We start from the raw sequence: 284,138 nt of genomic DNA, 5'->3' as shown, positions 1-284,138 counted from the left end.
AGAGTGCATGATCGAATCAAAATGTTTTGTTTGTATTATTTATCACACAAAAAAATTACTACATTCAATATTCGTTGAATATCAATTTCAGTAGATTTTTTTGTTTGGATTATATACTATAAACAATGTCTGTTGCAGTGCAGTTACAATTTTTGATAATTTTCATTAATTTTCATAAGAAACAAATTGACGTATTCTTGACTAGATGTGATATTCATTGGATCCATAAAAATTATCGCCCACGAAAAGTAATGAACCCACCTAGCTATTTTATGTCCAGAATTAATGAAAATTACAGACACGTATCCTTTTTGAACTTTATATATACTTTGTATTTCAATTTTGTGAGATTTGTGGTATTTCCTTTTTGGTGTATTAAAAATCTTAAATTTGCAAAAGTGGACCTAGAAATTCATATATACACACACACACACAAACACATACATAATTGATCTGCAAAACAAAGACTTCCTATCTTGATAACTGCGGGAGGAGTTATCTGTACAATAAGGGTATACCCTTTTGGCAGCCGCACTCCTGTCTGCAACATTCACGAAAACTCCTACTTTATTTCTTAAATCAACCTCCATATACATGTAGTGCCATAACTAATAAACTTTTTACCTACAACAAGTCAATCCCGCATACTAAGGAGTGCCGACAATTTCTACAAAGTATCTTACAACAATATCTATTGGACAAATTATTATTCAATTAATACTACAATGTAATATTTCAGTAAGGAAGAGTGCATGATCGAATCAAAATGTTTGTATTATTTATCACAATTTTTTTTACTTAATTCTATTTTCGTTGAATACCAATTACGGTGAATTTCATTGTTTGGATTATATGCTATAAACAATGTCTGTTGCAGTGCAATTACAATTTTTGATAATTTTCATTACCAACAAATTGACGTATTCTTAACTAGCAGTGAGATTCATTGGATCCACGAAAATTATTATTAAAGTAATGAACCCACCTAGCTATTTTAAGTGAAGTATTAATGAAAATTACAGACACGTATCCTTTTTATATATACTTTGTATTTCAATTTCGTGAGATTTGTGGTATTTCATTTTTAGCTCAACTGAGCTGAAAGCTCAAGTGAGCCTTTCTGATCACTTTTTGTCCGGCGTCCGTCTGTAAACTTTTTACATTTTCGACTTCTTCTCCAGAACCACTGGGCCAATTTCAACTAAACTTGGCACAAAGCATAATTGTGTAAAGGGGATTCATGTTTGATAAAATGAAGGGCCTTGCTTTATTTCAAGGGGAGATAATAAGGATTTATTGAAAACTTGTTGATATTTTTTAAAAATATTCTTCTCAGAAACCATTTAGCCAGAAAAGCTGAAACTTGTTTGGAGGCATCCTCAGATAGTGTAGATTCAAGTTTGTTAAAATCATAATCCCCGGGGTAAGGTGGGGCCACAATGGGGGGGGGGGGGTCAATGTTTTACATAGAATATATAGAGTGACTCTTAAAAAACCCTCTTCTCAGACACCAATCAGAATGGAAAGCTGAAACTTGTGTGGAAGCTTCCTCATGTAGTGTAGATTTAAAGTTGTGAAAATCATGACCCCCAGGGGTAGGGTGGGCCACAATGGTGGGGGGAGGGGTGTCAAAGTTTTACATAGGAATATATAGTGTAAATCTTTTAAAATTTTCTTCTCAAAAACCATATGGCCAGAAAAGCTGAAACTTGTGTGGAAGCATCCTCAGAGGGTGTAGATTCAAATTTGTACAAATTATTGTCCCTTGGGATAAGGTGGGGCCACAATGGGGGTCAAAGTTTTACATAAGAATATATTGAGTAAAAATTTAAAAATCTTTTTCTCAAAAACTAATCAGCCAGGAAAGCTGAAACTTGTGTGGAAGCATCCTTATGTAGTGTAGATACAAATTTGTGAAAATCATGAATCCAAGGGAGGGTGGAGCCACAAGGGGGGGGGGGGGGGGATGTCGAACTTTTACATAGGAATATATAGTGTAAATCTTTTAAAATCTTTATCTCGGAAACTAATCAGCCAGGAAAGCTGAAACTTGTGTGGAAGCACCCTTATGTAGTGTAGATACAAATTTGTGAAAATCATGAATCCAAGGGAGGGTGGAGCCACAAGGGGGGAGAGGTCGAACTTTTACATAGGAATATATAGTGTAAATCTTTTTAGAATCTTCTTCTCAGAAACTAATCAGTCAGGAAAGCTGAAACTTGTGTGTGGAAGCATCCTTATGTAGTGTAGATACACATTTGTGAAAATCATGACTCTGGGGGTAGGGTGGAGCCACAATGGGGGTCGAACTTTTACATAGAACTTTATAGTGTAAACTTTAAACATCCTCTCAGAAACTAATCAGCCAGGAAAATTTACATAGGAATATAACTAGAATAAAATTAAAATAACTTTGTCTAAAACCAATTGCCTAGAAAAGCTGTAAATTTACTGAAAGCAACCTCAGATAATGTAGATTTAAATTCTTTCAAATCAAAATCTTTTAATTATTCACAAAAATGAAATGTTATGATATATGGTTTTACTTATATGCAAGCATTTTGACATATTGCTGTATATCTTTCAGATTGTTTAGACTTTGGTCCCTGGATGATTCTTGAGCCTCACAAGGGGTTCAGAGTTTGATGTAGGTTTATATCCTTTATATAAACAATTGTTTAGGATGTTTTTGAGAACTGCAATGCTCAACAAGTGATATGGCTATAAAATCATCCTTTTAGGAAAGAGACTTGATATAAATATAAGAATATCCCGGGTAAAAAAATGGACTCTTTCTTATACAGGATCTACATGTATTATACTACATTGCAAAGATAGTGTGAATTATGACTGTTAAGCTGATTTTCTCCTACCTATTGTTGCTCAGGTGAGCGATGTGGCCCATGGGCCTCTTGTTGTTAAGATGCGTATGGGAGAAACAAGCTGTTTTGCTGTTAATTGACAAAATGTGAGATATGATTGAAAAACAATGACTCATAGATGAGATCACGTACAATATCATTATAAACTTAAAAATATTACTTGATATTACTTCAATATTACTTAAAAATAATTACTCCAAAGAAGTTATAAAGAAAATAATTTCATAAAAGTTTAGACCATTTTATATTTCAAATCTTTACTTTAAATGCTTTATTTCCTCAAAAGAAAATGAATAACCATTTTTTGTTATGGTCTTATTGAATTATGCTTTTCTATTCAAAATATGCTGTTAAAAGGGGGGGTGTTAGTATTTATGATTTAGTCTTCCATGCACTCTGCCTGGTTCCGACGTCTTTAGATAGTCGTAAGCTTTCCTTGGATGTCTCGACCCTGGAACATCGGAGCGGATCCAGCAATATAAAAAGGGGGAGGGGTCCAAACGATGAAATTCAATACGTGGGTAATTTATTATTCGTCAAAATTAAGAATTTTTTAACTTTTCTGTGCTTATGACAAGATCTACATGCAGTTCAACAGAGAGCACTGCAGGCAAGTCCTGTCAGTTTTTATTTACCCATGCACTGTTGACCGTTTTGGTTTTGGTAAGGAAGATTTGCATATGATAATAAACAAGTCTCCAGCAATGAGAACATGCGCTTATGCTTAGTATAAAAAATTTCCGTGAGAAACAAAAAATATTTTAGAGTAATTTAAAAAAAAAAAGCTATTATGATAATGGAATCTGTTGGTATTTTTCTCATCTCTGAAGTTTTAGTTCTGAACTATTATTCAGTTTTGATATTTTATCGATTGCCTTGTCAAAGGAAGGGCTCAATGATCGGATACCATTTAGCGGAAAGTGGAGATAATTTTTCTGCTAAATGATGGTACATATGTAATGCAATTGTACAAGCAATTGCAGTCTCCTGGAACTTATTGTGACCTCTGTAATGGGTGCGCTACATCATCCGTTCAGATGCACAAATATTCTGAAAAGTTTTTAAATAATTTTCATTATGGTTTACATGTAAACATTTGTAAATCCGGGTATGAAGGTGTAGCCAGCATTTCAGAAAAATAACATAACCCGCATATATGCGGGTTACTGTACACAGCTAGGTTATTTTCGCCCCGTGTTATTTTCGCCTTTCTTCGCTTGCATACGGCTTCATCCCGTCTTGAATTCGCCAAGACGAAGGTTAGTTTAAAGATAGATAATATAAGGCATTCTTTAATTCGGCCGCTGACAACGAGGGCAAAAGGAAAGGGGCGAAATTAAAACGGGCGAATATTTCCCTTATATGTAATACAGTATGTAATTTTCTTTTGTATCATACCGTATAATGATTTCACTGCATTTTTCGTTTGAAACGATGCATACAATTTATCTATTATAGTTCCTAAGTTATAGCTTAGATATAATTAGCAAAACAATTTGAAAGTAGTTTTTTTTTTAAAGTAAAACGAATGTGTGTACTCATAAACAAACGTAGTTTTACTCGATCGCTTTGACTTTTGTGTTGACAGTTCAAAACCGTGTGAACTACAATCGATTTTCTTATGAAATTGCATGTGAATGTCATTATTAATCTGTGGTTTTTGTATGGTGGCATATCTCTGCCCCTTGTGTGCAAGTTATTTTTCTGTTAATTATGTCGACATGCAAGATAAATATGTTGACATGCAAGATATTTATGTCAACATGCAACATAACTATGTTGACATGCAAGAAAACTGCAATCAAATAAGAGTTATACAAAATCTCAAATATTGCTAACATGCGACATCTAAGATTTTAGATACGCTACCTTATTTATGTTAACAGGCAACTTCTTTATGTCGACATGCAACTTATTTATGTCGACATGCAACTAAGTTATGTTAACATGCAAGATAAATATGTTGACAGGCAACATATTTATGTCGACATGCAAGTTAGTTATGTTGACATACAACTTAAGTTTCATCTCAACATATTTATCTTGTTTACACGCTGACCGAGCTGGGAAACACCTACTTCTGACATCCATAGGGATTAATGATATTTTTTTAGGAATCTTTCCAATCTTTCTCTCAGTATCTGCATACTTTATGCTTTTCCTCGGTGCGCCTTTTCGAAGCTTTTCCCCCATGTTGATATACGGTAGTAAAGAATATATAGATTAAAATGATTTGATACTTTTTGTACCTGAAATTTAAGAAATATCTAAAATTATTATGAAATTGCTTTCTCTCACTGCCTTCTTTTTTTAGAATTTCGAAATTGGGGATATTTAGTTCTGTTTAATATTTTTCTGTGTTTCAAGCTATAGAGTGAGGAAATTCCAAGTGCTGATGACTATATATAATACATTTAATTCACTTTACACCTTGATTTGCGACATCTTAAAAGAAATATAAACTTAAAAATTTCCTTGAAACCAACAACCCATCAAGGTTTGCATTCACGTTAAAAAGAGAACTAAATGTTGTCGAGTCCTTTTATAAAAGTAAGTTTTATTCCCTAATTATGACATATAGCCAGCTTCCACAAGCCATTCCCGAGAAGCAACATACCTACAGGATTGTCAACAAAGTGGCATACAGTAACACTTTAGTTACAAATCCATATTAAGATGATCTTGGCGCTTTTTCTCCGTATTTTGAAACAAGATTATGTTGTGTTTTTTAATCAATTACGTTTATTGATACTTTGTTTCTTTGAGAAAAAAATTGTAAATATTTCTTTCAATTTCATCATTACATGTATACTTTAAAAATGTATTTTGTATCCCACAATTGAACGTTTTAGAAAATTAATACAAGTTCGTAAATTCTTGGTCGAAGTCGCATGTAGCATTTAAACAGGGAAGATTGTTGTGATTGAAATGGCTCAGTGGTTAGAGCACAAGATATTTGGTAACATTTTAGAGCTTTGGTTTTTAGGTTGAGGGTTCGATACCACCCAAACTTTTTTTTCTTGTCGTTTGCTGATATATTCAAAACTGAATATAGTTAGAAACTGTCCTTTTGTAAACTTGTAATATAACACTATCAGGTACATATGCATATTTATTTGGAAAAAATTAAATTTGAAATTGTATTAAATGGGCATTTCCGCTATCTTATCCCCCCCCCCCCCCCCCCATTTTTTTTAGTACAATTATTATCCATAGATTTTATTCGGTTCCAAATTTTTTCATATTTATTTTTTTTGTGCATTTCAACTCGGTTGTTCAAGATGCACTAGTACCTACATTTATGTAGGTTAACACTCCAGCTCAAATGCATCGAATATATCTTAAAACTAATCTAAATTAATCAGTTGCAAAACTTCGGGAAAATTCCACTGTACTGTATTTGATCTTGTTAGTCAATGTTCAGAAGCACCTGACTTGCCAGACAGAATAGAACATGTCTCTGACCATGTCCATCTGACTTCCTGTCTGTCTTATAAATTTTCTATTTACACGGTCGGATTTGTAAGATGTGAAGAGTCAGATCTGAAAAATCACCAGTGAGTGCGTAGTGTTCTAATCAAAATAAAATTACAACACAACAGCAGTATAAACTTTTCTGTTCTTCTTTTAATGCACTTAATTGTTCCCATTCAAAAACATCTCATATACAGTGCACTTACATGATAATACCCTATTTGAAGAGAAAACGAATGGAATGGTCCGCCAGTATCAAACAAACACTGGTCTGAGGTGAAAGAAAGAAATCGGAGCATACTGTATTATATGTAGAAACACATACAATTGTATGCCCCCCCCCCCCCAAAAAAAAAATAAAATAGAAACATGGCTTCTACTTTATGAATGGGTCACCACACAAAAGTTGCTTTAACTGGCCTAGCGTTTGTGCAATTTTCAGAGTAAAAAAGCTTTGTTTTACAATGTCACAGCCTCATTTTATGACTGAACAATATTGTAATTCATATTTGTTCTTTTTAATGACAAAATAAAACCCCTTTGAAAAAAGGAATGTGTTTACAGCAGAGCTTAAATAACAAATCAATTTGAGCATCACAGGTGATAACAAAGTCAGAAATGACGCATTGGGGAAAACCTTCTTCATTTACACCATGTTTAATCCACTGGTTTTTTTTTCTCCAGAAATTCATAATCTCAGAGAAAACAAGTCTTGTGATTTGATCAAAAATTAAAACAACATATTTCTGCAATGAAAGATCATTTCTTAAAAAAAAAAAAAAAAAAAAAAGGAAAATACATGTATATTCCAACAACAAAAAAATAGAGTTGCATTAGTAAGCCATGTATTTTCTATGAAGCAATGTCTACTGTACTTGAAAAGAATCAACAGACACTATATCATTGACTCGAAAACAAAGTCAAAGAGTTACCCTTCTTTTAACATCAGAAATACATGTAATACATAAACTGTGTAAAAACAGCAGATTAGAAGTGTGATTTACACATTTCTTTCTTGCTTCACACAGACAAGGAAGATTGTGCTATAATCCACATCAACATGCACAGTTTTGAACCATTTTGATGTGTAATTATCAATAGTTGTACAATTTGGCAGTCAAATTCAGAGCACCTTTTCAGAAGACTGAAATATTGGAAGTAACTGGGGCATATATAATTTATAATGATCAAGTTTCTGCAGTAAATATCTATTGTTGTTCATATGTGTATATTCAAGATGGAAATATTAATGATGGTTGACAATTACAGTATAAGGCAGTAATCCAGAAAAACAATCACTTGATAGAATTCCACAGACACTACAATATACAAACATAGAAACCATACATAGGGCATGTTTCTACAAATATTATTAGTACAGAAATGAAAATTTGATAAATCTGGGAGATTTGAAGATGTTTCCACTTTAAGTAGTAAATACCAGTAGGTGTTTTAAAATAAGTTTGAACATATTTGGTGGTCATTTGCTGAAATAAAAAAAATTCAACTACCTCTAGTTGTTCAAGTTCTGCGTACCTAAGGAACCTTGCAAGTTAAAAGTGTAACATAATTTAAAAGTGCAACACATGTGGTGAACATTCTTTATCTGAAGTGATCAGGCAAAAAAAGAAGTTTTTTTTTTTAGATCTGTCTTGGATGAAAAATTAAAAAAAAAATTGAACTGATGACATATGTTGTTTTATAATATCAGTGTGTTAAGCACAGTTGTGGTTATTTCAATATCATATTTTAATGCGCAACAATTTCTTTCTCTCAAAATAACAATAAAGAAAGTATTATAATGCAACAGCTTCTGGAACATGGCGAAAACGATGATCTTTAATATATCTCGGACAACGTAATGTACCAAAGATTCAGAGCATTCACTTTCTCCACAACTGAAATGGTGTTGTTCCAACAGCAGCAAGCAATCATAAAACATACTTGAAAGACCCCAAGAAACAAACAAAAAAATCACATAAAAAAAATCATAATGAGATGATCAAAATAAAATGACTATTTACATTGATGATATCTCAGATCATAACAGCATGTGTCCATCACAGAATATGCCAATCTAACACGTCTATCTAACCAAATTCATCATCATCATCATCATCATCTTCTTCTTCTTAATTATCACCATCATCGTACAAATATAACCAAGTTCTGTACTGCATGACTAGAACACATTATACATATTTATATTGACAAAAACCGACTGGCACTCTGACACTTTGTCTTTTCCATGGCGACGTAACTGGGAAGTGACACGCATTAATAATTGTTTGTAAGCATACAAAGCGCTACTTAATATGACTATTATTGCACTTGAAAAATACACAAGTTTTGGCAAAAATAAACATAAATTGCATATGAAATCAGTTTGCAATCCCACAAAGCACAGTTAAACTGAAAATAAATAATCATGTAATGAACTTGCAAATTGTGAAGACATTGAGTTCACTAGGCACTTGATACATTCAACAGCATACTGCATTCAATAATACAGAAGTCTACATGTTCATGTCTACATGTTGAATCAAAAATGTTCTCTTCTAAAGCACTGCAAACACACCACATCTCCAACCCTGTCCATCCCATATGTTAATGACTAATTAGCATGTCATTAATATGCATACAAATGAGGTAGAATATGAATATTCATGAAGACTTGGAATGACTCTCCACAACTGATATGGGTCAAGTTAAATAAAAAAAAAACAATGAACAGAAAAACACGCAATGAATGAGTGGACTTTTTGTGTCACAGTGACTAACAAGGAATGGCAGGGCTCACAGTTACTAGACCATGATTTCATCCTCATCCTCACAAATGTTGTGGAGGGCTGGGATCGAGACAGAACTGGATTCCCACGAAGGTTCGCGGGTGTGAGCGATTGGAAGCACCGAGGACCCCTCTGAAATGTTCGATGCAGTGGAATCGTTGGCAGTGCTCTCCAGAGGATCGCTCAGGTCGTCACTGCTACAGGAAAAACACTGGTCTCCCCGTTTGTCTGGGCAGGGTTTGTACCGCTTTGGGGGTCTTTTGATGGGATTGTTGGAGACTCGCCTCTTGGTTAAGTGCTGAAGCTGAGAAGGGGGACTCACTGCAAGAAAATAAGGGTGTACCATTAAAATGCAGTCATTTTATAGACAATCAATAACATTGAAAATTTTAAAATTTCATTTATTTTGTGTGAAAATTTACAAATGTTAAAAAAAAAATTATTTTGTTATAACCTTTATTGTTTAAATCTTATATCCTTATTTATTGTTACAAATACTTACTTTACAAAGAAAGACAGATTATACTAATTAACAGAAACACATTCATTTTCTAATCAAACTTTGGATGCAAACATTGAACATGACATAAAAAGTACAGTTCATTGACATTCTGGGGATGATCCGAGGAAGAGTCTTTTGATTAAAATATTCAAAGAATAGGCCCTATAAAGTTTATATACTTCAGATTACATTAGAAAAGATGGATTTGCATGCATCATATTCACATTACCAGTACTCTCAATTATACTTTCACAGGAAATCTTGACGGTACAGACTTTATAATCATTACAAGAAACTATATGTACAAAGCCATTACTAAACTTTCATTACTTCTTGGTAAAAATCATTATTCCCTCACTTATAATCATAAACTATGAATGAAATATCCTAAATCCTATGATACAGTCAAGTTCAAACACAAATTTTGAAAAATTATAAATTATTCACAGTGAACTTAGAAAATGCTAGGCTGAAATTTTACAAAATAAAGTAGCAAAATTGTAATAAAATTCATCATTCAAGCTGAAAATCAAAGTGAAAAGAACTAAATGAATGAAGCGTACTGTAACAGTCTTCATCAATCACAACTAGAACTAGGAAAAAAAATAGGAACAAAAGTTGTTCTGAAATATAGGGGATTTAGACTAGCTAAATTAGAAATATACCTAAAGTTAAACCCGTGCGCTAACCATTCCTGCGAAATTTGAAGACAAAAAATAAAGACAGATAAATTGAATTCAAATGAGAGATTGTTAGATACATGTATCAATATAATCATGAAATGATCATAATTCCATTGTTTATAACACATACAAATGAAAAATTAATATAGAAGAGGACAAAATGGGATGAGCATTCCAATTACCACAATTTAAGTTTGACTACTCCTTGGCCTTTGGTTTGATTTTGCTTTCACTTTCATTTTCCTCCCTTCCAGAAAAGAACAAGACTTAGTACCAAACGAATGTTAATCAGATCTACCTAAATAATTATTATTAAAGTGTGTACGTTGGTCAGGAAAACCGTGCTCTGATATACAAATACATGAACATATTTTCACACCAATTTTAAAATTTTTAATACTGTATACAGGGTTATTTTTGCCCCAGGTAATTTTCGCCCTTCTACACTTGCAACCAGTTTTCGCCCAGTCTTGACTTTGCCCACAGTTTTGTTTAAAGAAAAATAATTTGAGACATTGGGATTCACCAAGTCTTATATTTGCCAGCTGACAACCAGGATGAAAGGGGCGAAAATAAAACGGGGACAAATATTTCCCAGTATATAGTAATAACAATAGTTGGGACAATACAAAGTACACACAAAGCTTGTTGGGAGCAGCTAAAAGCCAGCATCAATAGTCTGTGCACTCAACCTTTATTCAACTGGAATTAGACTTTAATCTTTTACCCTTACACTTATGTAATCTATCTGTTCACCCAAAAACGTCAACACTTTTTGAAAGGTATAAAAATCTTAAATCTACCTGCTAAGTAATTGTTATCAATTAATATTTCTCAATCAATCTCTGTATCTTAGAAAATGTAAATACAGTTTATTTTGTTTCCATTGCAATTTGTGTGTGAATTCATTGTGCTATGCATCATATTTATCAGTTTCTTTCAAAAACAACAAAGCTTTCAAAATACATCATACATGGTTTCTATCGTCTCATGTTTCTAAACACACTATCTGATCATTTAAGAATGCGACCTAGCTGTTAATGAAAATTACAAGTTATCAAATGAAACACCCATAACTTTCAACATGAGAGACTCAAGCCAGGGGACCAGTTGATGGTAAGTTGAAGGCCTTGTTGATTTGTTCCAATTGCAAGACACTAATTTAGGATTTATTTGGTGGCTGCACCTACGGAGTGCAAAATGGCTCTTCAATTAAGCATTGGGTTGTTGTTTGAGCTGCAGACAGACTATTGACACTAAACTCTATTGGGTTATTCTGCACAGTGAAAAGGACGCTACAATAAAAATAAAGCAGCCAAAGAAAAAATACCAGAAACCACCAGTAACCTCCACTTGATGATTACCTTTACTTGTCTATACACCAAAAAGAACAGCACAGTATGAAATCAATGGCACAGATTCAGCTGTTTATATCAAAGATTAAATTTGTTAAAATGCATTTGACTTTCAAACTTATCAAAATATTAGAAAGGCGGTTAAACGCATCGTAAGAGAGCAATTATTTGAACAAAGAAATTTACTTAATAAAAAATTCACCTCAATCCTTTCCTTTCTTTTCATCAAATAAAATTATATAAAAATTCAGCTACTAAACAACATTAACACCAAAAATAAAATAACGAACAATATGTAACAAAGATATATACCACAAAGTTTGGTATAAGTACGATTTTACACTGATTATGAACTGTATCCAAAATTAAATCATTAGTATTCACATCACACTACATTAAATCAATACAGTTTTAAGAAGCCCGGTACCGGGTGGTTCTTCTCTGGATTGCTCTACTCTGAACCCAAAAAGCTCCTCTACAGGTGTTTTGTTACACACAGGAGATCTGCGGAGGGTCAGCACACATACACACACAGCACGCTTTGAACAACTAACACGGTCTACTGGTGCCTACCTGGAAGGTCAAAGGTCAAGGCGTATTCCTCGTTTTCCTCCTCGTCAGCGGTATCGTATATGCTATCCATGCCATCGGTGCTTAGACCATCGTCGTCCGAACTCAAGTGACGACACTCTAAGGCTGGCAAAAGGGAGGTCAGGTTTTCTCTATAAGAATGAAATTTTGTATTAATAAACATGTTAACATAAAGTAGATAAGTACAATAAATGCCTAACCATGAATTGTATATATACACGTAAATCCTCCTTGTAGGATTTGGTCATGTGGTCAATTGCATTCATATCCCATTCGACCTTTTATTACGGGTACTTCTGTATCATTCTTTACTTAGTCTATAAAATGAAAAAAATATTAAACAGAAATACTGTGTGACTGACCTTTCTTTCTGAATGGACCTGATGTGTGAACACAGAGCCTTCTCCTCCTCCTTTGCCTCCTCCTCATCCATGTCCTCGGGAACCCCCGTCTCCTCTGTGATAGAGCTCACCTCAGGCTCGGGGGAGGTGGGCGGACGCACAGGGCTCTGTAAAAGTCAAATATCAATGTTTACAACAACACACAAAAATATCTCTTTATCCTTTCACTAAGTTAATAAAAAAAATATTGATCTCTTAAACTATTCACTGCATAATTACATAATCTCAATGAAGGGGCCTTTTTAGGATTGTTCCAAATAGTTTATTTCCTCAATAATGAGATTTGATGATGCTAATTCGGATCAAAGAAAAGGCAAACTATCACATCCGACCTTCTCTTATAAACCCCTTCATGATACTGTGGAATTGCCTTATTTGCAGAGAAAGTTACCACTTTGGTGAAACATGAAATAGAGTGGATAATTTATTCAAACCCATACAAATATTTATTTACCTAACAAATAAAACTTCGTAAAGCTATATAAATTTGCCCATTGAAAAAGCAGTACCACAGTTACCATGACAGGGTTCAATGAAAGCCTGATATGACAAAGCACTATAACATGACCTTGTATTTCATTATCCCCCTTTCGTGACTCACCCTGGCTCTCATGCTGAGTCGCACCACATTGAGGCGGTCTGTAGCGGTTACCTCCGCCGTCTCCAATGTACTTAAGTCGTTGAAAGTCTCTTTTATTTTCAACAGTTGTTCAGTAATGATTTGCTTTATCACACTAAAAGACAACGGAAGAAAATGAATTTAAAATGGACCTATCTTCAAATCATTATTGATAAGGTTGTAGAGTTGGTTGTAGCAATCTTACACATCTTTTTTAAACATGCCATTAAGAAGTTTTTTTTTTTAATTTTTTTAAAACTAAGTAAATACGATATACAATCCTCAGCAACATTAGATACTCTACAATATCAAGGAACTTACCACTTTTACCATAGATTTGACTTTTATATTGAATAACTTAACAAATTTTGCAGTGTTTATTAGTATTGGAGTACTATAAGGGTTGGAAACATTGTTGGGTTGTACCGGTATTTATTTGCAAAATAGAAGTATATGCTGTGCATGTACTCGCATTCAATGAACAGAACTACAAACTTACGCAGTTTGTCTTGGCACTTGGTTGAGGGAATCTTGAGCTTGAAGTTTCTTGTTGGTTCTGAGTAATGCAGGTGCAAATATGATGGCTAGACCATTTGAGGACATTTTGTTTAAAGGTTCGTTGTGAGCAATTCTCGCTAAGTGGAAAATCAGTCTCTCAAACAAATCGTAATTTGGCTTGGGTAGCTTCTCAATCACAGCATACATAGCTTGCACTCTTTCCTTCTCATCATGAATTTCTGAAATAAAATGGTGGAAAAAACTTACAAGAAGCATAAAAAGTTTATCTTGATACCAATAGCAACAGTACAAATTTGCGATTGCCAAATTTTGATAGTTATTTCATATGGTAACAATTGTCAGAAATAGAAAAGATTTAAAAATTTGCAGGTGATCCTATTTGCCATTTTATGCCAATATGTATTCATTGCATTTGATTAGAATATATAGTACCTGCAGTTCTCAGGAAATCATCATAAAGTTCAAAGGTCAGCAAGGGTTCGGGGAGTTCACGGAAGAAATATTTGAGCACTGTGGTTAGTGTGTGAATAGGGTATTCTTCAATATCTATAGCAGTCATATCTGGGGAAAAATATAAATCACACTTATACTTGATAAATGAAAATGATATAAAGCAAATCTGAAGAAATGTAAGTGCATGTTCTAGATCATTTATTATTTACCGGTAATCAGAATTTTTAGATTAAACCTGAAAGACTATGTACAGACCTTTTAAAAATTAACAACATACATCATACATTATACAAATTTCATTTAATATCCAGACAACTTTCACTAGCAAGAATAGAGATGTAAGGCAAAACAGAAGTTCAATGCGAACAACCGTTACTCTCCTATCTCATTTCTTACATTAACACTGCCTATAAAAAGTACTTGGCAAAATTGTGTGGGAATATAAATTTTCTATTGTACCAAAAAAAAAAAAAATGGTCGTTTGTTTGCCCTATCTCAACTCAGCAAGTAGATAAATTTTGGGTTAATAGGGATGGTTTTTTTTTTTTTAAAGTTGCCCAGTAATTAAAATGAAAACAAGATCAGCAATCATGTTTTTCCTTTAAAAAATTATTCCCTAAACGGGGGAATTTTCCCTTAAATATCATGCTCCAAATACAGAAGTTTTCACTTTAAAATACACAGCAATTTTCACTAAAAAATTATGTCCCAAATTTATGTAAAAAATCTTGAGTCCAATACTTTTTCATCATTGGGTCTTGAGCAGGCAAACACACAATGTTTTTGAAAAAAACTTGGCAGAAGGATCATGTAAGCACTGACCACCCATTTTGAACTGCATCCTCAAACAGCTGGACTCTAAGACGACAGTCCAGAGCAGTCACCCACTCACCTTCTTTACCGCTGTCGATGTTCTGCTTCAGTTGTTTGACCTTCGCAGTAGCACCAGATTTGCGGTACACTCCGACAGTGAACATCCCATGGGTTTCTATGGCAACAATAAGTCGTTCCACAATAACCGGGATTTTGTGGTCATCCGACACTAAGCTGGCCAATGGAACTCCGTAAACTTTGGACCCAGGGTTCTACAAAAGCAGGGGAAGAAAGACAATTTTAAAAACAAATTTCTTCAAATGCAATTATAATCATAAAATTAATAGTGTTTGACATTGACTTTGAAATGCAAAGCTGGTGCTTTGAAAGCCATTAAGCAGTCTTGGGAAAAAAAAAGGGAAATTGTATGTTCAGCTAGGATATGTGCTAACATATTGTAAATTTTCACATTGTATTAAAAAGAGAACAAAATCAAAAGGAATTATTTAGTATGGAATGAGAGCTAAATCCAAAAAAATAAACACAGCAACTCCATTTTGAGATTTTAAAAAAAAAGGCCTTATATTGACGTATACATGTATGTGTAATACATTTGAACAATTTTTAGCTCATCAGAAATTGTGCAACTGAAAAATTAATTTAACAAAATGAAAATGGAAAACCAAGCCAGTTTGATATAATAAGTAGCATGTACATGTATAAATTAGAAAGAGATTTTGTTATCCATAAAAAACAAACAAGTTCAACAACAAAGGGCAGTCACACAGCTATCGGAGAGAAATCGACAACACCCAGAACTCACAAGGTTCGACAAAACCCGGGCTAAGTCCCCTGACCCCCAGAAAAAGCAGCACTCAACTGGGAACTACAGAGAAGAGAGGAGCAGAGAGACAATTAATACACTGATCATTAGTACAAGTTCTGGTCATTACATGTTCTAAGCGTATACCGGTAGGTTTACACCATGCACAGTTGTCTCCCATCTTTGGATTATATTCCATTTGTGTTAATTAATACATACTTGTAATAGTCTAAACTAGTATAAATGGGGCTTTTTCCATGACAATATCAAACCCTTACTTGTGTTTTTAGTTATTAGGTGAATGAATTCTTTATGTACTGTACATAATACAGAATATTATTTTATTTATATTTCTCAGCTTTTACTTTTGTTTACCGTAGATAATAACAAAAGAAAATTGTTCTTTTTAAGAAGTTTTTTGTTCTTTTTTTTTTTTCTTTAAATCTTATTTGCATTTTGCATAATATTATGTTTTTATTTTTCTCTTAGTTTTTTCCACACTGAAACGAAAGCTGTTTTCTAGCATTTACCTAAAACAAAACAAAAATAACATGTAACACTTCAATGACACTTCTGTTAGTTTTGTACAGAACTACATTTAGATATGAGAATGTATCTAGACCCCTTGCCATTTCAGTATGGTCTATAATAACCTGAGCCATTTTATTGAGATGGACAATTAGAGCCAGCACGGTGGGCCGAGCTTGGTCCAGAGACTCAACTCGGGGCCTGAACGGCTCGGACAGTAAGTGCCGAGCTCGAGATTTTGGGGACAAAGGTCGTTTGTCCTTGTGAGAGGCCTGAAATTACAAAATGTCTTCTTCAATGTTTCTTGTTAGAAGGAATACAATGAAAGTGAGACAAGTTTTCTATAATCAAGTGCTTGGGTTATTGGTGGTTACAAAGCAAAAGTCTGGATATAATGCATGTACTATATTACATTTTGGGAAAAATGCAATCCATTGTAGTAGAGAGGGTTTTTTGTTATCTATTCTATCATTTCATCAAATCAAAAACACTCAAAAAAACTTCAAGTGTATATTTATGAAGGCATACAAGATTTTTCTATACTAAGAAAGATAACTCATATCAAATATTCAGTCAGAAACTTAAAACAGGAGGACTAATAGGGAATGAGTGCAATTTGTCAGAATGTTGACTAGATTGTGCTTCGTCTTGGTTTACCTGATTGTCCTGTGCTCCTTTACACATGCTCGTTGATTTGTTCACACATCTCTTATGGCACGTATATCTACACACTGAAAACACACACACAAAAAATTAACCATTAAAACAACATGTCATATTTGTGTTTTGTTGAATCCATTTAATAATTCATAACGAATAATTCTTCTGTCATTCTAAAATTTACAATTGGAATAAAAAATTTCCATGATAAATATGTTTTGAAGTCTTTTTTCCTTGACCTTTCACATTTTCTTGGTCAGACACAGCCTCTACTGTTGCTTACCTTGGCACACGCTTCCCTTCTCCATGATCCATATAATGTTGGAGCAGAACTCGCAGAAAGTCGGTATACCAAACTGGGTCAGACAATACTTGTGTCCCAAGAACTCCTTCAATGATTCAACCAGATAGAACCCATTAACCCAAATCATAAGGGTTTATAAACTATCATTTACATGTACATACACATGTTCATACAAAATAAGTTCTTTACAATATATATAATAAAACCGTTGACCTGCTGGAAAAATATTCAAGTCAGTCCTTGAATTTATACTTTGATCTCAAAATATAAAATCTGATAATGGATTATCTTTCCTATGTACATGCAATCAAAGTTTTCATCCAAGTTTTCTCCGACTACTCACATAGACATCTTTTTTGGTCTTCTCTTGCTTCTGATTCTTGTTGTCCACCTTCTTGTCTTGCTTCTTTTTCTCTTTCTTGTGATGTTTGATGAATTCATCCAGAAAGCCACGGAATGCGTTGACCCCCATCGTCACGGGGAACGAAGCATTGGTCCTCTCCAGTTTCACCTCGGCCTCCAAGGTCAAGGCGAACTTGGTCAGCAGATTTCTATACGGCAAATGAATCTCTCCTTTCTGTCCAAAAAAAATCTACATTTTATTTTTCTCTTAAGATTTGTGAACTATGAAAAAAATTAATTTTCATGTTCTGAATTCAATTTCAACAAATAATTACAGTGATTTCTAAAAATAAGTTTTTGAATTATTATTATTATTATTTTTTTTTTTTACAAAAATCCAAATAACTGGTATACATATATTTGTTCTCCATTGTACATATGTTGCATTTGAAATTGCATATGAAATAAGGTACTTATATAAAGTCTGACCTGTTTTTCTACAGATATTGTGGCCTGCATCTCCTTATGGAAGGCACTTAATGACCGCTTAAACACTTTGTCAAATATAGTTTCCTTCTTTTTGTCTCTAGTGTAATCTTTAAGCTGAAAATATACACAGAGATGTTTGTTAGACAAGATTTTCTCCTCTGAAGAGTTGTCTTTCTTTAAACCTGATATTGATTTGTATACACCATATTTAGGTTTGAACATACTGCTATTAAAATGTTTAAAACAACAAACTCATCTAGTTTCCAGCACATAAAAAAGTTTCAATCCAAATTTATAAAACAACACCACAATGCATTTCTAAGCCAGCTAGCAGCTGAACACATCTAGATTTATATTGTCTGAATTCCCATTCCACAAGGAGCTTTAGAACTGCGAGTACCTTTTTGTAAATGAAGATATCCAGGTTAGCAAACTCGCCAAAGTCTGTGATGACTAGATCTGCAGGATACTGCCACTCGGAGGTTCCCTCTACCTTCCAGTTCCCACGTGCCGGAGACTCGTTTCGTCTGATGGCAGGTTTGTGGCGTGGCTTCTTTCGCCCCTTACGTGGAAGATCTTCACTGGAAGAACGTAAGTCTTCCGCTGCTTTGCCTTCGGTCGGAGAAGCCGGTGATGATGGAGGTTGGGTGCCCTCTGTAGGCAATACTTGCACACCCACTGAATGAATAGAAATCATGAGGTTTCAGGTATCAATTTGCACAGTTGAGGTGTCAAAGTAGCCATTTTGTCAAGTTTATGGTAATAGGCTTCATCATTATCCAATGAACACTGCATGATTTTCTTTGATTTTATTATTTGATGTTACATATAGAATAAAATGTTCACCAATGAAAGAACATTAGGAACAAATTAGAAACTGCAAGTTTTTACTTTATTCATAAAAATGCCTGGGGGCATTTATGAAACCAAAGTATATTCCTATTACAATATTTGGAAAACCCTGAGGCTGTCCTCTCACTTGGGACAAGAAGCAGTTTACTTACTCTGAAGATTGTATTTAGCTCTCCTGAAGCAATGAAACATAGCCAAGAATAATATCCAACATAACTGCTATCATAAAATTGTCCATAAAAACATAACACAGAATCCCCACATTAATTAAAGATCTATTTTTGCAATACTAGTATTCAATGCAATCATAAGCTCTATTATTAAACAGAGATTAAGAAAATTTACACATATACATACAACCCCAATTCTCTGACCCTTAGAGCCTTCAAATCCCTGTCACTTTAGCAAGCTAATTTGGCAATGAATCACTATATGCTATGTTTGTTCTTCCACCTTTATGTTGTGATACACACACTTCTAAATAAAACCTGACCCGAGCATTATCTTTCCCATTCAAAGCTAGGTGTGTCATATGGATAAAATTTTTCACTTAGGTACTAAACATCTTTTCTGCATTAAAAAACCAACAACAAAGTCTATGACATTAAAGAATATACCAAACATGAAGCATCCCAGAGATTTTCAGATTCATCCAGTACATCTTACGTTCCTCTAGATCTCTAGTGACTTAAATATACAGCTGTATACTTACGTTTATGAGGGCGCTTTGGCTTGATTTGGACTGGAGCAGCTGTTTCTTCATCACTGTCATCCACTCCATCTTTCTTGGCCTGCCTTTTACCTGTCAAATTTATACACTCGGTGTTATTCTAATACAAATCAAAACTTCATAAAATGACTTCAGTCACTTTTTCAGCAATGAAAGAAGGCTTGTGTTACCAGTAGATCAACTGACGATGAAATGAATATTGAAATTAAGAAATCCAACAAATAAAATAGTGAATAAGAAATTTAAAATAGAAAAGCATTGGGACAAAAAAAGTAGAACTACAAACAAATTCTTAAAAGTAATTTATCAAGTAATCACACAATTTTGCACTGCAATCAAAATATAAAAGTGAACTTGTGATGTTATATAAGTCTACACTGCATTAACAGTTCAACCTCAAACACTGACAAATGTACTGGCTAGTTTCCTAGCCACTTCAAGGTACATAATACATGAATGGATATGACAGAATGTATTGAAAATGGCTGATGCAATGAGTAATGAGGTATCATAGAGGCCATTGGCACAAGTTAGATTGGAGAATGAATCTCGGTATACAAAATAATACATTTAGATACAGGTTCTTTGGAAACTGTTTAGTCGCAGGCTTCATTCCCTGGATATTTTACATGCATAATGTTTAAGTATACGGTAGATACTAGTGGTGTTATTTTATAATCATCAATAGGAATTGTTAAAGTTTATAGTACATGTACCAGTATACATTTTCGTTTGTATTAAAAAAATGGCAAAAGTCAATTCAAATCATTTTCTATGGAATATTGTCAGACACAAAGCAATATTTGCTACACTTAAGAATTGAAAAAAAATATTCATATTCTTACATTTACAGTGCGTCTTATCTCAATCTGATATACATGGATATGCATGGAACTTTAATATAATGAAAGATCTTTTTAATGGGTATGAAATTCAAATACAAGACTTCCATGCTTTGAAAAGGATTGAATCATCAAATACGGAAACTGTTTTTGATGGAAAAAAAAAAGTAGCGTAGTTTAGTTTTAAAAGGTCAAAGCCGAGTCAAAGTCAACCATGCTTAGCCTGCAGGTTTACTCACTGCTTCTGTGTCGCAGAAATCGGAAGGAGGAAGATCGAGATCCGATTGGTGGCATACAGCTCGTTGCTTCTTATCAATAAAACAAACAAGAGAATTCCTACACTTATTCTTTTAAATAATTTTTTTTTTTTAAAAGCACAAAAAAATGAGAACTTAACTGTCATAACAGGAGAGGCAATTGATGTCCGCAATACTGTTATTTCAAATGAAGGGAAAATGGGTGGGGATGGGGAGTGATCAAAAAAATTTTAAACAAGTTTTTTTTCAAAAAATGTTTGGTAAATCAAACAAAAATCCTATCAAATAAAACATTTTTATTTCTTTTTTTGTTGTTGACTAATAGCCAATCTCAAATTTTCATTAGTAATATTCATAGATTTTAAATCTACATTTTCGTTAATTTACATCCAAAGGAATCTACAGTGCAAATTTTTATACACAAAAAAAAAGGCAGTGTCCTTAATAAAAAATGTTGTTAGTAAGCCAATTTGAACTAATATCTAAAAAAATAAAACCCACTGGATATTAGGTTGAATGATTACACGAGACATAATAATATAGAGAAATGCGCCTTTTCTCATCCCTTATTTTTGTCACTTTCACAATGAGACTTATACATATATACTAAGAGAAGGTCAGATATTTCAAAACAGAGAACAAACAAAATGCAAAATAAGACAAGGATGGCATGCACTGATCCATTCTCCATATGATTATGTCTCGATGACTATACATGTCAAATGATATTATGATCCTTGCCTTTTAGACTTCCTGTAACAAACGATAATAAAAAAAAAAGATGAATATCTCTACTCAAAACTATGGTTGAAGAGATAGAATTACAACCAAATCATTTCCCTATGACTTAAATTCTATATATGAACATATATTCTTTGAAATGAATCTTAATAAAGAAACTTTAAACGAAAAGAAAGAAATGTATAAGACAACATGAATGATAAGTCTACACCTACGATGATCTTTCTGTGTTCTCTATGTAGAGTGTTTTCGCATTTGGCTTTATACAAATTTTAAACAAACATTACCTCCGACAAAGTTCTTGAAATGTCTGCGTGCTTTCCTGAACGGACTTTTGTGGGCTGCGGAGAAATCTCCGACCGGAGAGGTGGCGGGTTCCCCGGTCATCTCACGGTTCCTACTCAGCACCTCCTCCAAAGTTTTGAGACGGGAGGGGGAAAGAAGAGTGGGCGAGGGGGTGGAAGGTTCCTGTAAACCAAAGAAAAACAAATTTTCATAAATTCACATTCATTTTTTTTTTTAATCCAATTTCAGAATTTGATAAATTCTAACACAGAATGACCCCATTATTTGATTACATGCATGGTATACGTTAAATATCACTCTAGCTTTATATTGTATTGATATTTTTTCTTGATTATAATAATATATTAAAACATCATGTTATATAAAGCATATATAAGAGAATAATCCACACTTCTACACACACACACAAACATATACTTAAATTCAAACATACATTTCACAAAAGCTTTGCTAAAGCACAACATCCAACAAAATCTGGCTACAACCATAAACATGTACTTGAGCATCTTCATCCTGTTTATATATACATGGGACCTTTCCTCTTATGATTTGTGATGTTACAGTTAGATTCTTATCCATTGGTCTATCCAAAAGTCTTGGTAAGGGGAAAGAAACCAGACAAGTTGGATAGAAATGATATACGTCACATCACAAATCATGACAAAAAATTATCACATATTTAAACTCCTTTTTTTATGTGAATTTCAATTTGATTAACTTGATGATGCAAATTATACTGATGTTATTTCAATGGAATTGCACAATTTATTTCATTTTTGCATCATCACTGTGTTAAACAAAATTTTTAACAGGAGAGACAGCCATCTCAAATTGTGAGAAACGTGATTAATTTGAGTACTGTAAACCAACTTTTATACAAAGTTGGTTTTCAATCTTTGTGAATTCCTCTTTGTCACCTAAATTTGTCTACGCAAAAACAAAAGTTTTAAATATTTTCTAATATGATCCTTAATGGCCAAAATTTTCATCTGTTAAAATAGTGATTTGTGAAATAAATTAATCGCTTCTAGAAATCGGATTAAAATAACTGTTCAATATTGCAGGATATTTTCTCTCATGTTGACCTGATTGATTTACTTCCCTTGTTGATATATACCCTTTAGATAAAGACTATAAGACTAAATTTTGCATTGGTATGACTTTTAACAGCCTAGATCTACTGTGCTAACTATTAATAAAACAGTATACTTCATTCATTATTCAGGAAAATGAATCTATTGATAATACAGTTACTACCTAAAAAAAAAAATCAAATGAAGAAAACTCTCTAAGTCAAATAAACTATATATAAAATTATATACTGATAATTCAAAAAGAAAATTCTATTGGTAACAAAACTACTGGCCAATATAATCTAAGGAGAAGAAACACTGAGTCGATACAACAGCACAGGTTTACATTAAAAAGCCAACACAAAATCAACAAAGGATGCGGATACACAATGTATAAATACACCATGGAAAGCATTGCTCACACGACATCCACCGGACCTACCAAATCAGAAAACGATTCTTGTTTGGCCAGTGGGGCGGGAAACGACCTGGTTCTAAGTTTGTGGTGGGGTCCGCGTTCTATAAATATCGTTTTATGACTGGCACCCTCCTTATGCAAGCCCTATTAAAACGTACCCACATGTACAGGTAACTATCACATTGCTATAGCTTTTTTAATTTTCATAAGTGTCCCAAATGTAAGACTTGCACACTTTTGAATTAAGAATATATATAAAAACAAGGGTATGTTATACATGTACATGTAATCAAAAACAATATATATAGTTACATGGGTTTGTATTTCCTCTATAAAGCTACATGTACATTTCACACTTGGAAAGAAATTCTTATTTAAATAACGCTTATAAACCCCATGCTTTTAGAAAATGAAAAAACATGAAGATACAAGTTTAATTGTAGTCATTCAGATTCAAGCATTGTCTCTTACCTGAAAGGATTTTGCAAGATTTGAAACTCTGAAAAATAACAAAAATATTGTATTACTGATTTATCCTATGCATGAAAAGTAACTGAAGGAATTTTAAATTTCAGAAATTTATAAGTTCTTGTCATCAGAAATTTTTTGGACAATGCATGGTTTTTAAACAATATAGTTGATATTAAGACAATATATGATTTTTATACACTTAAAAGCAAACTTATGCAAATCAATGATCTTAGTGTTGGCCTATCAAATTTAAAACAATTCTTTGACAATTAATAAACTGAATCAGTTAGAATCACAATGCAAAATTGATGTTACAATCATTCATATAGCTGAAAAGAATTCTTCAGACATAAAACAACATAGCAAACAAAAAAGCCATTGTTGAAAATATACATATACAAATACTGGTTAAGAACAAAAATTCCAAATTCATTGAATAATGTTAATCTGAAATTTGTTATACCAAAAGATTTTATTACATTGGTATTAATGGAGAAAGAGCCTTGTCCTTTTCTTTTGGATAAAAAAAAATGGATATGGGAGAAGGAGAAGGGGGGGGGGGGGGTGGTCAGATTGTGCATTTGAACAGTTTTTGGATTGAGGTTTGATAAATATTCTTATTGACTCTGGAGTTGGAAAACCACATTCAGGGAGTAATTCATTTGCAATTATCTAGTATGAAGTTTATTCTAAAAATCAAGTTTGGACCAGAAAGGGTCCAAAGGGTCCATTGAATAAATACAAATGCAGCAGCTCTAGCATTTCTAAAGTCTATAACTTTTCCCCCTCATTATACAGTTTTTAAATCAAATGAAATATACCGGTACCGGTTATACAATAAACAATTCATTAAAATTCTTCACAAGTTACTAATATCTACCCCCCCCCCCCCCAAAAAAAAAACAACAAAAAACCTTGTGTACTGTAATTGAAAGTGAGGGTGGACATGAAAGCACAAGCTCTTTCTATCTACAGTGTATGAAGCATGAAAAGTCAACAAACATCAACAAACTCTACAAGGGTTGGTGCAAGGATCAGTGTTAAATAAGGGAACATGACACAACTGAACTAATAAACATTTGCTTAGGAGAATGAGAGTTCAGAAGGTTGTCTGTTTCTTTCTGGTTAAGGAGACAAACCATGAACATTCAAAGCAAACTACATACATGTACACAAACAACACCACTAATAATCTGTTTATAAGAAAACAAAGAAAGTGCTGGGGAAATGAGGTAGCGAATGAAATGAAATGTTGTTGGGTTTATTTCTCTGAAGAAAAATAAAAGTATGACTGAAAACTGAAATGAAAGTGAAAGCAGTGGAACTAACGACCAACTGGGAACCAAGTGCTAGCTCTCTCTGGCTTGGCAGTTTACCTAGAGGTGGAATGAGACTGTTTAAGAAATTCATCATCTGGAAGTTTGATGGTGGGCTGTACCAAAACTACTGTTTGGGGGTTGACAGGACTTGTGTGAGGAGTGGACTTGTCTTTGATCTTGGCGTCCACTGTATCGGATTCGGAATCCTCCACTTCGTGGATTCCACTGCTCCTGGTTTGCAGGTAAAGGATAACAACAAGATGCTAACGTGACTAAGTCTTGCAATTTAAAAGATATGAATTTTGAATATTGGGGTCTTCTAGTTTCATAAGCTTCTCCAAATCAAGCAGAAAAAAGGAAGCAGTTGCTTATTTATTTTGTTTTCAGTGTAATTTTAATTTCTGAATTAAGGATGTTTTTGCTCAATGTATCTCTTTCTTGCAAAAAAAAAAATAGGTACATGATAGAGAGAAAAATCACACATTTAGAGTCAGTCATGCATATCATGTATTGTTAGATGCAAATATCATTTGACTACTGATACATATGTCTATATATACATATATATATATAATGATACACCTCAGACAGGTAAATGGTGTAAAAAAAAAACCCAAGCTTTTGGTGTCATGAATATAAATATTAATAAAATATATGTGTTAACAATGTCCAGTATACAAGAATGTGTCTATCATTAGATGATTGGTGGCTGTGAGGGGGTGGGTTCGATTACTTACTCGGAGTGACGTCGGTCCTCGGATGGGACGTGATCCAGCTCCTCCGTACTGAGTACACCCTCGTCGCTGGTCGTGTCTACCTGCTTCTGACGCTGTCTCTCCTCTTCTTCCTGTTTCCGCCGTCTCTCTAAAGCCTCCTCAATTTGTCCTTTGTACCTGTGTATTGTTTTGAGTTATGTGAGTGTTTGCATTAAATGTAACATCTTGTTGCCCCTTGACAGCTCGTAATGGAGGATATAAATTGCATTAAGCGATTGGTAAATTCTAAACTTCATGATCAAAATTACTGATTTCCACCATTATTCAGTTATGAATATCAAAATCAAGTGCAAGACAAGATATAATAATTTTTTCTCTCATCATCAATACTCTTCATATTAAGATTACTCCCTTAAAAACAGTTAAACAATAAAAACATTCAAGAATAAAAAAGGACTATTTTTCCCCACTTCATGTTTTGTAACTATGAACACAGCCTTACTGTCTGCGTATTCTAGCTCCCTTGTACCAGCTCTGTATAAGTATCACCGCGTTGATGGTAGTGAAGTATTTCCGTCTGGCTTTCCAGCCTCGCACGAAACGCTGAATCGTCACAACCGCCCGCAGTTGTCGGATCAGCTTCTGCTTACGCTGTTTGGCCAGGTACATTCTGATGATAGCCTGAAACACCAAACATTTACATACAAACAGATGGGCAAACTATTGGACATGTTTCTTCAAATCTCCATCATTTTATTTTATTTAATCAAAAGAATCTTTATTTATTTCCCTTCAATTATGTTCTTTTTCTACAAAGGGAATTTTTTTCTATGTAACATTTTTGTATGAAATGTTATTTTACCTGTATTACCACAGTGCTACTACGCAGGGAAACAAAATGCCTGCGCTCCAGAATAGTTTTAAACCAGCGCTGGATTCTTACTACACGCAACATGATAGCTGAATGGAGGGACTCATCCAGGAAAATTTTTTCAGATTCTCGGAGGAAAACCTGGTGAAAGAAACCAACATAATGGAAAAATTCTGTTTAAAGAAACATTTTTTCCCCAAAATTGTCATTCTTTAATACTGTGTTCTTGTAAAATGTCATTTACAGAATCTTAAAGAGTAATGTCCCCTTACCTTTGTAATACCAATCTGGTAATTATCCTTATTTAAGTTCATGGATTCTAGAAACGTGGTTACATCTTCCTTCGAACTCAGGAGACCCTTTGGTAGAATGATCTTGTAAAGCTGAATAAATTCCTGGAAAAAAGGCAAAGAAATAAACATTAAAATGTATATACATGTACCTGAGCTTTCACACGTTTTAAGTCATCACTTAACAACTCACAAGCTGTTGAAAATTCATCCAGAAAAACATGTGTTAACAAGGATGTTTGTTTTACATTGATTTGTGTGTCAAGTGAATGCTGAAATATATACATCCATGGTACCAGAACTGTGTTTGAATTTGTGATTTTAATTACCTCAAAAGTGAGCCTATAGTTGTAGCCCGATTGTCGTATTTTGACGGTGGCCAGCATTCCAGTGTATCTCAGCTGCCTAAGGACTAGCACATCATCAAAGGTACAGGGAAGCTACAATGCAATGGACAACACTTTGTAAAATCTTGTATCTAATTTTTCCCCCCATACATTTCACTATCATTGCATTAAAAATAGGACATGTATTGATTACTTCAATATTTTGCAAACTTCATATCAAGGATATTTAGTTTTGGTCCCAAACAAGAAACGAAAGCAAAGTTGCAGATAACCTCTTGCCAACTTGCACTTTGTTTCCATTATAAAAATTAAAAAAAAAAAAGATACCTTGTCAGCATTGGACTTAATACATCTGATGAAAAATGGATTTGCCTGTTGTAGTGTAGCCATTAACTTTGACAACGACCACTGTAAAAATAAAAGTAAATAAAATAAATCTTGCTGGAATGTTTCTATACTGAATCAGCATTGGTAGATATTTTCTAGATCATATCATTTATATTATTAAATGCGCTAACTGCTTAAGATGGGCCCCTATTGATAGTTCTGTATACACTGTATTGAAAATAGGTAATTATCATTACTGGTTTTAAAAGCACATACTTATTGTACAGACCTTTGATTTACAATATTGCTTTAGAGGATGACCAATGTGTAATATTTTGCACGTCTATAAGGTTTTAAATGCTTTCAAATAACATATTTCTCACGTCTCACACAGTTCTTATAAAAATACTAAATTAAATCTTATCACGGGGGTACCTCTTAAAAATAAAGACTATAATTCAAATAATTCTCTTGAAAAATCTTGGAAGAATAATTAATTTATGCCACTTTCCCATGGTCAAGTTGATTAAAGCTGCTTGGTCCGATTTTATATCAAATTTTATACATGCTTTTAAATGATGGCTATGCTTAGTATATGTATAATAATAGACATTGCAGTTGTTTTCCCAATCAATTAAGCCAAATTTCAATGAAAAAAAAATACGTACAAAATTTGCTAACAAAACAAACGACATTAAAAGGTACGGCGTTATTTCGCCTCATGTTAAATTTCACCCCTGATGACGAGACGGGTATGGTTGTAATACGAATTTGACATCGCTTCAAATAAAGGTCGAAATGGTCGGACAAATGATCAGACAAATTACAAATAAACATGTGTACGTTTTGTTCGCCAATATCTCTAAAGTCTGCTTTCTTTACAATCGATGCATAGCATGCGGGTTGAATAACCCCAATCATTCGGGTGACGAAACCATGCGGTTTCCTTTTCTAAACATTCCCGGGATGCATTTTGGTTTGTTTTTTCGTTTGCCCAAAGAGAAATTATTTCTAATTACTTTGAATATTTCTAACTTTGAAAGGAGATTGATTCTGCTGGTGTAAATAGGAAAAAGTCTATAAATTTCTAAGATAAATGATTTGTATGAACAAAATTTTGATACTGTAATTACGAAAAAATCGGACCAAGCAGCTTTAAGTGACGTAGGGGGTATACATGTTTTCAAACTTGTAGAAACTGAAAATAAGCATGTGAACAACATTTTTTTCTTCTTTATTTGGTATTCTTTCCCTACAAAATGTCTCTTTTATCAATAATGAAGACATTTTGTAGGGAAAGAATAAAAAGGCCAACTGTAATCTGTTTCTCACATAATAATTGATCTTGAAATATATATCAATTTAAAACCTGTTTCACTTAAAATATATATCAAAAATGGCAAACGTTTAATGTAGCTACTTGGGATTACACCAGAGGTGCTCTGAGGGAAATCTAATGCAGCAGGTGAATAGTTCACCATGGGCAAATAGCAGAAAAACTATTTCAGAGTTAAATAAAATAGCATGTTTATTTGTTGTAATTCTAAATAGAAAATATTTACAGATCGAGGTATAATAAAACAGGATGACTTACCTGAAACTGTGCACTGACACTAGCAGGTTGCTTTTTGGAAGTGAATCTGTTACACATGGTACGACTAGCTATGGCTTTCAGAGTCTTGATATCCCTCAGCATCTATAAAAAAAAAAAAAATTCAAAATTCACAAAAAGTATTCATAGCACCGAGTAAATGCTTTTTCATAACATGGCATTGCATGAACTTACAGTTGGAGGTCTTGGCTTTGGTCGGAATGATTTGTTTTTCCTGAAACAAAAGAAGATACACCACAGATCTATCAAATGTAATATATCTATGTACATTTATGACAGACCAATAAAAAATATATAAAAAACCATAGAACAATTAGAAGGGAAACAATTAAATCCAAAGTTCAAACTGTGCAAAGAAAATGAATTGTACTTTTGATTACATTTAAATGGATTGATAGATCTTATATGCTAATATTTCATAATATTTCATAAACTTTTTTTTTTTTTAGCTTTACATGGCAACATCCTCATAATTGATTATCATGTTCAGAGAGAGAAAAAAAGAAGCAAAAAATAGGACATAAAGAAAAAAGTTAAAAAAGAGTCATGCAAGATGCTGACATGCAAAGAAACATACAACATAACGAATTTGGCTCTTCTGTAAATCCGCATTTCCTCATCAGACATGTGGACTTCACTAGGACTGCGCTGAAGGTCCAAGAAAACCTCTTCGTCGGGGAGACCACTGTCATCCATGTCGGGGAGGATGTGTACAGGTGTGTACACCGGATGCCCTCGCTTGTGTTGACTACTGCAGGGAAATCAGGAGGAGAGAACTCTATATACATATATATGACCATGCAAGGGAAGCGACAATAAGCAGATCTATATCTAGCTACAATAAAGCTACGATTACAACGCATAAAAAATTTCAAGAGGTAAGGAAATAACTGAGCAGAAATGTACACATGTTTACACACACATACAAAATAGATAAAACTACACAACCATGCAACCAAAATGTAAGAGAATTTTACTTTGATCTTTTATTTTTATCAATTCACTCGAAATTCATTTCAGGATTTAAAACCTTTGGAAAGATTATAAACCAACTGATTTTGACATTATTCTACATTTTAAAGAAGTTAAAAATGGTCAGGAGAATTTTTTTGATTTCAATTACTGAACAAAAAATAAAATCAAAAACAAAATTAAAAAAATAGAAAAATAAAAATGAGAATAAAATTCATTGTGAAAAAATAAAACAAAATTTCTAAACTTAGTTTTAGTTTTCTGTTGTTTTTTTTAAAATGTTTTTTTTGGTTAAAAAGAGATTCACGCCATTCAGCAAGCCCACACTTAAGACAGAAAAAATATTCTCAGGCTTCCTTCCACACTTACTGAATGGAGCGTATCAGTTTCATGGTACTGGCTATAGTGTAGAATCTGTGGTTTGACAATAACATAAAAGATGGAGGCGCCATGAAATTACACGCAACTTAAAAAATCAGGACAAAGAACTACAAATCAAAGCCAATGTTGGGACATATTGATCAAGCAACAGTGTAATATCAGAAATGGATACCAATTCTCCAACCCTCCAACCTCCACCCTCAATTTCTGCTTGAACTTTGACATTCTTATATAAATAAGGAACTATGTATATTATTTGAAATAATACTGAATTGAAAACACATATAAGATAAGGTACATGTACACTGTAAACATATTACATTTAGCGGTGTATACTTTTTAGCGTATTTAGCGGAAAGCCGCTTCTGCTAAATCAAGTTCATCGCTAAATGCCAGAAATATGTAAATCAAATCCACTCTAACTTGTGGAAAAGATCGTTTTTCGCCTCATATTGTACAAGCTTATTTTAATTCTTTTGTATCTTATCTTGGGCAAGAGGTCAATCTATTAATTTTTATATTTCTTCTAAACTCATTTCAAATTAAACTTAGTTAAGTTTGACGTCTTGAATTATACATGAAGATTCTGATTTTAAACAGAAAGAAAGCCATTTTCTAAGGGGGTTTTTAGCTTGTAAATGTTACATAAAAATTATTGGAGTTTTCCTTATTCTTTTAACTTCCAATCCTATACCAGTAAAAGTAATATTTTTTAGAAAACAAATTAGCATACATTATTATGTGTAACCTCAGTGTTCCAGATACCAAAAGTTGTTAACTAGTACATGTATTATAAAAATTCAATTTTTTCCCTCTTGCTAAATCCACAAACTTTTCTTCAGATTTATTTTAAGGGAAAATTGCCATCTCATTATACTTGCAAAGATATCAATTATAAAATAACATACCGGGTAATCAAATATATAAAACAACAGATCTATTTATAGGAACATACATGTAAAAGTAACAGATAACAGTTATATTTGAGTAGAAGAAATGTACATACTGGCATACTTAAAAGACAAGAGGAGGTCAAAGGTCAAAGGTTATGTTTAGGGATGGGACGATCCACCGATGCACCGGTGCATCGCGGTATTTATTTTGACGATATTTGGATCGATACATTTACCATTAATACAACGATACCTTACCGAACTTTTTTTATTTTTCAAAAATATCCGAGCTTCATATATCGGCTATTTTTAGTCCGCGTGCCTAATATGAAAGTACAAAGATGGCGTAAAACCTCGTAAAGTTGTCAAAACTGTTAGGAAGCTAAATATGGAGTGTGGAAAACTTTTGGAGTACTTGTTTATGAAAAACTAGTGTACACGAGACTAAAGTCATTTGTAAATTGTGCAACGCTCATTATGAATATAACAAAATAACATTGGACATGCGGTAATACATCGGCAGGTTGAATAAATTTCAAACTTTTATTCATGTTTTCATTTAATTGCAATGTATCGTGATATGTATCGTATCGCATCTCATGTATCGTGATATGTACCGAATCGGCTCAGTACAGTATCGTCCCAGCCCTAGTTATGTTTGCTGCCCAAAGCAACCAGTTGAGAATAACTTGAGACAAATAATTGATAATAAAAATAAAATAAACTACTGAAAACTTCCTTGTATATACCAGCGGTGTACATGTAGATTTACATTTCTTCCTTGTATGTACCAGCGGTATACAGGTAGATTTACATAGGTCACCAGACAAGGAAATACCGTAAACATGACTTACTTCAGTAGGTTTTCCCCCGCCACTAGATTAAAGTCAAAGGAGTTCTTCCTATTTTGTTTCTGCACTTCTTTCTTTACTCCTGAACAAAACCAAACACAAATATTCTTTATCTTAAAAACTAATCTAATAAATTCCAGACTACCACTGGTAATGTAACATATATGGGTTATTAAAAGTTTAATCCCAAATTAAAATTTTTGTGTTTATATGAAATGATAGACAAAAGATATCAGCGATGACTACATACCCCCATTGCTTCTGTAACTTCGTCCTGCTGCTATGAAAGCGAAAACACTTTTGACTAGAGTTTTTATGATGGACCATCTTAGTACTGCAACTGGGTCCAAACCTGCAACAAAAGTGTAAATTACAGGCACAGTTTCACGAAAAACATGTCAATCATACAGGTGAAAAAGGATGTAAAAGAGTACGACTTCGATGAAAAGTCAAGAGGGAATGGCTGATTTAGTCGGTCTCACCCATGAGTTCCCTGAGAAAGGATAAATTGCTGCTCTTTAAGACTCCGACGATATCTGGCCGAACCTGATCCACATTCTTCTCTCGGAAATCCTGTTCAATTTTTAGATTTTAGCTTAAATTGTCTTTTGAAGTTTTATTGGAAAAAAAACAAACGTTTTCAATGGAAGCTAATTTATGACTAATACAATGTAGTTCATAATGATGTAAAATTAACAGTCTTTCAAAAGGTCTTCTGAATGACTCAAGGAAAATAGATCGAGCCTGGCTAGACAATGCATTCAATAACACATGTTTATTGCAAGAAATGAAACTATGTCAATTCTTACCTTGATCTGATATTTGACTTTGCCTGCATAATGTAAAACAGCAAACGCTTCTTCTCTGACGTTTGGCACTTGGTAGTATGTTTTGCCTTTGTGATGATGGTTGAATTTGGAGAGCAGCGTTTCATTTGTAGCACCAGGAAAACTGAAATAAGTGATTAACACCTGCAATATGCCACGTGAATACAATACATAATGACTGTTTATGAAGATAGCAATACTGTTTCATCATTATTCGTTGACCACCACTTTTTGTGAATTTTGTTATTAAACTATCAATAAAATCAAATATCATATTTCTGGAAAAGATTTTATTAAGAGATTTTATGGACCATTGTCCAAAAATTTATGTATCTCTGAAACTGTCATTTTTACAAAAATTTTGAAAATTAATGCCGACAAATATTAATGAAACCACAGCAGCAAATCTTAAAGAAGAGGTATTTCCTGGCATTAATCAATTGATATGTACATCAGATCATTGTCTAATCCATCTTGATAATCCAATTTGATTAAAAATACTGATAAACAGCCAACCCTCCAACCCCCAAACCAAGCCTCTCTCTTTAATAGTCAGGCTCAGTTTTGGACTAAAGAACTATATATGATAAGAGTTAAATTTGGCCCCCCATAATTCGCCATTTTTTAAATGTTTCGGGTACAATAAAATGTTAACTAGTTTTTTAGAAGAGTTGATATAAATTATATTTTTCATCTATTTATTTGATTTATTTGCACTCACTGGCAGTATATGACGTCAGAAGTGACGCCATTTCTATAATTCAATCAAAATCAGCCAAAAATTGACATTTTTCTTATCTATTTATGAATGGGAAATATAGAGCGCATGCTTGAACAAGGAAAATTTTTTTGTCACTTATTAGTCTTGGCTAGATACATCTCTGATTAAAATATTTTATTTGTTCAAGAATGCGCTCTATTTTTTCGGAAGGAAAAACTGCGTGAAAGCAAGCTGTTTTACGCTAAAAATGCAAAAATGGCGGGAAAAGGTTGTCTTTACAATGTCATATTTCTAAATTGTGGGCACTTGAACCAAAATGAATATTATGTAAACATATCACATACATATCTGTGCTAAGAAAACAAAGAATGATAGTAAAATGATGATGTTCATTTTAGGGGGCCATTTTAGGCCCTTATCATATATAGTCCTTTATATTCATGTCAAGACACTAAAACCTGCGATCTTCTACACTCTAAATGCTCTATCACAAAGCTTGCTTCAAACACATTTCAAATGCACAGAAGCCTGTATTTCATTGCGCGGCAGTACACCTACTTGCACTCTTCATCCAACAGACTAAAGAGTCCATCAGGCCTCTTTGAGAAGAGCTCCAGACAACCGGTGTTGTCTATAAACTCGATGTTCTTCCATTGAATCCCCTCCTTTTTGTACTCTTCCTGCAATTAGAAATACCCAAATTTACAGAAACAAAAAATATACATCATAAAATCAAGTTAGCTTCAAACTTTGAAAACTTATATGAAATGAATGTGAATGAATTACACATGGTACTTACTTGTTCAAATTTAAAAATGTGTTGATTAAAATAATACTGTAGATGCTCATTTGCATAATTTATGCAAAACTGCTCAAAGCTGTTTTTGCTGAAATCCTCGAATCCAAATATGTCTAGAACACCTATTGAATTTCCCTGCAAATATATGAATAAAAAATGGGATTAAAAGTACATCATATTATAATGTCTCACAATTTATTTTATGTTCATAAATACAACCAAATACTTCTTTATCTTACTCAAAATGCCATCCAATAAACTCAACGTTATTACATGGAAAACTTAAACTCACACAAACATCAAAGTACTGAGAGTACTCAAATGCACACATGTTAATCACATGCTTCTATAATTTGGAATGATTTAAAAAAAATAATAACCTGTAAAATATGAAGTTTAAATACCTATCTCCTTGGCCTTCTTATCATCACTGAACCCAATTCTTTACCCAACAGATTTATGATTTAAATTAACAATTATTTTTCATTTTCAGAAAATTAATTTTCATCATGCTATTTTGTAGATGATGACAAAAAATGGTCATCTAGGTTTTTTCATTGGATGCTACTGATCTCTTAGAAGACCACAATGTATATCAATATTGGTTGTCAATGATTTTTATTTGATTGCATCAATATAATCATCATCATCATTGTATAATGATAAAACAAATTCTTTATGTGCTTATCCTGCATAAGAAAGCATAAAAATCTAATTTGTTACTAAAAAAGGTTTCTAAAGGTTTTGTAAATTCATGCGAAAAATTCTGCAATCCTTTCTGATGTACAATAATGAACTAAATGACTTTATATACTTGTAAAATATATACCTCATGCTAAAATTTTAAGGCATTCTTTGTTTTTATATACATAGTTTAATATTACAATTACAGATATGCAGTCACATGATGTCATTTCACTTTAGATTTCCAAGCCAATGGCTGCTGATATCTCTGGCTTAGTGGGAAAACACAAACAAAATGAAAAAGGCCATTAGAAAATTGTACAGTGTGACCACCACACCAATTGATTCTTTTCATTTGTATGGGCAAGTTGAGTGAAAAATACCTTTGCCCAACTATACACATGTACTGATAACTGTGACAGATGTCAACGGGAAAAAACAGACATAGTTTCTGTCTCAACTGCTCATCATCTACCACTGGCTAAATTAAGACTAACACTATCTCATACCAATAAAAAATACACTTTTTTCGTGCTTTTAGTACATACTTTTTTATTAATACTTTTTTGTACTCCATCAAACAGGTCCTCAGATCTAAATACCTAAACAATTTTTTGTAATTTACTTGCACTTAAAACTTTTCCACTCTGGTTTTTGTACTGTTTTGGATTTTTTTAGCATACTTTTTTGTGCTTATGTTGGACTTTCTTCTTCACAGTGTGAATTTTCTGAACTTTTCTTGGAATTTTTCACTTCATTATTTTCCGCTCCGTTTTAACTTTGTTATTTTTCAGCATACTTTTTTATATTACATTTGTCTATACTATACTCTTTATTATAGTATTGGATGAAAAACAATGTATGTAAGTGTGTTAATGCAGGGATTAGATTCTAATTTTTTTCCATCTCCATACCTTATGGTCAAGTCACAATATTCATATTAAGTTTCTAGAAATTCATCACAATACTTTGGAAATTAAAAAAAAATATTTTTCTGCAGCTAAATATTTTTAGTTAATAATTTATGGTAAGTATGGGTAACCTGATCTCATATGCACACTATTGCAACCTGTGATGAACAAAATGTAATGAACAAAAATATTTCTTTCCATACGAGGCAACATCCAAAAACGAACATAAATTTTTCATATTTCTCATGGGGATATGATTGGAAAATGCCACATTAAAATTAATAAGATCAATATCAAAACTTTTCATCTCGGATTCCAATGCTTTGAAATGTCTATTGGGTCAACAACTGCACATGCAACTTGACCTCTGAAACTTTTGCCAACCTACTTGTCATTGGCAGCTTCATGCATGGTATAAAAACAAAACACATTGCTCAACTTACCACAGTAAACAGATCCTGGACAACAAAATTCATAACCTCACTGATTGATCGACAAAAGTCAGCACTAAAATTGACATACCCTAACACATGGGTGTATAAATTGTATTCATGTGCAACATTAATAATTCATACCATATTGAGCAACTTTTTTTGCATGCAATTGTTTGCTCTTTTTTCTTAATGCTATAGTGACAAGCAAGCGAAAGATTTCTGCTCCGGGGAATTTGACCACCAAACAATAGATTTTAGCTTTATGACCAGACCAAAACAGAAAACTGGACCTATTTATAGTTCTGTTGGTAAAGGTGGCCATTAAACTAAGACAAGAAATCCTATACAGTGGGTTGATATATGTACCAATGGCCAAGATCTTTTCTTTCCTAGAACTAGATGACCATGACCTTTGACCTTGACATAATTATCTTCAAAGTAGTACATTTTTTATGTATGTCTGTGTAGATATATACAGTTGTTACAGACATTTAAATACAGTAATGGAGATGTAAAAATCTATCGCAAATTTCTAATCAGAATTTTAAAAATATATAATTTTGTCGCTGTAAAGTTTGAAGTGTGTTTATTAATTCTAGAGAGAATTTGAATACTAGAAAATATGCTAATAGATCATTTTTAGAAGTTCAAATGATCAATACCAATACATAAAATATATTGGTTTGCAATTAATTTGATTCAGTCAAAGAGGTTTTATATAAAAACACAAAATTTTCAGTTGAAACAAGCCAGAGAGAGTACTTATCATTAACCTCAGTGTTAGCTTTTTTCAGTCACAGCATTTATCTACTAGTTTTGACCAAGCTTATTAAAGTTCAACTTTTTACTACCATATATCATCATATTATTAAACATTGATCTCATGATTCATATTGGAAAATACAGCTATGAATTGCTATTTCAGAAATAATTGCCTAATATTCATTATAACTGTCTTATCAATTTTCAATTACCTCCCTCAGTGGATCTTGATGACTCAATGCATCATTGTCATTAGCTAACTGAATATATCTTCTTCTTACTAATAAATTTGTATTTTTCAGATTTCCATTACCATTGCAAATGTAAAAGTCCATCACACAGAAAAACCAAATATGGTGATATGTGCTCTAAAAGATATCAGCTGATTAGCACTTCCTATGGTTTTGTATAATTGTTCTTATACATGTAATGTCAACTGCACCTCTGTATACATCTTATACCTAGTGCAATCTAGAAACCACTGCGAAATCATTTATTTATTTTTAATTTTTTTTTTTTTTTGGGGGGGGGGGGGGTGTTGAGGGGCAATTTTCATGGATTGACAGCTATTTATCATTGAAATCTTATGGATCAACTCTTGAATATGAACCAGGATCAAAGATCCAAATTGGATACTTGGTTGAGGATTAGAATTCATGGGCAATGGGTTCCTAAAGATATCTACGAAAAAGAGTCCCCGTGACTATGATTGACTCTACAGTAATCACAACAGATTTTCATTCCTGTGCAATGCAGATGCTCAATATTTCATGTGCTATTGACAACATTTGGCATTTGCAGATTCCTACAGATATTCCACAGATCTGTTATGCAATGGTGGTGATATCAGAATAAGTTATATTGCAAAGATAAAAAGCAGCTATCTTTATATGAAGGTCTAAAAGTGGCTTTTTTTTAAAAAAGGAAACCATGAAATGAACTGGACACAAAATAGTTATGATAAAAAAATTTTTTTACACTGGCTTAATAGCAGAAGCCACATACCAGTACTATTTTTGTTGGAGCCTAAATTGAAAATTTGGAAAAGATTAAAATAAAAAATCAAGGTTATTGCTCAGAGACATAAAATACTGAAACAAATGAAAACCCCAGAAAAATCTAGATCCTCCCCTAATTACCTGATGATCACTGTTGTGTCTCTTGGCCAACAGTGCTTGATTCACTTTGAGGACGATCCAATCAAACAGAGCCCCATACAGACATTTGGCCATGGCATCACGAGTGGCTATAGCCTGAAAAAACCAGCAGATAATATGTTACCGCCTTACACCTAAAGTTGTTTCAAAGCTGCATTCAGTATCAGTTCAACATTAACAGAAAGAGACCCTATGGGCATTTTTTTTTAATTAACATTTATTCATTGTATTTTCATAAACAATTTTAAGATATATACAGGTTTTACAATGAATTTTTTTTTCCCTTTCACCACCCATTCATACATGTACACACATTCACATCAGTAAAGTAATATGCTTTAAAATTTACACAGGTAAATGGAATAACTTAATCAATTACTGCTCTTGATACTAAAAAAAAAATATATATAATATATAACACTACTAGTTTTTTCAAAGGTATTTTTCCAGAGCGACCACTGGTTATCAAAAATTAACTATTTTGAATTGTGTATTGCTATACACCTTTCAATATAATATTTCATTCTTAAATGACTAAGAAGGCCACACAAGAGACCCTATGGACTTACATCATGCATTTTGTAGTTCATAACCACTGTCTCGTCACCGGCAGTTGCTCTTTTCTGGGTTAAGGCTTCTACTAGGGTCTTCTCCTTCACCTGGTAAAAAAAAATAAAGATAACAGCATCACTTCACTATATTAGTACTTGCTTTTCATTAAGCAATCTTCTCGCAAAAATACTTTGAAAAAATTACCATCATCGACAATGCTTGAGCAAATTCACTGCTTTAGAACTGAAATTATAACGACTGACCACAAAGGTCATAGCTTCCAAAGAGACAGGTGATAATGATTTTGTTATTTAGAATCATTGCTCATGTCCGTGGGTTATAAAGTGTCAACCATGTTCTGGATTGCACTACTTTTTACAGCTAAAGTCTATCCATTAAGGAGGCTGAGTGGTCAACAAATTAACAGCCAGTTCTACCTTAAACTTTGAAATATGATATGACTGGCCAAAAACTAACCATTTTAACATTTTGTAAGGAAAAATATATTTAAACTTTGATCATTTTCTTCAATCACAGCTCTTCTTCTTCTTCAGGAGATTAAAATAATCTAAAAATGGACACGACCATTAAGCCCTCTTAACTCATTTATATCATGTACAGGTCCCTATCATACTCTTTCCAGTTATTTGGTCAAAATATGAAATCTTAATCAAGTGGGATATGACCAATGCTTAATTTGCATTCAGAGACCAAAAAAAAAACAAAATCAAAGTTTAAACCTCATTAAATTACAAGATTGAGAAATGTGGTAAATAATGTAAATGTATTTGAAAAGGCTATGATGAAGTTGTTAATTGGTAACATGTAGACTAATATGTTGTGTGGTTAAACAGGGTTGTCTCTAAAAATTGAAGTAGAAGGAAGAAATAAAAATGTAGAAGGGGAGTCTGGGGGTCTTGCTTATTGCTACATTGTGTTTGAAACGCAATAATAGCCGGGTAATTAAGGCATTATTGGTGGGGGAATCCCCCGCTCCCAGGGTCTTAGAGACAACCCCGAGTGGTTGTTAACTACAAACATATCTACTTTAAACAAACAAATCTTGAATGTGACTTTTTATCATAATAGATCACTCCCCCCCCCCCCACCCCTCAAAGAAGGGCAAAAACAGTTTTAAAAAACAAAGAAAAACAATACATGTATTGAAAACGACAAAAGGAAAAAGTACATTAAAAAAAAAAAATTCACATTTTGAGGAATTTGGGAATCAGGCAACAAACAGAAGTGAATCAGTATTAAGGATCCCATCTCTCTGATTTAGGGGCGTCATAACAGAGACCTGTGTTATGCTTACCTTGAGAATGCCAGAGATGATCTGTATGACCTCTTGGTTTTTGATGGTGACACTGTCGTCATGATGTTGGTCTCCCTTCTGTAATTAGAACAAAAACAAATCAGGTATTCTAACTTCTACAAAAACCTGCTCAACATATTACATCGTAAGATAATCAATAACCCTCGTCTTCATATTGAGGACATCCATCTTGTTTTGTATTCATCTAGGAGGAAGTACGTAATTGCAAACTTTATGAAATAGTTAGCAAATTCAACATCTAGCTATGAAAGTAAAAAACAGGAAAAATCAATTAACAGTCTGCACACATAATAAAACCATCCAAAAACAGCTAAATACCAATTATGGTCTACATTCATGAAATGTAGACCATTTTTATGCTCCCGTACAAATGTAAATTACTTTCAAAACATGGTTAATATGGTCACAGATATAATCAATTCACAAATAGAGGAATTTTTTGGGTTTCTTGTATCATTCCCAACAACTTATACAATAATAACTAGTAACCCATAGCTGATTATGAGATATTAAAATAGTTTACTGTACATTAGAATTAGAAGCATCTTTTAAAGTGAATGTTGACTTTTTGAAAAATTTAAGAAGACTTCATTTACCTTTTTGAATTCCACATTCCCTAGAAGCAAAACTGCAGACATCACAGAGAATATCCTACAAAAATAAATTATCATTTAAAATTAAAAACTTTTCAGAGCATCTGTCTTCAAATAAATGACCAAAGCATATATCAGGGACTCTCTCTCTCTCCTCTTTGTCTGTCTGTCTGTGTCTGTCTCTCTCTCTTTAAAATTAAGTTACCTTTTTTGTGTTACACTTGAGAAGCCCACCATTTCCATGGACTGCTTGAGACGAGCAAACTCATGAGCCTCATCTTCTCCCTCCAGTGTATAGCACCCACTCTGTCAAAACACCAAATCATCTACTTATAGTGTTAATAATCATACTTTAGTGTGTACTATACTGGGCAGAAATTGCTGCTTTTTTTCAGTAAGATAGAGCAGATTTAATTTAGCCCAATTCTGAATGCCTAAATTTATACATACATGTATATACATGCAATATCATTTGCTTATTTTTAGTGATGTTCTTGATTTAGTGTAATTTAACTGCGTTCCAAAAATATTTGCATCAGTGGTCTCATTTTTGCACCATTCTTAATGGTGTGAAAATGTGAACTTAATGTCCATTGTAAACTGCAAGTTACTTCTCTTTAACCATTATTATGTTAAATCAAATTTACTGGTAATTGAAATTTTTTTTACTACTATGATTTGGCAAAAATAACCCACAGGAAAAATTAACTTTGTACAGTATTTCAATAAGTATTCAATTATGTATTCCATCTCAACTTTCATGCGTAAAATGCATTTAAAATAATGAGCTACTTATCCATCTTTTTTATTCGTTTTACCGGTATCTGTTACAAGTATTCATCGCAGAAGCATGTGTGTAATTATAGAATTAAACACCTTATTAAAAGATGGTATTGAATTTTTTTACTGCAAGAACCCCATGTTGGTACCTGTCTAAGGTAGTAATATTCTTCAGGTTTACACAGATGTAATGCATCTCTTTCCTGTCCATCAGCCCCAGCCAGCAGATAGTAAAACACATGGTAATTCCTGCACACAACAAATAAAATGAATAGATAATAGAAGTTTTTTATGTTGGTATTACTTAATAAATGAATTACAACAATTCAAAAATTTGTAGATTGAAGACACTTTAATACCCTCCCCCCCCCAAAAAAAAAATTTAATCAGTCAAAACACAGAAGATTAATTCAATTTATGTACAGAATCTATAAAAATTATGACACGGTGCTAGACTTTGATGGAATCTGCCTTTCCTTGGCAGAAAAACAAACTTGCATGAACAAAAATGCTAATATACTAGATAATCTTTTATAAAATAATCAATCCTTTCAAGTTTTGATAGAATTCCAATGTCTTCTCTTCCTACAAAATTTGCAACACAAAACGGACAAAAATGTTGATATCTTTTAAACTAGCACATTTTGAAAAGTTGTTCACCAAAATTTATACTATTAACATTCTGATATGATCCAGAATCTTAAACTTATGTGTGTTTAATTCAAGACACTTGCCAAAAATAATTTTAAGAAATTGCAGAAAAATGTTTTATCTCCCTCAATATCAAACCAGTCTTTCCTCAACAATTAACTCGCACATATGGACTTGTTTCAACTTAAAGTACATTCAGTAAAAAAATAAATAATCCTCAACTCTCAAATTATCATATACTATGTAAATGTGGATATTTTGCAATTATATTTGTAAATTTCCCTTTTGAGTTATTTCAAAATTTTATTAATATACTTGTATTCATATCAAAAATTGCCAAAAAAAAAGAAAAAAAAGATTCCACACTTCAACATATTTTTATGTATCTACCAGATGTTAAAGTTCACAGCTATGCAGACACTGACTATATCTATAGAGTCTGAGATTGCATGGTAACCATCAATAGCAAGAGACTGTTAATATTCAATAATTCAATTTGTTTATCCTAGTAACACTGATCATGCAGTGACCAATGCATATGCCAAACACAAAATCAAATTACTGTTTCAAGTACATATAAGTCAATGTAAGGACACACTGCATATTGCTCGATCTTAATCAATGACTTCTAAACGGGCAGCCTCAGTTGGAGACATGACCATCATATATTATTTCTATCATTAGAATTAAGTTATTACTGTCTATTATCACAGGCATACCTTTCATTTTTGGCTTGTGACACAATTCTGGATTTCTCGAGTAAATATTTCTCCACAATTGCACTGAAAAAAATAATATAGACATAATTTGCATTATTGGTAAAATAGTTGCTTACACATAAATTATCCATTAAAACAAAACCAGATTATTCTACTTTATCCAAAAAGGATACTCATTATACATTCATGAGCTTCAAATCTGTTCTTTCAAATTTCACATTTATTGCATTACAGAGGCAGAAAAAACTGCATCTATCATCCATACACCAGCACACACTTACATTCCAGTGGTATAACTACTGTAAAATGACCTTGGTGGTTTTTGGCCCACAGATAGGTATATGCCAGTTTATACAACAATATAGGTGTTATACTGTTGTCAATGGACCCAGTGAAACAAATTAACACATATACAATTTACAGTGAAAACAGTGCAAATTTAAAACTTCCTGCTCTGTGCAATGTATTTAAAATGTGTAAAACAAAAAAAAATTCAGCTCAATATCATTTTTTTCATAAGTTTTTATGATATTTTGTAACTCTTAATACTTTTTAAGTAAATTGTACTAAGATTCCTCGATAATTTGTAGTGTTTAATAGTACTTTTTAAGTATATTGTACTAAAATTCCTTGATACTCAGGGTGTGTCTACATGTATACCGGTATATCTATTGTATGTATCTATTTCCCAGTAGTATATCTAGGCGAATCAAGTTACACAATTTTGCTGCCAGCAAAGCATACTTCATAATAAAATTTTTTAAACTATGTCTTGGAGTTGAGCAAAAATGCAAAATTTAGTTCATTGCTTTTTCCTTATCTCAAATGGTAGTGATAGCTTTTATTTACTGATAGTATAAAAACCAGTGAGATTAACAGTGGTGTGAAATAAACATATCAGAATTTATCATTATGAATCGAAGTATACAGTTGTACTTTTGCTATAAACATTTTGCAAAATCATCACAGCAACTTATCATAAGTAGGTGTACATACGATCAATTTCCGTTTGGTGGGGATGTCATTTCAGGGATCAGGTTTTAATACAATTATTTTTTGGGAGGAAGGGGGCTTATTCATCATGGTAGTGGGGATACCCAAAAATTCATTCTAAAGTTGATCTTTCCAAGCAGATGAAACTTCACAATCCATTTACTTTTTAGCTCTTGAAGACTCGAAGTACCCTATAATTGTTATACCCATGTAATGAGCTTCAATGCCAACCTGCTGAATTTAAGCTTTATTTTAAATAAAATATTGGGCTGAGGTTTACAAGAGAACTAACAACCAAATTAATGAATGCTAATTAATCATCTACTAATCAACGATTTATTCTTATGACTGAAAAATATAATTATGGGAATTGAAATATTTGTAAACAAATAGTTTTATGCCAATTTTGTTCTTTTAAGATCATTTTACGAGGCTGTAAATATTTACAACTTTGTCGTAAGTTCTTTTGGAAAATGCAGCCCTGCACTACAACTTGAAGCACTGGTAGTTGAACAAGCTTAATTTGAGCTACGATACACTATAAAGAATTTCTTACCCATGGACCATTCCATTTTCTTTGTAGTTGACCTGGATGAACTTTCCAAACCTACTGGAATTATCATTGTGAACTGTTTTGGCATTTCCAAAGGCCTACAAAAGATCAAATAACAAAAGATGAGAGGAGTTTCTCCATTATGAAATATGATTGAACAAATGCTTGCCAATTTTCTATTGTGAAAAATCTTACCAAAAATTTGTGTGCAAATTCATATTAATTAGCCATTACAGACACAATATGACATTTCTAATACATGTTTTGTACATTGTACAATATTAATACATTTGATTTGAAAACTCTTTTTCTCCCTTTACATCTGAATTGAGGACCTACAAATACAGAGACTTCTTTTCTGACTGTCAATAAAACCGATCTCTGATTTTATGTCTAACATTGTCTAAACTACAAGGTGTGAACATTGCATTCGATCTAGACACGAGTCAATGACCCTGAAATGTTTCAACCTGCAAATGATGAGATAGATTCCCAGTATTGTTACACAGTTAAACCTGTCTAACCAACATGTTCTAGCTAGATCCAATGATTGTCAGAATCAATATACAGTCAAACCTCATTACCTCACACTCAACAAATTTGAGAAACAGACAGTCAAGATCACAGTTCGAGGTAAAATAGTACATACATGTATAATGAAACAGTGGCTGGGAACCTCCAACTCACTTCAAATGTGTTTTTGTCAAGAAACATATTCTGGATATTGATGCTCAATAATACTACAATGTTTTTCTACAGTCACTATACATAAATACTGCTATGGATAAAAAGAGAATCTGCTTTAATGCACGTTTTCAAATGTACGTTGCATGAACCGTCTCAATAAAGGTGTACCCACAGTGCAACAGGAAGCTGACAGAGTGACCGTCACACTGACACTGGACAGCAGTAGGACCACCAGTCCACAGGCATCCCTCCACACTACCAGCAGCTCACCCACAGGCTCTAAGGCACTACACTCCTCTCCCTCCACTGTGTAAAACTCATCTCCTGAACAAGCCATTTTCACTTCCAAGACATGACTGTTACTTTACAAAAGATTTTATACACAGTCATATAATTTACAATATTTTGAAAATCTTCAGTCATATTAGCAAGTTCATTAGAAAAACAGAATTCAGAAAATGTTTTTCTTCATCAAAAAAGCAAAGACAACCTCTGGTAAAAACACATCAATTTTCCAACATTGAAATACTGGTCCAAGGGATATTATATCTTTTCATTACATTCCATAACATTTTCCAGAACATACGGTCCGAATCGACTGCATGACCAAAAAATAACCTGAGAGGGTTACAATTACAAGGAAGACAAATTTGATCATTTCGGGACATGAGGCCCCTAATCAGCATCAAGTTGACACACTGCAGCCTGGGGGAGCCAAGATTATCAATAACAAAGGTCGGCTAGGGACATTATAACTCATAGCAAGGTGTCAACTGACAGCAATACACAACAGCAGAGCTGTGTTATCGCACCTCATAAACTGCATGCTACTAGCAGCAGGTGCCCCAGGGGTACAGAGGTCAGTCACAGGGGGCAGGCCATTGCTCACATCAATATATAAACCATTGACCTTTCAAAATATTTCACTATGGCTGGGGTCAAATTCCTGGCATCTTTCAACGGTCACATAAGTATTATGTGTAGAGTAATCTAGTCAATGATTTACATACCGGTACTAAGAATTACCACTCCAGAGTAGCACTAATTTAATACTAGTATTCTGCAGAAGGGTCTTATAAAAGTATACATGTGCATGTCCAAAATACCAGTAACTGAAATTGGCATTTTACATGTATATTATCATACTGTAACCAAATAAGTAAACAAGAAATTGTTATTTACAAGTGTTACTAGCCTCAATTGTAATGTAAAAAATGTAATGTAAAAAACCAGCCTTATGTACAACAATTATACTGTATACAAAGTGGTGATCTTCCTTATTACAATACCCAAAGCTAAGCCACAGATTTAATGTGTTAGACAAGTGTTTCTGTTGTAACACTACATAAGACATCATAAACACATTACAAGTTGACTCTGCAGGGCTAGGATTTGCCACTGCCCTTTACAGGTCAGCTCAGCTCTAACCATGACTGAAAGAATGACCAAGTTTACAATCTTTTCCACCTTTAAGTCCCTTCCTATGGCTCTCGTGGCGTATTTCCTCCATGTTACACAAACAAAAAAACAACCGGGGACTGGGTTTACTTCCTTAATAACACTGACTTATCAGAAATCTAAAAAAAAAAATATTGTAAAAATTGAATAACAATGTGATCGTTTATATCCTTCAATAAAAAAAAGTACCTGTAATACATGTAAGAAATATTTTTTAATGTAATAAGGCTGAAGTTTTAAATGTTTAGTCCTTCTTGTTTTCTTAGATATGTATTGTAATAACATGAAGTGTAGCCTTGAACAGCCTTAAAGTCTATGGCTGTTTATGTATCACTGGGTCATTTTTCGCTGTGATTCACAACAAGGCTAGTTTTATGGCCCTACGTGTGTGGGTGGTTCAGATGATCAACTACAGCAGGCCTCTTTAACTCGTAGCAAAGAAAAAAAATTAGCTATAGATGTGTGCCGTTATTCATTTCACACTAATCAAATCTATGCCTAGTGGAATGCAGAGAATTGAAGAGGCAAAACTTGTCACTGCTGGCCAAGATTTTCCACCTAATTTTGCAAACAAGACAAAATAGTGTCTGGTCTATTAATGCATAGCTTTTCTGAACTAGTTCTAAGGTGTACTTTAATCTGATGAGTCTCAATGGGAAATTTCAAGGTTGGTTTATTAGGGGGTAACTTACACCGCAGGTATCAATGGATGGGCTTTATCTGCATGAAATAAAAGTGACAGTATTTACCTAGTCATTGTTAATCCCATGAACAGAACCACAGATCAACCAGTCCCAATTCAATGGAACCAGTTGACCTTATAATCTTTCATTGTGTATTCTGAATCACATTCAGGAATATAGAATTACATGTACCCTATATGAATTTACCCTTATATAGAGAAATCTCAATCTCTCTCTCTCTCTCTCTCTCTCTCTCTCTCTCTCTCTCTCTCTCTCTCTCTCTCTCTCTCTCTCTCTCTCTCTCTCTCTCTCTCTCTCTCTCTCTCTCTCTCATATCTACTTATAAACATAATCTCACATGTATGAGAAGATCTGACAGTAAACATTCTCTCCAAAAAAAAGCCTTTCTTCATGACGTTAAAAATGACAAGGTTGATATTCAACCCAATCAATATGGATAAGAGAAGACTGGGGTTTTTATGTAGGTATATCCAACTGCCAACAACTTTGACTTCACTAACTTATGAGCTTTCAAAATATTTGGGGCTTGAGTTTCCCGACATCTAACCCCATCCATTCTTTTTGTGATGAGCTCCTCTACCAGGCCTGGTATCTAGCCAGATAAAACACCTTTCTCTGCTGTTAAAATCATCCTTCATTTGTTTTGCATTACACAAGACTGAAACTTTGATTTTCTAAAAGTGACATCTGGATAAACTCTTTCTCTTTTTCTCTCTTTTTCTTAATCTGTTTTCTTTGTTCTTCTGCTTCCAGAGGTGGTGGTTTATTTGCTCAAAGACCAACCATTTCAACAATAATTCGCCAGATATTGTACTGAGCCATCAACTATTTTGAAGTAAACTAATATTAGAAGTACATTACAAGTTGGTAAATGCAAAGCATGACACAAATACCGAATGCTGGTCAAGTTAAACAATGTCCTGTTTATTTACGATTTTATTCACAGCATAATATTCCACTAAATGGTCAAGAATGAAAAAGATGTTTGACAGAAAGACCACTGTCTTGTTAAAATTGATATATACCTTGTCATTTACAAAAATGCTTCATAAATCAGCTTTAATATTGTATTGGAAACTGTTTGTATGTATTTTTTTTCTTCAGATATTAACCTCTCCAAAAAATCAATTTACATCATTTTGTCATGAATTCTATTTTTATTAAATATTTACTCGACAAAGTGGAGTAACACTTTATGTTTAGCTATAAAATAGTTTCTGGCATATATAGCATTATCAAAGTGTACTATTGCAACAGTCTATCTCTGTACCATCCTTTGTTTACATGGGTAATGGCTCTACAGTCCGTTGCAAAAAAATGACTAATTTCAAGTGCATGGCCATATATCTAACATGTTTGCAAAATTAATAAAGGCATCAACATCAAGTAACAGCTGTTTCTAAGATGTTGTAATGTAAAAGATCTTGTGTACAGCGAAAATGCTCTGATGTTGTCACTTCCAGCATCTTAATTAAGAAATTCCTCCGTCCCCCAGCGTTCGCCCCTTTATCTTCCCAAGTATACCTGATTGACAGTACTTTATCTTTTCAACATGGAAAAGCATAATGCATTCCCCACATTTCGCATAAATAAATCACTTTTTCTCTCGTAAATTTATCAGTGTTTTCGTCCCAATAATATCATCCTCACCAGCTTTAGATGCTTGCTGGCTCAGATAAAAACAGTATTGAATTCTTACCGAGAGCTGAGGAGATGAGCAGAGAAAACAGTGCAGGCAAAAGATAAGCTCCTTATGTTATCCCAGCAAATCGTTCTAAATCCTGAAATACTGCCCTTTCACTACATGAGAGCATTAAAGGGTGCTTGATGAAAAAGCATCAAAACAAATCTTAGAAATTGAGTCTTGCCCACAATAAGTTGAGCTGATGCAAAAATTTACTGTTCAGAAAGGAAATCTATCTTAAGGTTGAATAACACATCATCAAAAAATGGCTGACCGCTGATTGAAATGACATTTCGTTTTATTAAAAGGATTTTATGGACTGAAACATGTAACTTTCTCCATAGCCGAGTGGATAAAGTGTAGGACTTGTGATCAGTACTTCCCGAGTTCGAATCCCGCAGGGGCTTTTGTTGTTACTTACTGGAATAATTATTTTAGATATTCATTTTTTATCCCCAAACTGCAAATTGTTCCCTTATTTGACATTTATACAGTTTATATATCATTATATCTTTCATTATCAAAAAATTTCCTGTTAATTTGAGGGACTTTTTCCAGGTGTTAAGTCAACTGTTGACATCTTTTATAGTGTGTTTTTGCTGTCATCCTGTTGTTCCGTATATATACTTGCTCTTTATAAATACATCTTACCACTTACTATTATATAATAATACTTTTAGAGTTGAATTTGCATTCTAACATGAGCAAAGTTTAAAAAAAAAAAAAAAAAAAAAATTACTGGTTGTGCTTATGAGTTTTTCCTTGGAATCTCTACACCCAACATTTAACTTAAAGAATGAGAATGTTCAGTATATATGTATCATATATGTATCATCTCTTTACGTTGATTTATAGAACTCTGTAAGAAGTTTACATGAAGATGAAGATATACCTGCAGACATTATACATTCTGTGTTTTAACATAACATGTATCTTTAAAACTTGTTATATATATAAACACATGCCACATTCCTCTCTCCTCCAAATTACCATACCACCTGTACGAGGCAGGACATTTGTATAATGCATGTTTATGTAAATATTCACATTGTCACTCCAATCATTTGTTCTAGACAGGATAAACAGTATTCACGCAATTACAGCCAAACATTTATACAAGGACGCTAATACCATTCTTCTAACAAGGCCACTACTCAACAACCTGTAGACTCAAACTGATCCAGAAAAACTGATGACACAACAGAAATAGGATTACTATATATTAACAAAGCTGAACAAAACACCCCCCTGGTGACTTAAAAGTGGTAGTGATTGGGATGAGGTGTCTCTCTTCCCCTATGGCTGGTTGCCATGAGTCAGCTGTGTATCCTTCCTGACAACGACAAGGTTTTATCTCCTGTCCTCTCTGTGGCAGGAAACATCAGGCCAGCTATATATATAAGAACAGCACACAGTGGGCTCATCTTCTCGATGTCAATCTGGTACATGTACATCTACATCTCGTGTACATCTGAAGTTTTGACACAGTTACTGGTACAGCACAACTTGTACCCTGATGGAAGTATCTCTGCATGCATGCAGCACCTGAATGCACCTTCATCCACCCACCTGCTTAGTGGCTCCACTAATCAAGTCTTTATATATTACCTACTTGTTCACTCATGTTAATGGATCATGTCTATACTTTCACTTATAAAGATCTGGTACTTGCAGATATATATTTAGCTAAAAATGATTATTCGCTTGATTTAAAGTCAATACCCCATTATATTAAATCTGTAAGTTATGAGAGTACTCCACCCAATTGCATTAAATCTGTAAGTTATGAGAGCACTGAAAAGCATTCAATATTTGCACCTAATGATAATATAGCAGAGATGGTAAAGAACAGAGGAAGTACAGAGAAACCTCCTGGAACTTTCTTTAAGATCACAACAACATCATCCAAACTGACACGCCACACTGGATGGCCACTCTTTACACTAACAAAGTTAGTTCCAATGTCATATATACAATTAAAAAAAAATGCATCCCAGGGCTGGTGGCTACTTGTATGACAAAACATGGGATTCTCTGTTGTGATTAGATTAAGGAGGCCTTCTGTCTTCAGAAATTACAAAATTCAGAAAGAGGTTATACAATTGCATGTCCTGAAAGCTTACCTCTAGAACAGGGCCCGCTCCCAGAATTGTTTGTTCCACCCCACTTCCATGCGATCCTTTCTGACTCAATGCCGTCAGGTGATGCAGAAGGAGATTGGTGCTCTCCGTTTTACCGGACCCCGATTCTCCCGATATCACAATGCACTGATTTTTCTTCTTGCGGAGCATGGTGTAAAAAGCTGCATCCGCAATTGCAAAGATGTGCGGGGGTAGTTCCCCCAACCGTTTGTTTTGGTACATTTTCACATATTTGGGATTGTAGATAGGGAAAAATTTAAAAGGGTTCACAGCTATAAGAATTGATCCTACATATGTATAGATGTGTGAGTGTTGGAATCGGTTTCTGATGTTGTCCAACAATGTCATCTCATTTAAATCCGGAAGGTTGCATAAATCTGGATATTCCTTATTGTTGGTTGGCTGTCTGAGGAATGTCATGAGAAAAGAATCCACACGGCTTGAATCACTTGAAATTTCCCGCCACGATGAAGTTCTATTAACACTTTCATTGTCTTTTCTTCTGAGGAAAAACTTATATGCAGGCACATTGCCCCCGGCCATTTTTGGCCACAGTAACATAATCCGTACCGGATTCTCCATCGGTTCCAGTCTCCGTTCCTTACACAACTGTCCTCCGGATGACAACACTTCAGCTAGTTCATATTTATCTGGATTTCCGAGCTGGAGCTTTTTCACAGCCACTTTGAGAATATCAGCAGCAACTGTACATTTCTCGGCCTCCACGGAGGTGTAATCGCAGTCGTATAACGGACCGGGATAAATGCGCACCATGTACGTTTCCATGCTTGTCCTTCTCACCAGTCCAACGTGATTGGTCGGACAGACGGTGGAAGTTGTCTGCAGAGCCAGAGTCTCGTGGTCAGTCATTGTGGTACACTTTTTCTTACAAGCAAGACTCGTTTAAATCTAATTCCTTTTTTCAAATGCGTAGACATTCCCTTTCCCCATGCCTGTCCCAGCTTTTTCATGGTTCTGTGTTGTGGGAATTTAAAATCCAGCAGGTTAAACGTTTCTTTAACACCATATTGAATGCTGAAAATAGATATATGAATAACGATCAGAAAAATCTTAATATTTTTTAAAAGTCAGACAGAGAAACCTTCATATATAATTTCTATATTCAATAAAAACATGAACAAATGTACACACCTCAATACAAATCCACATGTATTTTATGTCTCGAATTGCAATAACATATTACAAAGGGCTAAAATGTGTGAAGCATGCATTGACAAAACATAAGGAAGGGCTTTCCTACGTTTTTTAAAGCACTGATTATAGCTTTAGATCTATAAGAAGATTATATTTATAAACCAGCAGTTCTTACTTTTACAACTCATTTGCATATCACATAATTAATGAGACTGCTAAGTCATCTGCAGTCTTACCATGATTTACATTTCTGCATTACCCACGCTTTTAAAAAATGATTTTTTTTTCTTCTCCTTCTTCCAAGTATAATCATATATCATTGCAGTTAAGCAGGAATTTAAATGGAACAAAAACATGCCTGCCATTTTTGTTGATTCTGTCCATCAAAGTACAATGTATTATACAGAGGTAAACAAAGAGTTCTGAGGAATCTGATAACAGCATCGTTTACAGGGAGGATAACATATAGGTAAACTACCCATATACAAACACTGAAATCTTCCACTCCTCTAATTAGCAAACAAACATTAATAAATTTGTTTGTTTGTACATTGGTCTATTTTGATGTACACAACTGTTTTCTTGTTGTAGTACTACATGTAAACTCATTTGTCCACCCTGTTAATCCCAGCTATATAATAATGATAATCTCTCTCATCATCTACCAAACATATCTGACATCTCTAATCTTTATGTATCAAAATGATATGCCCCGTGGATCTGCTATGGTGTTTGTTTGGTAGTGATGTAATCATTTTGACTAGCAGTATAACCATTTTCACACTATATTTGGTTGCATTTCATGTCAGGTAAGTTCACGCTGACAGAGTTAATCATCGCATTCCCTCACGACACATCTCTGTTTTCTCCTGTAAAGAAATCAGACCTCAACCACAAAGACAGCAGATTCCATGTTCTGTTTCCTATTATGGTAATTAAAACCATTATCTGGCAGATCAAAAATCCACAACTGCCCCTTAAATGTTCTCAATACCAAACACATTTTTAGACAAATATCGCATTGCAATATTTTTCATTAAAAAAGAAAAAAATATGAATACCGTGAGCTATCAAGCAAAAGAATATCCATGAAATAAGACTCTTTATTCCCAACTCTACCCCTCCCTCTATAAAATGCTCATTCACAATCTAACCCTTAGCTATATAGCAGTAATATAAGCACTGTTAGTTTCAAGGCATTCTGGATTCTGACAGATCCACTCTATGCAGTAAGCTTCAAGGTTCCTGTGTCTCCTCTAATTTACCACAAAATATGAAGTGTTCAAAATAACTCGACAAAATTTTACAATAGCGGAGATGGCCACTTCCTGTTCTCATACAAAATTATACACACTGCAGTTTACATGGCTATCTTCTGTGCAAATTAACCTGCAGCATTATGGTTTCCTAAGGGCTCAAATATTGTCTGTCTCTGCACAAAAACTTTTTTAACATGTGTACTTTTATCAATTGCATATTATCAATGCATACAATCAGAGAACAATAGTCAATTGTTTTGGCCAAGCAACCTTAACCTGCTATCAATTACCAAGTACATTCTTTCACTTCATATGGTTCACCTACCTAAAAAAAAAAAAAACTTACATGGTACATACATGAACAAATCCCTGTTCCTGAACTACACAATGTTTTATCTCAATCAACACGTGTCTGTAAATTCCTGGGGGTAATAGACAGTGCTACAAATAGCCCTGCGAATTGTCACTGTGTACCTAACATGAGTGACTATATACCCATTTGTTTGCTGTGTGACCCACCAGGTACTGTATACACATTCATATACACATGGGTCCCCCTCTCCATTACCTGGCTTCTGCAATGTGTGGCCGGGTAAATGAGCAGGATATAACAATGAAAAATAGGAACTCGTTTTAAATGCTCTGCATAAAGAGTTCATTTAAACATTTAACAATCCACAATTATGCACATAGATTTTTTTTTTTTTTAAATATAATCAATTTTATACCTGTGCCTATAACGGTGCAATTACATCGCCATGCATGGAGGTAATCCTTTCACAAACACACAAGTTCTGATATGTCCCTGACAAGATTCACAACATTCATTGACACTTCTACACAAAGATTTCCCCACAGCAATAAGAAAACATTTAAGAGCAATTTCCAGCTGCAAGTACCAGCTAGTACACAAGAAAACACAGACTTACAGCAGGACCAATTGCTGGAATAATTCATAAGTCGGGAAGACGACAGATACCACAACAACAACAAGCAGATCAATACGGGGAATCTGGCATCGGTCAGACACGGAGGGCTACACAGAAAATCTCATGTAGTTGTCAGGTTCAAGTAGACACAATTTATTCCAGTACACTTTATCTGTTTTTCGGTTCTTTGAAGCCGATTGGGAGTACTTCAACATAATGTGCTCCTTCAAAGACAGACATTTCTTATTTACTAACAGAACTCTCCCTATTTTTTAATTTTTTTTCTTTTTTTTTTTTTGCAGTGGCCTGGCTGAACAGAGATCAACTGTAGCAGCTAGTGGTTTATACACTGATTCTCTCTTTCTGTGGTGGGATTAGAGGAGCTATTGTTTACAGCAGCTGTCAAGATTTAATCGAAAGTGAATTTACTAAAGATTGCTACTCCTTCGATCTAGATGGAGATAGCGGTTGGGGAAGACTCTATCTCATTTCCTTGTTGTCAGAGCAGATATGAACAAGCTATTGACTCAAGCCTTGAAAAATATTTCCTTATCCTATCTTAAAAACTAAACGATCTTCCTAATACACAACCTATCTGGCTGCAGTATTCACATCTTTTTTGCTGAAATGTATAAAAATGTTCTGCTAATATTACTTATTTCTTACTTATCTAGATATAAAAGGTAATTAAAGTTGCCATTGATATCAAGGTATTACACAAATCATTTGATGAAAAAAGTATAATCTGTAAACATTTTAATACTTTGTCAGCTACCCAAAACTTAAATGCGCATTAACAAGAGGAAATTCATGAAAAATAATATAAAGCTAACTTTTCTTTCAATCTTGTCCTACATTTATACATACAATAAATTGCATAAGTATTCATTGCATTATACAATTGAATGTAGGAACATTATATAACTAACAGATGTGTTATTTTCGTAAGGACAAACTTAAACGATAGTTACTTCCTGTTCATTAAGGACCATGTCTATATATATATATATATAAATGCTGCATCTGACAAGTTTCAGCTGACACATATTTGGTGATGGTGGTATCGATCTAGCAACTCTTGAATTCCTAGGAGGGAGTAATAAGACCCCCTTTTAGTTCATCAATCATCCGCAGAATCTATCAGATGGACACTTCTAACTCTCTGGTCCATATTAAGCAAATTAAACAGGACTTCTACAGCTATTGCAGACTTTCATTTGCATGTAGATGGGTTTTGGATAGAGAGTCTCAGACAATAGTAATAGTTTGCTAATTTCAGAGTGAAAATTTCTACCTCATGTCAGTCTTCATGTACCGTTTAGGCGTTACATGTTATATACAATAGTATATGGACCACTTACATCACTTATGTGTATCTAAAACCTTTATGAATTAATATGTGAATTTTTGTTTTCGTTCTTGTATGTGTCATGAAAGAAAAGAAAATGTATTTGAGAAGATATTGAAAAAAGATTTCTATTTTATGCATAATATAAAAGAAGATGGTGTCAATTGTACTAATTAAATATATATCCTGTAATTATTGATCATTTGTAATAGTAAAATCCACCAAAATCTGGCACTGCTGCTGAGTTCTATGAAGGCTATACAGATTATCATGTCAATAATTCATTATTATCCTGTGAAGAACAAACATAGGTTTAATTCTGCATGCAAGGCTTGATGTTCAGGCCAAAAAATTAGTTTTCCAATGATATTCAATAAAAATCTCTGCTGATGGTGTTTAAGTTATTATCTTAGATAATTATCTTTTAAGATTCCTGGGAATTGGATTGGAAACATTTTCTGAATGAGTTAATATTTTTTTTTCATTTGCAATTTGTCACTGACAAATGAGATGACCTAAAGTGTCAAACAGCTTATCATCATGTTCATCCAGCTGTAAATGGACAAAAAGCATTTGTCTTAAATGCTGCATGACTTGCACAAACTTTTCAAAAGTAAATCATTAATCTGGAAAGTGGCTCTTAATTTTTATATTTCTCAGAAGACAAGGGAAGACTATTTACTTATGTCTGGGACAAGCCCTTACTTTCCAAAAAGCTTCTTTGTCTTTGTAATTTTATATACTTTGAGAAAATAATCAATCATTTTCCCTTGCTATTCAATTGTTAAATGATTGAAACTCTTCAATAAGGAACAAATCGTGATGAAACTGTATTGCAGATTTAAAGACAAAATATATATGGTTAACAAAATGCATTTGAACATGAAGAGAACTTTTCTATGACACTAAAAATTTGTATATTTTCTAAAAATAGCTTTGTCAGTTTAAATGATGTGCAAGACTTTTTTCTAATTTTGGACCTAAATGCCAGTTAATATGCATGCTGTGGCATTTAAATGCATGATACAATTAGCGAATCTTTAAATAATTAGACTTAATTCAACAAGTAAAAGGATAAACCATAAGATGCATTTTCTCACATTGCCAAAGATAATTCTGAAATATATCCATGAAACATACCATCTAACTCTTACATTATTTAGGTATTAAAGTGGTTGGAACTTGTAAAAGCAGATGCATCTGCTGACTTCTGCAATATTTAAGTGATGTTCTGAACTGTAGATGAATTCAGATTGCAAAGATACTGAATTTTTATGAAATCTTACATCTTCTTGTTAGCGAAAAAGTATCAACCGTATACACCCTTATTATAACAGTCAAACTCGGATATATATATTTGACATTTTAGTATGCTCTATCGTATCCCCCACTTTGGTGCAAACAGTCTGCAATCAAACGAGCAGACGATTCGTACGGAATCACGTAGTACTTACACCTAAAGTCTCAATGAGCCTTTTCTATCTTTATTTTTTGAATAAAACAAAGAAATTATGTTGATATTTACTTACCTTCCTGAAAATATTATCTTCCCTGCTCTGATTACTCATATGACGTGAATAAACTGAGACGCATGATTGGACGACATTTTGATCTATAAAAAACAGAACCTATCTGGAAATGATTTACAAAAGACGAAAAATGTCGGTTACAGATAGATAATCATTAAAAAAAATCTTTTTCTATACACGAAGAATACTTTTCATCCTTAAAAAAAGTTTTGTGAAACGAACAAAATTGCCATCTTTATAAAAATAAAAATAAAATATTGGTTCTGGGACGCAATATATTATCACATTATATATAAATGATTTTGTAGTCAAGGTAGCCCAGTTGCATGCCTGTAGCTTTATACAATTTTAACTTAATACAATTGAAACTCAAGCCTAAAAATATTATTATGCTAACAGTTACCCCCAAAAATTAGCGGTTGGTTAATTAATGTCAGTTCATGAATGATTGTTAAGATTGTGTATTGCTTGCGATGATCTTCTAGAGGAGAGGGAAAGGGGGGGGGGGGTCTGGATCCCCATGCACTGGTAATTTCAAACTTATTAGATTCACAAAGTAAAATTGCCGAAAATATGCCGGTTCGAATCCCCTCCACCCCCATCTCTGCAAAAAAATTATCTCTCGGACCCCAATGAATCCAACCCACCCCGAAAAAAACCAGTTATGGCTCCATATGTACATTCTCCTTTTAGATATGAAAAGTATTCGCGATTGTTACTGATTGTTGAGATAAACTGTTGAATTCTCATCAAATGTTGTGTTTATTAAAAAAAAAAAAAACAAATTATATATTGAATCCATTTGATTTATTATATTTACCAGGGGAAAATGAATATTTGCATTGTCACGGAAAACGGCGGTCCTAACAGGTATGCATATGCATGCGCTTCTTGTCCAATAGAGATATAAGACTGAGAGGCTGAATAAGAGAAAATTGGAAATTTTTTATTTTGGGTAACCTTGTTACTTGCTAGAACTTGCATGTTTTCAAATACTTTACATTGTATTTAAACCAGGAAAATAATTACTGGAATCTGAATGAAAAAATAATGAAAAGGAATAAATAGACATAATTTATTGGACAATAAAGCAATGACCATTTAAAAAAGCTTGTTTCAGAAAAAACATGAACTGTGTATATACTAATAGTTCATTACTTATTGTAAGTTTCATACATATATACAAATAATACTATATATTATATGGAAGGCGTCTCTTCACTGTTCGGGAAAAACTTTTCCGTTCGTGTGGTTTTAAATAGTAGATTAATTAATCAAAAATAATAAATTCTGCCTGTAAAATATAAAATTCCTCACTTTCTTTGAAACTCATCACTGCAAAGCTATCCATCATAAAAACTATCGACTTATAATCAAATTTAAATTTTTCTATGATTTTTTTATTCACTGCGGCCCCAAGGTGTTGCCAAGGAAAACATCCGTGTGCACCGTAGTAGCTTTCTGTGTAGCACAAAGATGACAAACGTAAGGACTTACAATCCGTCTGTGCGGGTAGGAAACTGGAATGAAGATATCCAGTTAGAGGAGGTAAAAGTTTATTTAATGTGCTCGGTTTTTCCTCCCCAATTTTTACAATAAATACGGCACTCAAGAATGATCTTCAATAAAGCTGTGCAATGATAAATCAGTGTGCTGCACACCGCCAGGTTTACTTGATATGGGTTCTGTTGCCTTGAAAGTAAATAATTAACTTTTTTGATTTTTAAATGAGTGTATGAATGAAAATGGTATGGAAAGAGAGTGATTAAAATATTTTTTAAACATTGACAACAGTTTAATAGAAATTAATTGTGTATGTTTGAATTTGAAAAATGTAAATAAAAAAAACAACTTTTTGATGATATGGCAAACAAAATGGTTCGTCGATTCCATGTATTTACTTTTTTAAATTTATTTCAGGACACATTAAAAGATTTCCTAGAAAAAAGAGAACATGGACAACTCATGTACCAGAAAAGAACAAAACTTGAACAAACAATCTTTAAAAAGGTGAGTTGGTTGAAATTTTAGTATATTTTAAAAGAAAAGACTTTAAGTGCTTTAATTGGGTTTTAAAGCAAAATCAATATGAATTTAATCAAGACCTCCATTATTTTTATTTTTTTTATTTTGCTTTCATAGCTTGACCTCAGTATATCAAGAGATGGATGTGTCCACTTTGGAGATATTGTGAGTTTACGGTGTCCAGCAAAACGGGACCGTACCAAATATTTTGCTAACAAAGAGCCCCGAGATGCCTGCCAACTCTGTGTAACACCAGCAATTAACAAGATTCTGGAAGCCCAGAAGTTGGAGGGACCGTGTAATGTGACTGCTTCCAAGGACCTCTGCTCCAATCTTAGAAGTTCATTTGTAATAACAAGGTACAGATGATGATCTATCTTCCTGTAACATACCCAGAAGAACATACCTTATTAATATTTGACATCAAAGCATGCACAACATATGTAATTTATAATACAAGTTCAAAATTTTCATGAAAGAAAAAAACAAATAAAAAATATGATGAAGAGGATTTTCCACGACTTACGATCTGATCTGATTTTTATGCCATAGTCAATCTTAATTAAAGGAATATAAACAAGTTGGCTACCAAAATGAATTGGAGAATGCAAATTTTTTTTTACGTAGAAAAGTTAATCATGAAAATTTACTGAGCATCAATTTTTTAAAGTAAATTAAAAAAAAAAATTTGTAATGTGTTCATTCGAATCTGAGTACGGTAAATATGAAATCAGTACTGCATTTTCCATTACTTTCCATTTTTCAGTATTGATGGGAGCAAGCAGAAAGGGGAACCACTCAGATATGGAGATTTGTTTTATTTGTGTACACTGGATAATGAAGGAGGAAATGTAATTATATCATTTACTTTTCTTCAAGGAACAAATTACTGTGGAATCATTAGGTTTCGTGGTGGCTCAATTTTGAGGAATTCGTGGGTACCTCTAATCCACGAATTAACATCCTCCACGAATTATTAAATATGGGTTATAAAGTCATATTTCCTTTTGTAGGTATAAGATAATACACGAAATTACGTCCCCACGAACCTGTAAAATTTAAGCAATCCACAAAAATTGACCCCCACGAATTTGAATGATTCCACAGTAGTTAAATTAGGAGGAGCTCTTTTACTCCCTGAGATTAATTAAACAATGGTAAAAAGTATTATAACTACACAAAATAGGCAATATTATAATTATCTGTCAAATCTCAAATTCAAAACTTCAAGAAGCATGCAGTCAAAATTTTGATATTACCGTATATCCGGGGTTTTTTTGCAAGTCAAAAATTAGCGAAAATATGTAGCATTTTAAATTTGCGTCAGTCATTTTATGTGGTTTTAAAAGTTTCTTAGAGAAAATTTCACAGGATATATTTTCTGTGTAATCAATATTTTGCGATTTGAAAGAGTTGGCGAAAATTAGATCATTGCGAAAATTACCGGATATACGGTATAATGATGCATGTATTTGATTTGACTTTGTTTTGCAGCTGTATTTATCCAGCTGCCGTGCCACTCTAGAGAAATGCGCTGCCAAATCCAGGAAACAGGAGGTGACATTTGTCAGCGAGCCCTCCTTCATGACAGAATGGAGGATTCTACACTACAATCCACAGATGAGGATGGAATATGAAGGCATCCCTGTCCCAGTAAGTAGATAATGATTATTTTTGGAGTACATGGTACTTATAAGATAATGAGTTAATGATATGAAATAAAATCATTGGTCAATTCATATTACTGTGTATTGTCTTCTTCTCTTAATTATCTTACTATTATGTTTCAATTTCAACAGACCTTTATTAAACTGCCTGAATTAAGGGCTTCTTAAAGCCTGGGCTTGCTCATAAAATGTACTTTGTGATTATATTCTAATGTTTTAGTACTCTTCAAAGGATATAATGAAATTCAAAATTTATTCTATTCAATCTCTAGATTTTATTCATATTTAATGTACCATATTTCAGGCCAATGCAATTGCTCTCATAAACCACAAATACACTAACAATGATTTGGCTGTGGAAGAAAACTTTGTTATCAGGTACGTAATTAATATAAGAGTAAATCAGATAATTTTAATTGATTGGTGACAATTTCCTGCATGAAAGTGTATAGGAGATTTAATAATTTTTATCTTTTGTTGGGTAACACAAAATTATCATATATTATTAATATGATTTATTAATGTAATTCAATTAACTTTTATTCGTGTGAGCCGTGTTCTCATTAATATTTCTTGCCATGAACCTGTCCTTGTCATTTGATTGTTATAACAATATGGGTCTTGTTAAGGCTGTATGATCGCGAAAATTGGTCCTCGCGAGCCAGTTCATCTCTGTCTAGTAAATCGCAAAGCAAAACTGTCGCGAATACCCCGGTAAAAGTTGATTTACAGCAGATCACAGTCAACATTTTTTATTTCTCTTTCAGAACTCCCTTCGGTACTCAGGAATACGAGGTATCCTGCCACACATACTTAGATTCCCACAGAGCTGAACAAGATGTCAACCACTTCATGATTATGATGGGGGTACCAGGCGACGATGTGTACCCTGTTGCAAATTAGGAGATTCTCTAACAACTAAAAATTTACTGTATTTAACTCAGAAATTTTTTTTATGAATACAGAGTCTATACAACAAGTGTTGAAGAGGAACAGTACTGATAACTTCCATTTGAAGAATTAATTTTATCAACTGCACGGAATTTCAAAGCTTTTGATGTGATTTTTATTTTTACAACTTTTCAGTTCTTTTTATTATTATTTTGATATGAAAAGTTACTTATTATTTGATTTGGAGACCAAATTAACCTCAAGGATTTCAAAAAAGGCACTCTCACAGCATTATTTACATGTAGCAAACAATGTGTCTATCAGGAAACCAAATCAAAAAAGTGCTTACAGTATTCAATCTTAATTTAATAATTATGTGCAAACTATATGTATTAGGAAGCTGATTCCTTTGGTTTTTCTATGTGCATACTGCTTTTATTCTTTTATGTATAGTAGTATGAAAAAAGTCTTATTTTTGTAAATATAATGTACATGTTAAAATCAATATTAAAATTTTATGAATATTTTAAAACATATGTTCATGCTATTTATTTGCCTAAAATATTGGCAAGATTTAACATCACAACTTTCATAGAAGTGAAACCTTCTCTTGGATAAAAAGCTTGAATTATTAATTATACAAACTCATAAATATGCATTATTTCCCCCTTTGAACTCCACTGAATGACTTCATAGGAAAGCAACATACGAAAACTTTTTCAATTGTATAAACCCATGTTAATGTTGAGGACAAATAAAAAATTTTAAATGACTAATTACTTTTATGAGTTTATACCAGCTTTTAGGTCACCCAAAGAAAAGTGAATTTCTCCCGACGTCCGAGGCGAGTTTAACAAAGCGAGCATGCTCCAAAATTCCCTATACCTGCAATACATATTTTGGTGAGCAATCGCAAATGCTCGCTCTGTTGAACTCGCCTTTGACAAACTATTTGTTTATGCATGTACATGTATGTACATGTACAGTATATACATTGTCAATAACAGATTCGGTGCTAATATCAACAAAAATATTGAGGCCTTTTTAAAAGAAGAGATACATTTGCATTAGTTTGAGTAATAGGTAAACTAAAATGAAATAAAACAGTTAACACAACCTTCACTCAATATGAACCTTATTTTGGGTCACCACACTTTGGTTTTGGAAATTACAGTAACTAACTTTCATTCATGAAGATGTGAGAATTACAACACAAGATATTTTATTCAGTTGCATACTTTATTCAATGTGAACATTGATTAGTACACACCATCCATATATCAATATAGCATTGGTATCACAGAACAGAAATAAACCAATAACAAAGTTATAATCTTCATATATATATTCAAATGATAACTGGTAGGCAGTGACATACCACTGAATAAAGCTATCTTCATTGCCCTGTAATGGGACACAGAAGTTGGCAGGAATACCCAATAAATAATCAGCACCTTAACAACGACTGGCTATCGATTGACTTTAACTACTGTAACAGTATTTTAAGGATGCATAACACATGAACTTGTTTTGTTAAACACCCTGATTCTCTGTGTTTTAATGAGTTAGTGAACAGAGCTGAAATACAGCTGTTTTGTAGAAAACACACCAAATAACCCCCTCCATCAACAATGCCCAGTAATATCTGTCCAGAATGAAACAACTTATGGTACTATAACAAGCAAGAGTTTTGGGAACAAGCAAGTTCACTCTCAAAAGTTTTGTGGGTTTTTTTTTCAAATGGCAGGTCTTTGGCACACAACTTTTCTCATTCATTGTAAAATCCTAGCTGGGAGCAATCATCAACTGTCCTTGACTTTGACGTTGTGGATGGATGACTGTGGATTGAGGGTGGAACTCTGGGAGTGTGTGGGTAGTGGTGACTGGGACGAAGGGCACTCCATACTGGATCTGTTGGAGGCCAGGTATATATTGGACCTGTAACGACATGTCAGAGATATGAAAAACGTAAACATGCACTTTGTTCAATCAATAAAAACTCCTTCAGATAAAAAACATTAAATATTCTAGCAATAAAGATACAATTTATTTTTGAAATCAAATTTATTGGCCTGACTCATAATAACATGCAATATCTCTTCCTAACTCCTTCCCTTACAAACAAAATCAAAACAATGAGACCAAAATAATGAGCGTTATCCATCTACAAAAGGTTAGCGTCAGAAAGCTTCAATGGGAGATCCACTGTAGATTTGGATTTGTTTAACAAAGGTCCAACCATACACTTTCATTAAGAATTTTTTGTTTAGTTAACCAGTGTCAAAAGAAGTACCCCAATCAATCCTAAAATATTAGTCCCCACCTGTTGTATTTGAGGTGACTTCTGACTAGATGACCAGCAGCCAGAGCCCCCATCAGGGACAGCTCCCCAGCTAACACTGTCCCACACACGACCCGGGCCAGCTGTTTAGCATTGTGTCCAGGATTCTCGGGATTCGGTCCTTGAATTCCAAGCATCTGAAAGACAAATCTCATCATCATCGATAATTCCACGTAGGTGTACATTCTCAAAGAGATTTTATATTTCAAATTCAACAGAAAGTTTTTCATTACATGTAGAAATGTCTATAAAAGGAATTTACAATTTATACATGCCGCCACTAGGTATAAAATTTAATAAGTTGGTATCATCCTATACCTGGTCACTACATGAAAAAATAACTAACAGTTTATGTAAACATAAGATATAAGTATATCTGGTACCTTGAGACAAGCTTGTTGGGCTGGGAGGATGGTGCCTCCCCCCACTGTCCCCACCTCTATACAGGGCATGGTACAGCTGATGTAAAGGTCCTCATGGGTGGGGCCGGTGGCTTCCATCAAAGTAATGCAGTTACTGCTGGCCACACACTGGGCGGGATCCTGTAACATGTCAACAAAGCTTTTGTTATCCAAGGATTTCTATTTATAATGTCAAGTATCATTCAACATTGTTTTCTCCAGCTCAAGAACCTTGAGCTTTTTCTTCAATGATTTTACTAAAAACTTACCTGTCCAGTTGCTATAAATATTGCTGACACAACATTGGCAGCATGAGCATTGAACCCTCCAATACTGCCTGCCATCGCTGAGCCAATCAGATTCTTGTTCACATTGAGATCGACGAGGGCGGACACAGAAGTCTTGAGAACGTTCTTCACCACCTTACTGGGAATGACGGCCTCACACACGACAGACTTGCCTCTACCCTCAATCCTGCAAAACAACGTTACATCATTAATAAATCTCTGACTATTCATAGATTTATAGAGCTACATGTACTACGAAAATAACAGAAATAATACCAAATTATACTTTTTTTTATATTTCCTGAATTATATCAATCACTACCATAATTTTAAAAACATAATTTTAGTTTCAGGAAATCATCGGTATAAATAAATTCAATAAATGCATTACATGTTAACCTACCAATTGACAGCAGCTGGCTTTTTGTCCGTGCAGAAGTTGCCACTAAGACTTAGAAGCTCCATATCAGGAAATAGATCATTCACGTAATGGATGACTTTTTCAGAGCCCTGCCAAAAAAAAATTATGCATCAGTAAACTATTGTATCTTTGTAACAATATATATGCGTACATTTTCATCTAAATGCAACATTATTTGAGCAGGCTTTTATAATAACAAACATTAATACAAAAACTATCATTTAAAGTTATATGTAGCAATCATTGGACAACAATCAAATTTTCGCTAATTTCGGCTTCAGAGTATTATAAGTTAATTTCTGCGATTCCTTTAATTATCTGCCCTTACCTTAGACAGCATGTTCATTCCCATCGCATCTCCAGTACTAGCAATGAACCGAACGTACAACAGTCTACCTGCTTGTGCAATCTGCAGCTTGTTCAATCTGGCGAACCTAAAATTACAAGGGTTCAATATTCAAAGCATGGAAATAAGATTACATCCTCATTCCTTGACAGTTATTCAATTTAATTCTTACCGACTGGTTTCATCAAATAATTCCTTTAATGATGTAAAATTGTCCTCCATCCACATTTTTAATTCGCTAAAAGAGAAGAAAATTAATTCAGTCCACATTATAACTGTTAACAGAAATTATATATATATATATACATTCTGCTTGATTTTATATAATGACTTAAAGGAATTTGGACGTTAATTTTTAATAAGGAAATGACAATGAACTACAAACCTGGCATCTATGGCACTAGGCATGCGGACAACTGGTGCCCTAGTCATTCCATCCCCTATCACTGCACTACGAACCCCATTACTCATCTGTAACCACAAGACAAAGTTTCAGGTATGTTACATATGAGAAAAGAAAGTATTCATGTAAATCATCCATTACATGCTTATTTTTAAGTACCAGTAGATATTTCCATAGTTCTGAAGTAAATCCCATGTTTTGCTTGTACATAATGTATTGTTAGATGGTTAGATAGTAGACAGTAGATAGTAGACCTATAGTAACTATTATGTGGTAATCTGAATATAAAAATAACTCTCACCTCCAGGGCTCTGCATCCTCTGTTGGTGCTAGCTACCAGGCAGCCCTCTGTGGTTGCCATGGGAATGTAATACTTCTGTCCGTCCAGTAGGAGGGGACCAGCCTTACCCACAGGGACCGGCATGTAACCCAGGACGTTCTCACAGCAAGCTCCGTTGACCTACGGGTACAGAAAATCATTTGAAGCTTGTTTCATATCAAACATCAAAAAAATTGTTCATAACACATTTTTCCTCCTGATGCAAACTGTTTTGGCATTCCTATGTTGAGTTTGCTTGCAAAATAGATGCACAAAAATGCACATAACATTAATGTTTACATGAACTTACCAAGTCATATCCTTTATAATTCTCAAAGGGAAGACTATCCAGAGCATCTATGGTGGGCAACTCCTCTGTCAACATGTTTCTCCTATGAAAACAAAACACACATAAGAAACAGCATGCAAATCAGGTTAACATATGTTATAATATTCTATTAAATGCCAAAAAAAAATCCATAATAAAACAGATGTTTTTCCCATAAAATAAAAGAAAAACATGTTTTGTCATACATGTACATGTATGCAAATGTCTGTTTTCTACATGTAATACACTAGATGAAAATTTCCAGCGGAAACATTACCTGATTCTGACACCTCTGCACTCATCTCCAATCATTGACTCTATCTTATAGGAGGGAATGTGTTTACTTTTGACTAGATTGGATATTTCTTCATCAGTCAGAGACTTGGGACCTTCCTATATTTAGTAAGAAAAAATCATTTTTAAAATGCAGAAAGATGTAAAGATGTATGCTAAAAGATGTAAAGAATTAACCGACTTTTCATACCAGTATTTTATTTGTAGATTTTTATAAAAAATGTGATTTAAAACAAATTAAATACAGTAATTCTTAAATTTATGAAATTTATGAAAGGAAATAATCTTTAAGCAAATATTCCATTTAGAGACATAAAATGTGGGTGTGTAAAAAGAAAACGAAAGTTTACCTCTGAGTTTAAAATTTTCAGACACTCTTCAGTACTCCTGGGAGGCCTCAGTGAAGGAATCCTCTGCAGTGGTGAGTAGGAGGGAGCATTCAGGTCCGTCTGTGTCTCCACGTGCACCAAAGACGTCTCCGCCTCCGAATCTTCGGAGTCTTCTCCAAGTACAAAATTGACTTCACATTTCTTCTCCTCTTTCTTTGTATCTAAAACGTATAAGAAACATTAATTTTACTTGATGTATTTTTATTCACATGGACCAAAAAATTCTAATATTAAAATAATAGAGACATTTTTTAAAAGATGCATTTATCTTTTACATCATGATAGAAACCTTCATCCTCCAATCCCAACCAAACAATGTGATTAATATTTAATAATTAATTTAATTATCTATAATTATCATTAATCATATGTACCATTCTGTGGTTGTTCTTTGTTGATATGTACAACAGGAGATGTTGCTATGGGTTCTTTGATCTCTCTGGTTGTGGAAGACATCAGAAGTTCATACTCCATAGAATTATCATCAAAGAAAGCATACTTGACAATCAGGAATATAGCCAGTGCCAAAGTGAAAGTGGAATCAGCCTTGACGGTGAATAACCTGTGTACAACAGAAATTAGTTAACAAGTGTTCAAAGTCATTACATGATAGCAATGCTAAAATATCAAATAACATATCATGACAATAAAATTGACACTATACTGAAGATTCCTTATTTTTAGTGAGTACTTAATTCTTCAAATCATCTGTTTTGCATAAAATCGCGAGAATAAAACGTCGCAAACATAATTTTTTTTTATCATACACGTAGTTTCATTTGGTTAACATCTGTCAGAAAAATAAAAGCGAGATTTAAAAATCCGCAAGATGTGTCTCTCTCACGATTTTAAGCGGATATTAATTCATGTTTAATTAGGAATTTACAGTAACCAATACATGTATGGAAATAGAAATAAATTAATGGTTTGATTAATGAATACCTCTGAATGTAGAAGTACCAAAGAGAGACATCAGGCTCTCTATACTGAGTGCTAGCCACGTCGTGTCCCATCATACCCATGGTTTTTTTGTTGGCAAGAAATCGGCTGTGAAAGTGCACCATTAAAAGACCAGCCGACTACAACAAAGATATAAAAAAAACTTTAAATACTTCAGGTGGTGTTGAAAATATACATAACTAAACATTAACAGTCCCAATGAGCAAATGAATTTTAAAGAAATGCATTTCATAGAAGATATAGAACTCCAATTGATATAAAATCTGATTTTACAGACCATTATGATTTTGACATTCTGGGTGACTGGGTTTGGCCTGATATCTTTCTCTTCTTCATGCAGGATCTGAGCCAACTGTTGTAGATGCTTCAACCCCTGCCCTCTTCCCCTTTTACGTGCTACCTATTGTTGCAAGAAAAATATAGACATTGCCATTAAATCCAAAGTTACCTTGCCATTGAAATTTTCTTTTCTATGTATCAAAGTAGCATATTTTTTCTAGTTTTACACGTACATGTTTATATCTTTAACTGTCAGAAAACAAAATAAATATTAAAAGACTACATGCAGAAATGAATTATATTTTTTTTTTAATTACTGTTTTAAATCTGACACCAAATAAAATTTTGAAAACTCAGCTGCGAGGGATAAAATGGATTATTCATTGTCTTATCACACAAAAATAGATCTGAATGATAAAATGATGCAATTTCCTTTGTGAAATCATCTTACATATGAGTACTGGTAATAACCAACTTGAAGGGATTACCTCAAGAAACAAAGCTAGGCAAGCAGGATACAACATGATGAAGGCTAAGTAGTTGGCCAGGACAGCCAGACAGCCATAAAAACACATCATCTCTAAATGAGTCACATCTGGAAAAAAGATGTCAACATTCAGTATCACAGTTTCAATACAGCCCATCAAACATACATTTATGAATATTACAAGTATCTTATGGTGACCAAGGCCCTAAAGATAACGAAAGTTGCAAGAGTTTCTCTAAAACAGTTATTGAAAGTAGTTACATTCAGTATTTTAATGGACTGATATGGGCTGTCATAAAAAGGGGCATTAATACCACAGAATTTTGATACTGGGCAGGCAAGTTAAGTTTTTCTAAATACTGGTAAGGATATTGTTGATCTTTTTAGAAAAGGAATTCTGGGTAAAATTAGTTTTAATACCCAATTTTTTTTCAGAATCAACTGAGGTTAAAGATGCAATTGTTATCTTGATTTTGAAAATGAAAAATATTTTAAATGAACAGGAGAGAGGGGGAGAGAGAAAGAGAGAGGGGGGGACAGACAGACAGACTTTACCTGACAATGTGCCCACTCCTATGACTAGAACTTCACAGATGGCATCCAGCGTCATGACTGGGCCGTGTATGGACATTCCATGGGCAATGTTTCTCTGGACTTCCTCCTGAGTCTTGGAATTCAGAGCAAACCGGGCCATGGCACAGGCTTTGGATAGGTCAATCAGCAGCAGGAAAAATGGAAGCGCCTCACTGAAAATTAAAGAAAAAATTAAAATCACGCATTGTCTTAAATGAGCACATCAGAGTCTATGTCCATTAAGAAGAAAACTTGCACCTTATTTCAATTTCATGGTGTTAAATAAAGTAGTGAAATACTTCAAAATTTTTATTCTAGAGTTTATCGTAACAACATGCAATCTCCTTACAGCTATGAAATAGAAGACTACATATCTCTGACATTTGTTCAGGGCAATTGTACAATGATTCTTACGTTAATCCTGAGAGATCATTTCCAAACATTTTGATGATGGCAATGCTGAACACAAGACTGGAAGACACTGTGAATATCCCAGAAATCCCTGTAACACATAATGAAATAAATGTTCACGTTTACAACCAACATATCAATTAAATGTTCATATTAGGCCATTAATAAAACTCAGATATTTCCAATGAACAGTATTACCTTACAGTGTAAAAAATCTGAAATTTTTTAGCTATAATTGTACTTTTACACAAAACCTCTCATATAAAATAATTTTGAAATGACCACAGAATACAAATTTTGTATACCGTCAAGCTTTAATACAAGTTAGGCATTCAAATCCTATAGACTTTTAATTTCTTAACATTAATAGATGTGGATCTAAACTCTGCAGTATCATTAATCACTTAGTACCTAAAAGATATTTGGTCCCGAAACGTCGAAGATTTCGGAACTGGAGGTAAGTATACAGGACAGCAGAGAGCTTGATGATTGGCAGAAAGATGTGGTCGTTGTGGCCATTCTCCTTTTGCTGCCATACAAAAGTATATTAGAGAGTACATTACATTGAAAATCCATCAACTAGCAGTATTATCTGACTTCATTGCTTATCAAGTCATGATATTCAAAGGACACTGGCATACCTTACTCACAAAATGCAAATCTGAGTAACCATGGTAACATGATCTATAATTTAAACACTGAATTTTCATTTAAATTTTAAGAGGAATTTGTTGGAGTTTCAATAAATAAACCTATAGTATACTAGGTCAGCTATCAATAAGTGTATGTTTGCCCTCTTCCTGCCCAAATGACAAAAAAGTACCATTTATATTTATTTTTTAAAAATTGAACTATAACATGTTTTGGGGTTAACTCTTTTTTTTTAAGAAGAAAAATTATCGTTCCATATCAAGAATTTTTTTAAAGATGGCCTTATTCTTCTCTTATTATTGAAAAAAAAAACTACCTGATGCTGCTCACACTCGTAGTTCCAGCCACACACTTTGTCAGGGGTCGTGAAAATCCCCACCGAGGCCAGACAGGCCGAGAGGGTCAGTGTGGATAGGATGACCTCCCACGGCCGACTAGCACAAAAATGTCCGTGTTTGTAGAACAAGTTTCCCAACATGGTTTTTTTTCTTCTTCGATTTCTTCTAGTCTGAATTATAAATCATACAGAGCTATGAAAATAATACTGAACCTTTCTGCACTTCATGCATACAGAATTTCATTACCACTTGTATCTATATATATAATTTAGAACCATAGGCACTTGAGCCATGGGTTATCAACACATTGGGCTATCAACTTATAATTTATCAGCTGAAGTTCTATTCTTGTTTACCAATCTGTATGCTCTTGTAATTAAAAAATTGTTTTAAAGCTTCAAAATATTTTATCTTCTTTACCTTAAATATTACTTTTCGCTTTAAACCACAGGTAAATGAAACTCGGGTTATCAATATATTGAGTCTGGGTTTCTCAATTTTTCTCAGATATTGGCAAAAGTTGGCTTGCTCAAGACATTTGATCACCATTCTTGAAAAACTCCCAAAAAATTATATTTCTTGAAATTCTGCTTTTTATCAATCTAATATTTACCTAGCCATGTTATATGTTCAGATTTTGAAAGACAACGACTCTCATCATGCATTCTCACAACTGACAAGGTTTGTTGATGATGTTGATGATGATGAGAACAGTTCAGTGATAAGAAAACTAAGGTTTCAAATGTTTCAGAAGAACTCTGTTCATCTCATAAAAAAATTAATGTACATCAGCTATAGTTGAATTAATAATAATGATATTGACAAGAGTAAAAACTTTATTAATTTCATTTAACAGGGATTTTCAAGGCCTGGAGATGGCCTTTGAAAGGAGAAATTTGAGATTTTCTCAACTTAGTGAACGATAATGAATTTCAAGGCCTGGAGATGGCCTATCAAAGAAAAATTTGAGATTTTCTCAACCCAGTGAATGAATTTTGCTTGAACCGTAAAATATATTTAGTTAAGAATATTGAGCAGAGTATGGAACATTATTCTGAAAATAAGAAGGTGGCAACATTGCATATCCAAGTCGGTTATGTATTTTTTCTGCCATGTTGCCACCTTCATATCCTGCATAAATCACCAAAGGAAGTATTTTACTGTTTATATTTTTCTTTAACAATTAATAAACTGATTCTTAAATGTACGTAAAATTCACTAAATTACTGGCAAAGTACATCAGTATGTTTGCTAAAAGAAACAGCCAAATCGTCTCCTGTGGGAATTTGATTCTAACATAATCATAATTATTTCCTGCAGGCTGTGATTTTTCTTAGGTCGCTGTAGGTTTCGGCCAATTGATAAAAGGGGCATGTAGATTTCAGTCCTGTCAGTTTCCGTCGCTGTAGGTTTCAACCAATTGATAAACTGGGGATGTAAATTTCAGTCTGGCTGCTTTTTATAGATTATATAATTTATAAATTAACTATAAGTTACGTAAGAAATAGAAAGAATCATACTCGGTAGATGTAAATATAACCAATATAATAGAATAGTTTGTGTAATAGAAAAAAATATCATTAAAACACTTAAACAGATTATATCAATAGCCAAATACATGCATGAACTTCTTTATCAATACACATCCAAGGGTCCCAAAGATTTAAAAACAAGACTATTTTGGGATTGATAGGGGGTTGAATGACATGATGACAATAGTGTCAAAGCACGCTGTCCGAGGTCAAAGACTAGAAAATAACTCACCTCGATTCCTTATCCAGTTATATCTCTCCAAACTTCGAGTTTATCTTCTTCCGTTAGATTTATGACATAACTGTTCTTTAATCACCTTTACATCATCCTCAAAGTCGCCGCAATTTCTCCTTCCAACATGACACTTCCACAATTTCCAATTTCGTAAGAAATAGATTTATATTTTTAGAACGTTGAACCCGATCTAATTTAGTCCATTATATAAACTTTTGCGGGATTGTTTTGCAGTCCTTTTTAAATTAAGTAATTAATTAGGAAACAAAACTTACAAGTGATTACATTCCTTTTATGAACGACGATGACAATTAGTCAACAACTGTTGAAATCGTCCACTAATGAGCTAAAAATAGAAACCTTAAAATAGCACTTGACGTTTGGTTTCAAGAGGCCTGTGGGATACATTGCTTGCCTTTTAAAACTCATAAACTTGTTCAAGTGGAACTGCTCATTTGAGTTTAGGTTCAGTACATGTGTACTAGAGTATCAGTTATTTCCTTTGTCCATATATTTGTGCTAATTTGCTTGACGAAAGCAATGCATGTGTACATGTGATGGGAGAGATATATGGACCATTCAGATTTAAAGCTGCTTGGTCCGATTTTTTTGTAATTACAGTATCAAATTTTTTTCATACAAATCATTTATCTAAGAAAGTTATGGACTTTCTCCTATTTACACCAGCAGAATCAGTCTTCTTTCAAAGTTAGAAATATTCAAAGTAAATAAAATAATTTCTCTTTGGGCAAACGAAAAAACAAACCAAAATGCATCACAGGAATGTTTAGAAAAGGAAACCGCTTGGTTTCGTCCCCCGAGTGATTGGGGTTATACAACCCGCATGCTATGCATCGATTGTAAAGAAAGCAAACTTTAGAAATATTAGCGAACAAAACGTACACATGTTTATTTGTAATTTGTCTGATCATTTCGATCTTTATTTAAAGCGATGTCAAATTCGTAATACAACCATACCCGTCTCGTCGTCAGGGGTGAAATTTAACATGAGGCGAAATAACGCGGTACCTTTTAATGTCGTTTGTTTTGTGAGAAAATTTTGTACGTATTTTTCTTCATTGAAATTTGGCATAATTGACGGGTAAAACTACTGCAATGTCTATTATTATACATATACTAAGCATAGCCATCGTTTAAAAGCGTGCATAAAATTTGATATAAGATCGGATCAAGCAGCTTTAATCACAGGCCCCCTTTGCTCTAACAACTGAACTATCTGGTGCCAGTTTCAAACTGGTCTGACCATGACATTCCCCCTTACATGATCTTCACCCTCTTTTAAGAGCACTGGGGCACCCCCGGGTTCTTTCCTAGTGTCAGTTCGATCAAGCATCGTCAGAACACACAGGGCCATCCCCTTGGGTTAATATATAATAAATGTCGGGTGAAAAATGTGGTATGAAAGGTTTGATAATGTTGCAGGTGCGCGACGCAGGCGTTGTAGCCCTGCTTCCCAAGAGTATCATTTCAGCTCGTTAGGCAAGTGTGAGAAAGCGAATATGAGTCTATAACTTCTGAGTTAATACTTAGTATCTGTAGTTGTCATTTGTTTATTGTGCATGATAAAGTTCTGAGAGATGAAAGTGAGCAGTTGATTGAGTTATGGGTGAGTCTGAGGAGTGAGAGATAATTGCCATTTGGTATTGCCTTACCAAGGGAACGCGTGGGAGACAGAGGAGAATGAGTTTGGATGTTAAAGAGTGAGGACACATTTTTGGTATTACCTGTGTTTCATATATATTGTGTAATTCGTGTAAGTTGTAAATAAACTTGTAAATATAAACAATTAGTTATCAATCGGTGCCAGTCATGAGTGACAGTGATGACCCGCGTCACAATCGTCTTGTATAGATTTGAGTCAGACAACATCATGATTTTTTCCACAGTGCGTGATTTTTCTTAGGTTGCTGAAGGTTTTAACCGATTAATATACTGGTTATAACTGAATCTGAATTGTGTAGATTTCAGTCCAGTCAATTTTTATAGAGCTGTGAATTGCAATCAATTTACATACTAGTAATTAAATCAATAGAAGGAATCACCCTTAGTGTATATATACATGTAAAACAAGTGAGTGTGTACGAAAGACGAATAGGGGCACATAAAAAATATATTTTTATCTCGTCATTTCGAGAAAAGATCTCATTATTACGAGTTAATTATCTTGTTATTACGAGAAAGATCTGTTTAAAACGGCGCATTACATTGTTCTATTCCCTTTATGTAAAGTGTGTGAACTAATGCAATGTTTATTATTATACACATCCTTAGCATAATTTGATATAAAATCAGACCAAGCAGTTTTAAAGAAATTTCAGAAGAAGTAGCAAAGCAGATTAATTAATAAATTCAATGAACTGTTAATTAATAAGAACGATACTTGTAATTTGTTACCAGACTCCAAAATGTTAATATACAAAATCAATTCTTTTCAATATACAAGTAGATTGTGTATGAACATATAAAACACAATTCGGGTAAATCCTATATATCCATGATTGAAACTATATAGTTATTAAAGTCATCTTTTACTAATAGAGTTGTGTTTTTACGACTATAGGACTACCTGGTATTTATTTCGGAGTGGGATTATAATATATAAGTTGAAAACTCGTTCCACTTATTCATATAACATAAAATGTCAAATCCAATTATTTAATGTAGTAATTAATGAATAATGATCGTTGTTATTTAAAAACTAATCAAAATTAAATCAACGTTTCCAGAAAGAAAAAAGATGGACTGAAAGGGTGATCCAGTCGACTAGGAGGTCTTTTCAGAAATGCACCATTTTATATAAATCTTTTCTCTTAATAACGAGATATTTAACTCGTAATAACAAGATCTTTTCTCGTAATAACCAGAAGATTATCTCGTAATAACGAGTTAATTATCTCGTTATTACGAGGTCTTTTCTCGTAATAACGAGATAATTAACTCGTAATAAGATAATTAACTCGTAATAACGAGATCTTTTCTCGTAATAACGAGATCTTTTCTCGTATTTACAAGATATTAATTAACTCGTAATTACGAGATATGTTCTCGTAATTATGAGAAAATTAACTCGTAATAACGAGATCGTTTTCGTAATTACGAGATAATTAACTCGTAATAACGAGATCTTTTCTCGTAATTACGCGATAAAAATGTTTTTTATGTGGCCCTATCCGTCTTTCGTAAGTGTGGTAAGAGCAAATAAATATTTTTCTTCAATTATAAGTACATGTATCATGATATAGTAAAACATACTTATAACGAAGTGCAAGAGACAGGCAAAGTCTAATCATTATATTAAGCGTAATTTGTTGCATCCGTCAAGTTTACAACATGTAATAAAGTCAGGAGGAATAAAAATAACTTTGCTGTAAGCATGAATTCATTGTTTGCTGCGATTTACTGTAGCAAAATTAACTACATCAAACTACATTAACTAGTCCTTCAAAATCTTAAACAAAAACCTTTGGTCCCATTTAAATTATCAGAGTTAATTATAAGGGAATTAAAAAAAGAAATATGCTTACTGTAAATTCCTTATATTATGCAAGTACTTAATTCCGCGACCCTGCTGTTTTGTATCAAATATGCGCGAGCACATCAAATCGTAAACATGGATGTTTTCACCTTATTTATTATTGCTCTTAACTCTCAGACAATAAAGGTGATATTTTAAAGTCTTCTTGCAATTTGAAGCAGAAATTAATTCCTTGAATTTAATTAGGAATCTATAGTACTTCATAGTTTTAAACCAATTAATTACCATTAAGGTTTTGAAGCTGTTAATTATAAAAAAGATAATGAGGATATATTTAATCACATTTATCACATACATGTATTTAATAAAGAAAATTGAAGAACTACTGGTAATTCATTTTGATACAGCTTTATTAGAAATTCATGACAAATTTGTATACATTTAATCAACTTAAAGCATGCATTGGATCTGTAAAGATTATAAAGTACAATGAAATTACCATTAATACATGTACAAAAAAATGTATGCAATTTTATTATCATTCAGTATTAAAAATCCTGGTAATTCAAAACAAAAAAAAACTTAATTCTCAAATAATTTTCAAACTATGAAAAATTTCAAACTATGAAAATTAAAAAAAAAATGTCAATAAGTTTGGATTACCTCTGTGTGTTATTCGTAAAGTAAAAAGTCATAAATGGCAAGGTAACAATTTACAACAAGCCTAATAATAGAAGCCATGTTTATAACATCAATTCTTTCACTAAGGCATGGGGGTGACAAAACAAAAAATAAATCATTATATTAAATATGAATAGGCAAAGGACGATAGATTAACATGAAATATCACAAGGGTTAATCTAAATCACATAAATGACATGCTGGAACATGCGTATGAACACACCGAGTCTGAACATTTCCACAATGGTGCAGATTAAAATCCCCCCAGTGTTTAGAATTTACGTAAAACTTCATACATGTAGCTCAATGAAGTTAAGCATACACTGTAGATTCCTGACTTTTCATGAGTACTTAATTCCGTGATTCAATTGTTTTCCATCAAATAGCAAGAACATAAAAATCGCAAATGCCTAATTTTTATCATAGTTTCTTGTTCATTACTGTATGGAAAATAAAAAGTGAGATTTCAAAATCGTGGGATGTGTTTTTCCCCGATTTTACGCAGATAATAATTCATCCTGTTGAATTAGGAATTTACAGTATGAATAATAGCAGATTGGTCTATCGGTACTTTAAATAAAAAGCCCTGGATGAAGATCTAGAAAAATGTAAAAAAAAATGTTTAAAGCTAAAATATTTGGATTTTTCCTTTGCTTTATTATAATTCATAGCTAAAAATATCCTATTAAAATTTTAAAGCAGCTGATTTGGTGGTTCTTTTGTTGACCATCCAGTACCCTTAACAGAAAACTTTAAGTGCAAGACCTTGATGTTGTGTAGTGATCCCCAAAAATGCTGAAGTGAATATTAGCGCAATGTACTTTCAATTCTGTCTTCACTACATGTATCAAGTTTCTCTTAGCTACATGTAAATGTACATGTGTAGAATTAATATTAATGAAAACAAAGAAAAATACATGCACTATGAAAATATTGTATGTACATTTTCTTCCTTATAACAAGTCTGTCAAGAGAAGTTGTTATCTAGAGAATATCACTCTGGAGGAAATTATTTGTTATTTAAACTATCCGAGATTGCACATACAGTGTATTGTATACATAGCAATGACTTGTAAAGCTGTGCAAAATTCAAGATCAAATCTACCAGTGGAAACAGAAGAAGTCTTAACTAAGTATCAGCTTTAAAGCAACTGGTTGAAGTATCCAAAAACTGATGTATGTACGGGTACCTGTTTTCCAAAAATATTTCATGCTTAACCTGATTTTGTTTTTTCACATATACAGGGATGGGGTAATGGTAATTTGTAATGGTAATTGAGTGTAATTAATTACAAATTTTGATGTAATTGTAAGTAATGTGTAATTGGGCACATTTTTAATTACATGTAATGGTAATTTAATTAATTACTTTCAAAAAAGGCATGTAATTCCAATTACTTTTCAATTACTTTCAATTACACACTGATGTACCTATAAATATGAAACTGTCCACTACCCATTGTTTCCCACACTATCGTGGTACAAGGTCAAGTTAGGAAGAGTAGTAAAAATCATTGAACTATTAATTTATCATATTCATTTTACTAATTTTTTCAGTGATATTTAATCATATAAAGTTTTCCCAAATTTCATTAGGCACATGTATTTGATGATTTGCTTGAGCTATTTTCTTTTTTAAAAAAAATTATTTTCATTCTTATTGTAATAATTAGTGTGTCAATTATCATTGAATTAGTTAAACAAAAATAACTGTTTAATTAACAAACAAAATCAGTGTTACCTAAATTATATAAACTATCAAGTCCTGCTTTGTAATTGATAGCCTAAAATACATAGAGCTAAAATGTATGGCTTCAAATGGGTTTTAAGTTTTAGATGCAAAACATGTCCACAGGGTGTATGTGTTCCCTTATTGTAAACATTTGATAAATAGGTATAAAACAACAGGTGTGAATTTTGTTTTGATAACAATTATAGTCTGCCCTCTACCTGATATTAACCTGTATTTTTGGCATTGTATTTATGAAGAAAAATAGTGGATATAAATGCAAAGGAGAAAATTTTCAGACAAACGTTTTGCATGCAGAAATACTTTAGTTGACAGGACAGGTGTATGTTAGGGGATATGACTTTTAAATGTTTATTGAATATCAAGGTGGTACATGTATTTGGACACTTCCACATTGTGACAACCTGCATTTTGAAATAAACATTAAAACCACATTTATTTTTTTCTTTCCAAAAATTGTTACCTATCAGAGTAGTTAGCAAATTCTAAAAGAGTGAATTCAAAGTATTTTGATAATGACGAAATTTTATTCACATTATAGACATACCTCCTTCAATGTTTATACATGTATGTTGTAGCTACCGATACAACATGGTTTTAGTAAATTTTGATGAAAATGTAATTTGTAATTTAATTAATTACATCTGCAAAGTAATTGTAATTTAATTAATTACATTTGAAAACTCTTGTAATGGTAATGGTAATTCAATTGAAGGATTTAAGCAAGTAATTGTAATTTAATTAATTACTTTCTATTGTAATTGACCCCATCCCTGCACATATACATGTATGAACATACCGGTATATACATGTATAACAATTTCAGAAAAAGAGGAGAAATACCTTTTCGCCTGAGAGATATCAAATTGCAGATCTTGTAATAACAAAAATACAAAGGATTGATTGAAAATATCAGTTTTCAACACATATATGCTATCAATAGCAACATTAAGAATACACCAATCCATTGTTAGTACAATTATATATCACAATTCAAAGCACAATAATAAATACACACTTTCTTTATCACTTGCTCAGTTTGATGTCATTTGCCATCATAGCTCTTCTGAATTGTCGCATATTACGATCACAATCACGCAACTTCAGTCTCGTCCACTTGATTTGATTCTATGTGTAGAAAATGATCTCTGGGATTTGTCCGTCTTCCACCGAGGTTCCATTGTTGTTGCCGGAGGCATAGGTAAACTGAAACGTAACCTTTCCGCCTGACACAGATTCGTGGGTGACCTTCCGCAGTCCTTTGGCTCCGTAGTAAGAATCTGGACCCTGAATTAAAAATTCACATTAATGAATGCTTTGTATAGAGTATTTAAGTGAAAGAAGAAGATTATCAGCAAATAATTTGATATCCTGTGACTAAGATCGAATACTGTATACAGGGTTATTTTCGCCTGTGTTATTTTCACCCTTCTACACTGGCAAAGAGTTTTGCCCCATCTTGACTTCGCCCTGGGCAATTGCATTTAAAGAGAAAGAGAGAAAGCATTTGAGACACTGGGATTTTGCCCAGTCTTAAATTCATCCATGGACAATGAGGGTGAAAAGGGCATAAAATTAAACAGGGGGCAAATATTTCCTTGTATACAGTATTGCTATCTACAATAACATGACATGTAAATGTAGTGCCTTTAAGTATATTATGCAGTAAATGTGTAGGCAAATCCAAATGCAAGTTAAAAATCAACAAAATTGCATTCAGAGCAAAAAATTAAAAGAAATACATGTACTATATTCTAAGACAAATCAAATTGTGTAATACTGTATACAGGGTTATTTTCACCCCTCTTCACTTGCAAACAGTTTCACTCTGTCTTGAGTTAGCTCAGAAAAGTTGTGTTTAAAGAGACATAATTTGAGACATGGGAATTTGCTCATGCAGTCTTAAATTTGTCTGCTGACATCCAGTGCAAAAGGGGCGAAAATAAAACAGGGGCGAATATTTCCCTGTATGCAGTAAATTTTTCTATTCAAAATTGCAGAATTTTTAATTTTCAATATTACTTTCAGAGTAGCACAAGCTGTGTAGCTGATGTTGGGCAGTATTTCCACGGGTTCCTTGAACATCACTCTGAAGGTGTTGTTTGTCCCGTCACACAGGAAGGTCGTGTCGTTCTGACCCATCACCTTCAACGAATCCGACTGAATGACCTGCAAAATAAGTAGAAAATTCACATTTCTATCAAGTTTTAGTGACCCAGGTATTAAGCAATAGCAGGGTTGCAAATAACATTTTCAAACCCAGGGACCATGTGGGCTCCCAACTTTTAAATTTATACAAGCCCACAATAATTTATAGGGGCCCACTAATATTCACAATGAAGTGAGTTTATAATATTAAAATATATACAAGTAGAATAGGAATTGTTAAGTGCCATTATTGATTTGAATTAGATACAATTTATTAAATTTAATTCTTTTTGTATTCATACATTTGTTAGCTTATAATGACAAATAAAATTAGTCTCTGTATTTCTGTGTATTTTGAAGGTAATTGCCACTAATTGGTCCAACCCTTTGACCCCGTTACAACCATTATATAAAAAGTTTTAAAGATAACTGCAAACAAACGGTTTTATGATTATTTTAGCATTAGTTTGGCAGAGTTATCAACTAATTACAAGTTACCAACTAATTGTAACATCAACACTAAAAGTAATAAACATTGATTGCAGAGTATGTGGTTGCATCACCCGTATTTATAACCCCTGAAGATATGACAATCTCGAGTTATTAATTACAACAGGGGTTAACTGAGGCTGTAAGAGCGTCTTCAGAATTAATGAAATGATTGTCAACTCATAATGCAGGGCGACTTCAACTTCTCCTTCAGAGGAAATTCCGGTGAAGTTACCGATCAAAAAGCTACTTTTTCATCTAAGTTGGTCCTTGATTGCCAAAAAAATTTATACTCGCTGTGTGGGCAACTAAAACTTTGAGAAATAGTGGCCCACAGTAAAAATTACTTGCGTTATCGAGTGGGCGAGTGGTTATTTGCAACCCTGTATAGGGATGTGATAATGAAAGGATGAGGAGCTTTTGTGGAATTTGATGTGACTCCTAAGTTTGCTAACCAAATTTCACAGTTGTACATGAACTATTTATCCGTAGATGCAAACACGTAAAAGTTTTTTTTTTCTTCCCAAATTGACAATGGAGTGAACATCTAGATAATGCTTAGCCTATCTGCTGCCTCTGTTTTCCTGTGAAGTGTTTTTGATACTGACCTGAATGTTGACTTGGTATTCAGTTGGTCCGTGGATACTTCCATAAAGTCCGAAACCAACCACAAAAATCCTCCTGTTCACCATGAACCTACAAAGAACATCAGAAACTACTGGTACTGTTGGGCATGTACAAGTTTCAACTTACCGGTACATGTACATAAATCACAAACTTCTACATCATAAACTCAACAGTTTCTAAACAATCTTGTGTCGAAACCATTTGTTTATCATATTTATATATTATATACAATACAACAAAATATGTCCATTGACAGTAGAATCAAATGATAATTTAAATAGTACTGTGGTATCGTTAATTCATAGCCATCCTTTTCGAAGATTTAGTTGAATTTGAATATTCAAGTTTGGGTACAAAATTTGCAGACAACCGTCATATTAATTAAATTAATAGCAAATGTGACATACATTTAAAACTACAGCTAACATTTGAGTTCATGGATCAATAAAAAAAGGGGTTCAAAACACAATCTATGTAAGGAAGTAATTTGAAATGTTAAATGCTTTGGAAGTTATCCATAACACATGAATAGTGAGATTTATAGCATATGTAGATGTAATACAAATCATACAAAATGAATAAATATATATGTAAATTCTAACCTTATTCTGTCACTGGTACCACTATATCCCCATCGGCTCTCAATCTGACAGAAGCGAGACACCACTTGTTCCTTGCCCGTAAGACAACAGCGAGGCACGTCAAGAAAGCTGATCTGGGGTTTGGGGTTGACGGTGAAGTACAAAAAGAGCTGCACCACCTCTCGATCTTGCAGCAGTCCACTTTGCGCGGCACCTTGAGCAAACTCTTCCACATTCATCAGCGGAAAACGAATCAGGGACAGAGCTCTTCCAAGAACACTCCGCTGGTGTTCGCTTGACTGAGCCAAGTTTCTCCTGGCGCACTCCGCCTCTGACCATCGGCAAACTGCTGCAAAGAGTTTGCATTCCCTGATGCCAAGCGTGTCTCGTTCTAACACTACACAGAGAGTGTCATTGTCAATGTCTGTAAAACCATCAGCCATGATTGCTTCAGAGGTGTTCTTATCGATGGTCTCCAAGCACAGTGAAGCCAGTTGGGGCTCATCGAAAAGCCGAGCCTGGGTTAACAACATGAATGCATTATCACTACTTAAATTGCGTTTTAGGAACTCTACACATGCTCTCTCCAAAGCAGGCACTGCGTATTTCTTTGCTGTGTACAGAGTCGTCATAACGGTGTCTGAGCAAATCGTAACCTCGTCAGAATAAAGAAATTTGAGCAGAGCCAAAAAAGCTTCTGGTTCCACATCAGGGATTTCAATCACTTCCTCTGAGGTGGCCATTGGTCCATTAAACTGGGCATCGAAAACAGCACTTCCAACTGACAAAATGAACTTGTGGGCTGGAATCTTTTGCTGATTGGGCAAGGTCCCGACTAGAAAGTGGATGTCACACATAATTTCTGTGTTATATAAGTAGTGCAGGCGCTCTTTTATGGATGTTTTCGTGGACTGCCAATTGTATGGTGCATTACCATGTCCTACTGACCCGCTAGTGGCATTAATCACCTAAAATAAACCAACACAACAGAGTCTAAACATCTACATGCAAGTTTATATGTAAATCAAATTAATCAATACAATTTAAGTATAAAAATTCACACAAAAAAACTGCCCTGTGCATAAAAACTTAAAAATGTTAAAGAGTCAATAAAAAAAATTAAAATTTTGAGGTTACCTGTTTTTCAAAATCTGTTAGACTATTTGCACCTGAGGAGAGAGATCCAGCAGCTAAAGCAAGTGGCATATATGTAGGACTAGAGCACAGAGAGTTGTTGGCAAAGGAGGCTGATGGAGAAATGGTGGTTGTGGTCAGGTTATGTGCACGTGCCTCGGAGGGTTTGACGGATAATGCACCGCTAAAGTGCTGACTATTTTCCGCCTCTGCGGAGGAGGAAGAGGCACCATGAGTGGGCTGTGGATTTCTGTGGGTTGCATTTGCAGAATGATTCTTTTGTGATGTTACTTGATTTTTAGCTTTTTCCTCTGCATCCTCACTCTGGTCTTTTCCGGGAGGTTTGCTTCCTTCCATTGCTGAGTTTGTTCATTAATTACTAATGAGTGTGGAGGAAGAAAAAATTACATGAATTATTAGTGCATATAATATGATGAATTGTTAAGTTGTGAGAGAATAATTACTAGGTTCTGTATTAAATAGAATTCAATATTAATTAGCATTCATAGTCAATTCTCCTTTTTTGTTACTGGTATTTAGTTATATTTACTGCAGCTTTTGAATATAAATTATTAAATAAAGAATTGTTCATGCAATGTTACATGACAACAAGCTTATGCATTCTCCATAATCAAAGATTCATGCAGTCTTTCATTAAAAATTAAAAGGGTTTAAAACTTATCACTACAAAAAATATTTAGATAATTTTAATAGTACAAAGTAACAGAAAATCTACATCATACATCTTCTTTTTTTTTTTTTACTTTTCCCCATAAAATTCCATAATTAAGGAATAGTAGAGTCCTTGTATCCTTAAAACATATACCCAAACTTACATTAAAGATGATGAGGATGAGGATGATGTTGTGACCACAGACCATGGTCAAATATTTGGGGCATGACAGATCACGGGCAACCTTCGTGCCAAATACATGTGTATGCATTTCTTAAATGTTTTCCCTTGAATATTTCGAATGGAATCAAATGCCAAAAGGATAGAAAAATTAGAATGTGAAAATACAGTCAAACTCAATTATCTCGAACTAGAAGCCTTCTAGGGAATGTTTAAAAACTTCGCGATATCCAAATATTTGAGATATCGAGGGTAAAATACTTCAAAAATAAGTGGTTGATACTAATATAAATCACTTCAACATATCCACTGAATTTGAGATATCAGTGTTCGAGATATCAAAGTTTAACTGTGTATGTCTGCCAAAAAATTGAAATTTGCCTGTAATTGGACAAATGGATACACTGCAAGATGGGTCCATCAGATGTTATTTTCAACACCCCCCTTTCTACCAGATTCATTTTTTGGTGGGGTTGTATCAACATCATTGTCAATAAAACGTGCATGCACATCAAATTTTAATCTGCATAGCATTCAATTATTTTTATGGTTAATTCAGGTCCCCGAACGACTAGAACAGCAGAAGGAAGTCATTATCTGCAGGTAAAAAATAATCAGCCTACATGAAGCTATAATTTACTCATAATGTAGCTATGCACCAAGAACCAAATATTCAAAATCAAAACTCTGTTTACTTACTGTGACTAGAGAATTCGTTATTATTTTCCCACTGTGTCTTGTGCTAAAAAGCCACAAGCAGTTTTAATAACAACTTCTCTCTTCTTCTTTTTTTTTTTAATAGAAAAAATGAACCGGAAGTTCATTGTATTTTGATCGAACCCGATCAGAAATCAATTCGTTAGTTTTGTACAATAATATTTGCATTTTGTTAAATGTTTGCTGTTTTAATAACTTGTTTGGTTCTTATAAATAATTTATAATCTACAATAAATTACAAATACCTTTAGAACATACATATAATAAAGATTTCTTTTGTTTTGATCATTAAGGTCAATAGACACGCTGTAACTCCTATTCGTTTGTTAGTCCTATCCTATTCTAGGCGCTTTAAATACTGGAAAGAAATTATGGTCTGCATGTATATAAACAATCGTTAAATCAAGCCTTGGTGAGTAATGCATTTCAAATATCCATATTTAGCTTTATATTTTTTGCATAATATATTTTTGTCGCTTAGAAGTGAAACTTTCATTTAATAAAACTTGATATTGAGTGTCAGCATAGTCTCTGGTGTCAGGTTAAGTTGGGCCACAAGCACATGAATTTTTATCAATCAGTCGCTCAATAAGCCAAATATAAAAAAAAATCTTCCTCCTCTACATACAAATACACAAGGGTGTATTCATATATATATAGAGATGGTAGAATTTTTTTTTGTTTGGCTTATTGAGCGACTGGTTGATAAAAATTTAGGTGCCTATATGGTTGGGCACACAGCACTGACAGGCTGACAGGGGCTTGGTTGTTGGATAGTGGAGTTTTTAATTATTTGTTCCCAAGACAAAATTGGTTATAGTTGGTAAGATGACAAAATTGATTATAGTTGGTAATCCTAGGTGTTTTTCTGTGTATTGCAATAAAATCATTTGCTAACCCCCCCCCCCCCATTTAAAATCATGTTTGAAAAGGTGTATTCAATGTACATTAAAAAAAGTAAAGGGAATCATATTTGTCTTTGGAAATAAATCCAACAACTGAGCCCCTGTGGTTGGGCAGTTACCCTATTGAGGAATGATTACGCTAAATGGGAATTATTCCTCTTTTCTGCAACAAAATTCGTTAACTCCACTCAAATGCAGAATTTTCTTGATGTTTGCCAAAGAAATCGAAATAGGCCTCAAAACTCTCCATTCTTTTTCCATACAGAACTGTTTTTGGCATATATACATTACCAGGGGCGGATACAGAATTTGTGGTTAGGGGGGGCGTGGATAAAATTATTGAGGCAGGGGGTCTGGGGGCCGCCTTGAGGCCCCCCGTGGGTCCAGGGCAAAGCCCTGGTGGGGGCCCAGGGGGTGAAGCCCCATGAAGCTCCTGGGTTTTCGTGTATTTTGAAGGTTAAACCAGGCTCAGAATAGTGGTATTTTTTTTAGTTATGTACACCTTTAAAAGATGAAATAAGCAATAAAAATAAACAAACAAGATAAAGTTTTCATTTCTTTTAATCACAAGACTTCTGCCATCTACTTTTTCCTTTGGTGCTTACTTCCTTTACACAAAAGCCTATAACATATATATATAACATTTTGACACATATTGTTACTTATACCTAATACATGTATTGGATTAAAAACAAAATATTTTAGGCATTCATGAACTCCCCAAATTAACCAGGTTATCAAAGTTACAACATTCTAATGACGTTACGGTATCCGAGCCCCTATTATCTTCAGTATTCTTATATTAAAAAAGTCTATTTACCTAGAAAAAATTTCAAAAAATATACAGTAATTAATTAATGATTGCACATAGACCATCTGGTTTTAAATGCAATTATATATTTACCTTCGACCAGCTTTTAAATATTCAGAAATTTTTGCTTGCATCGCAATAGGGAAATGACAGCGCAGTCTACAATTGAAACAAAACTGCTGGGATTTCCAGTCGATTCTTGGTCGAAGCCCCAAGTTCAGGGCCCTGGGGAATTTGATGCAGCCATTTAATGAAATGACCAACACTGCTTGTTTTAAATACAGTTTAATTGGTTTGTTATCAGAACCTGTCAACATGCATTTGGATCAGATGTTTATAGATGTTTATAGAGCAGCAGAATTACAGTCAGCATAGCACAGCTGGTGTATCAATGAGGTGTAACATTGAGTCAGGCATAATTATAAATAAAGTGAAACACAAAATGCTAACTTTTCTATGTAAAATTTATCAAATCATCTACAGTCATGCATACTTTGAAAATTTTAGGGGGGGCGTGTGCCCTCCACGCCCCCCCCCCCCTTAAATCCGCCAGTGATTACATAGTTCAATTTAAATATGACATCTCTTTTTGGATGTAAATTTACGATGAATTATATCATTGCAAATAAAGTTTTGGGGACACTGAAATCCCCATCTGTCTTTCTATCCAATCTGTGTTTTTCTGTAGACATTACTTTGTTCTCACTTTTACTTTGAAACAATAATTTATGGAATAATCTGAAAACTTGTGCATAAGTTGAACACAAGCTGTAGATTTTTATAAAGATTAGACAAGATTTCATGGAAAAGTATGGGAGGTAATCCCTACAGATTCGTTGAATAAAGCAACATTACTGTAAACATCCTGCAGGATATAAATATTCGTGGCCAAACCCCCTGTGTCTGAGATTGGTTGATGACAAGGTGCCCCCATCTCTCTCCCAGTAACCCTCTAATTGCTCATTCTGCGCTGAGAGTGTAAGATTACCTTTCCCACCATCCACAGCTTAAGGGTTAATGTCACGATTTTGGTCAAATTTATTTTCTATATTTGTTGTTTATAATGCTTGAGTAATGCATTTCTAATGATCAATTAAAGTGTCAGTCAGAGAGTTAAAAGCAAGATACAGAGATCACGAGTCATTATCTGAGACATCATGTATAGGGAATCAAAGTACTGATAGTACTGATTAGGAGGCATCATTTCGGAAGAAATTAAACTAATGGCAATGTATGATTTTTTTTATTTAAGAAAAAAAAACCGCCCGCTTACCGCTTATCATGTTAGAATATTCATGAAGCGGTTAAGTATTATGGTAATTTAAGGTCGCGAGGATATGAGTTAGGTAGATGATATTAAAATAATTAGTGTTGTTCTCTTATTTTTACCTTATAAGCTTGCTATATTACTACATAAAGGTGTTTATTCTTTACAAAAAAAGGAAGTAGGAAATTATTTTGCATCACAAAACAACATGGGAAACTGTACATGTTATTAAAGGCATACAAATCAAACTTGAAAAATACAATGTGAACTAGTTACTTGTATGTACACGTTTCTTTTCTTGTGTATATTTAGTTTAGTCGATATAATAATTATTTCCTGTGTATAGTGATTTGCAAACCCAAGGTAGAAAACGGCATGTCATAGAGGATTCCACACCTGTTCAAGACAAAAGATAACCTCTAAATTGCAAACGACTTCGTCTAACCGTATATACCCCCCCCCCCCCCCCCCCATCCCCTCTATCTTACAGAAGGGGTTTCTTGATTAATGAGTGTTGTCAGTCCAGATATTCTCTTATCATAATAGTTATGAGAAAGAGAGAGAGAGTTTTAAGCGTAATTTTATGTACATTCATTTGAAATATACATATATTATATATTCATAAAATTAGTATCCACAAATGAATATAGTACATTGTGATTCAATCCAGCATGCAGTTTCAGTCCGAGTCCACGTGTTACCCCTGTTAATCAAATCAACGCGCGAGGTGCACCACTGTTCCTTCCAAGATAAAGTAAAAAAGTTTCGTTCTAATAGTTTTCATTTCAAGTAAGGAGAAAAGAAGTATGCATAACAATAAAGCATTCTACACTGTTTGTGATGTTTTGATTTCACGTAAAGAGAAAGGAAGCATGAACAAGGAACAAAGTGCATGTATTCTTTACTGTTTGTAATGTTTGATTTAAAGATTGATATACTGTGTTTGTGAAGTTTGATTCGTATGCTTCTTCTTCCTCAACAGAAATCTCTCTCTCTCTTTCTCTCTCTCTCTCTCGTTAAGACTATGGACACAATAAACACATGAACTTAATTTTGCTATTTATTTTGAATTTGCAGAGAACTCAAGTTCAATTATATGGTACCAGTTTTAATGATATATATTATGGCTATTGTTTGCATCTTATAAAAGATTTTTTGTTTTTTCTATCTATTTTTTTTTTTCACGTGCGACACTCTTATAAGCTTGTAAAAACACACTGACTTCCCAAATCACTTGCGGGGGTGGGGGGGGGGGGGTGCAGCTGTAAAGAAATATACGTCTGCACGGGAGATTAATTGATACGCGAACGATATACGACAGAGACAAAGAAGCACACCATGTTTATTCATTGAACCTCATAAATATTCATTTTATCGTCCACCGCTTGATGGTGATTAAGGAATCCTCATTATTTGACGTCACGGGCAAGACAATCACAATATACGGAGGCTGTTATACAGCCTCAGCTAAAAATTGATAATCTGAAATGGGTACTGGCTTGTGGATTATACTGTGTTTGTTATTAAGTGCAACATAAATATGAATACCGGTAATTTTGCAAAATGATAAAAACCTTTTGAACTAAGTAGTCAAAATAATAGATGTGACCATAGGCAAATGAAATTGAAAATAAAAGACAATTAAGATAAGTTCTATATTTGTTTTGTACTGGTAATAGAAATATGTTGAGTTCTCCTTGTTTTTCATTTAAGATGGTATGGGACACCTGTCGATATTAATGTGGATGAAAGTACATTATATTAGAATTATTAATGGAAATACTTTCACCGTTTTATATTCTTAAAATTTTTACAATATTTGCCCCAAAAATATATTTTAAAATTGTTGGGAAAGGTAAAAATTATGAAAGCCCCAGTGGGATTCGAACTTATGACTTACATGTACAGTAATGTAGTTACCACTCTAACCCATTGCGCTACGTGTAAAGTATCCGTACCGGGAAAGAAAACATTTATAAAATTATACTTAATTTTATTGTTTATTTCGATCAGAAATACGTCACAACAAGGAGGTGTTCCATACCACCTTAAACAATTGAAGTCTGCAAATCCTGATGTGTTTCATGAATTTCGATCTCCAAGTTTACAAGCACATCAAAGAAAGTCTTAATCCTATGGGGACAGTTAGCAAGCCATGTAGTTACATTATAGCAGGATGTGAGGGAAATTTTTAAAAGACAAATGGAATCTGTCAAAACTCAGATAAGAATTCACATTCAAGGTTTTATCCTCATGAATTGAGAGAGAAAGCAAGGGGGGTATTGTCATTGTGGGAAGGGTATTGTCAATGTGTGTCTCATTTCTCAGATATTGGGTACATGTGAATTTGACATTTTGGAATTTTAAGTGTTTTAACTGAGAAGCTGTAATACACATGCCGATTCATTGAATTCACAATTCTAAAATATTGTTGTCTATAATCATGATAATAAGTCTCACAAAAATCCTATTTTAATAAATATTTATTTTAGTTGCTCTAATAAGGGAAATGTACTTTTGCAGTATTTGAAAAATTTGTCTCGTTAGGACAAATTCTATTTTGTTTGACCTATCAATTATAATCTTTGTTAACATGTAACTTTTTCATTGTATGTTTCATAAATTGCCTCTGTCATGCAATACACCATGAAAGGTTAAACTTTCAGCATATATAGGTTAGCACTGCCACTGGTATATATTCTGTTCTGATATAAATAATGACTAATATGGAAAGATGAAATGGCATGCAATTATTTATCCTGATGGAATTTAATTCAGAACGGTTGATCTCTCTCTCTCTCTCTCTCTCTCTCTCTCTCTCTCTCTCTCTCTCTCTCTCTCTCTCTCTGTGTAGATTTGTACATGTTTTGTCATGGACAATAATTTAATGTGCACCATTATAAATTTTTAAGGTCAGAGCATCACCAAATTGCTCTAAGATTTGATAAACATAAGGAGGGACTAAGGATGGCATTTAATTAATGTCCCAGCCATTCTCTGTTTTAAAGCTTGCAGGATATAAATATTCGTGGCCAGACCCCCTGTGTCTGAGATTGGTTGATGACAAGGTGCCCCCATCTCTCTCCCAGTAACCCTCTAATTGCTCATTCTGTGCTGAGAGTGTCAGATTACCTTTCCCACCATCCACAGCTTGAAACCAGAAAGTTGTGGATGGCAAAGCAGAAAACTTGTGTTATGGTAGGCATTACAATTTTTTTTTTTAGACTTAACGTGTTAAGCTTATTCATGCATTACTGCTATATCTAATATCTATTGAATAAATGAACATTCATGCAATTTTTATGATTTAGAGAGCTGACAAAAATCAAATTGTACCATGTACTTACAGTTGAACGATTTTCCTCTTTCTTATCAGTGTAAAACTCTTAAACCATAACTTTTGTTGAACAGACATCATATTCACAGTTACACACAGGAAACAGTGCCAAAAAAATGATTTTAAAATAAAAAATATGCACACCTGCTGAAATATAAGATTTCAGAAACTCACTGTGTGTAGAATGTTTGCTGAGTGTGTTAAGTAAGGGGATTTGGGTGCCCAGCTGAGAAGCATCAGTGTTAATTACCAAACATTCATATTAAATAACAACAGCTAAATATATTGTAGTTAGAAGATGTAAATAACATTCAGAGCACTCAACTTCTGAAAGAAGTTTTAAAATAGAATGTTTTCTTTGATATCTTGTCTATTTCTATCAGAATTAGCTGACTCATTTTAAGAAGCATTGTGAATCACGTTATAAGAATTGTTTGATACCAGATGATTTATAAGATAGAAGCAACACTTGCAAAAGAAACAGATACTTTTAGATTCTTGACATGTAGCATGCAGCAAATGGCACAGTGGTCCCAGTCTGCCTAACTGTTGCTGGTTTAAAACCTTCCGCAATCTGTGTATTGGACAAAATACAGGATCTAATTTGCATATATACAGCTCTACATTTAGCGAGATGTTAATGTTCTTAGCTGTAAATCTTCATTGCTGTTAATCTGCTAAGCTGTAAAAATTGATTGTTGAGAACTTGTATGTAGGGAAAAGCTATTTTAATGAAAGATAGCTTGACCTGCAGATACTTGGTAGCAAGCCAATAGACATGTGTATAAATGAATATACCTGTCCTCAAGGGCAATGTTACTGAAGTATCACCAGGAAGGTTATTATAAACGGGACTATCTGTTACATTGTTTTAATCATGAAGGAAAACAAACATTTTGTTACGGTGACTGTAGCTTGAAGCAACTGACTGCAGTAATAGAGTAAACGAGAGAGACACCAGACATCACTCTCCCTTTTGAAATTATGAAGATGACATTATATAAATAGTGCCTGTTTGGGAGGGTAACAGTTGAAATTTAAACCCCGAGGAAACCATTATCAACCGACGCGAAGCGGAGTTTGACAATGGTTTTCGAGGGGTGTCAATTTCAACTGTTATCCTCCCAAACAGGCACTATTTATTTTATTATACTGAATGTCTTAAATTTTTTTTTCTGCTTTTATATAGAAATGACAAGAATTCCACGGCGAACCGTACGCGCATAATTTACGCGCATGTAACAATTCATTGTGTTACCTGTTGCTAAGTGTGTTGCTAATGCTGAGGGTAATAGAACGGATTATCAACTGCGTCTAAACCAATCAGATTTCAGTATTTAACATGAAAGTATAAAATAATTGTTGCATGGTTCCAATCTAATGACCACAAATTTTCAATTAAATGCCTGTGCGCATGTGTAACAACCCTTACATAATACATGTATATACACACACAACCACCATATCAATGCACTGTACAATGTGAGAGCACTATGAAAGTTTTAGAAAAAAGGGCCTCTAAAAATATGTGATAGAGGTTATATTTGCTGAATATCTTTGCGCATGCATTCAAAATGTTTCTGGAGAAAATCGAGGATTTTGGATGTTGTGAATATTTTGTTTTCAATGCCGTCACAATTTGACTAAATTGTATCCAAACAGTTTCAATCTATCGTTGTTGTTGATTTTTAGTTGATTTTCATGGCTAATATTAGTTGTAGGTAATTAAATTACATGTATATTCAACACCAATTTAATTAATACAATTGCAAATCAAATCTTAAATTAGCATTGCATGGATGCAAAGTTGTACATGTCCACTGTTTATAAACAATATCAATCCAGAACAAGGTCACACAGGTTTATTTTGGGTTGCTGTCAAATTTGAGTCTCGATCTGAACACCCCAAGTATAGTACATAATACTGTTAATACATAATGCCAACAATAATGATAACAGGAAAATGTCGTGGACAATTTTCTATGTAACACAATTGGATACACAAATTTTAAATTGTGTTATTGTGTCATTATTATTAGCCCTGCTTATGATCAATTATAGCCTTAATTGTTTACTAACATTTATGAGAAATGGGATACTTATATTTAACTTTCTACCCATAATGTCCCATAATAGCTGATTAACAATCCAGGTCCTGCTGGCCATTTCTTTTCTAAAAAATATAGATATATGTTTGAGTAATCAATTCAGTTCAGAATATCTTGACTTAAAAGCCACAGATTGAAACAAATGATCCTTTTGATATATGTAATCATGGTAATACATGTAATATGTTTGTATTTTTTCCGTTTTCTGTTTCACATTCTGCAACACATTGTCTTTTCTAGACAATGATTTTGTATTTTTTATCTTGTATATTAATTACTTGTACCCTGATTTCAGAAATTGATTTTGGTACCCTGTTTTCTTGGTACAGTAGATACCATTTCTTTAAAAAAAATTGTTTCTTTTAATCATGTATCTTTACAATGCCTATCTCTATTATAGAATGAAGAAATAAGCTATTACGTGAACATACCTCATGAAGATCCTGATTGGAACCGACATGTTTTTGAACACAACCTAAATGAAAATATCATGGCCACCAACCCAGGACCCTGGGACAGTGGTCAACTGCCAAATGGAAACTGCCAGGGGGTTGCCCCTCAGGGCTGGACCAGTGGAGGTTCTCAGGGAGAGCCACCAAGTTCATTCACCACAATGCCCTACCCCCACCAGATAGGGGGCATAGGTAAGAAAGTCAGAGAGACTCATTTCTCACTGGAAGTATATTGAGATACATGTAAACGAAATGAACTTTTTGAAAGATTTTAATTTCTCGCTCAGAATTGAATTTTTTGTTACTTTTGTTAATTGTGTAAGGTTTTATTTGGTATAAAACTGACTGGCTCATGTTGCTATGGAATCATTTAAGTTTACTGAATTTCAACGTTTATTGAGATGCATTTAATTGTAGTTATGTGCTGCATCAAAACTGTTTTTCATAAAATGTAGGAATATGAATTCTTAAAAAAAGGATGCCCCCAAAAAATCCATGAAAATTGAGTCACTAAAATTTTGCCGATTCCCAAGTGATTGCTCTTTACATCTGTAGTTCAACAAATTGTCCTTTGTACATTTAAGGTACAATAACCAATGGACGTATGGAACAACAGCTGTCAAATCCTCCCAACATTTACCATCCTGCCTATCAGCAATACCCAAACTCCTCAAACCAAACACCACCAATCCAGGGGAACCAGTTTACAAATGTGCTGTCAACACAAGCATCCAATATTGACGTCAGTAAAAACGCATCCGTTTATACGAATCCTTCTTCCCTTCGAACAGGAACTGTACATCCAACATCAGCCAAAAATCATTCCCATCTTCTGAGGATTCTAGCTGATTCTCAGCCCAATAACTGCCCACAAGATATGAGAATTTTTCAAGTGCCGCAACAAAATCGTAGACAAAGTAGCCATGGGAGGGATTCTCAAGAACGAATTGTAACGTCCGGTGTTTCCCTAGGTCACACAGATTGGTCACAAAACTACACTGTCCCTCCTTCCTCTCAACACATATACTTCTCCCAGCAGGGCTATCCTGAAGTCAGGAACCACACACCAGCCCAGAGTCAAGGCAAGTAGACTAATTATATTTATTCTTTATTTTTTTCTTGTCAATAGATTTATAATGGTCTTTAAATTGGTTCCTTGATTGAACTTGTTGGTATTTGCCCAAAAAAATAAACATATTTTTAGAAAACTGTTTACTAGGTTTGGTTTTATCATTTTTTTATGATGAAGATTTTTTGGGTGTTCTACAAAATATTGAGTGGGGGGGGGGGGGAGAAAGTGTGTTAGATATGAACTTATTGACAGACAGGATAGAAAAGTGACAGACAAGACAAAAGTGAAAGAAGATAAATCAGACCAAATTTTTAAAAATAAAGCAAGAAATCTTTATTTTGAACAGATTTTGCTGTGAATTTTTCCTAAGTTTTTAAAGATATGTTAATTGTAGTTTTGTTCTTTTATTTTTAGGGAGCAATTTGGTAAGAGGAAATATGGTAAGCCACGGTATGAGACAGTGCCAAGTTCCAAACCAACCTAGAATGCCGTATCCATCATGCAATTCATCACAGCGAAGACCGCCACGGCAGTACAGAAGAAACATTTCATCTCAACAGCAGACACAGTCAGCAATCACACCACAAGGTCAGCCAAGGTTCAGACCTATAGAAAACATGCAAAATATGGTGAATTCTGTGCCATTTTCATCAATGCCCGAACACTTAAGATCCATGACTTGGCAATTCTTCCAGGAGAAGTCTTCTGCCATTGTGAAAAATATTCCATCCGGTGCTAAGTTTGGGTACTATGTCCACTGTTGGCAGTTGTACGATCACTATCTTAAAAGCTTTGCTGTAATACATCCCTCTGGCTGTCCAGCATCCTTTCAGGATTTTGCAGAGACATACTTGAATCGCTTGGAAGAAGTTGGAACTTTTAAAAATTACCCTTCTCCGAGTACTTCTGCATCCCCTGCTAAAGATGAAGAGCCTTCAGATAAGTCCATTCTTGGACAGTGGTACAGGCTCCCTGATGAAAAACAGGAACAAGTAACTACTTTACGATTAGTCAGTCAAACAGAATCCGCCACGAGTAATGTGGTAACTGACAGTGTCAGTCAAACAAATGACAACACTGTCACACCCAAGCATTGTGAGCCCAGCATACATGGTACTAGTCCAACTGACACTGCTGTTAATTTACGAGATACAGATATAGCTATTAGTCCAGCTAATGCTGCTATAAATTTGGCAGATACATATTCTGATATAAGCCCAGCTAGCAATTCTCCTAACTCTGGCATTAATTTGGCTAAGACATATACTGCTATTAGTCCACCTGAATCTCCTGTCAATTTAGCTAACCGTGTGGATATTGGTAGTCAAGCAGAATACCTCACCACAAATACAAATAAAGACTTGGCTTCTATTAAAGTGGAAGCGAATGAAAGCTGGGAAAATGATCAAAACCAGAGCCCAGAAAGAGAAAGTGAAGATTCAGTGGGTTTGAATTCTGATGAATCAGATGAGGCAGTTACTGGTAAAAAGGGGAACAAAAAATTGACAGTGAAGTTACCCTTTCATCCACCATTGCATGCAAAGCAGAAAAAGAAAAGTGCTTCTGTTGACCAGAAACTGAAATTATCAGATAAAAGTTTGAAGACACTTTCAGATGTCCTGCATAAAGTGTTAATGGAGAACAAGAATATTGCTGAAAGTAATTCTATGGCTGCTTCAATCTTGGAAATAGAACCAACAGCAAAGCCCTCAGAGATGGAACCTGAATCATCTCAAGACAATGCAAGTCAAACAGTGAACAAAGAAAGACCTTGTTCAAAACAGTCAACAAAGACACCAGAATCAGAACGAATTGTTGATTTGGTGGGAGGCCCTGAAAATGGGGTTGGCAATGAATTGGAACAGAGTCACAACAAAAATGCTGAAACAAATGAAGAGACAATAAATGTTAACAAACGTAAGCGTTTCCCAACGGAAGTGGATTCAGAGAGGAAGGCTGATCAGCCATCTAAAAAGTTAAGAAAGGAGTCTGATAAAGAAGACATTGATTTGCCTCAACAGTCAGAAGATCCTGTCATCTTCAAGCAACCATCTGCTGCCTGTCAGGCAGTTGAAGATCAAAATGTTTCTATTAGGACACCTATTGAATCTTCCATGGATGAAAGTGAAAGTTCTCCAAATAGTGAAAGCATTATCAACAGTGGAAAGATGACTGATCAAAGAAGTGAAGAACAACAGACTTGTGATATGAACTCTGGAACTGAAAATCCATCACCGAAAGCTTCCAGTGTGTACCTTGAAACTCGCTCACTTTTTCCGATTCGATTCCATGGAGAAAAAGTCTTGTGTATTAATTGTGAGAATGGACAGTACTTGTTAATGAAAGAAATATTGAACAAAAACTTTATGTCACTCGCAGAGAATTACTCTGGGAAAAGCAAAAAGTCTGTTCGTTCCAAGTACTTTACCACTGTGTTTCTTGCAAAAGAACGTGATTTGAAAATTCTCTACAAGGAGTTGCCAGAAATATTGAAACCCAAAGTCAGAGAGTACATGAACAGGTCAGAAAATCCATTCAAAGTAGGACAGGGAAAACATGTCGGAATCATTCATATCAGTGATGCCCATAGACTCTATCAGTATTTCTTTGGTTTGAAGAGTTGTGGTGATAAATGCATACAGACTCTCCAAAGTGATGAAGAAAACATCTCATCACAAGAAAACTTGGACAAAAGCTCTTCAGAGGGTGAATCATTTGAGAATTTAGCAGAAAATGTTTATAGTGACTTAGCTAAACGGAAGAGTAGTGTTTCAATGGGATACGAAAGTGATGCTACGATTCCATACATGGAGGAGAGTGATGTAACTTCAAGTTACGATGATGTTGATGATGTTATCATATTGGATAATTTCAGTTCCGCTGATACAGCAGATGAATTTTCTGCATGTGAGGAGATAAAGACAGAGCAAATAGATGCTGTGGAAAATTGTCAGGATAATGTAGTGTCTGAATCAAACCAGCAGGTAGTGCAAGTTGACAAATTGAAAGAAAATGTTCAAAGTGATCAGATGGAAGATATGAATGAAGCTAGGGCTTATGGTGTTATTTCTGATGATTTCATTCCTCAAAAAACAAATATGGGGAAAGTGGATTCTGATGCTGACACTGGACAAGATATAAAAGATGATGAAGCTGAAACTAGTATGGATATTGTTGATGATGAGGCTGCACCTCAGATAAACCTTGTGGATGATGAAGCTGTGGATAGAATAGAGATATCGGATGATGATGCTGAAACTGGAAAAGACAGCATGGATGATGAAGCTGGGTTAGAAGCCAATGAATGTCAGATGCCACTGAAGGGAGGAATAGCTCCTTTGTTTGGTGAACATTTCAGATTTCTTGTGATCGATGGAATCAAATTTTACCCGCTTGCTGACTTGTGTAAAAGATTTGATGTTCAGGATCTTATTGAATGTATGCAACTGAAGAAAGACAACAAATACAAAGCGCTCAAATGCGACTGGATGGATGCCAGTTTTCTGAATAGATTGGAACCGTCATTTCCAGAAATGATAGAGAACTCAACTCTACTTGAAGAAAAAATTTTGTTTGATGTTGCCCAAAAGAAAGGAATTGATGTTATTTATAACCTATCTGAAGATGTTGACGAACGAGAAGAATGTTCCCAGCCAGTTGACATGTGTTCTCCACTCGGTTCAAAGCTGGATGATGAAAATATGTTGGTGACTTCTGAGGTCATTTCGTCATCTCTTATAAAAGAAAAGGAAGATATGCAAGATCAAAGCAACAGCATGGAAGAGAACTTGATTGGAAAGATACCTATCATCGATGGAAGGGAAACAGAGAGGTTCTTTGTTGATGAGGAGGAGAATGAGAGGGATTCTGCAGAATGCCAAGTTTTAGAAGAACCCCATACCCCAGCTCACCATACACCGACCTCTATGGAGAACACTGATGTGCATCCACCCGACACTGTTTCTTGCAACATCCCAACTCAAGTGTCGTCGGAGAAGAGGCAGATACAGAGAAATTTGTCCCAGGATTTTACTGCAGTTGAAGTTCAGCAAAAAAGTAGTAAGTTTTCAATGGAAAAATTACAATTTTTAGGGAGGGGGGATCCAGAAAATTAGCACTGCCTTCAAATTTGCCTGGTCTGTGTATCCCTGTCAATCAACTGAATTGAGGTCCCTGATTGGCCGTTAGAAAATGATTTACTTTTGTTTACTTGTCTTAGAAAGACTTTGTTGAGGTCATTTTAACACCCAATTTATATAGACATGAATACACAAGCGAGCGAATTTCTCATGGGGCTTTACACCTTAAACAATAATGCTCCATCCCTGACCTGAACCTGCTTAAGGTAAACCTTTAACACTTATCTGTACAAAATTTTCTGTCAGCAATCAGCATACTCTTGCATATTTTGTAGAAGAAGATAGTAGTCTGACGGATTTGGACGGTTTCAGCGTGTTCCTGAACTCCCTGGAAACCAACAATAACAACCAGAATGCCAGTGATGCCATGGTGGAGCCACGCCTCCTTCAGGAGGTCAAGGCCACTCTCTCCAGCATACCACTGACTGCAGACTCTGAACAAATCGACCAAACCCTTCAAAGGTTCTTCAGTAAGTCTTTTTTTTTTTTAGGCAAGTAATTTATGATAATGGATTATGTTATTGATTCAGAAGTGAAGTCATTAAATAGTACGTGTTTGTACATGTGAAAATTGAGGTGTAGTTTCTGTACTGACTTTCTAACAATTATTTTTGCTCTATCATTTCCCTTCCTGTTTCACACTGGACTAATTGAAATTCAAGGGAGATAACCTGTTTTTGACAGATTTGTTGGGACTTTATGACATACAGTCAATTTTATATGAAGAATGATCAGTGTTTTTTGTCAATTGAGATTGGATGGATAAGTTTCTTCAGAGTTTTCTCTTTTATTTGGAGCTTGATCTTTCTCAATTCTTATATTGTGATTGTTTTGAAGAATCCTGCAAAGAAACATGTGCTGGGTCTCATGAGATTGTCACCAAAGCATTTGTATCTGTGTTGAAACAGAACCTGATTTTGCAAAGTAAGTTAATTAACAGCAGTGAGCCATAATCATCAATTTTGATTTGAAAAGAGCAGATTTCAGCAATACATTTCTTCTTGTTTGTTAACAGATGAACTCAACACCTTGCGCTCGAGTATCTCAGAGCTAAAGGGAGACAAAGAGAAATTGGATGCTGCTACACAAAGATGTAGAGGTAAGTGCATTGTAAAAATCAGAAACTTTTTAGCTTTTGTAATTGAATGACAATTAAGGTGAGCTACAGTCATTAATATTTGTTGTTTTTTTAAATCAGATATTACAAAACAAATGGAAGACATTGAAGAAGTGTTACTAATGGAAGGAAAGTGATGTCATTTGATGGAGTGAACAACCTTAGATTAAAGCATTAAGTTTGATCATACTGCACCATCCATTTTAAATCTGAAATCTGGAAATCTGTATAATCTATATAAAATCTGACATCCATAGAAACTGAAGCAGCTTTGTAAATAATTGTACTGATATTATCTGTAAAACTTAAACCGTCCATTTATACATTGATGATTGATGCATGTATTGTCTTTTATGGGTAAATATTTCAATCATGTAATCTGTGATTTCATCTGTATTAAAATCTGCAGTTATTGTGTGAATACTGGAATATCATCTGTAAGCTTTATCATCATTGTGAGTACGCAAGTACTGATTTCCTTACTTATGTAAAGCATGCAAACATAGAAATTGTTTTTAAATCACGGCAAGTTCTGTGCAAGTTTGGTGTTCATTTTACCAATACATCAATTATATGATACATGTATTACCTAAACATGATTGTACCAGTTTATTGAAATATGACCATGTTGATACAGAGATCATCTGTTAAACTGCAATATTCCAATGTTGACATAATTTTAGAAACTAACCACTCTTTAATTTTCATGGCACCCCTTAAATATTTTAATTGACAGCCATGCCTTGTCTCAGGTCATATTATTGCCAAAAAATATGGTTGTGAAATCCACACATGATATTATTTTTGACAATTTTGTATTGTTTTCAATCGATCTGTAGAGATATTCTTATCCTGTTTAGTACATGTACTTAATATTGCCAATGAGACAATCAATCAAATGTGTTCCCGATGATGTATCAATTGTTATCTTTTTTTAAGGGGGATTTGTTTCCATAAGTTTAATAACCATTGATGGGTTAACATATTTTTGGTCAGCACTTATGTATGTCAAATAAAGTATTTTTCTGCTGATTGCCACAAAGTGTTCAAAATCAATACATGTGACCGTATATGCAATCAAAAATGAACAATTTATGTATTTTGTAATATGTTCTACTTTCATACGCTGGTACACCTTATTTTTTTTATATTTATGTTAATTTTCTTTTCTTGTTTAACATAATTTTACAGTATTTGATTTGTCAATTCCTTTCTATATGATCAAGAGAGATATGAGGGGAAATTGCTTTGTCCATGTGTTCAATATTGGCTTTCCATGATGAAAGCAAAATGTCTTCCTACTTCGAAAAACTTTTTTTAATAACATGTTCGCATAAAAGAACAGTGCAAGTGGCTTGTTTTTACATTGTGTGTTTAAAACAATGTATGGGTAATGGCCCATTTGCATCATTACAAATGTATGTTTCATAGATTGAAACTCACAAGGAAGATTTTGTATATACACATACAGTTTTTACCGTTGAAGTTTGCATTATTATGCTCAGTTTGCTAGACTTTGTAGCATTTGAACTACATCAAAAACAATAGTTAATAAACTCAGGAAATCTGTAGTATGAAAATGATCATACATTTAGAAATCTAAATTTCTTTCCAGATATCCTTTGGTTATTCATATTTTCTTGACTCATTCTTAGAAAGTAAACTGTTCTAGCTGCCAAATCACCTACAAAGACAAAAATTTACTTTTCGATATTTTTCATTGTAAACATGCATGTAAAGTGTACAGTTTTTGATTTTTGTATGACACGTTCTTTTATATTTTTGTTATTTGACAACTTCTTGTTGGATTAGTTTACTATGTATTAACATGCAATTGTTTATCAACATAGTCAAAAATTGAATCAGTTGTATTCTGTATGAAAATGATTTGAAGAACAAAATGAAGATGATTTATTGTTTTTTACAGGTATTAATGTACGGGTAATTTTGGATTTTGATTCTCATAGCAATTGTACAACCAGGTCTGGTACTTATTGTTTTGCAACCATAGTACAAGTACCAAATACATATAGTGAAAAGTACTTTTTCTGTATGTAGGGTTACTTTGGGGCAACTAAACTAATTAGATTTTGTTTAAATTAAAATTCCCGCCAAAACATTTCCATTCACTTTGTAATCAATTTTTTTTAACAACCATTTCAAATTAAGCACAAATTATAATACATGAATTGCCTAAGAAAAGAGGGGGGGGGGGGGATAACAGTAAAATTGTCACATAATTGACAGGGGATTTTTTTTTTGGGGGGGGGGGACAGTTTATTCACTATTCCTCTTGCATGTGAACATAAATGTTTTACCAGTAGTTTTTTTTTTTCATATGGGGATTTTGAAATTACACTTGAAATTCTATTTTAAATTCTCCAATAGTTAAAAGTGTACAGCATTGTTACATGTACTTGATTATGTATATGCTAAAGATAACATTTCCAAATTTGTTTTCTTCCATTGAATATTGTTCTTAAATAAAATGTTGTTTGTTTAATGTCTTTAATTTTTATTGTGTCCACCTTAAAGTTTGATCTGCTGAAGCCTGCTGTGGATAGAGACATTCTCTCCTTTAATACAAAAGAACATTCAAGTACTACATTGTTTCTCTACCTTAGTTCTCTGGTGTTCATGCTGTTACAATAGGATGACTATTTCAAAACTATTTAATACATGGCTAGTTCACTATCACTCTCTGGTGGTTACATCTACTTTTTAAGGTCTTCCGTTTCCAGCGGAAGACCTTATTGTTATTGCTTTGTTTCTTCTTCCCTATTATTATTATTTTTTTTCTTACAAATTTTGTGCACGCCATTTCTCAGCAACGGCTCATTTAATTTTTATGAAACTTTCAGATCTGATAGGTATTGATCTGAACCTTGTTGCAAATTTTTTTCATTGATGACGTCACTTCCGTTTTTGAGATATCGTCGATTTTATGATTTTTATAGGGGTATTTTGTCGGCGGAACTCCTCTTTAACTATTGCAGATATAAAGTTGAAATTTTCAGGGTTGGTAGACAAAAGACTGAAGTTGTGCATGAAGGTCTTAAATCATTTTTATCTTAAAAAATGCCGACGCTCGCCTGGGCCCAAATATTGAGTTTAAAAAAACGTCGTGAATTTTCGTGCTTTTCTTTCTTTATCTCATTTCTGGAAAATACTCTATTAAAACATGTAATGTGAAAAAGGTTTATATTTACAAGACCTTTCATTTGATACCAAGAAAAAGGGGCTGGCCCCTTATATTAGGGACCTAGAGAGCTCTAAAATCTTTCATCTATAGCTCTTTACTGAGGTATATTTTGTAATGAATTATAGAAGCAAATATGTTTATCTTACAGTTATGAAGCCCGACAGCATAACGATTTTTTCATGTGTTACGTAATTAGGGGTTTTAAGGGGTCAAAAGTCCAAAACTTTGATCACCTATATCTCAAAAAGTAAAAATATTTTGAAATGCAGTATAGAATAAAAGATGCTCAAAATGATGAAACTAACAACATGCAACCTTCAAAATTTGGTTCAGCGGCCCCAATAAGGAGATAAGGGACCGGCCCCTAAAACGTTTTTCTCAGATATCTCAAAAACGGTAACGAATTTCTTAACAACTGTTGAGCCAAATGTCTTTAAAATTAAATGACCTTTCATTTGATACCAAGAAAAAGGGGCTGGCCCCTTTTTCTATAACTCTAAACCGAGGTATATTTTGTAATGTATTATAGAAGCAAATATATTTATCTCACAACCTTAATCTTGCAGCCTTCAAACTTTGGTACAGTGGCCCCAATAAGGAGATAATGGACCCGCCCCTAAAACGTTTTTTCTCAGATATCTCAAGAATGGTGACGAATTTCTAAACACTTGTTGAACAAAGCTCTTACACCTGAAACAAAATAGTATCTGGCCTTTAGAATGTACATCCTGTTCTTCTATTCTTACACGTGTTTAGCTGTTCACAGCAAAATCAAGATCGAACATATATCTGAAATTCTAAAATCAGACGGAAGACCTCCTCGTTGCTCGCAACGAGATCATGTCTAGTTTTTTTTCTTTTTGCTATAGAGTTTTGCATGCTTAGAATCATGAATAGGAATTCTGGGAAATATGCAGTTGAGCTTTTTATCAAATTTGTATTACCGGGGGTAATTCATTTTACACTGTACCTTGTGGACTGACCAAGTACGTTAGGATGAAACTTTTAATTAATGCACTTGATTAGACAATCCATGTTAGAGTATGGTATATTTAGAGAATTTTTGATACTGGTCAGTTTCTAGGTTTGCAAGACTGACCACATGCATGCAGGTACTATCTCTGGTGGGAAAGGATATATTGGCAGTGGTGTGCAACAAGGGACCATGGAGTTAATAAAGAGTTATCTATGCAGTGTTTTCCATGCAAAGAAACACTTTAAAACAGCATGCTCAGTTGCTGTAGATAGGAGTGTGCAGACAAATGCATTGTACTAACACCGCTACACACTCATCTCCTCACCAAGTAAAAAAAATGATAAATGGCAAACAAAATGTACAGTTGACTTTCGATATCTCGAACACTGATATCACGATTACAATGGAAATGTCAAAGTGATTTGCAAGTCCCAACCACCTAGTTTTTTTTTTACCCTCACTATCTAGAATACTCGAATATCTTGAAGTTTTAAAACATTCCCACCTAGTTTGAGATAATGAAGTTTGACTGTATGTACTTTTAATTTTACTCTCTTGCATCCAAGTCTTTCAAACCCATAAGTAGGTCCAGATGCATCATCCATGCAAGTTTGATGAAGATAGGACAAGTAATTACTTAGATACAGGACCTGCACCAAAAACTTTAACCAGGTCCTCATGACACCTACGGTATACCATAAACTCCTCCACTTCCTCTTTAAAATACCATTTCCTGGAGCATTTGTAACAACACCATGTGAACAGACAATGTGGTTTGAATTTTTATTAATTCAATTAATTAAAGGTCTTTGCTTTAAATCATTTTCATTCATACTATATATCACAAATAACTATAAATATATTGCACAGAAATGTCCATCCTCTTAATCAATTCCTATCTAGCTCGCATACATAATTTACAATCACATAAACATTCCTTAAGTGACTTAATACAAATGTACATATCTAAAATCTATCTATTTCCTTTAAGTATTGAATCAGTTGAACCACAAAGGGTTTCATTGAATATGGCAAGGAAGGATGTAAAATGTTACAAAAACAAATTCATCAACTTCATTTATTACTAACAGTTGATAAAACATTAATTTCTAAGATATATCTACAATGAATATATATTTATCAGAAAATGAAGAAAAAATTACAAGCAAGTATCGTAATCCCACAGGCCTCTAATATCATAATAGGGTACATGAACAAGCTCTTGTATGTTGAATAAAAAGTCTACAAGTTTGGCACAATGACATCACTGTTATAATGGTAAAGATTCAAGTTTCAGATCTAATTATAACGATTTCAAATATATAGAAATGTTCCACAATTTTTAGACTATGCTCAAATAAATACATAAGAATTAAACAGCATGGACTCATTCTCTATATCAATGAAAATCGTTTTTAACAACCAGTTTTGTTTAGTTTGCAGTGTAAAGAGGGTCAACATATGATTAATAATAACCATCTCATAATGCTAACACTGTTGCTTGCACATAATGTCATAGAATCATATGATGCATTGTTTTGCACAAGATATCATAATCAAGCAGACGACATTGTTTGTACTTTGACATCTGCACCAATAACCGCAAAATCAATAAGCCCTTTTTGTTTACAAAGGGAAGTTGAAAATATGCGTCATGCTCTGTATCAAATGGCTATAAGCTTTTCCTGAACTGTGAGGAAATAGATTAGAAGATACACAAGATGGAGTGGGAATTTTTCTTTTTTAATTTCCCTTTGTTTATTAGCATCTTCTTTTTTTCCTCCTTACTATAATCCTGCAACATAATCTGATTAGAAAATTCATGGCGATTTAGAACAGGTTTCCTCTTCATCGACAGTCTGAAAAAGAATGAAGCCAAAAAATTACAATAATCTGAACAAGGGAATGTGAGAAATACTGGCTAGTTTGATTGGTAGAATCTTTATAGGCTCTTTTACACATTCACTGAGATAGTTCCTTGATTTACTAAACCTTGCTAGGACCAAACTTACTACAAGTTTTGTTACATTTTGGGAAACCATTTCTTAATATTGTGCCTAAAATTTAACTTATTTAGCTAGTTCCCTCTAAGAGCTTTGAGCAACAGTCAGTACTCTCAATCATTTTAAGTTTTTTTTTTGCATTTTTGCATTTTATTTTTTTGGAAGGGGGGGGGGAGGGGTAATTTATATGACATAGTCAAATTATAGTCATTAAACACAGAGTTAATCAACTATTGCTATAATCACTTTTGAATGACAAAATTCAAAGCTGACATGAAAATCCATAAATGTATGAAGACTCTAATATTACTTTGAATCTCAACTGCTACAGAGTTTTAATTATAATATACTCATCAAGAAAGTTATGGTCAGATGCTTTCTGATTGAGGCACAAGTATTGCAGACTACTAATTATATACTCTCTACCAATAAATATGAAAGAAAAGAATTTAAAAAGGTATAGTTTTTGCAAAAAACTCCCAATTGAAAATGCTTTAATCATCTTGTCCAGAAATTTAATGGTTTCCTTACCACATGCAAATGAAACATTATAATACATGTGTGAAATTCCCTTAGAGTTCATAACATTTGCATCGTGTTGTTGACGCTCACACTATATCCAATACTAGTATGAAAAACAAGAGGCCCTTGGGCCACATCACTCTCCTGAGCAACAATTTAAGTCATAATAAAATTAGCTTTATGGAGTCACATACAAAATATCTGAACAATGCAGTAAAATAGATCTTGAATGTTTAAAAAGATTTTCAAAATTTTCTCCAGATATTCTTAAATAATTTTTATCATTGAACCAGGATGATATCATTTGTGGCCCACCCCACCCTACCCACAGGAATCATCATTTGAACAATCTTGAATTTATACTACCTAATGATGTTTCCACAAAGTTTCAGCCTTTCTGGCTTTTGACTTTTGAGCAGAATTTTTTTTTAAAAAGATTTTTTCTATACATGTATATTCCTACATAAAAATTTGACCGCCTAATGTGGCCCCCACCCTATACCCTTCACATAAGCATGCTTAGTGCCAAGTTTAGTTGATATTTACCAAATGGTTCTGGAGAAGAAGTTGAAAATGTAAAAAAAAGTTTACAGACAAACGGACCCAGACAAAAAGTGATCAGTGAGAATAGCTCATTTGAGCTTTAAAAAAATGAAGCTCAGATGAGCTAAAAAGTAACAAAATGTGGTAATTTTTACGTAAATGGTACATACTCAAAACCGATTGAGAGTTAATATTGATTATCAAAATTGATTGCCATACCTTCATTTCATTTCTTCTGAAGGGTGCCACTATAAAATATAATGAACAAAATTAGAAAAAGCTAAATTGTAATACGATATGTGCTCTTTAATACAGATTGATTTAAGCAATCAATTCAATGAAATACATGTATCAAAGTCATCATAAGTTAAAATTTAAATTAAATTCTTGTATTTTACAAACTCTACCTGTCAATAGACAAAACAAAATCACTATAATAAAAAGGGTTATCCCATCAGTTCAATAAATTGTTATTACCGACAGCTACAGATTTTCCTGTCTTAGTACTGGATTGTGTATCTGTGGATAACTGCCTAGAATCTTGCAAGGAATCAACAGACAGCTCCTGATATCTATTGTCCGATGACAGTGACACTGAGTTGTCAGTATCATTTTTCCTGGATGAGTCTGCAAATGATATTTAGTTAAATTTATTATTGGTAAGTAGATGACCCTACAAATAATATTGCGTTAAATTTATTGTTGGTATGTAGTAGCAGTTTGAATGAACTGGCTTCCTTCAGAGATGGAGATAATACTTAATGGATCATTGTAAATATTATCATCATAACATAATACATGTACATGTATACCCCCTTATTTTAAAACGAGATATGCAGGTTTCACTGTATCATAAATTTCAAGATCATCATGAACCATAGGCGTCGGAGGGGAGAGTTTTTTTTTTTTGGCTAAGATATACACAATCATTATCCTTTTCTTTTTCAAAAGTCAAGGTAATTGTTAAGTTACCCCTATTTCAATTTGCTTCCAACGCCAGCGTGAACAATCATAACTAATCATGATATTAATGTCTTAAACTCTTAAAGGCATATCCATAATTAAATGGTGTAGTTTTTTTTTATTACTTTATACCTGTTCCATAATCACTGTCTCCTTGGGATGCATATCTATTTCGATTCACCATATCAAGTGAATTTGAAGAAAATGATGAATACATCCCGTCAGATTTCAAAGAACCTAATGAATGGGGAGGCACTGAAATGCTCTGTAAATCAGTTGTATGTAGGACGGGGGATAAAAACAACTGATTACTAAAATGAAGGTCAGTCCTTCTCGAGCTTGGCGATGATGGCTCATCTCTTGGGGTCACATTAGCTTGATCACTTTGCTGGGTTTCTAACATCCCCGTTCCAATTTCTTCAGGGCTTTCTTCCACAATCTGAATTTCCTCTGAAGAATTTGGTCCAATGTTATCTACAGTATGCAACACATAACCCTCCTTCTCTGCATAGGGAGAATTTTCTGATACTTCACTGCTTGGCAAAGAAGACTGGTTGTGTAACTTTGTATACTGTTCAGCACCATCTTGATCTGTTTTGAGAGTTTCATCGTCTTTTTCACTACTGTGGTCCATTTGTGATCCATTGCACACAGGTAAGAAAGGTTTATTTTCAGGTAAATCTTTTGTTTCACCAAATGTTGCAGGGACTGTACCAGAATTTTGTAAATTGACACGTTCCTGCATAGGGATATCTGTAAAGAGTATAAAAGGGGGAACTTTTATTTAAAGTAGTGTTGCTCTTTTGTTTGTTTGTCTTTTTTGTTAACAAAATTCATTGATATTTTACAACAAAATGATCGACTGTACATAGCATCTTTGAAGGGACAGAGGAAAAACATTTTTTTTCATACATCTATAGCAAAATCATGATAAATCTTACAACAAATTCATTATAAACATTTGATCTTTTCATATTCAATATGTAAAACTGCATATATGTAACAATTAAAATAAAACAATTATAAGACTTCATTAAATGTAATTGAAATTTGTGATGAGAAGGTTTGTAATGTAAATGAGAACATGTATGAGCACAGCATTTATTTACCTTGCTCTAAATCTTTATTTCTATTCTTCTTCTTACATCGCCAACATAATATCATAATAACAACTATTAAGACTAAAAACAAAGAAAACCCAAATCTGAAACATAAAAGTAAATATTCAGAAACAGTTTGACTTAATTGCCATACACACTATTACATGTAAAGTAGTGGTTGTACTCCAAAACAGATATAAACAGCAAAAACATAATCCAAATTTCGATGTTTCGTCTCAATCAAGACATACGAAAGTCTTACGGGCTACCAAGTTGCTTTTGTCAACCAAATTGCCGTAAAATTCATGAAGCATTCTGGTACAAGTATCAATTCTACCGTGTTTTTTGGGGGGCTGATGGATATTAAATAACTATTTTTAGATGTCAGGGTACCTTTACGTATTTGGAAATTTTGGCTTTTTGTAAATTTTCAAAAAAGATATCTTTAAGCTTACACTTGATGCTATTGCATATACATATACATGTACCAGTAAATGGTAGGGAGAAATCAATTGTAGCATACGGTGGAATCATTTCAATTTATTGCATGGGGACCAATTTTTATGGATTGCCAATTTCTAAATCAGGGTTTGTGTGGTTGTTAACTCAAGGAAATACATTAATATGTGTATACATGTATAGAATATAGCCTGTACATATTTCATCATTCCTCGTTCATGGGTAAGGGGATATCAACAAATCCATGAAAACTGAACAACTACAACATTTTAAAGATTCTCCATTTAATTTTGTTTAGATATCATTTCTTATGATAATGTTCTTGCAGCATTTAAATTCATTATGATGAAAATTTAAATAAAAAGAAAACTTCAACTTACCCCAATCCTATAGCAAGAGGACTATTACTTTGTCCATCTGAAAAATGTTCATTGTGACAATTATATTGTGTAACATACAGCCAAGTTAAAGTGGATTACTCAAAATGCAAAATAATTTTTAAAAAATAACATTAATATACCAGCAAAAAAAACAACTTTAAGATTCAATTTCATTGCAAATGTTGTAGATTTGTTTGACTGTACAGTGTACTAGTCTAGTACAGTACTTATACTAGCTGGGCATCATGTGACCATGCACTATCATGGATATAAACATTATATCTCTAACTTAAAAGGGTGTTCAATATAGAGACTCTATGTTTGTATATTTTTGACAATGCATATTCAGTTTCCATAGCAACAACATTAAAATATTTTCCTCAATGCAAAAAAGACATAAAGTTTTCGGCCACCATTTAAAACCAGAGGCCCATGGACCACATTGCTCAACTGAAAAACACTAGACATGATAAAATCAGCTTAATGGAGTCATATACAAAATATCTGGACAATGTAGTTTGATAGATTCTGTATGAAAAAATATTCTTTTTTTACCCCTTTATATTATTATGTTTATCACTGAGCCCCTTTTGTGATAGGATATTTTAGCACTGCAGTTCTCAAAAAGATCTTAAACAACTGTTTATATAAATAAACCTACATCAAACTTCGAACCCGTATGCATGTGAGGCCCAAGAATTGTCCAGGGGCCAAAGTCTAAACAATTTTCAAGAACCAACAATGTGTCAAAAAGCTTCCATATAAGAAAAACCAAATATTAATATAATACTTGAGTTTTTGTGAATAATATAAATGTTTTCCTTTGTACAATTGGACCCCAAATGTATTTATGTTTATGTGTTATATTTTCAAAAATAAAATGATTTCTTTGATGATTCATGTGGGATATCAAGGTGGTGACATTGCAGAAAAAAATTCATAATCCGCATTAGAGAGTTATGTAAATTTTTTCTGCAATCATCGCTACCTTCATACCTGCCATGAATCATACTTGGTAGATGTAAATCAAATAGAGGTTTTATAACCTACAGGTAATGCTTCTTACAATTTCGCACATATTAAAATTCATCACTTTTAATAAGGCTTTTACAGTAACTAACCACCAGTCATTTGATCCTCTGGCTGATGAGTAGAGATGCCATTGACTTCTGGAGTTATTTGCATCCCAGACTCTGCAGGAGAGCCAAAATTGGTTCCAATGTTTTTGGTTCTCTGTATTTCTCCCTGTTTAGATAATAGTTCTCCCTTTCTTAAATGTGGCAAGGAAGTGACAGATGGCACCATGGTTGGGGTTGGTTGCTCCCTTTTTGTGGTTAGAGGTATTACAGTTTTAGTGACTAGCCGACATTGTCTGTCTTCAGTTGTGGAACCATTAAAAATCACAGAATAGCCCTTTGAACATCTGAAAATGAACAATTATCTCCATGCATATTTTTTTAAAAATGTACTTGTATTTTTTAATCAACTATGACCTGCTCATTTTTCAGCTTTTAATAACAAATTTAACATTTCATTACCTAGATTAAAAAAAAAATCCTCTTAAAAAATTCAAACAGATTATTTGTGGCAACAAAGCATAATCAGAAACTAAAGACATTTTAATCTCTTGGTAACATACTTTGTGTGAGGTATACAAATGGAGTAATCACTCTTATTCTTGAAGTGTCCTTGGTCACACTCGCCAACATCCCCTATAATAAAATTGTTGAGCAACTTTATTTTAAAAACATAGGTAATCACAGATTACAAAGCTCACCAAGACGAGACATCACCCTTATGAGACTTCACCTTTATGAGACCACCTTTATCATATTAAATGAAAATCATACTTTATGATCTTGGATATTCATGGATTCTGTTTTGACACAATATTGTATATCATCTGTTAAAAAATTGTATGATAATCATATGTTCATATGTTAATCAATACAATAATATAAAATTAAATATTGCATCCTATCATATTTCGTCATATATCATATAATACATTAAAATACCATAATAAACAATGATGAGATATGATATTGTAACCTATGATATGACATTGTATTGTGTTATACGTTATTGTATTTGATCAAAAATCATAATATATAAAACAATATAGTATCATATTACAATATCATATTACAAAATACATCATAACATTGAAACATATATTATATTGTATAATATTATTACTTATTAGGTTAGTTACTGACTCACTACGGACATATATTGGGTTGATCAATCTCATAGATGGCGAGGCGAAGCCGAGCTGTCTATGAGATTGATCAACCCAATATATTTCCGTAGTGAGTCAGTAACTAACCTAATAAGTGTTTTGTTTTCCCGAGGACTATCAAGAGCCATATTTATTCACAAATAGCGATGATCTACGTAAAGCCATGTACAAGATGCCTAACATCTCGTCCAATTTAACTCATTTAAACTCTTCAAAATTTTCAATCTCACCTTTCAAATATTCTTTAAAAATCCTTGCTTCACCCATGTTTACTTACAATGTTTTGTTGCTATTCAATTTTAAATGTTTCCTCCTTTTCCTCTGCAGAGATTTGAGCAAATTTTGACGCTGCTATTTTGTTCTGCCTCAGACAAAACAATGTGACGTCAATATTCTAAGGGTACTCTAATTTTAAAGAATTTCAAAGGGCAACTACTCCAAATACTTTAAGAACTTAGGGCATGCGGTTTATGTATTAAATACTACGAAATGTCGAAATGAGTAAGCGAAGCGTCGACCAATGACGGCCATATTGCCTAATATTAATTCTCACAGAACAAATATAGAGATATATGAGGCAATCACGTGCTATGTTTAAACCAATGAAAATGTGACATTTCAGTCCAAGGGAAAACAAAGTATGATATTGTATGATACTGTATCATTTTTGATACAAAATATGATATTGTATCATATGATACAATATTATATGATAAAGTAAAATATCATATAATACAATATTATATTATACAAATTGTATCATATGATACAATAATATATTTTACAGTATCATACAATACCATTTCATGTGATGTGATAATATATCATATTATAAACCAATATCATATTATACAATATCGTATGATACGATATTATATAACAATATCATATTATACACAATTTCATGTGATATAATTCTATATTACAGAAATAATATCATATTATACAAAATCGTATGATACAATATTATAGAATATACAATATAGTATCATAGGATACAATTTTATATTTTGCAATATCTTATGTAATAGTATCATGTGATTATTAATAAATATTAAATTAATAATACAATGTAATATTATACAATATTGTATCATAATATACAATACTATACATAACAATATCATGATATTGTACCATAACATAAAATATCCAAAAAAAAATTACAATATCATATCGTATCGTATAACTTTTTATAATATTACATATTATATTATATTGTATCATATTTAACAATATTGTTTCATACCATACAATACTATATCATAGGAATCATGTTATATCATTTATCAACAAACACATCTATCTATCGAGCAGGTTTGAGTGAGGTAGGAGATTTCTTTAGCATCCTTGATAATGGAGATCAGGCTCTGCATCTGAAGCAACCTCTGCGTTTCATTTATAATATAGTTAAATCAACTATGCAAGCTATCATCTATAAAACATGTGACCTTTTCCTAAAAAACTAAACCTCATCCAGCATCCGAAACCTATGGCTCAGATTCAGCATTCAAGCCTGTCAGGTGCATCAGTATACATAAGACGCGTCTCCATTATTTTAAGTTTGGTGAAGTTCAGACCAGTAATAACTAAGATATCATCATCAGAGGGCACTAGCAATTAAAACCTTAACCTGCTCCAGCATCCGCAACCTATGGCTCAGATTCAACATTCATGCCTGTCAGGTGCATCTGTATCATAATACACACCATCCATTCAAGTTTGGTGAAGTTAGGACCTGTAATAACTAAGATATATTTTTTAGCATCCTTGATAATGGAGATCAAGCTCTGCATCTGAAGCTTCCTCTGTGATTCATTCATACTACAGTTTAATCAACTATGCAAGTTTGAGAAAGTACTATCATCTATTAAACATGTGACCTGTTCCAAAAAACTTAATCATATCCAGCATCTGAAACCTATGGCTCAGACTCAGCATTCAAGCCTGTGTGGTGCATCAGTATCATAAGACGCACCATCCATGGAAGTCTGGTGAAGTTAGGACAAGTCGTAACTAAGATATAATCATCAGAGGGCCCCTGCAACAAAAACTTTAACCAACTCCAAAAACCTTACCCTCCTCCAGCATCCGAAACCTATAGCTCAGATTCAGCACCCAAGCCTGTCTGGTGCATCAGTATCATAAGACACACCATCCATGCAAGTTTGGTGAAGTACGGACCTGCAGTAACTTAGATATTGCTATCAAAGGGCACCTGCAACAAAAACTTTAACCGGGTCCAACAACCTTAACCTCCTCCAGCATCTGAAATTTAGGACTCATATTCAGCATCCAAGTCTTTCAAGTCCATAAGTAGGTCCAGATGCATCATCCATGCAACTTTGGTGAAGATAGGACAAGTAATAGCTTAGATACAGGACCTGCAACAAAAACTTTAACCAGGTCCGGACGCCGACGCCGACACCGACGCCAACGCCGAGGGTATAGCATAAGCTCCCCCTGACTTCGTCTCAGTGAGCTAAAAATGATATAAACATTTATTGACACATAAGAAAAGGTCGTGCAACAGTAAAATAAAAGTGAATTTTATTTTAATAACATTTTTTCTGAAAAAAAGGGGTTTTATATTTTTATAAACTACTAGTGTAAAAAAAATCCTAATAAAACGGTCCTCAACATGTAGCTATTAATACGTATCTTTGAAGTTTGATGAAAAAAATTCTAAAAAGCATCTAAAATACAAAGCTTTATGCAAAATAAGGAATACCGGTGGTGAAAACGTCAAAGTTATAGAGATGGCCAAGGTCAGAAAAATGTGACACAGTTAATTGTATCTTTGTCTGGAGTTTGATAAAATATCTTCAACAGTTTCTTTCAAACTAAGGTAAGTTAATGCCTTAATAACAGGGAAACATAAAAATTACAACCCTAAAGGTAACCCCCCCCCCAGCCTTGGGCTTGTAAATTTCCCAATTAAATTCATGATAATACATATCTTTTGCTGAAATTAATTGCTTGGTAAATGAAATATAAAGAAAAAAAAAGGGATTCTTATAGATAAACATGTATATTAAACACTTCATGATCAATAGATACCGAACAGCAATGAAAAAAAATGGCTGAATTAGGCTGACACAGGTTATCAAAATTATTTAACATTTTTATCTGCACAAGTATTTTTTTTAAAAATGTTATACATTTACCATGTTTAATTACAATGTAAACTAAAGTTATAAAATTTAATCACAAAATTTATCAGAAAAAAAACAGCCTTTGATATGACTATAGGTCCTCTACATACCAGTATTCTTTAACTCGAAGCCCGGTGTTCTGATCGAGTTCAGTTTGTCAGAATCATTGACTGGCCCTTTACATGCTTTAGGGTCATCGCCATAGCGAAGGTCCTGTCTTCTACAGGCACACTCTTTATTCCCTGTCCTTTGGCATTCATCCCTGTTAAGAAGCTCTGCTTCTGCATTGCATAAGATAGAAAACAACAAGTTATAACAATCAAAATTAAAACAATACATGGTATAAAGTCATAAATATTTTTCATCACAAAATAAAATAGTTCTCCAGTAATCAACTAAGACTGAAAAACTTCTTTGTAATGTTTACTTGTGCATCAATAGTGATTGTAACAACCCTCATTTAAATCCTCATCAGGGTAGGACCATAAGATCTTAAAAATTAAGTTCCTTTTTATATCATTTATATCACATTTGTTAAGGCATGACAGAGATACCAGGCAAAAAGAATAGCTTGGTCACATGAGTGGAGTACAAAACTGATTAATAGTACCCGGGCCGGTAATCAATGGCCATCTAGCTGAGAAATACAACCTAACTTTATTTTCATCATTTTCATAGTTATCTCCCTTTGGAGAGAAACAAATGAATTTGAAAGCCTCATATCATAGAAAGTCTTTCTCTTTTTCTTGCCTTACCTGGTAAACAGTCACAGTCAATTTTACTACACTGTTCTTCTTGGATTCCAAAGTTGTATGTTATTTCAGAGGTATCCATTGGTAACTCGTTGACAGTTCCGATGGGACAGTCGTAACAGGAGTCATAACCTAGTGTGTTCCTGCTAGAGCACAATATGTAACCTTGGTCTGCAAAAACAATGTTCATCAGTTGTTACTAGTTCTGGTGTTGATACAAATTACAGACAGACAGACAGACACAGAGAGACAGACAAAGAGAGAGCGAGAATTATATGGAAAGTGCACTTCACATACTTACTTTTTAAACACTTAATTGTTTTGCAGCATGATCCATCAATTCTATGGATAACGTTGTTACCGGTCGGACAGGACATACCGATATTAACAAGGAGGGATGATAAGATGAGCAGACAGGCAATCATCTACAATGTATATTAAAATTACCTTTAACGAAGCCAAGTACAGAACGAGTATGCACGCTTTCGCGCAGCGTTTCATTTGTATTGTGACATTATCTTTTTGCTTGATTGACGCCATGGCGTGATAGTTTCAACTGCAGATATTTAGCGAAATTTGTTGAAAATAGCTCGTTTAATGCGTAAAATTGATATCATATTGTGGAATAAACATAAATGTCTTGAACTAAAAGCTATATTTGGGCTCGGGTCGAAAACGTGAAGAGGGTTCAGCAAGCCTGGCCCTCTGTCACATTTTCTTAACCCGCCTAAATATAGCTTATTTCATATATTTCAAGACAGTAACCACGGCATGTATTTTATATAATGACCCTTAATAAGTGATGTTAAATATTTATTTATTACTTAAATATGTCTGGATGTTTTAATAATACTATAAAGATCACCATTTCCGCTTTTATCAAATAAAAAATAGCCATTAGTTGACAAATCTGGGAAATTGTGCATACAAAAAACAACTTTGATAAGACCCCTGGAACAAACCAGGAGGTAAATTTTTTTTTTTATTTGACAATTTGATGCTTTTTAGCAATAACTTTAATATGTAGAACAGAAAAACAAATCCCTAGGGCAGCTAGAAGTTTAAAAAAAATATAAAAAATGTGCAAAATTGATACATTTCAAGCAAAATCCCATAGGGTCCTATGTTAAAAATTAACAAACTTTGAGAAGACCCCTTAAACAAACGGTGTGGTAAATGTCTTATTTTTTATCTTAAAATAATTATTATATCAGTAGAAATTCATGTAAAAAATTTCATTCAAAAATCTAGGGCAGAACAAATAAGACCCGGCCTCGTTAAAATATAATGTGAACACATGCACACATTTTTCAGGTCAAATTGATACAAAGGATGACACTGATATCTAGAACATGAACATATTTATCACATGTTCACATCTATATGCAGTCGATACCTCTCTGACATGTAATGAATATTACAAAGAAACAAAATAATGTTACTTTGAATTAAACCAAATCATTTACAATCTATAATTATGAGAGTTCCTATAACATTGTTTATAACTCTTTCCAATTAGCCATCATCGAACATGATATTTTACTATGGGAAGCACTGCAACTCCAAGGTCGTCCATCTGAATTTTTTCAGACCTAGAGCTACAGACCTGCAACTACTTTAGGTCTAGTACTAGAATTTTCTCTTCAACATTCAAAATGTAAACAAAAACATGGCCTGAGCTTTGTTTACATAGAACTGTGAGCTCTGTATCTCACTTATAACTCAATGACCAACACTCAAATTTTGATTGACAATTAGATAAGCCATACTGAAGCATTGTAAACATTAAAAAGGCAAAAATAATTTTTGACCAAACTCGTGATCATGGCCCTTTAAGCAATGCATACTAAGAATGTATCATTTTATGTACTTACATGCGTATAAACTTTGATGATTTTTTAATGAGAATAATGAGAGCTCTTTAAACGGATGATATAATGACGAAATGATGATGTCTTATTCAAGCTGCATTATATAAAATTTACATCACAATCAGTTTAAAAACTGGCCTCCTATATAAATGACACATCTCTCCAACATAGGGTATAGAAATTAGTTGATATGCAGATGTCATTCTCAGTATAACTCACGCCTACTCTTCTCTTTCTTCCTCATACATCCCCTTCTCTATTCACACTATGCATTTCTCCCTTCCCTATTCCCACTAATCTCTCTCTGTCTCTCTCTCTGTCTGTCTGTCTGTCTCTCTCTGTGTCTCTCAGTCTGTCTCTCTCTGTGTCTGTCTGTCTGTCTGCCTCTCTCTGTGTCTGTCTGTCTGTCTCTCTCTCTCTGTGTCTCTCAGTCTGTCTCTCTCTGTGTCTGTCTGTCTCTCTCTGTGTCTGTCTCTCTCTCTCTGTGTCTGTCTGTCTGTCTCTCTCTGTGTCTGTCTGTCTCTCTCTGTGTCTGTCTGTCTGTCTCTGTGTCTGTTTGTCTGTCTCTCTCTCTCTCTCTCCATATACAGAATGAGATACAGACACTTAAATTGTCCCTCTTCCCCTTTTACATATGGTATTTAATAAACTTTTTACACCCATTTTAGAATAACATATTATTCTTTACAATGAAATGAAAACACCAAATGCTGTTTATGTTTGTTCAACACAGGGACAGGAAGACAACCAGACAACCATCACTCTTTATGTCTGATCTTTGTAGTTTGATTCTCTCATTTTTCTTCTTTCAAAATCATTTCAATCAAACAGCTACAAATTCATGTTAATATTTCAATGATCCATTAATGGTCATCTAATATGCACTTCTTAGTACAGAGAGAAAAGTAGAAAGGAATTAATTGTGGTCTCTCATTCAACTACGATTGCATCGATACTGCAAAGCGACACACTCTCTCCCTCGCACACTCACACCATTTCCACTTCCACTTCAATGCACTTAGGTTTACACTATACATGTATTGGAAAGAATAAGGCCAACCCTAAATAATGACATCAAAACAAGTCGTCTAATCAGACGACGGAAAGGAAAAGGGTCTCTTCACCCACTGTTTTACTTTTTCAACTTCAATGGTTACCATAAACTTTGAGTGAACTACATGCCCTTTTACTTCTGTTCTAAAGGTTTTTGTTCTCTTCTTAATCAAAGAAATACTACCAGTATTTACAGAGCAAAATTGCACATTGAACATTGAGCCAATTACATACTCAACATAATAAATGTTGATCAAATTTTCAAAAAAAAAACAACACCAATTCCTGGTTTAAAAAAAAACATGACATTGACAGCTGATCCTATACATGTTAACAGACATTGCATAGCTTAAATTTCCTGACTGCCAAACAAAATAATACCCTGTTTCTCATGATGCAAACTGACTGAGAATACTGAATAATGCTTATTACAATTTGCATACATATACTTACCGGTACCCAGAAATGAGCCTCTTTCCCAAATTTCCCCATATCTGGTCCTCAACTCCCTGCTCAATGAGACCTGCTGTCATTCTTTGTAGTCAATCATCTCTAAAAATAGAAATTTAGTTACTGCTTGTAGAAACATATGAACTGGCTCAAGCCATAGGAGGAAGAATAAAAAGTTGTTTTCATGCACTTTGTTCCCGCAAACCCATGCTATTGTTTAGTTGTTGTCTCTAATTTGGAATTTTAGAAATAACAAATATAAGACCGGTTTAAAAAAATCAAATCAGTTAAAGTTAAATACTGCTTATTTAGAAACAAAGTTTTTTAAGAAAATCATAAAAGTTAAGAAATACAGGTCAGTTTCTGTGTCAATCTGTGTTTGCTGTCAGTCTCACTTCTACATAATTATACTACTACATTGTATGGTACATTTTATTTACTCTTTTTGTTATATCTTTCTCAATAAAATTTAGAATTTTAATTACCGGGTACTCAAGATTTTTATAAGTTCATGACCTTAAACTTTTACTAGAGTTTATGGACTTAGCGCATTATTGAAGTACATGCAGTCATGTATATTCATGAAAGTAACTGTCTCTAATAACTCTTTCATGTAATTAATATTCATGAAGAAATATGACCAATCTTATGGGAATGATTTCAACCTCTCTTTATCCTTTCCATAGCCAACTAGTATTGCATGTAAATATGCATAATGGAATAAAATGCTTATCGATGCTGTAGATGTGCATAAATGGCCAAAATTTGAGAATCTATTTAGCCTTAATGCATAATAGAGTGCATGACCTGATATTGAAAAGGTGCAAGACTCTGATAGGAAATAATTTTTCCATATTTGTTAACTTTCAAGATAGGTTTATGTGTGCATAAATGAAAACATGATTGCTAGTATTTACATGTTTCATATTTTTAACAACCTCTCATCTACCATCACCAAGGCAAGTTAAGATTAAGACCAATGATATCCCTTCATATATTTTAACTTTTCAATATTCAACCACTATCAATGAATCACCATCTGCCATTTATACCAAAATCATCATTTTACATGTAGCACTTATCAGTTATTTTGGCTAGCCAATTATTTCTTTACTATTAAGAAGTCTATTTTCTATTTAGAAAGTTCAAAAATTGTTTTGGCTGTTTTGAGTAATTAACATACTTGTATAACTCTTTTAATCACATAACTTCTTAATTACAATATTTTAAATGATTAATTACTAAATGTGAACAAGCAAGGGAAGATAACTCCGTTTTGAACAACCAATGGAAGTTAACTACATTAAATGTTACATCCCCCTTTTAAACTCTTTCCAATCTTTTCACAATATCTCAACTTTGATAGACAGCTTCATAACTTCATTCTTAAGACATATAACCCCCCCCCCCCTTTATTATATACATTATATACATTAACACTAAATGACCATTTTGGCCACACCCTGCAGTAAGCTACCTTTGGTTCAGGTGAGCAAAAAAAATTAAGACAATTTGATTGTACGATCCAACGTCCCTTAGGAGATTTATAATGAGTAATATTGACATTTTTTCTCTATTTGAGAGTCGTTCGTAAGTCGGAATACCTCACACAATTTTTCAATGTTATCATCCGCTGGTATTCTTTATGCCTGTTGCAATGCAAATTAATTTTTTTTATTTTTAGTCGCTTGTATTGAAACCCAACAAGCTAATAAAGAGGTTTCATCAGGAAAATTATACGTTTTTTTTTTTTTTTTCATTAAATTGAATGAACTCTGAGATATTCATACAATTATTCATACAATTTAAAATATCAAATTAAAAAATGTGCTGCATAAAATATTTTTGGACAGAGTACTTGTTATAGTAATTTCTAATTTTTTTAACAAATAACTAATTCATTTTAACAAATCAATAATTAGTTTTAACAAATCAATAATTTATTTTAACAAATCAATAATTTGTTTTAACAAACGAATAAAAAATATTAATACTGCTGCGGCCCTATGCTTTCATAGAGCTAGTATACCTGTGATTCAATATCTCAATATTTCCATCTTTTCAAGGTAAATTTGGAACAATTATCTTTCCTGCTAGAAAAAGGAGGGTAGGGGGGGGGGGGCTGATCCCTCTATGATGCTATGTTCCTAATGGTTAGGTCTAACTTTGCAAAAAGTTAAAAAGCTAAGCCCCCCTCCCAGCCCCCTGGTTCATACGCCTATGTATAAAGCAGTCATGTTTAAACAAATGAAATATTTCAGTCCGAGGGAAAACAAAGAATTATAAATATACAAAGAAACTCGATCTGGGGTCCCAAGTTCAATTCACAGTCCAGCAATATACCTTAATTACGATATATATATTTCGTTGCCCATCCCTCCTTTACAAATGCATAGCAATGATACATCAGCAAGGAAAAAACTTGAACAATGTGTCAATGTATCCCCATGCAATGATGTTTTTACAAGGAATTAAAGGTCATATGAAACAGTTTTTAACACTATGATTTCATTCATAAATATAAAGCTTGGTAAAAAAAAATGTTAAAATACGTGAAGTAAGAATTTTTTGCCTTTGCATTACTGAGAAATAACCTTGAAAACTCTGCACCTGAAAAAATTCTTCCCCGCTTATCGTTCTTGATTTTGTGGATTTATGACGTCACACAGACCCACCGATGTAAACAATGCATCAAAAAAAGTGTAATTTTACAGTAGTTTATCGATTTGATTTTAGTTATTTCTGCATATATGAACGTTTCTTTCTTTTCAAATGAGATCATTTGATTTCATAGTACAGATGACTTAGTTTCCTTAATGAATAAATCTACTATCAGCTTCTCACCAGAGTAAAATAATGAAGGAGATCCCATACTGCAGTGAAAATTTAACGAAAGAAATGCTCTAAACATTAACAGCTGATTAATGAATTATCCTGATCCTTTTGAAATAGAAACATCATTTTCTTCTTCGATACGTATAATGATTGAGCTACATCTAAAGGGAATTAAAGCATTTTAATTCATTTGATTTATTTTGTCACATAAAAAAGTATAAGGCAGGCCAATGAAAATGTTTGAGGTATTGTGTACATAGTTTGTATTTAAGAGCTGCTGTAAAATAACGCAAAATTATTCTTGAGTTTTATTTTAAAATAATATTAATTTCTGACTTATTGATATATACATGTAGCAATATCTTTAGAAAATACTCTGTGTACTCGTGTATTAACGTTTTATTAAATTAGATCGCGGAAATATGGCACTTCGATTTCGAAATGTATCGGTAAAATAAATCGGTTGTTTGATAAATATTGTTGTGAACGAATGTGAAGATAATCAATAGATTTTTTTCAGAACAAGCATCAATAATAATAAAAGAACGAAAGAAAAAATTGCGGAACAAAGTGAGATAGAAGGAATCTGTGAGTAAACACAGCACATACACGTTTTTAAATCAAAACACCGCACATATATAAGTACATGTTTCAAAATCAAAACATTTGAAGAAATTTCTCTTAGACTAAAAATAATTAAATGGTAATATATTTGTGAATTTGAAAGCGAAACAAACAATATACTCGTGAAGCGAATGAGGCACCACGAGGCGACTTGTTTAGAAAAAAATCTTAATGAATTGCATGAACGTGCAAATGGGAAAAACAGTCAGTTATTTTTGAATTTGACAATTTCATTAAAAAGATTGAAATAAAACATATACACATGCATATATTAAAAGTATATTATACTTGCATGTAGATTAGATCTATAAAGACAATCATTCATTCTCCGCGCAGTATCTAAACTGAATATGTACACGCTATCAAATATAAACGCACACGATTTCATTTCTTGAGAGAAAAAATACTGCCGTGGTTAATTATTGTATAATTATACAAGTTTTTATCTAAAATAGTAATTTTTTTCTTTTAAAACGCTGCAAAATGACATGGATATTTGGATTCACAACATAGCTTTATAAGACCATTGGGTCTTACTGACGTCATAAGCAAGGGAGGTAAGCCGCGTAAGTCAATGTTCCTTTTCCCGATTAAGTGATTTTGATCGACTGTGGCGCTCACACTTCGCATAAAATATTCAATAAACAATGTCAGTCTTATTAAATAGGCACTTATGAACTCATTCTTGTATATAACTCAATATGGTCAGGATATCGTTTCATATGACCTTTAAGGTGAAGTTTGCAGTTACAGGGAGATAACTCACATATTTTCTTTGTGTACTATATAAGTTGATAACGATGTCAATTTTACTCGGTTAGCTTAGTCGATTAATCGGGGCCTTTATTCGAGCGATAGTCGAGAACTCGTTATTACTTGAAACTGTGTGTCCTTATTCAACTGTCAGATACATCGTATCTTAACTATTATAGTTAAACATTTTTAAACTATGTCCACTTCTCAAAAGAGAATTAAAAAGAGAATAGCTACAAACCCAATCTAATTAAAATTAGACCTTTCATCTCGCTCTCTGTTATGTATGGGATCGATCGATACAGTTTCACAGTTAAGGTATGTCAAGAAAAATAATTCTTACATTTGAATTGGTGTTATCATGAAGGCGATGCATGATACTTCCTTGACTACTTTCAATTTGATGATAGTGTGCATTCGGCAAACCTCGGTTGAGTCCCTAGAAGGGGTGCGTCGATTTACCCAAATGGACCCAAATGAACCCAAATGGACCCAAATGGCGACCCAAATGGACCCAAATGGCGACCCAAATGGCGATTAAAGTGGAAAACAATTATAATAAAATCCTTATTACTAATATTATTACTTGTTTTAGTCATGTCATGGGGTTGTTAGTCGTTATTAAGAAAAATAAAGACCCAAATCAGTGGCGATTTAAGCGGAAAACAATTATAATAAAATCCTCAATACTAATTCTATTACTTGTTTAGTCATTTCATTGGGTTGTTAGCCGTTATTCAGACAAGTTAAAAATGAATCATGATTAACTTGTCTATTTAATAACGTTGCCCAGCTCTTGCCACGAGGAGGCCACCCCAATAAAGAGCCATAATTTAGGGAAATTTGGAAAAATAAAAGCCGAAGGTCCAAAACAATAATTAAAATTATTTCAGTATATCTTTGTAATTGAAATGAGAAAACTAGTAAGATCCTCTGTAGAGTTATTGTAAACAAAATGAAAGATGCAGTGCATAAAGTTTTACGGGACGAACGAGACAGGTTTTAGATCCAACAGTAGCTGTACTAACTAAATAGCAACTCTAAGAATAATTGTGAAACAATATATCGAATGGCAGTCATCACTGAACATAAAGTAGATGGGTGAATAAGTCGTGTAAAATGCCCATATGAGGAATAAATAGATACTGCAAAATTAAAATATGTGATAAATTAAAAAAAAAATTAAAAACAATGCAACTATATTTAACGTAACATCGATGTTTTTTTCAATAAGTATGCAAAAGTTACTAATCTTAATGGTTATGATACATACAGAGCAACCCCCTACCCCAAGAGAGAGAGAGAGAGAGAGAGAGAGAGAGAGAGAGAGAGAGAGAGAGAGAGAGAGAGAGAGAGAGAGAGAGAGAGAGAGCCCGGTGTGTAATTTCCCACTTTTAAAATTTAATGGTTTGACTATATGCAATATCTACGTAAATTTTTTAACTGTTTATTTTTTCATTTTATTCCTTTCTATTTAGTTCAAAATGTCCTATTGTTTATTTCCTCCTAGATAGAATGTTCTATCGTTAAAATGACAGATGTCCTACGGACCCGGTTTAACGATAGAATTCGTCCCATATACTCGCTTGGTAGCAAATAAAAATATTATATCGTGCTGTATCTCGCCTTAATTTTCATTTGATTGGTCTTAAATACCTACAATGTTGCTCTTTTATAATCCCATATTACCACATTAAATGTTTTTGCAACGAAATCACTGCCACTTTTAACATCACGTTTGAACACTGTTAATACTATTTGTTTTATTCATCTCTTATCCTGCTAATTAAGAGAGCTATAATATTCATAATTATTTATAAAAATGTTATTAAATTTTTCCCAACAGTTACGTTCATTTAATTCATCATGATTTATCTTTAATTCGTCTGAATAACGGCAAACAACCTCATGAAACAAGTAATAAGATTAGTAAAAATGATTTTATTGTAATTTATATTTTTCTTGAATCGCCTTTGATTCGCCATTTGGGTCTTTATTTTTCATAATAACGGCTAACAACCCCATGAAATGACTAAAACAAGTAATAATATTAGTAATCAGGATTTTATTATAATTGTTTTCCACTTTAATTGCCATTTGGGTCGCCATTTGGGACCATTTTGGTCGCCATTTGGGTCCATTTGGGTTCATTTGGGTCCATTTGGGTAAATCGACGCACCGCCTAGAAGTGATACCGGTAACGGGTGGTTTCGCTCCGATCGCTTGCTCGCCCTGAGAGGTTTCGCGCCGAGTGGTTTCGCCCCTTTTCAATATATGATATAGGTATTATTAACGATCAATGATTACCTGTATTTATCGATCTAAGCAAACCCCAAATAATTGCTAACGTTGTGTTTTATGGAATAATTTAAAATTATCGTGATTTTACGTAATCGAGCCGTCTTAATTAATGCCTTTTATAAACATTTGTGTATAGTGAAGGCATTTTTAGCCAATTTTCCTTGAGCCATTATATGTCCGTGATTTCACTTAGTTATGTAAAATTTTAACATTACTTACATTGCTTTCTTAATGCCTTTATGAACATTTGTAATGTCATTGTCATGGGAGTGAAATCATTTTTTGCAAATTTTCCGTGATTTCACTTAATTATGTATAATGTTCATAGGTTTTCTTAATTAATTATGTAGTATTCATCTTGTATATATAGATAATTATGCTGTTGTGATCTTTATCATCTATTACTCTTTAACTTAATTATATGGTGAACAGAAGAAGACATGTAAACTTTTATAGATTTATTGTAATATAAAAGTCATAGAAAATATTGAGAAAACATATCAACATACATCAACACATATTTTAAAAAAAAGCACTAGTGATTGAGGAGGTAGGTGCACTATCAAAGTCAAATTCAAAGCACTAGTGATAGTCTATTAGTTCACTATGGGTGTCACTCGCACACTTAATTTGCACAGCCGGAAATCACAGTAGTATCAAGTCACTCGCATGGAGCATACACGGTACCGCACAACCGTAGAAAGTGTCCAGTTGACAACTGTCCTGCATCATACTGCTCCCAGGCCTCCGTCAATTTCTTCTGGGTTGCAGATGATGACTGTCTTACATCCCTGAAGAGGTTCTCGCTGGACACACGAGTCTCCACCAACTTTGCCTCATGCAAAAGAAGAGGGACAAGCTTGTAGAAGGTGCATCCCCGATGTCCAGCTTTGCCGTTGACCATGTGATGCCAACCTTTAATAAATACAAATAATATATTCATTAATGCCATTTTCCAAAAATACAAAAAGAATCAGGTTAATAATTAATAATTATATGCAGTTATTGTTCACAAGACAGTTTACCTTTTTTTAAATGAATACTTTTATGTATATCTCTAGAACACAATGTTTAAATTCATTTTCAAAAAATAACAAAATTATTATCACAAAAATTATTTGCAATATATAATCACCTTCTACATCATTGTTGGTCCTGACGGCCTGGCGGTAGACGGTCCATGATGATGGGTGGAAGACGGAATGGTTCATCCACTGTCTGTCGATGTAACCCACCAGGGACTGGAGGGGCTCTGTGTTAGCTCTCTCCTTCAATGTCTGGAATGCGGCGGGGATGTCTGGTGAAGGTAGGAACGGTAAGGCCATAAGCTGCTTCAAGTAGCGATGAGTAGCCTCCCTCTTCAGGTATGTGGCTGCAAGGCCCAGCTCCTGGATGTGCCTCCATACGGCCTGGCACCAATGGAATGTGCATCCCTTGGTCACAGCATCAGGGAATACTGCAGAAATGGCATTCCAGGCACCTGTAATAAAATAAGATCATAAATACCATATATATCTACACTACTTATTAATATTTTTTGTAGTTAATTATCAATGCTATTTATAACATATATTCAAGATTTTTTAAAAGCCTCTTAGCTAGCTCAAAGTCCACCATAAACATCTCAACAGCTGGCCTTGCTGGAAGGGCTTCAAGAATGGCATTGAAGACCTATAAGACAATAAAATAAAACTCATTAATTGTATGCATTTTATGCTTGATTTTTATTAAATATAATACTATAAATGTACTTGAATGGTATATATACAACAACATAAAACAATTATTCTACCTTTACATAATCCGACTCCTGCCTTGATGACATCAGTGCAAATGCCAGTGGAAATTGTTGTTCTTTCCCATCTCTTCTGACGAAACCATGTAATGACAGCAATGATGATGATATCAATAAGATATGTTTAAATTTAAAAATTCAACACCAATATTATTTCTAATAATCTACTTTTTGGAAGTGATAAACCTTAGCAATTAACCATCTTTTTTCTATCTTTTTTTTAATTTTCATTTTCCTATCATAAGCTATTTGTTTTGTTTATTTTTTTGCACTGTACCTCCTTCCAATGCTATTCATAATATTAATCTATTATACGAAATTCAGTTGCAATATATATGTATATATATCTTATATAAAATTATATAATTACTCATGTTATGCCTTGACTACAGGAGAGAACATAAATAGGCATTATGCCTGCTGTTCAATCCATTTCAATGTATCTATATACTTGAATAAAATACTTCTTAAATTAAATTAATATTATTTAAATTATTTATACGTATATCTCTTTCAAAATTATACCAAGGACACTTCATAAAACAATGTTTAGTCTATGTATGCATTTCTTTTTTAATATATTTATGGATATTATTATTATAAAATCAATATTATTCATAAATCAATAAATAAACTTTATCAAATAGTATTGAAGATTTAATAATTAATTTTCTTTTTGTTATTGCTATTTTTATACTGTATATCAACACTATTTGATATAATTATTTGCAATTACTCTGTCTGGAATAAGTCTGGAAAATGTAATATTTGATTTAACAAGGGAAAATTCTTAAGAACGATTAATTCTTCTGCATATATATGATCATTATAATCAGTTTATAAAATATGACATTGGTAATATATATATATATATGCAATGGCCAAATGGACATAAAAAAAATATCATATAGCTTGCAAAATAGAAAATATTCAAAGTCCGATTGAAAATATAATGAATACATTAATTTAACATGTATATGCGAGCATCTTATGGAATTTTATGCATTATTTATATCATTTTATAATCTATCATATCATATAATGCATTATATTTTAGGTACTCACCAACTTATGGCAGTAGAGGCAGCATTCACGAACCATTTCTTCGCTATACTCTTTCTGAATACTGGTTCCAAAAAATACGCGCTAACGAATTCTTGAGATACTCATCATTTAGTTCTCCAAATTAGATCGCAATCAAAGCTATTTATTTAACGGTTTTATTGATGATGGATTAATTGCCGACTAATTAAACTGCTCAGGCGATGTGTATAAAATTATTGTCTAATTAAACTAAATTACTTTCTAAAACATTTAATTTACCACTTATGTATAGATAGAAATAATTTAAATTACATATTAAAAAACCAAAGCAACAAGCAGTGTGTATTGTAGTGTTTATTAATACAATCGGGGCGAATCCACTCGGGGCGATCATGCATTCGGAGCGAAACCTCTCAGGGCGAACAAGCGATCGGAGCGAAACCACCCGGATTCGTGATACCGATCGGCCGAAGTGTGCCGAGTGAGTGGCGCCGAATGCGCATGTAAAGGGGATTTCCATTTCAGGATTTACCGGTGCAACAACATGATGAACTAAAAAGTTCCACAAACTTATAATATTTGTAAGTAGAGTTGATAGTTTATGCTTGTAAATTTATTTATGATGCAATATTATGAAAATGCTGGGATAATAAGAAAATATAGCCAATCTTATCTTCTAATTAACGTGTGGAATGGGCTTAAGTCAAATTAATTTTAGACACGAGTGCTTCAAATGTGACAACTGTTAAAATGTTTCCATTCAACTTTTGGACGAAATTAATGTCATTTGTTTGCATTCATAGATATTGAGTAGAGGGTATAATTAAGATGCCATGAGAAAATTGCTATCACAAAAAACAATTAAAAATGCCTCTAAATTGTATTTGCAACATGTGTTAAATTAGCTGCAGGTTTGTATCTCCCGGTCTGAAAAAATTCGGATGGACGACCTGGGAGCTACAGTGCTTCCCATAGTAAAAAAACTGCTAATTACGGCGCACAATAAATTGTGCTAGTGTTGGACTGATTAACCTTATTCTCACACAAATTCCGAGAAAACAGTTATACTCTGTCCCGAGATTTTTGCTTCCACCACTTTTTGCTTGATACATGTATTTCAATAAAAGTAAATACCTTTGTGCTCAAACTACGTTCATCCACTAATATGAAAAATGTCCAGATTATCGTTTTGAAATGCCCCCTCTACCGCTTCAGGTTTCAATACACATCCAAAAATTGAAAGTCTACGGAGATTTTGCATTGCATCAGCCATTGATAAGCCCGGATGATAATGTTAAAAAATTGCGCGATGTATTCCGAGTGTATTCCGAATGGAGAAAAGATGTAAACATTCCCTGTTATAAATCTCAGTAAGGAATCTGTTTTCGTTCCTGTGAATTTTTCTGAGTGGAAAGGGATAATTGTTCAATGAAGATATCTTGGAGATATTCCCTTTTAACAATTTCAATCGATTTCTTTCACAGGTATGTGTAATTTTATTAAAAATCATCAAAAAGCGATGGAAGCAATAACTTGGGACACACTTTAGTACCATTAAAATTTTCAGACAATTTACTACTGATATCGTCACTTTACTTGCCTCAGGCTATCTCCTAAACATGCCATTCGACCTCGGAAAATGAAGTATATTAATTTACATTGAGATCGAGAGTCGCCATTTTTATATGTAAACTAACTGCACCACTTCACATTACGGGTCTGGTGATGGTGTTTAAAAGAATAGCAGAAGCAAGTGAAGTTACGATATCTGTAGTATAATGTCCAAGGAATTTTTTGGAATCAATCATTTCATTAGAATGTGTTCGGAAATGAGATAAATCATTCCAAAACTTAAGCACAATTTTTTGTGCGCCGTAAATTGCAGTTTTTCACTATGGGAGGCACTGTAGCTCCCAGGTCGTCCATCCGAATTTTTTCAGACCGGGAGCTACAGACCTGCAGCTAGTGTTAAATGAGGCAATTATAAATCGTTATATCATTTACGTTACCGATGGAATTGATATGTACCAGGTAATAGAATAGCCATTAGGGCGATGTCCACATGTATAGTCCAATCCACACTTTGTAAAAGTTGTTCCCCTTTGCGAGGTCAACCCAAAGGTCAAAAGGGAAAAAACAACTTTTTTCCCTTCTTTATGCAACCAAATATTTGGGCGTCCTGTGAAGAAATCTCTTGGAATTTAATTTAGTCCTTCGATGTGTGGGTTGCCCCAACTTGGGGCAATAAAATTCACAGCGGAAACAGATTTCTAATGTCAAATGACAAAGTTACAACCCTCCAAACTACAAAGGCTACTGTGAGAAATATATGGGTTTTTCCCCAAAGATGGCGGCCAAGGGACATAACTTTTGTAAAGTGTGGATTGATCTATAGGTTCGAACTCAGGACCCTTCAGCTTAAGTTGCTCCACCAGGTGACTGCATGAGCTGTTTATTTACTTGTTGTTAGAACCACATGTACTGGCTTAGTTCACAGAGACGGTCACAAAATATTTTTGTATTTCAGTATATATCTAAAGTTAGAGAAAAAAATTGCTGGAGCCACAAGAGGATCAAGAAAAACATTTCTTATTCAATTGATAAAAATTCCATCAGTCAAACAGAACAACTTTTCTCTGAAAAATGATGTGCAGGTTGACTTCTTTCTTTATATTTATACTACAGGTAAGAGTTCTGAGTTATTTGTAAAGTATAGATCTAAGTTTAACACATAAGTATAATTTTAAGTATTTAAAGTACTGTTAGACCAGCTTGTCCAATCATAAGACAAAAGAGAGTAATTTTTCTTACAATTTTGTGTATTACAAGTTAAAAAAAATGTAAACAGAGAAAAATTAAAATTTAAAAGTTACTTTTAAATTTTATTTTTCATTGCTTAACTAATCATAATTAAGTTTGTTCTCTGAGTAGCACTGTATTTAGCAAGGATAATTGATTCTGACATATGTAGTACTACCTTAAATTGTGACGGATGAGTGTATTTTACCAACAGAAAATTCAATGTCAAATACATTCCCTATTCATTCACTGTATATGACCCCAAACATGGGGGAGTTTGACAAAACGTATGGGAGAGTCGATCCCAAAGCATGGGGGGGGCACGTTTTTTAGCTCACCTGAGCTGAAAGCTCAAGTGAGCTATTCTGATCACATTTTGTCTGTCGTCCGTCTGTCTGTCTGTCCGTAAACTTTTCACATTTTCAACATCTTCTCAAGAACTACAGGGCAAATTTCAACCAAACTTGGCACAAATCATCCTTAGGCAAAGGGGATTCAAAGTTGTGAAAATTAAGGGCCACACCCGTTTTCAAGGGGAGATAATTAGAAATTAATAAAAAAATTCGAGAAATTTTCAAAAATCTTCTTCTCAAGAACCAGAAAGCCAGGAAAGCTGATACTTGTGTGGAAGCATCCTCAGGTAGTGTAGATTCAAAGTTGTGAAAATCATGACCCCTGGATGTAGGGTGGGGCCACAATGGGGGGTCGAAGTTTTACATAGAAATATATAGAGTAAATCTTTAAAAATCTTCTTCTCAGAAACTAATCAGCCAGGAAAGCTTAAACTCGTGTAGAAGCATCCTCAGGCAGTGTAGATTCAAAGTTGTGAAAATCATGATCCCTGGGGGTAGGGTGGGACACAATGGGGGGTCAAAGTTTTACATAGGAATATTTATAGTAAATCTTTAAAAATCTTCTTCTCAGAAACTAATCAGCCAGGAAAGCTGAAACTTGTGTGGAAGTATCCCCAGGTAGTGTAGATTCATAGTTGTGAAAATCATGACCCCCGAGGGTAGGGTGGGGCCACAATGGGGGGGTCGAAGTTTTACATAGGAATATATAGAGTAAATCTTTAAAAATCTTCTTCTCAGAAACTAATCAGCCAGGAAAGCTGAAACTCGTGTAGAAGCATCCTCAGGCAGTGTAGATTCAAAGTTGTGAAAATCATGATCCCTGGGGGTAGGGTGGGGCACAATGGGGGGTCGAAGTTTTACATATGAATATATGGAGTAAATATTTAAAAATCTTGTTCTCAGAAACTTATCAGCCAGGAAAGCTGAAACTTGTGTGGAAGTATCCTCAGGTAGTGTAGATTCAAAGTTGTGAAAATCATGATCCCTGGGGTAGGGTGGAGCCACATTGGGGGGGGGGGGTGTTAAAGTTTTACATAGGAATATATAGAGTAAATCTTTAAAAATCTTCTTCTCAGAAACTAATCAGCCAGATGATTCTTTATAATTGTTAAGACTTTGGCTCCAGGACAATTCTTTGGCCTCACAAGAAGGTTCAGAGTTTGATGTAGCTTAATTTCTCGTATATAAACAATTGTAAAGGATGTTTTTTGAAACTGCAATACTCAACAAGTGATATGACTATAAAATCATCCTGTTAGAAAAGGGACTAATGATTATAAACATAAGAATATCCAGGGGGAAAATGGATTTTATTTATACAGGATCTACATGTATTTTTGTACATTGTCCAGATTGTTTGTATTATGACTCCATTAAGCTGATTTTATCATACCTATTGTTCCTCAGGTGAGCGATGTGGCCCATGGGCCTCTTGTTTATATTTTGTTGTGAAAATGGACTATGCATATTAATAATGAACGTATATTTTACAGTTGATATGTAAAAGCATTACGCAAACATGATCACAAAGTTAGGACACTAACTTTGTACATGTGTACAAAGTCATATGTCAAATTGCCTTTGAAAGGCCACTTATATCAACTTGTGTTTACATTGAAACTCTGATGAAATATTTCAGTTTTGGAAACATTCATCTGAATTGAAATTAAAATATTTTTGTGTGAATTTAGAATATAAAATATCGGTAGATAAAACATTTTAAAAATCTAATCAAGAGTTTGTAATCTAAACAGTTACGCCGCTTGTATCAATGATATTTGATTTATCTCGGATTGCGAGTTCTAATCTTTCCTCAGTGTGGTATAAAATAGAATACAATAATATGCCGGTTTTGTGAGGGTATATTTCACACGTTTGTTAAAGATCGACCGACAAAAAATGGCCGGTGTCCGGTATTCGGGGGTAGCCGGTTTTCTAAGGGTTTATATAAAAGAAATAAAGAGAGAGCTGGCCGGGACTTTTTAAATAGGCCGATATTGAGGGGGTGCTGGTTTTCAGGGGTGCCGGTTTTGAGAAGTTTCACTGTATATATTTTTTAGGAATACTTAACATTATAAATACCTACAAAAGGCGTGACCTTTATTCCTCCTGTCTCTGCATGAAGTGGAGAAAATTGACTCTCCCATACGTTGGAATGTACTCCCCCATACTTTTTGTCGACTCCCCTGCATTAAGTGTTGTGTACAGTGTTATTTTAAAACAGTGCAAGAAGTACACATGTGGGATAATTAAGCTCCTTCTTGGAGCCATAATTCATTGTCAAATAATATTTAGCCTCATGCATTTAAGAATTGAAAATCAATGTTGATTTTACTATCTAACTTTTGCATGATAAAATTGTTTTGAATACTTTATTGAATGTTTTTTTTTATATATAAATATAACATATATTTTTAGGCTTCACAAGTATCATGTATGGCTTGTCCACCTAATTACGTGTTAAGGGAGGGAGAAGATGTTACAACATGTTGTAAACCAACAAACTGTCGTCCAGGTAATTCTAAATGGCTGTGTGTATTTAATGAGCATTACTCGGGGTCTTAGATATCCCCAAGAATCAAAATCACACAAATAACTTTTACTCTATGTTTAATATATTAAACATAATTCAAATATTGTAGTAAAAACTACTGTCTGCAGAATCATATTAAGTCACTTAACATAAAATCAAGTCTTAGATATCCCCAAGAATCAAAATCACACAAATAACTTTTACTCTATGTTTAATATATTAAACATAATTCAAATATTGTAGTAAAAACTACTGTCTGCAGAATCATATTAAGTCACTTAACATAAAATCAAGTGTATTTTCAATCAGATTATATAGGAAATTGCATACACTAGTATCTTGCACAAATTACTGGAAAAGTACCCTAATTTTTTGCAAGAAAGCTTGTCAGAGTAGTAGTAAATCGATAACAAATTTCTAGAAAAAGTTATATAATATTGAGAAATGTGTCATCTAACCTTAAATTAAATTCATGTTTGTCTCATTTGAAACTAGCTTTGTGTGTGGGGGGGGGGGGGGGGGGGGGGGGGGGTGTTGGTACCATTAGTACAGTTCTATTTTTTGTGAGTGACATCAAAGATGGATAACTCAACCAAATTTGCTAAATAGAGAAAAAAATATCTCTCTTGTGAACACAAAGGCTACATATTTTATTTCTTTGCTTCCCATAGAACTGAATCATTATTGGACAAATTAAAATAAACAATATTCTGCCATTTTATGCACTGGTGCATGCACTGACAAATTACAGCCGTTGGATGTCGCTGTTAGCTAAAATTATCAAGAGCACTTATATATGCTGATTGGCTAATTAACACTCTTCAACTTCAGACTTTTCAAATATTCATCACTTTACATACATAAACTGTTATCGCTGTCTTTTGATACTTTATATTAACTTATTATTTTTTCTGTTGATCGAAATAAACACATCAATCGTCTCCTTTACAAGTGAACACACGGGCCCAAATGATTTGTTATTTATGGACACTGAACAACTAGAGTATTAAATCAGGATAATTTTATATAAATATTAAACAAATGCTTGTATGTACATTTGTGGCGATGTAAAATATTGTGGGCAAAGGTCAACCACAGAAGCCATGAACATTGATACCCACAAACAATTTTGATTCCATAGTATTGCTATATGTTGAAATGAGTAGGCGAAGCGATGGCAAATGACAGCTATATTTCCTGATATCAATTCTCACTGAACTAACATAGAGATATACGAGACAGTTCCATGCTATGTTTAAACCAATGGAAGTGTGATATTTCAGTCCAAGGGAAAACAATATATTTTCTACTTTTATATATCATAGGAGAAGGCTTCTACCTCTGTAATGGCTCCATTGCTGCACCAGGAGAAGACAGGTGTTACAAATGCCCTGTTGGAACTTACAACAAGGATCCAGTTAACACTGCTGAGGTCCCTGATGGATTTAGTGATAATGTCTGTGCTTCAATAGACTGTAAATGTCATCATGGTATGTTGATGATAGACTGTTCACATGAGAGGCGAAAGCTTTAATGCAAGCTAGTGTATAAGAAGAACAAAAATAACAGGGGCTGAAAGTATAACTCTGTATATACGGTATTAAAGTTTCCATTTTTATACATACTATTTTAGATGGAACAATTATTTGGAACCTTGACTCCTGTTTGAAAGGCAGTGACAAAGTCTGTGTTTGTGATAGGGAGAAATTGTTTTTTGGATTGGACCCCAATACCTGCCAGAAGATTGATGATGTGAACACGAAATCCAGAATATCCAGACCTGGGTTTGAACTGGACAACAATGGTAATAATTATAGAATATGTCATATATTCTCAAAATCAAGGTATTCTAATTTGTTACATTGTATAAACAATAGCTTTATATGAAAGCTGAATTTTGCAGCTTAAGTAAAAAAAAAAAATTGAATGAGTATCTATTGAAATAGTTGACTGAGTGAAAATAAGTGTAGTGGACATTTTTAAAAAAAATTTGAGTGTGCCTAATACTAAATTAAGGTTGCAACAATGGTAAGTGGAATCTAGTTTAGTTATTAATTGGTTAAAATTTCCATAAGTATATATACATATGAAACAAATCTAAAGTATTTCAATCAGTATTATACACTGTTACTTTCAGGATTATTTTTAATAGTAACAATTTGTTATACAGGCCCATTCTGATACATATATCGGTACCTTCATGGGTAAATCAAACTTTTTTATGTCATGCGCTTATGGTTGCATGAAACTAGTACTAAATCCATGTTTATTTTGGATTTCACTCATTATACCCCCGCAAACGAAGTTTAGGGGGTATATTGGTTTCACCCTGTCCGTCTGTCTGTCCGTCCGTCTGTCCGTCTGTCTGTAGACGCAACTTTGTCCCCCCTATAGAATTTTTTATAACTGCATGGAACAGTTTGAAAATTTGTACATATGTTGAACACCATCTGAAGATGTGCACCTGCAATTTTTTTTAAGATCAGACAAGATTTGATGATTTTATGACAGTTTTCATTTTCCTTATTCTATATATTGTACACTAATGTTGAAAAGTAAGGGAGGTAATCCTTACAGATTTTATTAATTAATTAATAGAAAACACTCTAAAATATATTTATATAAATACATCCAGATGGAGTTTTTTGTCTTTATGTCTTAATTGATAAAAAAATTTTTATTTTTTATAAGTATTCTATCAACTGACAATGCAAAGTTTTTGTTTGTCAATGATAAATTCTTAGGAGCTAATAAGAACATCAAAGACAAGTGTGGCTGAATTCATTTGTCCCAAGGGAGCCATTATCTGAGCCATGGTTCAGATGGAGCATGTGTTTAGGGGAAATTGATAATCTGTAAAATGGGTGATGGTTTTGGGGCTATTTTAAAACTGTTTCATGTAAACCAAAAGGTCTATCATTATAAGGATATAAATAATATAATTATTAATAAAGAAGTTAAACTATTTTGAGAGGTTGTTTAAATTTATTTGTCAAGTAAATTGATGAAGTGACCCTATTGGGCATTAATTTAAATGAAATTCAAAATTACTGATATGATTGTAGTGTTTTGGCAATTTTAAAATTGTTTGTAATATTAAATTTTCTTTTTTTTTTTTTTACATATTTTTACATAGTATGGTAATTATGGTAATGTTTTGGGAGTTTATTAAATTTAACAAGTTCATCAAAGAAAATCATAGTCCTATGGGATCAATTTTCTGATATGGAGTTCCATTGTGCCATAGGAGAAAGAGAGGATAATTTGAAACAACTAATTGCATCTGTCAAGACTCTTATTAGAAAGATATTGAAAGTTTTATCAACAGAAGAGCATTGCTTGGCTACCGGTATTTCTATTCACTGCAAAGGGAGGGGTTATTGTCATTTTGTTGGTTTTTCTTTAAATCAATTAAATTAAAAAAATATATCATCAAATACATACATTTGTAAATGTATAACTGTTAAAGATATGTATTTACAGTGAAATTCTGACAATTTTGATTTTAATTTTTCTTTGTTAACTAACTTTTTTTTTTTTTACAATTCTAGGATTTTTTTTTTTGTATGTGTTCCAAACCTTTATTATTCAATTCAATTATTTGTCCCATTTGAAATTAGCCTAGCGGGGGTATTAGTCCCATTAGGACAGTTCTAGTTGGATTTAGTATAGTTCAGGGTAAAATATTAGGAGACAAAATGAAATAACCCTGATGATAGCATTATTCTCTATGAAAAACTTCAAAGGCATACTCTATTTACTTTTTCTTTTATGCTATTTCTCAAATTATGTACTCTTATAAAGCTTCATTTTGTCATAACGTCTAAAATACACATTGGCAATTAATGCTCACCAAGCTACCGCACAATTAAAAAAATTATTATAACAAAATTTCGTTTGAAAATCCAAATATTTTTATCTGGTGTTTTTTAGCTCACCTGAGCTGAAAGCTCAAGTGAGCTATTCTGATCACATTTTGTCCGTCGTCCGTCTGTCCGTCCGTCCATCTGTCTGTCTGTAAACTTTTTACATTTTGAACTTCTTCTCTAAAACTGCTTATCCAATTTCAACCAAATTTGGCACAAAGCATCCTTATGGGAGGGCGAATATAAATTGCAGAAATAAAAGTCAGATCTGTATTCAAAGCGGAGAAAACCTTGAAACTGTAGAAAAAGGGGGGTGCATTTTAAAAAATCTTCTTCTCAAGAACCACCGGGGCAAATTCAACGTAGTTTAGCATAAATTATCCTTATGGGAAGGAAAATATAAATTGCAAAAATTAAGGGGTAATTCTGTTTCAAATCTGAGTTATTACAAAAATAATAATATAGGAAAGGCGTGTTTCAATCAGTTTAATAGCCTCGGGTTCGGCATCCGGTAAAATGGTGGCCTGGGTAGGCAAGACTTGGCCTGGGCAAAACAAAAGATTGGCAGTTATTAATCTGCCAATCTCATTAAAATTTCAGGATATTTGATGGACTAGTATATTTGTATTCGCTGTAGATATTGCTGCAAAATAATGCGTATTTGGAATTGACGATTGCCGATCTGCCCCGGCATTTATTTTGCATACCCATTTTACCAAGACTCGTATTCCATACTTCTAAAACGAGGTTCTTTGTTTAAAGCAGCCATGACATTATACGAAAAAGGGTCGATCTGACTATGAATAATTTGCTTGTTGTGCAAGAGTTCGCGTATGAAGGGAAATTTTGAAACATGAAAAATATATTGGTGCCGATTTTGTGAGGTAAATTGAGGCTAAATATGTCATTGCGTTGACAGTTTTCACACATGACGTTGCATGGTGTTAGCTTGTTCTGATTTTCGTTTCGTTTTCATTATTTATGCTTTGTAACCTGGAAACCATCGTCTGTATTTCGTGATTTTTACGCATCAAATCAAACAGAGACTTCGGTAAATCAAACAGTTACGTTAACTGTTTACCTGCGCAAATTAAGCAAAATCTGATGTAGGGGTACTGAAATACAATTCATTCTATCGGTAATTCGGCATAATCTTTTGCGTAATGGTAGATTAATGCAATAGGTTTTGTTGAGATGCTCGGCATTTTCTCTAGTTTATTCAGTTTAAATAGAGTTTGATATCGCTTACGGAAATATGTAGGTATATACATGTATATATATATGATTCATTTCAAAAAAATAAATTGTGTTCTTTATTTGTTATACATGTAGTGCATGTTTCTTGTGTTTAATTATTTACAATTTCTATTTACTAAGCATATTTGAGTGTTAAGCTTCGAATTATAAGCAAGATACAGAGATTTGCTCACAATTCTATGTTTGTAGACAGATCTTAAAAGCTAAAGATTAAAAAAAGTAAAAAAAAATTGTTAATATTTATTACGAAAATTTTCAAAATCTGTTCTTCAAGAAACCAACTTATTGAATTGTAAACTTAACCTTTTTAGCTCACCTGAGGATGGGGCCAAAATGGGGGGTCGAAGTTTAACAAATGAATATATAGAGTAAATCTATAGAAATCTTCTTCTCAGAAACTAATCGGCCAGGAAAGCTGAAACTTGTGTGGAAGCATCCTCAGGTAGTGTAGATTCAAAGATGTGAAAATCATGACCCCTGGGGGTAGGGTGGGGCCACAATGGAGGGTCGAAGTTTAACATATGAATATAAAAAGTAAATCTTTAAAAATCTTCTTCTCAGAAACTAATCAGCCAGGAAAGCTGACACTTGTGTGGATGCATCCTTAGGTAGTAAAGATTCAAATTTGTGAAAATCATGACCCCCGGTGGTAGGGTGGGGCCACAATGGGGGATCGACGTTTTACATAGGAATATATACAGTAAATCTTAAAAAATCTTCTTCTCAGAAACTAATCAGCCAGGAAAGCTGAAACTTGTGTGGAAGCATCCTCAGGTAGTGTAGATTCAAAGTTGTGAAAATCATGACCCCTGGGGGTAGGTTGGGGCCACAATGGGGGATCGAAGTTTAACATATGATTATACATTGTATACAGTAAATCTTTAAAAATCTTCTTCTCAGAAACTAATTAGCCAGGAAAGCTAAAACTTGTGTGGAAGCATCCTCAGGCAGTGTAGATTAAAATTTGTGAAAATCATGACCCCTGGGGGTAGGTTTGGGCTACAATGGGAGGTCGATGTTTTACATAGGAATAAACAGAGTTATTCTTTAAAAATCTTCTTCTCAGAAACTAATCAGCCAGGAAAGCTGAAACTTGTGTGAAAGCATCCTCAGGTAGTGTAGATTCAAAGTTATGAAAATAATGATCCCCAGGGGTAGGGTGGGGCCACAATGGGGGGGGGTCAAAGTTTAACAAAGGAATATATAGGGTAAATCTTTAAAAATCTTCTCAGAAACTAATCAGCCAGATGATTCTTTATAATTGTTAAGACTTTGGCCCCAGGACAATTCTTTGGCCTCACGAGAAGGTTCAGAGTTTGATGTACGTTTATATCCCATATATAAACTATTGTTAGGGATCTTTTTTAGAACTGCAATACTCAACATATGATATGACTATAAAATCATCCTGTTAGAAAAGGGACTAATGAAACATAAGAATATCCAGGGGAAAATGGATTTTATTTATACAAGATTTACATGAATTATTGTACATTGTCCAGATAGTTTGTATTATGACTCCATTGAGCTGATTTTATCATACCTTTTGTTCCTCAGGTGAGCGATGTGGCCCATGGGCCTCTTGTTTTTAACTGTGTTCTATTTTATATATGATATCGAAACAATTTCATAAAAGGTATAAAATATGATATGGTATGGTTATATACACATGGGTATAGTCTACTAATGCATTTTCCATAGGCGATAATGTTAACATTAGGGGTTCATAGCTCCGGCCCTAATTTTCGTTCAGCAACGAGGGACCCCTTGAATGAAAGCTCATCAAATTGTCTCTTTCTTGTTAAAATTTGGTGGTGTGAAGTCAGATTTGTTTTTCGGCAAAATGCGTCTGTATTGAAAAACTCTGAAAAGGAAAGTAAAAGTAGGGAATTTCACAGTTTTTGGAAAGGGTGTACATCAAACAATTTCAATTCTTTTCTTTAAATGATAATTCAATTTTGACACTTGTTTTTCAAATTGCAAATCCTCTTTTCTGACATGTGTCAAGCATTTTGATTTAAAATGTCCCAATAAATGTATATATACTCTGCAGGTATAGGAACTATTTTGCTTAAAGGCACTACTTTGTTGTCCTACTGATTCTAAAAAAATAGTTAGAGGGATATACCCATGTATGGATATGGTTTTGTCTTGTATTACTAGTAATTGCATGATTTTGAAATACCGGTAATTTGATGTTCCGGTAACAGCCTCTAATGAATTACATTTATGTGTGGATCACCATACACATTAATATCAATTGAAAAAAATGTTGATGGGAAATTTATTTTGATAACTGTATGTGATGGGATAGTTTTTTAATGAAATGAATTTATAAATGTGTAATGTCTTTTCATGTAAAATTCACTAGACACTGTTCTCTGTGGTGCTTGTAAAGTTATTGTTAGGCACTGGTATATCAAATTGATTATTAATTTGTTTCTTTTATATTGTTTTTCATACATTTAAATTACTACTGATTTCATTTTTTTTAAAGATACCTGGTACCATTAGCATATGGCATAGTTACTTTTTAGACATCTTCTTTTACAATACAAGAATTAATGAAAGTCTACTGAATGAACACATTTTAGATGCTGTTCACTAAACAGTTTAATTTCGTTTTGCATGGCTACTACTTTGGTAAACTTTCTTATTTTATATTGTTTTATAAAGAAAATTTTCTTTGCATTAATATGAACATACAGATGCAATGATATTTTTTTTAATATAATTTGAGAACAACATTGCCAAAATTTAAGACATAGTTTTGATTCTTAATGCCTTAAATAAATTTACATGTATTTTTTTTTATTCAGGTAGAGTAGAGAGATGTCAAAGGGGATATTTTAAGTCTAAAGCAGACTTGAGCATCTGTGAACCACACACACAGTAAGTTTAATATGTCATAATATTTTTTGGAGGGTAGGGGGTCACTTACGAAAAAATAGGGGATAATGGATGGGGGGGGGTCACATGTGAAATGGTGTCTGCTTGAAGTCATACAAGAAAATGTTCCATTGTATATGAATTCTTAAAGCAAAGTGTATATATATGAATTATGTTTCTGACATATCACTAAACTATCAAAATTTCTAAAAAGTCTTAGATTCCTATCAATTAGAGTGTTGTACATATATCAATATTTATACCTTCTCAATTTCAATTGAAATCATACCATTACTTCTGAAAAATGCCTAAAATTAGCACATATAGTGATACATATATGATATTTATAATAGAGAGAGAGTCGCCTCATGAGGAAACATATAGACATGCCTTTTAATTAACAGGTGCCCCGCTGAAGCTGGACTCCAAGTAAAGGTTGAGGGAACAGCCACATCTGATGCCGTGTGTGAGAACACGACAGATGTACCCTCATCAGGGGAGAGCACTTCTCCCCATCCTATTGACAAAGATAAAAATGTCACTCATCCTATTGAACCAGGTAGTTGTATTTACATTACATTTAATGATTTAAAGCGATTGGTAATCACATTTTGTACTTCATTTTAATGTCATATTATGGCATATTGTTTATTACTGGTAAATATGCATATAAGAAATAAAACTATAATTGTTTTATAGTGCATGTTAATAAAACATATCAAATATATGCGTTTGGACCAATCAGCTATAAATCACTAGCTATTGATTTTGGACCAATTAAGGTGGAATTACCGACTGGAAAAAGTCACTCGAATTTTTTGATAATGAAAGATGCAATGATAAATAAACGGTACAAATGTCAAATAAGCGAAAAATTCGCAGTTTGGGGATAAAAAATGAATATCTAAAATAATTATTCCAGTAAGTAACAACAAAAGCCCCTGTGGGATTCGAATTCGGGATGTACAGATCACAAGTCCGACACTTTATCCACTCGGCTATGGAGAAAGTTGCATGTTTCAGTCCATAAAATCCTTTTAATAAAAAGAAATGTTGTTTCGGTCAGCGGTCAGCCATTTTGTGATGATGTGTTATTCCACCTTAATTCTCTAGCTACTGGTTATACCAGTAATTAGTGTTGTTGAATCTGTATTGTTGGCTTGCGTTGGTGCACAACTGCCTTTAATAGACAGACATTTTGATTTCAGATTCCCCAGTGGGAGCACAAGGAACACCTGAATTTGTTTACGTTATTATTGCTGTAATCCTTACTGTGTTTATTGTGGGTATCATTTGGTAAGACTTGGATTATTTTAACCATATATTAATTTGTGTAATCGACTTTAAAGCCAGCTCGAAAGATTTTAGTTTTTAATTTAATTTGCAAAGTGACTGAAGTGGATCTTTTGCTTCATTGTATTTTTTTTTTTAACTAAAGCCATTTTTATTTATTAAAGAATATAGTACATTATTTTTATTTTCAGTTTGCTTGCATACAGAAAATCACTAAGAGGTAATAATTTTGTTACAAAACGATGTAAACATTTCCCATTATATATCTCCATAAGAAATCTGTTTTCATTCATATAATTCCATTGGAGGTGAAAAGGGGTTGGGGCAATTAATTTAATTAGAAATTCATATTAATGAGCACTGTTATTTTTGTTACTTATTGAATAAAGAGACCACATACATTTTATTCTGTTGAATTATTTTCAACTGTGTTTGAATTCCAATCATAGTGTGTCTCTAAAATCATATAATAACTCAAGCTACTTGTACTTATTAGTCAGATAATTGAGCTAGAATGAAAATTACTTACTGGGCATCATCACGCTTTTGCCAATTTTTTTTAAGGTTAACCCTGCTGTGTTTGCTTCTAACTTTAGGTTGTACATTGTATAAGAAAGTTTTTCTTTTAAGAAAAGAAATTTCTTCACCTTCTCATCAAGCCTTTAATAACTAGATACCCTGGCAAATATCTCTTGTTTTCTTTTTACAGAAAAACTCTGTCGCATAATTGGAAAGGTGACCCAACAACGGGAGGTGATTGATGACTTGTCCAGTTCGGAAGATGATGATCCCAACATTCCTTTAAGAGATAACCCTATCCCTGATAGAGAACCAGACACATTTTCGAAAGTAGATGAAAGCGAAGCTAATCAAAGAAGTCAAAGTATTACTGATTTTGTGGATCTCAGTAGTCTACCATCTACCATCAACATGCAATCTGACCAGGACAGTAGAACATCAGGTACAAAACACAAAAGTTGTAGGGTAGAAACTGGGTGATATGGACAATGTAATCAAATATAAAATAGGTGAAGTTTTTACCAAATTTGGTTGAATTTTTTTTTTTATTAAACATAGTCTCAAAACTTTTTTCCAGGTAGTGAGGATATTGATTTTTCTGAACAAAATGAACAAACATCACTAAAAGCTATTCAAAATTCCAGTTTCGAGAACTCCAGCAGTAACATTGCTCGTAACAGACCAGTGGCATCTGGTGAGTTACATGTATATGTATTACATTCAGTCACTAAATGTAGGAGTATTAGTATTGGCTACTTTAAGGCAAGCTAGTGAAACTGTGTGATTACAGGTTTCTAAAGATGACTACTGTAAATTATACTACATGTATTTGGAACTATAGCTTGGAAAAATATTACTTTCTAGGGTTAATTTCATTTATTATTATGTTAAAATGATAAACTTTTACAAATTCTAAAATATCACATGAAACCATGCAAATTATTAATATCCAATATACCGGTAAAATTATAGAGAGATACAAAACCTAATAACTGCCAATTATTCTACCTAACAAAATGCTGAAATTTTGACACCTTAAAAAAAAATATGAAAACATTCACTGTGTCAGTAATGACAGTTGATTTTTAACCAGTTTTACCCAGTGTACGACAGAGTTCCCAGGAAGAACAAGAGACAGGACAAGTTATAGCAAGTCCTGTACAGGAAGACGGAGTGCGGGTAGTAGCTCTCGGAGTGAACACAATCCCAATACCTTTCATCTATAGGGCACAGTCTGATAGCGGGATAGCAGATGATGAAGAAAGCCCCACAGGGTAGGTGCATTATATACAGTACAACGGGTGCTTCATAAACTTGCATTCTCATTATTCTCAAATTTGATTTTTGAAAAGAATAAAAAAATAATTATGTGTGAATCTGTCGGGGGAGGGGGGGGGGGGGTTCCAAGACCTATTTTTGGTAAAATTACAATGTGAATTTGATAAGGTAAATTTGAATTTTTCAGAAGTAGGGGGTGGGATCAGGTCTAGATAAATTAACGCATGATTAAGGAAGGAGTACTTTTTTAAATATTGGAATAAAAAGATATTGATCATTCTATAATGAAAAAATGTTCGTTTTTTTTTTTTTTAACTTGAATTGGAATAGAATTAATTCATGTACATGTATAACTCTCTAAATCTGTCACTTTCATGTATGTCTATAATGTGCCATTAATTTTTTTTTGATGGATTTTTTTTTCAGATCAAATGTAATGGAAAGATATCTAAATGAACACTAAAACTGTCTGTGTCAATCTGGGGGGAAAAAGATGGAACAATCTTTGATTAATCCCAATACTGAAATTACATGTACATGCCAGCTGCTCTGATATAAGGTCTAAGTTGGGCCTTTACACAAACTGGCCATGGATCGTGAGGGGTAATGGAGAAATATTCGGGGGAAAAAATATACAGGAAGAAGATTGATAATTCAGCATCGAATGACATCTCATATATCTTCTAAACTTTAAAAAGGTTTCCAACAAATTGTTAAAAAAAATCAAAGAATTTATTGTGATTGTAAAATAACACTTACCATAACTTGATTCTGTACAATATCAGTTAATTCGTACTTAAGAAGCATTGCAGTGCTCAAGCAATGTCCTTCATGAGCTTCAACCTGAAGGTAAATTCTTATAACTTTGATTTCTTTGTCCATCATCATCAAAGGTCTTAAGATTAATAATGATGCTGATTTTTTTTCCATCATCATTATCAAAGGTTTGTGTCTTAAGATCAATTATGATGCTGATATAAAAAAGGAAATGAAGTCTGTGTTTGAAGGTTTCTATGATAAGAGAGATTACTTGTCTTCAACAGCTGTTAAAATCATTTACCTAGAATAGTGCATGAAGCAAGTTTGTATCATCAAATGGAAATCTGAAAATAATATTAGATAAATAATATGTTTTCACATCACTGGTAGCTTGATGCCAGAGCAGTCAGAGCTATTCATGTGCTACATGTATATATGGCAGCTTCTACAGTAGTAGCATTGATTTTGACATCAACAGAGAATTATAGGAAAGCTAAAATGATTTCTAGTTCATAAAAAGAACAAAATGCAATCTTGAGATTCTTGTACAAACAAAATCAGTCAAGTTGCTTTTTAAAAAGCAATTCCTGGTTTATTGTCAACTATGCAAGTTTAATTTTGTTAAAAGCATCTTCTGAGTCTCTATAATAACATCAGACAGTATAAAAAAAAGACTTTGATGTACTAGTTGAACTCTTGTGTCAAAAGGTCATGCAAAAACAACTTTGAATTCTATTATAGCTGATTAAAATGGGTCTTTAGATTTCTGTATAACTCAATAAAGCCTTGATTACTGTACAACAGTACCAGTCAGCAGGTATTACCAACAAAAGTATGCATAGTTTTACATGAAGGTCAAAAACTGCATGGGTTTATTCAAAGCAATGTAAAATACATGTACTGGTATGCCAAATCAAGGTAAATTTGAAGAGAACATGGGTTATATTTTTTCCAACTACAAAATTCAATTTTGATAAATTGAATTAACTTGATATTGTATTGTGACTTTTTTTTAAATGAAGTACTGTGCAGTGTGTTTGTTGGAAAATTTACTAAAATAAGTTATATTTTTATTCATGTTTTATATGTGCGGGGCATCTTTTTTTTGCTTCACCATTATCTAGGAAATTTCTTCTGCTATTTAAAGTGTATTGAACAAAGTTGCAGTGTATTTTTATTTTTTTTACAGTACTTATATGTTTTTACTTTTAGTGCATTGATTTTTTTGTTCATTTGTAGATTTTAAATATGCTTAAAACATAATTGAGACTTAGAGTTGTGTTTGCCAATTATAAATATATCTTAGCCTCTAAGACATAATTAAGACTGTGTTGTGTTTGCCAATTTTAAATGTTTAAGACATAAGTCGGACTTAGTGTTTGCCGATTAAAATTATGTTTATAAAGGCATAATAAAGACTTTAGTGTGTTTCTTTGAAAATCATATCATATAATCTGCAGCCTCTTGGAGAGTTTTAATTACATTGTTTTACAAATCAAACAAAAATTCAATTTCAATGATCATTGTTAGATTCACTCATGACAGTTTGTTTTAAGCATATCAAATGATATTCTTTCACACATACTTTCATCAATAGTCATCATACACTTGTCTTTCTTGTTGATGTTGCAATTTTGTGAATTCCATCAACTCAGGGCATTTGTGCAATTCAGGAAGCTGTATTGTACAGATGGTGTTAAGTTTATCTGCTTTGTTAATATTTTTTTTACATGTTAAAAGCAATTCTATTGCTATTTTATTGTTCTTTGACCAAATCATTGTCTTTCCTCTAGTCATGATCTATGCATCATCATTTTGTTAACTTGCATTGAATTTTGTTTTTTATCTACTTTTTCATAATGTACAACTCATTAATTCATATTCATTGTTTTTATGATTTCAAAAATAAAAAAAAATCATCATTCATGTGTATTTCTTATTTATCTAAATTCAGTTAATATATTTATTTACTCTTTATAGGCTAAAATTAATTAAGGCCCCGCACTGCGGGTGCCCTAGTCTGTCCATCGCTTGTCAGGAGTTTTTCTTCTATCCCCTCGGCCCAATCTGGCTCAAACCTCACCCATAGAGTGCTTTTGGATAAAGGGTGTGCAGTGGTCTTGAATGAAAATTGTAGGACAAGGATCGAGGTCATATCAGCCCACGCAAAAATCATTTGTTCAGAACATATATATACTTTTCACTTAGCCCTATTTGCCTCATACTTTACATAATGCTTTTTAGAAAAGGGTGTGTAGTGACATTGAACCATTTCTCAAGGTCAAATGAGAAGGTCATAGCAAAATTATATGAAGAATCCTTGATTGGACCACATCTTCTCTCCCTTTGCTCCAGTATGACTCGTACTTCACCCACATGGTGTCTTTGATCAAAGGGTATGCAGTGACCTTGAATAATGTTTGTAGTTCAAGTGTCAAGGACATATCAGATCACACAAAAATCCTTTACTTAAACATGCATTTTTAGTTAATGGGGTGCAGTGACCTTGAACCAAGTCAATGTGAAGGGATCTTGCTCAGATTAAATAAAAATGCCTGTATGGACGGGGTTATGAGATTGAATTTATTTAGAAGTTCTATGCCAGCTGGAAAATGTCTAAGTTATAGGTCAAGGTCAAAGCAAAATTCGTTGAAATTCTTTACATCCTATTGTCCATTATTTAAGCGGGGCCTTTTGAGATGGTAACCATCTTAATGTTGTCCAGTTTTATTTTAACATTTAATACCGCATGTTGTGAGATTTCTTTGCAACAAAGCATAAATAAATCCTACCTATATGCGTATTATGATTATAAAGTAAAAATCATACTACTTTGACAATAATTTCGAACGTCAAATTTTTTGAATTGATTTTCCATTGGCTCCTTTAATCGTTTCTAAGTGTTTTATGAACAATTAGTGAATAACTATTAACAATTGTACATGTCTTCCAATATGAACAAAAAAGGACAAACCATTTTGAATATCCAGATATATTTTCGCCGAATCCACATACAGTTGAAAAAAAACATCGAAAACACGATAAGATAATTAAGGATGTTCAAAGCAAAATTATTATCAAACTTTTCCCCAACCTTTTACATGTAAGCTTCAGAGAAGCTTATTAGCAAAAATGTTACAAAAACCGAAAAATGATTAATTCGATATATGTCTATGTTTCAACAATTTTAATCTTTATTTCTTTATGGTCAACTTTTTGCATCGACATTTAATTGCCTGTTTATTGATTTTACATTTCACGTATTTTTTTATTCTGTGTTTACAAAATTAATAGCTTTTTTGAAATGCTCAATTTTAAATCATTTCCCTAGCTGATTTCTCCCCTCTTTCGTTAATCAGGTATCAACAGCACTTACAAAATTACAGGTGAACAAAAATCAGCTTTCAGGGACTCATTTTGAAATAACAATTAACAAAAAGGTAACTAGTTGATTTGAGAGAAAAATTCTACAGAAAAAAAGGTAATATATACTTGTTAAATTAGATTTGTTTACTGGTACACATTTGAGTGTATCAAATACGACAGACCAACAAAATACAGCAGATACCCCCACCCCAGCTAAATCTACTGTTCTTTTCAATGAAGTCTTTGCCTACATGTATACGTATGCACGCTCTTGAATTTAAATTATCTAATGATTTGTTTAAGCACGTTCATTGTATACACAAATCAATTGCTAAAATGAAATATTTTTTTTGGGGGGGGGGGGGTCTCATAAGAATTAAAAGTGACATTCACAACTTCTTTTATAGATTAATTGGCGATCACTGTATCTTAATGCTTATGTAAATAATTAAATCCGTACAATTCAACTCAGAATACCTCATGCATAAATGATGGTCGGAAATGTGTTTCAATTTTGTTCAAATATAAAGGGCAAGTTCCCCTTCAATGGGGTTTAAGATACTGGATGAAACTTTTATTATCAAAATTAATACATGTATTGAATTTTGAATTCATGTTATGTTAATATGTATAATGAAACAAATGTAAAAACTAGGTTGCGGAAATTAAGAACATGTTATCAAGCATTAGAGTTACATGTATTTTAACAGTTGTCAAGCAACGTATTTTTTTTATATTATATTTATAAACAGTATCTACTAGCTGATATGAATGCCTCTTCTAAATGTATAATCTATAAATATTTAACTGATCGTTGTACTTTCCAGTTATATCTGACAAAAAGAATTCCTTTACAACATAAGAAACTTATATGTAAAATAAGATTATCATCCCTCTGTCTTACCGTCGAAACTGGTAGAAATAACGATATTCCATTATAGAAATACGCATATGTCCTTTATATATGTCAGAGATAGAAGATGAATATCATTTTATATTGAAACGTCCCTTTTATTGTAATTTTAGAGAAAATTTCTGGAAGAAATTTTACTACAATGTATATTAAACCCTCTTGACTTTCATTAAATTTAAAAAGAATTGTGCAATTTATGTAAATTTCAAAATTTGATTTTAATACCAGCATAAATATTTTATATTTATTATTTTATATCATATTGTATTTTTGCAGTCAAAGTTGAAAACTTTGTATTTAAAAGTTTGTGATATTAACGTTTATTGCCTTACGCTACGCGTCGGGCAATATTTCGTCCTTCAGGGGCTAATGGGATTAATTACAGAACTTATTTATGATAAAGTAATGATTGCATGCATACTAAAACGTTAAATCTAGTTGCAACAAAATATATTCACATCTGTGTTGTAACTTGATTTCTGTACTTTCGAATTATAATTTTGTCCTCTCCCTACAAACAAGATCAAGATAACATATTGAAATTAAATTAATAATATGAGTATGGTGCATGGAAATAAATAATGTTCAAACAGAAAATGCATAGAGAACAAAAATTAAAAGGTGGAAAGGAAAAATACAAAAAAGTGAAAATAATAAAAAGAAGAAATAATACACACACAAAAAAAAATCCACTGAAATTCCATATACGACAGTCAACTGTCAGCTGCCAACTGTTTACTGCTTACTGCCAACTGTGTACTGCCAAATGCTTTCTTTACCTCTTTATTGGGTTAAGCGCATGTGCAGACATTTATTTGAGGATGGAGGGATTGATAGATTGATAGCGTTTGTAACTTGACCCCCAAAAAGAGGTAAAGAAAGCATTTGGCAGTACGCAGTTGACAGTAAGCAGTTGGCAGTAAGCAGGTAAATTGGCAGCTGATAGTTGGCTGTCTTGTATGGAACTCCATAGAGGGTAGCTAAATCACCGTATTGAAAAAAAAACCCAGCAATAATTATTTTATTGCCATATATTGATACCTCAGCGCAATGATAACTTGCGGTTTTGATAAAAATGTTTATATCATCATATTGTTTTCTCTATTGTTGGACCGACATAATTTAAAAAAAAGGCTTCGTGTACTATATAATTTTAGTAATTAATATATTGTCATAAAATATCTCCTTTGTGTATCTTCTAAGTCCTTTTGTGTTCCATTTGGGCACGGGCACATGAATTTTTATATTTTTCTAATGATAAAAAACATACCCTCTATTAATATGTGCTTTTGGGGTTCCTTTTGGGTTATTTGAGGTCCGTTTGGGTAAATCGACGCGCCCTGCATGATGAATTCTACTTTCGCTTTGACGGAATTACTTGGATTTAAATTTAGACTGTGGTTTTGAACAAATTTAGTTTAGTAAATTGAACATATCAATATTATTATATATTTTTCAAATTTGTGTCATATAAGATGAGACCGATTAGATTTAGTAAACAGATCTCAAAAACTTTCCGTTTTCACCGAAACATCTCGAAGATGATCGTAATAATAACTTAGGGGATTTCCCACAAATTTGGATTTTCGAGAGAAAAAAATTAATCAGTGAGTATGAATGTGTTTTTCATGCATAACTATTCAGGCAAGTTATGATTATTTCCAGTTCTTATGATCGTTAAGGTCATATGTGCGCAATATATAGGTTGAAATCTATATACATGTATTTTCAATAGACTTAGGACAAGAATATTTTTTTGTGATTTTGGACATTTTAAAGTTTTCACAGGCCTCTGAATTTCTAATTTCAGGTGCCTGGGGGTCATAGCTGCCCCTATTTGTTTTATACTACACATATAATGTGCTTGTTGGGTAAATTAAGAATGTCCAATGATCGATGTTAACTTCTATGTAATGTCAAAGCAAGTTTGTCAAACTACTTTCTATTTCAAATGTTGTTTCACCAAAGCAAGGCTATTTGAGATACATGGTCACCCTCTCAGTGATTTCTAATTTCCTTCACTATAATAACAAAAATCTGTTGACAAGAAAAAGACATCGAAAAATTAAAGTCTGCCTGCTGCAATTGAGATTTTTAAAACAAGTACTGGTAATAATTTTTAAAAGCTTATTTGTATTTTTTAGTAAATAAGAAGTCATTTCTTGGATCATAAGAACAAACAGTTCTAAAGAAGTCCGGCATAGCCAAAATGAATTTGCTTTCTCCAATGATGATGTTTATTGTATCAACAATGTTGATACACGTACTGGTAAGAGCTATAACTTAATCATGGTATTAATAGCTAGTACATGTATTAATACAGAAATGTGACTTTAGTATTTGCAGTTGGATATGAGAAACACGTGTAGTTGTTTCAATATCAAACAAAAACAAAACTAAATTTTGTATTGTTAAAGAGCATTTAAAATTTCCAGGCATATAAAATAGTATTTATTAGAATAATATTAGAAAATTAATGGATTTCCAACACAATTTTTTTTTCACATATATATTTAAATGTCTATGAAGCGAAGCAAACCTGCACACTCTTTGGTATTTTGCTGGTCAAAGACAAGATTAATTATATTTTAAAGGCATATAATTTCTACTGTGCACCATGTATAGTGCAATATGACATAATTTTTTTTCAGGTCTTACGAATGTGTGGGGCATGTCCAAATGGATTCCGAAAATCCACAGAAGGAAAATGTTTGGAGACGACGATTTGTTATCCAGGTATATATTGGTCATTCCGAGAATTCTAAATCTTAAATGGCAGGGTCTAATATTTAAGAATTACACATTAATTTAATTTGATAAACCTAATTTATCAAATGTGAAACTATGTTTAGCTCATTTTTTTTAATTTGGCGCGCCACACAAGATAGTTTCACCATACTTTATTTAAAAAATTACATTTTGATAAGAGCAAATAAAATTGTGATATACAAGTAGTGTTTTGATCTTAATTCTGTTGGCCTTCACTAAGTATAATAATAGTATCCTTGGAAATGATCATAAAGAATATTATTTACTTGAATGGTGATTTTTTTCTTTTATATTTTGCACTTGTTTTTAATATTAGGAGAGGGCTACAGATTAGGGGATGGCTCCATGACAAATCCAAAAGACTCCTGTTACAAATGCCCAAATGGGACATATAACAGGGGTATAATAGACACTGCTAAGTTGGATAATATTCAGCTGGATGTCTGTGATCCCATAGACTGTTCATGTCATGGTAGGTTACATGTATGTCCATCCTTAACACTACGGTACCAGATTATTTTTTTGTACCTCTTTGTCATATTCATATCCATGCAGTTTGATAAAAACAGTCATATTTTACAATTTATTGATATGGTTTTTTTGGCCATCATTTAAACATGTAAATGAAATGTTGAGAATATATTGAGTGTTTATGTTTAACATTTATTTTTTTTGCATCAATTAATAATTTGATATTTGATATATACCTATTACTTTTTCCATTTTGACAAATGTAGGAATTTTAGATGGAACCATTATTGTGAACAATGACACCTGTCAGAAAGGTGAAGAAGGAAAAATCTGTATTTGTGATAGAGAACGTATGTTCTATGGAAGGGATCCTTTGGCATGCAAATTTATGGAAGATCAGAGTATAATCTCGAGAATAAAGAGACCTGGGAACGAGCTCACCAACTCTGGTAATAATTCACTACATGTATTCAGCGCTGTAAATGAAGTTATTCTAACACGCTTGCATTCAGTTTAATTGTATTTCTAAGCTGAGATTTGGTCCTAGTAATTTTTTAAAAGTTGATTGTGTTTATTAAGTGAAAATATTGTATATATTATATGTCTGATTAAATTAGATCCTTTGATCTGCTTTATAAGTCTACACAAGGATCTTTGAAAAATTAATGGGAGGCATGTTCTGTCAACCTTAAGCTTTCAAATATAAGTATGTTTCATAAAAATTCTTAGAACACGGGCTAAAACTTGCACTCACAACATTTGCTTCTTATTTGTCAATCCTTAACCAACAACTCCCAAAGTCATCTTAGATAGCTCAAATTTACAGAAATTTTGGAACCACTTGCAAAAAATTGCAAGTTTACATCTGATTAGATGTCAAAAAGGTCACTCAGACATGACTTTAGATTGGGTTTCTTCAGATCCTTGTCATTATGTGAGCGAATCAAATGATCTGTTTTGAAGCGGATATTTTGTGGACAATAAAACGAAAGTTTGTTTGTGAGTGCCTAGTTCCGAACTAAGGTTGCACCTTGATAAACACACAGAATCTGTTTATTGTACTTTGTCGTTTTGCCATATAAGTCTTTAGAATCTTTAAATATTTCAATAATAATGCCATGTGATGGAGATTATGGAATTTTTTATCAATTTATTTTAATAATTGTTACACAGGCCTGTTCTGATAAAATACTTTCGTATACCGGTAGGTAAATAAGTTTTTTTTATGCTTTGGTTGGATTTTTCAAATGGATGCATCAATTTAGACTTGAAATTTTTTTTTAACTTTCCTCTACCCAGTATTCACCATTGTGGCAATTTAAGAAATAGTATAAAAAGAATAGCATTAGATTGGTTAACAACACCAGATTGCTTTAATTTCAAACACAAAATATCCATGAAAACTTTTTTGGGTGCATTGCATGTACTCTGGTACAAAAGGGGAAGAACTCATTTGCTTTTAAAAAGAAAATTACATGTACATTGTATACAATCGTACATGAAGCCTTAATTTGTTCATTCAACTGGAATACATTTGATTTTAAATTCTTGTCAGTTATGCAATTTCAAAAGGTCATATGCAAAACCAGAATCAGAGTGAAAGATTTTGTTCTTAGATCACCTGAGCCAAAGGCTCAAGTGAGCTTTTCTGATCTAGATTAGTCTGTTGCTTGTCTTCATCAGCATTGTAAACTTCTCACATTTTTATCTTTTTCTCCAGAACCACAGGGCCAATTTCAATCAAACTTGGCACACAGCATCATAGTGTGAAATGATTCAAGTTTGTTCAAATGAAAGGCCATTTGCTCAAATTATGGTCCCCAGGGTAGGATGGGGCCACAATGGGGAATGAATTTTTACATAGGAAGATATAGAGAAAATATATTAAGATATTCTAATAAAAACCATTTGGTCAGAAAAGCTCATATTTGAATGGAAGCATCCCTATGTGTTTATAGATTCAAGTTTGTTAAATATATGATCCCCAGGGGTATTGTTGAGCCACAATGGGGGGGGGGGGGATGTGGAATTTTTATATAGGAAGATCGATATAAAGAGAAATCTTTAAAAATTCTCTGGAATAGCATTCAGCCAAAAAATCTGAAACTTGTGTGAAAACACAGGTTGTGCATATTAAAAATTGATTAAAGCATCTGGGAAAAAATGGGACCACAAGGAGTGGGGCAGGGGGGTAAAAATTTGGGAGAAAAATCTCTCATATACTAAAACAACAAAAGGGGCTTGATATTTACCATAAAAATATGTTGATAAAAATTGGAAGATTTTTAACTCTTTGTACAAGATCCACTGTACTAAATTTGACAAGATATTTCGAATATGATTCTGTAATGCTGATTTAAATTGGCTAATGTTGCTCAGGTGAGCGATATGCCCCCCTGGGCAAATTGTTTTGTTTTTTATTCAAAATTAATGAAATCCAAAATTAATTAACCGGAAACACAAAATTTAAGATATATTATTTCAGAGTATTAATTATAAAACAACTATGATTTTTTAGCACTACCCAAGGAAACATTTTCAAGATATAGTGGTTTAGATTTGTGGTATGTTTAGATGATATTTTATAAATTGTGACATATACTGTAGATTCCTTATTTCACACAATTACTTAAGTCTGCGATTCAACTGTTTTGCATTAAAACATGGAAATATAAAATCTTGAATGTCAAATTTTTAATATAGTTTCATTTAGTTGACATCTGTCCAAAGAACAAAAGCAAGATTTTAAAATCCGTAATATGTACTTCTTGCGATTTACGCAGATATTAATTCCTCACATTTAATTAGGAATCTACAGTTATTACTGGTAATATTGTTTGGTTTCATTCACAGCATGTTTTTAAAGGGTTTGATATTAAATTTTGGCAGCTGTGCCTGATATGTTTTACGTTATTAGCATGTGAAAAAAATAATTTGTATGAATTTTTCACTTAAAAAATTAAATATATATACACGCCAAGGAACAGTGGCATTAACATTGTTTTGTATGACATGTACTGTACAATTATTGTTATGATAATTTATTAAATGATAAAATCTTCTGATTATTTAATAACTTTTGAAATCCTTAAAACACATGGCATCGTTATTTGAATTTTCTTCATGCAATGTTTCTTTTACATTTTGAAAGACAAAATGCATGTGAATGAAGCTTAAAATATAAAAAAATTACATGCATAGTACACTTGTGTAAAACTTTTACCTAGTAACTTTCGTTTCATTAACTCTAAAACAGTTGTTTTATATTAAATTGAAATACTTTGTAGTCTTTCCCTTAAAATAGTATGTTTTAATTAAATCTATTTTAAAAATAGAAGATGTGAAGGAAATTAAAGGCACTTTGAAAAAAAAAATCTTTTTTTGTGTGAAATTATATTGTAACAAAATATACATGTAGTTAAAAAATGTCTCGATGTTTCTGTAAGAGATGTTTTTTTTTTGTATTGTTCAGGAGAAGTGCAAAGATGTCGGAAGGGGTACTTCAAAACAACAGGAGACCTGAGCATCTGTAAACCCCACACAAGGTATAATAATTGCTTTATTTATTCTAAACAATTTTGGGAAAAGAAGCCTTTTCATAGAAAATACAGTTCACCGACTGTTAAACAGTTTCCATATGAAAATACTGCTATTTATTTGAGCTCGATAAAAACATTTCAGACATATGAGAGATTTTTGTTTTAATTCGTCCAAAGTGTATAAAGTATGCACATGTATGTACCCTCTTGATTAATAATAAGGTTATGTTTCTCTGATTATCAATATGGTACATTTTACTTTGAACTACTGTATGTATACTGTATGTATAAATACATGTATGTGTTAATTAAGTTAAGTACATTAATTTATTTTCAAAGATCAACAATTAAGCGTTAATGCAATGCTTTTGTGATAATTTTGTAATTTCGGTGATCTATCTCACTTACTCAGTTATAAATATATATAAGCAATATATTTGAACAGGTAGAAAATAAAAATTTGAAAGAAGGATCCACAAACCATATCTGACCAGATTTCTTCTTCTTTATTTACAGCTGTGCAGCTGAAGTGGGACTCCGTGTGAAGGTTGAAGGAACAGCCACTTCTGACGCCGTGTGTGAGAATGCGACCCATGTTCCATCATCAAGGGAGATTACTTCTTACCCTCCCATTGACGAAATAGTAACCAATAACGTTACTTATCCCACTGATGGTAATTAAACGTTTTCCAGTTTGTTGTTTATGTTAATGCTTTGATTTTCAATTTTGTATCATGTGTAAGCATGTTTTTATGTACGAAACTGTGCATTTTTGACATCAAACCCAACAGTATACATTTATTACATAATTACACTGTATAAATCCTTAAAAACAGCTGATTGCATGAATCTTGCTATCATGGATCTGTGTTGCTGTGCGTGTACACTCATTCAGGTTTACGTGGCAAGAGGTGTTTTTGAATTTCAGAGGAACCAGGAATGCCTGGACATGTGTATGCAATACTGGCTGTAATTGGTCTGTTAATTCTGGTCATCATTACCATTTGGTAAGATTTCTTAGATATTTATATAATTTGATTCTGGATGCAACATCCTATTTGATTGGCTGAAAAACTAGTTTTTATTGTATTAAGAACATTGCCTATGTCACAATATGACTAATATAAAAGAAATATCAATATGCTTGAGGTTACATTTGAATTTAGCACAGCTGAATGTAATTCCTAAGATCAAATCCTTTTTCTACACTCAGTGGCAGAAAATTAAAATTATAAGGAAACAGCTTGTTAGCTACCTAATTTATACTGGTTGGAACAGTTTACTTTTTTATTATAAACCGCTTTATGGTTATTGAAACATAAACTATTCATTTTAGTTTCTAAAATTGGGTAGCAATTGAATTAATTCCTTAAATGTATTTCATTTTTAATACTTGATTGAGTCTAAAATTTTAAAGGTTATCCCATTGTCAATTTACATTCATATGAACTTATCCTGACAGCAGAGTTTTCATCAATGTATTTCAAAAGTTAAATAAATTCATTGTCTCAAATCCAGTTTCCTTTTGAATGAAGTTAAAGAAGTAGTTTAAGTATGTTATAGATCGATATAATGGTTTTACTATATACCGGTACATTGAATGTTGATTCAAATCACAAAATTTTTCGAAAATACAAAAATGATAAGAACTGGACAATTATATTTTCAATGCATTTACAGCTGATCTCTTAAAAAAGGATTGATAAATCTGTCATTTATTGGATGCACATTATTTGAATCAACATTACTTGCAGGAAGTCTTGGTGTGATGATTTTTTGGAATCGAGTTACACGCATTTTAAAATCAAATTATTTTGTGTTTTTAATGCACACCCTCCCATTCATTACGTGTAGCATTGTCAAGTAATGGAAAAGTGTGGGGTATGTGAGCTTGCATGCTCACTTTCTCTTCCATTTATATACAATTAATTTGAATTCAGAGACTACTTTTAAATCACTTGTTTCATTATTTCAGTTTTTGTGCCCACAGATATCCAGGTAAGAATTTTACATGTACTCTAAAATACAATATTTGGAATATCTAGCAAAGCAAGTGGCCTCTCTGAAGACCTCAACTTCTTCCTGAGTCAGACTTGATCTCATATGATTTAAGATACAATCTCACTAATGCAATCAGTACTTTTCTTCATAACAATTGATATTTTTCATATTCTATTTCTTTTCCTGATCATGTACACTATAGTAAAAGTTATAAATGCCTTTTTACAACAACAGAGCACATCCCGTGTCTTCAAAGTCTAATCGAAAAAATCAGACATCTTCTGAGAAGAAATGAGCCTGACACTCCAGGAGATGAACATTTCATCCAAATTTACGAGGATATAAATGAAGTTGATCAGTCTCAACCCAATGATGAACTTACTTATTCTTCTGAACCCAGTAGTGATCTCCCATCTTACGTACGAAATGACGCTTTCAGTAGACCAGGGACATTAGGTAAGAAATGCCAAAAAATGTCTGCATGATAGCTTAATTTAAAAACTAAATTTTCATATAACCGGTATATTGTATATTATAATCATTTAAATTTGTGGTTGCCCAATATTTATTGATTTTGTTGGTTCCCTTTCTCAAAAAATAACATTCTCAGCAAATGTAATGCAGTGTTACCGGTATTGATTTGATAAATCCAACATTTAAATCCACAAAAATTAATTAAGTCTTTAGGCTCATGACCCTGTGAAAAACTCACTGTCTTTGGAAATTGCCCCACCCTGATTTTAATGATTCCTACAGTTGTTAGAAATCCTTTTGAAGTCATGTTCTCTCTTTATTTGTAAAGGTAATTTGGATTCTTGTGGTTCAGAAACATCATTATTAAAACCATTTCCAAGTTCCATTCCTCCAGTTGACACTTCCCATGGTGGTGGAAGACCGACAGGAAGTGGTAAGTATGAGTATTCTTAAAACAATTTTTAAAAGATTTTACTAAAGCCACGAAAACTCAGATGCCCACAATTATTAACCTTATTAAGTCTTTAGGCTCATGACCCTGTGAAAAACTCACTGTCTTTGGAAATTGCCCCACCCTGATTTTAATGATTCCTACAGTTGTTAGAAATCCTTTTGAAGTCATGTTCTCTCTTTATTTGTAAAGGTAATTTGGATTCTTGTGGTTCAGAAACATCATTATTAAAACCATTTCCAAGTTCCAGTCCTCCAGTTGACACTTCCCATGGTGGTGGAAGACCGACAGGAAGTGGTAAGTATGAGTATCCTTAAAACAATTTTTAAAAGATTTTACTAAAGCCACGAAAACTCAGATGCCCACAATTATTAACCTTAAGACACAATCGGTAGTGTTTTAAAATATCCCTTTAAAATTTCTAGGATTATTTCTATAAAATTAAAATCATAGTAAAAATTAGAATATATTTTTACTTCTCGCTATGCGAAGGCAAATATAAAGTGAATGAGATATCAAAAACCTCATGACCTTTGCTAGTTAAACATGAGAACAATCGAAGTCGTGAACATACACATGCGCAGTATTAATTGATATATTTAAAATCATTTTTTACCCAGTTGCACCGATGATGCTGGAGAGCATTAACTCAGTGACTCATCCATCGAATTTAGCTAGTCCCTCAGAGGATGACTGTGGGGAGCTAATAGTATCAGGTCAAAGGGCCAGAGATGTTGATGGGCCTTTTAGTGAACAATTGGATAGTGGGCTTGGAGAACAATGAGGACAACACCACCAGGTAATATTAAGGTGCTGGAGCTCCAAATGTCAACATTTTAAATTTTTGGCTCGTATGCAGGGCACTTTTATTCTCTGCCTCAAAAATAAATCATTCTTTTTGGGTTTACCTAACACTATCTAAGTTTGCCAAACAATTAAAGATAAGGGAATCTTGACTTCAGTTCTGGCTTGCAATGAAATGAGTTTTATTTGTTCTTTATTTGCATGCATAATGTAAGAATCCAGCATCAATTTATATAAAATACTTTTTATTATGAATGCAAAAAATGTTCAGTGAGTTTGCCCATATGGCTTGAGTAAGCATATACAAGTCTTGCCTTTTATGAGTATTTGCAATGAATCTGGGTCAGATTGTTAATTTTCTTAATCTGTGACTCATTTGTTAAATGGATTTTTAATTACTTTTTTCAGATTTTGAACAGTGATAAAATGAATTGAAGAATGTGTGAAAATTAAAAACAGACTATGAGATAAACTAGGACTTTGATTGATCCCACAATCAATATGCTTCCATGGAAATACTTCGTTGCGCTCCAGATCTCAGCCACCCTGCTAGATGACCAAGCACCTCAGACGGGCACAAGCGTCATCTTGCAAGATGGGCATCAAGCGAATATGAAAAGAAGGTCATTGGAAAAAAAATATGTTATGGTCACAAAGTTCAGCATCAAATGATACTGCATGTATTATAAAAGATGTAGATACTGCATGTATTATAAAAGATGTATGAATATAAAGTTCTAAGAGGGCATGCATGGTCACAAATTTTATTTTCTTTATTTTTATTGTTTACAATGCTTTAGAAATGCATTTCTAATGATCAACCAAAATTTGAGTGTCAGTCTTAAAGTTATAACGAAGATAGAGAGCTAAAAATTCTTTGTCATGTAAACAATAGGCTGTTTACTGTTTTCGTTTACATATACATTGCTTCAATATACAGGTTAAGGTTCTTTTCCAAGCTAATTTTTCTCTCTCTCTTTTAATTCATTTTAAGCATAAATTATTTATAAATAGTTCCTACCATTTATAATTCAATATAACTCTAAAAAAAACTGAAATTTTCACTTCAACTTTCAAAACATAAACAAAATCATGACGTAAGCAATGTTTACATGACAAATAATTGTGAGCTTTGTTATCTTGCTTATAGCACGTCCAACACTCAAATTTTGGTTGATTATTAGAAATGCCTTACTGAAGAATTGTAAGCATCAAAAAACGAAAAATAATTTTCTACCAAAATCATAACAATGCCCCTTTAGAGATGTTAGAAATCAAATTGTAGAAAGTACCCTGACCAAATTCATTTTGAAGGGCAACAACTTGATTCTACTTACGTCTTTGAAAGAAACAGTGCAGTAATTCAGTATGTCTGTTCTTGAAGGTCAGTTTTAAAGCTATAGTATTTTGTTGATCAGCAATGGTTCTATCTTGAGCTCTATGGCACTGATACAAGTACCAGTATAAAGTCTGAGGGAGCAGAGGATTCTGTGTTAAATAAGAGTACAAGTCTTCTGCAAGCAAACTTATAGGTCATGATGCTAAGATGTTTCAGTAAATGCAGAAAAGACAAACACCATCCAATTTCATCAATACAGAGGTTGTATGATAAAGAATTGAACTTTTTTTCTGATAGAAACTCAACCAAGCAGTCAGAACTATTTAGAAGCAAGCAGGTATACAGTGTATGTCTATGACAACTCTCTTTAGCAGAAACATACATCTATTAACCTCAACTGAGACTACAAATACTGGAACAGTACCTTTATGATTATACAGCCCACAATAGTGGCAATTGCATATTACCATTAATACTAATTAAACAGCATCTTCCAAATCCATAACAATACCAGCAGGGCAATGATGCACCAATGGCAATTTTTGTGTCAAAAGGTCAAAACTTTCAGAATCTAGCTAGATTAGATTTCAAAATACAGACATTGGCCCTTTTGGCAAAGTTGATACAATATAAACCTTCATATCATAATACCAATCGTTTTACATTTAGATTATAAATCCATGGGCTCTGTTACCAACTTCATTGTCCAAGCAATGCATTTATAATGGCGTGGGCCACTTTATTGAACAAGTATTAATTATTATACTTTTAATACCAATGTTTGGTTATATACATGTATTTGTCCATCTTCATACAAAATATGTTGATTTCTTTTTATTTCCTTTTGAATATTCTTACTCTGATCATGCACATGCAATTTTTTAAATGTACAAACCAATTTATGTTTTTTAATTTTTAGTGTTTGTTTTTATACCAAATTTTCTAATTTGTGTTTAACAAAATTATGTGTTGAGTTCTGAACAAAGCTTTTGAGAAATGCTTTAAATTTAATAAATATGTTTCATTATAAAATATTGAATTTTTTTTTATATGCAATGTATATTGAACTATATTCACATATAGATTGATTTGGTTTTTGCAGGTTCCTTTATCATTGTGTAAACAAAAATATTGTTATTTATTGCAAACCATATTCAATTGCATGGTTGATAGACATCATTTTTTAGAGTAAAGTGATAAACAGTGATATTTATAATCAGCATTTTATACCCATAATTTATTATTTGTTGGATCACCGATAATTTTTTTAAAAAATCAAATTTAAACAAATTCTATTCATAAGTTCTTAGAATCTGATTTTTATACGGTAATATAATGAATTATTATTATGGTTATCTGTTATTTCTTTCATACGCTGTTACCGTCTAAAATGATATTGCTATAATATTTGTCTTTCTTGTTTTGTTTTGTTTTGAACATATTTTATTGAATAAACAAAAGGATCAGAAACAAGTTCTAACAACTTACAAGTTCCTCTCCTTTCTTGTTGATGTTACATGTACAGTTTCATGAATTATACATGTATCTGGATATTTGGGCATCTCAGGGAAGCTTTTAAGTAGAAATGTTATGACAGTTGATCTTTATATCTCTTGTTAATTTATCAACAGAGGATTTTTTTCTACAAATGAAAGACAATTTCATTGCTCCCTGACCTTGCCTTTGTCTTTCCTCTAGTCATCTATTTTCAGTTACCCATTTTTTCCTTGTTTCTAACTGTTCATGATATAGCCATTGTTTTGTTTTCTTTTTCAAGGTAATATTAAATACATCAAATGTATATTTCTTTTTTTTTTTTTTTTATTACACCCGTGCTTTAGAGGGGAGAGGGGTGTACCAAATTTACCCTTGTGTGTCTATTTGTAACAAATTTCTGTCACATTTTTTTCAGCAACTATAAATCGCAGATGCTTGAAATTTTAACATAATTCTTTGTGTAGGTGAGAAAAACTAAATAAAGTATATATGCCATATAGTTGAAACTAAGAGATGTCAACTTCCTTTTATTAAAATGATGATTGTTTATTTTTAGCCAAATTTATTGACAAATTTTCGTCTAAGATTATTCATCAACTATTCATCACAGATGGTTGAAATGTTAACACACTCTTTGATAAGACAGTGTAGATTCAAGATTGTTCAAATCATGATCCCCAGGAAGAAGGTGGGGCCACAATGAGGGGTCAAATTTTTACATAGGAATATAGAGTTAATATTTAAAAATCTTCACAGAAACCAATTGGCCAGAAAAGCTGAAACTTGTGTGGAAGCATCCTCAGGTAGGGTAGATTTTAGAGTGGAAGCATCCTCAGGAAGGGTAAATTTGGGTTTGTTTAAATTTTGATCCTTGGGGGAAGGTGGGGCCACATTTTTTTTCGGGGGGGGGGGGGGGGGGGGGGGATTTTTTACAGAAGAACATAAAGAGAAAAATATTTAAGGATCTTCTCAGGAACAGATAGGCCAGAAAAGCTGAAACTTGTGTGGAAGCATCCTCAGGAAGGGTAGATTCAAGTTTGTTGAAATCTTGATCCCTAGGGGAAAGGTGGGACCACAATGAGGATGGGGGGGGGGGGGGGGGGGTCGCATTTATGCATGTAAGGATATATAAAAATCTTTTCAGGAACTCACACAGGCCAGAAAAGCTGAAACTTGTATGGAAGCATCCTGGGGTAGGGGTAATTTTTTTTTATATATCTTGATTCCTGGGTGTTGATGGGGTGGCCACAATTAAGGTTGAATATTTACATCAGAATATATATAGAAAAATCTGTAAATATCTTCTCAGAAATACAGACAGATTTCCAATTTGCATAAAAAAAGCTTATCTTTAAAAACCACCTTCTCAGGAAATGAAGTGATACAATCTCTGAAATTACTAAATGCAATCATCCCGGTATAGTGAAAAAACCATTATTTATATTTTGGGCAATTTAGATTATACTTATTGAGTTGCACAGCAAATGCCACAAATTTCAGCAATGTACCTTAAGTTAGAGCTGGAGATTTTATAGAGATTTATTTTCTATATACTTCAAACCCCTGCTGAGGTCCAAAAATTGACCAGTGATCATGGTGTGGATAATTTAGATTCTACTACATTTCAGAATGCTTACACAGAATTAAACAAAATGAAGCATTGCACGAGTTCTGAGATTTTTCTTACATAACTCTATTTTTTAACTTTGTACTTCTTCTGGGGCCCCAAAAACTTAGTCCAGGGGTCATAATCTGCATGAACAATTTGAAATGCACCTTTAATATATCAAACAGCTTGCATTGCAATCATAAACTGTGCCAATGTAGCTCTGAGAAGAAGAGTTTTAAAGATTTTTCCTATATTATTCTATACACTAAAAGAAAGTGAGCGCACAAGATGGTAAGTTTGCAGGAATCCTCGACACGAATCAATTGGGATTTAAATGTCTATAACCTCGAAAGGCTATGTACAGGTTTCAACAGAAATATATTATGTTGAGTGTCGAAGTATATGGCTATTCCGGTTATTAAAAAAACTCACAAGCTTTCAAAAAATGGCAATAAGAGGTAAACCGATAACTAGTTGGAAATGTTAATGCAAACATATTTTAATGAAGTTATATTGTGTATATCCTAAAAAACTAGTAATAAGAAAAGAAAATAGTGTTCATACAGCAGATCTAGAAATCAATAACAACAAATTAAAATATACCGGTATACTATAATTTAGCATCATGTTAAAATAACAAACATTTAAAACAAGAGGCCCATGGGCCACATCGCTCACCTGAGGAACAATAGGTATGATAAAATCAGCTTAATGGAGTCACAATACAAACTATCTGGACAATGTACAATAATACATGTAGATCCTGTATAAATAAAATCCATTTTCCCCTGGATATTCTTATGTTTATAATCATTAGTCCCTTTTCTAACAAGATGATTTTATAGTCATATCATATGTTGAGTATTGCAGTTCTCAAAAAGATCCTTAACATTAGTTTATATATTAGATATAAACGTACATCAAACTCTGAACCTTCTCGGGAGGCCAAAGAATTGTCCTGGGGCCAAAGTCTTAACAATTATAAAGAAACATCTGGCTGATTAGTTTCTGAGAAGATTTTTAAAGATTTACTCTATATATTCCTTTGTTAAACTTTGACCCCCCATTGTGGCCCCACCCTACCCGTGGGGATCATGATTTTCACAACTATGAATCTACACTACCTGAGGATGCTTTCACACAAGTTTCAGCTTTCCTGGCTGATTAGTTTCTGAGAAGAGGATTTTTAAAGATTTACTCTGTTTATTCCTATGTAAAACATCGACCTCCCATTGTGGCCCAAACCTACCCCCAGGGTTATGATTTTCACAAATTTGAATCTACACTACCTGATGATGCTTCCACACAAGTTTCAGCTTTCCTGGCTGATTAGTTTCTGAGAAGAAGATTTTTAAAGATTTACTCTATATAATCATATGTTAAACTTCGACCCCCCATTGTGGCCCCACCGTACCCCCAGGGGTTATTATTTTCACAACTTTGAATCAACACTACCTGAGGATACTTACGAAGAAGTTTCAGCTTTCCTGGCTAATTAGTTTCTGAGAAGAAGATTTTTAAAGATTTACCCTATATATTCCTTTGTTAAACTTTCACCCCCCCCCCCCCATTGTGGCCCCACCCTACCCCTGGGGATCATGATTTTCACAACTATGAATCTACACTACCTGAGGATGCTTTCACATAAGTTTCAGCTTTCCTGGCTGATTAGTTTCTGAGAAGAAGATTTTTAAAGATTTACTCTGTTTATTCCTATGTAAAACATCGACCCCCCCCCCCATTGTGGCCCCACCCTACCCCCGGGGGTCATGATTTTCACAACTATGAATCTACACTACCTGAGGATGCTTTCACACAAGTTTCAGCTTTCCTGGCTGATTAGTTTCTGAGAAGAAGATTTTTAAAGATTTCTCTATATATTCCTATGTTAAACTTCGGTCCCCCATTGTGGCCACACCATACCCCGGGGGTCATGATTTTCACAACTTTGAATCTACACTACCTATGGATCCTTCCACACAAGTGTCAGCTTTCCTGGCCGATTAGTTTCTGAGAAGAAGATTTTTAAAGATTTATTCTATATATATTCCTATGTAAAACTTCGATCCTTCATTGTGGCCCCACCCTACCTCCAGGGATCATGCTTTTCACAAATTTGTATCTACATTACCTGATGATGCTTTCACACAAGTTTCAGCTTTCCTGGCTGATTAGTTTCTGAGGAGAAGATTTTTAAAGATTTACTCTATATATTCATTTGTTAAACTTCGACCCCCAATTGTGGCCCCACCCTCAGGTGAGCTAAAAAGGTTAAGTTTACAATACAATAAGTTGTTAAAGTTGGTTTCTGGAAGAACAGACTTTGAAAATTTTCTTAATAAATATTGACAATTTTTTTTACCTTTTTAAGCTTTAGTTTTTAAGATCGGTGTACAAACATAGAATTGTGAGCAAATCTCTGTATCTTGCTTATAATTCAAAACTTAACACTCAAATATGGTTGGTAAATAGAAATTGTAAACAATTAAACACAAGAAACATGCACTACATGTATAACAAATAAAGAACACAATTTATTTTTTCGAAATGAATCATATATATACATGTATATACCTACATATTTCCGTCAGCGATATCAAACTCTATTTAAACTGAATAAACTCGAGAAAATGCCGAGCATCTCAACAAAACATTTTGCATTAATCTACATGTACCATTACGCAAAAGATAATGTCGAATTACCGATAGAATGAATTGTATTTCAGTACCCCTACATCCGATTTTGCTTAATTTGCGCAGGTAAACAGTTAACTGTTTGATTTACCGAAGTCTCTGTTTGATTTGTAAAAATCACGAAATACAGATGATAGTTTCCAGGTTACAAAGCATAATGAGAACGAAACGAAAATCAGAACAAGCTAACACCAACGTCATGTGTGAAAACTGTCAACGCATTGAAATATTTAGCCTCAATTTACTTCACAAAATCGGCACCAATATATTTTGTATGTTTCAAAATTTCCCTTCATACGCGAACTATTGCACAACAAGCAAATTCATCATAGTCAGATCGACCCTTTTTCGTATAATGTCATGGCTGCTTTAAACAAAGAACCTCGTTTTAGAAGTATGGAATCATTTTACCGGATGCCGAACCCGAAGCTATTAAACTGATTGAAACACGCCTTTCCTTTATTATTATTTTCGTAATAACTCAGATTTGAAACAGAATTACCACTTAATTTTTGCAATTTATATTTTCCTTCCCATAAGGATAATTTATGCTAAACTAGGTTGAATTTGCCTCGGTAGTTCTTGAGAAGAAGATTTTTAAAAATGCACCCCCCTTTTTCTACAGTTTCAAGGTTTTCTCCGCTTTGAATACAGATCAAACTTTTATTTCTGCAATTTATATTCGCCCTCCCATAAGGATGCTTTGTGCCAAATTTGGTTGAAATTGGATAAGCGGTTTTAGAGAAGAAGTTCAAAATGTAAAAAGTTTACAGACGGACAGACGGACGGACAGACGGACGACGGACAAAATGTGATCAGAATAGCTCACTTGAGCTTTCAGCTCAGGTGAGCTAACAAAAAAGTTTAATTTTTTTTTAAAAAGACCACCAGTTGGATTTGAACCCAAAACACTGAATGTTTGTATTCACTAATCCAGGACGAAACCACTGAGCCATGCGAGACTTGTCAATATGCTGTATAAAGTACTGTTTGAAACAACATTGTCATATCAATGGAATTTGTTTTTATCCTTCAAAAAATAATTTGAAAAAGTACATAGTCATCTCTGGGTCATTTCTCCATCTTTTTTAAAAAAAAATATGTTATCTTTACATGTTTCAAATTTGTGGAGAGAAGACCCAGAGACAACAAAATCATTTAAAAACAGTTGTTAATAAGTAGGATTTTGCATGAATTGCATCGTGTTGCTATATTTAGACCCATATTATGATAAAACCTTTTGCATTTCAAATATTTTCCCACTCATTCCACATCCAACAGACACCAAATAACGGTTATAATTCGAAAAATATTCAAAATTAATTGATGAAATTTTCACTCTCCTTGTGCGCCCAGATTCCTGCCGAATGTACATCTTAATCGCCCACATTCTTTGAAATACATGTCTATTGTTTCAGTTGAAATAGTTCTGGATATATATTTCTGGGTTTCTGTTGAAATGGGATATAAATACACGTATACACCGTACAGGCTCTTGTGCAATGTCAGTGTGGTACTGTTTAAAACATAGTTTCAGAGAAGACAAAAACTAAAATATTAAAAAAAAACAGTTTATTGGAATGGCACTTAAATTCATCACAGATTGTAGATTTCATCACAGTTACACTTGTTTTAACAAATAACCAGTATGTCATGTATTATGCTTTACACAGTATATATAAAATAAACATGTCAGGTGAGCTAAAAAGATACCATTTCATAAATATTGCATATTATACGGTATCCTACACATTGCAGTAGTTGGTAATAGTTTACTGGTATGTAAAACAAGAAAGTCACAAAACATTAAGGTATTCTAAAAGGGAAAGAGAAGAAAAATGATAAAAATAATGTTCTTTGGATTTCTGAGATTTCTCCCCCTCTTTTTATCACAGCAAGAAACATTTGGTGGTAACATCTTCATCACAACATTTGATTACCGGTACATGTGTAGCATTAGGGCAAGTATGGCGATACTGGTATAACAATATTTGCGAACTAAAGGGATTTCTTTATTCATTGGCAAGTGAAGAGGAAGACTTGTCACCCTGGTTCAATACATATCTCTTGATATGTATATGAAATTCACAACAATCTCTTGAATAATACACATGTATAACCATTATATCGACTAATGAAATATTGTTATACATAGAACACAGTAAACATTACAAGAGTAATAATTGCACCATAGAAAAAAACTTAAAAAATAATTGACTAACATTCAGTAAAGCTGTTTTATTTAAACTCTTAACAGGTCCCATACAAAGATTGACTTTGGTTTGCGTGGCTTAAAAAAATTGCAACAAGTTTACAAACCAAACTAAACATTATCACCGGAGATTCATTCTATGAGTTTGATTTGTATGAATAACATTACTATATATAATGTATAATAATAATATTATAATGAATAAAATATATGCTTGTAATTTTAACAATAACAAAATATTTTTATTGGTGGCAGCCAGATCAATGTATAAATAATACAGTTCTTTTTCATATAAAATATACATCTAAACCTAACCTAGTATGATATTAATTATAAGTGTTTTATGGCTATGCATGTAATTAAGCCAGCTAAATCGCCATTTTGGCAGGCTTAGATCAGAGCAAATGACTATCTAATGAGGGACTAGGAAATATTCTTATGGCAGGAAGGCTTGAAAAGGGTTCACACACACACACACACACACACACACACACACACACACACACACACACACGTAAGAGTGTGTACCTGAGTAATGTGTGTGTCACTGTGTGGTGAAAAATCTTCAATTTGGAAAGACCAATTCCAGTGGATACTTTGTTTGGGATTGACAATTAAGTTTGTTGAACAAAATCTTAAGGAAAAATAAAAATTCAAAATACCAAAAAAAAAACCAATACATATGAACTTTTGTTAATACTGGAACAATTATAAGTTTGTGGACAAAATCTTAAGGAAAAATAAATATACCAAAAAAATCCCAATACTTTTGTTAATACTGCATTAATGGTAAGGCATAAGGTCTCGATAAATCCAATCCATAAATTCTGATTCTACACAAAACCCGGCCAGCATAATAATATCAAAATGATCACTTTTTTCTTGTTCAGCTGTTTGTATAGTCTTTGTCCTCCTCTTACACTTTTTGAAGTCTCAACAACCTGATAAAAGAAAAAAAAACACATGGACTGCAAAAAATAAAGTTAAAGAAATGAGGCAGAAATGTCCTTAGAATTTTTTATATTATATATCATCCACATGAAACAATTTCATTTTCAATGTCTAGTTTGTCGAGGAGGAGGGAAAAGCTCCAGTTTGAACATACTGTAAATTCCTTATATTACGCGAGTTCTTAATTCCGCGATCACACGGTTTTGTATCAAATCGCGAGAACATGAAACCGTGAACGCGGAACTTTTTTCCTTATTTCTTATTGTTCTCAACTCTCAAAAAATAATGCCGAGATTTTAAAATCCGCAAAGGGTGCTTCTCGTGATTCTTTGCGGATATTAATTCCTCATGTTTAATTAGGAATCTACAGTACTTTAATTAAAATTTTATCCCTTTAACTGCAAGTGATTTTATTTTTCAATGTAGTAATAATACAGCTACAGCGTATCTAAAGAATTGCAATTTTCATGATGATAGTCTTGTAAGATAATTTTTTTTCCCTTTTTTTTTTAAAATGTAGTTACGTCTTTGATATCACATCATAAATAGGAGTACATAATTACATAGTACTGTTTATGTATTTCTGTATGTTCTGTCATTTAATTTGTCCTTGAAAACATGTTATAAAGAGAAGTAAAAAACATGTGCCATAGTATTAAAGTGGAATCATACACTAACACTTTATTTTATGTATTTTTAAAATGTAACAAAATTGAATAACCTAAGTTACTTTATCAATTACATAGCAAGTACTTCAACTTTCTTTTAAAAATAACTTTTTTTGATGTTTTACCACATTGTAAATTAGCACGCCGTATCGACCATCCCCTGTCCACCAGTTAGAGGCTCTCTTCCTCATCCTCATCTCCAGGATTTGCATTGTGCCTACCTGCAAAAAAATTAAGAATTAAATCTTTCTCTGAGCCATAGCCAGGACTTGCAGAGGGCACATGCTTATCAGGTTTCCTTGCATGGTGCTAAGGAGATGAAAGTAATTGACTCCCCCTGGTCACACCTGTCCATTGCAGGTTCACATAATCAGGAAATGACTGAAAATGTATTATATCTTGTTTGACCTTAAAATTGAATTATTACATCAAGGTCAACAGTTTTGGCAGTCTGTATGATTAAGGAATTTTATGGTCCAGACAATATTTTTCAGAAAACCCTTCACCTTAAAAGAGCTAGAATATAAATTGAGGTCAAAAATCTTGGAAGGATTTAGCTCATACATCTTACATACCGGTAATCTACTAGTATCTATGGTATAATATTAAGGCTGTTTGATAAAGGATTCCAATGTTATGGCCTAACCAATATTTTTCATAGGATGATTGACCTTGACATACAAAATAGGTCAAGACAAGAGGCCCATGGGGCCACATTGCTCACCTGAGCAACAATGGGCGTTCAAAAGATATTGTGTCATATAGTCCCTCGGTAGAATACCAAAAATTAAATATTGTAAAGTATTCGAATTTTACACTTATTTTTGCATAGACGTAATCTTTCACATTGTACCTTCATGAAATACTATTTTTTACCAGAAGAAGAAAATCCTACACAAGATATAAAACTAAACATTTGGTAGAGGTACACTGTTAAGTTGTTAACTTCCAATTCCCTATATTTTCGTTCTGCACCCCCCCCCCCCCTCTTTGTAAAGCGATCAAAATATATGAGAGCATATAGGTACATTTTTTTTCATCAACTACTTACCGGTACTAGTTATTGTATTTTAAAAAAAGATATAATAGTTATTGTTTTTTATTTTAAAAATCCTACATGTATAGATGTGAAAAAGAACCTCAATGTGCTCAATTCCTCAAATTAAAAACATTCAAAAATTTAATTTGTCTTCTCCATTATAATTAAATGATTGTTATTTACTTTGTGTACAAACCAGGATAATTTTTCCGCTGTGATATTTTCTTAGGAATAGCAATTATTACTTTATCCCCGCAACAGTAATGTTGTTGTTTTTATTTACTCGTGTCTGAAAAACTACCAAAATTAATGTAGATTTCACATTATTTATTGTATAAAGAGGGGGCCCCAGAGAGTAGGTATATACAGAATATCATTCTTTTATTTTGTTTGTACAAGTATTTAACATACTCTAATTCATATAGAATTTCTTATGTTCAACCAAAATTTCAGCGTCAATCGTAGAATTATAAGCAAGATACAGAGCTCACAGTTCGCCTAGGTTTGAGTCATATTTTGTTCACATGAGTTTATTACATTCAGCTTAAGATTTTTAACTTGGTATTTCCTATTCAGCATTTAAAATGGAAAAAAGAATGGCCTAAGATTTTCAATTCTTTTATTCACTCAAGACCAGTTCACTGGTATTTGAGGTTCAAAATCAGTTTATACAAATGTACACAAACACAGTCAATGATCACATGTACAGTAGGAGTAATAATGACGAAAAAAGGTTAAGTTTACAATACAATAAGTTGTTAAAGTTGGTTTCTGGAAGAACAGACTTTGAAAATGTTCTTTAAAAATATTGACAAATTTTTTACTTTTTTAATCTTTAGTTTTTAAGATCTGTGTACAAACATAGAATTGTGAGCAAATCTCTGTATCTTGCTTATAATTCGAAGCTTAACACGCAAATATGGTTAGTAAATAGAAATTGTAAACAATTAAACACAAGAAACATGCACTATAACAAATAAAGAACACAATCTATTTTTTCGAAATGAATCATATATATACATGTATATATACCTACATATTTCCGTCAGCGGTATCAAACTTTATTTAAACTGAATAAACTCGAGAAAATGCCGAGCATCTTAACAAAACCTATTGCATTAATCTACCGTTACGCAAAAGATAATGCCGAATTACCGATAGAATGAATTGTATTTCAGTACTTTTTTGATACATCAGATTTTGCTTAATTTGCGCAGATAAACAGTTAACTGTTTGATTTACCAAAGTCTCTGTTTGATTTGATACGTAAAAATCACGAAATACAGACGATAGTTCCCAGGTTACAAAGCATAAATAATGAAAACGAAACGAAAATCAGAACAAGCTAACACCAACGTCATGTGTGAAAACTGTCAACGCATTGAAATATTTAGCCTCAATTTACTTCATAAAATCGGCACCAATATATTTTGCATGTTTCAAAAATTTTCCTTCATAAGGGAACTGTTGCACAACAAGCAAATTCATCATAGTCAGATCGACCCTTTTTCGTACAATGCAGGGTTGTCTCTAAGACCCGGGAGGCGGGGAATTCCCCCGCCTATAATGCCTTAATTACCCGGCTTTTATTGCATTTCAAACACAATGTAGCTATAAGCAAGACCCCCAGACCCCCTGCTACTTTTTCCATCTCCTCCTTCTATTTCAATTTTTAGAAGAAACCCTGTAATGTCATGGCTGCTTTAAACAAAGAACCTCGTTTTATATTTAGAAGTATGGAATACGAGTCTTGGTAAAATGGGTATGCAAACCCAGGCCGTGGCAAAATAAAAGCCGGGGCAGATCGGCAATCGTCGATTCCAAATACGCATTATTTTGCAGCAATATTTACAGCGATCCTGAAATTTTAATAAGATTGGCAGATTAATAACTGCCAATATTTTGTTTTGCCCAGGCCAAGTTATGCCTACCCATTTTACCGGATGCCGAACCCGAAGCTATTAAACTGATTGAAACACGCCTTTCCTTTATTATTATTCTCGTAATAACTCAGATTTGAAACAGAATTATCCCTTAATTTTTGCAATTTATATTTTCCTTCCCATAAGGATAATTTATGCTAAACTACGTTGAATTGGACTCAGTAGTTCTTGAGAAGAGATTTTAAAAAATGCACCCCCCTTTTTCTACAGTTTCAAGGTTTTCTCCGCTTTGAATACAGATCGGACTTTTATTTCTGCAATTTACATTCGCCCTCTCATAAGGATGCTTTGTGCCAAATTTGATTGAAATTGGATAAGCGGTTTTAGAGAAGAAGTTCAAAATGTAAAAAGTTTACAGACGGACAGACAGACAAACGACGGATAAAATGTGATCAGAATAGCTCACTTGAGCTTTCAGCTCAGGTGAGCTAATAAAAAAGTATGGGCCACTTCATCTCTAGATCATATATCTATGTCTATCAAATCAGACAAAGGATTTCAAAAATAAGAACTGGACAATATTTGAATTTTTTCCTCTAAGTTTTGAAGTCCTTCTGTCAAATTATATTCAGGAATGACTGAGAGTGTGTTTGTTCTGATTTGACATTGAAACAAACACAAGGTAAAGGTCAACATTTTTGATAGCCTGGGTAAGCTGATTTATCTGATATTATTGTGCTCTATACATAAAATGAAAAATCATAACAGGGCAAAGTATTTCTTGAAAAACTGCTCCAGACTTCTAAACCCAATACCAAGACGCAGTATCACTTTAAAGTTACTCACTTTATCAAGATATGCATGCTGATACATGTACATAATTATACAAAAAGTTAGAAATTGAAATACAGAATTTCTTACCTCTCCTGCGCCGGTAAATGATGGCTACCAGGACAATAATAACCACTATCACTATTCTGAAAAAAAAATCAGTAGATTGAATAACTTCTATTACGCAGATTTTTGTGTTAAACTTTTCATTTTTAATTGATTTTCTACGGTAATAGTACACCAAAATTTTGAAAGTCAGTCATCTATATAAGTGATAAGAGGGATACAGAGCTCACAATTTTTTGTTCTGTAAACAAGGCATGTGCCATGTTTCTGATTATGCATGTTTGTACAATTATACATGCTTCAATTCTTTTTTAAGCTGACTTTCTGTCTGCTAATTCAGTTTGACCATAAATTTTTAGGAGACCTGGATGGTCAACTAACTTAAAACCATCAGATCTGCATACGATTTTAAGATATATGAGTTGTTAAGCCTTAAGCTATTATTTAGAAAAGAAAAAATCCAGCCATTTAACCTTAAAAATTTGGGTATATCTTTATCTTCTATATCTTTTTATAAAGCTCTTCCTCTAAACAAGCTAAAGGAAGGTGTCTAAAAATGGCCATGAACATCAATCCCTCTTTAATAGTTTCTAGCACTTTTCACATTCAATTGCGTCTAAAAATGGAATTTTTTTTTCTCTAAATTTTAAATGTTTACAGAGCCATGATCTGAGCTTGATTTATATAACAAAGAAGAATTGCAACCTCTGTATCTCTCTTACAACTCAATGACTGACACTCAAATTTTGGCTGACTACAAGAAATGCCTTGCTGAAGCAATGTAAACATTAACAAGGACCAAAGAAAATTTGAACAAAATTGTGACCATGCCCCTGTAAAGTTATTTAATAGATATTTAGAAGAATGAACTTGTAAGTATAAAGGTCAACAGTAAACCAACAAATTGAATATAGATCTTATATACCACCCAGGTGACCCTTAAAAAAACAGATATAAAAAGTTTCAATGGTATTCTGAGTATTATCTGATATTTTTTCCTCAACTTGTCGTGATAGCCAATGCCATTTCCAGGTGTTATTTACACTTTTGTCTACAAGTTTGACATCATGTTGACAAGGAATTCTCAATCACCCTGATGTTTGCATTTACCTTACTAGGATATAAAAGCAAACGTCTGGCTGATGCAGACAAGATCACAGACAAATCAAATTTTTTTTTCAAAAGGGACAAAAACAGGCAAAGATCGAATAAAAAAAAACCTGGAATATCGGAGAGTACTTATAAATATCAGATTCTTTGATTCAAATTAGCGGAATTCCGCTTAATTTCAGAAAAGAATCATTACTGTACATACTATGTACTTTTGAAAAATGATCATTATTATAATTATAAATACTCCTTAATAAAAAAGATTTTCTCCACAAAGTTTCTGGCACTATATTTTTTGTCATGGAAGCTAAACCAAATAACATGTTAATATGGCTGTTTCATGTATGTTTCATATCCCTGACTAAGAGCGCAAATAATGGCTTTTTATCGGTGATACACAATATTTCATACAAATAAACATCAGAATGAAAATATAAATATAAGCATTGAATGCTTAATTAAATGTTAAATGGTAGTGCAAACTTATTTAACTACCTAGTATAAAGAAATTTGTTATAAATATGTTAAATTTTGTTATTATTCATCTCTACGGGACTCAAAATCAGTTCGCTATATCCGTAAATTCGTTATATCAAAATTCAATTCGTTAGAACCATAAAATTTTGCAAACATTTGTTGAAAATTTTACCAGGAACTCAAAAAACTATAGTCGAGAAATGGCTATTTTCGTGTTCGTACTAAACAAGTTTTACTGTACTTATAAAATATAATGCTGTATAAATATGTTAAATAAATGTGTTAACTGTATTTTGTTACATTATATACATTTTGAAAAATGTATATAACCCGCAAAAGCAGGTTATATAAAATTTTTCTGCAATGTCACCACCTTCATATCTTGCATGGATCACCAAAGAAAGCATATCTTATTGTTAAAATGGACATTAACTATGCATTTAGTTTTCCCAATATGAAAATTGGGATTATTTTTGGATAATTATACGGCCCACACCTATGAGGTCCCAGGGGTGGTAGAGCCATGAATTTTACAATTTAGATTCCTCTTAGTATCGAAATGCTTCACCCCAAAAATGGTAACAATTGGCTTTGCAATTTTTAAAGAGAAGAGAAAAATGTAAAATTGTTCCCTGATGATGGTATGCACGACGACGGACGAAAATCAATTCCAATAGGTCACCTGAGTCACTCAGGTGACCTCAAAAAAAAAGAAGATGGAAGATTAAGGCAAGATCAAAATTGTTAATTCTATACTCACAATGATAATACAACTATAATAAGAATGTTCAGATCCAAACCACCATCCTTGTCTAAAAAAAAACGAAAACATGTAAGATTCAAGACAATTATTCTAACAGTTCCTATGATAAGTTGAGCTACAATGATTAAACTTCATGGGATATCTGACATGTAGGATACCTTCGTTAACGCTTGGAGTTGTGGTGTCGACTTCAGTCGAATTATTCTGGACGTCAGTGGTAGAGGCTCCAGATGTGAAGGGTGTTGTTGGCTGAGTAGTGGTCGAGTTGTTGGTACTAAGGACACAAAGTATAGAAAGTAATAGAAAACCAAATAAAGAATGGTAAACTTTTGACACTAGCAATAAAATATATCTGTTCAGATTTTAATGTGATTCTTTAACCTAGTTAATTTAAGTAAAAATCTCAATAATCAGTGTCTGTATGCATATGAAAAAAAAATATGTCCGATGGCCATTATGCAAACAATTTTTACAAAGTACTAAGAAAAGGAATTTTAATCTGATATAATAAAACAATAAGACATCAAACCACAGATTCAGCATTCAAGTGTGTCAAGTGTATATATGTATCATAAGATGCACAATCTAAGCAAAGACAGAACCCAATAATATTTCAGAATGGCCATCAAAGGGCAAGTGTATATATGTATCATAAGATGCACAATCTAAGCAAAGATAGAACCCAATAATATTTCAGAATGGCCATCAAAGGGCACCTGCTCCAAAAACCTTAACCTCCTCCAGCATATGGAACCTATGGCTAAGATTCAGCATAATCAAGCCTGTCTATTGTACATGTATCATAAGATGCACCATCCATGCAAGTTTGATGAAGATAGTTATGACCATGATAACTTAGATATGGCCATCAAAGGGCACCTGCTCGAAAAATATTAACCAGCTACAAAATCCTTCACCTCCTCAAGCATTGGAAATCAATTTATGTGTCAAATTCAGCATCCAAGTCAGTGTATTACTAAATAGAACCAATAATAAAACAGGTAAAGGACCTGCTCCAAAAACTTGATCGAACCAGGTCTAGAAGCCGATGCCAAGGGTGTAACATTAGTCCCCTCCCCCTTTAAAATTTGTCTTATTAAGCTTAAAAATGATCAATTAAAAACTATTTATTTTCATATGACTTACTCTTCTTCACATGCACCATATCCTACGTAAGGTTTAGAGTACCCCTCCTCACACTTCTTGATGCTGCCTAAAATTAAAGAAATATGTGACATAAAATCATACAAGTATTTCTAAAATATCATCCAAGAACAAAAATCAATATCTAACAACTCGCAAATTAATATTAAATATTTAATTATCACTTAATATATATAAATTCAAAATATAAAAGCGTACTGAGGTGTTTTTATATCATCAGCACTTTGGTTCTTAAAAAAATGGCATTTAGCAATCTCAGTTTAGCAATGTTGTATCTATTTCAAATATCATATCAATACATGTTGTTTGAAAACAGCATCAAGCATTCATTTATGCCAGGGCAGAAATTTCTATCTTTGGGATCTAGTCAATCTATACAATGCACATGCACACACATGCGAGATCTTTGTGAGCAGATCAAAGGATTTTATGTTTTTAAACGATAAGATTTTTGTCAATTATAATGTAAACATATTATATTTGGCGTGAATGATAATTGGCGAAAAATAGGGCCACGAAATCAAGAAGAATACGTACAACACTAACATCATAAGATGCATTGAATTGGCATTGTTATAAAAGGAGTTTGAAAAGACTATGATATGTTTAGAATACATGCATTAATTTTCATGTATCAGATAATGTCGGAGGAAAAATTTCTACGTAATACTTGTAATTTTAAAGGTCATTACATGCAGCAATCCAATTCAACATGCAGACAGACTGTGACACTTCCATACAATTGTCATACATGTCTAGGAAAGTTTACCCAAGGTCTCCCAAAACCAACAGCACACACTGTCCATGTCTGCTGCACCACCACTGAAAGCCCCGCAAAACCAAGAAAGCACTTTTCTTACACCATATACAGATTCCTTTTCCATGTATGTTTAAAGCTTACCGAAAGAAGAAAAGTTTTTTGTGTAGATTATTGAGAAGTAATTCAGTATTATTTGTCTTCAACCTTCTATGCTTTCTCTACACTATACAAAAGACCTGAAGAAAAAACTTCAATGTCAACAACTGGTCGTCTTTGCCGAATGGATACAGAAACACTTTAGTTTTGATTAAAATACAATATATTTTTTGTGCAAAAGCCTGTTCTCAAAAACACAATGTTCTATCCATGTCTATTTCAGCAAATATCATATTGTTCATGATACACAAAAAATTGCTCATATGTAACAAACAAGAGGCCTACAGGCCTTGGTGGTCACTTGAGTACCATAGAAGGTGTCATTTATGCATTTTAAGATACATTTTGGAGTCTTTATTGCACATTGTTTTATTTGATACATGTTGCTGTAACTAATGCATCAAATGTTCATTGATATAACATTTAACTAACGAAAAAATAACTATCAGACTGGGAGTTATTTTAGTCGATTACCAAAGTTCACACTTTCTAACATTTGCTATATACTTAGAATGAGCTTGAGGAATAATTACAATAAATCATTAATATCAACTAAACTGTGGTCTTAACTTATGTAATTAATAATTACACATATTTACTATAATCATGATGATTAATTAATCATATTTTTTCCAAAGCTCAATACAGATCTGAAGCAAAGTAAGTTCTGAAATTATCCTAATTAAATTTAGACTTGTAAAACTGCTTCTATACAATATGCTAAACATGTTGAAGATCTAACAACAAATATTCAAATTTTTCAGTGTTTTTGTCTGTTAAAACACTTTGAATCCATGTTGTAATTTACAGTTCAAAAAATTTGATTAACATATTGTTCGGGTCCAAGTGAGGTTTGCATTATTAAAAGAAATTAAAATCACATAAATATGTCAATATTACATTTTATCGTACAACTGCTGAAAATTATATATAAATGTAAGTAATAAGGAATCATTCCTTGAATTATATGAGATGATAATTTCGGTCAGAGCGTGATCAATTTTATTGGATTTGACCACCCCCAGACCAAAATTATCACCTCATAATACTCAAAGAATGATTCCCTATGTATTTCCTAACATAAATTCCAAATTACCTGTTACTCACTGCACTAATATCAAATATATTGTATTTTCTAGAAAACTTACAATTTTGTGTCAATCCCCAATCTACTGGAATATCAGACTCTGCCTTATTCCATTTATCACAGTTTCGATAGTCATCACCACAGTAACCTTCATTCACATTACAAATACAGATCTTCTGTGCTCCATTGATATTGCAATTATGTCCATTTACAAGTAAACCTAAAAAAAATATTCACACATTTGTGAGATTTATTGTTACGGAGAGACAAAATTAAAAATACTATAGTTAGATATGATACATATTGGGTTTTTTTTGTGTTCCTAACTCACACACAGTGTACAACTCCTATACAAAACACAATATTGCATCCAAAAGGACCCCGCTGCCCTATATATACATAGAGGTTTTTCTGTTTGAATGTGCAAATTTGAGGAGATTGAGAGTCAACTAAAATTTATTAATTTTTTTTTTATTCAACTTTTTAATTATCTTAATCTGTATACAGCAAAACTCGTTTATAACGAATTTCAAGGGACCATAGAAAAAACTTTGTTATAGCCGTAATTCACTATACGTTTATAACGAATTCGTAAAAAATATTATAGTGAATTCGTTATAAAATAATAAAGGGTTTTTCCGGCTAATAGTTTTCTAAACTATCATTAGTTATAAAATTAGTATTACCGTCATTTACAAAAAATGTCAATATAACCATTTCATTTCAATTTTAAAAAAATTCCATATACTATTTGAATTTGAGTATTTTATATATGCATCTTAAAATTGCATGTTTCTTCAATGAAATTTGAAATGGAAAAAATTTGTTATAAAAATGATAAAATACGTTAAAATTTTGCCAGCAGGGGTCTTAAAATTACTTCATTATAGCCGTGTTCGTTATATACATTAATTTTCTATAGGTTTATATAAGAAATTTGCCGGGACATGAATAATAATTCGTTATAGCCGTAAATTCGCTATATCCATGTTCGTTATATTCAAGTTTTGCTGTATATTTTTTTCATATTCTAAGATTTATGATTTGCTTGATTGTACCTTTCACAATGGTTTAAATTTCACAGGATTCACAGATAATCAATTTTTCTTTTGATTACAAAATAAGCATGATTTTTTCAAATAGATTTCTATATGAATAAAGAAAAATTCCGTATAAATAAATATTATTATATAACAGTAACTGAATAAATTCAAAGGCTTGGATCTCGTCAGGTTGCCAGGCGTGGATCATCAGAGCAAACAAGATGCTAAATGTCTATGGCTATGAGACATGATCAAGCTCTTTGAATAATAAATTTATTTTATACCCTTGTCTGTTCAAAAGTTTTAATTAAAAAACTATCTACTTAAAATTAATAGTATGATGTTTAATTATACAACAAAGCTTCTTTAAAAATACTCTTTTAAAACGTGCTAAAATACAGACGTTATTTAATGCATACTACATCATCAGTTTCAGAGAGTGGTGATACAGAATCGGAAAACCACAAAGTGGTGATCCAGAAAATCTTATCACACTCTGTAAAATTGACAGTATAAAGAAAGGAAAATTGATGGGTATATAGTAAGTATGAATTTCTCTTTCCCTTGCTTTATTTTTTACTTTGGTCCAAATAGCTAGTTTTTGTTAACAGAGGAGTCAGGTTAAGTATTAAGTCAGGGAATGTAAAATTTTTGACCCATTTAATTGCTTGAGAAAAAATAATCATATTTTATTAATGCACAATATTTGCAGTGGCTTAATGTTTGTGGAAAATTGTCAAATCACGAACACAGTGAAATTAAAAACATGTACGTACTGCAAAGTTTTCCACATCTACGGTATCTAAAGTTTTTTTTTACGTAAGTAATGATTTCAGGTTTTAGCCAAAGATTTTTGTTGTACTCACCTTCAGGGCCACAATTACAATCAGGTTTTGTACAGACTTCATATTCTGGTACTTGAAGATGATAAGTTAAAGTGCTTGTGTCCATTTCGTTCAGATTAAATGTGCCATTTTTACAGGGAATACACTCATCCTTCCCAGGTTTGGCAGAGTTGGTCGAATCACAGAGAATAAAAAACTGATCTACAAGTTGATATATAAGTTTGAATTTTTGAGACTGATTACAAATACAGACCTTGAAATATACCATCATCACACCACACATTCAAATTATTGGTATCAAATCACTCAGGAAAAAAACTTTAACACCTGTAAATGTCATTGTTCAATTCATCAAATAAAGAAACCAATATTTTAGACAATCATTTTCCTCTGTCAAAAACACTTTTAAAAAAAGGACTTATAACATCAGAGGCCTATTAACAAGAGGCCTATGGGCCACATCGCTCACCTGAAAAACCCCAATTGGGATGATAAAATCAGCTTAATAGAATCATAATACAAACCATCTGGACAATATTGTATAGTACATGTAGAACCTGTATAAATAAAGATTCATTTTTCCCCTTGGATAATCTTATTCTTATTATCATTAGTCTCCTTTTTAACAGGATAATTTTATAGTCATAACACATGTTGAGCATTGCAGTTCTCAAAAAGATCCTAAACAATTGTTTATGTATATGGGATATAAACATACATCAAACTCTGAGCCCCTTGTGACGCCCAAGAATTGTCCAGGGGCCAAAGTCTACACAATTTTAAAGAATCACCCGGCTGATAAGTTTCTGATAAGAAGATTTTTAAAGATTTACTCTATATATTCCTATGTAAAAATTTGAACCCCCATTGTGGCCCCATCCTTCCCCCAGGGTTAATGATTTTCACAACTTTAAATCTTCACTACCTGAGGATGCTTCTAAACAAGTTTCAGCTTTCTCGGCTGATTCGTTTCAGAGAAGATTTTTAAAAATTTACTCTGTATATTCCTATGTAGAAATTTGACCAACCATTGTGGCCCCACTCTAACCCCCTGGATCATGATTTTCACAACTTTAGATCTACACTACCAGAGGATGCTTCCAAACAAGTTTCAGCTTTATCGGCTGATTAATTTCTGAGAAGGAGATTTTGTAAGATATACCCTATATATTCCTATGTAAAATTTTGACCCCCTATTGTGGCCTCATCCTACCTCCAGGGGTCATGATTTTCACAAATTTGAATCTACACTACCTGAAGATGCTTCCACACAAGATTTAGCTTTCCTGGCTGATTAGTTTCTGAGAAGATGATTTTTAAAAGATTTGCTCAATATATTCCAATGTAAAAATTCAACCCCCCCCCCATTATGGCCCTATCCTTCCCCAAGTGGTCATAATTTTCACATCTTTAAATCTACACTTCCTAAGGATGCTTCTACACAAGTTTCAGCTTTCCTGACCAAATGGTTCTTGAGAAGAAGATTTTTGAAAATTTCTAAAAAAAAATTTAAATAATTCCTAATTATCTCCACTTGAAAAAAGGCATGGTCCTTAATTTTCACAACCTTGAATCCCCTTTGCCTAAGGGTGCTTTGTGCTAAGTTTGGTCAAAGTTGGCCCAGTAGTTTTTTGAGATGATGTTGAAAATGTGAAAAATTTACGGACAGACGGATGGACACACAACAGACAAAATGTGATTAGAAAAGCTCTCTTGAGCTTTCAGCTCAGGTGAGCTAAAAATTGTTTAAAATATTGGTTTTTGTGAATTTCATGTCAAAATATTATTAATATTGTAAAATTCTGAGCATTGAAAACTGTTTTTACTTACTTTTGAGACATTTCTTTGGTAAACAGTAATAAGAATCTCTATGGAGCACTTGAGCATTTGTCTCAATTCCAATACCAACGACCTGTGAAAACAGGATTTTATTTAGAGATAAACTTTTTAACAAAATATTTTTTGATCCTTTATATTCTGACTTGATACTAGCTTAACAAAAATGTTTTTAAAACAAAGGTAATCACAGATAACAAAGCTCACAGAGACAAGGCATCATCTTTATGAGGCATCACCTTAATGAAACCACCTTTATCATATTATATGAAAATCATAGAAATGATTCTTGGATATTCAAAAAGAACATAATATCAACACAATTTATATAACGTTCAGACATTGATATCATTAAACCATAGCAAAAGTATTGATTACACTAGTACAAAGGTCAAAAAATGAAACCAGAATTTATGTGACCAAGGATGAGTTGTTTACATTTCGAGTAGTCTCCCTTTTTATTCAATACAAAGCCTGTACATCGCTAAACCTAAAAAAAAACTCTATGATTATTTCACTCCAAAGGATATAATACAAAGTATTTTATTTGTCTGCTAAATCATTGTTGTTAGAAATAATTGGTCCAAAAAATTCAGGTGATGACGAGACGTAAGTAAACGTCGGCCATTTTGCGAACTCATTTATCAGTTAATGGACAACTACTGTATATATGTAACGTTATTTGCAATAACTTCCAGCGATCGTGAATAACCCGCTCTGTTGAACACGCATATATTTCATCTTTCGCCCCTCACTACATCCACAACCCCCTATACACCCCTCTAAAAATGAAAATAAAAATAAGTATATTAACTTACAAAGTATATCAGAATACATGAAAAAAGCGTCATCATGGTCATATCTATGAAGTTGACGTTCCGCCGCGCTGAGATATCTGTTGCTGTTGATAAACTGTTGCTTCCACCTAAACAATGAATAAAATATAATTTTGTTCCTCTGTAAAAAGTAAACTGTGTTTCTCTGTAGGATATTACATTCAGAATAGCTACTCTTTCAATAAAACTGCTAGGAAGTATTCAGAACACTTGCACTGTCACGGTCTCGCAAAATCACATGGGCGGAAATGCATAACGGTTATTAAAAAAGAAGATCGTTAGATGGAAGAGATATTCCCGGATATTTTTCAATTTTCATTATTAATAATCAACCAATCTACTTGAATTTTTCAGGATATGTCAACAATCAGTATAACTGTATTCGCTGTAAATATTTCTGTAAAACAATGTGTATTTAGAAATTAATCGACGATTGTTGGTTTTCAAGTTGGTAAAATGGGTAGGCAAACCCGGGTCGACATTTTACGGTTTTGTGGACTTATTTAAGACAAAACTGAATATTTCACGTTTAATTCCGGTAAAACATAGGAAATATTAATAAGAAATAGTCATTTATTGAACGGAAAGTAAAAATTCTTCAATAAATAACAGTTTTTAAGAAAAACCGGGTCATTAAAACCGGATCCGAACATCCGGGACAAACTTAAAAATTCCGAAATTATGAGGATGTTAGCTATCACAAATATTGTGACATTGCCCAGCTCTAACCACAAGGAGGTATCCTCATTAGAGCCTAAATTGAATTGAAAAGGTGAGTAATGTTTTGGTGTTACACATTAATTTTAATTTTCAATAAATATTTAAAGAAATTATTAAAACCACTATCTTTTTTTTTCTATTAAATTTTGTTTTTTGTAAATTTTATATATCACTAATTATTTAAAAGAGCTGTGATAATATGAACGCATGCTGGGTTTTTCGTGGATTTTTGGGGTTTTTTTTTTTTTTGGTTTTTTTTTTAGTTTTTTGTAAGCAATCAATATGCCCTCTATTTAACAAAATATAATTATTTTACAACATTAATTATCATTAAATTAATATCACAAAATTGCAACCCCATACCGCGACAAATACAGCATATCAATTCATTATTTCCTGCCCGATGAGATAAAAAGACAAGATGTATACAACATTTACTTATTCAAAGAAAATACACATTTTATAATTCATACCTACTTTAAAGAAAAAACAAACTACAGAACAGACATCAGATTGATGTCCATGTGCTGAATGAGAAAAGTAAGTTTTGTGAAAGCTTTATAAAGGTTTTTTGAAAAGCACTCAACTCATTATAGAATAATATTAAAGCTAGGCAGAGTATCAGTGATCTTTATTCTCAAATTATGTGAATTATTGTAATGAAAAGTAACGTTAATAAAACATAGATAATATCCATGTGGGAACATAGACACGCAACTATTACGGAATTATCAAGTTTGTCCCGGGTGATCGGATCCGGTTTTAGTGACCCGGTTTTTCCTTAAAACTGTTATTAATCGAAGAATAATTATTTTCCGTTCAATAAATGACTACCTCTTATAAGTATTTCATATGTTTTACCGGAATTAAACGTGAAATGTTCAGTTTTTTCTTAAATAAGTCCACAAAACCGTAAAATGTCGACCCAGGTTTGCCTACCCATTTTACCAACTTGGAAATCAACAATCGTCGATAAATTACTTAATATACATTGTTGTGCAGAAATATTTACAGCGAATACAGTTATATCAATTGGTATACTCTGTCCCGAGTTTTTGCTTCCACCACTTTTTGCTTGATATTTCAATAATAGTAAATACCTTTGTGCTCAAACTAAGTTCATCCACTAATATAAAAAATGTCCAGCTTAGATTATCTGTTTTGAAACGCCCCCTCTACCACTTCAGGTTTCAATACACATCCCGAAATTGAAAGTCTACGGATATTTTGCATTGCAACAGCCATTACTAAGCCCGGATAATAACGTTAAAAAATTGCGCGATGTATTCCGAGTGTATTCCGAATGGAGAAAAGATGTAAACATTCCCCATTAAATCTCCGTAAGGAATCTGTTTTCGTTCCCGTGAATTTTTCTGAGTGGAAAGGGATAATTTGTTCAATGAAGATATCTTGGATATATTTCCTTTTAACGATTTCAACTGTCTTTCTTTCACAGGTATGTGTAATTTTATTAAAAATCATCAAAAAGCGATGGAAGCAATAACTTGGGACAGACTATAACATATCCTGAAAATTTCAAGTAGATTGGTTGATTATTAACAAAGAAAATAGAAAAATATCGATCTGCCCCGGCTTTTATTTTGCCCCGGCCCGGGTTTGCCTACCCATTTTACCAAGACTCGTATTCTATGGCACAACAATAGTATACGGAGTCGGACAGAAAACTATATTTAAGAAGTGACCCATACTTGCCAACTGATCCGATTTCGTCGGGTCACACCCGATTTTTCAACCCTTCACCCGATTATTTTTTATGACCCGGCGGGTCATGCTTTTCACCCGATTTTTGTCGAACAACCCGAAAATCTCCCGATTTCCGGATTTGGTTCGTAAATTACGTTGCGCGTTTGACTTCCAGTTATGAACCCAAGCTGAGCTTGGATTTACGTAACACGTAAACAATGCCGATGGCTATAACAGACACATTATGTGTAATTATTATCGTGAGTTGTTTTGACTAAGCGAAGGTTCAAATCATTAAGTGTGATTGCTTCCAATAAGAAAAGGTCTTCATCGGGGCCAGCGGAATCAAACCCAACAAAAAGAAAACGATATTTTTGTACCTATATCAACATATCTGGGAAAATGAATTCCCATAAGTAAAACAAAGTAATCGAGTACAAAACGAGGCTTTTATGTTCTATATAACGCACATTTGAATATTGGATTTTGTGCCCAAAATGATCTGACTAAACATTCAAAAACGCTAAGTCATATATAGGATGCTTTTTAATACACATATTAACTCTTCCAAGTTACTTACAACTTTCATGCCATCATTTACAGAGTTCAAAAGCAAGGTAAATGTAGCAGAAACTCTTTTTGCATTTTTTTTAGCTGAACACAACCTACCATTTTCTGTGTCAGATCACTTTGCAAAATTCAAAATCAGCAACTGTTAGTTAAAATGCTTCTTTGCAATAAAACATTACACATAAGTTTTTAACACATATTTCTATTGTATATACCTATGAAATGCATGGTAAATATGTCGTGAATGTCGTTACGCGTTTCAAGTCTCGGGGAGAATGTTTCAAACATACGATTTCCTTAATTTTTGTCCAGTGAAAGGACAACTCATGAGTTAACTATGTGCAAAATCTTTTCATACTTAGGGACCAGGAAGAATATTTATCACAATGATGGACCGGTACAAATAAAAATATCTAGTATCAAAAAAATTGACATGTCCCATGATGGCTTTCACATTGAAAAAAAATATGTGTCCCATGCGTTTAGGGGACCAAGCAAAATTTATCACCATGATGGGAACGATAAATTTGAACAGGCATGGGACAATGACTTTTTTCATGAAAAAAAGCATGGGACCCAAACTTTTTTTGTATTTTAAACAAAAGAATTCATTTAAGAGGGATCTGATCGAGATACATGTACTATATATAGCTCTCCTTGTTATCTGAAACTGCTACTTTTAACTTGCACTAACATTCTATGAAAAGATATCTTGTCTTAAAATTAGATGGCTTAATATGCAATTCTAAGAAAAAAAATGCCTCATATATTGCCAATTCCATAGAGGTATATTAAGGGAAATTATATGGCCAATTGGCCATTTAAGTGAACCCACCATTTCCACTTTTCTCTTTTTAACACAGATTCATAGGGCTTTACTTCAATAAAACATATTTACTTAATCTGTTAGAGGTCAGTTGTTGTTCAACCTCCTTGAATAAGAAACCTAATTATTCAATACTACATTCATCTACATGATGTTATCATTTTTAAAGCATTACATCTCTTAGAAATACCCTTACATGTGTCATATTTGGTGTCATTTTGAGTAACATGTGTTTTAGAGTTAACTCCCTATCTTTTGATTTTCATTAAAGGCATTAGTTTGAAATATTTTACCTAATACATGTATTATGAAACTTATGGTCATTTCCTTGAGTCATTTCTCACACATATGTAATGGAATCATTATGATGTTAAGAATTGCTCCTTTTTGGTTAATTGGATATCATGATTTGTATTTTTATTCACATATAGATATGCTGTTCTGCATGTGGTTTCTTGTTTCCATGAAAAAGGAAGCTAACATGTCAATCATATTTAGTGAATATCTTAATATCTATTCTGGTTTCTAGTCTCCTAGCTTTCATTAAACTTTGCTAAAAAAGCAAGACCTACAAGTGTGATGCCAGTGCCTTAAATTAAAAAAAAAATTCAAACACACCAGGGTAGCTGGAGACGGATTATGAAAAATGTTCAGACTTAGTATGTGTTTCTACATTTTTGATGCATATATACAATAAAAGGGTAAAAATATGATGATTCTTGTTCATTTCAATAGTACGGTAATAATTTTGATGTTATTTGAATAATGTTAATGGAGACAACTGGAAAAATTGGGGGGGGGGGGGGATTCAACTTTATTCAAAGGGTGGTTATATTTGGTATGGTCAAAAATTTGCCCCCAATTTTAACCAATTTTTAAATAGTATCATTTACAAATGAAATCTTCATAAATCATCATACAGAGGATGCCTATCACTTTAATTTTGGTTTTAGTCATCATTTTTCATTCGCCGTTTATCTATGACGTCACCTAAATTACCCAATTCCTGCAATTTTGCCAACAAATGAAAATATTTTTTTTTTTATATTTTACATTCAGAACATCTTCACAATGTCAGGGGTCCTGAGTCCACTTGCGCCACGACAAAATGATTAATTTAAAATACTTTTGAACATTATTTGAAGGATTTATTTCTAGCGTTATTTTTCTGGGTTTACTCTGAGTTTACTAGAGTGGACCCAGAGTAAACCCAAAGTAAACCTGGGGTGGACGCAGAGAGTAAACCCAGAGCAGAAGTATATGCTACATGTGTATAATTTGGAATATACAAGGGGCAGGAATTACAGGCAGTAAGATGGTAAGATAAAAGACGGGTCTGCTTCACACTTCAGTGCGTACAGTTGACCCCAAAAGCAATTCCTGAGTAAACCCAAAGTAAACCCTGCATGAATAAACCCCGACTGGACCAAAATTTTCAAAAAGTAAACCCCAAGAGTAAACCCAGGGTTTAGTTGGGTTAGGTTGGGTCTGATCAATACAGTTACTGTATATTCTCTCTAATCTTGCTAAGAGAGGACGATACCCATGGACAGTCTTCCAATATGATGATGCGCAGCTTGACCTATAAACTGACCTGTTTCAGATCTTATACAAATTTCTCTAACACGGGCTGTTTTAATTCTTTCCCAAAATTCCAATTTATGCAAGCGCAGTTGAAGTTTCATCCGAACTTTAGTCAGCCCGCAGCAGGCTAAAATTCTTGATATTCAAAAAGTTTTTATTTCAAATCAAATTGCCACTGTTAAATAAATTGTCTATTTGAAGTGCAAAAAGGTCAAGAAAAAAAAAATTATGCAGCTTTATCTACAGATCTGCAGCAGCTATGTCTGTTTATGCCCAGGACTTCAAGAGAAAATGCTAAAAATTTAAAAACTTCATTATCGACTTAAAGTTTGCAACTTTACATTATATTAAATAAATAAAACTGATGGAAATGTGAACGTAAGTACAGGTAACTAAAGTAACTATTAAATTTATGCTGACAGTTTGATTGTTTTTCCAGTCAGAAAAAAATGCTCATTAAAAAACTCTGATGCCAAAAAAAAAGTCGATTTTTTCATTTCAATGATTTAATATACCGGTACATCATTTTTACAATGAAAAAATGAATGGTAATGAAAGACTTGGTACTCAACAGTCAATTAACCACTAATACAAGTATTCAACAATAAAATCTTAAACACCATAACATCACAGGCAGGGGATATAAGATATTATCATTGAAATCATAACACCAATGCCTTATATCACAAGATATCATATCACCTATGGCTCATTCCAATACTGATGTACCAAAAATTAATATAGAAAACCCCCAAAATTGGTAATTATATTCAAAACAAGTATTTACTAGTAGTACTAATATGGAATTAGCAAATACGGGTATTTTATGAGGGACCAATATTTGTGGATATCAAAAATATCTTCTTTAATTGTCACATTTACCAGCAAAGATGTACAATCCTGACCCATATTGAGAAAATAGGTGGTTTATACCAGTAAATGCACACTCTGGACCATGGCTTGAGACGCTGAGGTACTTTTATACCGGTATGTACCTGCTATAAAGAGTTTCGATCAATTTCAATAAATGTAATGATTCATAAGGGAAATAGTCACTCTCAAATACCACCCTCAATACACAAGTCAGTCTATTTTAAAGAACAAGTACATGTACTATTGATTCCCCTAAAAAAAACCTCGAAAAACGAATTGACACCATGACTTCAAAGGAGCTGTGGAATCCTTAATACCGTACTTGTTGTGGCTAATTTACGTGTACATTGTTAACTATTTAATTATTGGTGGGGATGCATTTTTGTAAATTTGTTTGAACATACAGTGTACAATTCTTTGGGAATGTAAAATTTACATTAAATTCATAGTTGATGGGTACAAAAATATATAGAGCCAGCAAGATTTTTAACGATTCCTCAGTATGATGATCATGAGCTTTTGCATAATCTTGGTCTAAAAAACAAATCTAAAAAAAACCATTGTGTTTAATATGCTCACACTTATAATTATAATATCTAAGAGAACGAGACGCAGATCTTTAAAACATACATAAAAATCTTTTTTCATCATAACCGCTGGAATCAAACTATCATTGTTAAACTTAAAAACATTATGACTACGGTACATGGATATTAATGCTGGGAAAGCACCATTTGTATGACAATGTTCAAAACATTCAACCTTCCCTTTTTAAAAACAAAAACAAAAAACTTGACAGAAAGCTTTCTACATAATCATAAATACATGCATTCATCTAACCAAATTTATTTTTTCTTCAGGGGTGTACCAGAAGTTTATGAAAGAAAAATTCTGTTGTTCATAAAACATGCAAAGTATCAGTCAGTAAAGATAAATGAATGCATAAAATAAACAATAACATATTGTTTATTAAACTAAATCTCATTTAAATATCTAATCTGAAGAAGTAAAAAAAAATTACATAAAAACAGTTTTGTACATGATTAACATTAACAACAACACATAAAATTTGAAAATTACTGGGAGAGAAAATTTGTTCTACATTAAAATCAAATACACTAGTTTTTTTGTACATATATAATCTCAGGTACACTTAAAAACCGAACAAAGCAGAGATAAGTAAGACAAAGACATCAGTAGTGCATGTAAAAAAACATCTTCATAAATAAATTTCTCTTATTATATAAAATCACTTTCTGTACAATAACTTAAATAAAATTCAAAGTACATGTAAGAAGATTATGTCAATAGATATGTTTGAATTCTTTACACCCCCCCCCCCTTTGCATAACACTTCCTGAATAGCCTTCTTGAACACAATTCCACGGAATGTTGTTTTAAAAGTCTGCATTACTTCTTACATGTATACTGTAGATTCCTGATTATATAAACACAAAGAATTAATATAAATATACACAATATAAAGAGAAGCACCACTCCTGGATTTTATAAAATCTTGTTTTTATTTTTTTTGTGACAGTAAGTAACGGTATACCAAAACTTTGGTGGACATGGTTTAATAATCTAGTACAATTTGATACAAAGCATTTGAATCAAGGGATTAACTTCTTGCATAAAATAAGGAATCTACAGTACCCATCCTACAGGATCTATAATGATATTTCTATTTCTATATACCCTGTAGCTAAAAAAATAAAATTTTCTGCAGACTTCTTGTATATCCAGAATTCATGATATGGAATGGCAAGATTGATCGAGTGATTGAGCTGCCTGATTTCAATACTCTCTTTCGACAGGCTGTTCCTCCTGACCCTAAAAATAAATTTGATATAAAGCAATAAAGAACAAGATGCATAAAAGAGATTACCCAGTAATCAGTAATTAATTTTCAATATATAAATAAAGCCTATCTCTGCATGGGGTTTATAGCTTCTAAAATGAAGAGTAAACAAAATTATTGAAAATGGAACAAATGTATGGAACACTGTATATGTACTTTAAATGTTAAAGGAGTTCCATTCTCTCACCAGAGGTCATGCAACACAAGCTTCACTTATACCACTGTCAATGCCTGTAATATGGTCACTCACATGATCAAAAGCAAGCTTACCGGTAGTTAGCATGTGGCAAGTGATGTTTCGTATCCCCTGCACAATCAGCTTAGAGGGGAGGACACTATGCAAAGACTTACCAGTAGTTGGCAAGTTTAAAAAGATCATAGGAGATGATATTGCAGATGATTTGTATAAAATCAATGATGAATCAAGAGAGTGCAGACACTGCTTTTTTTTTAGAACTTTTGAACAGCTGTCAAGCTAGATCATGTGATCCAGAGTTCAATTCTAGTTCTCACAGTAACTTTGAAATAAAAATGTTTAAAGGTATAAAATATCAAAACTGAATGATTTATAAACCATATTCATATATAAAAGAAGTAAATTACATGAACATTACTTTTAAGAGCATAGCAGGAACAACTACTCTGGATAGAAAATAGAGGAGTTCAGCAATGGGCTGGCATAATGAAATCGCTTTTTTTTTCTTCAAAAAGACAAAGGGAAAGTGCAAAACGAAAATATTGACCTGTGTCTTGCCAGATTTCTGGATTGTTTGGACATTCTTTGAGTCTTCTGAAAGACCAATGCCAAGGTCTTCTGATGTGGTTTGGGGAGATCCTCCAAACGATTCTACCAAAGAAAACAATACAACACTGCAATACATTAACTGCTTCTCTTAATTGAAAAGCTTTACAAAATAATGATCCATAACATTGAAACCAAAGAATTCTAATGATTCAACATTTAAAATATACCTCTTATAGCTAACTTGTGTATGAAATTAGTCAACTCTAAATCAAATATGGGTCTTAATATATTAGTTGAACTATGTATGATTTATGGAATTTTGACAGATTGACTGGAGAACATTTGAAACAGCATTATATATTCTGTTAAAAAATTCAATTGCTATATTTCAAACCTTTAGAGATGGATAAATGGGGTGAAATTGAGTCCCCTCTTAAACCACTCTCTGGCTGACTGTCAAATATGGATGAAAAGTCTAAATCGCTCCCTTTTAATAAAATAAATAAAGAGTAAATAAATTCTGCTTTTCATTATTTGCTAATTAATTATTAATGGATAACAGAGAGAGAGAGAGAGAGAGAGAGAGAGAGACAGAGAGATAAAGAGAGAGAAGAATGATTTTATATACATATTAATGCAAATGACTATACAATAAATATACCGGGTACCTATGGGATCATCATATAAGTCATCTTTTATGGTGGGACTTTGTCCAGATTCAGACAGGTCCTTTTTTCTCTCAGATTCTTCTAGATCATCCTTTCCCTTCAGATGCTCTTGTTTCTGACTAGCTTCTAGAGAATAAAACCAGAAAATAAACAAATATAACTGTCAGATTGTTCTGAGCAAAGTTTTGGACGCTCTTTATTCAGCCAGGAGAAAATAAAGCAAAGCATGACACATGTAATTATGTATGTAATCATAAATTATCGTAGAAGAGAATGGCACTATAAATGCTTATCAATTTCATGTACGGTAAGCTTGTATTTTTTTTTTTTTAAATATTTTTTTTTAAACTGAATCATCTTTCAATGACTTTTACTCTACTGCTTTCATTTTGATTCAAGTTTCATTCATTCAAGTTTTTAGCATTTCTGCAGTCTTTGACCGGCAAATGGTTCTGTGTTCATATGAACTGCAATATCTATGATGACTTTTCTTCCTATTTTGTTGTTATGATGATAATATGTGGCAAAAATATATTTCAATGTGGTTAAGATTAAGATATTTTTTTTAAATTCAGGTTACATTTGATTTTTCTTTTTAAAATTCAACTTAAATGAAAAAAAAAATGCTATGAGGGCCATTTTGAAAATCATTTATTGTATGCAACTGAAGTTTTGTCTGCTAGATGCCCCAAATGCAAATATACTAACAAGATTTTCTAAAGATTACCTCAATACTTATCCAATATTAATGCTCTCTGTCAAGGTAGGGGGTGTTAATATGAATTTTACAATTTATGAATTTCTTCCCCAAAGATGCCACATACCAAAAAATAGTCAAAATTAGCACAATTGATTCGAAGGAGGAGTTAAGAAAATGTTTTAAAAGTTAGCAGATGACAAAGGATGGCCAGTGAAAGAATTATTGTAAATGTATAATATTTTGCATGCACAATATAAGCTGCAATAATGTAGCCCTCTCCATTTTTTTATTTGACTTTCTGGAAAGGCAAGCCCTAGCTCTATAAAAAAAAAACAAGAGGCTAACACCTGAGTACCATAGTCTATACACAGACCTGTTGAGGAATCTCACATGCATCTAATTAAGTTTCATTCTGGAGTAAAAAAAATAAATATACCGGTACCTATGGGATCATCATATAAGTCATCTTTTATGGTGGGACTTTGTCCAGATTCAGACAGGTCCTTTTTTCTCTCAGATTCTTCTAGATCATCCTTTCCCTTCAGATGCTCTTGTTTCTGACTAGCTTCTAGAGAATAAAACCAGAAAATAAACAAATATAACTGTCAGATTGTTCTGAGCAAAGTTTTGGACGCTCTTTATTCAGCCAGGAGAAAATAAAGCAAAGCATGACACATGTAATTATGTATGTAATCATAAATTATCGTAGAAGAGAATGGCACTATAAATGCTTATCAATTTCATGTACGGTAAGCTTGTATTTTTTTTTTTTTAAATATTTTTTTTTAAACTGAATCATCTTTCAATGACTTTTACTCTACTGCTTTCATTTTGATTCAAGTTTCATTCATTCAAGTTTTTAGCATTTCTGCAGTCTTTGACCGGCAAATGGTTCTGTGTTCATATGAACTGCAATATCTATGATGACTTTTCTTCCTATTTTGTTGTTATGATGATAATATGTGGCAAAAATATATTTCAATGTGGTTAAGATTAAGATATTTTTTTTAAATTCAGGTTACATTTGATTTTTCTTTTTAAAATTCAACTTAAATGAAAAAAAAAATGCTATGAGGGCCATTTTGAAAATCATTTATTGTATGCAACTGAAGTTTTGTCTGCTAGATGCCCCAAATGCAAATATACCGGTACTAACAAGATTTTCTAAAGATTACCTCAATACTTATCCAATATTAATGCTCTCTGTCAAGGTAGGGGGTGTTAATATGAATTTTACAATTTATGAATTTCTTCCCCAAAGATGCCACATACCAAAAAATAGTCAAAATTAGCACAATTGATTCGAAGGAGGAGTTAAGAAAATGTTTTAAAAGTTAGCAGATGACAAAGGATGGCCAGTGAAAGAATTATTGTAAATGTATAATATTTTGCATGCACAATATAAGCTGCAATAATGTAGCCCTCTCCATTTTTTTATTTGACTTTCTGGAAAGGCAAGCCCTAGCTCTATAAAAAAAAAACAAGAGGCTAACACCTGAGTACCATAGTCTATACACAGACCTGTTGAGGAATCTCACATGCATCTAATTAAGTTTCATTCTGGAGTATGACTATATGACTATAAAACCTATAATGTTAGCAAAAAAACTTAAAGATCATAATACATATAATACATGATAATGCATCATAATGCATGACCTGATATTGAAAAGGTGCAAGACTCTGATGAAATTTACAATATTAGTAAAGGGCTTCATGGTCTACAAAATTATGAATTCAGTTTTTCTTATAGGTGTGTGGGAGTAGAGAAGATAATTTTTAGACATTATATGCATTTACACTATTACATCTATTTTGGTCCTGCCCTATAGTCAAATTTACAATTTTAGTAAAGGGCTTCCTGGTTAATATACGGTAATTATGAAGTCAGTTTTTTTTACAGATGTGTGAGAAGATTTTTTAACATAATATGCATGAACACTATATGGCCATTAAGTTAAAAATGTAAAATTGTTAATTCACAATGCATGGCGACGGATGAAGACCAACTGAAAAAGGTCAACTGAGTGCCTCAAGTGACCTAAAAAAGGGGGAGAGGGTTACAATACATCATTTAAATTTGAATTAGCGTAATTCTGGATGCATTCTGATACATATATGTATTGCATTAAGCAATATACAGTACTTGATTTAGTCGAGGCCGCTTTCTGCCAAAAACCACTAAAAAGAATACACAGTCAAATGTACTACATTTCCAGTATGTTACCTAAATTTTACACACACAAAAAAGATAATAATATACCTAAGGAATCTATTGGTACATTGTAACAGCTGTCTTGAGGTTGGCTCCCTGTAGGTGCAAACATATCTTTTTTCTCGTTTTCCTCAATCAATGGTTGCATAGAACCACTTTCTGGGTCAACTGATGCCCCAACATTATTTTTCATCCTATCAGCTGCTAAAGAATCAAATCAGAAGAAAGCTATAATCAACAACCATCCAGATTAAAATCTAATAAGTTGCTAGAACTTGTGTTCAAACCCATTGTATATCATATATATAATAAAATATTTTAAACCAACTATCTTCTCAGTACCTATCAAGCTATTTTTTTTTTAACTTAACATATTTTTATTGAATAACTTTAATAAGGATAACCTACATCAGTATATGTACCTTCCTTTTGAAGCTAAATACATGCATTAGATTTACGTAAAAATTGGAGGGGATGGGGCACTTTGTAAGATGCCGGAATAAGATTTACTAAGCAGTGCCCAATGCATTATCTAATTAGGAAGAAAACTAAGATTACTCGAGTGAAATTGTACAGGTTTTCTTTTGTGTGAACAGTATCAATAATCCATTTGTCAACCCTGAATTGTTAAACACCACCTAGCAAGAGAAATGGGGTTCTCTTTATGCAATATTTTGCCCTAAATTAATTAAGTTCAGTAGCTGGTAATTTTTTCATAACCTACAATCAAAATCCAAGTACAGTAATATGAACATCTCTTATATATATGTACAATTGATCTGCAAAACAACAACTTCCTATCTTGAAAGTGTAGAAACGGTTATCCATACAATTACTTTCAATGATGCTTCATTATAATCTGGGGCTTAATTTTAAGATAAACGCTGTGAAATGTTGTGTTTTAAATTGTCATTTTCAATGAAATATGAAGGAAACCAGCTACAAATCTCAGAGTTTTCTCCATTTTTGACGAATGAAATATATCAAGAATTATTCTCTCAAACCGGCATATATAATGTTCTTGACCTTTTCTTTTAATTAATATGATAACAGTAAAAAATTAATTCTGTTGTTTACATAATAATCTCTTATAAATTCAAGTTAATATATGGATGATCCTCCCCAAAAGTAGCTTTGCAAGTTTAGCAGGTATGCACCTAGTCAATAATGTCCAACTTATCTAAGTAGCTTACCCCCCCCCCCCCCCACACACACACACACACAAAAACACACATTCCCTGCAATAGTACCTTACTCTGGCCCCAGAGATTAAAACTAGTATGGTTCAAAGCTTTAAAATAAAATTGACAGTTATGATGATATGCGAATTTGCAGATTATTATTCTAGTAAAGATTTTGCCATTTTTCTCACTCTGATGAACATTTGATTTCATAATTTTATAAATTGTTGAATTGAATCCACAAATAATTGTGTTCAACAAATAATGATGATATCACAGATATACATGTACATACATTTCTGTCTTTTCTTCATCCAGCATATTCCTATGATGAGAAGTACCACAATCAAGATATATGTAACAGCAAAAAGTCCTCTGAAAATATAAAAAATGTTTTTTTTTCTAAAATAAAGAATCTTAAATGGATTATCAGCCATTAAATTTGTTAACTCAATATATATATTTTTTAACAATCATTTTAATCAGATATGTGCTTGTATTTCTATATGCACAATTTGTGATGGGTGCATGTATAAATGTGTCAGTCAGTATGATCCATTATTGGTGACAAGTAAAATGTATTGGATATTAAATGACCATAAATATCTAGACGGTTAGTTAATTTAATTAAATCTGCATGCAAACATGTCAACAGTTCATTACCAATTTTATTGCGAAAGATAATAAGAATACACTGCTACAAAATTTAAAGTTTAGCGAGCTAACAAGTAGGTGTTTAGAGGCCATCATTTACCAATATCCAAAACTGAAAAAATGGATTTTGTAGAATAGAGGTTAGTTTAACATGTCTCTCATAAACATACATGTAGTTCCCTTTGGCAATCTAGTTGCATTTTATTTTCCAGTACTGGGTATGTGCAAAACATGAGAAAAATTGAGATAAATTACATTTTCATATAAAGTTTACTTTATGAATTTAAGGAATAAAAGGTAAAATAATTGTCACACATATAAAGTCACTTTAATTAATACATGTCTGCACTAATATTTGTGAATATAGCAATTTCTTGAGAGGTTCACTGAACATATGATTCCATGAACATACGATCCCATGGTTATGTATAATGGGAGAGGTACCCTTGAACTACACAAATAATGAGCTACAACCAATTCAAAAGATTCCAAAGTACCTAGTGCATGTAATGTACCAGTACCTATATCCTTGTTTCTCTATAATCAGGAGTATCGCAGTCTTTGGGGAAAAGCACCTTCATAATCAGGCCAAAATTATTTCACTGTACCAATATACAAAACCCGGACCTTGTCAAGATAGATTTACAATTCAACATTTACATTCAATGAATATTTAGCCCTGTAATTCCAGGTAAATTCAGGCTTTATTGGATCTGGTCATCCCTGACTGTATTTGCATGATCACCTCATACTACGGTACTCAAAGAATGATTCCTTAAACATTTTACACTTATTTACAATACTTACACTAGAACCCATGGGAGTAGGCTATTGTTTTCATTTGCACTCTTGAGGACTATGAAAGATAAAAAAAAGAAGAAGATTTTGCTAAGTTTAATAAATGCACATTAATACAAGAAACAGTATGTTCCTACAAAAACACTCACAAACAATACATATTTCATACATTATTTCCGCTGCTTGCAGAAATTGATCATGTGATGTTCAATTAGTAAAAAGTATCATTTTCTAGAGGATGATGATTTTTCTAAAAGATCATTATTTTTAATACCGAGCGCAGCGAGAGGCGGGCGAAGCCCGCCTCGCGAAGCGAGGATTAATGGTAACACGTATATATAAGAAAATCAGTGAAAAATGAATGTTGAATCAGGGGTATCATCGATCATTGATTGACTGGTACTTATCGATGTTTATTGCCCCTAAACTAGATTAAATAAGTTCCAGTGTTTCAATAGAAGTTAATTTGAATTAAAAGAAATTATAAAGGAAACCAGATAAGTTTCAATAGTGCTTAAATCAAGAAACACGGCTTGTTCTATGTATGTCTTATCAAATTATCAGATGGAAAATAAAAACATTAACGCCAAGAAACTGATCTTTTAGATACTGAACAAAATATGCAATTTTATTACAGCGGTATTCATATGAATTAAATTGAAGAACATTAAAATAAGAAATAAAAAAATTCGGAACTCTACGTAACTCTCTTCGGCTATTTCCGAAGACAAACTTGAACGTCTGAAATATGACGTCATAATGTAGACTGAGCACGCGACGTTTAGTTTAACTTTGACGAATGGTATGAGTAGGCAACCATGCAGGCGGATCCTACTGTGTGCGTTTTGAATAGATTTTATCATACAAAAATCAAACTGCATAATGTTAAATCTGCGCTCGGTCCAACGGTCACACCGTTTACATATTATAAATGCATATTTAAATAAAAATAATTTAATTTCTCTGTCACAGAAAGGACCAAGTATTATGATCCTGATTTTCTAACTATTGAGTAAGCTAGATCAGAACTATTATATCCCAAAAATAAATTCTATGAGAAAGGTTGTTATTTTATTTATGTCCATATGCACACAGAATATAAACAACTGGATTTTGATAATAAGTTCTTAAACCTTTGAAATATTTGTCACATTGATAACATTCAATATTTAAAATATATATTATGATCACAAAAGAATATAAATTGTCCTTTATAATTATGGTAAGCTCTCAGGGAATTAAGCTTTTCCTTGATTTTTGAGCATTAAACAAATCTATGTTTGTCGTTATTTTCAATGAAGCGATACAATCAACACTTTAGCACTTAAATGCGGCGAAATCCCCCCCCCCCCTTCTTTTTTTATTTTTATTTCTTACCTTTATCAGGTGGGGTTGAGGGAGGTGAGGTTGACCCACTGGGACGAGTTGCAACACTTGTGGAGGGATCTGGCTTGCATTCAATATCCTGGACAATCGTTCCAGGAAATTCAACAGAGTGACCTTCTGGACACCTGGTGTAAAGAATTAAACTCAGACATCATATCACATGGTAACACAACCTCTCTGCACACCAAAGATTTATCAGTACATGTACTTGAAAAACATGTGGGCCAACAATTACATAAAAAAACCTTATTTTCAGGATAGTTGAAAAATAAGGATTTAGTTGAAATTTTTAGATATGATTTTTAAAACTATAACAAATCATTTACCGGTAGTAATAAATTTTTTTTATATAAAAGCTTTAAATTTTGAACATTTTTGTATCTCCTTATACAGAGCTCTCCATCTTAAGAAGATCAATATAATCTAGCTAAAAAGATCACGTCATCCAGCCCTCTTAAAAAAGTTAAAATATTTATAAACACAGCAGATAATACGTATATGACTCAAATTACAATGAAGATATCAGAACAAAAAAAACTGAATTGCACAAAATGATCGATCCATCTGAAGGAATTTACTTAGAATATGGACTACAGATGCTGCTTCCACTCAGGGCTTTAAAATACCCCTGAGGACAAATTCCCACTGTTCCTGCAAAAATAAAAGGCAGATCATCAGGTACAATTTTACCGACAATTAGCTTTCTTTTGAATCATGATTAAGGAAATTTGAATTTGAATGCTGCTAAAGGGATCTTTTCGTGCTCTTTTTTAAGTAGTACAGTATAACTCTTTTAGTACGAACACGGATATTGCGAATTCACGGATATAGCGAAGTCATCTTGGATCCCCAGCTATGTAAATTTAATGAATTTCTTATACAGTTATAACGAATTACGGATATAACGAAGTAATTTCTTAGGTCCCAGTGACTTCGTTATAAACAAATTTTTGCTGTATTTGGAAGTATAAAATTTATTAGTATTAAAAGTCAAAATTTCAACAAAGTTCTACTGGTTTAATTTCACAGTGTTCCAGATCAATTTTTTTTTTATATTACTTGTTGTTGTCTGCTCCGTGTATTAAAAGGGTTGTTGTAATCCAATCATAAATTATTGAGAGCTGATCCAAAACATTATCTTCACCACAATAAATTCTCTCGCACCCACGCAAATATATATATATATATATAGACACAAACTGTAGAATCAATCACAGATGATTTTTTATAAGTGTAGATTCCTTATCTTACCTGTCTGTGAGTATTCAACTATGTGATAATCCATTTTGCGCATCTTATTGCGAGAATAATAAATTCCAAACACCCAATTTTTTATCATAGTTTCATTTAGTTTACATGACATAAAATCAAAAGTGAGATTTTAAAAACAGTGAAATTTTAATTAGAAATCTCCTGTATACACCAACCATTAAGCTTCAGCTCCATTCCTCTCTCCATTGCAGATTTTTTTAAAGCATCATTTGCCTTTTGGCAGTTAAGAGGATCCTCTCCATATAACCATTTCTCACGGTTACATAAACAAACTGGAATGCCACTTTTCTTACATTCCAGAGGATTATCCAATATGGCCTCTGAAAAACAAAATTTAGTCTGGACTTGAAAATACTGGTATTAATCTCCAAAGGAAAGAAGTTTTTTACCCCTCTTTCTTTTTTTTAGGTCAATATTGTATAATATTTGTGGCTTTTTTCAGCAAATTAATTAATTAATAAACAAATTGAATACTTTAATTTTTATTTAAAAGCAAGAAAATCCTTTTTTTATAGCAAAGTCTGCATTTTTCCCTTTTATTTATTGACATTTTTAAAATTAAAGCATTTTTTTTTCATAAAAAAAGAAGAGAAAATAACAACCTGGTGCACATTCACATTCGGGAACATGACAAATATCATAAAAATAGGACCAATTGCTAGTATTAATCTGTTCTGGAGTTACTAATCCATCACGGCATGGTCTACATGAGTCTAAACCCTCATCTTGGGTGCAAAGTTGAAATTGCTGGTCTATATGGTAAAAAAACAAACGAAAAAAAAAACCATTGATACATTATAATATATATATAAACATAAACTGCTACATAAACATAATCGGTATACATTATACATACATTATAATATATATATAAACATAAACTGCTACATAAACATAATCGGTATACATTATATATCGGTAGTCATAAATGTAATACTATTCTATAAAGTTAAAAGTATACAAATATATAGAAATATAGTTATTACTGTAATATTTTTTTATAGACAATTAAAAAGTATATACCTGCATGTACCAGTATATACATTTAACAATATATATTAACATTTTCCAGTGTCTTTGCCTGTGATAACACTACGTATCGATTTTGTACTATATAACCCATAATACAAATGACGCCAAATTGAGGCGCCAGCGGGGTTTGCTTATTTATATTTAAATATTTAATCGTACGATTGCTTAAAATTATATAAATATAAGTAATAAGGAATCATTCTTTGAATATTACGAGGTAATAATTTCGGTCGGGGCGTGATCAAATCTATCATAAAGCCCTTCGGGCTTTATTGGATTTGATCACGCCCCGACCAAAATTATCACCTCATAATACTCAAAGAATGATTCCTTATATAAAACAGTAAGAATGATTTTGTTGTTTCAAACATAATTTAAGAGTATAATGATAATTCATCAGAGAAGTTCATGTTTATTTAATGTGTATAGTAATAAGTTTAAAAAACAAAACATACCCGGTACTATAGTCTGTCTCAAGATATTTTTGCTGCATATTTTCTTAAATTATTTGATATTTATACAGACGATGTTCATTCGATAGTATGAAAAAATCCCAAAATTTCCCTTTTGAAACGCTTGTCAGGTTTCAATACAAGGCTAAAAATAGAAAGTCTACAGGGATTTTGCATTGCATCAGCCATAATTAAGCCCGGATGATAACGTTGAAAAATTGTGCGATGTATTCCGAGTGTGTACTTCCGAATGGAGAAAAGATGTCAACATTCCCCATTATGAATCCTCGTAATGTTTTCGTTCCTGTGAAGTTTTTTCGAGGGAAAAATGATAATGTGTGAATGAAGTTATCTTGGAAATTATTCCTTTCATCTATTTCAAATGGACTTCTTTCACAGGTATGTGTATTTTTATCAAAAATTGTCTAAATGTGCAGCATAAATATCTTGGGACAGACTATAGTCTTGCACTTCTCATATACCAGTATACTGCTATTCTGGGTAACCATGCAATACATGAGTGTTGGATGGTCTTCAAGCTTTGTTTTTTTTTTATTTTTAAAAAAGCAAATTTTATTTATTTTACAATGATTGATCAACAAGCAATACATTGTACCACTTATATTAATATCTCTTGGATGTTAGCATGAGGGGTCATTGATGTGGGAGGAAAATGGAGTACCCGAAGTAGGAAACCAACATGTCCATGCAAGCAGGCAACGACCATACCCTATCACACAACCACTGTCGATCAAAGGGATCAAATTCTGGACTGGTTGCGGCAGTGAGAAGCAAGTGCATTTTCCATGCACTTCCCCTCTTGGTCACCTTAATTTAATTTTTAAACTTGTTCTGCTGAAGAAAGCCATTGTAGCTTCTTATTCCTGTTTTGACGATATTTTTTCAAATTGTAAAACAATTTATCTGACACTTGATTTGTAAAAATACAAATCAAAACTTTATATTTAAACCCTTTGCTTAAAAATTAGTAGTACTGCATTGAATGGAATGAATATTGTTAAAGAAAAGATACTGCAAACATTAACTTCTCTTTCTGAAATTAACAACAATCTAATAAAATAAATAATTTAAATGTGATCTATTACTGCATGTCGTCCAGATTTAAAATTGTCAAATACTGTTCAAAGTTTTTTGCATGCAAAAAATATTTGCAACTTTTATATCCGGTACTTTTTAATCACACATTTGTTTATAAATAAATGTTATCAAAAGCTAGTATTACATGTAAACACATGTTAATAAACAGCTTTATTTTGTCCTAGACAAAGTTCCGCAAGAACAGTTGACAACAGAATACTGTGGAATCATTAGATTTCATGGTGGCTCAATTTTCGTGGAATTCGTGGGTACCTCTCATCCAAGAATTAACATCCACCACGAATTAATAAATTAAATTATATTTCCTTTTGAAGGTATATGAGAATACACGAAATTATGTCCCCACAAACCTGTATAATTTAAGCAATCCACGAAAATTGGCCCCCACGAATCTTAATGATTCCACAGTACATGATTATCCTTGAGTATTTATTCTAAAATTACTGGTAATGATAAGTTACATATCAAATCATCAGTAAATATCAGTAAATCAATTTTTTTTCCACATTTAAAAAGACCAGAAAAAGTGAGCATTCTTACTCTTCGAACACGAGATAGGCCAGCAGCAATATCCTTTATCTGTATGATGAAATCCTTCAGGACATTTGGCACCCTGGACTAATGAAAATGTAATTAGACTGCTCAAAACCTGAAAATAAATATGACGTACGATTTTGAAATTGCATGTACTCAATTTAACAGAGATGGATACCATTTGCTGGGGTTGAACCCAAGTCCTGTGGTATACAAATACTATAATACAAACGAGATTGTAAATTAGTAAACAAACTAATTAAAGTCAAAAATTCGAAATGATAACATACCTTTAGGAATCAAATAAATATTATATTCAATTTACAAATGATTCATTAATCTTACCAGCAGAAAGATGTATTCCCGACTTTTCAAAGTGGCCATGCTATTTTTGGTGATTTCAACCGCATATTCTAAATGCAGAATCAAAACATTCAAACATATAATTCATATTCAACATATACATACAATTCATTTTCACAGTCATCAATCTGAATGGCAGTCTTGCCATTCAATAAATTTTATCTTGTTATAAATATAAATATGCATTATGGAATTTTTTCAAATGCAGAATCTGTTTGTATGAGCTTTCTTTTGCTAAACTTCTCATATACCAGTATACTGCTATTCGTCATATTGGTTGTGTATACCTGTGCATAATTTTTTAAGTTTTCTAATAAACTTTTACTCAAATATTTTTTTAGATTGGTGTTTTAGCTTAACTTATGAATGATCAATGATAAAAAAAGACATTGTAGTACAACTTGTAAGTCAAGAAGCAACCCCCCCCCCCCAATGAAAAATCAAATAATACATGAATTTCCAAATGCCATAAGGGAATAAATCTTAATACTGTGGTTTTATTAATATTCAAGGGTATCAATTTTCATGGATAAAGTGAAAATCACAGTTTCAAGGATACGTAAATTCGTGGCCAATGACCCTAGCAATACAAAATGTTAATAGAAATTGCACTTCATACCTTATTGTATGACACAATTTTTTTCAATTCACTTCTTAGCTATAAAAAGCGATATTGCATCCTATGAGACTATACTATGTATAATTATTATACTTTCATGTTAAATACTGAAATCTGATTGGTTTAGACACAGTTGATAATCCGTTCTATTACCCTCAGTGTTAGCAACACACTTAGCAACAGATAACAACGAATTGTTACATGCACGTAAATAATGCGCGTACGGTTCGCCGTGGAATTCACGTCATTTCTATATTTAAAATCAGTAAAAGTAAAAAAATCTCTAAAATTAAGACATTCAGTATAATAAAATAAATAGTGCCTGTTTGGGAGGTAACAGTTAACTTTGACACCCCTCGAAAACTATTGTTAACCTCTGCTTCGTGTCAGTTGACAATGGTTTTTTCGGGGTGTCAATTTAAACCTGACACCCCGAAAAAACCATTGTCAATTGACACGAAGCAGAGGTTAACAATAGTTTTCGAGGGGTGTCAAAGTTAACTGTTACCTCCCAAACAGGCACTATTCATTTTATTATACTGAATGTCTTAACTTTAAAGAAAACATACTGCTTCTTATGTAGAAATAATGTGAATTCTACGTCGAACCATACACGCATTATTTACGCGCATGTAACAATTTGTTGTGTTACCCCTTTCCAAGTCTGTTGCTAACGCTGAGGGTAATAGAACGGATTGTCAACTGCATCTTAACCAATCAGATTTCTGAAAAATCCGTATTTAACATGAAAGTATAACAAATTATTTTGTCATATGTCTTATGATATATCATATGATACAAAATAATGCTGTTATTATCATAAAACAATAGAAATTGTATCATATGATATGACATTGTATAAATATATGATATTGTATCATATAATGTATGATATTGCATTGTGTTATACATTATTTTATTATAATTATATCAACATATAATATATAATAACATATGATACAATATAGTATCATATGATAATAATACAATATCATATCACATGACAGATTACAATATTAAAACATATGGTTTTATATTGTATGATATAGAATGATCATGTATGATTTATTATGACATTGTATCATATGATACATGATACAACATTGTATCATATCTTGTGATACAATGAATATATTATTAGTACCAATTAAAACCTATTGTTTAAGTCACATGTATCAGAAAAACCAAAAATAGCACGTGCAAAGAGAAATTTTGGCTCTTCATTTTCCGCTTAGAAGTGGACAAGATAGGACAACACATAAAAAAAATGGAAATAAACGACACATGTGAGGGTTTTTTTTATTTGGGTGGCCACCACAATTGACGATATTACTCTTTCGCAAGCAAGTGAGCAGATAGAGAAGGAGACTAGGTGCGAAAATTTGTTAGAGAACATCACATTGTCCCAAGCAATCGACTTGTACAGTCCCGGACCTGCCGACATGGAATCGGACTACTTAGTGGAATTTCACCTCCCTACAAAGGGAGGATCTAACATGCCGATGGGTCACTATGAACATTTTGTTAATAATAATGACTTGAAAGATTTGCTTAATTCGACAGAAAACAAAAACAAGCAGAAGAACACAAATTGGTCATTAACTACAATCAACCACTCAGGTGCTCCGCTCGGATGACGGGGGACCTGGGCTGCGTTTTACAAAAGAACTTACGATAAAGTCGTAAGTATTTTCAGTCTCATGGAATGCTCTATGAGTTACAAAATTTAAATAAAACTATCAATTTACACTTTTTTTAATTTCTGTAATCATATTCTACAGCCATTAAATTAAAACATTTATTAGATTTTGAAAAATAAGCATTCATTAATTTGGTCGTAAGTTATAAGTCCCGTTGTAAAACGCAGCCCAGATCCCGGATATTCTGGCCTTCTCAGCAGAGGAGCTTAATTTTTGGCTATCAAGATTTATTGTTGAACTGACGCACCCAAGGATGGAAAGGCCTACCCTCTTAAAACACTTTACAAATATGCTTTGTACTGGACTTTTAAGACATCTTCGAGAAAATATTGTGAAACATGGAAAAAATATACGGTATACGTCCCAAAGACTTGACTCTTAAAGTTTTGGAAGGTGTGGTGCTATCTAATGCAAAGGCAGCACATACTCATTCATGCCTAAATGCACACAAGGTGACGTAATGCAGTTTCGATTCTTCAACAATGTAAATAAAGACTTAATTTTGTTTAAAATATCTTTTCAAACAGGTTGCAATCTACACTGATATTAACGGCATTTATATCAGCAGAAATTGTCAGTGACTGACGCCTTTTGCCTCCTCTGAATTGGATTCGGTGTATAACTGATCAAGTGAAGTCGAGCAGAATTTACATGAACTGCGAATGAATGAAACACGTGATCGCTGTTTGTGATTGATTTACATGAATGAAAACTCTTAAATTCTATAATTTACCGGTAAATACTTACAATATTCAGTTTTGTGTCCAAATAAGATCTTCGATTTCCTTTTTTTTTCAAACGCGACACACCCTTGGGCTTGGTATGTTGGCCGACGACCGGTATTGAAATAAAAAACAAACGTGGTTTCGGTTTCGATAGACTGGTCCTCTGTCTCTATCGAACTATATCGCGCATATCATAGTCTAGTCCTAATTTCTATCAAAGTACTGGAAGTACTGATAGACGGAGGCATCATTTCGGAGGAAATTAAACTTATGACAATATATGATTTTTTTTTATTTAAGAAAAAACAGCGCGCTTACTCTTATCATGTTAGAATATTCGCGAAGTGGTTTAGTATTATGGCAATTTAAGGTCGCGAGGATATTTTTCAGGTTGACACCAGAGTTATGTAGATAATATTAAAATAATTAGTGTTGTTCTCTTATTTAAACTCTATAAGCTTGTTATATTACTACTTAAAGGTGTTTATTATTTACCAATCACAAATTGCATCACAAAACAACATGGGAAACTGCACATCCTTTTAAATGCATACAACTCGAATTACTCGAAAAATACAATGCAAACTATTTATGTACACAGTTTTTTTCTTGCGTATATTTAGTTTAAGTCGATATTATTTCCTGTGTTTAGTGATTTGCAAACCCAAGGTAGAAAACGGCATGTCCAAGAAGTTTTCACACCGTTCAAGACAAAAGATAACCTCTAAATTGCAAACTACTTCGTCTAACCGTACAACACCCCCCTTTTTTATCTTACAGAAGGGGTTTCTTGATTAACGAGTGTCGTCGATCCAGATATTCTCTTATTATGATCGTTATGAGAGAGAGAGAGAGAGAGAGAGAGAGAGAGCGTTCTCGGCGTATTTTACATTCATTTGAAATATACTAATTATAATATTATATATTCAAAAAATTAGTATCCACAAAAGAATATAGTATATTGTGATTGAATCCCGCATGCAGTTTCAGTCCGAGTCCACGTGTTACCCCTGTTAATCAAATTAACGCGCGAGGTTCACCACGTGTTGGAATAAAGTTTCGTTCTTACAGTTTTCATATCAAGTAAGGAGAAAAGAAGTATGCCTAACAAAAACGTATTACACACTGTTTGTGATGTTTGATGTAAAGATTGATATACTGTGTTTTTGAAGATTAATTCGTATACCAGTACTTCGTTTTTCTTAACAAATCTCTCTCTCTCTCTCTCTCTCTCTCTCTCTCTCTCTCTCTCTCTCTCTCTCTCTCTCTCTCTCTCTCTCTCTCTCGTTAAGACTATGAACACAATAAACACATGAGCTTAATTTTTGCTATTTATTTTGAATTTCCAGAGAACTCATGTTCAGTTACATGGTACCAGTATTAATGATATATATTATGGCAATTGTTTGCTTCAGGTTTTTTTGGGGTCAATTCTAGCTATTTTTTTTTCACGCGCGACAAAATTATCAGCGTGTAAAAACATAGTGACTTCCCAAATCACTTGCGGGGGAGGGGGGGGTGCAGCTGTAAAGAAAGATACGTCTCCGCGGGAGATTGATTGATAATACGCGAACGATATATACGACGGAGACAAAGAAGCACACCATGTTTATTCACATCTTCCCAAGTCAAGGGTTTCTGATCCGCTCTGCTCTACATAAACCCTTGACCGAAAAGACAATACATATGCGGGTTAACGATTACGCCATCTAGTGACAGTACTCATTTTTAAACTTTTGTGACCTCTTGTTCTGAATAATCAGAGAATGCTTTATAAACAGAAACAGTATAGCAATATGGCTGCTCCCATGAACAAAATCAAATTCGTAGCAAATATGGATTCATTCGGACTAAAAACCGATAACAGTAAGTCAAATACTTACTATTCCGTCTCAAATTTATTTGACACCGGTTCAACATTGATCATTCACAATTAACATCATTATTGAACAGTTGAAACAACATTTCTCATTGGATCATGCAAACTTGTATGACACCAACCAGCGTGCGAGGTTTCTAACCCCGTCAAACTCTGCCTATTTGGTCAAGGGTTTATGTAGAGCGGAGCGGATCAGAAACCCTTGAATTGGGAAGATGGTTTATTCATTGAATCTCATAATTATTCATTATTTCGTCCACCGCTAGATGGTGCTTAAGGAATCCTCATTATTTGACGTCACGGGCAAGACAATCACAATATACGGAGGCTGTTCTAAAAAAGAGCTCTAGAAATACGTTTTAACAGCAAATATTTATAATTTGGTTCAGCATGGTTTTTTTTATCATAATTAAAGTATGCTGAGTCTGAAAAAATATGCTGGTCTTCATGAAAATGGCGTTAAGTAGGTCAAAATGGCGATTCAAAATGGCGGACAGCCAATCTTCAAATTTTTCTCTTAAAGTCTCCTAAATGGGAAAAAATAATGACAAACACTGATGAATTGATCCATAATAGCAATGTGTGCTGAGTCATATAAATTATGCTGGCTTTCCACAAATGTGGTTAATTAGGTAAATGTGGTGATTTAAAATGGCGGATAACAAAATTTTGTTAATTCGTCATAAATGGACATAATGCGTGAGACAAACAATGAATATTCAGTCCAACTAAGTTTTTAATCATAACTTAGGTGTGGATAGTCAGGAATAATATGCCATTTTCAAGAAAATGTCGTAAATTATCTATAAAAAAAAATGGCGATTCATAACGGTGGGCATCTAGATTTTGTATCTTTTCCCTTTAGTTTCTTAAATGGTGAAAAAGCGAGAAACAAACAATTATAATATTTTAAATAAATTTTCAAATCATAAGTAAGACTTGCTAAGTCTAGAGAATCATGCTGGTTTCCACCAAAGCGATGCTTTTATGTCAAAATGGCGGACAGCCAGATTTCATATTTTTTTTCTTTAAAGTTTCTTAAAGCGGAAAAAAGCATGAGACTGGAACAAGTTTAAATTTGGTCCAGCAAAGTTTATCAATAAAACTAAGACATGCTAAGTCCTAAGAAATATACAAGCAATGACGGAAATTCCGTAAATAGATCAAAATGGCCTACAGTCAGATTTCATCACTTTCTATTGAAGTTTTTTTTAACAAGGAACAAATCATTAAAACAATTATAGTCCGGTCCGACAAAAGGTTTTTATTCATAATTAGGGTATACAGAGTTTGACGATATATCTTAATTTTATAAAAATGGCGTTATTTGGGTCAAAATGGCGTTTCAAAATGGCCGACAGCCAGAATTCATAATTCTCTTTTAAAGCCGTTTACATGGATGAAACGTGTAAGTATTACATTATACAAATATGCACATGAAAAATTAGATTGGAACACTTTAAAGAAGAAAAAGAATAGTTTCATATTTTACTAAAAATTGTTAATATCTTCCGTTTTGTCTTATTAAGGCGTATAGCGGTATCTTTTTTTAAACATTCTGTGTTCATGCTTTTCAATATCCGTCTTGTTCATAAACCTCTCTGGGTTTTATTTAATTATCTAAGTTTAATTAAGTTCGTGAAATACAACAAATGCTTACAAAACAAAGTTTGAGAGAGGAGAAATATTTCTGCTCTATAAAACTAGTGTTTTTAGGCTTTAAAGAGATAACAGAGATACAATCAGGTACTTAGGAACAGTGTACGACATGAAGAACTATTCTAGTATATGTCTGTCTCTTCCTTTAATACCTTTCTAGCAAATAAATCTGACTTATATATCATCATATATACACTGGAAAAGCTCGTGATTCAAAATTATCCGATATCAACATATCGTCCAGCTTTATATATAGTGATAAGTATGCGCAATATGTTTTGGGCAACCCAAAGAATTTTATTCTTTTTAACATTACCGGGGACAATTTATATATTGTATAAGGAATCAAGCTGCCGTTGTCTTCGTTAAAGATAAAATTAATAACCTCTTGCAAAATTGTTAACATGTGTTTTGCCAAATGTGCTGAGAAAAGTATAGCAATGCATATCCATATTTAGAGGAAAAGTTGAGGCTTTTTTATGCTGGACCATGCCAGTGTTAATTTGCAACATATATCTTCACAACTAAGTTTGCTGATGGATGTATGAACCTCCTTTAAACCGATAAACATCCTTGTCAATGTTGTTGAAGAGAAAATGTTCCCCTTTTATAGAACTTTGAATTAGCACTTGGTTCATTTCATTCACTGATTTGGTGTGACACAACTTCTTATTTCTACAGCATATCGAGAAAATCGACATAATAAGTGAACTGAAACAAGTATGAAAAGGGGAACTAACTGACCAGAAAATCAAAGAGTTCGAGAAGTTCTTTAGTTAACCAAGACACATTGCCCACAGACACTGTTTAATTTGCTTTCTTCCTATAATCGCACTTTCGCCTTCGCATTTTTTGATAGCATTCAGAAAGTCTCGGTCGATTACATAGAATTTGATGCAGACACCGTACTCGCCAAGGTTTTCCGATTAATCCATGATATCATTGGTACGCATGCGCTAGGCCATTGTGCTTACTATAAATGTTTATAAATATTTTAATGTGTATATATATGTGACATATATGTTTACCAGTGCTGGCTATGTCTAATCATTATATACTCCATATAAAATGTAATGTCCGCCATAATGTATACATATGCACTTCCAGACTCCTGTCACTTACCAGCTGTCTGTTTACCGTGGATCAAACACATTAATATTCTAATTTCATTATGCGACACTCCTTGCTGATGTATGGATCTAGAGGGGGAGAGGGGGTCCGCCCTCCGGAAAATTCAATATTAATAACTTCACACATGCAGTAAAGGGGGAGAGAGGGTCCGGATCTCATCCCCCCGGAAAATTGAATTTGATTAATTAATATGTATAATAAAATCTCCAAAATATGTCTCGAAACCCCCCCCCCCCCACCCCCGACAAATATAATTATCCATCCAACCCCCCAACCCCCCCATGAAAAAGTTATGAATCTGCGCAGGCTGTTGAAAATAAATTCTAAAAAGTTCATCGTCTGCCTCAGATGTCCTTTTATACAGCTAAAATTGTCTTTAAACGATAGAGAGCTCCACAATTATAAAAAGGCGAAGGTGAAAGTGCGAAGATGCGAAGGCGAGAGTGCGAAGTCGCGATGGCGAAGGTGCGATAGTAGTATCGCTTCTTCGCTTTCGCAACTTCGCACTTTCGCCTTCGCATCTTCGCGCTTCGCCGTCGCATCTTTGCACTTTCGCTTCTTCGCCGTCGCACCTTCGCACTTTCTCCTTCGCAACTTCGCACTCTCGCACCTCGACCTAAAGGCGAAAGTGCGAAGGTAGAAGTGGCCCCATCGGAACACCATAGAGATGGGATAACAAAATTAAATGATGGTTGTTTGTTGCTGGAACTAATGACCTTAAGATCTTATTTCATACCTAAAGCTTTCTTAGATTTGATAGCTTGCAACTGCCCCACAGGTTACAGAACCTTTATGTGTGAATGTAAACGTGCCTACTTCCCGGGCAAAGACATTTACAAATTTCAAATCACAATCTTATCATTCAAAAAAAGATTGTATAAGTAACATAATATACTGCAGCTTAATAAGGGAAAACAGAAAAAAAATCCAAATAAAAACCTGGTGGAGTTTTTTCTAGTAATACAAGTGTTCAAATTTGATTGTCAGTTAAATCATTAGTATTGAAATTATGATATTCAAACATGTTCCCCATTTAAGAGGCCTTTAGCAGTCTAAATAGATTGGTTACTAGTATACACCAATTTGAATTGCCATTTTGACAAAATTAACGTCATTTTCATGAAGGCCAACACATTTCATTAAACTTGGTACAACATTATTATGATAAATCTAATTTGAACATGCACAAAGTACGCGCCGTAGCTCTGCGTTCTGATAAACACGCCGTAGAAGCGTAGTGAGATCGCCGTGACAGCGCCGTAAGATCTCCAACAGCGCCACGAGAGCTCCGTCGGCGCGCTCAAGGAGCGCAGCTAATCGCAGTGTAGACGCAGTGATAAGTCAATTGCGCTTGCACAGAGACCTCATAGAGTCCTTTAGGATCTCACTGCGTCTCTATTGCGCTCTCACTGCGCATCCACGGCGTTTGAACAAGTTGTTTTTCACACAGTGACCCTAAAGAGCTGTTGCTGCGTTCATCGCGCTCTCGTGACGTTTCTTCTGCGTTTATAACGCGCCCCCACGGCGTTTCTAGTGCGTTGTCATCAAGACCACGAAAACTCGAAAAATGGCTGTTGTACAATAGCAAACGATGTAATAATTATCAAACTGGATGTAGATGACTTTGTAAAAAGTAGCATTTGCTAATATTCCAAGACCTATCAATGTACGTAGATGGAATTCATGCCATTTGGTTCTGATGTTTTCACATCTTTTTTATGTTTTCTAACAATTAATAACGGATCTTTTTTGCAGACCTGACTACTAAGAGTTTTGTCCTTCACAAATTGTTTAGAAGTAGTTATGCTTCAATTACAATGTACCTTTTCATAATATCAAAACAATTTTTTAATCATTTATTTACTAGTTGTAAATTATACTTTGTATCATTCAATTGTACAAATTTATATTAACCTACCAAGAAGTAAAGAACGTCTTGTGCACGCAGTTAGCGCGCAGAGCACGCCGTGGACGCGCGGTAAAAACTCCTAGCACGTCATGAGCGCTCGGCGAGAGCGCAGTTAATCGCCAAGTAGAACTCCGTGGAAACGCAATTACACGCCGTGGGAGCTCCGTAAGAACGCCTCGGTCGCTGTCAGGACGCCGTTTCATCTCCACTTGTAAAATTTTCAAATAAAACTTTACATTTTTTCTGAACTTTAAAATTCCTTGCGATCCTACGGCGATTCCATGAATTTTACAACGCCGTGTACACGCAGGGACGCAGTGTGACAGGGCCTATACTAGACGCATATTATGTGTAGTGAGAGGCGGATCAATCAGGTTTTTACATGAGAAAATGCATTTTATAAATGAACGGAGCATAATCATAAAACAATTATCATACCAATAAATTCTATCTACTAAACTTGCTTTGATTCGGCATGTAATTATTTTTTAGAACGTGTATTATTTCTTTTCTAGAGTGTTTAATGTACGATTGTGTTTGACATCGGGAAGCCTATCTAAATCCGCTTTTTACAAGGGCATACACTTAACAGATCATTTCGATCTTCTTTATATAAATTGAGGGATTGTTAAATTTATTAAAAGCTGCTGCTTCAATGAAATATACATAATGAATTAATAAATACGTAAAATATTAAGCGAAGCTCATATAAATTCGAACCGGGGCTCATTTCTTTGATATTTATTCTAATAAAAGATGAGCTCTATACAAAGCAGCAGCACTTTTCAGAATCTACAAGAAAAGTAGAATTTATTTATCTACTAAACTTGCTTTGATTCGGCATGTAATTATTTTTTAGAACGTGTATTATTTCTTTTCTAGAGTGTTTAATGTACGATTGTGTTTGACATCGGGAAGCCTATCTAAATCCGCTTTTTACAAGGGTGCATACACTTAACAGATCTGATCATCATTTCGATCTTCTTTATATAAATTGAGGGATTGTTAAATTTATTAAAAGCTGCTGCTTCAATGAAATATACATAATGAATTAATAAATACGTAAAATATTAAGCGAAGCTCATATAAATTCGAACCGGAGCGCATTTCTTTGATATTTATTCTAATAAAAGATGAGCTCTATACAAAGCAGCAGCACTTTTCAGAATCTACAAGAAAAGTAGAATTTATTCATTATTTAGAATTTTAATTCAAGTAAAGGTATGTCATTGTAATATTGAAGTTTATGACTTCCATTCGGGAGAATTATCAACACATATCACGTGACCATCAATTCAGGGGACCACACTAAGTGTAATACAAAGTAGTGCTCATTTAATGCACTGTTTCATTTAATATCACATTTATATCATTGTAAAATAACTTTATATAAATATTTTGTAATAATAGATGCATCGTTCTATGAACGTTTAAATCCGCTGATATTCCATAGTAAGCCTTAACAGTGCTGCGTTTTTTTAAAGATGTTCTCTATGTATTCCAATGTAAAAATTAAACCCCCATTGCGGCCCCACCAAACCCCAAGGGACCATGATTTGAGCAAACCTAAATCTACACTTCCCTAGGTTGTTTCTACACAAATTTGAGTTTTTCTTGCCAAATATTTTTTTAAGAAGACAGGCATAGGAAAATATGTTATCTTCCTATGTAAAATTTAATCCCCAATTATGGCCCAACCTACACCCGGGGACCATAATTTGAACAAACTTGAATCTACAATACTCGAGGGTGCTTTTACACAAATTTAAGCTTTTCTTGTCAAATAATTAAAAAAAAAAAAGGTTTTCAAAGATTTTTTCCTTGTATTTCTATGTAAAACTTGACCCCCCCCCCTCCCCCCCACTGGGCCCCACCCTTCCCACGAGGACCATAATTTGAACATACTTGAATCTACACTACTTGAGGATGCTTCTGCACAAATTGGAACATTAATTCCCAAATAGTTTTTGAGAAGAAGACCTTTTTAAAGATTTTTCTGTATATTCCTACGTAATTTAATAAATAATTCGGCTCAGGTGAGCTAAAAAAGGGCCTTCTAAAGGTAAGCCGTGTCAGATCGAGATTTTTAAAAAAATATCTTCGTTGATAAACGGCCAATCTCATTTAAATTTTCAGAATATGTTACGGGCCGGTATAGCCTAACGTTATTTGTATTCGCTGTACTTTCAATTTATTTACGACTTTGATTTCCGAACTGGTATCTTCTTCGTACGACTTACTATAAACATTAAACCGGATGTTGGACGTTAATCTGATCGACTAAGGGGCGTTTGCAAAAAGGTTCTGGCAAATGGATAAAAAATGACTCTAAATCTAGTTGCTACCACAGCGTAAGTTCATTAATGCTGTTAGTACTGTTAGCTGCAGGTTTGGGGGAAAATTTCCTTTTAATACTGTTTTAGTCTTTAGCATATATGGCAAGAAAATAGGACTGTGTTTTGAGGTGATACTTTTGTACCCTAGGGTACACTCCTATATCTTTAAGGAGAAAAAGGGTTACAAAGAGGGTACAATGTAAAAGCATTGGAAAATGAAAGTAGCAAATTATTTAAGATACTTGTAAGTCACTAAGGTACAAAGGGTACAGAGGGTACAATGGTAACATAATGACTGAATGCCACAGACTAAGTAGCCTACATTTGATTCAATCTTTATTTCCTCTTTACAGTTTTTCAAATTGATATTATTTGTTGTGAATAATATAAAACTTGATATTAATTTTAATTTATTTTTAAGTGGGTCAGTTCTCTTTATTTGATATAATTAAAAGTTTTTCTTGAACCTAATTAAATTGTCTATGAAGTCATATCCTTACATAACAATCATGATTTTTTATATTAATTCATATATACCTATGTTATAAACAGAAATATGAAGCTCTATATTTGGGCTTGTACACCCAATGATTATTGAAATCAATTAGTAGTAGGAATACTGTAGGTGCATGTTTTTCTCTTTTTGAAATATGTACAAAATCTGTACGTAAATATAGAAATATTCATTTCTTATGACATGTATATTGCAGGCTTATTCACATCTTTTGGTAAAACAATTTTGAATGGTAATTCCAGGGACATAAATAATGTTATTTATGTCCCTGGTAATTCATATAAAAGATTTGCTTGGCAATGTGTTTAAAAATTACTGCTGATCTATATTGGAACATCCCTTACCTGAGACAGTTAGATAAAATAATCCCGGGTAAATTCATAATTAAGGTCATTTCCATGAGTTTTTCATGATAAACTGTGAGGTCAGTAGCTTTTTTTTTAAAAGGGCTGATATCCTGAGAGAATATAAACATTTCACTTAGACATGCTTCTCAACAAGTGAAATATCTACATTTATTCTGCATGCAGGTGTTGTCAACAATATGTCTTTGAAGTTTGTATAAAAAAAAAGGTGTGAAACTGAGAGTCCTTGCAAATAACATTGAATAGAGTTATACAGGTAAACCATACACATTGGAAGGTCCTTGAGGTGTGAAATGATTAACCCCTTGCAATCAACATAGGACATGTATATACAAGGACATGTATAGTTGGTGTCTTCCCACTTAGCCAAAATTCTGAAATTTACACAGGTGACTGGTTTTGGCTAGGTGGGAATGGTGCACAGGTGGTTAGGGAAGGGGGAGAACAAAAGAAATTAATTACAGGTGACCTAGAGTCCGTTTTAGAATGACCACAAGTGCTTTGAGAAAATTTTTGATTTTTTCTTTATGTGGGAATAAACTGTATAGTTACAGGCCAAATTAAACTTGTATTCCAGAAAAGTGCAAACACTTAACATGCTTTCTAAAGAAAAGTATATATATAAACATTCACAATATTTAGCTAAAGAAAAACCTTTTTTCATATGTTATGTACAACACTAATTTTTTTTATAATTGAATATTTTTTTCAAATGGAAAAGGACATATTACCTAGATTCCATGTTTGCAATTAAATTAAATTATAACAAGTGACATCATATCTAACTGTTCTTAAGTAAAATGTTGGCATAATTATATGATTGCTCTCTAGTGGCAGTATATGTACACCACGAAGTACTTAATTAAATTAAAGCAATAAAATTATTTTAAATCGTAATGAAGATCATCCCTTGTTGGCCTAGATATATATTGTTTTTACTTTGCAAATTGTAATGAATTATCATCAGCATTATAAATTCAAAGTCGGAAAACTGATCTCATATTTTATTTTATATGAGCAATGGAAAAATATGTTTAACCTGTTTGCTATTGCTAAGTATACATGTAACTATATTTTGAATAAGCACCTTGCCATGCACCTGGGTACAGGACACACCTGTTGTGTATATCTTGTATATTCTGTGTTAGTTCCATGGTTTTTTCTCCAGGTGAACAAACAATAGATTTTAATTAGATATACACAAACATATAAAAATGTCTAGACACACAAGCAGTAAAATTTTATCATGGGAAATAGTGACTTTTTACATACATGCATTTTTTTCCACAGACCTCAAGTCTAGCAGATTTAGCATCTAAAATCAGTATCTAGAGATGATTAAAATTGAGAAACAAAATGCATTAATAGAGCCATAACTTGAATATTACATTAAATCATTTTATACTACTACCAATTCTTTTTTTTAAAATTTGAACAATATTGAATTATGTACATAACAGGATTGGGCCATAGGCACTCTGAAATTTTATTTTTAAATTTGTTTTTAAATAAGATTTTTCCTAAGACACATAATATAAAGATATATTTAATAGTTTTATTAGTAATGTTAATGCATGTTCAGAGTAACAAGCACCAATTTTGTTTTTTACTGATCAATAAATCTTATTTCTGAGCACATTGTGTATACAAATAAATTCATTGAAGACATTTTACTTTAATGATAGTGTCATGTTACTACTCGTCTGGTTAGTGCCTCTGATATTCTTTTAAACACCATCACCAGCTCTGTAAAGTGACCTAACTACCTAACTAGTGTATAGATTATGTGCATGTTAAAATGGTAACACTTGCACATAAGCCCGTTTCACAACGATACCCTAATATGATGATATGACATTTCATAATTTAAGATGAATTTAAGATAAGTTATAACTCAAGGGCGTCAGAACCCGGGGGGGGGGGGGGGGGGGGCTTAGCCCCACTTTTTTTGCAAAGTTAGACCTAACCATCAGGCACATAGCATCATAGAGGGTTCATACCCCGCAGCAAAAATAATTGTTCCTAAATTTACCTGAAAAGATGGAAATATTGAGAAGTTGGAGTCATAAGTATACTAGCGGATTAGGGTTTTCATTTTTGGGAATCAGGTTTTTTTTTCCCTTTTTTTTGCTTGTCTAGATTTCTGAGGATAAGTCTAGCCTGCCCCCCCCCCTTTTCAATTTGCTTCCGACACCACAGTGACTGTAACTGAATTTGGATATGTTTCGAAGATTTGCTTTTTGGGCACTGACATCATAATTAAACTCATATTTATTGAGCTAGGTCCTGCTTATGTCAAATTTTTAAGTTTAAATTTGTATGTACCCATCCAGTAAATTCTTTTTTCATTTGATATATACTGTAAATTAAGACTTTCAAAGTGAATTAATGTAAAACTTAATAAACATTTGAAGAGTAAAACCTGTAAATAATGTGCAGTGTCTACATTCAATGACATCTTGATGTACATTATGTGTAGAAGATTTTACATTTACATTATTGCATGCCGGTACATGAGTATTCAGATAAAGAAATCAAATTTATTTGATATAGAGAGATCGAATCCTACTCCTAAGGTATTTGGTGTCACATTTCTATTTCAAATATAATTCTGAAAACAATGTTAACATTCACTAGCTAGGATGTATGATATCAACTGCCTAAATCAATTGATTAAAAACATTTAAATTGTCGCAGCTACATGTTGATTTTTAGTCTAGTACATTTTTTGTCTACTTCTTGGTCCATTTAAATAGTCTGTGTTAACTATAATAATTAAGTTCTTATTCCTATATTAAAAAGGCAAATTAGACAATTTAGACTTAAAGGTAGGCCTAGGTGGAATGGAACTTTTGAAATATTACCTCAATGTAAGCATTTTTTCTTTTGGTATGGTTTACATCAAAGATGGGGGTGTTTTAGGCAAAAAGAAAACGACACAACCAAATACACCTGATAGAAGAATCTAGGATGAATTACAATAATTCTGAATGGAACAGCTAGCATTCCTTTGAAGGATCTAGCATTTGATACTCTTAAATCAAATTAAGAGAGCCAGGATTCTTTTATAGGTGGTACCAATTATAAATCCGTAGTCTCTGACCTACATCACCCCCACCCCTACCCCCTAAGACCAAACTTCTTCAGCATATGCTCTAGTTATGGTCTTACAAAAGATGGTGAAGAAAATATGGAGATTTATTTCTCCAAGAAAAATCATATATTTTACGAGGACTTTTTTAGGGGAAAATAAATCTTCATATTTCCTGATTCAGAAAATTCATGCAATAAACCTTTTATAATCATACAAGTATTCCTATTCCTATATGTAAAAAAAAAAACAAACCCTATTGTGGCCCCATATATCCTACCCCCCGTGATCATATTATTCTACATTACCCAAAGATCCTACCACCCAAGTTACAGCTTTTCTGCCCAATTGGTTTTTGAGAAGATTGTTAAAGACTTTTCTCTATATATTCCTATGTTAAAATTTGACCCCCATTGTGGCCCAACCGTATCCCTGAAGTATATTTTTGCAGTAGCCAAATGATCTACTAGAATATGATTGGGGATGTCATTTTGATGGGGATCTGAACATGCAGTTTTCAAGATATTTGGTATTTTCCTGTTTCATGCAGGGTTTTCTGCATTTCTGAGGGATGAAGGCCAAAACTGAGGGCCAAAGGGCAATAAGGGGTACGCGGTTGCTCCCTCACAGTTTTCAGGTATTTTCTTGTTTCATGGGGTCACAAAAATCCCACAGGGTCATGGCCTACATTATATTGATGAATCATAATACATTCTGAATCTCGAAAACACATGTGATGTACACCAGGTGAAACCCATCTAGCCTAAAGAGCCGAGGCAAGTTCAACAGAGCTAGGGCTCGCCAAAATTTGGGTTGTGGGTGTAGGGAATTTTTGTGAGAGCTTGCGAGTGCTTGCTCTGTTGAACATGTCTCTGGGTAAAACTAGTACCCGATGATGTTGACGTGCAAAAGCAAATAAAGTGCTTAGTTAGTAATAATTATATACACCATACCGTCTATGACATAAAATGTGATTATTATTGATTAAATTGATTTAAAATTTACATGCCAACGGTCAACCTCAGTTTGCACATGAATGAAAGGTGAAAAATGTGTATATCATTCTTTATGAAAATCATGATTTTCAAAAACTACCAGAAATAGCACGTGGCCTTTTTTGACTAAAACTGCTACAAGATAGTGTTATTTAGGGGTGAACACTTGGTGTGGGTATTGCCGTTTAATGACAACATATACTGATTTAGTTCCATTTCAAATGAGAATAAGGGTTTATGAAACATTCCTCCAGAGTTTTGCCAAGTTTTTTTAAACATAATATACTTACGGTAATTTACATTGTACATTTAGAATTTGTTTCACACGCATAGTCAAAAGCGTGATCTGCATGGAGTCACAGAGCTGAGAACTTCAAAACTTTAATAAAGTTTTCCCAAAGAGTTGTCACAAGCATTTCTTACACAAAGGGCAATAACTGTGTAAACTCTGGGAGTTTTCAGACTTGCGTCTTTTGGTGCCATAACTGTTAGTAGACAATTTAATAAAAACATAAAATAAGACTTGTTCCATTAAGTCTAATAACTAAAAAGCTATCCTGAGTCAAATGTAAAAAGCAAAAATTACTAAAGAATTCTTTCATCTAAAGGGCCTTTAGGATTGAATGTAAGGTTTTACACACACACAGAGAGAGAGAGAGAGAGAGAGAGAGAGAGAGAGAGAGAGAGAGAGAGAGAGAGAGAGAGAGAGAGAGAGAGAGAGAGAGAGAGAGAGAATTTACACAAAGAGAGAGAGAGAGAGGGTTAAGAGAGAGAGACTTTACAGAGGGAGAGAGAGGGGAAAGAAGTTGTTTTGGTGGTATTACTTTAATGGGAAACACACTCTGAAAATTCAGGACTATAATTAAAAATATGGAGCACAGAAGCACTCTATAAAAGAAAATGCCTTGAAGTTCTAAAACATGACAGTATTTGCAGTTTTTGATTCATTTACCCCTGTTTGAGTCAACATATTCCAAGTATTGAAATAGTTTATAGGTTAAAAATCAATGATATGTAAAATGTATATTGTTTTAAATGATTTTTTTAAAAAATATCGGATATATTGATATTTCAATTTTTCAGTAGCTTGACCGACCATGTATGGGCATTTTACACACCTTATCCACCCATCTTCTTAGAATGGGATATATTAGAAAAAATAAAAACTGCTAAATTCATGTATGATCTCTCGATCTAAATAGTGTTACAGGTATCCTTAACTGTATCCAACTTGGCAAGTGTACCCTTTGTACCCGCTGTACCCTTTCCTCCAGCTCATATATTTGATTTTTTAACTTAGACTAAAATAAAGACTTTTTAAGCCTTGTATCACTTTCTAATAGTGTTGTAACCAACCATGTATCCAAGTGTACCCTTTGTACCCGCTGTACCCTTTCCTTCAGCTCATATATTTGATTTTTTAACTTAGACTAAAAAAAAGACTTCTTAGGCCTTGTATCGCTTTCTCATAGAGTTGTAACCTACCCTGTATCCAAGTGTACCCTTTGTACCCATTGTACCCTTTCCTTCAGCTCATTTATTTGATTTTTTAACTTAGACTAAAATAAAGACTCCTTAACCCTTGTATCACTTTCTGATAGTGTTGTAACCTACCCTGTATCCAAGTGTACCCTTTGTACCCACTGTACCCTTTCCTCCAGCTCATATATTTGATTTTTTAACTTAGACTAAAATAAAGACTTCTTCAGCCTTGTATCACTTTCTAATAGTGTTGTAACCAACCATGTATCCAAGTGTACCCTTTGTACCCACTGTATCCTTTCCTTCAGCTCATAAATTTGATTTTTTAACTTAGACTAAAATAAAGACTTCTTCAGCCTTGTATCGCTTTCTCATAGAGTTGTAACCTACCCTGTATCCAAGTGTACCCTTTGTACCCATTGTACCCTTTCCTTCAGCTCATATATTTGATTTTTTAACTTAGACTAAAATAAAGACTTTTTAAGCCTTGTATCACTTTCTAATAGTGTTGTAACCTACCCTGTATCCAAGTGTACCCTTTGTACCCACTGTACCCTTTCCTCCAGCTCATATATTTGATTTTTTAACTTAGACTAAAATAAAGACTTTTTAAGCCTTGTATCACTTTCGAATAGTGTTGTAACACACCATGTATCCAAGTGTACCCTTTGTACCCACTGTACCCTTTCCTCCAGCTCATATATTTGATTTTTTAACTTAGACTAAAATAAAGACTTCTTAAGCCTTGTATCGCTTTCTCATAGAGTTGTAACCTACCCTGTATCCAAGTGTACCCTTTGTACCCATTGTACCCTTTCCTTCAGCTCATTTATTTGATTTTTTAACTTAGACTAAAATAAAGACTCCTTAACCCTTGTATCACTTTCTAATAGTGTTGTAACCTACCCTGTATCCAAGTGTACCCTTTGTACCCATTGTACCCTTTCCTTCAGCTCATTTATTTGATTTTTTAACTTAGACTAAAATAAAGACTCCTTAACCCTTGTATCACTTTCTAATAGTGTTGTAACCCACCATGTATCCAAGTGTACCCTTTGTACCCACTGTACCCTTTCCTCCAGCTCATATATTTGATTTTTTAACTTAGACTAAAATAAAGACTTTTTAAGCCTTGTATCACTTTCTAATAGTGTTGTAACCAACCATGTATCCAAGTGTACCCTTTGTACCCACTGTACCCTTTCCTCCAGCTCATATATTTGATTTTTTAACTTAGACTAAAATAAAGACTTCTTCAGCCTTGTATCGCTTTCTCATAGAGTTGTAACCTACCCTGTATCCAAGTGTACCCTTTGTACCCATTGTACCCTTTCCTTCAGCTCATATATTTGATTTTTTAACTTAGACTAAAATAAAGACTCCTTAACCCTTGTATCACTTTCTAATAGTGTTGTAACCAGTCATGTATCCAAGTGTACCCTTTGTACCCACTGTACCCTTTCCTCCAGCTCCTATATTTGATTTTTTAACTTAGACTAAAATAAAGACTTCTTAAGCCTTGTATCGCTTTCTCATAGAGTTGTAACCTACCCTGTATCCAAGTGTACCCTTTGTACCCACTGTACCCTTTCCTTCAGCTCATATATTTGATTTTTTAACTTAGACCTTTTCTATAGCTATTTAAAGTCGATTCTCTAAAATCCTTCCTGACTCCCCTACTTTCAGTTTTAGTAGAAAAATATAGTGTACCCTGTTTGTAACTTTTAACTCATGTTTTATATAGTGGTGTACCCTTGGGTACAAAACTATTACCTTAAAACGCAGTCCTAATTTCTTGCCATATCTAGTCTTTAGTGTATAAAACTTGCGCTAGTTTTGGATTCATTTATTTTACAAACACGTTTTCTACAAATGCACTCAATTTTAAATGAATAAGCGTACATTTTACACCAGATATCTTTACCTTACTTGCCTCTGATATTTAATATAACACCATCACCAACCTCGTAAAATGAAGTAGTGTGGTTGTTGGGTACAAGAAAATTCGGTGAATGTAAACTCGGCACATAGTGAAATCAGCACCTGTAGATAAAGTAATTGTGGCACTTGGTAAACTCGGTACCTATAGTTAACCTGGCACCTGAATCTGGCTACTAGTAATTCGCTACCTATTTATTGTAATCAAGAACATATTTTATGCTCCATCAATAAATTGATACAGCGAAGGCGCCAATTCCGGGTCTTCTCCCATTTCGGGTCACTCGTGTGTATTTCATGTCACATTGTTAAAACTGAAGCATAAAAAACTTAATAAATACATTGATCACGAACTACAGGCCTTTCTGACTTTGATCATTAAACGATATTTGAATATTAACATTTACAGACCCTCCGAGAAACGAATTTAGAAATCAAGCGTTTTCGAGATGGAGATTTTCACACATCTTTGACATCCTCTTTCATTATTTACGCTGCAGCGTGGTTGATGTGAAAGTTGTGGGAGGGCGTTAATGGATGAAAAATATTGCACATGCATTCAGTTATGTGTGAACAATTATTCAGAATGATAACTGCTCAAATAAATTTACACCAATTAATTAATCAATCTGAAGGAATTTTCCCAATTGCGGGTTACAATACCTGAAACATATTTTTCTGCGGATTTACAATAACATGAAAGAGAGAAAAAAGAGATTCAATTGAATAAAATGATTCATCCAGCTCAGGTGTCATTTTATTTATCTTGTTTGTTATTTTTCTTAAGGTTTATTTCTCTTTTTGTCACAGTGATGACATAATGACGATCATTTCATTCTGAATCACGACTGTCATTTACATTTAGAAATTGATACCTGTTACTTGAGTATCAGTAGTTGTAAATATATTTTCTGATCAGCATTATTTTTTGTTTGCTGCAAATTTATAAAAATTGATATCTGAGGCGATTACCCGACATTACTGACACTTTGAAGTCATATGACCTGAAAATGGAGAAAATGATTTGAAAGTGGGGAAACCATACCTTGTTGAAATGCCTCTGTAAATATTGTTTCCGGGAATTTATTTTCAAAAACAAAATGAATGCTTAACTCACAAAATGTACTTTCAATATACATAAAGTATAAAATTTAAATAGAACAGCTTTGCAAAATATCAAAGAAACAGTCTGACGTGACCCGGAATAGGCAACTTCACTGTATCATAAATTTCAAAATTTTCACACTTTCAAAAAAGAGCGCTCATTAATTATTTTTGTTATAGATGTGATGAGGTTTGAAGTAAGTCTTCTGACAATTTTAGATCAAATAGATTCAACTAGGTTAATTAACCACATGTTCATTACAAGTTTACTTTTTCTCAAGTTTTATAAGAGTAATCAACATAAAATTAAATCCAGTTACAAATTGTCAAAAGTATGAAACAAGTGTTATTTTAGCTATTAATTAATATCGATTTTACCATGCCAAGATATATTTTAAAAATGATAGAAAAATGATTCAAATACATTGAATAATAATTATCATATTTTCCACAGGTGCTGAATAATCTAATGCAGAAATTACTTCACTAGGTGTCTAATTTACCAGGTGCCAAGTTGACTAGAATTCTTAAATTTTACACTTTGTAAACTCTGCGTCTAACTCGGCACCTGAAAATCGTTACAGTACCAAACAGGCCCTACATTGTCGCTTGTTAATTTTTTCATCACCAAGCCAACATATGCAGTACCGGCTACTGTAAAGTTTAAAATACATTGATTGTTTTGAATATATTTCATTTCATGTCATAAAATTCATTTTAATTACAAAAGGTTTCCATACAAGTTCTTACAATTTATTGCCATCATTCTATGATTTCAAGATCTTAATTGTGTACATTGTGAATGCTTCAGAAATCAAAATCTCCTGATCATGTTATTGCACCATTGAATTATCATCAGTATAGTATCTACAAGGCGGGAACCTGTTTTTTGTACTTCAGAGTTCTTTATCAAAGTCATCTCTAATTTTAACATTTTCACTGTTCTAAAGATATCTATTATCAGTAAGTAAAATTAATGGACTACCTTTACATTAACAGCTTCAAGTAAGTCCTCTGACAAATTTACTCTTTCTTTCAAATCTTGGTTAAATTTGTTCACAAGAAATTGAATAAATTTGTCAAAAGTATTCAATCCAGCAACATTTTACTTTAATAAATATTTGATGAATATTATCCGCTTTACCTTGCTAAGATGCATTTTAAAAAATGGTTTAAAAAAATTAAGTACTTATTGAAAAACAGCAAACATTATATTGGTAAATAATGATGCCATATACTGGTAATAGTTTTCACAAGTGCCAAGTTTACTAGGTGCGAATTAACCAAATGCTGAACTAACTCCATTAGGTGCCAAATTCACCAGGTGCTCAGTTGACTAGGATTCTTTTGTTTACAGTGTAAATGTAAAAATAGCAAATCTCAATGTGCATATGAATTTAATCAGGGACATATATTTTCTGATACACTTCCCTGATTTAACATACATAATTTTACAAGGTCAGATAATTAGCATGTTTAAGAAAAGGTCTTGGGCATATTAAAGTGACAACATCAGTAGAAAGTATTGTCTGAAGAATTTAATGGTACTAATTATTTCCACAGAATGTTGTGCGGAAATAAGTTTACCGGTAATTACTACAAAACTATCACAAGTTTTTGTGAGCCATAACTTGCAACTTTTAAAAAAACTTGTCATACATGTAGTTGTTTTAAAAATCGATCTGTCCAGTTGAACATTTTTCACCAACACATGTATTTCTAATGTATTTTATTTTATTTTTTTCAGAATAAAGAAAGCTGTTGTTCTTATTAATGAGTTGGATACCTCTAAATTTCCATTATTGTTAACACGGATTCTCTCAAAGTTACATTTAAAGGTTTGTTTGAACTATTTTAATGTATGTATTCAATTTTTTGTCAAAATAGCATAGAAAATTAGACAGGAAAAATTTGAAATATACTTTCCATTACAAACCTTTGAAATCTAAACACTTTAAATTTATTTAAGGTTGTTTAGAAAAATGAGATTTGTTTATTTTCATTAGAAACATGTCAACAAATTTTAAAACACATAGCTTTTGTGCTTAGAAGTTTGGCCTTTATTGTTGAATATACAGTACTATACTGAAACATTTTGTCAGCTAGTGCAATGCCTCTAAACCCTGAAACATTTTTGGGGAGTTATTTTCATAGCTTTTGTGCTTAGAAGTTTGGCCTTTATTGTTGAATATACAGTACTATACTGAAACATTTTGTCAGCTAGTGCAATGCCTCTAAACCCTGAAACATTTTTGGGGAGTTATTTTCCCTTCATTTAGATAGTTGTTCTTTGCCATTCATTATGTGAATTATTTTCAATTAATGTAAGAGGGTGCTCATGTGGTTATGCTTCCATTTTTAATTTCTTTTTCATTAGCTTCATGTGTTTCATTTCGGTATTTAAAAAAAAATGTTCGCTTATGTGTACTTATAACAGTGGCCTGAAATATCCTATTACCTGCATATTTATACTATTTCAGGATGAGCGCACATTTTCAGAAGAGGAGGAGGAGAAACTCGAGTCTTCTCTGTCCCTGACTGATGGGGATTTAGAACTAGTGATCCATACCCTGGAGTTTATTTTACATCAGGTAAATATTAAATAAAAATTCTCCTCTTTCCATACTCAAAGGGAGATTACTAAAAAATTGTAGGTTAGTTACTCACCTAATAAGTGAGGTTTTCTAGTTGAAGACCAAATTGTTTTGTATGTAATTTTGCCCTATACAGAGTTAAAGAGGACAGTGTAAATCATGTGATAAATTTTCTTCAATGGCAAAACTGGTCTAAGGCAAAAAATAAAAGAAAAATTCTATCTATCAATGATATTTTTGCATCAAATTGCAGGCAGCCTACCACACAGCCAAACCAGGGTTACTGGGACAGCAACTACAGCAGATAGAGCTAGAGGAGGAGAAGGTGAGAGAGAGAGAGAGAGAGAGAGAGAGAGAGAGAGAGAGAGAGAGAGAGAGAGAGAGAGAGAGAGAGAGAGAGAGAGAGAGAAATTGTTTATAACCATGACTATACTGTAAACCTATTGTATTTGGTGGAAATCAATTTTCCAACAAGTTACTGTAGATTCCTTATTTTATGCTTGTACTTAATTTCATAATTCAACCGTTTTGCATCAAATCGTGAGAATTAAAAACGGAGAATGCCAAATTTTTACCATAGTTTCAGTTGGTTTACACATGTCCAAAAAATAAGAATGAGATTTCAAAATTCATGAGATGAGCTTCTTGCGATTTTACTGCAGTTAATGTAATGGACACACTTCTAGATTGCTTACATATACTAATAATGTACAGTTACTGGTTTACCTAATTACAGCATTTTGTATTGAGAGTGCTCTATGGTTATGGCCATTTTTAGACTGTATTGATCTGTTTAAAAGGAGAGCTCTATGTAATATATAGAGTACTTTTTAACAAGTGTATCTTCAGATAACAGACGAGGGGGCTTGTCCCCCGAGTCTGATATCTGAAGATGCACGAGTTAAAAAAGTTACTCTATATGTTTTGTATCATTGTTCTCGAGTACTGAGTTACCTATGATCTATCAAATTCCACGTAAATGGCGCGTGATTCTAGTATATTTTCATTGCACTGAGTTACCCGTGATCTATCAACATTTTCATTCGGCAGACCTCGGCTGATTCGGTCCTTATCTAACTTTGATGTAGGCTACGGACTCGGTCGAGGTTTGCCGAAAGTCATAATTTTATCAACCAATGAAATAAGAGCACGTGATTCGAGAAGTAAAGCGCGCTGTATTTCTTGAAAGTTCTATCTACCTCGGCCTTTCAAGTTAGAACGCAATGGATGACGGCTGCGATTTTATGCTATCGCAGATTTTGGACTCGGTAGAAACAGAAATTATGATGGAAAATTCCTTAGGCCAATTCGGAAACCTTAACATTTCACAATCTATTGATATGTATCTCGGGGATGAAGATACAACGAACATGGACTTTGAAACTATAGATTTTGACTTGGGAATTTTTTCCCGGGAGAACTCATTGGAACAAAATGATGCTGACATGAAAACAGAAACTTTTGATTGTGTTAAAGAGTTTCAGAATCGGAGATTTGCTGAAGCTGTGTCAGATAATGATTTGCAGCAGCTGATTGAATCTCAGTCAAATCCTAATACTCGGAGGAATACGAAATGGTCCGTTGAAATGTTTAATAAATGGCGCGAATCGCGGGAAAATGTACCCTGCATGAAAGAAATGAACGCAGAAATGCTGAATTACTGGTTACAACGCTTTGTGTTGGAGGTACGTAAACAGGATGGCAGTGAATACCCCCCGCGTACTCTATATTTCATTGTATGCGGATTACTACGTCATTTGCGAGATGAAAATATCCATAATATGAATTTTCTAGATGAACATGACCACCGGTTTGCCGTTTTCCGGAAAGTTTTAGATGCGCGCATGAAGGAGTTATTATCAAAGGGCTTAGGTACCAAAGTACGACAAGCTGATCCGATATTGCCGGAAGATGAGGAAAAAATCTGGACTAGTGGAGTATTCGGTTTACACTCTTCTCAAGCTCTACAGTATACAGTTTTCTTTTATAACTGCAAGATATTCGGTCTGAGGGCGTTTGACGAACACCGGAATTTAGAGTGCTCCAAGTTTGAAATTGGTCAAGATGAGCAAGGAAAATTTATTCGATTTACGGGAAGATCATGTAAAACATACAAAGGAGGACTAAAACATCTGCAGCTATCCAACAAAGACTTGAAACATTACTGCCAAGAAGGTAAATTGTCGTTATTTTAGTATTTTTTACAATAATTATCGCACTTTACAAAGGTTCTGGTTATATATTTGTTTTTCTATTGGTGTAGAGACAATTATGAATAGAAACATTCAACGTTTTTATTTAATTTTCAGGTGAACGATGCCTTGCCGATTTCTATCGTACCTATCTTGACGCTCTCAGTAATGAGGGACCTTTCTACCGCCGGCCCTTAGCCGTTTCCGGTAATGTCTGTGTGCGCTATGGCGAACAAGTACTGGGGGTCAACAAACTTAAGGGACTAATGAAGGAAATCGCAGGTAACGCGGGACTGGAGGGAAACTTCACCAACCACTCAGGCAAGAGGACCTGTGCCACCCAATTATACCAAGCTGGAATCGATGAGCAGGAAATTATGTCTCGAACAGGTCACAGGTCAGAAGTAGCAGTTAGAAAATACAAGCGGTCTAATTCGGCACTGCAAGAGCGTGTATCCGAAGTTTTGAATCCCCCCAACGTGAAGAAAATGAAATGTGAAACCACTATGGTTGAAATGAGTGAGTCTGAAAATAACAGGAAGGAGAATTTGAATCCGCAGTCCGACAGTATGGTAACAAGAGGCGCCGTTCCAAAATCAATTTTTAATAATTGTGTTTTTCATTTTAAGCCTTGAGTGGCTGTGTGAGCGGGGAAAACAATGATCAATTGTAATAATGTTTACATCTCGTTTTAAACATTTAGTATAACTGTTCTGTTAAACTTCATGTAGCACATGAGTTTGTAAATAATAAATACAAATTTGTTATTTTTTCTTGATTTTATTTTATAATAAAGTGTGATCAGAAATTATGGAGTGTGATCTATCAGAAATTATGGAGTGTGATCTATCACAGATACACCACATAATACTGTACTGTATCAAGAAAAAAATGAATAGCTGACATCAAAGGGAAAGCTCGCAAACAATGATACAAATAATAATATTGTCAAATTTAAAATGTAAAATATATGGACTTTTTCTTTTACATGTAATTACTAAATAATAGTTTACAGCTAAAGATATTTTATCTTAAAGGGACTTGGACACGATTTAACTTAAGATTTTCAAATTTTATTTCTTCCATTTTCAATGTTTATACTAATAATTATAGAAGTTTATAATGCTATGTCAAAATTTGAAAGTCAAATATCAAGTTATAAGCAAGATACAGAGTTCATAATTCTTTGTTTTGTAAACAAAGCTCGAATATTGTCATTTTTTTTTTACATATGTGTTGTATTGGTGTAAGTTTCACTCAAATGTATATTTCTTTTGTTGATAATAGAATTTTTGAAGATACTGAATTAGTTTAAATTGTTTTTAACATGTCATTTTGTCCACGACGTGGTAATTCCCTACATTACATTTTTGTATACAACTATAAGACTCGAGTTTTGTTTACATAACAATCAATTCTTACCTCTGTATCTCGCTTGTAACTTGACTTTAACATTCAATATTTTGGTCAATCATTTAAAATGCACCAGTAAACCATTTTACACATAAAAAATAAAAATAAGATTTTTGATCTAAAATCGTGTCCAAGTCCCTTTAAAACTTAAGGCAGATCTGATGGTTCGTTTGTGGACCACCCAGCCTCCTTAAAATTGAAAAAAAAAATTATTAATAACAAATGCACATAAATATAGCCACCATGAAACAGAGAGTGAAGGAATATTCTCCAATTTTGAGTACATGTATATACCGGTAGACATTTAGTGTACAACTCCAACCTGCAGGTAAAAGTGATTGTGGACGCCTGGAAGAACGCGGCAGCAGATGTCGTAACCAAGCTCCGCCAGAGGACCATCACTCCGAAGCGTCTGGAGGAGATCAACTGGAGACTCAATCTCCAGATGGCCCAGTCCAACAAAAGCAAGATGAAGCTTCCCAACGCCATGTTTGAACTCAAAATCAATGATGAAGACTCAGAGGTAGGGAGTGTCTAGCTTTTACCTTTAAATTTGGGTCTTTGTACGTTTTTTCCGGTACATTTCAAATTGAAAATAAAAAACAAATTCCTAGATACTGTGGAAATTTTCAGATACTTTTGATATTATATAAGTACTAATAATATATGTATACATTTGTGTTTGCTTGTACATGTATTTGTTTTACTTCTTATTTTAGTTTTAAAAGAGTTATCTCTCTTTGTGCTTTATAGAAACTTTTTCCAAATTAAACCAAAAAGAGAAACTAAATGTTACCTGAGTACTATATACTGTTATGATTTTTTTTCATTGTGATCCACTCAGGCCAAAGAAAAAATCCGCTTTGAGATGACTCATGATGAATTATACTCATTTTACAACCAGGTAGGAGGCTTTGAAATTCATATATACATCAAATACATGTGTATATATTTTTGCATGTAGATCACCTGAACTGAAAGGTCAAGAAAGCTTTTCTGATCCCTTTTTGTCTGGCGTCCATCTGTCTGTCTGTCTGTCCATCTGTCTGTAAACTTTTAATATTTTTGACTTCTTCTCTAAAACCACTGGGCTATATTAAACCAAATTTGGTGCAAAGCATTCATATGGGAAGGGGATTTTAATTTGTAAAAATAAAGGGCAAAATGTTTTTAAAAGGGAGATAATTGCGAAGCAGTGAATATAGGGTTTGTGTCTTTAAAAAATCTTAAGGATAACTGCACCAGGAATGTCAATATTTATACCAAACCTTTTGTATATAGTGAAGATTCTAAATTGTTAAAATAGTGACCCTCATACCAATACTGGGGCTCCAAGAGGGATTCAAAGTTTAACATAGAAATGTATATGAGAAATGTTTAAAAACCTTCTCAAGATCTAAAATGCTACAATTCGTTAAATTACTATGCAAGCATCTTCAGATAATGTAGATTTTAAAGTATTAAACTTGTGACCCCTGGACCAATACTGGGGTCCTTAGATGGATTCAAAGTTTAACATAGAAATATATATGGAAAATGATTAATAATCTTCTTCTCAAGAATGACAGTGCTACAATTTGTGAGATTTCTATGCAAACACCCAAGATAATGTAGATTTTAGATTGTTTGAATTGTGACCCCAGACTAATACTGGGGCCTGAGGAGAGATTCAAAGTTTAACATAGAAGTATATAGGAAAAATGAAATAGAATGATACAACGAACTCCTGTACAGGTGAGCGATGTGGCCCAATGACCTCTTGTTTTTGTTTTCTAGCTAGAAACTATACAAAAACAACTGGACAATTTAGGATGAGAACATCAGCATACAAGAAACAAAAGAAAAGAACAAGAGCGAGCGTCTCCATTCCATGATTTTTAATTCACTTAAATAGCAGCACATCAAATATGTTATATGTATATATTGTTATTTTGTAATGAAATTTTAACCAAATTTTACAAGAGTTATCTCTCTTTGTCCAACTTTATTTTTTTGAATAACTTCCTGGTTAAATTGTGTGGTTGGAAAATGGGGGGGGGGGGGACTGCAGGTACATAGGGTAATAACGTTTTAAAGTATATCTAAGTCAAATGCTGATTGAAATTTTAACTTATCAAGGAACTGATCTAATTTCTTTCTACATGTATTAAAAAAAAACACGAGACCTTATAAAAAAAAAAAGTATCGTTGGTAGTAAGATTGGTCCAAACGCGTTTTGTATTAGAAGCAATGCGTTTTATGTCAGAGGATGAACAGCTTCATAAATATTATGTTCGTGTACAGGCATATACCCGGTAGTAACTTAATATGATAGGACAAATGTTTGAAATACTGGTTTAGTTCACCACTCCTTTTGAGAAATGGTTGAGGAGTGGAGTGGACATCTGCAAACATGTAATGACGATCTGCATTATATTAGAATGCACCATGCAGAAACAGTTCACAATCGAAGAGCGCCAGGTTATAAAACCGGATGCTTATTTCCATATACGTGGCATGAACTGTATTTTTTATGCGTTTAGAGCGGTGTTTGGTAGCTCTCAAAATAAATGTGGGCCAGAGTAGGGGAGGTCTATTATACGATTTGATAGCAAAACAAATTATGTTCACAAAGTATCAAAACTATAAAAGTTAATGTGTGACACGATTCCAAATATCCCATTTTATAGTAGATCAATATCCGTTATCTGCATAACGGGTACAAAGGCCCGGTGGCCCAGATAAGCAAAATATCAAGATTTTAAATCTGATTTATGACTTATGAGATGTATATCATTCAATGAATTGACAAGAATCAAGATGATTTTTTTTTAAAGATAGCAGGTGTAAAGGAAACGATACAAGGCTGGCGTTTTTGGTGTCTGGCCCTACATACGGGTGTCAGTCCCGGCGAACGCACGCGTACTATAAAGAATCGCTACTATTTTGATTAAATCTAATGTGTCTTTATCATTAATATCATTATCACTAAATATTATCAATAACATTTATGAAATATACAAATGTGTTCGTGTATCAATCAAATTTTTCATCCTTCAAGAACATCTAAATAGCAGACGTCGATATGTCACGTGAAATGAATAAGCAGAACTCTGAAATCCACAAGAAGACGCGGGTAAATGTTAATCCTCTAGGTACATAACGTTGTTATTTTAGTAGTCCTTAAATCTGATTAGGGGATGTGGACCATGTTTGCTTAAAAAACATCGAATTTGCATGTTAATATTTTCCGTAATTATAATCTATACAGGAAGGGAATGGGTATGTGTTTAGAGATGTGATTTGAATGTACATGTACTTTTGGTACTGATTCACATTTATGAAGAGTCCTTACAAACACAAAGATACCGCTTTAGTTACACATGTATACACTTTACGTCATATCCATGGACGTGCAGGCGCCGAAACGTCATTTACGTTTGTGGTCATTTCTCTCTCTCTCTCTCTCTCTCTCTCTCTCTCTCTCCTGTATTACCACGCAGTAATGTGCACAGAATCATTTAGCATTCTACATGCATATTTGCATAGCCATATATACAATGTACAAGTCAAAGTAAACAGTTCAATTCGCCACCTTTTTTTCGCAAGAGAGGGTTGAAAAAAAAATATTATGAACATATTTCATAAACTTCTGATTTAAAGTGTAATTTTATAAATCTTTTTCACATGAATAAGGAAAAGGTTGGGTTTTTTTCAATCACCAAAACCAATGTTGATTAAAAGAAAGTGTTTTACGTTTTCATGTAGGTCTGTAAATGCATACTAAGTTAATTGCTGTTATCTTCTGTATATGTGTGTGTGGATGTTGTGGGGTTTTTTTTCAAAGGACGTGCAATGATGATATTATGAACTTGAGTTTGAAGAGTTTTATACTTTGATATTTCTTAGATGAAGGTGGAAACAAACTTATACACAGCAATGAGATCGTCACGTTTTACTAGATTAGGATTGCTTCCTGTGGACATTTTGAGAGGAAATCGCCCTAGAGCAAAAATCTATATCTAGTCTCACCCAACCCTAAACCATTCTCATTGTCGCAGAAGCAAATGGGATTTTTTTTTTTGAAATCTCACAAAATTATAGCTTATGTCCTCTGTCACCTTTTTTTTTTTCGAAAAAGGAGGGCACAGTTTGCTCCAAGTTGACTTGTATGTCATCATATAAATAGGTATAAAATGCTTAAGTTTTTTTTATCTTCTTTTCTTCTGAAAGTTTTCCCACCAAAATGTCGCAATTTGTAACAATTTCTCACAATTAAAATTCGAAACCGTCGGGGAATCGCCACCGATTTCAGTATATAAACCATCATATAGGGTTGCAACAGATAGGGTATTCCTATTGTTTGATATCGTATCAAGACACCTTGCTACCCCGTCTACGTGTGCTAAATGATAAGGGAGACATTCTATACCCTGTATCCATCTACTGCAAAATGAATACCCCTTTCATTTTTTAGGGTCCTTAATCTTTCTAAAGTATTATGATCTACACAAGAAATGTACCAATGATTGTCATCTACCCGGGGTTTCTCGTGACCCGACTTCGATATATCACGGCGTTCGCCAGTACTCGTTACATGTATACCTACGGTGCGTCCGACATCCTGCACTGGTATTTGCGCCTGGTTGGCAAGGACATACGTAGGCCGTGGGTATAGAAGGACCCACCCAGATCCCACTTCCAGGGGTCTCCAATGCCACTGACAGTTTAATGATAGATGACGGGTAATCTCTGCATTGAAAACTTCTCTGTACGTGATAGTCTATGGTGCAAATCTTTGGTTCACAAAGTGGGTGCATAAAATTGGGGCTAAATTCAAGGAGACGTAAATATCATCTCAATTGTGGTATTCGATATAAAATTTAATGATGATACATATGAAAAGAAAATATCTCTCTCTATCTATGAATTGCAGTCCCCCATGAAATAAACTGACCAGACCTCCCCTTAAGCAATAAACTGTTTAATTTAATTCTGACTGCCGTATAAAAGAAAATTTCCGAAAATCTGATGTTCTTAACAATGAGGATGACAAAGAGCACCTACGTTAGGTAACAGATAGTTCGTGCCATATGAAAATAAAAACCACACTGTATAAAAACCCAAAACGAACTTGTCCGATTGCATGCCGTTATCAACCGGTTTCTTAATCCATGTTATTAAAAACACCTAGATCTGTGTAAATATTGGAGTTGACGGAGTGCATGCAGTTTGGACTCTTGAACCAAATGGTCTTGGTTTTGCGGTAACTACACTTCTTGTATATTATAACCAAACCATGTACATGCAGTACAGGTCGTATTCACCAGCAACTGCTCAACATGCACGCTTTTCGTTTTTTATTCTTCCTATTTTTTTCTTCGGTTGAAGTGCGTTTGGTTTGCAGGAACCGGACTGCTATCAACCCATCCCAGACCGATGTTAATGGGGCATTGGACGCACGACCAGAACGGTCATAAAATACGTAGGTCTATTGTTTTGCACCTGTTTTTGTCGATTATTGTTACAGTAATCGATTTATTGATTTGCTAATAAAACGCACTTATATATTGGTCACCTACGTATTACTGTCTTTTTTTTGCGGTGCATCCCAAGTTGACTAAAGGTCGACAATAAGGTGGGTCAGTTGTAAAAGTACGGAAGAACGGCTTCGCCACGCACATAGATCAGAACTCGGCGGTCAGCACAGTTGGTCAGTAAAATGGTCTGTTTAATTTTCATGAGAAATTGATTGATACTACTCATTTGCTAACATGTTTCAAGGCGACACATAATGGGCGTATTCTGAAAACACTAAGAGACTATCGTACCCAGTAGATTTGTACATTCAATGTAAATATATAAAATTGGAGAGAGAGAGAGAGAGAGAGAGAGAGAGAGAGAGAGAGAACTATAAATAATGTTGGGTAATAACGTTTTTGAAAATTAATCACAAAAAATCTTAGAACATAAGGGTGACCAAGTTGTCAAGTTCCGGACCCAATTCCTTAGCCCTCGATATCCGTTTCCTTCCTCAAGACATTATATTTCTCAGGTGCATGGCTATTTTTACTTTACCGGGTATTTACTCGTATAGTATTAGTTGGATGCACTTCCTCTGTTGCACAAATAAAGGGACTGGGAACAATGAGGTACAATCGCGCCCTCGGTGACTAAAACCAAGATACCAATCTATATGAGCAGAAAAACAACAACAAAACACAATGACGTCAAAATGGTCACGGTCAAAAGGTGAATGCACCCGAGTTAGATAAGTCATGAAGGCAACACCTTCTGCGTGTGTACATGTTGGGGGGTTTTCTATTTCAGATGTCGTTTCCTTTTAAAATGCTAAGATCTCGCCCCGACCTATAGTGCGAACTCCTCAAAGCGATCTCTTGATCTTCCTCACGTGGGGGGAAATCCCACCGAAATAAAATGGACAACTTCGTGCCTGATTTGAAGGCGATGTGAAATATTAACCCCCCGGATTGTCAGTGTCCTTTCGGGGTTGTAAAATAAAAATGAAATTAAAAAGAAATGTATATTGTGGACGTAGATAACACACAATAAAGTGAAATGTGTATAGCGTATTGTATAGCGGATGTTTTAAAAGTCCGCGTGTCAAAAAGTCTTTGGAATCGGTCTATAAAAGCACGGTCTTGTAATTGAATTACTTGCTTGCCTTAGCGTATGAATCCTTGACAGTTTGCCGACTAAAAACGTTCACATTGTAGGAAGATGTACTTTAATACCCCCTTTTTTATTCGTTTCATTGTGTATTTGGTGGACTGATCACGTAATGCATGCATCTAATCTACCGGTATTCACTAGTAACTGTGTGTCTGAAGACAATTCCTCGATCATTTTAATTTTTGCAAACGGCAGAACGATTCTGATAAATTGCGGGGAAAATGCAAATATTGTTTAAGGTTGTATAGACGTTCTGATATACTGATGTGGATGAAAGGACACCCTTTTCAAATGTTATATAGGAAATGTTCAAATATTCGATATTATAAATTTTCCTTTAACAAGATAATTTAATGGCTGAACACATTTCTAAAGTTTTGGAGGCAAATCTGATGGTAATTTGTTGACTATCTAGCCTCCCTATAAAGCTTAAAATGCATTTTTAAAATCATTAGAAAGGTAAAAATTGTAAAAGCCCATGCGGACCTCATTAACTTAATTAACTTGCAGATCGCAGTAGCTGGATCTTTGCGCTACGTTTCTGGCATAAAAACTGCAAAAGAAAAAAATATATATTTACGAATATATAATATGTTTTATATATGTTTCGAAAGAAAGTCCATGCACGTACGTTACCATACGCATTAATTACGGATATGTCCATACCTCCTTAGCAACATTCGTGATAGTGGTGTTGGAAAATAATGGACATACGTAAACAAAAAATAAATGCTAACTTATGTACTTCATAAAATAGATTTTATAGCAACTGTTAGGGAAAAAAGTATAGTAAATTGCTCTTCAAGCAATCTGGATACGTGCCTGTGTTTTGGTTTGTGAAATCAGTTGCAATAACCATTGTCCATCTTCTGGAGTCAGACCTACAACAAAACATGGGCGGATATCGTCAACTTATGGTTTCGATTGCATGCTTTGCAGATTTTAATGCATGGATATTTTCTTAGTTTTCTAACAGCTACGAATCCTCCCCAAATCCGTATGCTAGGAGGTTGCTGATTGTTGCACTCTTAAAATTCCGTCAGCGTTGTCCCAATATGTGACAACTTTCCAGTTTGGCGCCATCTATTGCGTTCATAGCCCACCTGTTTCGTCATAAAAGTCAGTCAGCAGACGACAGAAACCACAAGCCACAGAATAAGAACGAGCCCGCCATAATGAATAAATGTGTTTATACATAGCATTTTGCTGATGGATATGTATGTAAATGTATTCAACACTCAGTGCCATAAGTTTGTCTATCGTAAATAAAATAAAACCCAGCACGCATGTCATTTACTGATAAAAAAAATAAAAAAAACCCCAAAACGTTCAGGTCGCAGAAGACAGTTTTAAATGCAGCTAACCTCATATATTACCATTTCCTGTCTCGCACCAGAAATTGACCACCTAGGACTTGGATTACCCAAGATGGCGTTGGTTTCTTGCAGGTGTATAGACAAGTATTAAATGGGAGCTAGCTCCTATGGATGGTATCAGATTACTACGATATGGCACCCTAGTCCCCGTGATTTATGCAACTCCTTCACTTTGAACTATTCTAATGCTTAATTCACAACTACCACATGAAAGCTACCGAGTTTACTTTGCAAATATTGTGATATTATATAATGATTGGTGACAGAGAAGAGATTTGAAATGGTCCTTAATACACTCCTATAAATCTAGGTTACCGGCAGACCATGGCTCCAACTTTGGTGAATTTGCTTGCCAGACATCTAAATTGCAAAAGAGCAGTCATGCCCATCTGTTCCAAGTAATCAAACTTAGTGGAAAAAGAGGTTCAAAAAAATGAACAACAGTAATTAGTTTTTTATTCATGTTTTATTATATATATTTTTTTTCAATATGTAATTTTTACCAAATGTTTTATAAAATGTATTTATATACACGTGTGTCATTATGAGCATAAATTTCATATTCATTTTTTTCAAACAAATGGTGATAAAAAACATTTATTCAGGAAGTGTGTATAAACAAACTTATACATGTATATGTCCACATATTTATACTTTATATATTAATTAATATTATAGTTTTGATTACTGAATACAAGCATGAAGATGCTGGTATATAAATTGATAAAAAAAATCTTGTGATCAGTTGAAAAAGATTGTACCTCGAAAAAAAACTAAAAATATAACCAGTAAATACTACATAAAATATTCCAAAAATAGAGAAACTCTAATATAAGGAGCTTGATATTATGCTATTAAAACTACAGTGGGTACAAACTTTCTCCAACTGACCAGAAGTAATTAATTGAATTCACCTTCCTCAAATTCAGAGAATGAAAATTTAATAGCTTTGGTTTTTCTATTGTCTTTTGTCCTATTCATTATGATCTAATTTACGAATTTCAATCATAAATATTGTTTTGGTATAACTTTGGTTAGAAAAGTTGTTCCGAATTTAAACAATTTCTAAATGATAAAAAAAATATTTGAGGTAAAAAGAAATAGTTCCATTTAAAATAAATCTTTCAATAATCGAAAGTAAAAATTCATACTCAATACAAATAAATTATGTTTAAAAATCTATCCAGCTTTATATAAAGATGAATCTAAAATAAAGAAATCTAAATATCAATTATAATATAATAACAGCCATCAGAATATAATTTTCAAATGACAAGATGAAGATATTGACAGCATAATTTCACAGCTTTGCAAATAATAAATCTGAGATGGTAATACACATTCAGGTGGGAAAATAGAATAAATGCAACATATGCAACATGTACATGTATAAATCTATATCATTATATGAATACTGATTTGTTTAACTAACAAAAAGATTATTAATAGATGGGGCAGTGTTTTGTTCGAGTGGTTGACCTTACACATGAATTACTACCAGCACATATTCAAAGAGTTCAATTCATTACTACCCAAACCATGTCTTTTTTGCTTTCTTTTAAATCATAATGCTTGAGTTAAGTACAAATATCGAGCAATTTTAATTTTCACTTTTCACACCCCCTACCCCTCCCCCACCCCTAGGTCACCACAAGAATACACTGGCCTTAAGAAAGGGGAAAAAATGAGATCATCATGATTAACAATATTTACACAAGTTCAACCCTTCAGCAGCTGGTGTCGTATAGTGAGCATTAAGTACATCGTCTAACCGTTTGTCTGTTAGTTTGAACACAGAAAAAAAAACCAAACATCTGTTCATCATTGTTTTTGATTCGTTGTCAACATTCTTTTTTGTTTTCTAAACGACAATGCAATATTTACAGCACACCAGGTCACTTCAAAAAATCAACCCCAAAAATTGTCACTTAATTCCTCCTCTAGTCCTAATTCTCAGAATCCAGCCCCGAGTTTGGACCTTGCCCTGGGCAAAATTTGTATGCCTTAGAGTCTTAGCAAGTGGCTTTGCTCAGAAATATCAAGTGAACACTCTTCCTTTCTTTCTTTGTTCTAAGTAGTTTTTGCCCTTTACAGTGAATAACAAGCACCAGTGAAATTTTTTTCTTTTCTAACATTTTTGGCAACTCGATCATTACCAAACAGTAACTAATTTATACTGAAATGTTTCCGTTTCAGTGTCTCTCTATATATACACACATTTACAAATATATACAACATCTGTATACATTTTAGCACTATCACAAAAATGTTATAATAACATAGTTTAGTTTTTGGCAGTATAAATTAAGTAGGGGGGTACGTCCTACAGTTCATGGAATGTCTCTGTCAGCCAGCGAGTGGCTTCTAGTCCTTCATTCTTTGTGACAACCAGGAAATGGGGCCAAGCCTCACTTTGGTCACGACAGGAAGTTCTGCCATTGGGTTGGCGGAGTGTTTTGGTCATCACGATATCACAGCACTATGTGTGCAACAATATTTAAAATAAAATATTTTCCTAATGACCTCTCTGGTAACTACACATAGGTTTTATCGGGTACAGGAATGTTCAAAACTGGCTTCTGCAACGCGCCACCATTGGGTAAATTGGAGCCCTTTTGGATATTTGTCACTATAAGATTGAGTTGCTTCTGAGAATTGTTTCGCTCGAGTTGAGCATGATTCACATAGCGTGGCTCATTGTCTTTGAGTTTATTGTGGTTCTTTTGCAAGGAACCATAAATTTCTTCATTCGTTAGCTGGTTCTCTTGTGGTTCACTTCGACAAGATCGGACCCAGTATCCGGCTAAAAAGGACAATATCGACGACAAAACTATGGACACTACGATGGCGATTGCAGTCTCTGCAACAGATAACGATGACTCCGGCGAACTCCTGACTTCCTGTGAAGATGGTTTTAATTCTAGAAAGAAAAAAAAAGGCAGAAAATTAAATATAGCATTTAATTAACAATCCCCAAAACAAATAAAACTGCATGGACAAAATAAATGAGCTTAGAATCATAAATATTCCCAGATTTATTATTTCTCTCTTGTAATTTATGAACTGGAGACAGCCAAGTTATAAAATGACAATAAATTAAGATAAAAATGAATAAATTAACATTAAAATGAATTTATTGTATTCATGCTGAGCGTTTGGTTTGAATCAATGAAATATGAAATGACATGGAACAGACGTGTGATTGGAGGCGGCCAATGACAATTAAGACGCACATGGAATTAATGACTCACGATGATAATCACATTTTCGTTAACCCTCTATACCCAGCCACATACAAAATACATTGCACAAAACACATTGTCTACTGTACGTTGAACTTATTCTTAGATTTGGCCTTTTATATGCTTATCTATTGATTGTATTGTAAATTTTCCCCCTTCTTTCCCCTTCTCTAAAGATTGCATTGAACCATGTTTGTTAATTCTTTACAACAAATCTGGTTATGCATATTTGCTAAAGAAATGAGTTTTAGGTGATAGAAGAACTCCAGCCATTTCCCTGCCGAGATCTGAGCTATTATCGCTGCAATGATTTGCAGATGAAGAGATTTGCCAGAGGCAGTGTACAAAGAGGAGAGAAAAAAACCAGAATGGAAGATTACTGTGTGTTATTTTAGCCTGACTCAACTATTCTAGAGCTCATCAAGTTTGTTTATATGACACTTTGATAATGACAGATATGGTGCACATTGTCCAGAAATCATACAATAAATATATGCAGAACCTGTCTTCGGAGAGACAATTAATAGTGGCTTGCGGAGGGTTCCTATCAGACTAGCATACGCAAGCAATACATGTTTTTTGTTCAACAGAAATGTTAGTATTATTTGGGTCTTGCCATCACCAAACGGTTAATAGGAATGTTCAAGATATTAGATACAGACAATACTATGTTAGCGGACAAGACAACATGCAGCAACAACACAACAAATAACTAATAAAAAAAAAAAAAACCACAACAAAAAATCAAAATCTGAAACCAAAATGCAACCCATGCATGCAAGACACGATGTGATTGGTTAGAGAAAAATGCAAAATGAATTTGAGTGAATGTCCCAGTGATGATTTGAGGGTTTGGCTATGTATTGGCCCCCATGGATGGAGATATATATTATGTAAGATGCTGGTTATATATTGTAAGCCGGTTTCATGATTTGGGTGAATTGCACCGCATGATCAGACGACAGCTTACCAGAATCTTTATTCTGGTTGTTCACGTCCAACCTTTGAAAAAGTTCAATTTTCTTTAGGTTGGGTTTTCTTTCCAAGAAGTCCGACATATCGATATCTAACTCATCCTCTACTGTGAAATAAAAGTTGGTTTCTGTTTATATTCTTGTAATTCATATCTCATATTTATCTGTATATGTTAATCAAATCATCTACAATATGTGCAAGGGGTTATATATATAGTTTTGCACTCGTAATTAGTTCATACATATGCTTTAAAAAAATTACTGATGTTAGTTTGATAATAATTACTGGTGTATTCTTAAGGTCTATATATATCATACATATATCAAATATATTCTATCTAATTGTCGTGGAGAGAAAGCAGTTTGTTTTAATCTCAAGGCACATCTAATACTAAAGTGATTATATATAGATAGATCGTATGTAGGTCACACAGATGACACTAACCCTCCACTTGTGGTGGTGGATCTGGTTTTTTGGTGGTGTGGACTCCAGGGAGAACGTTTTCAATGTTGTTGGGACATTGACAGTTGCACTGAGGTTTCTCAGTGTTCGAGACCTCCTTGGGTTTGGATGTAGTTGAAGGTGAGAGCGTAGATTTTTCTAATAAAAATGGGAATTAAATCAAAATTCAAAATGAAACAAAAAACACCCTTTTGAAATAAAACTTATACAAGGTAAACCCACACGAATAATCAAATAATAATAAAACACAATCCAAAACTTCATTTGAATTCATGTTGTTAAATAAAATTCAGAGATAGAGAGAAAAAAAGTCAAGAAGTTTGGCAAAACTAGCAAGAAAAAACTTCCAGTTGCTTTAACTGATTTAGAAAAGGATTGCAAATAAGTTGCCACTTTCCTAAATCAGTTTAAACTGGGGAAAAATACAATAGAAACATCAGAGGAAAACTCATGCAGGCTAACATTTATACATACCTTCTGGTCCACAGCCACTATGGGCGCCAGTTAGTATACTTTGAATTCTAGAGAGAAAATGAAAAACTCTTTTATTAGATCTATCATTTAAAGACACTGACACAGCTTATCCTTTTGATTATTGTATGGAGTTGTTACAAAATGTCTCCATACATCATTCAAAAAACTTGCACTTTTTGAAAAAAAGAAAAAAAATCTAGGTTAATCAAATGACTTCTGTCATGTTTTTATTAGTTTTCCGTTACGGCACATGAATAATTAATACCGCTTCTTTAAGATTACGAGTTGGTTTATCATTTTGGTCATGACTGTGACTTACCCTCTATCACTCGCTGCACATTTGTCATCGACCCAAGAACAGTAAGGATCCTGGAGCCTTACGCATGACCTAAGATTAAAATAGAAAACAAAAAAATTATTTGTCATGTGAAGCACCGCATCACATACATGCGCAAAATGCTTTACATTGAAAAACCAGTGCATTTTGTTTTATTTTTATGTGACATTTTCTGAATGCCCATATGAGAACAAACATGTTTATATATCTTGTGCATCTTCCCATTGCTTTTGTCTCTTTGTATAAGATGGTTTTTTTTTTTCTCCCCTGACTTATTGTCATGCATAATTTTTGTTTTTCACTGTATTATTATGAGAGGTTATATATAAAAGAATATGCATAAAAATTAAAACATAACTTAAAAAATGTCAATTTTAAGTGTTGTTCTGCACTGAACAAAATCATCTTTTACTTAACAATTCAAGTTAGAGCTATGCAATAATTTGTAAAAGTAAATAAAAGATGTCAGCACTATGGAATCTGAATACAAAGCACAGCCTCCATCTCAAAAAAGCTTTATTTGTCCGATGCATATTTTCTTAAACAAAAAAACTCTGCTTCGTCATGAAATATGTGGACTTATTCAAACAGACACACGGATGGTTGGAGAAGAAGATAGAGATCGCGGCCTAATGAATACACAGAGACTTCATCCCCTTGTGTTTGCCAACCACCCATTGCGACGGAATGGGATCAAATTAGTAGACCTTTTGCATTCCACACTTAAAGAGCATTGAACGTGATGTGTCCAAGAATGGAATAAAAGACTTCTAGGTATGATGTACCATAAAGATATCCCATATTTGTTATTTGTACAGATCCCTGCGATCTTCGTAATTGAAGACTTTGTACGGCAATACTTGAAAGGGATTCAAGTGCTTTTCAGTGAAACTGATGCAAAATTGGCGCCTTGAGAGCAAAAAGGTGTGTGTTACTAAATATGTCCACCAGGAAAAACAAAAACCCATGCATTCACCGCAGTTTTAGACGCAGTTTTATAAATGTCAAATCATTACTCTGACTGCATGTCACCTGTCAGTATATCACTGTCTTCTGCTTACGTCTGCGGTTTACAGTTATATCCACAGTTATACTCATTGTGTAAAGATCTTGTAGAAGTTGTGAAGAGGATTGTAAAAAAATTAAAACTTTTAGGGACTTCTAGAGGTCCTAGATACTCCAAAAGTGTGAAATACTGGACCAGAGTTTACTCTCATGTTCTATATTGAAATCGGGGGGTTAAAATATGTTGTAAAGTACCCCCACTCTTTGAAGTTGTCTGGAAGATGGCTACCCCCAGCACAGTTAGCACATAGCTTTTCTCTCCAATTTGAATGGCTTCGGTATGCAATATGAACTAGACCAACAAGGCCATATATTTTTTTTTCCAACACATACCTGTCTCGTAAGTGGTGGAATTATCTCTGTTTGCGTTAGCTTGTTTGACAGGTCAGATTGACTGATTAAAATTCTTCTGCTTGGAAAAAATAATCTTGATTTTTTCTTCTAGGTATTTTATTTTTAGATTTAAAATTTGATTGACTGGGAATAAATGTGGGTTCCCATGACCCCCCTTCCCCATAATTTCTTTAAAAATGACTGTAAAAATGGCTTTAATTTTAAGATTTTTTTATTACCTGCATGACTCTTGGTGTTCGCATTGATGCAGTGGGACAGAGATGACCTTTTCTTTGGAGATCACGATGAGTTTCTCTTTCCCATTGGCTCTATAGATCTTCAGACCAGTGACGGCGTACCCATCGGGGAATACCTTGATGTCCTCAATGACCACTGTCTCCACCTTTGACCCTTGACCTTTATTGACCACCTTGAGAACCCGACCATCATCTAGTAGAAAAAAAAGAAAGAAAATATTTGTTAACTCTTTGACTTATCTTTGATCATTTTCTATAAAATTTCTCGATTTCTCCTTTTCATGTCAGGAAATCTTAAATAAGACCTCTTTTGTGTTGTAATTTGTTCGCAATACGTAGGTTAAATGAGGGATTTATGTAGTCTAGTTAAATATGAGGTTTATGAATCTCAACTGTAGTTTGTTCCACTATGGTGCAATAACGTGCCTTTCATACATATAATTGCCTAACTGATCTATCATTAGATATTTAAATCTTTTTAAATCAATGATAATTGAGGGGAGTCGTTGAACAACTTCAATAGCAAAGGGGGCACCAGTGTTTAACCAAATGCATTTATCTCTTGAAAGGGATTTTGAAATGGCAGTCATTATTTTCTACTTTACAGCTTCCACAAAGTGGTACAAGGAGACAGAAGAAGACGATAAGACTACAATTACGTCTCCCCATACCCCCAGTGTTACATACACTGGCTCCTTATCTCACAGCCAATGCCTGGTGCTATGGAGGCGGCAGACAAAAGCAAGCTTTTAAGAACCCCCAAAAATCGTATGTAAATCAGTCAGTAAAATGCTTGAAAAACCTCCAATCATTTTTATGATTCCACAAATCATCTTTTGTGAAGTGCTGATTTTCGGGGATGATACCCAAGAGGCCATGTTTACCTACACTCAGACTGTTATGTCACAGGGGGAAATTTATAACACATTTTCTGTCAAAAATCTTACCCCACATGTCTTGGCGCAAGAAATATTTAAGCGCACTTGAAGGGAAAAAAAAACCTTAAAATACTTTCGAGATTGTTAAGTCTCCATGTAATAAAAGCATCTTGGTTTGAACCGAGAAAAAAATGCTCTGTAAAATATAAACTCACCAGTTCCAACGAAAATGACATCATAGTATCTGCCATCGCCAGCATGGACCTGCCAATCAACAGCAATTTGGGTCATCCTGCCTCTGAAGTTCAGAAACGTACATCATTATTAGACAGCGTACATAAAAACAAAAAAACCAAGCACCTGGCCTATCATGATAAGATAGCAGATTTACTCTCCAGCAGATTTTTTTTTCTTCTTCCTTTTTAATAAACATATATATTCTAAATGTCGATCACTTTTACTACTTGAGATATACTACGAGAATTTTACCACACGGATATCTCAAAGGGAGTTCCAGGCAATCCAGAGAGTGATAAGATGTATTATAAAGATAATCAGTTTTTTTGGCTACATATTGGGTTTTATTTTCAGATCCACAGAAATAACAGTCTGTCTCGACTAGATAGCGCGACAGTTTTCCTGCATGTGCTTCCCTTTATTTTGTTATGTCACCAGATGTACGTCACACAGACTTTCTCTACTGTTCTTTACAATCAAATTGACTCCTCGTTTGATGTTTTTCCGATTTGCCTTTTTTTTTAGGGGAGTGAATCTTAACACTTTCATTATCAATCAAATAAATGTAGGTTGGGAAAGAAGCTTGCAAATTAACATTTACTATAACAGGAGCCCATAAAAATAAAGTGAAACATTAAACAAGACTGGCGTAATTTGACGGAGACAGAAATACTGAATGATCCATCATAGGTTAACACCTCATTCCGAACAATTTATCACTTTATGATAAATATTAATTAACACCGAAAATTGACTTTTATCCATATCCATCTAGCAAACCGTTTTATAATAATATGTTTATTATTCTAAATTAAGAGGTTAATGGTTTTCCTAACTTTTAAAGACTCTATAGTCGGGTCAATTAACTGGCAGACTTCCTGCTTGATTTTTTTTTCCGAGAAAAAGGTTTTTAAACTGATCTAACCTTCTTTTTCAAGGAATGGTGTGTATTTAAGTTTTATCTTGAATTTGAATGCAGCTTTGAAGAAAAAAAACCCAATTTCTTAAATGTGCCTTATATGTGTCTTTAATGTGGCTTAAATGTCTACTTAAATGTGCCTTGAATACTCACTTAAAAGTGGGTAGAACTATGAGGGGACTTCCTCCAGCACTGGGGACAGCTGGGTCCATCAAGGTGTGTGATTTGATAAAGTTCAGCATGGGTTCCGAGATCTGATAGGAGTCATTGACACAAATGCTGGGGTGGGGGTTTCGGTCAGGGTTGGGGTGCGAAATGGGAAGCCAGTTATGATAGGTGGACTCTTGTCCCTTGAACTTCCCCATGAATGTCCTCTCAATATCGGCCAGTTTGAAGGCACAAACTGCTGATCCCTGGATGCTGTTAGAGGGAGTACGGAAAACTGCATAAAACATGTCGGTCCTGTTATCACTTCTGTCGGTTGACATGTAGTTGCCTTGACCCATCTCTGACGTAGATTCTGCAAGAGAGAGAGAGACGTTAAAGATAAAAGTACACATATATCTTGCTTCTGTTCGATGAAAAGTATGCAAACTTCTCATCCATAATCTAATGCTCCTCGCTTCAAGGTAAAGCGCCCCTGACAGGTATAAAACATCTTGTGAGTGTAAGTTACATAAGAACTTCCATTACAGTCGCCCAAAACAATTTCTCCTCCTGAGGAGAAAGCAATAACTGTCTCTCTTGCAAGAATCTGTGAAAGCTGTACAAAGGTATTGCGTTCAGATGTAATGACAGATTTATTACACCAGCAAACAATACATAGGATGAAAAAACCCTGCTATTTCTGAGGAATTCAGCATTGTTTGTCTTTTTTTTTATTTGGGTTTTATCAGACAATATAAACAAACATTAAAGTACAGAGTTCTAATTGCTTTCAAATTGTCGCATTAGGGTCAAGTATGTCCTATCCCTGTGATAATCGTAAATCTGGATCAGCTCCAAAATCAAAGCTGTTTTTTTCAGGATTTTTTGTAAACAAACCAAATCTGAAAAGAGATTGTTAAAAAAAACTTGTTGACACTTACGAATTTCATCCAGGTAGAAAGGATATTCCCCAGGTATGCTGCAGTTTAATCTGGCCTTGAAGAATGACGTCCAGATGCTTTTCATCATGATCTGGCCTCCTCTGTCATTCTTACAAATTCTGGCTACTCTTGAGAAAACAGTCTACAAAACAAAAAGAATAATGATGCATTAATGAATATCATCATGGATGGAAATTAAATGTAAATAATTAAAATCAATCATCTAAATGGAAGGGATGTGAGTTGGGGGTTAAGGATTCTAAAATACTGCTTGCAATATAGGCATGAAACCATATGCAATAAATTCAAGAAGGGTAATTTTTCATCTGAAGCTCAATCAGTCAAGTGAGCATTTTGCTGCTGTGGCTGTTATCAATCAAAGGAAGCAAAGTTATTAAGTGTACTCCTTTTAGGGAGTTATTTTTCATGAAAATTTGAAGATACTAGCATGTTTTGTTTTGGAGCTATTTGGGAGGTGGGGGTCAGTGAAGTACAAAATGATTTAAGTCCGGGCCAATTTAACATCCCTTGGAGAAAGATGGCCCGCGTCAGACGTAACTCAGCCAAGAGATGAACTGTCCTGTCCCCGCAGTGGACACTAACACTCCTCAGTGACAACAATACACACAGTGACAGAGGGCTGTTCACTCAAGGGACCCACCGGAGAAATAAATAGGGCACAGCTGGGCAAGGGACAGGACCGATTTATTAAATATGCAAACCAAAAATAAATTACCTTTCCACAGTTAATATGTTCCACTGCAGTCTCTCGAAAGAAGAAGTATATTTTATCCTTGATGTCAAAGGAGCCGACAAAGTTGGGATCTGAAAGTGAACAAATAAGTTTAAAGAATAGGTTTTACAAAGTGATGGTTTTGATTAGGATCTATATATGAGTGTGCTGCGGTTTTTTTGGTAATCCTCATCATTTTCATAACAATCGAAAACAGGTTTAACCCAGCAATACCCTGTCAAAGTTATCAACCTCATCTAGCCATAAATAAGGTCCTCGACTTTCTCTGTATGCAAATTCACTGTTTTCGGAAAGTGACTGGGTGCAAAAACAGAATACATAAAAAATTTAAAAACCTATTTTTAACCAACAAATATCATATCATTTTGGATGAAATTTGATATTTTTAGAAAGTCATAGATACAATATCAAAAAAAGCCCCAATTTATCCTTATAACTTGTGAGGTAATGTCATACAATGATGACGAGAAATCTGAGGGCTTTTCGACATAAACACACTCCTTGTAACAAGGCTGGATGACCATTCTGAATACACAGTTTATTTATGGGATAATAATTCTTTACAAAATCTCCCAACCATCTTATTCCAAAAGATACATCAGACTTCAGTCTAAAGTGGGTCGATTTTTAAAACAGATAGGGAAAATGGAGAACTATGACTTTAACTGTACTAAAAATAACATTAGGGGAGGAAAAAAAAAATAGAAATGTAAATTTATTCTGCTTTCTCTTCCAGTTCTCAAAGCTGTTCTTTAAGTATCCTGAGAGAACAGGCAAAATTGTAACATGACCAATATACCGGGGTATTGCTGAAAATAAGACTTATTACCGTTGAGCCATTTGGAGTCATGTTGTTCAGTTCGAAGACCAGAGGGGCCATTACTGGTGCTGAAAATAAGTGGGTCACGTTCGGAGAAATCGGACACAGTTGCAGAAAACAGCTTGCCATCTGCAAATGAAAAAAAATTAGAAGGGTTAAAGAATAAGATTAAGCGGATTTAATTTCTGATTGGATGTCTGTCTGGTGAATTAGAGAGCAGGCACAACATATCAAGAGGTTCAAGGGTTCAGTGTGCATGAACAGCCAATAGGTACAGCGATAATCGAGATCTAATTTCTCAGACAAAGCGAAAGGTCTGCAGGTCCAGGAAGACCCAGCATCCAGTTCCATTAAGCCCGGTGGAGCATGGATCATTGCTGCAATGAATTGCACAGACCAAGCATTTCACTGTCTAATCTTTCATTTCCTTTTTAACATTAAATCATCAGGGAGCCAGTATGGGGATCGCTTTCTTGCCATGTTATTGTTTTTATAGCCTTGTGTAGGCAGTTGTTGACATGAAGTCCTTTTGTCTGTCAAATTCTATGACTGTGACATTACATTGAGGAGATTGAGCCAGACCCTTGTCGTCTGGTCTGGTTGAATTCCATCTCTTTGGGGTGGTCCATCTCGGGAGAATGAAACAGTAACTTTATATTGACCTAATTAATCTCAACAGGACTCTATTTCCACTTAACCTAGATTCACTCCATGTATCACAAGGGCATGGTCCATGTTGCATGGAACTTATAATGACATTTTGATAAAAAAACATTTTGTGAAATCAATACATGTCTGCAATTTTCCAAATCCCACCATGGAACCAATATTGCATAGATATGAAGACATTAATGAAGTTTGAGGGTTTATCGCTGTCCATTAAGATTAAAACTGGATGTACTGTTAAACTGACTGACAAATAAATGCCAGAGGACTGGTAATGTAAAGCCAGGGACTCACCTGAGAACACATAGGTACTATTGTGGCGGGGATCAAAAGCGCATTGACCCACCCCCTTTTCTTCTCCGCTCATTACGTAGGTCATCTCCTGCAAAAGCAAATTAAAATAGAATTCTACAGTTACCTAGCTGGGAGGAGAAAATTTTGTTATTTCAAAAACAAATTTAAAATATATCTGTTTGCTTAGGCTTCTGAAATATCAATGTATATATATTTCTAAGACAAATATTGCTCTATGTGTTGTTGCTTTCTAGACCTTAGTTTTTCAAAACTTGATTAAATTTTCACACTGCTCTGTTTAGTTTTTAAATGAAAACTCTGCATTTAAAAGACAATATTTGTTCAATTAGACATTATAAGAATTAGCCTGGACTTTTTCCTGACGCATATTTACAGACAACTTTTATCCATTTTAGAGAGTAGCCATATATAGATGAGTAAACATCCTGAAATTTATGACAGCATTTACTTCAAGTGAATAACTTGTTTGCTAGCCACAAGTGAAAGTTCAGCATTTTCAACTTGCGGAAACTAATTATCTCTTTGGGGAACTTTTTAAAATAGAAAATTTGGTTAATTGTATGTATACTTAACAGGATGTATGTTTCACCTGTACCATAATAAAACACTCAGGAAAATGGGCAGTTCACCCACCCCCTCCCAAAAAAGCCCACCCCTCTGGACAATTTTTGCGGGCTTGAATCATTTAGAATAATTGCCCTGAATCTAACAAGACATAAATCTATTGTCAGGTGTCACAAAGAGGATAGTGCCCTATAACGTCATCTTAATTTCATGAAGAAAAAAAAACACCAAATAAAATGATGGTGTGTGGGGGTACACGTAAATCTTGAATTTGTCATACAAGTCCAGATGGGTAAATCACGAGACTTCAGAAATTTATCTAAATTGTAGTGAAACTTGTACACCTGCGGCCCATAATAGACCATTTGATACAAGGCCAAAAGTTAAGTCCCTCTCGCTTCGATAAAAAGCTTATTTTTATTGTAATCAAGTGTCATAACATGCTATCATATTTCAGATAGGTCTCTTATGGGGGACTATCATCAATAAGGTGATAAAAATCCCGTCAGCCACAACACTATAAAAGGGAAGGTCGTAAAGCATTCTCTGATCACATTAGACCCTTGCTTTGGTCTGACAGAAATCGGAGGCCAGAAATAGTACCGTGGGTCTTAAAATATAGATATAAATAATCCCCCTTCTCCCCATTTCAGGTGGTCCAAAGAAGAAAGGGGTGAACAAGATTTAAAGGAAACTTGGCACAGGTGATTTTCTGGTGTCAGTGAATTATCCACTTAATACCACCAAATTTTGATAATATATGTCCGATTGGTTGCAGCAGATAGCTTCAAGCCAACAATAGCATTGATTGGATATGAGTGGGTGACAGTACTATTAAATTACTGGGAATGGCAGGAAAAAGGACCCAAATTTTTATCAAATCATGATATGGTACTTCCAAATTTGATGCTATTAGGATTGGGTTTTAATTATTCTATCGAATCGTGAGATTTACTGTTGCATCGAAATTGATTATATTCTGCAGGCATACTAAAACCCATTGACTTGCATTTTTCAATGCCATTTTAGCTGATATGACAGTTCCTTCTAGGTAATGTCATATCATCCTAATATCAATACAGAACCACTGAATAAAAGATAATTTTTCATGTCACCGATTATGCATACTGTAAATTAATTAATTACTTAGCGAAATTTTTTGCTCATTTTATCCAGTATTGCATGGGTTTGGTTTATTCATTAAATTCAAATCTATCTTAGAAAAACAAATCGCTTTTCTTGATAAATGACCAACTGACCGCCTTATATTACTTTCAATAACACGAAAAAGCAACCTTTCATTCATGGAATTATGGAACGGCCATACATAATAGGTTTTTAATACAATGGACTTTGCAGTCCCGGTTACTCAACAATTATATACTGGACCAAACCTACCTCACTCTTGACATAGGAGCGACACTTTGGCTTGAATGCATTGGTGCCACACACGAATAATTCCCCAGATGGTTTCTTGCCAATGACCCTGATATGATTTTGACATTCTTCCTGGAGAACAAAAGAAAAAAACAGCCATTAATAGAATTGAATGTGAATAGGTTAGGCACTGACAAAAACAAACAACTTGACTTTGGTCACCAATGCCAAAATATATTGCATATGGCTTAATGTGTTGTTGAATAACAATGGCCATTGCAATGTACTAGAAAATATACACATGTATTAAATTTGATTCTGCAGGGTGGACATTTTTTAATGAAATTTTAAGAAATCTATTACTGTATTTGAAACCTTAATATTAATTTAAGTTCGGGGTGATATGACACTATGAACTTCACAGCTCTGTATGATAAGGGTGGATACATATACTGTTTCACATTTACATGATATATTTGTTGTGACATTTTCATCAAGTTCTTCCCTTACAACAGAAAAAGAAGAAAACTGCCCCAGATTTCATATACATCAGATCTAAAATTATGCACGTATATATGCATACATTTCAAGGATTGTCCCATCATTTGATGGATATTAACTACGGCGGTTTATAAGATCTACCTGTATTTATATTCTCTGGAGAAAGCTGCAGACAGAAAGCTTGTAAATGTCAACTACTGCGAAATGCACCGGTGATGCTGGGGAAGAAGAGGAGCAGTCTGATAGCCTTATTATTTTACATTTATTACATAACCCGATATTGCTATTACGTAAAACGGGAGGGTCTCTATTCATAATCGGAATCACCAGTCAAAACAATTAATGCTCTGTGTTTGGGAGGGCTAAACCTGCAACTCCTGGTAAATGATATGTTCGTTCCTGTATTCCTTTTTTTATGTTTTTATGTTTTTCCCCCACGTGCCTTCAATTAAGTCATTCATTGTTAGGTCAATTTGCAACTGTTAATTCTTTACAGTCTGTCAAATGTTTCTGTTGTGTTATTTTATTTTTTTATGATCAATGTTTGCATGCACTGAAAAAAAATGGAAAAACACTTCGAGATTTTCAAAACAAAACTTGTTTTAGAATTAATTTTCGTCTACGTCAAACTGTTCTGCTGCTTATTGCGACTCAGTCTATTCTAAATCCCTCGTGCAAAGATTAACAATAACAGTCGTAAGCTATTTAATTTATTAATTATCAAAGAAGAGAGAAATCAATATTTCTCCCCCCTCTTGAAGACTTTAAAAGAAGTTCGATTAGTTATTGCATGTTAAGAAATGCTTCATTTGTTGGAGTCCCAAGTGACTTTACACATACTTCACAAGACAACAGAATAAGAACAGCTGCATAACATGGCAGGACCTAATGAATTAAAACTCGGAATCTGCAGTCATTAATCTAGCTCGGAACATGAGAAACCAGTATCTTTTGTTTTATCACGGCCCATTTGTCTATTGTCTTCCAAAACTGGGCCGCAGCGATAACCCAACAGATAACTCCCGTAATTAACCTTGGTGTAATTCAAGACCATACCGTTCCATCTTTTTGATATCTAGAGATATGGCACAATGGGTTTTGTTAGTGGATTCCAGTTGCATTTTATTTTTCTCTCTCTCTGTCCTCTACTCCAGGGTAAACAATCTGCCATAGTATAGGTATTTTAAGAAGGACCCTTGTCACTGGGTACTCAAACCTGCTCAGATCGTTCGCAGGTGTTTACCCGTGGTGTATATTACACTCTTAATGACTGTAGCTACCCCTGCCTTGGCAAATATCATTAGCCGAGATGGGTATGGATCTTGCATGTTTCGGTTCCATAAGACAGATTTTTTTTGTCCTCTTGGAGTACATATTAAAGAGTTTTTCATTCAGGCGAGAGGTTACTCCAGCTGTTTTTCATAACAAGAACACATTCAATTTAGCTGTGACTGAGCTTAATAAGGAAAGGTTTAACCGAACTTTTCCTTTTGTGCATTAATATACTGGCTCCATAAATTCAGACTTGTCATCAAAACTCATCACCATCACTCCGACATATCTCATCTGAGCTGCCACTAATTTGATGTAAATGTCAGTGTCTTTTGAGGTCTATTCAGTACTGTGTTCTGTTTTCATTTGGTTGAAGGTCAACTTGAATAAAACAAAAAAAAAAAAGAGCCAAACTTACCTCTGTTTTCATTTTGGTAAGGCACACTTTCTTATCAAAATCTCTGGGTTCCCATTCAATTCTCTGCAAGAAAGGAAATAAAGAAAATTAAAAGATGAAAAATCAAAACTAAAAAGTTTATATCATTAAATAGAGTAATATCTCTCTGTACTTTAAGATATATCAGGATCCATTATCAATACATGATAGATATAAATATAAATATAGATATCAATATTTTTGCTTTCTACAGATAGCAACAGAGCGGATAAGATAAGAGGTGGATGGTTTTGTTTGTTTATGGGGCTAGGTGAGTTTGACACAATCATCATAACCTCGAAATGCACATCCGCGCGAGTGCAATGTGCTCGGGCTTGCTGCAGTAACAACATACAGCGTATATATAACAACACACAACGCACACAGCGCAGACAACAGACGTCTGCCAATCAAGGGTTGTGTCACAGACTTCCTACATCATATATATCAAGTGTTTCAGAGTAATACCCTAGATTTACCTTCCTGATAAAAAATAACACCCTACTAATGAAAGAAAATAAGGGGGGACATGTACCCATTATAGGCGAGTGACACCTGATTGACAGGGTGCCCCGGTAGTTGAATGACGATTGGGATTACAATCCCCGGCTTCTGTGTCCGCTCCATCTGTTGACAAATCAGGTCAGCGGGTGACTAGCCCAGGTGTGAGAGACAAAGGTGAAAAAAGACTTTGCCCACCCTTATGTTGTCTTCTGTACATTGCCGAGTTACACAGTATACCCTATTGTGTGTCAGCCACTCCGAAACAATTATGGAGGCTGGGGCACCCGATTATCTGCTTGATTGGAGCAGCAGGGGGAGAAAAGACATTATATTTATGACTTTCACTCCAGAGATTAGAGAATGCAATACTGTCATTAAGCATCAAGATTCTGGAGCACTTTAGGAAATGCATAATGTGCATAGTTGTGTAATGGGCGGTAGTAAATGAGATAGCTCAAGGAGCTTACTGTTCTGTTTTAATGATTTACTCTTTCATCTGGTCCTTAAAATCAGGATGGAAGACCTTTTCAGATTCTTTTTTTCTTTCAGGAAGTGCACCTGTTGGCAATCTATCCCCCTGGGTTATGATCTTTAATGTGTTACATCATCTACAGCTAAGCTATTAAATTCTTCTTTTAATAATAATGGAATTCCTCATTTACCTCTAGAACATTTTCCTCCAGCGTTGCCATACTGATGTTGTACATCTTGTTTCTGTGGAGAGAGAGAAAAAAGAAATGAAAGAAAAAATAAAATGAATGAGTCGTGATCAGTGTCAAAGATTCGATCAACATCATGTCTCCAATCTTTCTCCCATTTTGACCTTATGTGACTTGAAATACAAATGATGAGTAGTGCATTTTTCATTCAATATCAAGACCTGTCGGCCAATTCCTCTCTTAATAAACACAGCTTATGTTTGCCGATTCAATTTTTTTTCTTCTCTTTCTCTCTTCAATTTTTCACTATCAGACTTGCCAGACCTATATTTCAACTATCGTCTTCTAATATCTAATCATAGGGGAACAGGAAAAAGGCGTCCATTCAATTTCTCCCCCTATACAATGCTTAATGGGTCACTTCAACTGGAGGGTGGTGCCAAGATTTACACAAAAAACTAACCCAGCCAGATAATACACTTCATTTTATTGGGAAATATTGACTTTAGTTCCCCCATATTACCATGCCTAGCTCTTATTTGATTCACATGTACATCTGAATAAATAATTCATTTCATTACATCAGGGCCTTTGATCTCGTAAGAACACATGTGCACTATCCTATTACTTCTTGCATTGAAGAAAATTGAGTTCTTCAATCGTCAGACATGCTCAAATTTTCTTACTTGCCTGTTGCTGTGAATCAGACAATATTTCAATACATGCATAAACTCTTCGACCCAATTTTGCACCATCCCATTCTATTTCGTTTCAAAATTCCCCCTACACACAATATCACCTTTCTTCGTTTCTATTTATTCATATGACAAAATATCATTGTCTGCAGTTTGTTTCATTAACAATTTTTTTATCAGGTTATACTTTTGATGGTTAAATTGCCAATCCTTCTCCAGTATATGTAAATGTGTGAGTAATTCATATCCAGTACTAAAAAACAGCCATTGCGCAATATCTATATCCTTTATAGGTAGAAAGTTTTGTGCTATGATCAGAAATGTAAGAAATATTTGTGGGAATACCATACCTCGCTCCAAGTAACATGGACTCTTTCTCCGCTTCGATCAGTTTATAATGGGGGTTGTTACCGCTCTCGCCTTGGTAAACCTGCACTCCATGCAAATCTGTGGAATAAATTTTTGTTAAATTATTCTGAATGCTAAATTCATGTCCATCAATTACAATAAATCAAACCATTCATGCTTTTGTAACAACTTTTCCAGAATTTAATTCATTTTCTACACACTTTTCATTCTTGTTTGATTAATCAATCAACTTGTTTTTGGTTGAAATCAGCAAAAATATCTGATCATGAAGCACATAACTTCCATAGAATGCAAATTGCTATTTTTTTTAATTTGTCTTTCAATTTTCTGAAAAGCATGTGGTCAACAAAATGATTTTCAGCATGTTCTTCATTGGTATAATGTTGTGTCTATATAATTCAGGTAGCATGGGACTTATTGTTAATTCTTCCCACTCTGGGGACTTGAAAAATACATCAGTCTTACTAAGGGGTAAAATTAAAGTGTCAGGCCTAGCTGTTTGACAGTCCATGATGGGAAATCCTTTATTTTGCCAAGAAGCAGGGCACCTGTTCTATGGGGTGCCTCCTTCGCACTAGAATTATATTCCCTTTTCTCACACAGAAATCGCTGTGCTGGAAATACCTTGGTCTGAATTAAGTCTGAATTAAGGAGAAAATTCTCAGCAGCCCATTCAGATGAGCATGAATAACAACAATATCCAAATTAACATAAAAAAGCTGAGCCTACAGAATCATATTCTTATTTTAACACCAATAAGGAATTAACACCAATGGAAAAAAAATCTTTATGTTGGATCTGCTTTCAAATAAAACTCGTAATTTGCAAGTCAAGAATACATTGTGAACGATGCAAGAAAGTGGGGAGAGAGATGCATTAATGCTTGTGGTTCATAAATTCTCTTCTCTTAATTCATTTTGCCTGACCTGTTTTTGAGTATCTAAAGCCCCTCGTATTAATGGTAACTTGCTTAGAGCGCAGACTGCAAGGTCCATATCACATTAAAGTCAGCACTGTATCTTCTTCAGACCGTGCAACATGACAGATATGGTACACCTGTGTAACTAACTTCTTTTTGTCTGTACAACATCATCATTTGATGTGCACAAACATCCTATACATCTTATGCATCCAGCTTTTAATATTAAAAAAAAGAAGAAAAAGACTTAAGGAAATACAGAGGGGGGGGGGGGGGGGGAGGTTTTTTCCCTTTTTTCATATTGCAGATGTACTTGGGTGCAACAGTCATAGAGTTATGCTGCTGACGCATCCTGATGCCCAGGAACCAAATTAACCAAGAAGTAAAGAAGTTTATTTCTATGGTAGTGTCAGATTTGATCTGTGAAGAGACAATTTAGCCAGCAGAGTCTTTCTGATAGCTTTGATAACCATACCCAAAGGTATCTGCTCTGTTTATCTACCTGGTGATAATCCCGTTTACTTAAGCCATGCATCTATCTGGTCAGTGGTCTGAACATAGCAATAACACCGTCTTACAACAATTACTGTCTATCACAAGAACACTAAGTTACCATCCCAATATCCAGGTTAAGTGGATTCAGATGAACCAAACCTAATCACTGAGTCAACAAAGGGTATATACTTTTTTTTTCTTTATCTACATGAAGCCAAAACAGCTAATTTATCATAGAAATATGGACGCAAAACTATCCTGTATTTTATGGCATGTCCCACAACGAGACCAAGTTGGGTTTCTTTTCACCGATGAATTATGATGCATCGTACGAACCTACACCATACCTAATGAAATGTCATTACACATTTAGCACGTAATTATGAAGAAACCATTATCATATCCCGTAACAATATGCTAGAATAAGCCTGTGTGTGCTTTTAAGTATTTTGTCAATGTCATTAATTTACTTGACGAATTATGCACACAAAATAATATTTGAACTCGTTTATGTTTAAAGATTAACAGGAATAAACAAAACACCCCAATCAATTAATGGCATCATTTGGCAGGGGAGAAAAAAAATCAATTGCCCGCGGCTTGTGTTGGTAAACGGTAATTTATTGGAAAATGAATGAAGGGTGTATCAAGTGAAAATATTGATAAGTTCCTAATAGAAAATTAAATTCTCCCTTGGTTGGTTAGGAGAGAGATAGTTAATATAGCAGACATGGAGATTCCTGTCCTGCTGTATTGACAACTGATGAAAGGTGTATATCATATGTGGACCCTGGTGTGTTTTCTTACGTCACAGCCTCAAAAAAATGACCCAACCCCGCTACCTATCTAAACACGCAGACACACAAGAAGCGGTTTCTATGTTTGCTGTACTTTCCAAAGGCCAGGTTTAAGTTACTGGAATTTAAAGACTGTAATTCAGCTGTTAGGAAGTTGTTTTTCCATAAGTTTATTTCAAACATTACCTACATGGTCTGATGTTTTCATTATTTGTCAGGCTAGCTGAGTCAAAATTCTCTGATTTTATTATTCATGTACATACCGTAATGTCGCGTGTATAACACGCACTTTTTTTCAGCCAAAATTTGATCAAAAGTGGGGGGTGCGTGTTATACATAGGACCAAAATTGTACCCCATTTTTTCAAGCCGTGATTCTTAATACCACGGGAGTAGTGACTGCCGATATAACGTGTTATGCAAATTGAATGAGTGTATACTAAATTTACTGCATCAGAAATACCTTATTCTTAATTTTTTTCCCCATGTATTGAAATATTTATCCTCTCTTAACACTATTTCTTGCATCAAACAAGTTTAAATATCGCCAGTGTATTCGCCAAATTACGTAAGCAGCCACCTGTTGACTCGGCGCGTGGTCAATGTTTGTTTAACAATTTCCGGTGTCAGAAGCATGCACCTCTCTGGTGTCGGACTTCACAGGGTGTTTTCAAGTGCATGTAGATAAGCAATTATTCTGATTTTATTAAACTTAATTACTTTGTGTCCCGTTATGCAGTTAAACGTTATTGCTTTACATAGACACTGCTAAAATTACATCGATCATTTGTACGACTTGATAATGACGATATACGACATACGAACGTTTCTTCACAATGTTTATTTAAACAACAATCATAGGGTTTGACTATAATTAATCAATTAAATAATTTCTGGTTTATGTCTGCAAACATTATTACTTTTAAGCACTAAGCTCGGTTGCCGTTCTTCTCTACGTATGATGATCTTCTACTTCTCCGATGTTGTAAGAACTCTTTACGAAGTGTCAAATGATATTTGATACCGCCCATGTAAATCGTACCGTCCTTTTTAATTAAAAGTGTAAGAACTTTGACTCTAATATCGCTTAGGCCATGTTCCGATCACGAAATTACAGTAATTACGCTTGGGTTAAAAAATCATCATTAAACATCGATAGTTATTTGGGAAAATGGCGGCCGTCGATTTTCATCGTCTGTGCTATGTTCCAATCTCAAAATTAAAGAAATTGCGCATGGATTATAAAATTAACATGAAACATCGATAATTTGGGGGAAAATGGCGGCCGTTGATTTTACCATTTTTTGGGTGCGTGTTATACATAGGACCTGCTGTTTTTTCGCCATTTTTTGGTCAACTTTGGGGGTGCGTATTATACACGAGTGCGTATTATACACGAGACATTACGGTATGTCAACCTTTATAAACTACAAATGTTATAAAATCGACTAACAACCCAATTCTGAGATAAATAGTATTCATCATATGGTACATTTATTTTACAAATTATCTTGGTGAAAATTCCCTTCAATTAACCTAGAAACTCTCACATGACAGAGACGGGTAAAAAAATGACATATATTTATTCGGATTTAATAACAGTATCACGTTGGTTTCTTTAAAGACATTATACCCAACACATAAATTGAGGTCAGTGCTCTTGGCTATTTTTATTCCGCCTTTAGACGTCTATACATGTGCTGTACTTGACCGTTCATTGTGCACCTTCCATTTCTTTTTTTCTTTTTTTTAATATAGTGGTGAAATCCCCTTCTGATGATTTTCATTCTGCTCCATGCAAAGCAATCTACTTTGAAAATCTGCCTAGAGTACGTACGTAGTATACAAAGTTTCTTTGCTTGCCAAATGGAATCAGTCCAGCAGATTAAGAGACAGATTAGAATGACGATGATAATTAAGAAATAAAATGAGCTCTGTTTATAGAAGAAAAACATGTAAAGTCCCTTTTCAGAGTGCATGACAATATTTGTATGAGATGACATAATCTGTGACATTGGGGCCAATATTTGTATTTGATCTATGTCAAACATTTGTGCTATATCATCCAGACATATGTATGTTTTTAAGATGGGTAGGTGGGGGAATATTGACCTCAAATTCATTTTTTTTTTTATTCATTTTTCATTTTGTTTTGGGTGTGGGTGGCAATTGATTCACTCTAAAATTTAAAACAAGAGCCATCTTTGGCTGCCTTGTGGTAAAAACAGAATGGTGATAGAAATTTGGTGACTAAGTTTAAAGTTATATGAAATCCCCAATCAGTCAGAATGAAGAGGTGTAAAAGACCGAAATCAAAAGGTGATTAGTTGCCATCTTGATCTGTCTTCTATTGAGTCATATTTTGAAATGCATTTATGGTTTATAAGCCGGTGTCCAACAACAAACAAGACACACAAAGGAGGGCTTTAACTAAACAAAAATAAGGAGAGTGCATTAGTAATTAATTCTGCTTTACTTTTATTTCTGTTTGCATTTAAAGAAGAAAAAAACCCCGACACCGTGTACAGGGATAAGAAAGGATTATCATTAAGTCTGACCAAGGTCGGTACAACCACATCAAAACAATCGGAGCTGATTTACAAAGTCACTATCTGCTGGATTAAAAGGGAGCCTTTTAAAAAACGTTTTCCTTGTTAACCAACTCAAAGTGCTAAAATTACCCCCTAATAGGTAATGACATTTATAAAACCAGCTTTTTCTCTCTCTCTCTCTCACTCCTGGGGGCCTAGCAAGTTTATGAGTTCAAAAATTGAATTTGGGTGAAAATTTTGTCCGAAGGGCTATGATTAAAAGATAAAGTGTTTTTAAAACGTTTCGAATTAAACACCTACTTTAAATGAGCAATTGCCACAATACAGACTTATCTAGATTTCATTCTTCTTAAATGTTGAGACAACTTTTAATCTCTTGGCTTTTTTTCAGGATCCAGTCTTCCATTGTTTTTGGTTTTATAATCATGATTGGAAACCCATGTATCCGTTAGTCAGATTTATACAACTACTTTTCTTAGTATTAAGGTTTATTTTTGGACGGTAAAACAATAGGGAATTATGTTTTGACTTTACATCAAAAGTCAGGTTGGCTCTTCTAGGCATATTTTTCAGTCAAATCTAAACACAAGAATTCACTAATGGATGCCAAACTATGTAACCCTCAAGTCACAAATGTCTGGAATCTTGTGAGAAAGTGTCAAATAGTTTGGTTATTTCTAAATTGAATGCATAATTAAAATGTCATCGAGTGATTTAGAAAAAGTTGAAATGGACTTGAAACATTCAGGGTTATTCCATACCATAATATGGTGCACTTAGGCACACCATGTTTACTTTAACTGTACAACCTTATGAATGACGTTAGTCTTGCCAATAAAAAGAGAACAGATTTCTAGTATGATGTACTGTGTGTTGTAATGTACCATCTGCTAATTGAACCCTAATCTTCTGTCATGATTTTGATCAAATCCTTCCTCAAGAGCAAAAACAGATAATCCCTCGTTTGGATGCTCCATTATCAGCTGGTGCTATATGGTTCCTAATGAATTGCATATAGATTTGCTAATAGGCCCACCTACTGAGCAATTAATGCAGCCAGATAAGACAAGAAGAGAGGGGTGAAAGTTAATGTCAAAGACACAAAGGAAGGGTCTCCTTCTGTGTGCCTGGAAGCCAAGGCAGGCCTCACTCTGTTGCAATAAAAGCCATGCTGAGAGCTAAGAGACCCTAGCGGCCACTGCAAACAGGATTACAGATATGGTCAATTATTAATGGTGATCTATCAATTCCAGACTCTGCCATTACTGAGAGATCATCAGAGGCCACATGCTGCAAGGTGTAAAGACATTCTGAATCAGTTATGTACAATCCTTAAATCAAGCTGTCAAGTCCTGAACCACTGAATCTTTGTTATAAAGGAGAGGTGTTAAGGTCATTACTGACCCCAGAAGGGAAAAAATCTACTACACAGATTTATGACAAGGTTATATGACCTTTGATGTATATGAACACCCACAAATTCCTGGTTGTGACCCCAGAGTGACCATAGATAACCACACAAAAAAACACACCTCATCTTGAAGGTTATCAGCAAAAAAGCAAAAAAATAACAACCAAGAACCCCACACAGCACTAGAGGGGATTATTAGACATAATCAGAAGCTTCATAGAAGACGGACAGAACATTAATGTTAAGAGACCTTGCAAGGTGATGCCTACCCTGGCCATGTGGTCTGACCCTCATCCCTCTGACACAGGGCAGCAGACAGTTAGATCATGTACTAGGCTCTCACATTGTCATGTACAACAGGTGAATCCCCCCTGGGGATGTTCAAGAAACAGCAGGAAACATGGACACATTGTCTGCCTCAATCCATTTGTTATCAACTTCATTAACATTGGGTCAAGATGTGTCATGTTGTCTTGCAGTTTCCTGTCTATGAACTGTTAAAACAATTGGACCGCAGACTTTTCAATTTCGTCCATTCAGAGAAATTGTTAATACATATGTACCACCACAAATCATTCCATTGATGACATTAGTGGTTCAATAGCTTTGTAATGCAGCATTTATTAAGTCATTGAATATTCCTTTTTCCACCATATATGAACAGATACCTTAAATTCACTAGGGGGCTGTATTCCTGTATGCAGTAGTAAATCATTAATTAGATATAATAGATTTTGTCTGATATCAAGAGAAATTCAATTTGCCAAAAAAAAATTTCCTAATGCATGAGAAAGAAACAGTCTAGTCTGCTTGCACTGAGGTTTTTATTTTGAAAAAGATCATTCCTCTATACCTTTTGGAAATTTTGTAAATATTACCATTTTGGTGTCAGAGAATTCAATAAAAGGGGATCTGCCTAATCATAAATTTGGATGACTTGACACCATGTAGCCCTTTTAACACACCAAGCTTTAATAACAGAGGAAGACCCCGCTAACCTATAATTAAAAACAGTAGATCTTCTTTAATCAAACAGAAACAGGGATCTGTTTAGCAAATCTGGAGACCATTAAAGTGATGAAAAAGAGATTTCACAGAAATTTGAAAAGGCAATGTGCACCAGCAAAGATTTTAAACAGTCAGATAAAGATCCCAACGGAATATGGCCATGGCAACCTGCAAATTTATACCAAAAGCTTGCAAAGTAATTTACATGGTCTGCAAATGAAAGACAAACAGGACTATACATGTTGTTTTGTAATTCAAGAGATTGACCAATTGTCTGTCAATTGTATGGTCTAGGAGATAGCATATCCATCACCATGCACAATTGACAGATCATGGTGCACCGGCAAACCGACTACTGATTATTCCAAAGCCGTTCATCTTTCTTTCAATAAAAAACAACACATAACCTACACATAATGATGAAAACTGATGATAATAGGCCAGTGGTGCTGATTCACTTTGCTTTATTACTTAGCATGCTGTGAATTACTGCCACTGGGATCATTTTTGCATATTCCTTTGGCTTTATGTTAATAAGCTAATTCTCAATTCTTTTAATTATCTACTATATACGCACGTCAGGCAAAGTTCAAGCCAAGACCTGATCATATTTTATTTTAATTTTTTTTCTTCAATATTCTGTTATCCGATCTGATCCAATTTGTTAAGGACAACCATTTAATTGGAACTGTTCTGATTTTTGGCTTGCATGATGATCGAGACAAAGCTCATTTAAATTTTGAATCATCTGCATTTCTAAACTGCTCAATAAAAATGGCAACCACATTAAATAAAAAAAAAGACAAAAAAACCCGATCGTCCTTCTCTGTCGGTCTTTTGACTTCTGTCTAGGTGGCAATCACTGATACTGTTTAAATCCTTGGAAATTCGGATTCAAAGAAATGTATCGCACCCGATAAGATTTCCTCAGTCCATTTCGATACAAGAACAAAACCCAGATTGATAATGTTAATTCTATTGCGATCAAACTTGAAACGTTAAGCCGGAGTAGAAATGTAAGCGAAACCCAATCAATATTTCATTTTATTTTAGCACCCCCTGTGCTGCTCTTATCAAGAATTTCCAAATCCTCCTTTGGGTAAGCAGTGACAGCAATGGAGACCCATTGAATCAGAGTGTTCAATTGATTAATTTTCGTAGATCTGAAAAGAACCCATTTTGCTGTACCTACACTTGTATAAAAGAGTTCCCATTATGACCAACTTTTTTTCTTCTTCCAGGACAATCAAACAGTTGTCTGTTCCTTTGTGCACTGACCTATATTCCATCGCCAAATGAAAGATGAACCAAGTGAATATAAAAAAGATTTCTTTTTTCGAAGAATGGAAAAAAAGAAACCTCATTGATTTTGATTTTCCTTCCCTGTCACATATCTTGTTTCTATTCACCTGTATATTTACATTCAATCCACCTTAAAAAAAAAACTTGTTTGACAAGAAGTTCCAAGTAATAATTTCAATATAAAAAGATCTGGAACAGTACATATTTGAAGCATATGAAATATTGTACAAAATGAGATCTTCCCCAGATGCTTGCTATTTGCCATTCCTACCTTTCACCTATGTCCCATACAAGTTGAAATTTGATAAAAATTTGAATAAGATTTCAAAATTTTCTGAAACACTAGGAACTATAATAAACTTGCTCGAGTGGTCATAATTTCATGGTATGTGATTAGTGCCCGTGCATGATGGGCCCATCAATGGTTTGACACTCTACTCTATTGAAAGCTGATAATACAGAAGTATTTTTCAATTTTTCAAATTGACAAAAAAGCATTTCAACTGAAAAATAAACTGACAGATATGAGGGCATTTTTCTCCTATTTCACATGAAGGAAAAAAAAGTCATGCAACATTACTTTTGAAATTGGTTAACACACAATTTTTGTCATACCTTAGAGAGATGGGGAAGATATTACAGGATGGGTAGTTTTAAAATATTTGCTGAAGTAGTCAGATTTTTTTTTTTTGAATCAAAGTGTCTTCTATGCTTCTTTATTCCACAGCGCAATCAAAGAAATCTACATTGACTACTGGAATTTCAAAAACAAATTTGCAAATTGAAAAATCCTATGGTGATTTTCTTTTTCCCAAAGAGTTCCGTTTGACAAAGTCATGGAAGTCATTAATTTGCAAGCGAGTTGTTAAGGGCCGGAGGATATGGCAGCACTTGACGGTCCTTGCAATACAACCTCCACTTCCTCGTAGTATGATTCTCAAGAGTATCAAACAGAAAAAAAATAACTAATTGTGTTCATGATTTCTTCTTATTGACCTTCGCGATTGCTCCACATCCTGTCGATTGGTTGGGTTCACGTGCCTGATCGGTTGTTGTGTATTGGAAGTGAAGTATGCACGGACTCCCCCTTTTGTAACGCACCTGGCCTATTTGAGTGTACGTGGCCCTGTGCAGTTTTCTATCAATTTTCCTGTCCTTGTCAACTGATAAGACACAAATTTTTAACCTCTCTTGATTGACCTTTGATCCTATGACTCATTCAGCTAGTAAGCTCTACTACTCTCCCTTCCACTATCTAAAGTATAATTAAGGTAATTTTTCAAATATTAATTAATCTGAATTTCTCATATTTCTAAGTATAGAATACTGAGAAAGTCAGAAGACACAAATCTGTTTTTGTCATTAGCGGGGCACATGCAGGCTCCAATATACTAGCATCAGGAAACATGTTTTACCACTCCAAAGGCAAATGAGCTAAAATTGGCACATATCGTGGAAAATATCCGTCACATAATGGCTCATAATGGAGAAGTACTAAAAGGGCAACAAATTGATTCAAATTGATACATACAGCAAACATGCACCATTTCCTGAACATTTACGAGCCTAATGGATGTGAGAAAATTCATTACTGATATTGCCAGGCAATTTTTCTCAAGAAGACAATACTGGTATTTTAAGCACTGTCTGATGTTTTGAAGAAAAATGGTTTCCACTTTTGACTGGTGTCAACGTTTGAGAAACATGACAGTTGGGGCACAAAGAGTGCTTGAGCAAAGGGAAAACAGGACTCAATTCTCGGAAAATTAACCACAACTGGGCAAAGAACATGCATGCCAGGGTGATGTAATTTTTTCTGAAACGTAATGTTCATGAGAGAAAGCAGGTATGCACCTGTGATAAGAGGGTGCACTTGTCTCTCTTATCACCTCAAATCCATACATTACATGGCAGGAAAAATCATCCAGAGACAATCAAAAAACCTGCAGGGAGCAAGCAAAGATAGCAAGAACAGGGTAGAAAAACGAACCACCTCCAAAACACACAAACTGAGTCAGGGCTGTTCCTGGTTGTGACAATTTTACGGTTGAGAGAGATCTGTATTTGATAATTAAACAAACGAGAGCACACAATATAACTGTTCCAATCTGGCCAATACTTTGATTCTCAATCATTCTGATTTATACAATCTTCAGCTGTGTAAACTACCAATGTGTCCCCAGTACAGATAAGATTGGTTCAGCTGACTCATGGTACGATTTAAACAATTTTTCAATAAAATAAGTTTAATTCTATTTCATGAGTAAACAGACAGCAGAATGGACTTTGGTTTAAAGAGTGTTTCTCGTCATGAAAATTTTTATCGATCCGTAACAGACAATACACGATATAGTGCTTATATCAACAGCTGGATCTCTTGATTTCTGAAAATTGCAGTTTTTGAAAAAATAAAGTGTTAAAATTAAGGTCAATGGCCAAACATTATTCTACCTGTCAGCTAGAAACTCCCCAAAATTTAAATCAGCCTCGGTGTATTTCATTATTTTTTTCTTTTTACTACGAAGTTACGGCAAATGTGCCTGATTAAGTTTTCTTAATGGTTGTAAAACCCTGTCAACAAATTCTGCAGAAGTTGTCCTTGATGGCAAGTTTTGATATCGCACCTAGTTTGCGTCTTGACATAGTCAGAAAGTTATGAAGTCTTTAGCACTACGTCAATACGTATATAGTGAACTATTGTTTGTATGGCATATGTCAAAACAGGTCTTTTGGACCCATTTAAAGACCACACTGACATGAAATTTCCAAGGAGTGCTGGTTTTATGGGTTATTTTGGCTCCTTAATTATAAATATCCAAACAAACTGAAAGACATTAAAATTCAGTAAACACTTTTTCCGTTATCAACTGGTATACATATGCATCAAAGAGTTTTTTTTTCAAATATATTAATTAAAACTAAAGAAATAACATTCATTTGTTTATTTATGATTTATTTTATTAATAGAATTGATAAAAAATTTACTGACAGGGTGATTTTGCTTAAAATCTGACCATTGGACACGAGTGGAGAGGTCGGTTACGATTAATTTATTACATATATCATAGATAGTGTGCAGGTGTGCATATAGACTCTTCCTTTCTGATATAGATAAATGTATACATGTATCTACGCAAGAACTGTTGTCACATGGGTCGCATACAATTAGCATATTTCCAACAGACAACCAAAAAAAAAAACCCTCCATAGAAAAGCATCGAGATTTATGAAGTGTATATCAGTAGGGTTTTTATTCCCCAATATAAAAGCCATCATTTCAAATTATGCAAATTTTATGGAAAGTAGAGATATTCACATCCATTTCATATAGATAGGATTCCAATTTTTAAACTCTTTTTTGTGCCCAGTGAAATGCTCTGTAGCATCGAGTGTCTTATTTCCAATTACATTCACTTCATATGTCGGACCCCAGAATCTTGTCAAAAAATGTCTCCCAAACATTTGATATAATAATTAAAAGATAGGGCTCTCTTCTTGAACAAGTGTTCTACAAAATGGAGTCCTCAATAGAGGGAGTAGCTTAGTTTGTGAAATACTTGTTAAAGATATCGCATTCAAATTCCCTGTCATGACCACTGTCAAACGCCTGAATGAGTGTCTCTCTCTCTCTTGTTTTGTAAAAGATTTGCATGGCAGAGAAAATGAGAAGAGGGATTGTTCACATTTACAATTAGACCATATACGCCTTGTGGCATTTTTGGGCTATTTGTCTCAATTGTCCCCGCTACAGATTAGACTGTGTATCAGTCGTCTCAGGATTTTTTTTCTTCTCTTTCTAGAGACACACGCTCTGTGGGTATTCCAAGGCCAGAGGCCATATTGGCTATTAACTAATACATATCAAAATGCCATGGCTATTGTAGAAATATCAATAAAACCATGGCTCCTTTGATACAGATATCCCTCATCAGATTGGTCATCTCCTGGATTATAAAGTCAACACCAGCCTCTCATCCCATTTTCTTGGATTGTTTAACTTGGAATCAATTTCACTTTATCCACCAGATACTGAAATCAGACTTTCCTTCCTGGGCAATTTCAATAAAGTAGCTGTTTATGATGATTGGCCGCGACTTAGTACCGTTCATACCCAATTACTAGAACTGTTTATCAGATATAGTGATTTTGACCCTTCCGTGATTCTTTACCTTTAGAGACCCCAGGGCAATATTCTTTCCTCCCCAAAAAGTCTCTACAAATAAGGGATATCCAAAATGGCCCAAACACAGCTAAATTATTGACAATGAAGATAAAGGGATTTGCCTCCTGACTAATTGACCCTAAGGTACACACAAATCGGGGTTGTCACCCATCTGAAGTAGGTTACTCAGTAAATCCAGCCGATTTCTAATCCATGTCAGAAAGTTGACAATCATAAAACACCAAAAGAAGGTAGTAGTCTCTCTCTCTCTCTTTCTACACACAAGAAGAGCCCAGGTACGATTTGTCAACATGTGTACTTCAATTATTTGTTTTTCCTCTGATTTTGTATTGACTTTTTCAAGTAAATTGTAGGGCTGTCTTGTGGGTTCTTGGAGAAGTAGTTATGGTTAACAGCTAGACTCAAACCTCAGAGAATGAGCTAAATCACAAGGCTTTTAGGAAACATCCCATATCATTTTATCAGGAATACATATGAATTGTTTTTTTTTTAGTTTTGCACCTTGAGAATTAACTTCTTTTTCTACTCCTTGATATAATACACAAAATGATCCAGCCATGCTACCAGAATTCACACAAGAACATTATAAAATCTGCTTTAACCAACAAAAAAAAAAAACCCCACCTTTCTGCACACACTAATTGGATTGAATTTATGAAAAAAAAATTAGATTAAAAATAATTCACCTACCTGAAAAATCCAAATGGAGGTTTGCTCTGAGGTCTACCTGCCAGGTGAGACTCTTCTGGACCAGCAGTAGAATGGTGGCCAGTACACACTGAATCTTCATCACAGCAAATTTATTTCGTTCCATACTGTATAAAAATAAATATTAAAAGTTTTTCTCTGGTACTGTTCACTGTTTACCTGAGGATGTCAAACAAGACCCCTGCAGGTATTGTAGTAATTACTTCTAAATCCTTTGATCTTGTTGTTTGTCTTAATTACTCCAGTAATTAGCTGAACTTGTGTTTTGACACTATTCAAGAAAGTGAAATCACTGCTGGGCACTTGGACAAGAAGGCCTAGCTGTTTAACACCTTCGTGAGAAATTCAGCACTATTCTCCAACAAAACAAAACACCTTTAGTTAGTACAAAAACAGCATTGGGTCCATAATCTAGTGTTAAACACTGTTCTCCCAATTTTATGTTCAACAAGCTTGAAAAAAAAATCAGATCTAACACAGGTGATTAATTTTTCCAATCCTCTACTCAATTCAACTTCCTCTGAATGTAAATAAATGTAAACAATCACTTTTCTACTAGAAAACAGTTCCACATGCACATCAGTTCCAACAAAATACGTGTATACTACAGTAAAGCAACTTCACTCTGCTGTGTTCTTCATAGTAATCTTGTTTTTAGAGTTGTAAGCTGTGATTGGTTGACTTTTTTTAGACTCCGCCCCCTACAGAGCACAGGGCTTAATGCTACCATGCACCTAATAATGAATGCTAGCTACCACACAGTTTAAAAACAAGACACAATTATTGAGGATCTCTGAGAGGCAACATACAACTGCACATTTTACTCTCATATTGTTAACTCTCAATTTCTACACCTGTGCACAGAGTTTTCTGATTGTAATTTGCACCTGTCACTTTTCTCAGGTATACAATTTTCTACACGGCACACACTTTAGGGGGTAATGTCAACAGGTAATAGATATGTAAGGGAATTTGCACACAAACATGAAAACAGAAAAACCTCTTTGAATTTAAAGACAGTGAAGAAAAAAAATCATAAGTTGAGTCTAAAACTCCCTGGGGGTAGCATTTACAAATCTTGGAAAGAGTGAAAGATATTGGACACTATTAAATGTGATCAATCCATTTGTTTTGTTTGGATTATTTCTTACAGATCAAATGATTTAGCAACCAAAAGCAGGACCTTTGTTAAAAAATCTCGTAGGGGGTTAAAGCATTAAGTGTTGTCGTTAAACCAACTTTTTTTCCTGACACACTTCCAAGTCTTACCAGTTTCACCTCTTGACTTTTTGTTTATAAAATCCTAATCATTAAACAAGGTGTATTTTAGCCTCACCAATAAACCCTTAGTTTTGTAAACTGAACCCTACAGAAAGATATTTGAAGAGAAAAAAAACACAAGTCTCCCAAACTCAATTTTTGATTTTCTGATTGTATAATCTTCTATACATCAGCTAGGTGTTATAATTTTGGGAGGATACCCGATTGCAATTAAATTTCAGTTTAAAATGATACATTACATTAAAATTGAGTGCCTTATAATTTGACATATTTATCACATAGGAAGTTGCCAAATATCAATGTACTCTAACTCAAACAGATCAACTTCCTCACAATATGGGTTTCCTATCCAACAAACAAGTGGAATCATATCTGTTTTTCCAACATAAATTACAGACGTATTACAACTGCTGTTTCATTTTCTATTTTTTACAACTACGTCAATCGTAGAGTCACACGTAAATGATGCATATTAAAATCCTCTGCATAAACACTTATGATTTACGCTTTATGCAGCGTAGGTGCCAAATAAAACTACTGCCAAGATTTTATTCAGTTCAAGTGTTTAGACTGAATACAGATTTTCTGATTTAGCATTGCAGTTGACAGACTTCAGATGAATATTAATTTGATAAGTTACAGGTTATTGGCAATTAAATACCCTCGAATCATTATATCGAAGGTGTCGATGAAGATCGGATCCATCGATAAGATTGGATTTGAAATGGATTTTCAGATGTCAGTCGCCCTATTTTTCCACGCTTTTGTTGGTATTATGTGTGCATTAAATTACACACTTTACTACTAGTACTAAACACACCAAGTGTCTGTCACATTTGGCAATGAACAAATAAATATATAGATAAAACCGTTTACATGTGCATTGACCTGAAGGTCCAACCACTTCTACAAGAGTACAACGTCTACTGGGTCAATTATCAACAGTGTTACATGGAAGAAGCTGAAATATTGTACACAGGGTCTTGTCACCTGGTGATTCCGCGTGCCAGACAGACTGTCACATCGTGAAGTCAGGGGTCTGAGGAGCACCAGGATCAAAGCCCACCTCATACCGAGTTGAATGAGCAGTTTTAGGAAGAACATGGGCAACATATGGCTGAGAACACTAAGGGGGTAAAGGAAGAGTTAGGGTAGTGTGTTAATTCACAGGTGATTACAGATAAGGAGTTGGGTGGACAAAGCCAACAAGAACATGTATACATGTAGACAGACAGATGCACATTATACTAGCATTGACATAAAAATATATATAAAAAAAACAATGAATTTTTATTTTGTGCACTTTGACCCTCCCCCCTACCCGCCCAATGGAAAAGTGTATGATTTACAAGCAGCGATATTTGTAAACCTGCAGGTACATATAAAATTGCAATTATTGCTCCTAACCTTTTTTAAAGTTCCGATTCAATATGGTATACATGTATTAACATAAAGGATCTAATTTGCAAATAAATATCTGCTATGATAGTAAACTGTGTCAAGGATGATTTTAAATTTGCATAATCTGTGTCACATGTAACTCAAAATGACAACAAACTTATGCTGCGACACTACACTGCATGGCCATATAGCTGTTGCACCATGCAGCAGGTCATCTCTACATGAGCTTGTGTGTCCCCAGATTGGTATTGCTTACATGCAATTCTACCTGCTCACGAGCACACCGTATTGTATAATAGCTTTATTTCCGTCGCCAATGCACTCAATCGAGAGAGAGCAACAAGCAGTATTGTGGCCATGCAGGTACGCCGCGTTTCGTTTCCTATCGGACCATTTTCATGAGTCACAATTGTAAGCTTTTTAATCCGAGTGCAGGTAAACTAACGGTAATACATTAGTTGCTGTGTGTACAAACACAGGGGGGACCTGTTAAAGGGGGGAATTGCAAGGTTTTATCAATACCCCCCTCAGTTTATTTCAAAATGAGTCACCAGCCTTCACTAATACTATGGAAGTCTGTCATCCTAACATATCAACCAAATTCATAAAATTCATAAAACAGGTTATCTCTTCAGCATATGAAATCTTTGAAATTGAAATTATTTCTATCCCTCAAAAATTCAATAGACAATTAACTGAATTGTTGCAACACATAATTACATCTTGATCCTTGATACCATGTGAAATTTGAAACCATTCTATCTATTAAGAATTTCTCTGCAATTTCAGATTTGTTCCGCATGCAGCAATGCATGCATTCCATGTAAAATATTTGCAGGTTAGACTTAAACAATAGACAAACGACCAACATGCCTTAGAAAATTGCAGCTATGCTTGTTATGTAACGATGAGCATTCAAAATGCCTTAAGCATTGAGCTATTAAAGCTGTTAGAAAGCTAGTTTGGCTTGTTATAGGGACAAACAAATTCCACATATTCAAAACAATGAACTAATTGCTTACACAACTCCACAAAATGGAAAGAACATGCAACTTTGGCAACCCTCAATAGCAAGCCAATTTCACTCATTCAGCCACATGCTGTTCAACTACAAAAAGTATGAAATGCAAACAACACATTAGAAAAACACAGTAGCTTTTGATAAAAACATTCTTGTGAATCCAGCAATAACTCAATACCTTTTGCTTAATGGTAATTCCTACATTTTAAGCTGTTGTAAAGAAAACAATTTCTAATTCTGGCTATTTGGTAGTAAGATATTCTGCTTATAACAGCTGTGTTGACTTTGTACAGAGAAGTCTTTGAGATCGATTGCTATAAAGTCGATTGCCTTTTAATATGTCAAAAATAAAGTTACATAAAGTCAAATTTATACTTGTTTGACCTATAATGATTAAATGGATACACATGCAGTGTTACTAAACCACCTCCTCCAAGTGACCTAGTGAGCTATACCTACAGAAAACTATCACGGTTGGTTTTAAATAAGTCTTGCTCTTATAGATAACATATAGTGCCATAAGCTTTACCTTGCCCCCCCCCCCCTTCCTTGAAACATAAGAAATATTCACAGCTTTTCAATCATTTCATTTCTCTTTAAATACATGACATTTGATATGACCATGACCTTCCATCTTTGACCATGAACTATAGGATGATTTTGCAAATTGCATATCCTTCTACAAAACATCTCTAACATTTTTATGCTCCATGAGGCATCAAATATTTTTATTCTCAAATTTTTGCATGCTCACAATTCATTCCCCTGCAATTTTTTGGGCAAAATTAAGAGGAATTACAAAGATATCTAAGAAATAAATCATTTTCAGCCTTTCAATTTTTTTCAACTAAATGTCAAATTGCAAAAAAGGGAAATGTTCTAAAATGGTCCAATTCTAAATGGCATTGGGATAATTATACACAATAATGCAGACCCTCCATGAAACTGTCTCCTTCAGCAATTGGGAATTCTTGCATGCATGCATCATATTCAATTGAATTGATTCTTGCAATGAGTCACCCTTGTCTTCTGAGAGGGAGTTTTAACATATCAGACCAGTAATTAACTATTTTTGATTATATCATGTGACTCAACATAAAAATGGTTCCATAAATCTAGCACCAAGGCTGCAATTGCACCATCTGACTTGCATGGAAATTAATTGCAATCGCAAGCCAATGCATGTGCCAGGATATAAAGCACTGCCATAAAGAAGTTCAGTTAGCCTTGGCAGAGAAAACCTTATTTAAAGAATTGGATATTCAATTGCAAATCAAACTGAGTTCAATAAACCAGGTGCTTCCTAAATTAACCTGAGCACCTGTGTCCAGGTACAAACAGGTAAAAAAAAAACTTCATCAAATTTGACGCAGGTTTTTACACATCTTTGGGCATTCAGGGACCCTCTGCAAAGAATACCGGTGAATATTTATAAATAAGTTATGCAAATTCACTCACCTTTATAACTTTGCAATCTTCCTTAAAGTGTCTATTTTCAGGTTGCTAATTGCATTTAAATGTTGCAAAATAGGCAAAAAAGAGCTATAAGCTTATCCAGTTCTGCAGGGAGGTTAACATGGGGAGGGACAACACTAAGTCAACAGAGTTGTGAAATTGTATAGTAAACATTTGGAGGGAAACACCAATCCACGCTTAGCGTCCCATATCCCACAATGCATTTACCTTGACACGCGGAATTACAATTTCTTTACGGCTTAAGCCTTTTAGAGAGGTGGCACCACACTACTTAAACACAAGGCCCAGAGCTTTCCCCCCCAACATCAGATTTTTAAATTGTCTTTTAAAATTTTACTAGGGACCAGGACACTAGTATTAAAGCTACCTGAGTTGCCTGATTATTTCAAAACCAGTGGTCGATCAAAAAATGACCGGATGGGCACAGAAAAGCCTTTCATCTTAAGAATAAACAAAATTAATCTTTCTATATTTGGACAGACTGGTTAGGACATTTGTAAAAATGAAATCTCTTTAAATACACACAATGTAAACAACTGATTTTCCATGCAGTTACACTTGATAAAACTTTCATTTTCACATGTCTCAAGCTAATAAATAAAAAAAAAATTAAAGGCCATAATTCTCAATAAAGATTTTATTTTCTTGAAATAAATTTTTTTACTGGGTATCGCATTTAACCTCCCTTTTAAATTTTGCTTTGTAATCATTACACATCAGTTACCTCAACCAAAACTAAACCGTCATTTGGGGATTAAAACAGATAACCAACACAAGAACCCTTCTCTTTTCAGAACGAATACACATTCAAATATAACTGGCTACTATTACATGATAGACCAAATCCTAGATTTGGTCAAAAATAAGGACACCAATCTGTAATATACGCATGAGACACATTCAGTACTGTCTCACTGAATCTAAGACGCAAAAACCAAGTGAACAAACAAATGTTCTGGGACACAAATCAAAAGTTTAAGAAGAAAGGCTCAGTTTTATTTTGAAAATCTCACGGACTGCTGTTCGATCATTAAATGAATCCCCCCTTTTTTTCTTCCAATGTGATAAACAATTGAAAACTGTCAGGGCTGAGAAAAATTTAATGAAGCAGAGAGCGAATCTCAAAGGAAAATCACAGTAGTGTCACCAAGCCTTCAAAAATAGAACAAGAGATTTTTTTCTCTGGCAAGCTGTCTCCGAAGAAACCCCAAACACACTTCATTAGGCTCTGTCATTAGAGAACGAGCCATTCAGGGACATTATAGCCCCAGCCACTTGTCTGCTGTCTCCAGCCCTTTAATGACCAATGGCCATTAAGGGTCAACTTTTATTTAGAAAGTTTCATTGGAGAAAATGTCAGACAGACATATTTCTTTACCTTTAACCCCGGTAAGCCTTGCTACTAAAGCTAAAACAGTGGAAAGCCAAAAGAGCTTAGAATTGCAGCAGATGGCAGGTCCGGTTGGAATCGGATTGCTTCATCCAGATGGCCCACTCAACAGATGAATCCAGACAGTTGGTTTTGCTCAGACTCATGACAACAGTCTCATGTGTCATTGGAATGACCTCTGCTTCTTCTCTTACTCTCAAACTTAATGGAACTGAAATGATAAATGACAAATAAAGTGAACTGTCATTCCTTAGCCCTTTCAGGCATAAAATGCGAAACAAATTGTTCACTCCATAACAGTCATATAAAAAAAGAAGCAATTTCAATGCAATGATATGATCACTTTCACTGCTAATATATACCAGTGTATATTGCATTATTAGGCTGTAAAAATCTAAGGATTTTTAAAACAGGAAATGTATATTTCATGCCTCAGCAGATGCTATACAGTAAACTATAGCACTTTTGAAATGGAAAAATGATGATACCATTTTCTCTTTTATAGTGCAACTGTACTTGTACTGGGTAACCAAATCTTTCTTTCCTTTTTTTCTTCAATACGTATTTTTTTGTCATGCGATGCTTCTGAAACTTCAGATGACACTGTAGCATTTTTTGGTTGTGTTAACACCATCCATCATTGTAAATCAGGGTACATACAGGTGTCAACCCGATGATAAATATACCTCCAAACTTAC

General features: G+C 33.6%; 15 protein-coding genes across 44 annotated transcripts; 7 read left to right on the top strand and 8 right to left on the bottom strand.

Annotated features, from left to right (window-relative positions):
• Positions 1–6,489: 6,489 nt before the first annotated feature.
• LOC105320816 (unconventional myosin-IXb) lies at positions 6,490–57,950 on the bottom strand. 18 transcript variants are annotated; one of them, XM_066087415.1, is made up of 47 exons: positions 57,863–57,950; positions 51,625–52,677; positions 44,972–45,066; positions 43,423–43,485; positions 42,202–42,301; positions 41,478–41,578; positions 41,276–41,330; positions 40,659–40,736; positions 39,361–39,450; positions 38,774–38,887; positions 34,844–34,978; positions 34,603–34,724; positions 33,306–33,447; positions 32,979–33,069; positions 32,747–32,848; positions 32,500–32,578; positions 30,741–30,785; positions 29,977–30,150; positions 29,574–29,613; positions 29,382–29,483; positions 27,788–27,868; positions 27,443–27,553; positions 27,096–27,218; positions 26,815–26,964; positions 26,455–26,633; positions 25,974–26,129; positions 25,294–25,467; positions 23,918–23,945; positions 23,471–23,590; positions 21,937–22,117; positions 20,891–20,959; positions 19,792–19,881; positions 18,628–18,905; positions 18,228–18,341; positions 17,740–17,973; positions 17,376–17,481; positions 17,090–17,163; positions 15,905–15,967; positions 15,161–15,353; positions 14,248–14,376; positions 13,796–14,033; positions 13,279–13,411; positions 12,639–12,784; positions 12,259–12,407; positions 10,513–10,577; positions 10,313–10,341; positions 9,357–9,466 (listed from the first exon to the last, which is right to left on the bottom strand). In XM_066087415.1, exons 2-45 carry the CDS (start codon positions 52,510–52,512, stop codon positions 10,519–10,521), a joined length of 5,994 nt encoding a protein of 1,997 aa, XP_065943487.1. In that variant the 5' UTR covers positions 52,513–52,677; positions 57,863–57,950; the 3' UTR covers positions 9,357–9,466; positions 10,313–10,341; positions 10,513–10,518. The 18 variants fall into 18 exon arrangements, with proteins under 18 accessions (XP_065943483.1, XP_065943488.1, XP_065943475.1 ...); XM_066087411.1 differs by lacking the exons at positions 10,313–10,341; positions 10,513–10,577 and adding an exon at positions 11,888–11,903 and having other exon boundaries at positions 6,490–9,466; XM_066087416.1 differs by lacking the exon at positions 10,313–10,341 and having other exon boundaries at positions 6,490–9,466.
• Positions 57,951–59,257: 1,307 nt separating this feature from the next.
• LOC105320819 (cilia- and flagella-associated protein 161) lies at positions 59,258–62,501 on the top strand. Its single transcript, XM_011418911.4, has 7 exons — positions 59,258–59,410; positions 59,783–59,872; positions 60,005–60,246; positions 60,654–60,738; positions 61,382–61,540; positions 61,859–61,932; positions 62,322–62,501. The coding sequence occupies exons 1-7, from the start codon at positions 59,339–59,341 to the stop codon at positions 62,455–62,457; spliced, it is 858 nt and encodes a 285-aa protein (XP_011417213.1). The 5' UTR covers positions 59,258–59,338; the 3' UTR covers positions 62,458–62,501.
• A 1,691-nt stretch (positions 62,502–64,192) lies between these two features.
• On the bottom strand, positions 64,193–73,757 carry LOC105320820 (3-hydroxy-3-methylglutaryl-coenzyme A reductase). The gene is made up of 21 exons (XM_011418912.4): positions 73,438–73,757; positions 71,652–71,843; positions 71,096–71,213; positions 70,688–70,775; positions 70,256–70,446; positions 69,702–69,808; positions 69,212–69,334; positions 68,917–69,053; positions 68,349–68,536; positions 67,936–68,135; positions 67,569–67,684; positions 67,274–67,355; positions 66,946–67,104; positions 66,627–66,712; positions 66,414–66,479; positions 66,224–66,329; positions 65,878–65,984; positions 65,457–65,661; positions 65,170–65,328; positions 64,769–64,923; positions 64,193–64,383 (listed from the first exon to the last, which is right to left on the bottom strand). The coding sequence occupies exons 2-21, from the start codon at positions 71,811–71,813 to the stop codon at positions 64,248–64,250; spliced, it is 2,691 nt and encodes an 896-aa protein (XP_011417214.3). The 5' UTR covers positions 71,814–71,843; positions 73,438–73,757; the 3' UTR covers positions 64,193–64,247.
• Positions 73,758–80,143: 6,386 nt separating this feature from the next.
• Positions 80,144–92,383, bottom strand: LOC105320821 (BTB/POZ domain-containing protein 1). Of its 2 annotated transcripts, none has more exons than XM_034469048.2 (6): positions 92,247–92,383; positions 84,350–84,725; positions 83,234–84,180; positions 82,613–82,700; positions 81,390–81,536; positions 80,144–80,654 (listed from the first exon to the last, which is right to left on the bottom strand). In XM_034469048.2, the coding sequence occupies exons 2-6, from the start codon at positions 84,701–84,703 to the stop codon at positions 80,496–80,498; spliced, it is 1,695 nt and encodes a 564-aa protein (XP_034324939.2). In that variant the 5' UTR covers positions 84,704–84,725; positions 92,247–92,383; the 3' UTR covers positions 80,144–80,495. The 2 variants fall into 2 exon arrangements, with proteins under 2 accessions (XP_034324939.2, XP_034324938.2); XM_034469047.2 differs by lacking the exon at positions 92,247–92,383 and adding an exon at positions 85,899–86,056.
• Positions 91,861–95,886, top strand: LOC136276368 (uncharacterized). The gene is made up of 3 exons (XM_066088254.1): positions 91,861–92,097; positions 94,745–94,988; positions 95,381–95,886. Exons 1-3 carry the CDS (start codon positions 91,960–91,962, stop codon positions 95,884–95,886), a joined length of 888 nt encoding a protein of 295 aa, XP_065944326.1. The 5' UTR covers positions 91,861–91,959.
• A 396-nt stretch (positions 95,887–96,282) lies between these two features.
• Positions 96,283–103,338, top strand: LOC117689133 (serine-rich adhesin for platelets). 3 transcript variants are annotated; one of them, XM_066087400.1, is made up of 5 exons: positions 96,283–99,924; positions 100,283–100,477; positions 100,845–100,931; positions 101,023–101,106; positions 101,206–103,338. In XM_066087400.1, exons 1-5 carry the CDS (start codon positions 96,306–96,308, stop codon positions 101,259–101,261), a joined length of 4,041 nt encoding a protein of 1,346 aa, XP_065943472.1. In that variant the 5' UTR covers positions 96,283–96,305; the 3' UTR covers positions 101,262–103,338. The 3 variants fall into 3 exon arrangements, with proteins under 3 accessions (XP_065943472.1, XP_065943474.1, XP_065943471.1); XM_066087402.1 differs by having other exon boundaries at positions 96,283–99,927; positions 100,286–100,477; XM_066087399.1 differs by having other exon boundaries at positions 96,283–99,927.
• A 2,733-nt stretch (positions 103,339–106,071) lies between these two features.
• Positions 106,072–125,453, bottom strand: LOC105346879 (uncharacterized). 3 transcript variants are annotated; one of them, XM_066087728.1, is made up of 14 exons: positions 125,351–125,453; positions 120,799–120,897; positions 117,723–117,846; positions 117,425–117,592; positions 116,780–116,950; positions 112,912–112,984; positions 112,527–112,695; positions 112,394–112,463; positions 111,273–111,309; positions 110,443–110,537; positions 109,466–110,086; positions 108,848–108,997; positions 108,590–108,618; positions 106,072–107,161 (listed from the first exon to the last, which is right to left on the bottom strand). In XM_066087728.1, exons 2-14 carry the CDS (start codon positions 120,835–120,837, stop codon positions 107,123–107,125), a joined length of 1,785 nt encoding a protein of 594 aa, XP_065943800.1. In that variant the 5' UTR covers positions 120,838–120,897; positions 125,351–125,453; the 3' UTR covers positions 106,072–107,122. The 3 variants fall into 3 exon arrangements, with proteins under 3 accessions (XP_065943800.1, XP_065943798.1, XP_065943799.1); XM_066087726.1 differs by having other exon boundaries at positions 112,394–112,695; XM_066087727.1 differs by having other exon boundaries at positions 112,394–112,695; positions 125,249–125,356.
• Positions 125,454–127,751: 2,298 nt separating this feature from the next.
• LOC105322593 (uncharacterized) lies at positions 127,752–130,607 on the bottom strand. Its single transcript, XM_066087609.1, has 4 exons — positions 129,101–130,607; positions 128,909–128,979; positions 128,444–128,790; positions 127,752–128,223 (listed from the first exon to the last, which is right to left on the bottom strand). The coding sequence occupies exons 1-4, from the start codon at positions 129,131–129,133 to the stop codon at positions 127,970–127,972; spliced, it is 705 nt and encodes a 234-aa protein (XP_065943681.1). The 5' UTR covers positions 129,134–130,607; the 3' UTR covers positions 127,752–127,969.
• Positions 130,608–130,669: 62 nt separating this feature from the next.
• LOC105346862 (uncharacterized) lies at positions 130,670–149,615 on the top strand. Its single transcript, XM_066087608.1, has 14 exons — positions 130,670–130,728; positions 132,675–132,727; positions 132,774–132,832; positions 135,718–135,814; positions 137,158–137,322; positions 137,466–137,636; positions 143,775–143,847; positions 144,249–144,403; positions 145,053–145,140; positions 145,329–145,357; positions 145,847–146,098; positions 146,234–146,350; positions 146,750–146,930; positions 147,361–149,615. Exons 3-14 carry the CDS (start codon positions 132,791–132,793, stop codon positions 147,395–147,397), a joined length of 1,407 nt encoding a protein of 468 aa, XP_065943680.1. The 5' UTR covers positions 130,670–130,728; positions 132,675–132,727; positions 132,774–132,790; the 3' UTR covers positions 147,398–149,615.
• A 3,189-nt stretch (positions 149,616–152,804) lies between these two features.
• On the top strand, positions 152,805–165,623 carry LOC105346861 (uncharacterized). Of its 4 annotated transcripts, none has more exons than XM_066087881.1 (14): positions 152,805–152,899; positions 154,117–154,241; positions 154,624–154,708; positions 155,058–155,213; positions 155,479–155,661; positions 158,685–158,757; positions 159,268–159,425; positions 159,680–159,758; positions 160,727–160,749; positions 160,987–161,208; positions 161,555–161,659; positions 161,870–161,974; positions 162,298–162,476; positions 162,890–165,623. In XM_066087881.1, exons 2-13 carry the CDS (start codon positions 154,182–154,184, stop codon positions 162,459–162,461), a joined length of 1,413 nt encoding a protein of 470 aa, XP_065943953.1. In that variant the 5' UTR covers positions 152,805–152,899; positions 154,117–154,181; the 3' UTR covers positions 162,462–162,476; positions 162,890–165,623. The 4 variants fall into 4 exon arrangements, with proteins under 4 accessions (XP_065943953.1, XP_065943954.1, XP_065943952.1 ...); XM_066087882.1 differs by lacking the exon at positions 152,805–152,899 and adding an exon at positions 153,323–153,579 and having other exon boundaries at positions 155,488–155,661; XM_066087880.1 differs by lacking the exon at positions 152,805–152,899 and adding an exon at positions 153,324–153,579.
• Positions 165,624–171,179: 5,556 nt separating this feature from the next.
• Positions 171,180–187,589, bottom strand: LOC117689113 (uncharacterized). Its single transcript, XM_066088005.1, has 11 exons — positions 187,558–187,589; positions 187,330–187,436; positions 186,506–186,587; positions 184,697–184,876; positions 182,849–183,007; positions 180,767–180,833; positions 179,779–179,894; positions 179,618–179,669; positions 177,295–177,350; positions 173,577–173,672; positions 171,180–172,773 (listed from the first exon to the last, which is right to left on the bottom strand). Exons 2-10 carry the CDS (start codon positions 187,369–187,371, stop codon positions 173,623–173,625), a joined length of 804 nt encoding a protein of 267 aa, XP_065944077.1. The 5' UTR covers positions 187,372–187,436; positions 187,558–187,589; the 3' UTR covers positions 171,180–172,773; positions 173,577–173,622.
• A 5,703-nt stretch (positions 187,590–193,292) lies between these two features.
• Positions 193,293–211,829, bottom strand: LOC136276482 (uncharacterized). The gene is made up of 15 exons (XM_066088566.1): positions 211,671–211,829; positions 208,587–208,654; positions 208,248–208,356; positions 205,707–205,856; positions 205,260–205,424; positions 204,411–204,483; positions 203,824–203,957; positions 202,456–202,504; positions 201,290–201,369; positions 199,862–200,017; positions 198,041–198,166; positions 196,899–197,024; positions 196,625–196,717; positions 196,229–196,332; positions 193,293–195,457 (listed from the first exon to the last, which is right to left on the bottom strand). The coding sequence occupies exons 2-15, from the start codon at positions 208,623–208,625 to the stop codon at positions 195,422–195,424; spliced, it is 1,440 nt and encodes a 479-aa protein (XP_065944638.1). The 5' UTR covers positions 208,626–208,654; positions 211,671–211,829; the 3' UTR covers positions 193,293–195,421.
• Positions 211,830–220,465: 8,636 nt separating this feature from the next.
• On the top strand, positions 220,466–238,203 carry LOC105345500 (COMM domain-containing protein 10). The gene is made up of 7 exons (XM_066088510.1): positions 220,466–220,577; positions 231,799–231,889; positions 232,532–232,642; positions 232,899–232,970; positions 236,579–236,773; positions 237,095–237,154; positions 238,027–238,203. The coding sequence occupies exons 1-7, from the start codon at positions 220,549–220,551 to the stop codon at positions 238,063–238,065; spliced, it is 597 nt and encodes a 198-aa protein (XP_065944582.1). The 5' UTR covers positions 220,466–220,548; the 3' UTR covers positions 238,066–238,203.
• Positions 233,731–235,609, top strand: LOC136276465 (uncharacterized protein KIAA1958-like). Its single transcript, XM_066088509.1, has 2 exons — positions 233,731–234,820; positions 234,955–235,609. Exons 1-2 carry the CDS (start codon positions 233,869–233,871, stop codon positions 235,470–235,472), a joined length of 1,470 nt encoding a protein of 489 aa, XP_065944581.1. The 5' UTR covers positions 233,731–233,868; the 3' UTR covers positions 235,473–235,609.
• Positions 238,204–244,737: 6,534 nt separating the features above from the next.
• LOC105345498 (semaphorin-1A) lies at positions 244,738–282,203 on the bottom strand. Of its 5 annotated transcripts, XM_066089253.1 has the most exons (18): positions 282,033–282,203; positions 276,854–276,978; positions 263,479–263,575; positions 262,437–262,488; positions 261,253–261,315; positions 259,083–259,193; positions 257,100–257,187; positions 256,149–256,268; positions 255,302–255,390; positions 254,566–254,707; positions 253,631–253,997; positions 252,537–252,619; positions 251,426–251,636; positions 249,771–249,839; positions 249,452–249,498; positions 248,960–249,115; positions 248,511–248,621; positions 244,738–247,218 (listed from the first exon to the last, which is right to left on the bottom strand). In XM_066089253.1, the coding sequence occupies exons 2-18, from the start codon at positions 276,975–276,977 to the stop codon at positions 246,833–246,835; spliced, it is 2,316 nt and encodes a 771-aa protein (XP_065945325.1). In that variant the 5' UTR covers position 276,978; positions 282,033–282,203; the 3' UTR covers positions 244,738–246,832. The 5 variants fall into 5 exon arrangements, with proteins under 5 accessions (XP_065945325.1, XP_065945326.1, XP_065945324.1 ...); XM_066089254.1 differs by lacking the exon at positions 282,033–282,203 and having other exon boundaries at positions 248,511–248,618; positions 276,854–277,536; XM_066089252.1 differs by lacking the exon at positions 282,033–282,203 and having other exon boundaries at positions 276,854–277,535.
• Positions 282,204–284,138: the final 1,935 nt, after the last annotated feature.

This window comes from Magallana gigas, chromosome 6, assembly GCF_963853765.1.
Source record: "Magallana gigas chromosome 6, xbMagGiga1.1, whole genome shotgun sequence".
Classification (NCBI taxonomy): Eukaryota; Metazoa; Mollusca; class Bivalvia; order Ostreida; family Ostreidae; genus Magallana; species Magallana gigas.
Note: the sequence above shows the minus strand (reverse complement) of the source record. Positions and strands in the feature narration are given on the sequence as shown.

What these genes read in the sequence shown, in the direction of transcription:
- LOC105320816 (XM_066087403.1), bottom strand. Translation starts at nt 52,512, where the DNA reads ATGACTGACCACGAGACTCTGGCTCTGCAGACAACTTCCACCGTCTGT. An exon ending in AAGTTACAGAAGCAATGGGG is followed by an intron (nt 32,579 to 32,746) that starts GTATGTAGTCAT and finishes GGTTTTGTTCAG; the next exon opens with GAGTAAAGAAAGAAGTGCAG. An exon ending in ATTTCTGCGACACAGAAGCA is followed by an intron (nt 19,882 to 20,890) that starts GTGAGTAAACCT and finishes TAAATTTGACAG; the next exon opens with GTAAAAGGCAGGCCAAGAAA.
- LOC105320819 (XM_011418911.4), top strand. Translation starts at nt 59,339, where the DNA reads ATGACAAACGTAAGGACTTACAATCCGTCTGTGCGGGTAGGAAACTGG. An exon ending in AACAAACAATCTTTAAAAAG is followed by an intron (nt 59,873 to 60,004) that starts GTGAGTTGGTTG and finishes TTGCTTTCATAG; the next exon opens with CTTGACCTCAGTATATCAAG. An exon ending in TGGATAATGAAGGAGGAAAT is followed by an intron (nt 60,739 to 61,381) that starts GTAATTATATCA and finishes TTTGTTTTGCAG; the next exon opens with CTGTATTTATCCAGCTGCCG.
- LOC105320820 (XM_011418912.4), bottom strand. Translation starts at nt 71,813, where the DNA reads ATGTTGGGAAACTTGTTCTACAAACACGGACATTTTTGTGCTAGTCGG. An exon ending in AGGAGTGGGCACATTGTCAG is followed by an intron (nt 69,809 to 70,255) that starts GTAAAGTCTGTC and finishes TCTTTTTTCCAG; the next exon opens with ATGTGACTCATTTAGAGATG. An exon ending in CAAAGAACAACCACAGAATG is followed by an intron (nt 68,136 to 68,348) that starts GTACATATGATT and finishes TATACGTTTTAG; the next exon opens with ATACAAAGAAAGAGGAGAAG.
- LOC105320821 (XM_034469048.2), bottom strand. Translation starts at nt 84,703, where the DNA reads ATGGAAGGAAGCAAACCTCCCGGAAAAGACCAGAGTGAGGATGCAGAG. An exon ending in TAACAGATTTTGAAAAACAG is followed by an intron (nt 84,181 to 84,349) that starts GTAACCTCAAAA and finishes GGTTTATTTTAG; the next exon opens with GTGATTAATGCCACTAGCGG. An exon ending in GGTACCAGTGACAGAATAAG is followed by an intron (nt 82,701 to 83,233) that starts GTTAGAATTTAC and finishes TGTTCTTTGTAG; the next exon opens with GTTCATGGTGAACAGGAGGA.
- LOC136276368 (XM_066088254.1), top strand. Translation starts at nt 91,960, where the DNA reads ATGACAAGGTGCCCCCATCTCTCTCCCAGTAACCCTCTAATTGCTCAT. An exon ending in AGCAGAAAACTTGTGTTATG is followed by an intron (nt 92,098 to 94,744) that starts GTAGGCATTACA and finishes TCTCTATTATAG; the next exon opens with AATGAAGAAATAAGCTATTA. An exon ending in CCACCAGATAGGGGGCATAG is followed by an intron (nt 94,989 to 95,380) that starts GTAAGAAAGTCA and finishes TGTACATTTAAG; the next exon opens with GTACAATAACCAATGGACGT.
- LOC117689133 (XM_066087399.1), top strand. Translation starts at nt 96,306, where the DNA reads ATGGTAAGCCACGGTATGAGACAGTGCCAAGTTCCAAACCAACCTAGA. An exon ending in AACCCTTCAAAGGTTCTTCA is followed by an intron (nt 100,478 to 100,844) that starts GTAAGTCTTTTT and finishes ATTGTTTTGAAG; the next exon opens with AATCCTGCAAAGAAACATGT. An exon ending in ACAGAACCTGATTTTGCAAA is followed by an intron (nt 100,932 to 101,022) that starts GTAAGTTAATTA and finishes GTTTGTTAACAG; the next exon opens with ATGAACTCAACACCTTGCGC.
- LOC105346879 (XM_066087726.1), bottom strand. Translation starts at nt 120,837, where the DNA reads ATGGGGAAATTTGGGAAAGAGGCTCATTTCTGGGTACCG. An exon ending in CTTCGAGTTAAAGAATACTG is followed by an intron (nt 112,985 to 116,779) that starts GTATGTAGAGGA and finishes ATTTTATTATAG; the next exon opens with GGGATGTTGGCGAGTGTGAC. An exon ending in ATTTGTATACCTCACACAAA is followed by an intron (nt 112,696 to 112,911) that starts GTATGTTACCAA and finishes GTTCATTTTCAG; the next exon opens with ATGTTCAAAGGGCTATTCTG.
- LOC105322593 (XM_066087609.1), bottom strand. Translation starts at nt 129,133, where the DNA reads ATGTCATCAAGGCAGGAGTCGGATTATGTAAAG. An exon ending in AGGAGTCGGATTATGTAAAG is followed by an intron (nt 128,980 to 129,100) that starts GTAGAATAATTG and finishes ATTGTCTTATAG; the next exon opens with GTCTTCAATGCCATTCTTGA. An exon ending in GACCAACAATGATGTAGAAG is followed by an intron (nt 128,224 to 128,443) that starts GTGATTATATAT and finishes TATTTATTAAAG; the next exon opens with GTTGGCATCACATGGTCAAC.
- LOC105346862 (XM_066087608.1), top strand. Translation starts at nt 132,791, where the DNA reads ATGATGTGCAGGTTGACTTCTTTCTTTATATTTATACTACAG. An exon ending in TCTTTATATTTATACTACAG is followed by an intron (nt 132,833 to 135,717) that starts GTAAGAGTTCTG and finishes ATATATTTTTAG; the next exon opens with GCTTCACAAGTATCATGTAT. An exon ending in GTTTGAACTGGACAACAATG is followed by an intron (nt 137,637 to 143,774) that starts GTAATAATTATA and finishes TTTTTTATTCAG; the next exon opens with GTAGAGTAGAGAGATGTCAA.
- LOC105346861 (XM_066087881.1), top strand. Translation starts at nt 154,182, where the DNA reads ATGAATTTGCTTTCTCCAATGATGATGTTTATTGTATCAACAATGTTG. An exon ending in ATCTGTAAACCCCACACAAG is followed by an intron (nt 158,758 to 159,267) that starts GTATAATAATTG and finishes CTTTATTTACAG; the next exon opens with CTGTGCAGCTGAAGTGGGAC. An exon ending in TGGAAGACCGACAGGAAGTG is followed by an intron (nt 161,660 to 161,869) that starts GTAAGTATGAGT and finishes TTATTTGTAAAG; the next exon opens with GTAATTTGGATTCTTGTGGT.
- LOC117689113 (XM_066088005.1), bottom strand. Translation starts at nt 187,371, where the DNA reads ATGACCATGATGACGCTTTTTTCATGTATTCTGATATACTTT. An exon ending in CATGTATTCTGATATACTTT is followed by an intron (nt 186,588 to 187,329) that starts GTAAGTTAATAT and finishes CTGTTTTCACAG; the next exon opens with GTCGTTGGTATTGGAATTGA. An exon ending in TATGGTGCATGTGAAGAAGA is followed by an intron (nt 179,895 to 180,766) that starts GTAAGTCATATG and finishes TTGTGTCCTTAG; the next exon opens with TACCAACAACTCGACCACTA.
- LOC136276482 (XM_066088566.1), bottom strand. Translation starts at nt 208,625, where the DNA reads ATGGCCACTTTGAAAAGTCGGGAATACATCTTTCTGCTG. An exon ending in CTCAACCCCACCTGATAAAG is followed by an intron (nt 202,505 to 203,823) that starts GTAAGAAATAAA and finishes TATCTTTCATAG; the next exon opens with TCCTCAAGAGTGCAAATGAA. An exon ending in CCATTTATCCATCTCTAAAG is followed by an intron (nt 196,333 to 196,624) that starts GTTTGAAATATA and finishes TTTCTTTGGTAG; the next exon opens with AATCGTTTGGAGGATCTCCC.
- LOC105345500 (XM_066088510.1), top strand. Translation starts at nt 220,549, where the DNA reads ATGACTCTAAATCTAGTTGCTACCACAGC. An exon ending in TCTCAAAGTTACATTTAAAG is followed by an intron (nt 231,890 to 232,531) that starts GTTTGTTTGAAC and finishes ATACTATTTCAG; the next exon opens with GATGAGCGCACATTTTCAGA. An exon ending in TGGAGTTTATTTTACATCAG is followed by an intron (nt 232,643 to 232,898) that starts GTAAATATTAAA and finishes ATCAAATTGCAG; the next exon opens with GCAGCCTACCACACAGCCAA.
- LOC136276465 (XM_066088509.1), top strand. Translation starts at nt 233,869, where the DNA reads ATGGATGACGGCTGCGATTTTATGCTATCGCAGATTTTGGACTCGGTA. An exon ending in GAAACATTACTGCCAAGAAG is followed by an intron (nt 234,821 to 234,954) that starts GTAAATTGTCGT and finishes TTTAATTTTCAG; the next exon opens with GTGAACGATGCCTTGCCGAT.
- LOC105345498 (XM_066089253.1), bottom strand. Translation starts at nt 276,977, where the DNA reads ATGGAACGAAATAAATTTGCTGTGATGAAGATTCAGTGTGTACTGGCC. An exon ending in TCCATGTTACTTGGAGCGAG is followed by an intron (nt 262,489 to 263,478) that starts GTATGGTATTCC and finishes CTCTCTCCACAG; the next exon opens with AAACAAGATGTACAACATCA. An exon ending in ATAGTTCTACCCACTTTTAA is followed by an intron (nt 252,620 to 253,630) that starts GTGAGTATTCAA and finishes TCTGAACTTCAG; the next exon opens with AGGCAGGATGACCCAAATTG.